At 40.7% G+C, this 288,358-nt stretch overlaps 7 protein-coding genes and 2 long non-coding RNA genes across 15 annotated transcripts; 4 read left to right on the top strand and 5 right to left on the bottom strand.

The window, feature by feature from the left end:
* Positions 1-18,790: 18,790 nt before the first annotated feature.
* Positions 18,791-19,895, bottom strand: LOC121725509. Its single transcript, XM_042112512.1, has 2 exons — positions 19,725-19,895; positions 18,791-19,510 (listed from the first exon to the last, which is right to left on the bottom strand). The coding sequence occupies exons 1-2, from the start codon at positions 19,893-19,895 to the stop codon at positions 18,791-18,793; spliced, it is 891 nt and encodes a 296-aa protein (XP_041968446.1).
* A 26,889-nt stretch (positions 19,896-46,784) lies between these two features.
* Positions 46,785-48,208, top strand: LOC121725448 (UPF0669 protein C6orf120 homolog). Its single transcript, XM_042112439.1, has 4 exons — positions 46,785-47,205; positions 47,301-47,392; positions 47,641-47,775; positions 48,057-48,208. Exons 1-4 carry the CDS (start codon positions 46,907-46,909, stop codon positions 48,179-48,181), a joined length of 651 nt encoding a protein of 216 aa, XP_041968373.1. The 5' UTR covers positions 46,785-46,906; the 3' UTR covers positions 48,182-48,208.
* An 8,760-nt stretch (positions 48,209-56,968) lies between these two features.
* LOC121725446 (thioredoxin-related transmembrane protein 2 homolog) lies at positions 56,969-76,857 on the bottom strand. The gene is made up of 6 exons (XM_042112437.1): positions 76,852-76,857; positions 70,140-70,142; positions 63,970-64,276; positions 57,492-57,752; positions 57,272-57,406; positions 56,969-57,167 (listed from the first exon to the last, which is right to left on the bottom strand). Exons 3-6 carry the CDS (start codon positions 64,260-64,262, stop codon positions 57,050-57,052), a joined length of 807 nt encoding a protein of 268 aa, XP_041968371.1. The 5' UTR covers positions 64,263-64,276; positions 70,140-70,142; positions 76,852-76,857; the 3' UTR covers positions 56,969-57,049.
* LOC121725449 lies at positions 65,565-68,326 on the top strand. Its single transcript, XR_006035391.1, has 3 exons — positions 65,565-65,631; positions 65,709-65,807; positions 66,665-68,326. It is a non-coding gene; the product is annotated as an uncharacterized LOC121725449 (long non-coding RNA).
* Positions 70,354-76,241, bottom strand: LOC121725510 (zinc finger protein 594-like). The gene is made up of 4 exons (XM_042112513.1): positions 75,937-76,241; positions 73,599-74,915; positions 71,842-72,934; positions 70,354-71,669 (listed from the first exon to the last, which is right to left on the bottom strand). Exons 1-4 carry the CDS (start codon positions 76,120-76,122, stop codon positions 70,444-70,446), a joined length of 3,822 nt encoding a protein of 1,273 aa, XP_041968447.1. The 5' UTR covers positions 76,123-76,241; the 3' UTR covers positions 70,354-70,443.
* Positions 76,858-80,113: 3,256 nt separating the features above from the next.
* Positions 80,114-96,345, top strand: LOC121725442 (T-complex protein 1 subunit eta). The gene is made up of 13 exons (XM_042112430.1): positions 80,114-80,192; positions 80,763-80,861; positions 81,120-81,215; positions 81,603-81,668; positions 85,362-85,437; positions 85,986-86,097; positions 92,012-92,145; positions 92,618-92,793; positions 93,183-93,337; positions 93,629-93,798; positions 94,080-94,214; positions 94,734-95,047; positions 95,971-96,345. Exons 1-13 carry the CDS (start codon positions 80,190-80,192, stop codon positions 96,061-96,063), a joined length of 1,629 nt encoding a protein of 542 aa, XP_041968364.1. The 5' UTR covers positions 80,114-80,189; the 3' UTR covers positions 96,064-96,345.
* An 8,099-nt stretch (positions 96,346-104,444) lies between these two features.
* Positions 104,445-201,182, top strand: LOC121725441 (spectrin beta chain, non-erythrocytic 2). 7 transcript variants are annotated; one of them, XM_042112422.1, is made up of 74 exons: positions 111,868-111,997; positions 129,336-129,510; positions 129,998-130,170; positions 144,760-144,927; positions 147,101-147,217; positions 147,415-147,572; positions 147,900-148,015; positions 148,488-148,600; positions 148,724-148,911; positions 149,194-149,550; positions 149,697-149,919; positions 150,192-150,397; positions 152,432-152,520; positions 152,667-152,820; positions 153,006-153,141; positions 153,641-153,836; positions 154,077-154,231; positions 154,413-154,583; positions 154,861-155,029; positions 155,178-155,350; positions 155,571-155,761; positions 156,099-156,296; positions 156,844-157,018; positions 157,425-157,537; positions 157,709-157,821; positions 158,156-158,280; positions 158,570-158,706; positions 159,841-159,943; positions 160,325-160,398; positions 160,504-160,597; positions 161,475-161,629; positions 161,764-162,063; positions 162,182-162,407; positions 162,588-162,997; positions 163,080-163,182; positions 163,371-163,516; positions 165,617-165,851; positions 165,981-166,154; positions 166,243-166,606; positions 166,693-166,895; positions 167,100-167,229; positions 167,489-167,689; positions 168,000-168,088; positions 168,365-168,639; positions 168,754-168,939; positions 171,496-171,637; positions 172,036-172,140; positions 172,600-172,746; positions 173,383-173,488; positions 173,572-173,744; positions 173,871-173,998; positions 174,103-174,215; positions 174,967-175,040; positions 175,187-175,313; positions 175,382-175,556; positions 176,278-176,379; positions 176,457-176,567; positions 176,656-177,019; positions 177,113-177,237; positions 177,327-177,466; positions 177,719-177,867; positions 178,062-178,405; positions 178,497-178,645; positions 179,598-179,784; positions 180,315-180,450; positions 194,270-194,551; positions 194,897-195,169; positions 195,441-195,664; positions 196,032-196,180; positions 196,465-196,540; positions 196,865-196,956; positions 197,435-197,692; positions 200,012-200,099; positions 200,918-201,182. In XM_042112422.1, exons 2-74 carry the CDS (start codon positions 129,444-129,446, stop codon positions 201,027-201,029), a joined length of 12,300 nt encoding a protein of 4,099 aa, XP_041968356.1. In that variant the 5' UTR covers positions 111,868-111,997; positions 129,336-129,443; the 3' UTR covers positions 201,030-201,182. The 7 variants fall into 7 exon arrangements, with proteins under 7 accessions (XP_041968363.1, XP_041968356.1, XP_041968355.1 ...); XM_042112421.1 differs by having other exon boundaries at positions 129,357-129,510; XM_042112423.1 differs by having other exon boundaries at positions 111,868-111,990; positions 129,357-129,510.
* On the bottom strand, positions 174,435-196,359 carry LOC121725450. Its single transcript, XR_006035392.1, has 3 exons — positions 196,288-196,359; positions 191,065-191,070; positions 174,435-174,456 (listed from the first exon to the last, which is right to left on the bottom strand). It is a non-coding gene; the product is annotated as an uncharacterized LOC121725450 (long non-coding RNA).
* An 18,544-nt stretch (positions 201,183-219,726) lies between the features above and the next one.
* On the bottom strand, positions 219,727-220,494 carry LOC121725511. Its single transcript, XM_042112514.1, has one exon. It carries the CDS (start codon positions 220,492-220,494, stop codon positions 219,727-219,729), a length of 768 nt encoding a protein of 255 aa, XP_041968448.1.
* Between the last annotated feature and the right edge of the window lie 67,864 nt (positions 220,495-288,358).

Genomic DNA, 288,358 nt, shown 5'->3' on the forward strand with positions numbered 1-288,358 from the left:
TATCTCAAGAACCGCTATAGAGCTAGAGTTCTGAAATTTTCACAGATTGTGTAATAACTGTAATAAGTAGGTAAGTACTAAAATCAAAATAAAATTATTATTCACGGGGGAGCTCCCATACAAGTTACAACACACGTGATATTTTTGTCTTTTTTTGCTCGTAATCAATAATGGCAAACTGTAGCAACAGCTAAACGCTTTAAATTTACACAAAATCCCTAATTATATTTGTAATTTTAATAATATTATAAAGGCGAAAGTTTGTATGGATGTATAGATGTATGGATGTATGGATGTTTGTAACTCTTTCACGCAAAAACTACTGAACGGATTTTAATGAAACTTTACAATAATATAACCTACACATCAGAATAACACATAGGCTACAATTTTAACCGACTTTCAAAATGGGGGAGGTGTAATGTTCGTTTTCTTATATTCAACGATTACTCCGCCGTTTGCTAAGCGATTTTCAAAATTTTTTCTTTGGTACATAGGGTATCATCCCAATTTGGTATTATATTCAGAAAAGTGGTGATCTGATGAAGGATCCTTATGTAATCGAGGGAACTCCTCAAAATTTATAGGGAAACATGTGGTGACTTCGGTTTCGTGAGAAGTATTCTAAGCATATAATACCAACAAGTAAGATTTTGCACCGAGGTATACCGGCATGGTATACTGTGGTTCGGAAGGTGCTGAGAGAACTCCTGATTCTTTATAGATACAAGTTTGGGAGTTTCGGCGTTGTTTTAAGAATGGAAAGCATAATATGCTACTATGCAAATTACATTCATCATCATCATCATCATTACTACCATACCATACATGGTTATGACTTATGAGCCTATATTAACCTGGTTATTGGTACTTTTCATAGTCTTTTAGATCGAGACTCGAGTTTGTCAGGCGATAATTTAAAAAAATCTATACCTACCTAATATTATAAACCTGAAGAGAATGTTTGCTTGAACGCGTTAAGAGGATACACCAGGGGCGAGAGAAATTGAAAATAGGTATTTGAAAATGTTTTGCTGTCTCACCAATCTCAAGTCTCCCACCGAAGAGCGCGATAGAGACAACACGACAAAAGTTCTAATAAAAGAACATAAAATCTTCGATTCGTTGTCCGCTGATTCCTTCTCCAAAAACTTAACCGATTTAAGTACTTTTTTCATTAAGAATTAAAGCAAGGCTTGAGCTGTGTTCTTATGTTTTATTTATTTTTTTGTATATTTTAGCCAGTTTTGTTTCCTGGGTGTTTGAACACAGGAAAATCTGGCCATTTTTTTGGGGTTTTGGACGTTCTTATCTTTTTTAATAATAAAATTATGGAAAAAAAGGAAACATAGGGACATGCTAATAGTGGCCATAGATATTCAGGAAAAAATCATAACTCTACCGGCATTATCAAGGGAGGAAACAGGGGACAACGTTTGTATGGAAAAACGGCGGTGTGGACTCCTCTCAATCTCAGGAACTACAGGTCTGATTTAAAAACTTATTTCAGTGTTAAAATCAAAATCAAAATATTTTTTATTTAGAGTAATTTTTTTACAAAAATATTTCTGAACGTTGATACTTGATACTAAGGTGCCTACCACCGGTTCGGGAACTAACCCGGCGAGAAGAACCGGCGTAAGAAACTCGCACGGGGCCATCTTTTACTAAAAAGATGGAAAATTACAATTTGAACATATATTGCACCAAGGCTTTAAATGAATATGTCAATGGGCGCTGCTGGTAAAGAAGAACTGTAAAAAATGACGTTTTTGTATGAAAACAGCGCTAGTTTCTCCTCTTGCCACTTTCATTTAAAGCCTTGTCGAACTGTAACAATATTATGACTTAGAGCTATTTACAACAGGAATTATAAAAAATATTCTATTAGCCTGTAAGAACCACCCTATTCCCAAGTTGTGTTGTCGTCGATGAAATCATTGTTTTTATAATAGGCTTTAGTACACAAACGTTCTTTTACTACTTTTTTAAATTTATTGATAGAGAGATTTTGAACGTTTACTGGGATTCTATTGTACAGGCGTATACACTGGCCTTTAAAAGATTTGCTGACTTTGCTAAGTCTGATTACTGGTATTTCTAATTTGTTCTTATTCCTAGTGTTAAAACAATGATTGTCGCTATTCTTTTTGAAATTATTTAAGTTCTTTCTTACATACAGTACATTATCCAAGACGTATTGAGATGCGACGGTCAGAATATTTATTTCCTTAAACTTTTCTCTTAAGGACTTACACGATGACATCTTATAAATAGAATATATCGCTCGCTTCTGCAGCACGAATATTGCATTAATGTCCGCAACATTTCCCCATAGAAGGATTCCGTAGGACATAATGCTGTGGAAGTAACTAAAGTAAACAAGTCGCGCTGTTTCTACATCAGTTATTTCTCTGATTTTTTTAACAGCATATGCTGCAGAACTGAGCCTATCCGCCAGATTTGCAATATGCGGACTCCACTGTAATTTACTGTCTAAAGTTATACCTAGGAAAACAGTGGTGTCCACTAATTTCATTTTCTCATAATTTAATAGTATATTGGTTTGTACTTGCCTAACATTTGGCAAACTGAATTTTAAACATTTCGTTTTATTAGAATTTAATAGTAAATTATTAGCATTAAACCATTGTACTATTTTTGAGAGAGCACTATTTACCTCATCGTAATTATATTATTGTCGCTACACATTAAAAATTAGTGAAGTATCATCAGCAAAAAGTACTATCTCATGCTTATCTTTAACTAGATAAGGTAGGTCATTTATGTAAATGAGAAAAAGAAAGGGACCTAAAATAGATCCTTGTGGAACACCTAGCTTTATTTTACTACCATTAGACCTTTTAGAATTAACTTTTACTCTTTGCGTTCTATTTGCAAGGTAAGAACTTAACAGTTTTAGGGCCCTGTCCCTTATACCATAATGATACAATTTTCTGATTAATGTAGCATGTTCGACACAATCAAATGCTTTGGATAGGTCGCAGAAGATACCGAGTGCATCCTGCGACCCCTCCCAAGCTTCAAATATACTACATAGAAGACTGATGCCTGCATCTGTTGTGCACCTACCTTTAGTAAAGCCAAATTGATTGTTATGTAACAAATTATTACAGTTAAAATGAACTAGTAATTGATGATAGTGATTGAAAAAAAAAAGTTAGATAGCTCCTTTATCGAGTAACCCCCTTACTAATAAACGCTGTATAAGCTTTGAATAGTTATACAGTGTTTTGTCTTCTTTAATCCAATTAAAAAAGTCACTTGTGTGACAGGAACACAGGCGCGGTCGCAGCCTGAAATTTCAGGGGGGTCACTCACTAGTCACTACACTAATATATTTTTTTATCAGCGCCCTCGGACGGTTCTGGGTTGACAGCTGTCTAACTATTTAGATTTGGGGGGGGGGGGGGGGGGGGGGTCATGTCCCCTGTGACCCCATTCCCCCATTCCAAAAAAGGATGGAATATCATATTTCCGGTAAGTATTAATTCTATCCTAATATATTTCATACAAATTGTATCGTAAATATTGGTATTTCGTTAAGAAATCAACAAAAAACAGTTTTAAAATTAAGTTGTAAATAAATCAACACGAGGTATAAACCATCTCAATTGCGAATACTCATACTAAAGGTACTATCGTAGTTTATCATGCCCACTTGAAATGTTCGGGTTATACACTGTGTTTCTGTTCCATTTGGTGTGTAATTATTATTTATTTTATTGAGGAATATTTTTTTTTTAGGTTTCCTCGAGATCCAGTTAGATGTGGAGATTGGATATCAGTTATAGCACGGCAAAGATGCGAACAATTTTTCAAGCCGACTTTAGCGAGCGTTGTATGTTCTAAGCATTTATATTCAATGTATACACGTATATTTTAGTTAACTTTAAAATTAAACATATGAGAACAACATAATATTACAAGTAAAAATAATTACTCCACACTTTGTACATTAAACTTTGGAAAAATTAAAAAATGAACTATTAAAATTATTACAATCAACAAAAAAATGTTGAACAGTTCGACTCCACTCATACTTCACATCACCCTGTTCCAGCGGCGAAGTGCGGCCGTAAAATTATTGAAATGCTTTTTTGGAATTGTAATAATTTAAACTTTAAGACATATACGCGGATGGTTGAATTTAATTTGAAGCGTGCGTCTTTCGTAAAAATTTATTGCTTTGTAAATACACATTGTACATTGTTTTATAAAAAGATCTTTAATAACTATTATTAAGGTTGATTTTAGATAAATGTATACTTTTTTAAACACTTTTACTTGGCGACAGATTTTCGAGAGGTTTTGTATGGGACTGTGTATCTTGTATATTAGTGATCGAAGGGGGCTCCCATACAAAAAACAATTTTTTGCATACTTTCTGATTTCTCTCTGTAACGGTACGGAACCCTTTATGAGCGAGCCCAACTCGCACTTGGCCGATTTTTTTAAATTATACATAAGTAATAATATTATAATTATAAAAGTACTTCGTTACTAGTTTTTACTTTTACTTATAGTCCGTCAAGAAAGTGAAGAAATTAAAAAGTGGCAATTGATTGATTTGAAAGGGATGACACTACGATGTTGTCAATTTTTAATATCTTCACTTTCTTGACAAGCCATATATATGAGTTTTTACCTCTTTAGCCAACGCGAACACGTGAACGTTGTGGTAGATGTAAATTTTCCTCGCGAACGGCCTAGTTGCGCCAAGCCCGAAGCCGTCGTGAGCCCCGCGACGTTGCCACTCCGTGCGACAACAACAACCAGCGCGGTGCGGAGCGAGGTGATGCGGGTCGAACGGGCCGTACAGTCTACGTAGGCTGACGTAGTGGGGCAGCTCACTGCTCAGCACACAAAACAAACCAACTCATAAATGTATTAATAAAACTGTATATGTGAACCTGTTACATGCGTGTGTGTGCGTTTATTTATTTATTTATTGTTGTAAGGACACCAAACAGTACCTACATCATAGAATTATAGTATTGACATCGTTGACCTACATAAATTAAAAACTTATAGAAATGATCATAAATAGTCAAGAAGAGCTGTCTCTGAATTAGTATTTAGTACCTATATGTGACACAGCATTTACAATAGCAAGTTCAGGCAGATTATTATAACATCACAATAATTAATTTAACTAAAACTAACAGTAAAATTAATTTTATACTTAATTACAAGAAACAATAATAATAATAGCAATTCAATAGTAAAAAAACCGGCCAAGTGCGAGTTGGACTCGCCCATGAAGGGTTCCGACTTCCGCAGCAGCAATAAGGTTTAATTTTTATGAAATTTTAATCTCTTTGTATTTGGATTTCAAAAGCAAAATATTTTTTTCAGATTGGTCGAATAGTCTTATTGTATCGCCTATTCAAAGGTGACAAGTCGGTTGTAAAAAATTCCGTTCCGTTAAAAATTTCCGTGCGATAATTTTTTACAACTTACGAAGTTGATTATCGCGACTTCGGCGTTTTGAGGAGATCACTTCTGTATTTAGTGATGCAGTACCATGTTTTTTTTTTTTATGAAATAAAGGGGCAAACGAGCAAACGGGTCACCTGATGGAAAGCAACTTCCATCGCCCATGGACACTCGCAGCATCAGAAGAGCTGCAAGTGCGTTGCCGACCTTTTAAGAGGGAATAGGGTAATAGGGGAGGGTAGGGAAGGGAAGGGAAGGGAATAGTTGAGGGTAGGGAAGGGAATAGGGTAGGGGTTAGGGGATTGGGCCTCCGGTAAACTCACTCACTCGGCGAAACACAACGCAAGCGCTGTTTCACGCCGGTTTTCTGTGAGAACGTGGTATTTATCCGGTCGAGCCGGCCCATTCGTGCCGAAGCATGGCTCTCCCACGTATATGTCTTAGGATTATAGAACGCTGGTATTTAGAAGTTTAAAGTGGACACCCTAGCCTCAGTGACCAGCCACGTGATGGTCGTCCAAAAATTGCCGTAACGCAAGAGAATATTGAAGCCGTGCAGCAGCTAATCCTCGAAGACCGTCATGTGATATATCGCGAAATAGAGGCATCCGTGGGCATTTCAGGGACCACTGTCCAAAAAATCCTGCACGGAAAACTTGGAGTAAAAATTTCTCGTTGGATACCTTGTTTGCTTAGCGACGACCAAAAACAGCCCGTGTTAGTTTTTGTCGCAAAACTCTGCAGCGATTCAACCGAGAAGAGTCAAAGCGCGTTTAAATAATTTGCTCAATAGTGACGAGTCTTGGATATATGCATGACATTCAAATTCTAAGCAGCAGTCTACTGTCTGGGTCTTCTAAAATGAGCCAAAATCGACCGAAGCACAGAATATATATTAGTAGTACGTAGTACCGAATGGTTTAAAAGCTTTGACGTCGACAATGTACAAGATTTGACAACACTACAACATCATGGTGCAATATACTCGCTGGTGTACCACAAGGGAGTGTATTGTCACCCCTACTTTTTTCAATTTTCATTGCCCCGATTGCCCTAATAATTTGTTCCTTTTACCATATGTTCGCAGACGATTTACAGATATATAGACACACTTCACTCACCTCTTTACCTCATTATATTGCTCAAACCATCATAGACCTTCAAAAAATACAGCAATGGAGCAAAGACTATGCCAAAACCTAAACCCCACAAAAACCCAATGTATTATAGTTGGAAGCAGACAATTAATTGCCAAAGTCGACCTCACGCAGTTACCGAGCATACATATTGATGGATCATTAGTTCCTTTTAGCTCATCCGTAAAAAATCTAGGAGTTCACTTTGATCAAACTTATCATGGAGCATTCAAGTACAAATGTTGCGCAAAAAACTGACTGCCGCCACCGCTTCCCTCAGACGTCTTAGCAATTTCCTTCCTATCCCAACTAAAATTACACTAGCTCAAACTTTATTAGTTCCTATCTTAGACTATGCTGACGTGTGTTACAGTGATCTCAGTGAACAGCTCTTATCTTCTATCGAACGCTTACAAAACCTGTGTATCCGCTTCATATTTGGTCTTCGAAAATACGATCATGTATCGGAATTCCGGGCCAAATTGAAGTGGCTTCCGGACAAGATGCGTCGGAATACTCACATTCTTCATCTCCTATATAATATTCTCTTCAATCCAAATTCTCCACACTATTTAAAAGATAAATTCACCTTCCATGGACATGAAAACCCTATTCTCCGCTCATCCAACAAACTCACTCTTGCTTCTCCCTCCCATAATACCACTTACTACGACTGTTCTTTTACTATATCTGCGATACGTTTATGGAACGCTCTTCCCGAAACCATCCAAAGATCACCAACAATTAATATTTAAAAAAAACGAGTAAGTAAGTAAAAGAGTTTTATCTAAAACTGTCATGTTGAGTAGCATTCTACTCCTTTCATTTTTTATTATATTTACCTACGTAAAGTTTGTGTAGTTTATTATATATCTTTAATATAAATATTATAATATATTAAAGTAAGACGTATTTAATATTTTTAGCCATAAGTATTAGATTGTTTAGTTTTAAGTAAGTATATTAATTTAAGGTTGTCTGTAAGAAACCGCTTTCAGCGGTAAGACCGCCTGTTTGTACAGGATCATATTATATTATTTTAAATTTTAATTTAGTTTCTAATTTTTGTACAAATAAAGCATTTTCTATCTATCTATCTATCTACCAAACCGAAGTCAAGGGTTCAGAGAGCACTTCAAAAAAAATGTTTCTATAAATAAACTTTTATGATTATCGCCTAAACTATTCAATCTATTTCTATGAAATTTGGTATGGCAATACTTTCAGTCTCGGGAAAGGACAAGGGATACTTTTTATCCCGGAAAATATACGGTTCCCGCACATTAAACTTTCATGATTCTCGCTTAAACTATTTAATCTATTTTGATGAAATTTCGAATGGAGATTGGAGATACTAATTTGAATCTAGGACAAGGAATGTTTTTTGTCCCGGAAAAATGAGCGGTTCCCACTTAATATACTTTTCTGATTTGCGCGTAAACGACTCAATCGATGTACGGGAACAACTATAAACTAAAGTCCACGCGGACGAAGTCGCGGGCAACAGCTAGTGGTAAAATAATGTTTGCCGTGTCAGTCAATCTATTTAGAAGACTGTTTCCTACTCTAGGATACAGTTATGATACCCATATTCTAAAATCTAACCTATACATATGGGATACCTATAATTATATCTAATGTCTGACCTATATTAGATAATATATCATACAACTTGGAGATGGTTCAGAGTAATTTTACCTCGAAATTTGTATGAAATGATCCTTATGTCGTCAGCACAAGAGTCTTGTCAGATATGGAAACGCGGCCGCTTGTGTTGCAACTTGCAACGCGGATTTCGTTGACCTTTCATTTTGACTACGTTTTGTGCTAGTTAAATACAGTTACGTAAAAATATGCTCGTAATATCAGGGCTAGAATTATTGTTATACGTGCTGTATGTAGGTATAGTGTAAAGTTGTAAACATGTCTGTAAGTTATTATCTTTGTGTGGGAATTGGGATAGGTACACGTTTGTATTTTGTATTACCTACTCGTAGTGAACAAAAAAGGGAACAAATATAATGACCACCAAAAAATGCACTGATACCCTAAACTTGTTTACCAAAAAAAGATATTTACCACCAAAAAAGAAAGTCTAAAATTGCAATACTACCACCTATTTTAGTCACGACAACACTTCAAATTGTAATCGAACACCAAATATAGTAAATGATCACCAAATAAAGTAAATGATCACCAAATATAGTAAATGACTACCAAATATAGTAATTTATGATCACCAAATACTTATAGTAAATGATCACTAAATATAGTAAATGATCACCAAATATAGTAAATGATCACCAAATCCTTGTGAGCAAATCAATGCGATATATTTTCTGTTCAAATAAATCACTACGCTTGACGAAACATGTATGTACGTAAGCATATTATTAACAAAATAGTCGGCCAAGTGTGAGAACAAAATTAGCCCTAAAATTGTGTATTTGTATGGGAGCCCCTTTAAAATTATTATTTTATTATTATTATTACCTAATTATTGAAGTTAACATAATAAAAACAAGGCCTTTGCGAAAATATCAACGTGCCTACCGTTTGCCATTATTGATATCGAGCAAAAAAGGCCAAAAATAACGTTTGTTGTATGGGAGCCCCCCTTAAATAATTACTTTATTTTGTTTTAGTACTGGTTGTTACAGCGGCAACAAATAATATACACAATCTGTGAAATTTTTAGAAGTCTAGCTGGAGTGGTTCTTGAGATACAGCCTAGGCCCTAGACACAGTATAGCAATATTAATCCTAGAGAAAGACAGACGGACGGACAGACATCGAAGTCTCAGTAATAGAGTCCCGTTTTTAGGGTTCCGTACCCAAAGGGTACAAACGGGACTCTTTTACTAAGAATTCGATGTATGCCTGTCCGTCTATTTGTCTTCTTCTCTTTATTTTTATTTATTTATTTAAAAACTTTTTGCACGTTGTAGTACAAAGGCGGGCTTAATGCCTTGTGGCATTTTCTTCCAGCCAAACCTTAGGGTGTTGCAGAGATAGTGAGGTAGATGCAAACATTTAGAGGACAGAGGGATTAAAACATCTTATAATTAACACTATGATAATATAAATACATATCTAGGTACAACATAGTAATATATACTTAATTCAAAATAAAATAAACATAATACATATTTAAAATATATACTTCTATAATAAGTATAAATATTATGTATAAAATAAACTACTAAATATAAAATATAAGTAGACATATATATAGATTATAGATAGATAAAATAACTAATTAATATCGATTTTGTTGTCTCATTTAGTTAATGATTTAAGGTAATGTTCATGAACTTTACGTTTGAACAATTCTTTAGTTTTGGACATCCTAATTTCTTTTGGAAGTGAATTCCAAAGGAGAATTGATTGAATATTAAAGGAAGAGTGGACGAGAGTGGAACTATGGGGAGGACATTGGAGGCGTAAATTATTCGTGGAACGGAGATTTCTGTCATGATTGCTGCCTAGGTATTCGAAAAGAGGAGTTAGGTAGCTGGGAGCGGAGGGGGAGTATAGTATGGAATAGAGCATGCACACTGCCCGCTGGGATCGGCGTTGGCGAACAGGGAGCCAGCGTAATTTTGAGCGGTAGGAGGAGACGTGATCGTACTTGCGGAGGCTGAAAACAAATCTAATGCAGCTATTCAGGAGACGATCTAGTTTGTTAAGGAGGTCCGCATTAAGGTCAAGATAGCAAACGTCACAGTAATCAATTATTGGGAGTATAAGACTCTGAACTAGCATCAATTTTATACACGATGGTAAGAAATTTTTAAGTCGGTATAATGCTCGCAAAGAGTAGGTGACTTTATTACTGACGCTAGCAATTTGTGTATGCCAGTCTAAGTTAGCGTCGATGTGCAAACCGAGGTCCTTAACACAAGAGCTATAGGGTATAATACTGCTGTTAAACATTAGAGGCGGAATAGATCTAGTGTCGACTCTTCTTAGAACTCTCGGACTTCCTATTAAAATGGCCTGACACTTAGCCGCATTTACTGACAGTCCGAAATTAGCAGACCAGGTGTTTATAGCAACAAGATCCCGGTTTAAAGCATCGATGGCCGTGGAGAGGTTTTCAATTGTTTCTTGTCTATATAGCTGAAAATCATCAGCATATAAATGATGCGCACTGCTAATTATATAAACCAATAAGTTAATAAATAAGGAAAATAAAAGGGGAGAAAGTATACCACCTTGAGGAACCCCATCCTCGAGAAGGACCCAATCAGAGAAGGACCCGTCGATGCGTACACGTTGCTGGCGCCCCTTAAGGTAGGAGGAGAACCAGTTTACTACTTCAGGCGAGATATTGAGGTGGGACAGGATGGATAAGAGGATATCGTGGTTCACGTTATTAAAAGCATTAGAGAAATCAATGAGCACTAGGACAGTGACTTTTGATTCCTCCATGCCAGCCCTAATGTCACTGGTAATTTTTAACAAGGCCGTGGTGGTACTATGCCCAGGCTTGAATCCAGATTGTAGTGGAGAAAGAAGGTTGTTATCGAATACAAACCTGGACAATTGCTTGTGAACACACGCCTCGATTATTTTAGAGAGGAAAGGGAGTATTGAAATGGGACGGAAATGGGAGGGTTGTGCAGGATTTGGAACTTTTGGTAAGGGACAGACGTAAGCCTTACGCCAAAGGTCGGGGTAGGTAGAGGACTCGAGGGAGAAGTTAATAATATGGGAAATTGCAGGCAAGAGACTGTCGAGAATGGTGGTAATCATTTGACGACTGATGTCGTCGCAACCAACAGCCTTAGAGCTCAAAGATTTCATTATAGTTTTGATCTCGTCTGCAGAAACAGGTTCAAATTGAAACAGATGTTTAGCAGCACGTGGTAATCCGTTTACATAACTAATAGTTGAGGACTTTGTACTTGCATCTAGAGTTGTGACAGAAGAGAAACTGATGTTGAGGTCATTCAAACTAATAGTACTCGGCAGTACCGTGTGATGAGACTTACTTACGCCTAAGGTACCTAGGAACTTCCATAAGTTAGCCGAGGAAGATGAGTTGCTTATGTTTATGAAAATATGTCGACGTTTAGCATTTCTGACGATTTGATTACATCTATTCCTAGCTGTTTTAAAGTTCACCCAATTACTGTCGCTACGATTCTTTCTAAATTTACGATAGGCACGGTCCCTAAGTCTCATGGCTACTTTTATGTCGGGAGTCAACCAAGGCGCTGGAACGCTCTTTATTTTAACTTTCCTAATAGGCGCATGGACGTCATAAAGAGCATGAATCCTATTATTAAAAACTTGGACTTTGTGATCGATACAAGAAGCAGCAATAAGTGGATTCCAATCGACATTCGCAGCATCTGATTTAAGCTTATCAATGTCCATACGAGAAAAGCAACGTTTGTGAATAATCTTTGGTTTTATTTTAGGGGGCTTTAAAACATACCTAAGATAGATAAGGTCGTGCAATGAAAAACCAGGGGCATGATATTGTCCATGAGAATGAACCAGTGAATGGTTTGACGTTAAAATTAGGTCCAACCAGGTATCATCGCCATTGATGTTATGGTGTGTGGCTTGCAAAGGTAACTGTTGCAAGCTAGTTGACTCCAGAATGTGTAGTAATCTGCGTGCGCGCGAAGAAGATGCGTCAAGTAAATTTGTATTGAAGTCGCCCATAATAATGTGGTGTTTATAATCAGCACTCACCGACTCCAGAACGGACTCTAATTGGTTAAAGTAATCGATGGAAGGAGGGCAATATACAACTCCAAGAACAGCCTTCGTTCCCCTAATGCAGACCTCTAGAAACAGAAATTCAGCGGAGGCGGAATAATGTGGAGGCGAGCTAGCAATTATTTTATATGAGAGGTCACTCCGCAGGTAGATACCTACACCACCACCACGTCGGTCGCAACGATCATTTCGAATTAAAACAAACCCGGGCAAACTGTAAGTTGTGGAAAGTAGGTTAGGTTTAAGCCAGGTCTCTGAAATCAAAAGTCCGTGGATATTGTTACCTGCAAATGTGTCCAAAATGTCGTTAAAGTGACTAGGCACACTTTGTGCGTTGATATGACACACGTTTAGTAACAGATTATTCTGATCGTTAAAAGTTTGATGCAAAAGTTCACCTAGGGTGTTCGTATTTATAGAATCAAAACTATCATCGTCAGATAAAACAATAGAATCATTTGCTGAGTGAAATGAGTCACTATCGGAATGAGACATAATTATATATAATAAATAAAATAATAAATAATAATATTATATTATATAAAATAATATTAAATTAACGTTTATTGAGTAAAATATATATGTACCTATAAAATGTTATATTCACTAAATATTTAAAATTAATTTAATTTGAGTGGTATGCATCACTGCACCACCCGCCAGCCGACAGTTACAATATAAATAATCAAAATTTTACACAACAGAATGATGACAATTATATCAACTCGTGTCTAAGTTAAAAATTAATTGTAACAATTATTAAAATAGTGAATGTGAATAAAGTTATGTTATGCTAAACTATGTAGTTTACATAATATTTTAATATTAGCATTCAACGACACAAAAAAAATATCTTAAACTTTTCTTCTTTAAAAGAAGAAGAAGTACATGTATTGGAACGCAACTGACAAATGACATTTAAAACAACGATGTGACAATTGACATTGACATATTATTATTGATATTGAAAATGTTGGAAACCGTGTAGGTACCCTTTTGTAATACCTACTTAATGAAATTACCCTTGAATTAAATCATGTAACTTAATACATAACAAATAAAATGACAAAGTGTACGACAGAACAAAGTTATCGACAAAATCTTTCATAAAACAGAGTAATATGGGCACATACTTAGTACATAATATTGTTGTCTAAGTAGGTAACCTATTATGATAAAGTTTATGAGCATATATGAACCTATTGATATTATTTTCCAGCATTAGAGGAAACTATCGATGGTGTTGCCTTCTGATACTTCTGCATAAGTGGCTGGAGCTCCTCCATGGACGTTACCTTGTGGCGTTTACCGTCAGTGCTCTTAATAATGACTGCACCATCCAATGTCCAACAGCCCCTCAAACCGAAGTGCATTCTTGCCTTACTAAACACTGACTGTCGTACTTTAGTCAGAAACTCTCTCAAAGAGAATGGTGTACCTTTTAACTTGGTTTTAGCCCGAAAAATAGCAGCTTTGATGTCAATAGTGGAGAACTTGACTAGCAACGGCCGGCATTTGTGTGGAATACTAGGATTGGACTGACTACCTAGTCTATGACATACCTTAATTGAGGCGGCTGTTATATCTTTCATAGTAAGCTTATGATGCACAATGTCCAGAACCAAAGATAAACAGTTTTCGCCACTTTGCTCGGGTACTCCAGTGAGAAGTAAAAACTTTCTACGATCCCTGATTTCCATTATGTCAGCAGCCTTGGAGCATTCTGCAATTTGTTTCCGAAGCAAGCTAAGCATAGAGAAAGTGAGCTCACGAAAAGTGCGGAACTCTTCAGCCACTTTGGCCACGGTATCCTTCGCGGCAGCTCCACCTTGCAACTGTGCCTGAAGCTCCTCCATCTTCTTCATTACACATTCCTCTAAGCTCTGTTGTGCTTTTTGAATGTCGTCCAATTGTGACATTTTGTTGTGCGGGGTAGAAGTTGCAAGTAATTGCTAAATCAATCAGCTGGCAGGTGGTGTCTCAGTTAGGAGGTCTGCTTGTTACATAGAGGACCAATAACATGAAACTTCGGGAAATCCGTATGTATTGCACTCAATTTATTACAAATAATTATTGAAAATTAATGCAAACTCAATTATTTAAATATTATAAATATCTTTAATAGGATATTTGCTAAATAAAAATATATTTGGTTATAATTTTACATTAAAATGCTAACGTATAATGTTGGTGATCGTTTACTACTTTTGGTTGTAACAATGATTTATTTGGAGTCATTTTGCATAAATAGGATAGCGAGATAATAAATCTTTTGTGATCATTTTACATTAAAATGCTAGTATAATGTTGGTGATCATTTACTAATTTTGGTGATCATTTACTTATTTTGGTGATCATTTACTATTTTTGGCTTTAAGATGTTAAATCTTTGATCGCGTTTTTGTATGATGACAGCGTTAATTCCTTTTTTTGCCACGTGCATTTGAAACCTTGTCTAGCTCTATGGTTATAGTTAAATATGGCGTCTTGATGGCGTCTATTTTTAACTTTAACCAAAGATTTGACAACTACAATGCAAAAGCATTGTAGTTAAAATTAAAGTTACAGTCATAGTTAAAGTTAGTTGGTGCAACCCAACCTAAAAATGAAATCTCGAAACTTAAATTGATGATAGTGATATCAATTATTTTTCCTAATAAGAAGAAAAATATAACCTTGAAAGCTGAGCGTAAGCGGACGAGGAACAGGAAATGCCCGCGTCGAATCCTCATCTCAGGAAATTCAAAATTGTATTGTATAAGTATGTCATATGTGTGTGCCTTTGTTTCGCTTCATGCTTGTGTGTTGTGGACAGCATACATCCTACAGCCTACTTCATCTAGATCAGGGGACACCAAATGGTGGACCGCGGTCCGCATCCGGCATCCGAACCGCCCACGGACCCATTGTGTGCGGGCCGAGCATTTTCAAAGATGAACTTGGTTAAAAATAAATTTCGGACTCGACTTACAGTGCGTCAAGAAAGTCATGACAGGCGGGAAAATTTTCTAAACGTAATCAACGCGCTAATCTCAGGAACTACTGGTCCGATTTAAAAAATTATTTCAGTGTTAGAGAGCCTATTTATCGAGGAAGGCTATAGGCTATGTTTTATCGCGCTATGACTAATAGGAGCGAAGAAATAGAGGAAAGTGTGGAAAAAACAGGGGAAATTAGTCATCAAACATCTATACTAATATTATAATTGGGAAGAGTTTGTTTGTTTGAACGCGCTAATCTCAGGAACTACTGGTCCGATTTGAAAAATTCTTTCAGTGTTAGATAGCCCATTTATCGAGGAAGGTTATAGGCTATATTTTATCACGCTAATACTAATAGGAGCGAAGAAATAGAGGAAAGTGTGGAAAAAACGGGGAAAAATTATTTGAAAGGGCTTATTTGAACGCGCTAATCTCAGGAACTACTGGTCCGATTAAAAAAAATCTTTCAGTGTCAGATAGCCTATTTATCGAGGAATGCTATAGGCTATACATTATTGCGCTGAGTCCAATAGGAGCGAAGAAATAGAGGAAAGTGTGGGAAAAACGGGATAAATTATTTGAAATGGCTTATTTGAACGCTCAAATCTCAGGAACTGCTGGTCCGATTTGAAAAATTCTTTCATTGTTAGATAGTCCATTTATCAAGAAAGGCTATAGGCTATATTTTATCATGCTAAGACTAATGAGAGCAAAGAAATAGAGGAAAATGTGTAAAAAATGGGGGAAATTATTTGAAAGGGCTTATTTGAACGCGCTAATCTCAGGAAGTAAGTACTGCTCCGATTTGAAAAATTCTTTTAGTGTTAGATAGCCCATTTACTGAGGAAGGCTATAGGGTTTTTTATTTTTTTATTTCGTCCCCCTAACATTATCAGGGCTATTTATTTTCTATTTGTCTATACATACAATTTGTCTAATCAGCCTTTGATGTTACAAATATGTTCAATACTTATTATATTTTGTACAAAATGTATGATATCCAATATGAATATACGATGTAATTAACACTAGATTTAAATAACAACTCCAATAACAATACAATAAATGATTCCACTAAAATAAACAATTACAATAAAATACAATTAAAATGTCAAATAATAAAACAACGGCACAAATATAAAACCAAAAGTATAGAGACTATCCTAATATCACAGCTTAAATTTGAACCTAATTATTGTTATCACACAAAATACTACCGTTACGCTTATTTACTACACCACGATTGTCCTGCAAAAAGCCCGAAGATATCCCGCTTTTTACCCCCCAAGATGGATGGCAGATTCTCACCCGTTATCGATGTGCCCAATTTCTGCTCAATATCGTATCTATTGCTAGCAAAAATTGGTCACTCGAGTAGCAGGTGAGGAACCGTCTCCTCAACTCCTGGCTGACACAGGCAGGACGGATCCTCCTTCAGCTTGAATCTGTTCAAGTAGAAGGCGAATCCGCCATGACCAGTCAGAATCTGTGTGGTGTGGTGTGTGATGTCTATTTTCTGTACTATTTTGTATGCAGCAGCAGCGTTTGGGAAAAAGAGAGTGACTCCGGCCGTCCCTCCCACTTCGTATCTCCTGTTCCATTCCTCAATCGAATCCTCTCTCAAGATACGCTTGAGGAATGAAACAGGACACAGATCGTAGTCAGGTTTCCTTCTCAATTTCAGCGCGGCCTCCTTGGCTAATTCGTCAACCCTCTCATTCCCTCTCAACCCTGCGTGCGCCTTAATCCAAAACAAGGAGACCTCCCGCCTCTGCAATGCAGCTTTTCGGAGGGCCGCCCTTGTTTGCACTGCCAGGGGATGAGGGGAACTAAGGGTGACAGCCTGGAGAGCCGATCTGGAATCACTAAGGATACCGACCTTTGCCATTCCACTCTTGCAGGCTATACTTACTGCTCTTTGGAGCGCTAGAAGTTCGGCTTGGTAGACGGTGCAATACGGCGACAAGGCAAGCTTGATGGCCTTTGTCTCGGCCTCGCCCTTCCATACGGAGAGTGCGGCTCCGACTCGACCCTCAATCTTGCTACCGTCCGTATAGATCCTATGGATTTGGCTATCAACCACATCGGCATACGAGTCCTCATCTACCATCCCGAACCTCAGCTCTACCTGCTCTGCCGGATGTGGGTCCTCAATCGCGGAAGCCATTCGTTCCACCTCCCTGTCCCCCAATGCCGGGTATGACACTCCCTTCTTGATCTCATAAAGTCTCGATGCTTCGAGTATTCTGAGATCAAGAGGGAGTATTCCAGCCAACAGCAGCGCGGAGTTCAGAGAGACGGTCCGATATGCTTTGCAGATCTTCAAGGCAAAACTTCGTTGGACGGAGTTGAGCCTCTTTTGGACCCCCATCTTTTCAACGGTGGGTGCCCACGCTGCTGATGCATACAAAATAGTCTGTTCTATGACCGCTGTATATATAATTTTGACTACTTGGGGGCACGGACGTAAAAAAAAAGGTTAAGACCCCAACCTACTCTGGCTAGCATTTTGTATCGAACAATTGCTTTTTGGTATACGTTCTTGACATGGTTGTTAAAAGTTAGGCCGCTGTCTATTGTCAATCCTAGTATTTTTATTGATTCATAATACTGGATATCAACACCCCCCATTGCGAGTCTCGGTCTATCATATTTAAGTCTCCTGGTGGAGATCAGAGCACAAGTTGTTTGTGGAGCGAAGGTTAACTTATTATCTTTTCCCCATTTTCTAATTTTTTCAAGTACTGCGTTCGCTTTACGCTCTATTTCTATCGCAGTATCGCCATCTATCACCATCACAATGTCGTCGGCAAAGGCTTGGTTAAAATATTCATTTCCTCTAACATCCATAGCAGGGGGTCCAACAAGAGGTGATCGCCCGCCTCAGGTTCCCCGGACACCCAACTTCAGCCAACCGAACCTTTATGGCCGGCCACCAAGCACTATCGAAGGCCCCCTCTATGTCCAGTGATACCACAACAAAAATTTTCTTCTCCTCCCTCTTCTTTCTGATGTGGTTCACCAACCTATAGAGGGCGTCTTCGGTGCTCCTTTGGGGCATGAAGCCATACTGGTTGGGGCTAATTTTGGGCAACAGGTAGAACCTAAGTCGTGAGACCAGCATCTTCTCAAAGAACAGGAAGAAGGCCGATCGGTCGATAGGCTTTTGGTACCCGGTATGATTCCTTGCCCGGCTTTCTCAGCACCACCACTGTCGCCTGCTTCCACTTTTCGGGAAAGTAGCCGACAGTGAGGCACTTATTCAACAGGGCAAGGAACCATTCCGGGTTACAATCTACAGCGTGCTGGCAGATGTCGGACGTGAGACCGTCCGCCCCGGGGGCCTTTTTGGGGTTGAAGGACCTTATGGCTCTCTTCAACTCCTCGATGATGAAAGGAGGGTCGTCCGGGCCCATCGGCGGTTCGGAGTACAAAGACTCTGCACGCCGGCGCGTCCGTCAATGTTCCTCACTTTCATCACTTTCCAGGTCCGCGGGGTAGAAGGTCTCCGCCAACAATTCTGCGGAGCTTCGGGCGTCGAGTCTCGCCGCCCCTTGTTAGGGGCAGATCTTCCTCCCTCCCTCCAACTCTGTTCAGCACCCTGTAGATGCCCTCCCAGACCCCCTCCCTATCCTGTTTTCGGCAAAACTCCTTCCAGCTCGCTACTTGAGCCTCTTTCACTGCCTTTTCATACTTCTCTTTCGCTTCCAGGTAAAGTCCAACCACGCGGTTTCTGCGATCAGGCGTAGCGACTTCCTTCTTCATCTGCGCGAGCTCATCATTCCACCACGACAAGGTGAATTTTTGTGTGTGTTTTTTGGTCGGCATAGTGTCTCTGCATGTCTGTGTTATGACTTCCGTGTATCTGTCTATTGCTACATCTATTTGTTGTGTGCTGTGTATTGAGTCCATCGCTTGTAGAGTCAATTGTCTGTCTGACATCAGCTGGGTCAGTTTCACACGAAACTGAGTCCAGTTTGCCTTCTGTGTGTTAAATATGCGTGTGGTACGTATTATGTTCGTGCCTGTGGATTTCTGTTGTGTGATGCCGAATGATATGCCGTTGTGGTCAGAGCTCGTCAGACTCTCCTCCACCTTCCAGTCGCCCACTCGGTCCAGCAGATCGTTGGAGCACGCTGTCACATCCACGTAACTGTACCTTTTCGCCCCCTCTGACGGTATCGAAAGTTGGGGTGTCTCCGGTGTTGAGTATATGTAGACTCATTGCTTCCAGTACAGCAGACACTTCCCTTCCTCGCGGATCTTCCTTATCGCCACCCCACCACGGGCTTTTAGCGTTCGCGTCGCCTCCCAAAACCATCTTATCGGATCCCAGCTCTCTTCCTATCCACATAAGATGGTCCAGGTATGGCCCTACAGGCTTATCGGGCTCAAAATAAAAGGACACTACAATCATCTCCCAGGCTTTGGTTCGGAGGGTGGCCACAACAATGTTGTTGTTGCTGAGGCGTGTGTGTAGTTCGACATCCAGTGTGTCGTCGAACACCACAACACACGCCTTGACCACGCCGCCCCCCGGCCCATCGCTCTGGTAGACCCTCACTTCATTGTATGTCCTCATACTCCGGGCCCCACCAATGTAGGGCTATTTCTATATATTCTGAGGGTTGCGAGAGCGCTTTGCCCTCATTTACCTTGTTTTTAGTTGGCGGGGAAATGGTGAAAGTATCGCCTGCACTCCGGCGGGGTGTACGAAGCATAATGCCTAATAGGGGGACTCGTCAATTTAGGCTATAGGTTATATTTTATCACGCTAAGACTAATAGGAGCGAAAAAATAGAGGAAAATGTGGAAAAAATGGGGGAAATTATTTGAAAGGGCTTATCTCACGAACTACTGGAGCAATTTTTCTATTATTTGGCACAGATAAGAAGTAGACCACGTGAAGGATCATATGCTATTTTTTGTGGACTAATTTGTCTGTGAAATATCTAATTTACGCGGGCGAAGCTACGCGGAACGTTATATTTCGCGTGGTCTTGACATCACGCGTAAACGGCTGGACCCATTTTGCTGAAATTTTGTAAAAAGATACTTTGAGTCCCGATAAAGATCATAGGTACATTTTGTCCCGGAAAAATTTACGGTTATTGCACAATATACTTTTATGATTTGCGCGTCAACTATCCAATCTATTTTGATGGAATTTGGTATGGAGATACTTTGAGTTTCGGGAAAGGACAAAGAATATTAATTTTGTCCCGGAAAATGTACAGTTCCCGCACAATAAACTTTTATGATTATCGCCTAAGCTATTCAATCTATTTTGATGGAATTTGGTATGGCAATACTTTCAGTCTCGGGAAAGGACAAGGGATACTTTTTATCCCGGAAAATATATACGGTTACTGCACATTAACTTTTTTTTTATGAAATAAGGGGGCAAACGAGCAAACGGGTCACCTGATGAAAAGCAACTTCCGTCGCCCATGGACACTCGCAGCATCAGAAGAGCTGCAGGTGCGTTGCCGGCCTTTTAAGAGGGAAAAGGGTAATTATAGGGGAGGGTAGGAAAGGGATTAGGGTAGGGGATTGGGCCTCCGGTAAACTCACTCACTCGGCGAAACAGCGCAAGCGCTGTTTTTTTTTTAAATGAAAATAAGGGGGCAAACGAGCAAACGGGTCACCTGATGGAAAGCAACTTCCGTCGCCCATGGTCACTCGCAGCATCAGAAGAGCTGCAGGTGCGTTGCCGGCCTTTTAAGAGGGAATACGGTAATGGGGGAGGGTAGGAAAGGGAAGAGAAGGGAATAGGGGAGGGTAGGGAAGGAATAGGATAGTGGATTGGGCCTCCGGTAAACTCACTCACTTGGCGAAACACAGCGCAAGCGCTGTTTCACGCCGGTTTTCTATGGGAACGTGGTATTTCTCCGGTCGAGCCGGCCCATTCGTGCCGAAGCAAGGCTCTCCCACGTATAAAATGATATTTATGAATTTCGCCTAAACTATATTTTAATATATTTTGAATCTGGGACAAGGAATGTTTTTTGTCCCGGAAAAATATGCGGTTCCACACAATATACTTTTATGATTTGCGCGTAAACGACTCAATCGATGTACGGGAACAACTATAAACTAAAGTCCACGCGGACGAAGTCGCGGGCAACAGCTAGTACAAAATATTCACAAAAATCTTATTGGAACGATTAACACTAATACTAGACGAAAAACAACCTATAGAACAGGCTGGCTTCAAGAAGAATTTTATCACGATTGATCATATAAGGCTGGTTTTATAGTTAAGCGTTTCGGCAGCGCCGTTGGAGCGCCGCGCGTTCGAAGATGTATGGGGGTAGTAGTTGCGTTTCTAAGTCGCGCGCTTGAGCAGCGCCGTTCGCCCGTACGTTTGTTACAGCTTCGAACGCGCGCGCTCCAACGGCGCTGCGAAACGCTCTACTATAAAACCAGCCTATGTACTTACATACTGTGAAACAAGTCATTCAAAAATATAATGAGTTTAATAAGCCATTGTATTATGTTTCATAGACTACTCTAAAGCTTTCGACAGCCTTAACCACAACAGTACTTGTAACTTGGCTAACGCTGAAACAACAAGGAATAGCAGGATCGTACATTAGTATCATACAACAAATATACAGGACCAGCACAAGCAAAATCAGTTGGAAAGAACAGGCGACAAATTCCCTATACAACGAGGTGTAAAACAAGGTGATCAACTTTCTCCTAAGCTATTTACAGCTGTCCTAGAAAAAGTATTTCAAAAACTAAACTGGGAACAATTCGGTCTAAATATTAATGGCTCTCGTCTAAATACTTGATTTAAAAAAAATACTTGAAGTAACCAAAGACTGTTTGGTAATAATTTGTGATATTTTATGACATTCTGATATTAATTGTGATTCTTGTCTGTGATTTATTGTTATTTTTTTATTTATATAGGTACCTTATTAATAGTGACATTTTTTTATCATTTTGTATATTTTAATTTTTTAGTTAATTTTATAGCTGGTATATAGGGACATTTTAGATATTTTTAATTATAATAATGAATTATTTTATAATATGGCAATCGAGTAGTTAAATTTTATTTTATTAATTAAGTACAGACTTAAATTTTATATGATTATTACTTAAACAAAAACATTTTATTTTATGAATTAATTAATTGATTTTTATTATTATAGAATATTGTTTTACTGACTGTTTACATTGAATTGTGTTAATAATGTTGTGCATATCTGTAATTGACATAAGCGCATAGCCCTAGTCTGAATATTGTAACTGATTGTACTGATTGTGTTAATATGTTGTTGATGTGCCTCTGAAATAAATAAATAAATCATCTGAGATTCGCTGATGATATTGTTATATTTGAAGACCCTGACAAATTGCAATTTATGCTGAGCGATCTAACAGCCGCCTGCAAAAACGTAGGCTTAGAAATTAGAATTGAACTCCAGGAAGACCAAGGTGATGACAAACTCTGCAAACCAAGACATAACAGTCAATGTCTACAAACTGGAATATGTCAAAAGCTATACTTACCTTGGACAGATAATTTCCTTCGAGGACCAAAGGAATAGAAAAATGAATAGCACATGGTTGGAACAAATTTTGGTCACTAAAAGAGATTCTTAAAAGCAAAGATCTAAGCATGCGTCTAAAAAGCAAGACTTTTAATACATATGTGTCCTCCCCTGTCTAACTTATGGTTCTGAAACATGGTCCCTTTCCAAAGCGCATAGAGAAAAACTAGCAAAATGCCAGAGAACCATGGAGCGCAGCATGATGGGGTGCAAACTGCAAAACCGACTGTTAGCCTAACAATCAGGATGAAAACTAAAGTAGTCGAAATCCTCAGACGAATAGGTAGATATGCTAAAATACGTGGGCGTGCTTTATACTTGGGAGAGCCATGCTTCGGCACGAATGGGCCGGCTCGACCGGAGAAATACCACGTTCTCACAGAAAACCGGCGTGAAACAGCGCTTGTGCTGTGTTTCGCCGAGTGAGTGAGTTTACCGGAGGCCCAATCCCCTACCCTATTTTATTATATAATACCCTATTTTATTATATATTTCCCTTCCCTACCCTCCCCTATTCCCTTCCCTACCCTCCCCTATTCCCTTCCCTTCTGTACCCTCCCCTATTCCCTTCACTTTCCTTCCTTACCCTCCCCTATTACCCTGTTCCCTCTTAAAAGGCCGGCAACGCACTTGCAGCTCTAATTTACTTCTGATGCAGTATCCATGGGCGACGGAAGTTGCTTTCCATCAGGTGCCCCGTTTGCTCGTTTGCCCCCTTTGTTTCATTAAAAAAAAAAAAAATAGAGATGGGCAGGTCACACTGTACGATGCAAACAAAGAGTCAGAGAGTCATTATGTGGTATCCTAGAGATGGCAAAAGGTCAAGAGGTCGACCCGCCATGAGATGGGAAGACGGAATTAAACTTACTGCTGGACCCTACTGGACAAGAGTAATAGAACAGGCACACCGAATTAAGAGACTATATTATATAACAAGAAAATCCTTATAACATTGCAAAACAGATAATTCGGAAAAAAAGGCTAAATAATAATAACTTACCTATTTGAATGTATTGAATGTATTTTTTTTCCACTGCGGCGCGCGGTGGAAAAAAAAAGGCATTCAATTACTTACCGGACTGACTTCATGCCCACTCTCTTCAAAGGGGCTATGTTACAAATCGCTAACTAGTTAGACATTGAGTGACGATTGTTACAAACGTTTGGCCAAGTCATTCAATTGAATGGGATCATATTTTAATGAATGCACTAGTCATTCAATCAAATCGCAGATTAAACCAGATGACTGCGACACATAAAACTGCTCGTTTGTTGATCTCCTTTTCAGGATACATTTTGAATCTAGGTAATAAAATGTATTTATATTATGATTATTAATGTAATACCTACTGCTATTTCAGTTCTTGTGTTGTAACTTGTAATCTTTTGAAGCATAATGAGAACTCACCATGGTGACGACTTTGAACAACCTCAGGAACAAATGCTCAACTTGTGTCCAATTATAACCTTGAAAGTTTGTCCTTGTTGCTGCTTGATATCTTCTTTCTTGTGCTAGAGTAAAAATAAAACCAAGATGGCAAATACGTTCGTTTTGGTCGTGAAACCAGAAATATTTGGTGGGCTCCGAGGAGCCCTGGGGTTTGGACAGGAGAGAAGGATGGGATGGGTAGGGATATTGGGAAACTGCGAGTGGCTCGGGCGCAGTGAGTACATCACCACACCTTCATCTTCACTTAAAAGTATACTTTACAAACTAATTATAAAAAACTTGTAAAATTCCAAATATACTTTGTTTGTTTTTACATCACAGAAACCTACACCTGACCGAACTCGCAGCTGAGATCAATAATCTACTTTCTGTACAAACATATATAATCTTGAATATGTCAACAGTTTTTTGTATGTACCGTATCGCATTAAAAATCTACTACTAGAATTAAGTACATCGAACATTCACTTGATAATTTTTTTAAAGCTCTTTTCCAGCGGGGTGTTCGCGCTTGGCATGCGCTAGAGTGAGGCCTCCCGCTGAAGTGATGTCCGATGCTTACAAATAAAAATACATTGGTCTCGAAGTAAATAAACGATACGACTAGCGGAGCGGGGCCCCGGCCCGCCACCACGAGCCTCACCGCAGAGACACTATAAAAATATAATATAACGCCTCGTTTATAAAAAAAATGCAACATTCGATGCCTTGCAACGACAACGATCGCGACGCGGATCCACGACATGATACGCTTTCACATAATTATCCTTAACATAAGAAGATCAGTCAAGACAAACTCAAAAACTAGTCTCACCTGAGGGAGAAAGCGCAGCACGCCGATACTAATCCTTATAAAAAACATCACAGTAGCGCCATGGACTCGTCGAAGGTGCAAGGCGAAAGCGGCGAGGGTCGGAGCGCCGGGCGTCGCGCAGCCACAGGCCCGCAGCTTGAGCACGAACAGTCTCCACCGTATTTTTTTGTTTTTTTTTTTCTCATTTTTAAAGGGATACTGTCTGAACTGAGGCAGTGGTGTCTGTGATTGCGCGTTTGTACTTATCTACTAAAATTTTCTCAAAATAATACCTAACTCCGGAATTTTGTTGACGTCGGGGCGACGTCGCACGATTTCCACCGAGCGATGCCGTCCCTCGCACGTCGTATACGCTCTTTTGCGTTACGAAATAAAAAACTTAGCACGAGAGAGGCGAAGGCGCAGTCCTAGGACGTTGAACGACTTAGGACTGCGACTTCGGGCACTAACACTAGAGTCCTTGCAGGGCGGTGTGAGTTACGCTGTGACGCTGAGGTTGAGAAGAAGTTTGAGTGACACGGCGCGGTCGGGCTCAGGTCGACAACGGCCCTCCACGCGACGCCAGTGGGTGGGAGGCGGAGGCAGCGCAGCAGCCTCGGGGGCTTCGCCCCACTTACTGCACGCATATCGCTCTTCGCGTCGGTCACGTTCCCGCTCCCGCCGCGCTGCTCCTAATGCTGGCAGACCCATTCGGATGCTACGCCGCCGCCCACGGATCTGTTGCTGAACTTGACAGTTCATTGCCCCGCTCGGCACGATTATTCTTAAATTTTTTCTTTACAAACTATGTTGGACAGTTCACTTATCACTTTAGTGGTTGTTTTGCGACGTCCTCGGAGTAGAGTGCGTTAATTGCACGAGACAAGATGGTTGCCGTACGCGCACGCTCTTTTGGTCAACTTCGTAATCCGCCTTCAGCCTCGAAGCGCTGTCGATCTCCGCGGATGACACGTCGAAACACTTCACTGCTTCACTTTCACGACTATAACGTCGACGGTCACACTGCTAGCTCCGGTGATAAACAAATATGGGTACACGATACGGACGCCACCTTTCCATTATTCGCACCTTCACCTCTCGATTTAGACTACGTGACGCGCCTTCATTTCGTGACTTTTATATATCGTAATGGCCGCTGCGCATAGAGTTGCGCAGTGGGGGTATAAAGCGAACCATTCACGGCACTAATAGCGCATCTACAAGATGGCCAGCGTAGTAGGTTAGCTGTAACCTTTTTTTTGTTTATACATTATAATAATTATTATTATACTTTTTGGTATTAACTATTCACTCGTCGACCGTCGTGGGCTTAAAGGCACACCCGATTAACTAGCTAAAAGCCGAGCTTTGTGAGGGCGTGTGCGTGTCACACTTTGACTGGTGATAACTGATAAGTGATAACACATCTCTATATATATGTCGCAGCCAACTGGTTTAAATAGCCGTTCAATCAAACAGCTAGCCCTCTGACTGAAAGCTTTTAATTGAATATTTAAGTTGCTCAAAACGTTCAACACAACAGCTGATTCAAAAGGCGCCGTTTGATTGGATTAGTTCAGCGCTCGCCACCGCGGCGCTAGGTGCATTTTGTTTACAATATGGCGTCAACCGCCCGGTTTTTTGTGGTTGTATTAAGATATATTTCGTAAACATACGTAACAAGTATTATTAAAGAGACAGAAATATACGAGTAAATCAAAATTTAAACTATGAGGAGCAAGTACAGGATTATGAAATGCATCACCAAGGTATTTATTGCAATTATTGTGTTCAAAATGAGTTAGAATACAATTAATCTGCTTCTTATCATTACGCTTGTGTATCATAATTATATCACTAAACTAATGGTCACTTTAGTTAATTTACCATTTAACCAGTTGGCTAAGCGTCATCTAGCTGTAGTGTTGAACGTTGCAGTCAATAAGTAGGCTAAACGACGTATAGCCGTGTGATTGAATATTTAAGTCGCTCAAAACGTTCAACACTACAGCTGATTCAAAAGCCGCCGTTTAATTGAATTAGTTCAGCGCTCACCACCCCGGCGCTACGTGCGTTTTGTTTACAATATGGCGTCAACTAACCTGTGTTTTGTGGTTGTCATCTAGTTATGAATAAAGTATTTTTATGTACACTATACAATATAAAATAACTATGATAATCAAAATAAGGAGGCACAATATGTGTAACTAAGTACATAATAATATCATTACTAGCTGTGCCCGCGGTGCTACCCGCGGTTTAAGTGATGTATAATAAAAGACTATGAAAAGTACCAATAATATGGTCAATTCTCTCAGCACCTTCCGAACAATGGCATACTGTTAGCGGATGTCAATGGACAAGCTACATGATATTTATATTTATTTATTTAAATCGGTATATTATGTTAGTCACTATATATAATTTTAATAAGTGGTTATTATATTTTGAATAGTAATAATAAGTAAGGTTCTTGATTTTGACAAATAGTTATAAATGGCGGGAAGATTATTTACTCATATTTAAGTAAATAATTATCTTAAATATATTTAGAATTATGTACTATCAGAGAAGTTGATTCCTATGCAAATCGGGGACCTAAGTAGTTTGGTTGCGTTACGTCAAACCCAGCTGACAGATCACAATTAATATTGAATTGACATATTCGACCAAATAATTTTATACGTGGGAGAGCCATGCTTCGGCACGAATGGGCCGGCTCGACCGGATGAATACCACGTTCTCACAGAAAACCGGCGTGAAACAGCGCTTGCGCTGTGTTTTGCCGAGTGAGTGTGTTTACCGGAGGCCCAATCCCCTAACCCCTACCCTAAACTATTCCCTTCCCTACCCTCCCCTATTACCCTATTCCCTCTTAAAAGGCCGGCAACGCACTTGCAGCTCTTCTGATGCTGCGAGTGTCCATGGGCGACGGAAGTTGCTTTCCATCAGGTGACCCGTTTGCTCGTTTGCCCCTTTATTTCATAAAAAAAATAAAAAAATAACGTTGGTCTGTCAATTGCATAGGAATCAACTTCCTCGATGGTACTTAACTTATTCTTAGCCATTCTTCATTTTTGATGTATTTTTTATGATTTTACTATATTTGAATTGTTAAATAACAACAAAGTATTCTAAGCATATGCTTAGAATACTGCTCACGAAACCGAAGTCACCATACGTTTCCATATAAATGAGGAATGAGTTCCCTCGATTACTTATGGATCCCTTCATCAGGTCACGACTTTTATGTATATGGTACCAAATCGGGATGATAACCTATACACCAATAGATTTTTTTTAAATCAGTTACAAAATATGGCGGAGTAATCGTTGAACATAAAAAAACGAACATAACATTTCTTCAATTTTGAAAGTCGGTTAAAATTGTAGCCGAGTATTTATTTTGATGTATAAGCTATATTATTGTAAAGTTTCATTAAAAATCCGTTTAGTATTTTGTGCGTGAAACAGTAACAAACATCCATACATCCATACATACATCCAAACTTTCGCCTTTATAATATTAGTGGGATTAATCAATGGGACACGGTGGCTGGCCGCTCCAGCCACTGTGTCCCATTGATTAATCCCACTAAATAAAAATAAAAAAAACGGCTTTTTGCTGATGAGTGATGGACGAAGATTTAAAGACCTGCATTGTGATATTTTCTAAAAATTTTTTTTCATTTAATCTACCTATCAATTTATATTCTTACTTAACATAGGACATATTACATTACAATAGGCTTAATATACTTTGAATTAATATTATAATAATTAATAATAATTTGTTTATAAGCATTTTATATTGAACAGCTATCCTTATTTTTATGGCCGCCATCTGCGTTCAAGTTGCGTGAAATCGACGTGAGGCGACGCAGGTCGCAGAGTCAACGAAAACATAGCCTGACTAAGTTAAATACAGTACAGACACAAAGATATCAGTTGCGTAAATTGGACTTCTCAACATATTTGGGTTATACGCTGCGAGTCGTCTGGTTGCAACTAGAACTTCTAGTAGTAGTTAGAAGAAGTGTTGCCAATTTGTCCGTACCTAATACCAGCTAATACATGTACTTATAATACCACCGTAAACAAAAAACAGGTTTTCTTTTTCTTTGTATACCTACCTACCACAGAATACAAATTACTCACGAATTTTCCTACGTCGTTTAAGGCTTATATTAAATATAAGTACTTATGTCAATTCAATGAACAAGGTCCGCCACCTCCCTAGAAATCAACCAGAAATTAACCTCTCCGACCTCAGACCAAATAAAAAGTATTTTATTTGGTCTGAGGATAGTACATAAGCATTAATAGTACATTCATGTATTCAAGAATCTTATACTTATTGCATGCATTAAGTATACTGTATACAAGTCTAACCAAAATATTCACTAAGTACATAATTGGAAACGGGTATATCCAATGATATTCTACATAGGTACATTCTTTGAGTTTTTCATACAATATCATCCAAGAATGTATATCCAAAAAAACAAGATACCGTACCGTACCTACTTAGATATAAAAAAGTACTCTGTCCAAGGCTCCCACGCAAAGCTATATTAATAATAATAACAAAATTAATACCGGCTGTTTATATATCCATCTCACTTTATCATTAAATTCAATGCATCAGCAGGAAAGAGACAAAAATCACACAGATGACAGAACACATCAGCTGTTGAGGCTGCGCTGGGAACGGTTCACAGCTGTGCTTCCCGGAGGCACAGAATATAATCTATATCTTATCTTATATATAAAATGGATTTCCAAATGTGTTAGTCGCGCTAAAACTCGAAAACGGCTGAACGGATTGGGTTGATTTTAGTCTTAAAATATTCGTAGAAGTTCAGGGAAGGTTTTAAAGTGACACGAAGTTCACCGGGACAGCTAGTTTTTTATATAAAAATGGATTTTCAAATGTGTTAGAGTCTGGCCAACGATTAACGAAAGCTGAACCAAGCGAACCGCGGCAAATTTAAAAATTATTTATATGGTATCACATAATGTAGTAGGAAAAAAAGATTTAGATCATTTTCTGCTGATGCTAGATATTATATTACTCCAATGTGCAAAAAATTATATACCTATAAAAGAAAAGTCAAACATAAATTAATATAGCCTATACTGACTTAGAATATATTTTGCTAACTAAGCCTAGTAGAATTGTTTCGAAACCGGTCGTGTTTTTAGCTAAAATTTGTAATAATAATAAATGAATATAGTGGAAAAAGTGCACGTAAAATAATTGTGTTTTATTTGTGTTTTTGTCTAATCGGTATTAACGAGAGAGTAGAATATTCGATGGGTAATTAGGTCACAGTGGTATGGTGGAAACTTTCCTGTTTCTCATCCGAATCTTCGTGAAGATTTTCAATAAAAATACCATATAATAAAATAAATAACATGTCTAGTATGAAAAATTAAAAGATCACAAGAGTATAAAATAATAATTATGACCAAGTATCAAGATAATGAAATCGTGCAACCGCAAGCCATCGACTGGCAGAATAGTGTTGCCAATCAAAATAAATGCTTGGTTCAGCTTTCGTTGGCCAGACTCTAGTCGCGCTAAAACTCGAAAACGGCTGAACGGATTGGGCTGATTTTAGTCTTAAAATATTCGTAGAAGTCCAGGGAAGGTTTTAAAGTGTCACGAAGTTCACCAGGACAGCTAGTCAGCGCAAAAATGTGTCACCCTCGAAATGAGTGAGCTCACTAATCTAAGAGTAGTGTGCCGCAGGTGGGTGAAACTTTCGAACAAAAAAAAATTGGGTTCCAAATTTAAACGTAGCAACTAAATTAAGTTGGATAATCTGTGCAATTTTTAAGCAAGATCGACTGTGATTGGTTGATAAAAAAGACGAAGAAAAAGTTTAAAACTCAAAGTTCGATTTTCAGTTACTGAAAATTATTTTGTAGCAACTCTTTCAAAAATTGTAAATTAGTAGATTAATTATTGAAAAACAAAAGGTAAGCTTGTTAAATGTAAATATAACCGTAAATTGATAAATTGAAGCAAAACATAACTATGTCATACTGTGTTCTAATACAAAGTATGTCATAGTGATTAGTTGCATATTTCTTCTAAAAAACTTTTCATTAATTTCAGATTTTTAGGTCCCTGTACTAGTTTGCAACATTTTAGTCTGCAGGCAATGGTTGTTAAGAAGATTTAAGGAGGAGGAGAAGGAAGGTATGGGATTATAAGAGGTGCGGCCACTAAGGGAAAATCCTCTGATCAAGTGAGGTGGTATACAGCTGGCCTGAGCCCACGCGATATATTTCAGCTGTCGTATGTACAGGGTGTAACAAAACAAAGTAATAATACTTATGTGTGTATGTATAAAGATGTGCGTCCACTGGATCGGAATCGGAGCGTAAGCAGCGGACGGATTTGTTGCCTAAACCTTGTGGATTAAATCTGTTTTATTGTTTTGTGTTTATTGAGCTATGTACAATAATTTTTATTGAAATAAAACAATTATTTGAGCTCATTTCTTTTTTTTTTAATTTTTGGCATTTTTAGAGTGGAAGGTTTGCACTTAAAAATTTTAACTTTAGTTTCAATTTAAAAAAATAAAAAATGTTAATTTTTTTTTCTTCTAAATCCGACCTCTTGTTACGTAGTATATATGAGTTGCCAAAATGTTACTTTTGTAACATTTTACGTTACTTTTGACATATCTTTGCTTTTGACCCTTGCATGTTACATAATACATTCATGTGACATGACTACAGATGTTACTTTTCGTAAGTAATTGAAAAAGAAAAGATATTTGAAACCAAAAAAGCGAAAACGAAACCATAACGAAACGCACTAAGTTTTATTGAGTTTTGTCGTTACAGCTGACAAAGCTATAAATGAACGTGGCGAAAAAAGGAACTAATGCTGCCATCATACAAAAACGCCCCCGCCCACGTTCATAAGATTAAAACCTTGTCGCACCTTAGTTTAAAGTTTTAATGACGGTCCTATTGGTAGACTTGGAGCTAAACAAAATAAAATGCCTTCGTAAAAATAAAAGTGTGAGTCTGACTCGCTCATAAAGTGTTCCATACCGTGATAGAGCAAAAATAGGTCAAAAATTGTGTTTTTTTTTTTTATAAGAGCTTATTTTATTATAATATTATGTTAATTTGAATATTTTTTTTAAAGTACACATGGGATTTTGTGGAAATATCAAGTGCCTACCTATTATTGATATCCAGCAAAAAATGCCAAGAAATCAAGTTTGTTGTATAGGAGCCTCCTTTAAATATAATATTTTGTTTTTAGTATTTGTCTGTGAAAATTTCATAAGTCTAGCTATAGCGGTTCTTGCGATACAGCCTGGAGACAGACACACGGATAGACGGACATACATTAAAGTCTTAGTAATAGGGTCCCGTTTTACCCTTTGGGTACGGAACCCTAAAAATAAATAACTTCATCTCCATAATCCTGACAGACCGAAACTATAAGGGTTCCTTGTTGACTACGGAACCCTAAAAAGTAGGTAAGCACAAATCTTACCAACTTTTACTTAAAAGGTAGTAAGTGTTTTTTTTATTACATAAGTGGTAAAAATCTTACCACTTATGTAATAAAAAAAACACAATTTCTCAGCCTATTTTTGCTCTATTGTGGTACGGAACCCAGGGCGCTAGTCCAACTCGATAGTTTCTTTAGTTAGATTAGAGTTTGGCCGATATTATCCTTTTATATTATAAAGGCGAATGTTTTTGCGTTAATAAGTTTGTATGTGTGTGAGTAGGTATGTGAATGTGTACTATGTTTGTAACTTCTTTACGTTTAAATTTTAAGCAGTTGGAGGAATTTCGATAAGCATTAATAATGAGTTAGCTGATATTATCCTGGATTAACACATTATAGCTAACTAAGTTTTTAACCGACTTACATAAAGGCGGAAGTGATATTATGTACGAATGTGGATCTATTTTTAGTGTTACGTACCCAAAAAGGTCAAAACGGGACCCTATTATTAAGAATTCGTTGTCTGTCCGTCTGTCTGTATGTATGTCTCCAGGATGTATCTCAATATCCGCTATAGTTAGACTTCTGAAGTTTTTACAGATTTTGTATTTCTGTTGCCGCTATAACAACAAATACTAAAAACGCAATAAAATTAATATTAATACACCGTGCCATACAACAAACGAGATTTTTTTAGTTTTTTTCGCTCGTAATCAATAGTGGTAACAGCTGGGCACTTGAAATTTTCACACAATCCTTAATTTATATTTGTTCTTTAATAATAATTAATAGTAAAATTTTAATAAAGTGAATATTAAGGGGGGCTTCCATACAAAAAACGCATTTTTTTGCCTATTTTCGCTCTGTGACGGAACTCTTATGCACGAGTCCTACTCGCACTTGACTGATATTTTATTTTATAAGCTAAACGATTACTTCGCCGTGTGTAAACCGTTTTTCAAAATGTTTCTTTTAAACTCCTTTATAGATACAAGTTTGGCGGTTTCAGCGTTGTTTTAAGAACGAAAAGCACATGGCAATATGCAAATTACATCATCATTATCATCACTGCGTGCATCACCACCTTATGACACTATTTTTGGTACTTTTCATGGTCTTTTAGATTGAAACTCGAGCTTGCGAGCGATTTTAATAATTATAGTTATGTTGTCTCAACTTTTCAACGGTGACCAAGGTGGCAATTTGATCTATGAGGTATGTGGGGAACTTTTAAAAATGTATATGGAAACTTATGGTGATTTCAGTTTTGTGCTACCAAAAAGTAAGATATTGTAGGTACCAAAGTATATCACTGTTCCAAGGGTGCTTAGAGAACTCCTAACTTTATAGATATGAGGCTTGAATTCCACCAGGACATCTAGTAAACAATAAAAATAATGTATGATAATGTGATTGGAAAGTAATTTCAATTTGCTGAGAAAACTAAAATGATAACTCGTTGTGCGTATAACATTCTAGACTGCGTAGTCTAAAATGTCATAATTGAGTATTAAAATAATATTAAACCAAATAATATAAGACAGTTTAATTGTTAATTCACACGAAAATCGCCGTCAGCTGAATGTATGTGGGTGAAAAGGTCGTCAGTTCATCTACCAAAGTGATTACGCGACGCGTTCAGATATTACATTGAAAGCGCAGCATAGTTATTAGTTGTGTCGCTAGCTGACGGGTTTTCCACCATCATATTAACGACTGACGGTGGTCTTTATTATTTAAAAGGTATCAGCATTCATCATATCATATCAGCCTATAGTCGTCCACTGCTGGACATAGGCCTCTCTCAATGAACGCCAAGATGACCGATCTCCTGTTACTCGCATCCAACATGGGCCTGCAACTAAGCGGAGATCGTCGTCCCACCTAGTTGGAGGTCGACCTACACTCCGATTTCCCAGCCTTGGTCTCCATTCCAGAGTAAGTTTACTCCAGCGATCGTCTGTTCTTCGAGCTACGTGACCAGCCCAGTTCCACTTCAGCGTACTGATTCTCTGCACTATGTCGGTGACTTTAGTTCTTTGACGAATTGTTTCATTTCGAAGCTTATCCGCCAAAGAAACTCCGAGCATAGCGCGTTCCATAGCACGCTGAGCGACGGAAAACTTACGAGCGAGCCCTGCTGTAAAAGGCCAGGTTTCCGCCCCGTAGGTCATAACGGGAAGCACGCATTGATCGAAGACTTTCGTCTTCAAGCTCTGCGGAATATGCGACGTGAGAATGTGGCTTAGCTTCCTGAATGCTGCCCAACCCAACTGTATCCTCCTATCGGTTTCTCTCTCGAAGTTATGTCTACCTACCTGCAGTATGTGCCCCAAATAGACATATTCCGTTACGATTTCGAGAAAGACACCGTTAACTGCAACCGGTCTCGGGAGAACATGTTCGTTGAACATGACTTTCGTCTTGTCCAAGTTCATCCCGACACCGATCCGCCGGGAAGATTCATTTAGGTCGTTCAACATTTCCTGCAAGTCCTCCAACGATTCTGCCAATATGACGATATCGTCAGCGAAACGAAGGTGTGAGAGGTACTTGCCATTAACGTTTATGCCACGTCCTTTCCAGTTTTTGTGAACAGTTTCGGGGAAATAATATCCCCTTGCTCCTCGATGCAAATAGATTGGCCTTGTATTGGCCCCCTGTACTCGGATGGACATAGACGCGGCATTATATAGACCTTTCAAAACTTCGACGTAACGCCAATCGACTTGACATCGTTGCAGGGCTTCCAGAACAGCCCAGGTCTCAACAGAGTCAAAAGCCTTCTCATAGTCCACAAAGGCAAGGCACAATGGCTGCCTGTACTCATGTGACTTTTGTACAACTTGCCTTTAGGTGTGAATATGGTCTATGGTGCTAAAGCCTCTGCGAAACCCAGCCTGCTCCGGTGGCTGGCATTCGTCAAGTTTATTGGATAGGCGATTCGTAATGATCCTAGACAACTTATATATGTGACTCAAAAGCGAGATAGGTCTATAATTTTTAAGAAGGGTGTTATCGCCTTTCTTAAAAAAGAGAACCACCTCGCTTTTAAGCCACTCTTCGGGGGAAACTCCCCGTTGAAGGACAAAATTAAAGACTTTACGAAGCTCTCTCAAGACGGGTTCGCCTCCCGCTCTGAGAAGTTCGATCGTAATTCCGTCCCTCCCCGGGGCCTTTCCTCCTTTAAGTTGTTTCAGAGCCAATCCGATTTCGCCTATACTGACGTCAGGAAGCTCGCCAGAAAGATGCCGGGTGAGTTTGGCACGCGGGTCGTCATCACGAGGATCAGGTTGCGAAGCATGTGAAGCATACAAGCGGCTATAGAAATCCTCGATCTCGGACAGAACCCCCCCTCGTGAGGAAACGATTTGGCCACAGCTATTCTTCACCTTCATCAGATGACTCCTCCCGAGGCGCCTTACGAAAACTTTAGACCTCTAGATCCCTAAATATATACTTCCGATCCGTAATGATGAAATCTATCTCGTTCCTTACCACAGAGTCAGGGCTTCGCCATGTCCACTTTCTTTGGGGCTTCTTTTTGAAGAATTCATCAAGAAGAGCCCCTCTTTTTCGAGAAAGTTGACCAGCATTTGCCCCCTGCGGTTTCGAATTTCAACACCGTGCTGTCCCAAGCAAGATTCGCCGCTAGCTCGTACTCCTACTTTGGAGTTAAAATCTCCCATGACAACATTGAAGTGGGTCTTAGGGGTGGTATTTAAGACCTGGGAGATGTCTTCGTACATGGTCTCCACTTCGTCATCGGAATTTGTCGAGGTTGGTGCGTACACATAGTACTATCATGAGAGAATACCTATCGGTGAGTCTCAAAACAAGGTACGCTACCCTCTCCGACACACTCGAGATCTCGACAACGTTGTCAACGAGAGATTTGTTGACGAGGAATCCCACGCCGCCCCGGGATGTATGATCTCCCTCTCGGAAGTAGAAAAGGTGACCCGATGGCAGAGTCATGGTGTCTTCCCCTTGTCTTAGGACCTCGCACAACCCTAATACGTGCCAACGGATTTTTTCCAATTCCACCTCCAGTTCGACTAGGTGGTCTTCGAGTCTAAGCGTTCGTCCGTTGTACGTCGCCAGTTCCAGTTGGTGGTAGCGATCCGTAGCCCGGAGATTCTTAGCACCCCTCGCAGTGCCGTTATCATAGCCGCTACCGTGGCCAGGAATAGTACCGCTACCGGGAACTAGGGGCCATCTTTTTCTGGTGCGTTTTATACGTGGGAGAGCCATGCTTCGGCACGAATGGGCCGGCTCGACCGGATAAATACCACGTTCTCACAGAAAACCGGCGTGAAACAGCGCTTGCGCTGTGTTTCGCCTAGTGAGTGAGTTTACCGGAGGCCCAATCCCCTACCCTATTCCCTTTCCTACCCTCCCCTATTCCCTTCCCTTCCCTACCCTCCCCTATTACCCTATTTCCTCTTAAAAGGCCGGCAACGCACATGCAGCTATTCTGATGCTGCGAGTGTCCATGGGCGACGGAAGTTGCTTTCCATCAGGTGACCCGTTTGCTCGTTTGCCCCCTTATTTCATAAAAAAAAAGAGGCATTTGCTCATAATTGCCACGCGGAGCACGTGGATTGGCAATCTGACAGGGGGCCAATGAATCAAACCATCAATGCTGCAGCCCATTGATGACCATGGATTTCTTCACTGACCCTATCGTTGATGGTTTTACCGCCATCCTTCGGTTGACTAACTGCGCTTGATGTTAGATCTACTAATTCTTGTCCACCACACTAATTATTGTGAGACAGAACTACCATCAGGCGGGCGGTGGGTTCGTCACATCCCTACGCCTATCAATCAGCATTCACCAGTATAAATTTTGTACGGTATGAAATGACTTTATATTTTAAGATTTTTAACATAGTTCAGTAACGCGACTGACGTTGAATCCCCCGTTTGCGAAATGGCTGACGGTGCTTTTTTGGTTAAGCATGACCTCAATAATCATCCATAAAATTTTCATTCGGTATAAAAATACTTTTCGCAATATATTTTTTTTACAACTTTGAGATACTCTCAAATTTTAACCCACCACTTCTGAAGCAGCTGACGATCAAAGCTGTTATGTATTAGTGGAATACTATGTAACGATTTTCGCTCGGTATGAAATGACTTTTCGAAACGAGCGCGACCTCCCCTACTATTAGTGTGCAAGTCAGTATTTTTGGTGAAGCTTTCAAGTATTTTGATCGAAAAAAGGGAATATACAGATATTGATTTAAATACATGCCATTTTTAGGGTTCCGTAGCCAAATGGCGAAAAATGGAATCCTTATAGATTCGTCATGTCTGTTTGTCTTTCTGTCTGTCTGTCCGTCCGTATGTCACAGCCACTTTTCTCCGAAACTATAAGAGCTATACTATTGAAACTTCGTAAGTAGATGTAGTCTGTAAACCGCATTAAGATTGTGATACAAAAATGGAAAAAATATTAAAAATTTTAGGGCTTCCCATAGGTACCCTCCCCTATTCCCTTCCCTTCCCTACCCGCCCCTATTACCCTATTCCCTCTTAAAAAACCGGCAACGCACCTGCAGCTCTTCTGATGCTGCGAGTGTCCATGGGCGACGGAAGTTCCTTTCCATCAGGTGACCCGTTTGCCCCCTTATTTCATTAAAAAAAAGGGGTATACTTTTGAAACTTGGTAAGTAGATGTAGTCTGTGAACCGCTTTAAGATTTTGATACAAAAATTGAAAAAATATTAAAAATTTTGGGGATCCCCATAGAGACAAATGAAACAAAAAAATTTTTCATCTAACCTATGCGTGTGGGGTATCTATGGATAGGTCTTTAAAAATCATATTGAGGTTTCTAATATCATTTTTTTATAACCTGAATAGTTTGCGTGAGAGACTCTTCCAAAGTATTAAAATGTGTCCCCCCACTCTAACTTCTAAAGTATAAAAAAGTGATATATCATGATAAGTCTAAAAAAAATATATGATTTACATTACTACAAAAACTACCAATGAAAATTGGTTCGAACGAGATCTAGCCAGTAGTTTTTTTTATACGTCATAAATGGTAAACCTTAATTTAACTTTCATTAAATCAACAAAAATTATGAAAATAAATAAAAAATCTCTTAATTTCATAAAAATAAGCCTTATTGCTGCTGCGGAACCCTTCATGGGCGAGTCCAACTCGCACTTGGCCGGTTTTTTATATACTTAGTCTGGCCATAAATACTGTTACTAGTAAAAATAAACAAAATAAGTATTACATTTGAATTTGGATTCTGTAATTTTTATATGTTTGTTTATTGTGTTTTCTTATTTTGGCGCCAATGTAGGTATTTTACAATATTTCGCGATATTGAATTGGAGTGGGGTGATCAAAAGAACAAAGTAGGTATGGAGTCCAATGTCATTTTTAAAACTCTCCATACGCTTGGTATTAGTAAAATGTTTGTGCCCAGGGCCGTCTCTAGCCCATGTGGCGCCCGTGTGCAAACACTACCCTAGCGCCCCCTAGCAAGCGCGCGGTCAAAATGAAATGGGTACATAGTACAAGTACAGTTTGTCGGGCCGCTTAAGGGCGAGGACTCCATATTAGTTCTATCATATCTTACGCCAAATACTGGGGGAGATTGTTATAAGGTGCTCTCAAAACGAATCTTGGCGGGGTTGAATTGGACTAAGTTACGTCTACTCCATTCAGGGACTTTCTCCAATGCATTATCTATTTTAGGCACAAGTTCCGTATATAGGGCATCACCTGTACTATCATCCGCATAGCAATGAATGCCGCTGGTCAGCCCTGAGGGAAACCAGCATGAACAGACTGAGTTTCAGAGCATTCTGTCTGTGTATGCTTCTGTCTGCAAAGAAACTTGTGACCCATTTGCATACATTCTCGGGGAGCCCATACGATGGAAGCTTTGATAGCAGCGTTTTGTACCAAACCCGATCAAACAGCATTAACTAATAATAAAGAAATCGCAGTCAGAAACCTTAGGCTTGGCACGACTTTGTCTAGATTTAATTACTGTTTAGAGATAAACAAACAGCTCCATCGATACTTGGCTAGGTTCTTTACATAATGTTTTTGGTGGGATATTTAGGGTAGCGCGCTTTGCTTTGCTGTAATTCGAATTTCGACAAATATAAGAATTAAGAAGATCTCCAGATGCTACACAAAATGTATACAAACTGAAGTTCTTTTCACGTTGGTCATTAAAGCGGGGTGGCCGGCCAACGCGGGCACGCGCCGAATGGGGCTCCGTTGCGAGCGGCACTCGGCGCCCCTAGGACCGCGGCGCCCGTGTGCAACGCACACCCTGCACATAAGGGAAAGACACTGTGTGTACCTACCGGGCCGTTAATAAGTACAATGAGACCTCCTCTGCTTGTGGCAGAAAAAGATCTGGCCGTCCACGCAGTGTTCGTACGAAAAAGGTGGTTAAAACAGTAAGGGAAAGAATTTGAAAAAAATCGGTTCGAAAGTAAAAGATTTTATCTCACGAGATAAATATGCATCTAGAACCATGTCATGTATTTTAAATGATGACTTTCAGCCTACAAGAGACGTACTGGTTATTTCCTAACTGATAATTTAAAAAAGAAAGGGTGGTAAAATTTAAACAACTACTGAAGCGGTACGCAAAGGGAGGTCACAAAAAATGTATGTTTACGGATGAGATTTTTTTTACAATTAAGTAATATTAATGGTTTTATTTATGCTTGAAGTTCTAAGGTCAATATCAATATCAATCATCAAGTTCAATAATCGAGAAAAGTCCTTCCAACAAGGCTCGGCGCCGGATCATAAAGCTTGGTCGGTTTGGTCTTGGACTCTTGGTTGGAAACGAACGTTTCGGACTTCATCAGAGCTGAAGACTGGTCGTCGTCTAGTCCCGATCTTAATCCAACGGATTATGATTTTTGGTCGGTTTTAGAGAGTATGGCTTGCTGTAAATTTCGTGATAATTTGGAGTCACTAAAACAATCCATACGACTGGCACTGCCAGAATTTTCCCATGGAAAGAGTCCGTGTTTCTAATGATAACTGGCCACAATGTTTAAAGGACGTGATTGTAGCCAATGAAGGCCAATTTGAATAAGCTTTTAATATTTTAAATTGTTTTATCTGTAAAAGTAATAAAATTTATTTGCAATAGAAAAAAATATGTTTTTCTTAGTATTTATGGCAAGACTAGGTATAATTAGCCATATATATTAATTCGAATAAATTGGTGAATCTATATTAAAAAGTTCTGAACCGAACAATTTTTTTTCTTAATATTTATTTCCAAAGATATTTTAAAAGCACATGAAAAATAACATAGAAAAGAGCCGACCCTCTAAATAACAATTTTAAGCTAAGCTAAAATGAATCTTATTGCGATGCATACAGCATACACCGTTGTGTGCAAGATTATCGTTTTGGAATTGAGGTAAGTGCTCGCCTTAATAATCATCATCACTATAATAATATTATGCCATGCCATATCAAATCAAAATCAAAATTGTTTTATTTCTGAATAAATTTAAAATCAATATTTTCAGAAGGTCCTACTGTATGGTGCCTACCACACACTACTAAGGGATACTACGTATGTGCCTACCACCGGTTCGGGAACTAACCCGGCGAGAAGAACCGGCGTAAGAAACTCGCACTTTTTTACCAAAAAAGTGAGAAAAAATTAATCTTTTAAAATAAAGAACTTTACAATTTTGTAACTTAATAGTTAATATTATATGCAATATCATGTAGAACTAGCCTTGCAAGAAGTGATCCTACTCCCAAGATGTGCCATGAGCCATCGTTTATGAAATCATTGACCTTAAAATAGGCTTTGGCACACAAACGTTCTTTAACTACTTTTTAGGCTTCCGTAGCCAAATGGCAAAACGGAACCCTTATAGATTCGTCATGTCTGTCTGTCTGTCTGTCCGTCCGTATATCACAGCCACTTTTCTCCGAAACTATAAGAGCTATACTATTGAAAATTGGTAAGTAGATGTAGTCTGTGAACCGCATTAAGATTTTGATACAAAAATGAAAAAAATATTAAAAATTTTAGGGGTCCCCGTAGGTGCAACTGAAACAAAATTTTTTTTTTGCATCGAAGCAGATGGTTTTGATGATTATTTCGTTGTTTGTGGACCGATTTTCAAAATTCTTGTGTTGTTGTATAGGATATAATCTTGATTTTGTACAATAATTACGAAAGTGGTGAGCTGATGATGGGATCTATGAGCAATCGAGGGAAATCCTTGAAATTTATCAAAAGACTCATAGTGGTTAAAATGTTGTTTATAGTAACTTAAACATATTGTACGAATAAGAGAAAGTTCATACGAAGGTGTCTCTTGGTCCAAAGGCACTGAACAGAACTCCTGAACCTTTAAAGATAAAAGTTTTTAAATTGCAGCATCGCTTAAATAACTGCAAGCATTTACCACAATTTCGCTTACAGTAACATAATGTGAATAGTTAACATTCGTAGTGGTTATTTACGCTTAAAGCCTTATCTTGTAGATAACTAAAAAGAGTGAAATTATTATTTTTAACAAAAAATTAAAACCGATTTCCAAGGTAAAAACAATAATAATATGAACTAAAAAGTATTAAATAACTCTTACTCTATAATAAATAATAATAGTGCCTTTTTCAGAATTCGTCTAAATCTCAACTATTTCTCTACGTACTACCACAATAGACATAAGTACTACAGTCTTCATTACTTTGAAGTCGGTACCAGTCCCAAAGGCTTCAGATATTCTGACATTGACTGAACTCACGATAAAATTAGCTGGTACCGACTTCAAATAATGAAGACTGTAGTTTGTAGTCTGTAGAGAAATAGTTTAGATTTAGACGAATTCTGAAAAAGGCACTATTATAGAGTAAGAGTTATTTAATACTTTTTAGTTCATATTATTATTGATTTTACTAATAGAGAGTAAAGTAATAGAGAGTGCTCTTGTGTACTGCGCACACACTTGGGCACTATAAAATTACTCCTGCGTAGCTGGCCTGGATTCATTGAAACCGGCCACCATCACCGAAACCGGTGTGGGAGCTATTATACATATATTATAACACCCAACTCCCAAGGGTTGGGAGTCCCAACCCGAGTCCCATCATGCTCCCTCGGCCACCGTGCACCAGCCACCGGCGCGGCGGCGCGGCACGGAATGGCTGTGAGCTGCACTCAGCACTGTGCACATCATGGCATCGGTGTCTGCGTACTTTCCATTAAATGCGGTACCCTAAGAAAGGCCGATTGGCGATTACAGTTTCGTTCACAAAATGTTATCAACCAATTGTGTAAATATTATCAAATAATAAAACAACATGTTTTCTTTTCGTATCAGCTGCTTACGCAAGCGATGACAAAAATATTATACTAGGTGTCAGTGTCTGATAACAGGAGGAAAATATCGTATCAACTACCACGTAGGTAGGTAGGTAGGTATAAGTACTAAGTGCCTCTCCAGATGAGGCGTTTTAAGCGCGAAGTCCATACGCGCATTTAAATTTCTATTGCATCCAGAATCCAGATACCGCGTTTTACGCACGTTTTTACACTACATATACATATGGACATCCAGGACGCAAGTTATCACGCTCTAATCAGATACGTCCATTCGCAACGGACTCGCGCGTAGTTCTGGACGCTGCAATGGCACCCAATCACGTATGTCAAGCTAGTATGACAAAGTCAGCAAAATAACTCGGGATTACGTTATTAATTAAGTTCTAATGGAGTGCTATTTTGGTGCAAGAACCGCAAATTCAGTGCTCCTCCAAATTCGCAATAAATGCGAATACTGCTAACTTGACGTCAAGCTAGCAGTGTACAATAACCAAAACCTTAATAAACCTTAATAACCGTAATTGAGGAGATCTGGGTAGTGCGCCGGAATACTATGAGCGTTTATATGAGCAATGTTAAAGTTTTTGGGTTTATTGGCGAAATGTAGTAAGAGCGGAGAGAAGCGGAGATGAAGTAGAACTATGAAAGCTGTCATCACTATTACATGAGTCAGAACTTGAAATTGAAAAAAAACTATCGTTGAGACAGGTGTCTATGGTTGAGACCCATGTTGAGACAGTGGATATCAATAGGTATATGAAAATAATAATAAGTATAGAATAAATAATAATATTTAAAAAAAATATGCAGATTCAAAAAAAAAATATTAAGTGTATATTGTTTTACTTATATACTTACCAACAATTAAAAATATATATAATTTAAAAGAAATATAGGTATATAAAAAAAATTAAATTCTTAACATACTACCGACTTCTTTTTAAAAAATAGAATATAATAGCATTTTACAATTTTAGCATTCTTAATAAGGAACTAATAATTTCACAACCAATTATGAACTCTTTTGAAGAAAAATAAAGTATACTTAAGACTTATAAAGTCCGTGTAAATTACTTGTGAATAACAACACGAGAATCACGAACAAAAATAATTAGTTAAGTACAGTTAATTAAAACAAAGAATTGTCGCTTTCAACCTTTAGCTAGCCATTAAAAAAAAAAAAACAAAACATTAAAAGAAGGAGGTGACAGATATGAACCACTGTTCATATCTGTCACCTCCTTCTTTTATTGTTTATTTTAGTTTGTTGCTACACCAATATGTCAAATGTCATGTACCGACTTCACTAAGTCGGTACATGATATTTGACATATTGGTGTAGCAACAAACTAAAATAAACGGCCAATCTTTGTTCACTTAAATTAAATAAGTATACAAACTAAGTCACATTAAATCGCCTGAAAATAACCACATTTAAAAGAATACATATTTTTCAAAAAGTTAAACAAAGGAGCAAGCCGAGTAACAACTTTTTTTTTTTTAATTATAAACGATGCACAGAATTGGCTCGGCTCAAAAGAAGGAGGAGAGCAATTGTCAGTTGTCAGTGTCACTAACATCAAAAGGTTTCAAGTTGACAAAATAGAAGAAAGTCAAAAAAAACATCAAAAGGTTGAAAAAAAAGCGCGGGAACTTGCAAAGGGCGGACGCCGATGATATTGTACGTACAGATGTTACGTCCATACTATTTTCCGGCTTAAATCTCTTCCGAACAATTTTCAAATTCAAAATTTCAGACATTGACAAATTTGACAGATGAGTGACCGCTCGGGGGACCGCTAATGTAGATGTTTGATTTCACTTAACATTATAGTTTAAGGGTCAGTTCACAGCGAACCTAATCGAGACAATGTGACATAGCGATACAAAATGCAAACGACACTGTTAGCGGTCCCCCGACACACCGTGACAACAATTATGGACTAAATTATCACTTTACACAGGAATTATTTAAACTTAAAGTCAGTAAAATATATTATTTCATTACTTTTTACAGTAGTTTGGCGGGGGTTTTTCTAAATTTCTTAATTTAATTTTATTTCCGGTTTAAATCTCTTCCGAACAATTTTCAAATTCAAAATTGCAAACATTGACAAATTTAACAGATAACTGAAACAAAAGATACGAAAAACCATTTACATAAAAGAGACAGTTCTATTTTTAAACGTCGAACGTCGAAATCTAAATAATCGAGGTATTTATAGCAATCAAGACATGTGGTAAGAGATTCCATGTGTTTTGTTTTTTTTGAGTCATTCATTTTCAATTTATTTAGGTAAGACAAGACGCGGCACGTTCGTGACTGCGCTCGATGCAGACTAAACAACAGACGGCCCAATTGGGCCTTATTTGAATCTTCACAACGCGCGTGGTAGAAACATATTATCTGCTTTGAGTATTTCATCATTGACCTAAGTCAAAGTATCAATCATTGTTAGGCGCGTTATATGATAGATTTCTTTGACAGTTCATTGTTTACGTAAACATAAGGTTTATGTAAAATTGTTGTTTATTACTTACTCAGGCTTCTTAAAATTGCAATAAACAATAAAATTAACCAACAAAATGTATAAAACAAACGCATAATGCTACTATGGCGATTGAGCGATCAGAATCGGAAATGTGGACGCGAGAATTTCAGTGATATTTTCGCGGTTTACTATTTTTCTTCAATGATAATCTTCAAATTTTCAGCACTCTGACACGTCTTTCACTTTAATTATTAATAATAATCACAGTAACATGTAGTTTTCATTTTATGTCATAGAGTATTGATACAACAAAGGGACAAATGACAAAAGAGTGTTGCTATTGCTAAAAAGAAAAGTTTTGCCTCCTAGACATTCTTGACGCACTATATTCATCCCTTATTCGTGCTATATAAGGCATTAGTGCTAAAAATGTCACATCAATTAATAATTATTTAGCTATAAAAATTGCATAGCTTTTTACGTGTGTTTACTGATTCTCATCACTTGAACTATAGTTAATCGATATCATGAACTAATTGACTTTCTTTCCTGTATCATAATGTGCTTCGAAATAATCGACAAATAGAAATATTCAAGAAAATAACTACTAACTACTTGTATGAAAATAAGCACAAAATGGCCAAGCGATGACGGGCTAAGACTACATCTATAGTATATACTTCATCTACAGTGTAGCTAACCCCTCAGTTTTAGCTGTAGATCTACAGTTTTTCGGAAATACTCTCAGTTTTCAGTTTAGGCCTCGAAATCTACAGTTTTTATGAGCTAGCCAGCGTCGTCTATTTTATTATATTAAACTTATTAATATATAGATGCTTTTGATTGGTGCAATCAGAATCAGAAGCTTCTAATTTGTCTTTTTTAGGATCCTAATTAGGACGTCTATAAGTAAGGTGGAATAAGGGGCTTATTCCACCTTACCGTCGTAATGGGTAAAACACCTTAACGTCGTAATGGGTAAAACAGACATCGATCGACCGAGCGATCGATGTCTGTTTTACCCATAGACTTAATATTATAGGTTTATGGTTTTACCAATTTAAAGTCGGTAAAACAGACATATTTCATGATTTTTCTGGTTTTTAATTCCCGGCTTCCTGAAATATACTCTATTTATTACCATAATTAAATAATAAAAAATCATTCAATATAAAAGTGTAGACTTACTGTTTTTCAATTTGATATTTACAGTTTTCTACAGTTTTTTTCTAGCATATCTACAGCTTAGCTCTATGATGGGGTTGGCAACACTGTTCATCTATGAATTATGATTGAGGTACCGTACTATATACGTGGGTAGGTACGGTGCGATGAAAATGCGAATTGTGAATGAAAATTCGTTACAATTCGTTGGTAAATTTAGTATTATTATAAAGCACAGAGTACTTTATTATATATAGGAAATTTAATTGTACGTAAGTAATGGATGTGTTATTAGTTTATTTAACTCTTCTCGTATCGTTCTTCTTTATTTATACGATAAACGAAATGAGGCGAAAAGTTATTTTAGTACTGTTGGCAATCATATTAACTTCGACGTTATCCACATTATTCACGGGCTATGTGCAAATAGAGACAGATAAAGTTCTACTAGACACCGTTGCCGGTTCAGTCGGCGCCGGCAACTTCTCATACTGGCAACTGGGCCACATCGGACCTCTGTTATTGGAATTAAACTCTCTAACGGGAGACGCCGATCTCTACGTAGCAGATACGGTGAGGTAAGTTTTTACCACATTAAAAGGTTTGGTAATCTGTTAGTATATATTAATTCTTTAATTCGTGTCAATATCAATAATTCAATATTATGTTACAGGCCAGGCTATGAAGTGGACAAAAACAATTTTAGCTCAGCCACCTGTGGCCCAGATGTTGTGAACATTCCTGCTGATTTCCCGAGACCAATTGGTTTGTTGATTACTTAATATACCATAATTTTGCATAACATTCGCTAATATACTTTGTAAACATTTGTTATTATAATTTATAACATGTGTTCTATTGTTAATTCAGGTATTTGAGATAGATAGCTCCCCTTGCTACTGCAATGTGTCATCATCAGTCAGTCAAGGTATGACGACACAAGCCCTCACAAAGCTGGACTTTTAGCTAGTTATATTGTAGTATTCTCATTATTGTTTATATTGGTTGTGTAGGTATAGGTGTCTTTGGCGACTGGTCTCATGCATTGTCAGAGTTCAGCATCCAAGTTTTTCTGGACACATCGGCAATACTCAGCGAGGAGCAGCTGCTAGCCATCGAGCGGGCTCATCAGATACCTGACAGAAGTGGTGAGACGATTTTAATAAAAACCAGATCAGGGCGCTTTACTTTTGGTGTTATTTTCTTCTGAGATTTTTAAAGCTACTTTTTACATTTTTATTGTTATTATCATCAATAGGAGAATACCATGTTATATACAAGGGAACTAATACTTAAAATGAGTTTATACCACTGCATGTGCAATTGTGCACACATTTTGCTGATGTTTTTCTTACTCAGACATGATATATAATATTTCAAATTTATGGACTAAAAACTATAGCAAATTAATTTTGTGTGTTTATTGTAGATATCCAGATAGAGGCTAAGAAGAGCAAAGAGAAAATAGCAACGAAGAAAACAGAGGAGGAGCGGCCGAGATTCCTTCGCCTGCTGAACATGTTGGATGCCATTTTCGAAATGTTCCTCTTATAGTTGTTTGTCATAACATTTTTGTAGTGATCCAAACCATGCTTCACACTTAACCAAGCGTAAATTAATATGAATGTGGCTGTTATTGTCTGTCAAATGGCTTGGCAATATGGATTATTATTAATAGTTTAGTCGTGTAAATATTTTTTTATTCTTTAGTTTTACTTAGATACAGAATTATAAATAATTATAGTGGACATATTTCCATTGAAATATTGTAAGCTTTTTGTTGAATGGTGTTTAAATAATGCTTAGATATAGCTAGGGATAGAGTGAATGATAATAGAATATTTTTTTCTAGAAAGTAAAAAAAAATATTTTGACTGCATTCTTTATATATTATGTCTGTGCTGGTATAATAGGTACACAACTATACACACAGATTTTTTTGTATACTATTAGTGGAGCCTTTTACAATTACCTATAATTTTTGTTTTGGCTCTAATCTCTATGCATAGTTTTAGACATCTTTTCGTCAATCGTTTACATGTGCGTAGCGAGGTACGGGTTGCGGGTGAGGGGAGGCATTCAATCCCAGTTTGCTCGTATTTCATATTATTATGTTAAAAATCACGAATTCGAATTTCTAGGATTTTCTCTCTCTCTCAAGCCCCCCATTTAGAATCCTGGCTACACCCATGACCATTTAACATGTTGCCAACAAGTTATTGTTGAATTATATTAAGTAGGTATATTATAATCCAATTTTAACTGACAATGAAATATACTCGTGGATTTTTTATTAATTAGATTATTTTAGTACTAAAATGATTTGTAGATTACAAACAATTTTCTAGTCCATATTATTTTATTATTTATTATGCTTAAATAAAACAATGCAACTCAATACTAAATATTTATTTTTACACAACTACAATTATAAATTATTATTAATGGTAATTAGTAAATAGTAATAATTAATTAACAGATCATTCTATGGTGCATACAAAATACAAATAAAATATAAAATAATAACTTGAGAGCAATCTTATAGCTTCAGGATGTATATAACATTTATAAATTCAAAGATTCTGACCTAAATTCGAAATATATAGTAGAATAAAACATCCTGCATCGATTGATACTAAATTTCTGAGAATTCGTCAGAATTGGGAACTTTGTATCAAAGATAAACAGCTAAAAAACTGCTTATTAATTTCTTCGTACGATATGCGATTTTTTAAGCTCAAAAAAAGTGGGTTCACCGGTAATTCTGAGGAAATATTTCAAATTGAAATTTATGAAAATTATCCTTCGAAGGATGCGACAAGACTTTATATGGACTTGGTTGGGGGCGCTGCTGGTAAAGAAGAACTGTCAAATATGTCGTTTTTGTATGTGCCAGCGTTAGTTCCTTTTTTCGCCACCTGCATTTAAAGCTTTGCCGAGCTTTCTTGGCCGCCATTTGCGGTAGTCAAATTACAACAGAATTTTGTTCAATAATAATTAAATATCGAATAGTTCTTTAAAAATCTATTATAAAAAATCATTATAATTGATAATAAGTGTCTGGGTGACCAATTTTTTACATATTTAGTACTTTCATAATTTAATTGGATGCAGTACGGAATTTGACCTTATATAATTTATATATATCCTTACAACGATATCAAAATATACGTTCTAATTCTATGCATCCTTAAATATTGTAAGCCTGGGTGTAGACTGTGCACAACTTTAAAATTTGCTCAGTAGAAATGTTTAGGTAACCCATATGATGTTGAATAAATATTTTTTTCTGGGGGTCCGCAGTATGCACCAACACCTTAAAAGTGGGCCACGAAACAAAGGAGTTTGGGAACCTCTGGTCTAGAGGCACCGGGTAGTCTGTCGTCGGCGTCGTGACGCAAGTGCTCGGGTCTGATCTGCCTGCGTTAACTGCGACAGTTTGTCGCAATTTGCTCGGATATTGTACACTTGCCCCCACTTATGATCCCTCCACTTTCACCGAGCGATCCTAAAGTTATAAGTGGCATATTAAACCTACTTGCATGGTCTTACTTACATTATCATTGGTATAAGTAAAGTTTGATGTCAACTTTTTGAGGTGACAGAAGCTTTTTGAACAATTTGGTTTAGTTTTAGTTAAAACTAAAAACACAATATTTTATTATCTTCTATAAGACATTCTTGCTAAGGGTCAATATTTTATACTAGCGCAGAGTCGAAGCGCATGACGCATCGAAGCGAATTTGAACATAACAAATTCAACCTTAAAACTCCAATGTGTTAACGCACTTTATTACTTCTGAGAATTTAAAAACGCGCGACGCGAATTCGCGCGCATTCCGTCGAAGCGAATCGAAGCGTGAAAGCGTCAAATTCGCGACAGGTCGAACGAGTGCGCGCGAATTCGCCAGAATGCCTACACAGTGATGACGCGTAGATTCGCTTGTAGGCGCATGGATGCGCGAGATCGCGCGCGCACCAAAAAGCGTTGGTCAAGCGAATTCGCGCGAGTGCGCGCCAATGCGCGCGCCTTTTTAAATCTCTGAAGTAATATGTACGTTAATGGTTTGGAGTTAAGGTTGAATTTGATATATGTATGTATTCAGTTTTTGATAATTCGCTTCGATGCGCTTCGACTCTGCGCTAGTATAAATTGACCCTAAACATTCTTAAAAGACAATCTTTGATAAGTAGGTGCTTCTTTAATATTTTTAACTGCTACCTCATTTTGGCGGTGATAACTGATAAGTCATTATCACCGCCAAAATGAGGTAGCAGTTAAAAATATTAAACTGTTAATATTTAATAGTTTAATATTTGTACGTGGGAGAGCCACGCTTCAGCACGAATGGGCCTGCTCGCCCGGAGAAATACCACGTGCTCACAGAAAACCGGCGTGAATTAGCGTGTGTTTCGCCGAGTGAGTGAGTTTACCGGAGGCCCAATCCCCTACCCTATTCCCTTCCCTCCCATAATTCCTTTCCATCCCTACCCTCCCCTATTCCCTCTTAAAAGGCCGGCAACGCACCTGCAGCTCTTCTGATGCTGCGAGTGTCCATGGACGACGGAAGTTGCTTTCCATCAGGTGACCCATTTGCTCGTTTGCCCCCTTATTTCATTAAAAAAAACTGATGCATTAAGTTAGTATAGGTACCTAGCTATGTACAGGGTGTAACAAAAATAAGTGATAATACTTTAGGATGTGTACGTGTTTCTTGTAGATAGAATACACACTGTATATTAACTTTATGAATTGATGTCAATCAGTTATGACTTATGAGTTATGAGTCTACAGAGGCGTTTTCGCAAGTTACAGAAGAGTGATAAGTTATTGGCAACAGATCATTGCAAAACAGGTGTTCATGGCAAACTACACAGCCTGAAAAAATTAAGGAATTCAGACCGAATAATTCATGTAGTTTTGAAAGTTGGTACAGTTGTTCCTAAAGATGTCCAGATGAATATACTAAAAGTCCCCGAGGGAGGGCAGTGGGGGAGGGTGGAAGGGGGAAAAATCTTTTTCAATGTTTTTGCTTGTGACTCGAAAATTATTTATAATATCTCTTTAGTGACTTCTACATTAATTATTAAATTTGCTGTAAATTACGTAAAAAGTAAAAACATTTTTACTGTACGATCATACTAATTTAAAAATTATACAAAGTATTAGTGTCTAAACTTTTGATTAATGAATTCATTTTACTACATTATATTAATTATTGTTGACTGTATAATTCTTTTATGACCTGTTTTAGACTGTAATAATTCTCTATTGTTAATTTTGCATGCCAACAAAGGCCTATGTGTTGAACCTAATATCAAATATAAGACCTAAATTATTGTAACACACATACGCAAAAATAAATGAATTTGAATTTGAATTTAAACACACTAGGCCGAAGTTACGCGGCGTAAATTCTGCATGATTCCGCCAGCAATGTCAAACGCATACAAAATACCACCAAAATACGGACGGAACGTGAAGGAATAGTGTGTCGTCGGTAATTTAAAATACATTGCGGGCGTAGTCATGCGGAATTTACGCCGCGTAACTTCGGCCTAGTGTGTTTAGACACTTAAAAGGGTACGCTCGCATTGTTTTTCCATACAAACGTATTCCCCAATTTACTCCCTCAATGCGTCTAGACAAATTATTTTTTAATAAAGATCGCCCAATGGTCGAAATTCGACCTTAGTTTCAACGACATTAGGACTACTATCTATATTTTGTAAGCTACTACCTATTTTTTTCAACTCTTGTCTCTGTGACTCAGCTGATCTCAGACTGGCCGTGTAAGCATTGCCAAATCTATAATATAAAAATGAGTCGCTGAATGTGTTGCTAAGCGCAAAACTCGAGAACGGCTGAACGGATTGGGCTAATTTTAGTCTTAAAATATTCGTAGAAGTCCAGGGAAGGTTTTTAAGTGACACGAAGTTCACCGGGACAGCTAGTAGTATATAAAATTCAATAAAAAAAACTATAATCCATTTTCAATTTGTCACCTTGTTGTCAACAGACTTCAACCATAAATAAACGTATGTATAGGCTTGTCACTAAAAAATCTGTCATTTTTCCTAGTGTGTGTGTTGTAGTGTGTGTAATGTTTTATTTCTTAAAAAAATGTATGATAAAAGCATAATATCAAAATAATATTTGATCGATGCACCCCTTCATAATATAAACTAAATATAACTGTGCAAAATTTCATTCTCCTACATTTCCACATTTTTCGTCAAAAGGGATACAAAGTTTTTGGCTCACGTATTAATATGTATTAATATATTAATATATACAATATTGGGATCTGTTAGAGCTATGCATCTACGTTCGTTTTTTTCTTACTAATAAATAAAAATATGACCCTTCAAAAATCGCAAACAAATGCCCCGTAACCCACCGACCGACCGGTACCGAGTACCGGTCACACACACAACTGAAAGATCTTTATGATAAATTAATAAAAACGTAGAGGCATAGACTCACTCTTCCTGAAGATATTTGAAAAAAAAAACCGGTCAAGTGCGAGTTGGACTCGCCCATGAAGGGTTTCGCAGCAGCAATAAGGTTTATTTCTATAAAATTGATTGGTTTTTGATATATTTTTATATTTCAGTTGATTTATTGAAAGTTAAATTACCATTAATTATGACGTATAAAAAAACTACTTGCTAGATCTCGTTCAAACCAATTTTCGTTGGTAGTTTTTATAGTAATGTACATCATTTATTTTTTTAGAATTATAATGCTTTTACTTTAGAAGTTAGAGGTGGGAGGAATCAGGGGACACACATTTTACCACTTTAGAAGAGTCTCTCTCGCAAACTATTCAGGTTAGAAAAAAATGATGTTAGAAACCTCAATATGATTTTTAAAGACCTATACCCCACACGCATAGGTTAGATGAAAAAAAAAAATTGTTTCAGTTGTACCTATGGGGACCCCTAAAATTTTTATTACTTTTTCAATTTTTGTATCAAAATCTTAATGCGGTTCACAGACTACATCTACTTACCAAGTATCAATAGTATAGCTCATAGTTTCGGAGAAAATTGGCTGTGACATAATTACGGACGGACAGACAGACAATCCGTTCCGTTTTTGCCATTTGGCTACGGAACCTTAAAAATGTAATTAGATAGGCGATCTATTTTGAAGGAGGAATCAGAGGACTATAGTCTGTCAAGAAAGTGAAGAAATTGTAAAGTGGCAACATTGTATTGTCATCCCTTTCAAATCCATGCCACTTTTTAATTCCTTCACTTTCTTGACGGACAATAAGTTACCTCTGTATCTGTCTCTATATACAGTAAATCGAGGTAACGTGTCGATGTTGTTTCGATCGACGAGTCGATGGAAACTTAGAACCACGGAGCTAATACTAAGAGGAGGTTTCGTAATCAAGTTTCCATATGAAACAATGCGTGACAATTTGCGGGGCGAGGGGGTGTCAAGCTCCACCCACTTTTCAATATTTCATCTATCGGCTAAAAGCAAAACTATTAGCTTAGGTCGATGTTAATGTTACTACGTGGTTCAACTATTTTACACTAGATGTCATTTTGTCTTGAATATTATGGGACGTACTCAGAACTTTAAAAAATGTACCTGGGCATTTTCAAAAAATGTGTACCCCCTGATTTTGCCTTGTCCCTCGACTTTATTAATTTATTTTGTTGAGATAAATAACTTTTAACAGAATATATTAATTTAAGTGAAAAAAGTATATTATGTTTAAATACATGTCGCAGCCGACTGGTTTAAATAGCCGTTCAATCAAACAGCTAGCCCTTTGACTGAACAACGCCATTCAATCACACGTCTAGATTTTATATTGAATATTTTAGTCGCTCAAAACGTTCAACACTACAGCTGATTTAAAAGCCGCCGTCTAATTGAAGTAGTTCAGCGCGCACCGCTGCGGCGCTAGGTGCGTTTTATTTACAATATGGCGTCAACTAGCAGGTGTTTGTTGGTGTTTGTGGTTGTTTTTCGGAAAGAAAGTAGTTAATAAAAGTTACAAGTATTATTAAAGAGACAAAAATGGTAGAGGCACATAGACGAGTGAATAAAAATTTCAACAAATATTCGAGGAGAAATTACGGGATTATGAAATGGATGGACGCAGCCCACCGGATTTGGGGGACACAGCCCCCCGTCAAAACAAAAACAAACATAATCCAGAAAGTCCAAAAGTTGGTTAGGTTAGGTTAGAACTTAGACCACAACACAGAGGGAACCGAGCGAGCGCAGCGAGCGTGCTGCGGCAGCAGCCGGCGACCGTCGCCAAACAAAAGGGGGCGCAGCCCTCCGCCAAAACAAAAACAAACACAATCCAGAAAGTCCAAAAGTAGGTTAGGTTAGAACTGTGACTGTGCTGCGGCAGCAGCCGGCGACCGCCACAAATATCGCCTCAGAATTTTTTATTTTTACTTATTGCATTAAACTTTTGGTCACCCCTTAAACTTAATCCGAGAATAATCTTTCAATAAAATACAAAAAGTTTTCCTATTCTCCCAAATTACATCTTAAGCTAATGGTCGCCCTAGTTAATTTGCCATTAAACCAGTTGGCTAAGCGCCGTCTAGCTGTAGTGTTGAACGTTGTAGTCAACAAGTCGGCTAAACGACGTATAGCCGTGTGATTGAATGGCGTTGTTCAGTCAAAGGGCTAGCTGTTTGATTGAACGGCTATTTAAACCAGTCGGCTGCGACATACATATTATATAAATTGTCGTCTTGTTGTTACTTTATTAAATAAAAAACTTACGAAGGTTTTAAAGTATTGAAAATCATCAAATATACCTGTCCCCTTCCTTTTCAACTAAGATTTCAACTAAGATTTCAACTAAGATCAGATAATGATTGATTTTTAAAAATATCGAGTATTAGAAGTGATTTCTATATATAATTTAAAATCTCGAAAGTCAAATGTATCAGTTGAAGGTATCAATTATATATTTTTATATGTAATTTCTTTTAAAAGTTAATTTGAATTTAAAACGAAAATTTTAGTCTTCCGGAAGATTCCGCTTTGTGACCGCTCGTTTTTGCAAAAATTCTTCTAATACTAGAAAGTATTCGGCACGATCTGCAAAACAACGTATGTTCTTCATCGATAGGTACGTCTTTTTGTTTTTACTGGCAAACTAACTAGCGACAAGCGCGGAAATGTTGTTGAAGTGCAGGTGCTTCAATTTCTTTGTTCAGGTATGTGACCAAGTTTTACTGTTATTAATCACTTTTCTTTGATTATTGTTATTGTTTACACATTGCAAAACTTGTATAGTATTTGATACCAAAAATGTATTAGTGCTAAATAGAATGGTTAATTTTTAAACAATTTAAAACAACAAGAAGGTAGCATTATGTGACCTCCGTAGGGTGACTTTTTCTACGGTCATTTTTGATATTATCAGGAAAATGCCTTAAATTCCGCGTTCTTTTTTGTTTTTTTTTGTATAATAAACTATATTTCCTATTACATTATAGAAAAAAAGAAAAAACCGACATAAAAATTAAAATGAAATTTTATACCCCGTACACGTTTTTTTGAAATTGCCCACCTATATTAATTATTATTATAATAAGGTCAATCAATAAAATTAGGGTTACCATTTTGACTGATTTTTTAATGTAAAATAAGGGGACAAACGAGTAAACGGGTCACATGGTGGAAAGCAACTTTCGTCGCCCTTGGACACTCGCAAGTCGCAACATCAGAAGAGCTGCAGGTGCGTTGCCGGCCTTTTATGAGGTAATAGGGTAGGGGAGAGTAGGGAAGATAATAGGGTTATTGACTGCTGCCCCACCTTGAGCCCAAGGCTAGCTACGCCCATGGGCCCTGGATATTTTGTTACGTTTCAAATAGTTATTATAGATGACGACAGATGACGGTTTATAAGTAATATAATAAAAGCTAATATTCACGGTTTTAGCTATTAAATGTGTTTAAGACTAAGTGTATAACGGTTTTCAGTATTCAAGTATGATTATTGTAATAAATTTATGCAAAATTATACGCATTTACGTCTGTATTATCTTTCAAAGGTTTGGCCATCTAGTGTCAAGTAGTATAATTAACGCTGAAAGCTGAAATGTTCTAGAACTTATATTATATTTATATTTAAATTAGTTACTTACATTTAAAATTATTTACGGATGAAATTATTTATATTATCAGAACGTCTTCCTGAGTAACTTTGACATTGTAAAACACAATACTTCATCCTTTCCTTGTTAATAACGCGGAAAACACCAATTTATTGGGAGTCTCGTTACGTGTGCACCTGACAAACGCTGAAAGTGTACTGACTTAAGCCCCGACCACAATGATGACGTCAGGACCTAGTTGAAAATCACGGTGCACAGTTGCTTAGGCCAGCTCCTTTGTTTTAGCTCTGGTGTTGGAGTCCATTAGTCCTAATCTGCCTTCTCCGTCTTTTTCTTGTTCTCTTTTGTTACCATGTTCGTTTTACACTCCTGGTAAATGCCATCTATATCAAAGGCAGCCTTCATGTTGTCTTTTGAGAATAGGAACCTGCAATAATTAAAGCAAAAAATGATGTGTGTTGCTATTTAGGCTTTCTCTGCTTTTTATCAACTGTTATATTTTGTGCAGTGAAATGACCACAGTACACTTACTTTTGTAGTTTGCCCGTGCTGTCGGGCATAGGTTTCCTCATCACCTCTTGTCCGTCTTTGAACAGCAAGACGGTAGGTAGCTGCCTGCTCGTAGGACCGTCTTGAATTCTAAACTTGGTAGCTCCATCTGGATATCTAAAGTCAAATAATATAATGACAATTTTAAACTATTTTCAATATGATAGTGCAAAAATTAAAAGTAAAAGTCAAGTTTAGTTACCTTCCAATGTCTAATTTTCCAAATTTTAAATTTTCTAAGCTGTAGCTCGAAGATAACTCAGCAAATATTGGAGCAAAATTGACACAAGCCGGATGCCATGCGGCATACAGACAGACAAACCATGTGGTGTTTTTCTTCTTTAGCTCTTCATCCAGCGTCTGAGGTCCTCTGAAGTATATAATGTTTTCTGGTCCTGAGTAGGAAGGTTCCGGTAGCAACAGAGCCGTGAGGATAACTATGGCTCCATATGGCAGCCCGTACCTAGAAAAAAAAAATTTAATGAGCTCATATTAGCTTCAAGCTTTTCAAAAAAGAAAAATGAATAATACACAACAAAAACCTGGATATCATATCTCATATTTAATCAATTAATATCTTAATATCACAGGCTTTATAGCTTGCACCTGGCCACCTGGCCGCGCTACACCGGAATGGCAGCTGTCACTTTTAGTGTCATGTGATTTTAAACTTTATCTTCATTATTGTAATACATAGTATCGATTGAGAAGTTTACGGCCGTCCGTGGCCGCGATTTCTCAAGCGATACTATGCATTACAATAATGAAGATAAAGTTTAAAATCACATGACACTAAAAGTGCTCGCCTCGCCGCTGCCATCCTGGTGTGGCGCGGACCTGCACCTCTTAGTCAGCTTAACCTTTAACTATGGACGCGCGGTCTCACAGACCGCTCGTACCCTGCAAGAATCGCATCTACCCAACTTCCCCATAAGCTTCACTCTTGCAGCGCTCAGTAGCTTCAGTTTTAGTCGCAAAACGTATTCTGAAGCAAAAAAATCGACGCAGACATCAAGTTTGCATAGTTATTTCGTTTTGAACTTCGAGCGCGGTCTGTGAGACCGCATGTCCATGAATATTATGATTTCCATTGTTTGTGTTTACGGTAGTACGCTATCAATGTTTAAATAAAATGGTTTGAAATAACTTCTAGTTATGTTTTTTAGCGAAATTCTTCGTTGCAATACATAAAAATCTTTGAATCGGTCAAACGAGTGGAATATTGAACTGAAAAAGGAACTGAAAAATTGGTTCTAAGGAACAAATTCGAGTCTGGGAGAGCTAATATTTAGGAAAGAAGGGCACTTCATACCCACTAATGTAGCCCTTTGAGACATATACCAATTGCCAAATGAAAGGGCTTGAAAACTTGAACACTTTATTGTATGACGAAAAATCTCAAATCCGTGGGAGAAAAAAGTTAACGAGGGTAGAAGGTAAGAAAAAATAACAAAAAAACAGCTTGTATTATTGCATCAATTTAATATAGTGTTGCTGGTAAGGAATAATTTCTGGAAAGTATTTTAATCGTATATGGCAAACTTGAGGAAAGTGTTGTATTTTAAAATATTGTTTAATATTTTTAAGAAAAAAAAACCTTAAAAATTAACCTTTCCTGGATTTTACCGTATATTGTTACCTTGTAGACCCGGCAGAGTTTTAGGGGTGAGTCCGCAAGTTGAAAATATTACCATCGTATGTAGGATCTATAAGTATACTAGCATAATTTTTTTCAAAATTTTCAATCACTGTGGTGTGGGAGAAAATCGACTTTGAATTTTAAGGGTAAGTTTTTGGGGTGAGTCCGCAAGTTGAAAATATTACCATCGTATGTAGGATCTATAAGTATACTAGCATAATTTTTTTCAGAATTTTCAATCACTGTGGTGTGGGAGAAAATCGACTTTGAATTTTAAGGGTAAGTTTTAGGGGTGAGTCCGCAAGTTGAAAATATTACCATCGTATGTAGGATCTCTAAGTATACTAGCATAATTTTTATAGAATTTTCAATCACTGTGGTGTGGGAGAAAATCGACTTTGAGTTTTAAGGATAAGTTTTAGGGGTGAGTCCGCAAGTTGAAAATATTACCATCGTATTAAGGATCTTAAAATATACTAGCATGAATTTTTTTAGAATTTTCAATCACTGTGGTATGGGAGAAAATCGACTTTGAATTTTAAGGGTAAGTTTTAGGGATGAGTCCGCAAGTTGAAAATATTAGCATCGTATGTAGGATCTATAAATATACTAGCATGAATTTTTTTAGAATTTTCAATCACTGTGGTGTGGGAGAAAATCGACTTAGAATTTTAAGGGTAATTTTTAGGGGTGAGTCCGCAAGTTGAAAATATTACCATCGTATGTAGGATCTATAAGTATACTAGCATGAATTTTTTTAGAATTTTCAATCACTGTGGTATGGGAGAAAATCGACTTTGAATTTTAAGGGTAAGTTTTAGGGGTGAGTCCGGCCGTTGAAAATATTACCATCGACATTGGCAACTCACCGAGGCGGCCATTTTTAAAAGAAGAAGAAGATATTACCATCGTATGTAGGATCTATAAGTATACTAGCATGAATTTTTTCAGAATTTTCAATCACAGTGTTGTGGGAGAAAATCGACTTTGAATTTTAAGGGTGGATTTTAGGGGTGAATCCGCAAGTTAAAATTATTACCATCGTATTAAGGATCTTAAAATATACTAGCATGAATTTTTTTAGAATTTTCAATCACTGTGGTATGGGAGAAAATCGACTTTGAATTTTAAGGGTAAGTTTTAGGGGTGAGTCCGCAAGTTGAAAATGTTACCATCGTATGTAGGATCTATAAGTATACTAGCATAAATTTTTTCAGAATTTTCAATCACTGTGGTGTGGGAGAAAATCGACTTCGAATTTTAAGGGTAAATTTTAGGGGTGAGTCCGCAAGTTGAAAATATTACCATCGTATGTAGGATCTTTATGTATACAAGCATGAATTTTTTAGAATTTTCAATCACTGTGGTGTGGGAGAAAATCGGCTTTGAATTTTAAGGGTAAGTTTTAGAGGTGAGTCCGCAAGTTGAAAATATTACCATCGTATGTAGGATCTATAAGTATACTAGCATGATTTTTTTTAGAATTTTCAATCACTGTGGTATAGGAGAAAATCGACTTTGAATTTTAAGGGTAAGTTTTAGGGGTGAGTCCGCAAGTTGAAAATATTACCATCGTATGTAGGATCTATAAGTATACTAGCATAATTTTTTTCAAAATTTTCAATCACTGTGGTGTGGGAGAAAATCGACTTTGAATTTTAAGGGTAAGTTTTTGGGGTGAGTCCGCAAGTTGAAAATATTACCATCGTATGTAGGATCTATAAGTATACTAGCATAATTTTTTTCAGAATTTTCAATCACTGTGGTGTGGGAGAAAATCGACTTTGAATTTTAAGGGTAATTGTTTGGGGTGAGTCCGCAAGTTGAAAATATTACCATCGTATGTAGGATCTATAAGTATACTAGCATGAATTTTTTTAGAATTTTCAATCACTGTGGTGTGGGAGAAAATCGACTTTGAATTTTAAGGGTAAGTTTTAGGGGCGAGTCTGCAAGTTGAAAATATTACCATCGTATGTAGGATCTATAAGTATACTTGCATGAATTTTTTTAGAATTTTCAATCACTGTGGGGTGGAAGAAAATCGACTTAGAATTATAAGGGTGGGTTGTAGGGGTGACTATTTTTTGAATTAGAAATAACATTTGCACATTCTAAAAGTGTCCCCTTATCTCACTATGATACATATTATATTTTGATACTCAAGACAATTTGTTTATGTTTTGTAGCTAATTCGTTCACTTGAATGTTCGGAACTTCAGGCACATCCATGTTTGACCTATGTCAAAATTTTTATGTTACATGCTAAGAAGTTTAAATTTCAATTTTTATATTTGGTATGGCTTATCATAATAGATAATTAACGCAAACAGTTTTAAAACTTGTTTCTTATTTAAAAATTTCAGTTTTTCGTCACAGGTGAAAGTGACTTTCATTGCTTTAAATGCTTAATTTTACAATAAAAGTTATAATTTTTGGGTAATAGGCTACTTGACCTATATTCAATTTCATTGAACAAATGCATATTTCTAGTAGAACTTGGCCTACGAAAACGTATTTCACCCTTATCATCAAATAAAAGCTTATGATTGATAAATAAATAAAAGTCGATTTGAAAATTTGATTTTATGAAAATATGATTTGTACTGATGAAAACGCTTTTGCTGTACTTCCGATTTGGATGTGATCAGACTCTTCATTCAGGCTGCGTTCCAGATGACGTTAATTTTGACCAAAACGCTCAAAACGTCCTCTTCTGCCGTTCCCTTTGGCGACCGGGGTCGTTTTGATCGCGGCTATGACGTCACTCATGACGTCATCATTTTCGCTCAAAACGACCCTTGACGAAGATGGGTCAAAGTGGGCGTTCTAGTTTTTTTTTTTAATTTTAACGTAACTATATAGCGAAAGCCATGTTCGGAAAGTTTTCAGGAGAGAGTAGAGACATTAAAACTTTATATTATTGCATTACAAATAATATTTTAATTACTTAAATAAATTAAATAACATGTAATGAAATATTTTGATTGGAAAATAAATTGTTTTAAATGAATGGTCAAATGATTTCTTATAAAATATAATAATTAATACTAATTTTCATCTCTCCTATACCTGTTGACTTACTCGTACTTGACTAAGCATTATGCGGTATTGTTACCTAACGTTTATAAGTATATTGTGACAATATTCAATATTCAAAGTATGTTTTGTTATTAAAATATGATTCAATGTAAAAAATCAAATATAATAAAAGTTTAACTATATTAAAATATGATTACTCAAGTAAAAAAATGTAATACTAAAAACGAAACAAATATAATAGTATTTTATTTGTAAAATAAATGTAACTATAAACAATAAAATTACTTTTATTTACGACTTGAAGAAAAGGATCGTAGACGTAATATCCAAGTTCGGTTCAATGTACCTATGTATAAAAAAAAAATAGTTCTTTTTTTAAACTTTTCTCAAAACGCTCAAAACGATCCATAATCCGTTCCACTTGGGTTTGTATCACTGACGCTCACATGCTAGTGGAACGGGAAAAACTACGGTCTTGAGCGTGAGCGTTTCTAACGTCATCTGGAACGCGGGGTCAGTCATCAGACTCTTAATTTTATATCTTTTTTTTATCGCGCTTGTTATATGTAAGTTTATTTGTACATAAATAATAAGAATAAGCCTAGAAAGATTTGTAAAATATATTTTGTTGAATAATTTAAATAAAAGATCAGTTTTTTATATTATCTCCATTTATTGTAGACGGGAAATGAAATGGCCAAAACTTTTCAACAAAAGTTTTCAACATAACAAATGATTTCTAATTTATTATTTAATTATTTTATAATTTTTGGGCACTTTTAGACTCGTACATTTAGCACATTAAAAAAAATCAATAAAGAAAGTTTAAAAAACATAATGTATGACGTCACACTATGGCAGACAGTGTTGTGGACAGTGTTTTCGGCGCCATTTAAAAGGCATAGTTTTCAATCAAGATTTTTATGGGTTTCTACTGTTTAAAATATTCAAATATTAGTTTTTTGGTGAAAATAAATGATTAAGAAGCGATTAGCATGAAGAAAAAAAAAGGTCAAGTAGCCTATTAACCCATATATTCCCTAAATTAATTGTGTGTTAAGTCATTTAAGCGAAAATATAACAAAAAAATCTTTTAAATATGTACAAAAAGAGATGCAAATATGAGAGGTCTGTCAGACCCCATGTCCAAAAGTATGTTCCAATTTTTACAAGGTTAATGCCCGTTTTCACCAACAACACCTAAAATTTAGGTATCCCTTAAGCCAATATAAGGGGCACCTAACGTCAGTTTTGTTTCAATAATATAGGGGATGAATTGACAACCCCGTAACTCTTAGGTGACGTATATCACTACATAGTATAAGATAAAGTCGCTTTTTCTGTCCACATGTCCCTTTGTTCCCTTTAATTGCGGTTTTCTTTAATAGATTTAGTATATAGTGATTAAAGAGGAAGGCTTGTGATAAATATAAAGATATTTATGGGATTTCGCTATTTTACAAGTAAAATATCAGACGGCCATTCGATAACAGATTCATTGTCAAGGCAACCGTCATCTAACGTCGTCGTCGTTGCCACATACGTCACCTAAGTATTACGGGGTCGTCAATTCATCCCCTAAATTATAAGGGTCACCTAATGGTTTGGCGGATGAATCGCATAATAGGTTGTTTTAATCAAAATATATGTCACCTAAGTTTTACGGGCTTGTCAATTCATCCCCTAAATTATAATGGTTTAGGTGTTACTTAAACTTTGGTGAAAACAAAATTTGCGTTAGAAGGGACACCTAAATTTTAGGTGTCGTTGGTGAAAACGGGCATAAGCCTCTTTCCCCCTTTCTTTATTATTATTAACCCATCAATCCCAGGAGCCGGCTGCCGCATAACAATTGAAAAACGATTGTGTCTGCAATACCCACGATGGAGGTGTTAATAGTATACCTATCCTATTATGCTGTTTGGTGTATGTACTGTTTAATGTGTACCACTATAACTATTAGCACTTTTAGATCGACGAGTTTGTTAATGATACTGACCTTACGTCGGCATATAACCACAAAATGAGGTTGGCCACTTTGGTGTAAACAAACGACGAAGACAGGTAGTTCACCATGGTCACGCTCCCCGTTTTCCTCGTCCGTAGCATCACGACGATTATCAGAAAGAACAGGATTTCCGTTTCCCGACTGTCTAATTCGCAGTCTGAGTCAGGGAATAGGTAATTGCATACTACGCTCGTACGTTTCGAGATTACATACGAAATGCTTAATAGAATGTTAACCCAATAATATGGTTTTATTAACTGCTTTAAATCACTTTTAAAAGCCATTATCACTAATACATCTACCTGTTAATTATTTAATTCAGTATAAATTAAATAACTACAATTTTATGTTCTTACTTTGAGCCTTGAGCACAGATTACTAGTATTTGGTCCACAGATTCAGTGTTGCCAGTGCTGTATGTTCCAAAGTTACATAATGTCATGCAAAAAGTAACATTTTGAGGGGAAAAGTAACATTTCGTATTATTTAATATTTTAAATGACAGGGGGGGGGGGGGGGTGGATCTTTCTCCAGGCTGTATCGCAAGAACCGCTAAAGCTAGACTTTCACAGATTATGTATTTCTGCTCCCATACAACAAACTTGATTTTTTGGCATTTTGTACTGGATATCAATAATGGTAACAGGTAGGCACTTGAAATTTCCACGAAATCCTTTATTAAATATGTTTATACTTTATTAATAAATAAAAAAAATATTCAAATGAAAATATAATAAAATAAACTCTTATATACAAAAAAAACACAATTTTTGGCCTATTTTTGCTCTACGGAACGGAAACGGTACGGAACCCTTAATGAGCGAGTCAGACTCACACTTGGCCGATTATATTTCATTTTTACGAAGGCATTTTATTTTGTTTAGCTCCAAGTCTACCAACATGTTACATGACGGTCATTAAGCAAAACTTTAAACTAAGGTGCGATAAGGCTTTAATTATATGAACGTGGGCGGTGCGCTGCTGATAAAGGAGAACTGTCAAAAATGGCGTTTTTGTATGATGGCAGTGGTAGTTCCTTTTTTCGCCACGTTCATTTAAAGCCTTGTCAGCTGTAACGACAAAACTCAATAAAACTTAGTGCGTTTCGTTTTCGCATTTTTGGTTTCAAACATCTTTTTTTTTTTCAGTTACCAAAAGTAACGTAAAAGTAACATCTGTAGTCATGTCACATGAATGTAACATGCAAGGGTCAAAAGTAACGTAAAATGTTACAAAAGTAACATTCTGGCAACGCTGCACAGATTACTAGTATATATATTTGATTTGGCCTTGAGCAAATTTGACAAATTGACCAAAGAGAATATAATCACTATGAAATTGACATCAGTATATATTAAGTCTATGATTATAACCATAAACGACAGTATATATTAAGTCTATGAATAAAGCCACAAACGTTATATTGACATTGACATTTGAATTTTTGACAGAATGCGTTCTTAACCTTTTATCAGGATACAGGGCTGATGGGATTTGACCAATGACCTTTGACCACTGTTGAAGTTTGGAAACACACCTGACACCATTTGGCAGTTGCTTGATTGATTTTTCATAGAGGACAGAGTCAAAAAGCAAAGAACACGTCGAGCTCACTGCTCACCGGACAAAGGTACCGTTTTGTAAAACCAGAGGGTAGTTAAAAAATCTTTATAATTTTAATCAGGTTGTGTTAGGAATCTTTTAAATCTAAAAGTAAGGTTAATTTCTAGCCAGATTCATTAATTGTAATAAGTAAATCACCGTGGCCGTCCGCCGTCTGCAGCTGTGAGTTGCGCCGCCTGCGTCATCACAGAAGTTATTCCTAGCAGGTTATTATAAATAATTAATAGTAGTTACTAGCGATGTATAATACCCGAGTTATAATAGGTATTCCACATCCCAGTTTTTATTTCAGTAATAATATTTCAGAAATCTTATTTTCTATAGAATCACGCACGTCTATATTCGGGTATATTAGTAGGTATGCCGTACCTACGAGTTACCGACTAATGGTTGAGAGAATACGAGTTACAAGTTTACGACGAATAGTTCGTGAGAGTAGACTGCAGTAACTGTGTGTAGTTAAAGTATTAATATTGTTCTCATCTCTGGGCAGGGGCGATAAAATACCAACTGCTCCCTCTGGATCGTATCCAACGAAGGGCTGCTCGAATTGTTGACTGCCATAGGGTTTCAAACAGCTTGGACCCCCTGGAATTACGCCGAGATGTAGCTTCACTCTACATCCTCTATCGGTTGTATCACGGGGAGTGCTCTGAGGAATTGCTCGGAATCATACCACCTGCAACTTTTCGCTATCGTCCCACGCGAAAAACATTCACCTTGATGAGTGGCAGTCTTCCACAGCGCGTTTTTCGCGTAACTTTCTGCCGCGCACTGTAAAACTCTGGAATGAACTGTCACCAGCAGTATTTCCGGACCGATACGACCTGCAAACCTTCAAGAAAAGAGCGTATTCCCTCTTAAAAGGCCGGCAACGCACCTGCAGCTCTTCTGATGTTGCGAGTGTCCATGGGCGACGGTAGTTGCTAATCATCAGGTGACCCGTTTGCTCGTTTGCCCCCTTATTTAATAATAATAAAAAAAAACTATAATAGGTACGCAGAGACCGTAGTAGATATGTTACACCCGGGACATTTCTAATAGTCTTTTATATTATTTACAGGTGGGTCATCATTGCAGAGTGCCGCAGCTGTTCTGACGCTTGTACCACCACTACAATCGACTGAAATAATGGCTTCGATGATAGAGCAATTTTTCTTCTTTGTCGTGGAAAAACATCCATGGATATTGATACAATTCAATGAAACACATCGACCGAGCTTCCCAGACCCAGCTTCTTCTCGAGAAAGACCGAACGCCAGACAAGAATCGCAAATGAAAAAGGAGGGAAATATATCTTTTAGTGCACTCGAGAGCACGCTAGTCATAGAACCTATGGACCTGGAAACGGATATCATGGACGTTTTGGGACCGCAACAGAACGAATTTTATTTTGGAAATACGAGAACTGGAAAGGAACAGACGGATCAAAAATATAATAATAATTGGTCTAGTGGCTCTGTTCAGAATGTTCAGAATACAAACGTATTCGGCGGCAGCTCGCTCAGCGGCACCAGCACTGGGGCCACACAATATCATGGAAGGAGTGGGCACGGAGAATTTTTTCCAAAATCGCAATGTATCGAATGGGGACGTCATTTTAAAACTAGCAACGAGGAGCAAAACGGACACGACGAACCGAACCACATTCGGGAGTTGGTCGATTTTAAACCTTCATGTGTAGATCAATTAGAATACAAACGAAAACTACGGAGCAGACGAAGAAATAGAATTGAACGTAGAAACCGTAGAATAGCTCGATACATAGATTTTGTAGTAAATAAGTATTCTTCGGCTAGACGAAACAGATGGGTAAATTTTAACTCTGCGAACAATGAAGTCGCGCCATGCGCAACGCCGTGTGGCCATTCTACGCCCAAATGCTCTATCCTGTGACGTCATGGACTAACTTAACGTTTTAATCTTGATTTCCTAAAAAAATATTAATGAAGCTGCAAACATCGCCAGATTTAGCTACTCCCCAATAGATGGCGCTACTGACTCAATAGCTCACTGATGAGTTTGCTTAACCTTTTTTTGTTATTATTTTTATAAATTACACTACGAAAGACTAAGAATAATAAAAACTAAAATTACACAATATAATTTTATAACATAACACAAGTATGCACTATTCCGTATACTGTATAGTCAGCAGGAAAGGCTTAATAAACGCGAGTCGCGACTGACACTGAAGTCTAGGAAATTAATGAAGACCGTGTCTGATGAATCAGGGTGAGTTGAAGCGATGATAACGTCATTTAGCATTGTATCAATGCTTAGGCGCGTATCAGCTTTGGCTCTCCGCAAGTAAGCTGTATCAGAGAGCAACATAATGAATTATACAGCTCTTTGATAAAACTAATAACTTTGTAAGCAGTCACCGATTGCATGGTGTACTATTTTCGACCTAATTACTATAACAATCGGGTTTGCAAATAGTACATTGTCGACGACTCCTGCCACTCTCATTCCCAGGGTCTTCATTACTTCCAAGAAAACAAGAAGATATTGTAATTTCGAAAAAAATCTTATTTATCTAAAAATAATCATATTGCATAATTATTATACATATATACAGCCGAATAGATAAGTAATATTGATTATTTGTTACTGTATATGGAGTTTTTAGACTTTAAAAACTCATTTTTATTTTTGTTGATTGTTTATTTGACTTTAACCGCGATCTGGTGAATCGGTTGATTTAAATAGTTCGATAGAATTGTTAAAAATGTGTTTATTTAACTACGGTATATTAAAACGACTACTTTAAAATATGCATTTTATTTTTTTAAATATTTTATTTGTATGTGTGATGTGTAGTCCATAATATTTTATCATTTATGACACACAGGTTCACAGGCACACACATCCTGATTTACAAAAGTCGACACGACTACCTCACGATTAACTTACAGTTCGACAAGGCTTTAATTGAATGTGTCAATGTCAGTCAATGTGCGCTGCTGGTAAAGGAGAACTGTCAAAAATGACGTTTTTGTATGATAAAAGCGTTAGTTCCTTTTCTCGCCACGTTCATAAACAGCCTTGTCGAACTCTATGAGAAAGTGGCGCTACACAATAAAGTTAATATAGTAATATACCTAGCGGAATAGAGCAACAATCTCGAGCTGTCAAACGAAACCAAAATTGGTTTTAATCTGTGTGAAAAACATGTGTACGTATACACTTACACAAGCATGATCGAACATGAATTCTATGAGATTAAATTGTCAACGTACGGCACGTGCCGACTGGACGTCAAAAAAAGAGTGCTGCTGTCATGTATCACACGTCTCTTTTTACCACGCAGTGTTACTGATAGTGACATCTTTCTTGCTCAGGCCTTTGTTTCTCTATTCCGCTAGGTATATTAACTTTATGCGCTACACAGACCCAATTTTAACATGTGTGCTACTAACATAAATACAAGTGTACCGAGCTAAAACTTCACAAGTTAATTTTTAGGGAGTGCCTCCGCTGCCGGCGCCGTTTTCCGAAGTCACGCGATGTTTGTCGAATAGGCTGCCGGCGCATATTCAGCAAACATCGCTTGTCAAATGATAGAATAATTATCAAAAATATCAGTATTGAGCTAAAGCACTAGGTATGAAAAGTACAAATAGGCACATAATAAGGTCATAATGTGACGATGCATATTTTAATGGTAGTGATGATAAATGTGATCTGCATAATAGCAGCCTCAACCTTTGCTAATTTAAACAACGCTGAAACTCTAACATTTATAAGGAGTCCGAAGTGTGCCTCTGGAATGAACTGTCACCAGCAGTATTTCCGGACCGATACGACCTGCAAACCTTCAATAAAAGAGCGTATTCCCTCTTAAAAGGCCGGCAACGCACCTGCAGCTCTTCTGATGTTGCGAGTGTCCATGGGCGACGGTAGTTGCTTACCATCAGGTGACCCGTTTGCTCGTTTGCCCCCTTATTTAATAAAAAAAAAGTTCTGTTCAGTACCTTCCGAAGTATACCACGGGGTATACTGTGGTGCAAAATCTTACTTTTTGTAGTAGATGAAAATGCCTCACAAAAAAATATATCCACAGCCGTCAGCCGAACATATAACCTCCACCTTTGGAAGTCGAATATTATTTAAGATTATAATACTTCATTATTTATATTTTAAAATTTGTTTACCGGCACTGGAACCTAGCGTTTTACGCATTTTCACTGGTTCCCATTTCTAGTGCCAGCACCGGCAGCCGTTGTTTTATATCTCGGCTGCCGATGCCGGCAGTATACTTACCGCCGGTTCCCATTACTGATACTTTTGGTAGCCGGCGCCGGCAGCGGAATCACTCCCTAATTTTTACCTTGTGCACTCGTGAACTAGAGATAGGGACAAAATGGCGTCATACAATAAACCTACAGGCAGGGTCATTTTAATAGGTAACATTTGACAGTTCATCAAAATTCAACGACGTGTATGTCTGGTCTCTGACGTTACCTTGTACACTTACACTTGAATTTTAAGTTTGTAGCACACAATATGTTAAAAATGGGTCTGTGTAGCGCCACTTTCTCATAAGTTAACCGTGAGCCATCCGGGCTTCCATTGTATGACATCCCAACTTATCTATTTATCACATCTTCAAAATAAATTTAAACTTAAAACATGTTTATAAATTATTAATTAATATCATTAGGATGAAACTTAAAACCATTAATATTGTTCCAAGTTCGAATAACGACTCATAATATTTTCATTCAGGACACAACTACTTTCATATTATACATTATACTTATATTTTAAACATGGTAAAAAATAATTTAATTTGGGGCTTGTTAATCTTCATTGTCAGAAAAATGTTTAGGCACCAACTTATTTCACAAACTCAACATTGTACAAGTTTAGCTCTTTGAGCTTGTTGGTCTGGGCGGGATCCGCGCCGTGGGCTTTCTCGACGTGCTTCCTGAGCTCGTGCGTGCGCACGAAGGTGGCGGGGCAGTCGTGGCAGGGGAGGCGCGCGCCGCGGTTGTGGCGGCGCTTGGCGTGCTCGGAGCGCCGCGACGACGAGATGAACCGCTCGCCGCAGTCGGCGCACTCGTAGGGCCGCTCGCCGGTGTGGCGGCGCCGGTGGTACACGGCCGCCATCTTGGATACGAGCTTGGCGCCGCAGATGTCGCACTCGAAGTTCCGCACGCGCGTGTGCACCACCGAGTGCTCGGCGAGCCGCGCCGGAGTGTAGAACCGCTTGCTGCACCATTGGCACTGGTGCGGCCGCACGTCCATGTGGATCCAGAGGATGTGGTTCTTCAGCTGGTGGCGGGAGCGGTAGGTCTTGCCGCAGTAGTCGCAGGTGAAGGTGGCCGGGTCACGCACGTTGCAGCGACGGTTGCGGGGGATCGTCCGCGGGTCGGGCTTGGCGTCAGGCTCGCAGCGAGCTCGGTGCTCGCGGTAGCAGCTGCGGTTCGCGAACTGTGCCCCGCAGGCGCGGCAGGTCCGCACCGCGTGCATCTGCGCGTGCACCTCGAAGGAGGCCTTCCGCTGGAAGGTGCGGCCGCAGTCGGGGCACGTCAGAGCGCCAGGGCCGTGGTCCCGCCGCCTATGGGTCGCCAGCTCGGCCTCGGTGTGGAACAACATCGGACAGTCGCCGCACAGAAACGCATCGGTCTCGTGCAGGACGGCGAGGTGGTCCCTCATCTCCCGCCCCCGCAGCGTCATGGCCCCGCACAGCGCGCACGCCTCCTTCTGGCCGCTGTTACGAAGGTGAACGCCGAGGTAGTAGGGGCTGGGGAAGGTCTTCCCGCAGTCAACGCACAGGCTGGTCGGGCCGTTCCTCCGCTGCCGCTGCTTCCTCTCCGCCTCCCTGCCGCCGCCTCTCGCGAGGTTGTCGACGAACGCCCTCGAATCCCCTTCGAAATTAATAATCGACTGAAGAGATAAGTTATCCTTCAGCAGGGCGTAGATCGCTCTCGTGGGGGAGGCGTCGGGCAGCGCGAGGAGGGATTCGATGCAGTTCTCCCAGGCGCGCTGAGATCTTCTGACGAGGGATCTGAAGCGGTAGGCGCCGGTGGCGAGCTCCGTGCAGGTCGCGCACACTCCGCCGTGGTGCGAGGGCGTATCGTCCACCTTGAACAATAGTGATAAAAATATTGTTATTTTATACGAGTTAAAAGTATCAGAGACCATTTACAATAATTATTAGATTAGCCATACTAAAATTGTCTTACATATTTTTTTACGCGGGTAATCAAGGGGAGTGACATTTTTTGTAGTGTTTTTTCAACTCGAAGGGCCTAAGAAAAGTAGCACCACATTGGGTGCACTTGTGGGCCATCTCCTTCGAGGTCCAATGCCTTCTCTTGACGTGGTCCGACCTCCGGGAGGCGGACAGGAACCGCTCGCCGCACTCCCGGCACTCGTACGGCTTCTCCCCCGAGTGTATCCGCTGGTGCATCTTGAATCCGAGCGCGGTTCCCACGGTGGCGCCGCAGTGGCAGCTGTATATTTTCCTCTCCTCGTGGACGGCCTCGTGCGTCTTGTGGTGGGCGAGCGTGGCGGAGCGCTTGCCGCACACCTGGCACACGTACGACGGCACGACCGAGTGCTTCAACACCATGTGCATCTTCAGGGACGGCTTCCGGGAGTAAACGGCCCCGCAGTCGTGACACTCGTACGTCTTCGGCGAGACTTTTTGCTCGCATTCGAGCTGATGAAACAGGAAGCACTTCCGATTCTCGAAAGTTTTATCGCACGACGCGCACCCGAACAGCGTGTGGGCGTACTCGTGAGCCCGCAGCGACCTCTCGCATCTGAAGCCCTGCCCGCAGACTTTGCACTGGCAATCTTCGAGCAGATGAAACTCCGCCGTGTGCCGGCTCAGCTGCGCCGGCTCGTCGAACAGTCTGTGGCACCTGGCGCACTCGTACACGCGCACGTCGTGGACTCCCCGCAGGTGGTCCGCGAGCCCGTCGCGGGGCACGATCCTGGCGCAGCGGTAGCACGCCCTCCTCGTCGATCCCCTCAAATGTTTGTCCAGGTGACCGGTCGCGTCGAACTTCTTGCCGCAGTCGGGACACTCGAGTCCCGGACACTTTATTCCGTTCGATTTTCTTATTTTGTTGTGACACTCCTCCGAGCTAGATTTTTCCTCTGCTACTTCCATATTCGATTCCTCCAAAAACCGTTCGTCGAGGTAAAGGTAAATTTTCTTTTGATCGGGCACGACACTCGCGTTAGTCAGTTTATATAGGATGGTCCTCCAGGTGGAGTGCGAGGTGAGGCAGAGGTTTCGGAAGTGGTAGGCGGAAGCGGCGGCGGCGGCGCACGCGACGCACAGCACCGCGGGGAGCTCTCTGTCCCACTCCATCTGAAACCGCGAGGGGACTGATCAGTCTTCTTGTCTTCGCATCCTTCTGTCGAACTGGGCGAAAATTGTACGTTGTTGTAATGTTGTGTGTGCAACATCTAGGAGAAGAAAAACTCATACTAATAATAAAAGTGGAATATATAAATGGAGTTATCGGAAAGCATGAACAATAACTTAATTGTGGCAAAGTATATGATTCCGGAGTGATAAAAAGTCAACAAAAACTCATCTATGTATAAATAAAGTTATATTTTTAGTGAGTAATATATTATGTGATCACAATTAACTTTTTGTCCAAGCATCTATAATGCTATAATACATCCTGTTATGCAATATTGTCATGTGCCCAAAATAGCCGTGATGACCAAAACTTATACCCATTTGAATATTATGTAATGCATAGCCTAATGCATTTATCAACACTTTTTATACAGTTACAGTGTTGATGTTATTAGGTGTATAGCTTTGTTCTGTCCTGTCTAGTCCTGTCTAGTATGTTACACAAGTAGATTGACAGTCAAGGATAAAACATATTATGGTACAACCATTGCACATTGTACTCTGTAAATACAGTGTTGATATTCTTATAACTTATTAGCATGGAACTCAGTATTATTATGATTGATATTATATTAAACAAAAGAAACTAAAAGGATTTCCTTTAACTACTGCTTTTATTCCAAATATTAAGTAGCTGGTGTTTTCTTCTGATGTGGTGCAACAGTCCACGCCGAGATTCAAACTTCTCCTGGCATTCGCCACAGTTGAACAGTTTTTTGGGAGCTGATGTATTCTTGTGCACATTTTGCAAATGTTTCTGCAGTCTGTATGGCAATCGAAATCTAGCAGGGCACAGTATACAGGCATGATTCAAAAGTATCCGCTTTGGGTTGTGTTTCTGTCGCACATGCTCCGACCGGCGGGAAGACGCCGAGAAGCTTTCTCCACAATGTTTGCAGGTGTAGGGCTTCTCCCCGGTGTGAAGTCTCCTGTGCTGAACATAGCCCAACTTAGTTTTTAGGACAATGCCGCAGTCATCGCAGGTGTATGTCTGAACAGATAGGTGTCTCTTGACATGCTCCGTCATGTGGGCAGCGGCCAGTAGTTTGCCACAATATGAGCAGGGCCGATGGGTGTTTTTTAAATGTACGATCTGTATGTGTGCAGACACAAATTTCTTGCCAGCAAAACTTTTTCCACAGTAATCACATATACAACTGCCATTGCTTCTTGTTCTTTTTTTGCTTGCAATATTATTCACAGTTACAGGATTATTCACAGCTACATTATAACTTATATTTGCTTCAGTTGTTACAGTTTTGTTTAGCTTGTGACAAATTTCAACATGATACCGAAGACAAGGTTCATTTATGAATTCTGTACTACAGTTTGAACACTTTTTTTGTTGATGAATTGAACAATGAATGTGCGATGTTCCCTTAAATTCACATTGACAACTTTCCAAGCCATGTCTGTTCACTGAATGTGCATGTTTGCTGTGCTCTTTGAATTGCTTTTCAGACAGTAACAGTGAAGGACATTTTTTGCAATCAAAGATTATGCTATTATGGGTACCAGCTGTATGTAGCACCAAGTCACCCCTTAACATAAGATCACCACAAATATAGCATGCTTGGATTTTGTGAGATTCCTTTAAATGATAGAACAGCATAAACGGGTGTAAGAATTCCTTGTGACACTCTGTACATTTAAATGTTCTCGGTGCTATACTTTTATCACATGCTGAACGAATTTGGAATATATTATTGGGCCTTTTACTTCTGTCGATTAGTATCACATCCTTATTATACACAATCGCAGCTGCTATGTTTTTATTTGATGGCACACTATTTAGTGTCTCAATCGTAGCCTTCCACTGCCTGGCGGCTCTTTGACAGGACAGACGAAAGTTTGCAGCACTGAGTGCAGTCCGGGTACACGACGAACACAGGCCAGCTGGCAGAGTGTCATCTGACTCCACCTGCAACCACCATGCTCATACCGTCAAAGCAATATTTACATTCCAGTAATACTCGCAGTTCATCTACACAGTTTGGCACATAGTCTTTGATTGACGAAACTTAGTACAGCATTTTACTTCTAGTACATCTAGTACATAAAGTACATTCTAGTATCTTTTTTTGGTGAAGACTATCTTATATCTTTAAACGAGCAATTCTTGTATATATATATATATATATATATACAAGAATTGCTCTTTTAAAGATATAAGATAGAGCAATTCTTGTATATATATACAAGAATTGCTCGTTTAAAGACATAAGATAGTCTTCACCAAAAAAAGATACTAGTAAAAAAGATAAAAGAAGATATTAAGGTGATTAGACTATACTAGTCTAATCACCTTAATATCTTCAATATATATTCAATATTCATAGTTGGTGGTATATACCAGTGGCGCCCTCTTGAGCATTTTGTATATTTTAATATTATTTTAGTTCACACAGAAAATAATAGGTATATATATATATATATTTACTTAATTGGAATCTCGGAATCGGCTCCAACGATTTTCATGATATTTGGTATATATCTTATATTCTTTATTAAACGAGCAATTCTTGTATATATATATATATATATATATATATATATATATATATATATATATATATATATATATATATATATATATATATATATATATATATATATATATATATTTATAATATATATAGGGGGTCTCGGGGCGATAAATCGATCTAGTTAGGAATCATTTTTAGAAAATGTCATTTTCTTCTAATACAGTACCGAGCAAAGCTCGGTCAAATAGCTAGTGATAATTATTGTAAACATAGAAACAATAGGTAATAATAATTACTACGTTTACAATAATAATTATTCTAAACATGAAAAATAGACCGACAAATGAACCAAATACATCCGTCAACAGACAACACGCCGCGCGCCGTTCCGTTTATCGTAAACGGCGTAAGTTACCCGTGGACGGTGGAACATAGCGTGGAACGATTTAAACTTACCTCTATTCCAGTGACGATTTCCAAAACTTCCGATAAAGTTACTGCTTTTTCTCCGTCCATCATAACTGTATCTTCCAAAAGAACCAGACCATCTTTAGTATCTCGCATACAAATTCTGCATTTTGTTCTCCCATCGCCGCAGATTATGTGAGTTATTATAGCTCTAACGTCTATCTGTTGGGTCATTGTAACTTGATTTGATTTGTCTCTAAAATCTGCAGTGATTATTTTTCAAGTTTAAAATAGTGTAATGTGTTGTAATTTTATATTTTTAAGCAAAATTCTTAAAATTTTGCTTTTTATTTTTATTCTTCTTCTTCTTTTAAAAATGGCCGCCTCGGTGAGTTGCCAATGTCAGAGTGGCTTAAAGGCAACTTAAAGGACTTTGCTCTATGTTTTTATTCCTCTATTGCTCCATTGCAATTTGCCAATTTTCAGTCTCAGTTCTTCTTTTCCTTCTTGCTACAATCCTATACGCAAAGAGAATGTCACAGATGGTCACAGATTACTAAATACTAGTATATATTTAGTAATCTGTGACCTCTGTGGCTCAGTGGTGAGCGCGTCGGTAGCTCAAGCCGGGGGTCGCGGCTTCGAATCCCGCCGACGGAACAAAAAAGTTTTCAATGTTCCCGGGTCTGGATGTGTATTAAAATATGTGTATGATATAATAAAAATCTTAAATATATGTATAGTATAAAAGTATTAAATATATTTCCGTTGTCTGGTACCTGTAACACAAGTCCTTTAGGTACTTAACACGGGGCCAGACTGACGTGGTGTGAAGCGTCCATAGATATTATTATATTATTATTATTATTATTATTATATTTGGAGAATGTCATAAACTACGTAACAAGAGGTCGGACTTAGAAGAAAAAAAAATTAACATTTATTATTTTTTTAAATTGAAACTAAAGTTAAAATTTTTAAGTGCAAAACCTTCCACTCTAAACATACCAAATTAAAAAAAAAAGAAATGAGCTCAAATAAATGTTTTATTTCAATAAAAATTATTGTACATAGCTAAATAAACACAAAACAATAAAACAGATTTAATCCACAAGGTTTAGGCAACAAATCCGCCCGCTGCGTACGCTCCGATTCCGATCCAGTGGACGCGCATCTTTATACATACACACATAAGTATTATTACTTTGTTTTGTTACACCCTGTACATACGACAGCTGAAATCTATCGCGTGGGCTCAGGCCAGCTGTATACCACCTCACTTGATCAGAGGATTTTCCCTTAGTGGCCGTACCTCTTATAATCCCATACCTTCCTTCTCCTCCTCCATAAATCTCCATAACAACCATTGCCTGCAGTCTGCCGACTAAAATGTTGCAAACTAGTACAGGGACCTAAAAATCTGAAATTAATGAAAAGTTTTTCATTTACTACATTTCCATACATAAATTATTATAGTTAATAACCCGTGTAATTAATTACTACAATAAATCAATAGACACATTTCAACACTTTCGAAATTAACTGCATACATACTGATATATTATAATATTTTCCATGAAATAATAATCTATCTTTTTCATATTATTATAGTTGTAAATTATTATACAAATATTCAAATAATCACTATGACATACTTTGTATTAGAACACGGTATGACATAGTTATGTTTTGCTTCAATTAATCAATTTACGGTTATATTTACATTTTACAATGGCTTCAGCACCTTTCGTTTTTCATTTAATCCACTAATTTACAATTTTTGAAAGAGTTGCTACAAAATAATTTTCACTAACTGAAAATCGAACTTTGAATTTAGTTTACAAACCAAATTTAGACTATGGATTTCCCCAAAGCATAAACCTATAATATATTAAGTGTATGCCCTTTGGGGCATACACTTAATAACGCCTGATTCCATTAACTATCGAACTTTGAGTTAAAACTTCTTCTTTAAATTTGGAACCCAATTTTTTTTTGTTCGGAAGTTTCACTCACCACGTATCATTGCGGCTCTTCACGATGGGCCAGCGTAGTGGGCCATCACGATGGCCCAGCGTGGGGAGGACGTAGTGGCGTAGGATGGTCGATGGCGCCAGCGCTGGCCGTGGAATGGCGGCGGTGTCGGTTTTTCGGCCGCACATCAAAGGATGATGGCCCAGCGATGGCGGTACGCCTCTACACGTTTCCAAAAAATATCAGTGTACTGTCAAGTGTGACATAAATCAAAATATAAACCTAAGCGATCATTGGCCTAAGCGATTAGGCCAGTACACTGGTAATAGTTTAGGAACACGCTGATATAATAAAAACTTCTTCTTCTTCTTCTTTTGGCGTAAGCCTCCCCATTTAGGAGTTGCCAGCGTCAGAGTTGAGGCGAAAAATGTGAACAGTTATAACTTAAACGTAAACTGATTGCCATGCAGCGGGCACGGGTGATGACTTCATGCGACCATGCAAATACTAGATAAAATAATGAAACAGAAAAAACCAGAACAAGCAAATAAGTACAGCAAAATATTGTTTCTTAGCCTTTAAAGATACACAGAGTACATAAACATAAATACAATCTACTTATATTAAATATAAAAGGAAGAGAATTCATATTACAACTAGAGCCTAATGTGATTATGAGCAATGAACGAGCATAAGATGTCTATAAATGGAGAATATACTAACGATAAAATAGATTTAAGATAATAAAAACTTGTCAAACTGAAACTTGACAACTGAAAGAGTTTTGGCGGGCATGTCACTTTCAAACTTCTTCTACTTTTTATTGTTGGTGTGGTTTTTATTATTTTTTCCCAAATTGTGTTATTTGGGTTTTTGATATTCATTATTGGTAAAATATTAGCCATTAAATATCCGTTATCTTGCACAAGTGCAGGTAAGATGTTGTCAAAACCAAAATGTATAATTCCTGTGACATTTGCCCCGCGTTCCAGATGACGTTAGAAACGCTCACGATCAAGACCGTGGTTTTTCCGTTCCACTAGCATGTGAGCGTCAGTGATACAAACCCAAGTGGAACGGATTATGGATCGTTTTGAGCGTTTTGAGAAAAGTTTAAAAAAAGAACTAGGTATAATTTTTTTATACATAGGTACATTGAACGATATTACGATAGAGATTAGATATTACGATCCTTTTCTTCAAGTCATAAATAAAAGTAATTTTATTGTTTATAGTTACATTTATTTTACAAATAAAATACATAATATTATATTTGTTTCGTCTTTAGTATTACATTTTTTTTACTTAAGTAATCATATTTTAATAAAGTTAGACTTTTATTGCTTATATTTGAGTTTTCACATTGAATCATATTTTAATAACAAAACCACATACTTTGAATATTGACTATTTCACAATATACAATATATAAACGTTAGGTATCAATACCGCTTAGTGCTAAGTCAAGTACGAGTAAGTGAACAGGTATAGGAGAGATGAAAATTAGTATTAATTATTATATTTTATAAGAAATCATTAGACCTTTCATTTAAAACAATTTATTTTCCAATCAAAATATTTCATTAAATGTAATTTAATTAAAATATTATTTGTATTGAAATAATATAAAGTTTTTTTGTCTCTACTCTCTCCTGAAAACTTTCCGTACATGGCTTTCGCGATATAGTTACGTTAAAATTAAAAAAAAAAACTAGATCGCCCACTTTGACCCATCTTCGTCAAGGGTCGTTTTTAGCGAAAATGATGACGTCATAAGTGACGTCATAGCCGCAATCAAAACGACCCCGGTCGCCAAAGGGAACGGCAGAAGGGGACGTTTTGAGCGTTTTGGTCAAAATTAACGTCATCTGGAACGCAGCCTTGGTGTGAATATCGGTAAATAGGGCTATTTCTTCCGTGAATTTTAGCTAAAACATCGTTATAATTACTTTATTATCCTATTCATTAGAATATTATTGCGTCTTTTTCAAGTTGAAATGTATCAAGTTTTACATTCTTTTGCCCAGTTTTGTAGCAATTATTGATGGTATTCCCTGGTATTACCATTTACCGATAGTTGATTACCTATACACCATCTAGTTACTAAAATGGAAACTGTTTGACAATGAAATTAAAAATATTGGAAAATCCCTCATTAGTCTTCTTTTTTCTAATTATTAGTACAAACAATGGGCTGTCATTTGTCAAAGTCATTTGTGTTTGACACTTGATAGTCGTCGGTGTCACTGTCAGTTCTGTCATCTGTATTCTGTGGTTGTAGAAGTTGGTTGTTTTGATTTGTGAGAGTGAATAGATTTTTATTCAAGATGGTAAATTAATTAGAAATATTCTTAGCAATCTTAATTATATTCAGAATAACGTGATTTAAATATTGTAGGCCTTGCTAAAAATCATATATTAGTGCATTTATTTTGTCTCTATAATTCTTAATTTCTTCAATATTTACGTTGATACTTAATCAAATTTTGAAACTTTTATTACAAAGAATAGTTTCCGGAATTCCATCAAATTAAGCTATTTTGTTGTTAGAAAAAGTGCTTTATCACTACCTATATCAAATAATCATTATTTATATTAAGTATTATAGTGATAGTAAGTACTCATATAAAAACAACCTAAAACTATAAAAAAATACATTGTTTGCTTATAATTTGTAATAAAGTACAATGTTCGTATATATTAATTGAGTTTAGACTTTCTTAAACTTAAATATCATATAATGTTTACAACCCGATTAATACTTTCACTGATACTGCTTCTGAAAGCAACAGATGTACATGTCGCGACGGTGTGCAGTGTACAAACGTCATAACTCGGGAGTCGGGACTCCTGCTACTGTAATTTTGACATAAGGTGAACGATGAATATTATGGTTTCAGCAACCACAGGTTTTAGTGCTGAAGGAGGGGACGGACCAGTCGCAGGGCAAGCCACAGCTTATCTCCAACATCAATGCCTGCCAGTTGGTGGTCGATGCTGTAAGTTCAAAATCAAAAATTCTATACATTATATAAAATCAAAGATATAATAAGAAAAACTACTATGTCACAAATTTTAACAAAATTTTTCACATTAAATGCAACACCTTGCAAATATTTTAATCTTCATACAAAATGATTAAAATGTTCCAATTGCTGATGATTAATGTTGATATAAACATATTATGAGTCACACCAGAAAACGATTGTACTGAGCATCTTTAATGTAAGGTTTGCTGGTGCGTGTGTGTGTTGTAGGTCCGCACAACCCTCGGTCCCCGAGGCATGGACAAGCTGATCGTGGACCACAGTGGAAAAGCTGTCATTTCTAATGATGGAGCTACAATTATGAAGGTAATACCCAAAATTCTTTGATAATACAAAATCCTTGATGTATAAACTGGTGATAGGCTAATTAAAATTAGTAAATGCCATTGTTCGACAAAGGCTTATGTTGAAGGACAACCTGACTAAATGTGTTTTTCTTGTTTTGCTGTAATAATAAATTGTATGGTTATAGACAGTAAATAAAGGCTTTCCATCTGATATAATATAAGCTTATAGATCAAGTTATATCAGGTTAAACTATGAAATAAAGATTGCCTGTCAGCCGATGATTATTAACAACGGATCCAATTACTGAATGGACATGTAGATGTTTTGTTTATGAGGCTTTAAATCTGTCAATACGCTATTCTAGATAACTATGACGTACATTCAGCTAACCTTCTCATGTTGCAGCTATTGGACATTGTGCACCCAGCTGCCAAGACTTTGGTGGACATTGCTAAATCTCAAGATGCTGAGGTGACCATTTTTTATCTTAATCTTAAAATTTGCAATTAAACAATAATCGGCCAAGTGCGAGTTGGACTCGCGCATGAAGGGTTCTACCATTATAGAGCAAAAATAGGCCAAACATTGTGTTTGTTGTATGCGAGCCCCCCTTAATTTTTTATTTTATTTTAATATTATTAATATACGTGGGAGAGCCATTCTTCGGCACGAATGGGCCGGCTCGACCGGAGAAATACCACATTCTCACAGAAAACTGGCGTGAAACAGCGCTTGCGCTGTGTTTCGCTGAGTGAGTGAGTTTACCGGAGGCCCAATCCCCTACCCTATTCCCTTCCCTACCCTCCCCTATTCCCTTCTCTTCCCATCCCTACCCTCCCCTATTACCTTATTCCCTCTTAAAAGGCCGGCAACGCACCTGCAGCACTTCTGGATGCTGCGAGTGTCCATGTGTGACGACAGTTGCTTTCCATCAGGTGACCCGTTTGCTCGTTTGCCCCCTTATTTAATTAAAAAAAAAAATTAATAACTAGCGACCCGCCCCGGCTTCGCTCAGGTATAAAATATTATATAGCCACTGAAAATTGTGATGTCAATTTTAAGTTTAGAGAAATTAACCCCTTATTGATACCTTTAAATTGTTGAATATTAAAAATACTGCAGATCTCTGGGGCATGTCTACAAAAATTATTAAATCAATAATTGATATCGTAGCTCCTCATCTAGCAATGATTTTTAATGACTGCATAAAAAATGGTGTTTTTCCTGACTTGATGAAGCATAGCAAGATTGTTCCTTTATTTAAAGCCGGGACTAAATCGGATCCCACTAATTTCAGGCCTATATCGATTCTACCGACCTTTAGTAAAATATTTGAAAAAATTATTTTAAAACAATTACTAGTGCATTTTAATTCAAATAATTTGCTGCACGATAACCAATACGGATTTACTAAGGGTCGATCCACAACGGATGCTGGTATAGGACTTCTTTGCAGTATTTTTGAAGCTTGGGAGGAGTCGCAGGATGTCTTAGGTGTGTTTTGCGATCTCTCCAAAGCCTTCGATTGTGTTGAGCATGCTACATTGATCAGGAAACTGCGCCACTACGGCATAAAGGACCCTGCTCTCAGCCTTTTGACTTCTTACCTTAAAAATAGGACTCAAAGGGTTGAGGTAAATAGTAAAAGGTCCAATGGAACCAATATAGAATTAGGTGTCCCACAGGGATCTATCTTAGGCCCATTTCTTTTTCTCATCTATATAAATGACTTACCTTATTATCTAGTAAAGGATAATAATAATGAGATAGTGCTTTTTGCTGATAACACTTCACTTATTTTTAAAGTGAAGCGACAACAGTCGAAATTCGACGAGGTAAACAGTGCTCCTTCAAAAATAGTACATTGGTTTAATGTTAATAACTTACTTTTAAATTCTAGTAAAACTAAATGTATAAAGTTTACTTTGCCCAATGTTAGGCAAGTCCAAACCAATGTGCTATTAAATGATGAGAAGATGAATTTGGTAGATAACACTGTATTCCTAGGTATTACACTTGATAGTAAATTACAGTGGGGTCCTCACATTGCTAATCTAGCAGGTAGGTTCAGTTCTGCAGCATATGCAGTCAGAAAAATTAGAGAAATTTCTGACGAAGACACGGCACGATTAGTATATTTTAGTTATTTTCATAGTAGAATGTCATATGGAATCCTTTTATGGGGAAACGCTGCCGACATTAATACAATATTTGTGCTGCAGAAGCGAGCCATACGTTCTATTTATAAAATGTCTGCTTTAGAATCTCTGAGAGATAAATTTAAAGAAATTGGTATTCTAACTGTTGCTTCTCAATAAATTGTGGATAATGTAATATATGTTAGAAAAAATATAAATAAATTTAAAGTTAAAAGTGACATTCACTGTAGAAATACTAGAAATAAGCACAAGCTGGACATGCCAGTGATCAGACTTAGTAAAGTCAGTAAATCTTTTAAAGGTCAATGTATACGCCTTTACAATAAAATCCCAGAAAACGTTCAAAATCTTTCCATTAATAAAAAAAAAGTAGTCAAAGAGCGTTTGTGTGCCAAAGCTTATTATAAGGTCAATGATTTCATAGAAGATGGCACATCTTGGGAGAAGGATGGCTTCTTGCAAGGCTACTTCTACATTATTATATTATGACTTACAATTATGTATGTTGACATTGTATATAATATTAAGTTACAAAATTGTAAACTTTATTTTAAAAGAACAATTTTTCTCTCACTTTTTTGGTAAAAAGTGGAACCCGTGCGAGTTTCTTACGCCGGTTCTTCTCGCCGGGGTAGTTCCCGAACCGGTGGTAGGCATCAGGTAGACATTCTGAAAAAATTTGATTCAAATTTACTCAGAAATAAAACATTTTTTATTTTATTTTTTAAAAAATTATTAAAATCGATTCAACAGTTTTGATTTATATTCATTATTACTACCCGTGGCCCGCATTGGTCGGTACCGCCGCAATAGCTACATTCCGCAATTTTTAAATCTGTAATATCTTCAAAACTATTCATTTAATAATAATAACAATAAACATTTATTCAACAAACATTCACATCACACAACACTTAAATACACATATTACACAGATGGTAGGTACAAAAAACACAACAAAACCAGGGAAACTAAAAAAAAGACAAAAAATACTAACAAACAAACAATTATTAAAGATGGACCAGTATTTTATAAATATAGATAAATATTATTTTAATATACTTAATAATACTCTAAATATTAATAATATAAAATGATATAAATCATATGCTGTAAAGGGCCTATAGATCTACATTAAATCAACAATGTATTTAAGATATTTAATTGGATAAGGATTAATGCTGTATTTATTAAAATTGCTTCGAAAATTAGCCATTATTTGTCGTAAAAAGTAAATGACAAAAAACTGTTATTGTGGGATATCAGGGGATATCCATAAGAGATAGATATATGTATACCATCGCGGAGTTTTCTGTTGACCTTTTCATTGTGTACAATACTTGGTACATTATTTTGATAAATCTCGTAGGGTTCAGCCTGTGTTTGCAATATAAGCTGAAAAAAAATGTAATTATTTACGACATCACATTAGAAACCCGAACAATAACAGTGTCCATTAGTTAATGAATGTTATTGTACTTTATAACCTTCCTCTTGAATCACATCTATTAAAGAAAACCGCATCAAAATCCGTTGCGCAGTTTTAAAGATTAAAGGGAACAAAGGGGCATGAGGGAAAAAAAGCGACTTTGTTTTATAATATGTATAGATTATTAAAGTAGACATACAATAGAGGACTTCGTGAGAATATAATGTGCCTACCTGTTGCCATTACTGATTTTTTTTTATTTTGTTTTTAGTATTTGTTATAGCGGCAACCGAAATACGCAATCTGTGAAAATTTCAGAAGTCTAGCTATAGCGGTTCTTGAGTTACAGCCTGAAGACTGACAGACGGACACACATCAAAGTCTCAGTAATAGGGTCCTGTTTTTACCCTTTGGGTACGGAAACCTAAAAAAGGTCTATACATATTTAAAGATGATTAAAAACACGGATCCAATTTCTGAATTTTATTGAGGACACACACTAGTATGATTTTGTTTGACTTAACAGTATTTGTTTGTAATGGCCACATGCAATCTCCTAATAAGCTGTATGTGTAGGTGGGTGACGGAACCACCTCTGTTGTGATCCTGGCCGGCGAACTGTTGAAGAGGTTGAAGCCTTTTGTAGAAGAAGGTATGTACAGGTAACACAATAGTAAATCTGTTAAAAGGTAATAAAAAAAATTATTAACATTTGCAGGTTGCAGCAGTCTAGTTAAAATTGGCTATTTCTTTAAACAAAATCATATCCATTACTAATGTGGACAATATCAGTGTTTCTTTTTCATATTAATTAAAAAGTCGGCATAATAATTTGTCAAACAACCAACCATAACCTAGACTGGTGCAAGCATGCTTTAAGTAGGGAATTTACTAACGGGCTGCCCGGTCTGGCACAAGTCTGCCGATTGCTCCTATTGAACATACACAGAACAGGCAAGTCAGTTGAATAGATAGAGGGCTACAGCTAGGTCGTGGACCCATGGACTCAATCGACTACCGTGACGGGCGGTCTGGTAGTCAATTCCCCGCTATAAAATGACTTAATCCAATGATTAGAAGAAAATACCGCCAAATGAACCATGTGGCATTGATAGTAGACATGAGGAAGCACAGTCGACATTTTGGTTTATTTCTGTCGGTGTCTGTTTGCTCACCGTGTTGTGGTCGTTGTGGTCGCAGGTGTGCACCCGCGGATCCTGGTGAAGGCGGTACGCACCGCCGCCCGCCTCGCCGTACAGAAGGTGCACGAGTTAGCAGTGAAAATTGAGAGCAAATCTCCCGAGGAACAAAGGTACTACTAGGCTTACACTTTTATTATAATTATAGCAGCCCTTATTCTAAGTATCAAAACAGTAAACTTCGGCCAAGTTACGCGATCCGCCGATGAATCTTCTTCTCTTCTGAAATAAGTTACTGGTGAACCGATTAGTTTTATAATATTTTCTATAGGTCTACCAGGATCTGTTGGCAAAAAGTGAGAGAAGAAATTGATTTTAGCAATGTCAGGGTAATTGGAATAAAACATTTTGATCCTTTTTTTTCCTTACAGTGGCTGATTCTGTGTGTGAAACGTGCAAATATAAAAAATTTATCCAATGATCAAGGATATTTTTTGAAAATCTGCCATCCAAATTTGCCATGAGATCCCGGTAAACCTATACTTGAGCAACAAAGTTCTTCATAGTGCCATCAAAGAAATTGATTCATATGCTATGTACTCACATGCGGTTTTGCTCGATAGTTTTACTCCGAATCAAAGGAAATGACATATTTGACATATTGAATTCCATCGAGCCGGTCAGTTTTGGCGGTCCACACGGTGGTTATTGCTCGATTTGGAGTAAAACTATCGAGCAAAACCGTATGTCAGTACTTAGCAATAGGCAGTTGACAGACCTACATCATTTGTACGGATTGTGTCAATTCAATGTAATTTGTGATCTGTAGGCTGGGTTTGACATAATGCGACCAAATAACGTACAGTACTCCCAAATTAATAATGCGCATAGAAATATTCGCTAATTGTCGTAATCATTAAAACACCCGAATCTATGAAACTTGCATTTTGCACCTTGTTCAAAGGAAATAGAAGTAAATATCATCTAGCCGGTGGCTGTCCGCTGTCGCTTACTCACCGGGAACCCATCGTGGCGTTACCATGGTAACGTCCAAGCAACGTCAGGCGGCTCTACGTCGCTGCAATTTGCAAAGCGATGTTTTTCTTAAAGTTAAGGCGCCAACACACCGCGGCGCACGCTGTGCACGGCCACGCGCACGTGGACGTGCTCGGATTTATTTCTTTGACTACGTGGATCAACGTTTCCACTGCCTATGTACACGCTTCCGTGTATCCCGTGCATACAGGTCAGTTAACAAGAGCTGGCACGATCAACACATTTAAACATTGCGCTTGTGTAGTGTCTGTGAATAAGCACGTGGCGTGACGTCGTACTACATACGCATCATAAAAAGTCTGTCCGTCTCTCTCGCGCGCGGTCTATCTTATGAGCGTGAAGGGGACAGTTATTGTTTTTCTTATACTACTGTTTATAAATACAGCGTGATGTTACAAGTCGGTAACGTGTGATCGGCGCGCGGCCACGGTTCGGAACCGTACGATAGTTATCGTACACATACGATAATTGTGTGCGTACGTACGATGTACGATAGCATATTATTATCGTACGCAGATTATACGATAATTTTTATCATGATGCAAAAATATTATATTATTTTTAAACATTCTGTATATATTGACAATTTACCACCACCATGGCAAAGAGTGCCAACTATAAGAGGCACAAAAAGGAAGAAAGTCTCGACACCATCCCCTGAAAAAATAGACCTGTCAAATAGCTTCAGTGGACTTCCAACAGATGAAAAAGAAGTCACGGAAGATATCAAGAAAATTCCAAAACCTCCACCCATAATCTTATATGGCATAGAAGATCTTAAGAAACTTACAGAAGTCCTAGAAAATGTCGTTAGCAAAACTGACTTTACTTATAAAATAGTAAACAAAAATCAATTACGGATTTCCTGCACTAACGTAGAAACATACAAGAAAGTTATAGATACTGTTAGAGAAAAGGGCCTTATAGGACACACATTTAACAGGAAAGATAAGCGACCATACAGGATAGTGATTAGAAACCTACATTACACAACACCTCTTAGCATTATCAAGGATGCACTAGAAAGCACAGGCAATACTGTTGTTGGTGAAATTATAAACGCCAAGTATGGCCCTGAAAAGAAACCGACCTCTACTTTCTTTGCCAACTTAGCTCAAGGACCGAATAACAAGCTAGTAAAAAACCTGAAATACATATATCACCAATCCATAATAATAGAAGATCCACGTAAACAAAAGGCAGTTGTTCAATGTCAAAGATGCCAGCAATACGGCCATACAAAAAATTACTGTATGAGACCGTATCGATGTGTGAAGTGTGCACAACCTCATAAAACTGCAGACTGCCCAAAAATTGATCGCAACTCTCCGGCTCAATGTGCTCTGTGCCTTGGTGATCATCCAGCAAATTATAAGGGTTGTGAGGTATATAAAGAAATACTATCCAGAAAATCCATCAAAACTGGCATCAACCGAAAAACAAATCTCACAAGACCTGCTAATCCGAATATTGAATCATTTGCTAACCCGAATATTGAGACATTTGAAAAAAATGTCTCTACAGACGACAATAACGCCAAAAACCGACGACAGTATAATGAAGTCTTGAGAGGAAACAAAACCGCAGAACGCGAAGGCGAACCCACAACAACACCTACAATTGAAAAAATGTTCCTGAAGCAAACTGAAAAAATGGACCTTATCCTTCAACAAATGAGTACTTTAATTAGCCTCATAACAACACTAGTCTCTAAAATAACAAAATGACCTCCCTCAAAATAGCAATCTGGAACCTGGACGGGTTGTCACCGAATAAAGACCAAGTTGAAGTCCTGCTGCACACACATGACATTGATATATTACTTGTTGCAGAGACCCATTTCACGTCCAACAGCAGTGTCAAAATAAAGAACTACCAAATATATGCCACCAACCATCCAGATGGCATGGCACATGCAGGTGCAGCAGTGATTATAAAATCTAACATCAAACACAGCGAACATCTGCAGTTCAAAAAAGCACACATTCAAGCTGCTACTGTTGAAATAAAAGATCGAAATGAAACATTCAATGTCTCTGCTGTCTACTGCCCTCCCAAACATGCAATAACTGAAGAACAGTATGAGGAACTATTTAATCACCTTGGACCGCGATTCATAGTTGGGGGTGACTGGAACGCAAAAAATGTACACTGGGGCTCCCGACTAACAAATACTAGAGGAAGAGTCCTAAAGAAAAGCCTGGATAAGAACAAACTTACCACGATCTCAACAGCAGAGCCCACAAACTGGCCCAGTGACCCAAATAGATTACCAGATGTGATAGACTTTTTTATCATCAAGGGTATAAGTTCTGTAAATCACTGCATAGAGACATGCCTGGATGCTGACACAAATCACGTTCCAGTCCTACTAACCATCGGTACTACAGCGTTAAAAGTGACAAGAACACCGAAGCTATATAATAAGCGCACAGACTGGTCGTCTTTTCGGGAACTTATACATGACAAGCTGGACCTAAATATAGCTCTAAAAACAGAAGCCGACATTGATCAAGCTGCAAAAACCATCACCACAATGATACAAAAATACTGCTGGCACTGTACACCAGCAAGTAACGCGCTTCCACCGAAAAGAAAAGTATATTCTGAAAACATTAGACAGAAAATTAAGGAGAAACGTAGACTGCGACGCGTGTGGCATATAAGTAGACACCCTATAGATAAGGCAGCACTTAACAAAGCAGCTAGAGAATTAAAAATCCTAATTCAGGAAGCCAATGATACGGCGATAGAAACTTACCTAGAAGGACTGACTGCAACAAAGGATACTGACTATTCACTCTGGAAAGCCTGCAAAAATTTTGATAGACCCCTGCATCATAAGCCGCCACTGAGATTGCGAGACGGAGAATGGGCTAAATCGGCGAAAAGTAAAGCGGAACTATTTGCAAAACACTTAAGCCAAGTGTTCAAACCAAATGACCCGTCGTCTGCTGCTGACGAATCTGATATTGATTTAGTCCTTAATCAAGACTTCCAGATGGACCTTCCACCTAGCCCAGTAACACCCCGCGAAATCCAAAGAAACATCAAGTCTATGGATAATAAAAAAGCCCCTGGATTTGACCTAATTGACAAGAAGGTTTTAGAGGAACTACCACGCAAAGCTATAGTGTTTTTGACATTGATTTTTAACGCCATGCTGAGAGTAGGGTACTTCCCTGACCTGTGGAAAGTATCTCAAATAATTATGATCCTTAAGCCTGGAAAGCCTCCTCACGAAGTTACCTCCTACAGACCCATTAGCCTGCTGCCGATATTCTCGAAACTGTTTGAGAAATGCCTGCTTCAAAGACTGATCTCTGAAACAAATAAGAAGTCAATAATACCCGACCACCAATTTGGCTTTCGAAGTAAACATTCAACTATAGAACAAGTCCATAGAGTATGTAGGAGAATTAGAAAGTCTTTTGAACTCAAAGAATATTGCTCATCGGCATTTCTTGATATACAAGCAGCTTTTGACAAGGTGTGGTACAAAGGGCTGTTATTTAAAATAAAGTCCCTACTACCCCACACGTTCTATGGAATTCTCAGATCTTATATATCTAACAGAATTTTTCAAGTAAGAGAAGGCGACTCTACATCTCAGTTTTACAACATAGAAGCAAGTGTGCCTCAAGGATCGGTACTTGGACCCTTCCTCTACCTTATCTTTACATCTGACTTACCTGAAACATCCAATGTCACCACCGCCACCTTCGCTGATGATACTGCTCTTATAGCTTCCAACAAATGCCCAATTAAAGCTTCACAAGCGCTACAAGCAAGTCTGCTTAAGGTGCAAAAATGGCTAGAAAAATGGAGAATAGCTGCAAGTGTCAACAAATCGGTTCATGTCACATTCACCCTCCGTAAAGAAGATTGTCCACCTGTCTCTCTAAACGGCACACCGCTGCCACACAAAGACACTGTGAAGTATCTGGGAATGCACCTAGATAGAAGACTAACTTGGAAAAACCACGTAAAAGCCAAAAGGGACGAAATTAACTTCAAAATCAGGGGCCTGAATTGGCTGATAGGCCGAAACTCCAAACTGTCTATGGAAAATAAGATTCTTGTGTACAAAACAGTGATAAAGCCAATCTGGACATATGGCATACAACTCTGGGGTTCTGCCAGTGCTAGCAACCAATCCACCATACAAAGAGTCCAAAACAATATACTCAGACAGGCATCAAATGCACCATGGTTTCTCAGAACATCAGAGCTACATGATACTCTCAACATGCCAACAGTAAAAGAGGAGATTACTGCCTATGCTAGCAAATACAAATGTAGACTCCAGAACCATCAAAATGTTCTAGCTGGACAGCTAACAATCCCAGAAATAAATCGTCGTCTAAAAAAGAGACGAGACATATTTGACCAGGACAATCAGTGATATGACTGACTAAATAATAAAGGGATGTATTCCACTGGGACTACCACCCTACACTAAGAAGCCAACATCCCATCTGCTTATAGCCTGAAGGCTGATTGCAAGATTCACAAAAGAAAAAAAAAAAAAAAAAAAAACATTCTGTATAGTGAAATTGCATAAGTGTGAGCACTGTGAACGAGCCAGCTTTAGTTAACTGATCTATAGCACGCTGGCGTGGCCAGAGTTGAGCTAAGTGTGCACGATATTCGAGCAAGCTACGTGAGTCAATTGGTACGTAGCGTGTCCGTGGGTTGCAGTGGACACAGTCACATATATTTTCTTACAAAGCGAAGCTTGACGCACGTGCGTAGCCTCTCCGTGCGCCGCGGTGAAATGGAGCCCTTAAGTTTAAAACAGCGCTTGCAGTAACGACTTCCGACGCTTGGGAAATACGACCGTTGCCGAAAAGTTACGAAAATTTCTATGCGCATTATCACTTTGGGAGCACTGTACAGAAGTATGTTTATTTTCCTCTATGATTACATAGGTCCATCATCTGCCTATAAATCAACTCTCAGATAGTACATACATAATATTATGTCGCACGTCTGTCACTGAAACTAACATAACATAATAAATTGTATCAGGGAGCTCCTGCGCAAGTGCGCGGTGACGGCGATGTCGTCGAAGCTGATCCACCAGCAGCGCGACCACTTCTCCAAGATGGTGGTGGACGCCGTGCTGTCGCTCGACGCGCCCCTGCTGCCCCTCGACATGATCGGTATGAACAATGCATGATGTAACATGAGATGTCTTACGCGTAAGTGCAGGGCCATTAATGCAACATTTTTTATTAAGAGCCTATGCTGTTCCACTGCTAGGCAAAGGCTTCCCCCAAAGTTTTTCACTTCTTTCGATCTAACGCCACCGTAAGTTAACCTGGCTCATATGTATGTAGCTCATTGCGCCATCTTGGCAATCATAGTTTCATAAAAATAATTGCTGAATGAAGAGAGTAGAGAGCTGTAGAGTGTAAAATGAAGAACCTTGTGTTAGAAGTTATGTACAAGCTAGTAGTTACGAGCAATCTAGATATTTTTTTTTAGTAAAACCTCAATGAATATTAATGATTAAATTAACGGATCCAATTCCTGAGTTCAATGATGACTAAAACGTATATGAAATAATGAATACTGGTCCTAATAAACTACGCTACGTTTAACCCAAATATAAACTAGAGGAATCGGTCGCAGGTATCAAGAAGGTGACGGGCGGTGCCTTGGAGGACTCCTTCCTTGTGTCCGGAGTGGCGTTCAAGAAGACATTCTCGTACGCCGGCTTCGAGATGCAGCCCAAGAGCTACGACAACTGCAAGATCGCGCTGCTGAACATCGAGCTCGAGCTCAAAGCTGAACGAGACAATGCTGAGGTGAGTGACGTTTTAGAGACCACTTGCTCTGTCGCGACTCGCGGTGCAGTAACACGCCAATTGCCACATTGATGCGTTGCATAGACTGTATTCTCCAGACAGTCCTACCTTTGTTTGCACTTGGCACAACAAGATATAACTCGATCATAATATTATAGGTTATTGCAGCCTGAAATACTATCAGAGAAGTTGATTCATAGGCAGATGGACTCACGTACTTTGGTCGTTTTTGTTGAAACTCGAATCCAGCCAACAGACTTACTTTAAGTTGACATAATCCAACCAAATGACGTAGGTACTAGGTCCGTCAACTGCCTATGAATCAATTTCGTCGATGGTAGGTACAAATACAAATTACAATTTTATATTTATTTGATGTATGACGTCAGGTGCGCGTGGACAACGTGAAGGAGTACCAGAAGGTGGTGGACGCGGAGTGGCAGATCCTGTACGAGAAGCTCGCGGCGCTGCACGCCAGCGGCGCCAACGTCGTGCTCAGCAAGCTGCCCATCGGCGACGTCGCCACGCAGTACTTCGCCGACCGGTGAGACGAGCGGAACACTAGGCATTCCCGTTCGATTGTTAGAGTGTTAAAACAGTTTCATGGTACAAGCAGGTACAAGGCCAGTTTCACGTTGCAACAATTTCACAGTGAGGGTTGTCGATAATATATCATTTGCCACCAGAAGGAGGGTAGGGTCTTTCTTGTCAAATGTCGTGTCAGAGTTTAGACAGACATATTATTAAGACAACTATATCGCGACATGAGGAAGCTATTTCGTGACATATGACAGCTGCTTGACACGATAGTAATAAGCAACTTTTGACATTTCAGCGACATGTTCTGCGCCGGTCGCGTGGCCGAGGAGGACATCAGGCGCACGCAGCGTGCGTGCGGCGGCGCCGTGCTGAGCTCCGTGCGCGACCTGCAGCCCGCCGCGCTCGGCCGCTGCGACAACTTCAGCGAGCGGCAGGTCGGCGGCGAGCGGTACAACATATTCAGCGGTAACTAACTACATACTTCAATTAAGGCGACGCCTTGATAATTTGGCTGTGCTTTTTAGGGTTCCGTATCCAAAGGGTAAAAACGGGACCCTATTACTGAGACTTCGATGTCTATCCGTCTGTCTGTTTGTCCATCTGTCTGTCTGTCTGTAGGCTGCAGCTCTAAAACCGTTATAGCTAGACTTTGAACATTTCACAGATTAAACATTTCTGTTTCCGCTATAACAACAAATACTAAAATACTAAAGTTTTTTTAAAGATTAACTATACAATGTGTGTAGGTTGCCCGGCGGCGAAGACGTGCACGCTGATCCTGCGCGGCGGCGCGGAGCAGTTCCTGGAGGAGACGGAGCGCTCGCTGCACGACGCCATCATGATCGTGCGCCGCACCATCAAGAACGACGCCGTCGTCGCCGGTACGCACTCTAATCCATTATTAATCCATAAACATAGATGTAGTCTTTTTATGAATGACTCTCGATGGCTATTTTAGCACGTAACGTTGAACGTAATAACGTATAACGTAATTCATAAAATTATACAGACTAGGGTGTTGTGTTGTATGCAGCCAATGATTATAAACAACGGATCCAATTACTGAACTGCTCTGTGGATGTTAAAGTTTATGAGGCTGTATACAATAAAATTTTCGACGGGAGTTGATTGTGTGAGTAGTTGTTGTTGAGTGATGTTTATAACAGCAGGGTTGGTTAATATGTGAGATATGCGTGCAGGCTGCAGAGGAAGATCTTCGGACCGAACGAGGCGTTATGCTCGGTCAGGCCAAAGCCCACGTGATTGATTTCAGCTGTGCTATATATACCGACGCAAGTGCATATTCATTAATATTTGAGAATTGCTAGTGTATACAGAGACATAATTATGTAGAGAGACCGGAATAAGAAAATTAATTAACTTTTCGTGGTCGGTTCCAGGCGGCGGCGCCATCGACATGGAGGTGTCGAAGCACCTGCGCGACTACAGCAAGGGCGTGGCGGGCAAGGAGCAGCTGCTGGTGGCTGCGGCGGCGCGCGCCTTCGAAGCCATCCCGCGCCAGCTGTGCGACAACGCCGGCTTCGACGCCACCAACCTGCTCAACAAGCTGCGGCAGAAGCACCACCAGGGCGAGGTGTGGTACGGCGTGGACATCCAGCGCGAGGACATCGCGGACAACTTCGCGAGCTGCGTGTGGGAGCCCGCCGTCGTCAAGGTCAACGCTATCACCGCCGCATGCGAGGCCGCCGCCCAGGTACACTACCACACCCACGTGTCCCATACTGCTGATTATTACCATGCTACATTTGACGCAGGATTGGCACGCTTTCCAAGAATGAAAATACAGGCACATTGTAGAAAGAAAATCATTGTAGACATACCTCCACAGGGTGTAACAAAACTAAATGATAATACTTTAGAGTATTAATCTTATCTTATATCTTTAAAGCAATTCTTGTATATTATATATATATATATATATATATATATATATATATATATATATATATATATATATATATATATATATATATATATATATATATATATATATATATATATATATATATATCCCCCTATAGTATCAATATAGGCAATCGATCTAGCTAGGAATCATTTTCAGAAAATGTCTTTTTATTCGTGTTTTATCGATAATCGATAAACTGAAAAATATGACACTTCCTGACATCTATTGGCGAATAATAATACTATTTTGTTAGCAACTAATTGTTTTAACGACCAGCAGATGGCGTTATTAAGTAACACGAAGTCAATGAGTGTTTACTATACCGAGCGAAGCTCGGTAAAACAGCTAGTGGGTTTTAATACACAGTTCACTGTGAGAGTAGCAACACTGGAATAGTAACTTTCTTCACAGTGAACTATGTATACATAGGGAACCCATACACACCCTAAAGTATTCACTTAGTTTTGTTACACCCTGTATAAGTATCAATGTTCACACTAGACATATTAAAAAACTTAAACCTGTGTTATTCTTGTTTAATGTTTCGCATTATAGCGATTATAATATTATTGATTAGACCGTACCTCGGGTTTGAGGAGCAAAACAAACTGCAAAAATAATTTATTACACAAACTGCTTTGATTTTGATTTGGCTCTCATGTATGTTAATGTCTCTCAACACTTAATTGTAATCATTAACCATTTTCCAGATTCTGTCAGTCGATGAAACGATCAAGAACGTGAAGAGTGGTGGCGACATGCCGGCGCCGGGGCGCGGTATGGGCCGGCCGCGGATGGGCTAGGTGGCCCCACTAACATCTCACTGTCTCCGCTCCCGGGCTTGCGAGCGCCGCCTGTGCCTACAAGATACGAAGTATTATGTTGTATAATATTATAGCTGATCGGCGATCACTGATGCATTTTATTACCTATATATTTTATGATACACTCGATGACGCGCTAGCATTTCTAATAATTTTGTTCCATTGTAATTCCAGAGTTTTCTAGAATACTTTATTTATAAATGCGGACCTTCAAGCTTCTATTTGCATTGTTTTAGATTAAAACATTAGAAACTAATATTTATGTTATATTCACAAAATTAGTGTAAGTGGTAATATTAATTTAAATATAAAAATATAACACAAATCTCTATTTTTTTACATTTTCTGTGTTTAACCTATTATTAATATAATCAGCATGCTGTTTATTTTCGTTTTCTTTTTTTTTAAATGAAATAAAGAGGCAAACGAGCAAACGGGTCACCTGTTGGGAAGCAACTTCCGTCGCCTATGAACACTCGCAGCACCAGAAGAGCTGCAGGTGCGTTGCCGGCCTTTTAAGAGGGAATAGGGTAATAGGGGAGGGTAGGGATGGGAAGGGAATAGGGTAGGGGATTGGACCTCCGGTAAACTTACTCGACGAAACACAGCGCAAGCGCTGTTTCAAGCCGGTTTTCTGTGAGAATGTGGTATTTCTCCGGTCGAGCCAGCCCATTTGTGCCGAAGCATGGCTCTCCCACGTATTTCTGTGATATTAACTCGAGTTAGTGACTCGAGTCGACCATCACTAGATACCGCAATCTGTGGACTGTGATCCAGTGTTGTCAGTTGTCGCATCTACCAACTATATGGTAGATCTACCTATTTCACCTCCCTTCTACCTATCTACCAACTTCGGTATCAAATCTACCTATTTTTCGACAGGTCATTGTTCACGTACAAAATATTATAAACGTTCGGATACAATTTTGGTACAAATTGTACCAAAATTGTATAATTTACCTCCTTCAGCAATTATCATTTAAAAACGGACCGCTACTACACGAGCTACAGCTGTTCTGAGCCGTTCGCTCACTTTCGGAACGCAGATTAGTCTGTGAACGGTCCGAAATGTTACAAGCCGATTCGGAACGTTTAACATTTTGGAATGAAAAGGCGGACTTACACACGGTTCAATCACATTGAAAGCAATTTCGTTAAAAACCACTAAGCAATAAATATTAAATACGTTACAAATACGTATTAATAATATTATGTACTTAATACGTGTACAACTGTATAGTCCGTCAAGAAAGTGAAGAAATTAAAAAGTGGCAACATCGTAGTGTCATCAGTCATCACTTTTTCTTATGTCGGCACTAGATATAGGCGAACGCGTTGGCAGACGAATTGGCCCCATGTGTAGAACGGGCGTTCGCGCGTTGGCCGTAGATATTTAATGGCGGCACTCGATATAGGCCGCCTCCCCATATAGACGAGCGCACTGCCAACGCGTTGGCACACGCGTTGGCAGTGCGCTACTAGTAGTAGCTAGAAATCCACACATATGAAAGTCGTTCAGTATGCTTTGTTTGCAGTATGGTATTCTCGAAATAAGTAAAAGGCGAAAAAACGTAACAAACAAAGAAATAAAGTCACTTTTACATATTATTTAATGTATTTTATAATATTAAAATAATATAATTATTTTATTACTTATATATAAAAATTATTAAGTACATATTATTATTATTATTACAGACAGATGGACAGACAGACGGACAGACAGAAATGCAGACAGACGTTGAAGTCTTAGTAATAGGGTCCCGTTTTTGCCCTTTGGGTACGGAATCCTAATGGCGGCTCTCGACATAGGCGAACGCGTTGGCCAACAATATGAGTATCGAGAAAACATTTAAATTTATTGGGCCCTATGGGTCTATACAGACGGACCGCATTTCAACTGCAATCCAACCGCAAATTGCAGTTGAAGTGCAGTTTGAATGCAGTTGACACGACTGCAATAGAACTGCAAACCGAACGCGCAGTCAGATTGCAGTTGACTGCAGTCGTGTGAACTTCATACCGACTGCATCCAAACTGCACTATCCCACCCACCCGCACGCTCCGCTCTCCCGCGGAGAATGGAATCAGTAGCAGTGCAGTTTGGATGCAGTCGGTATGCGGTTCACACGACTGCACGCCAACTGCAACTGAACTGCAATCCAACTGCGCATTTGGTTTGCAGTTCTATTGCAGTCATGTCAACTGCATTCAAACTGCACTTGAACTGCAATTTTCGGTTGGATTGCAGTTAAAATGCGGTCCGTCTGTATAGACCCTATCAGAGTAAAAACTGCCTGTGGAACCAAAAATCATATCAAAAGTTGCAAAAAAAAATAAGGTTATTGGACATTCTATTTTCCTCACGATGTTTTTAGGGTTCCGTACCCAACGGGTAAAAACGGGACCCTATTACTAAGACTTCAACGTCTGTCTGCATTTCTGTCTGTCCGTCTGTCTGTCTGTCCATCTGTCTGTCCGTCTGTCTGTCTCCAGGCTGTATCTCAAGAACCTCTATACTTAGCTAGATTTCTGAAATTTTCACAGATTATGTACCTATATCTGTTGTCGCTATAACAACAAAATATACTTACTAAAAACAAAATAAATTAAATATTTAATAAATAATAAATATATATTATTAATTATTAATCATGATAATTATAATAAGTAATAAGTAATAATTTTTATATTATATAAGTTTAATAAATAACAAGTAATAAAAAAGTTAAATTATTTTAATATTATAAAATATGTAAAAGTGAGTTTATTTCTTTGTTTGTTACGTTTTCTCGCCTTTTACTTATTTATTTCGAGAATACCCTTTTAAAACTTTTTATTGTCCACATTTACAAAGTAATTATAAGCTGTGAATAAATATACCGCTGCAGCTGTTAGCGACTCAACATCCATTTTGAATCCGTCCGCACATTGGCGCGATCCAAAGCATACTGAAAGAACTTCCTATGTGTGGATTACTCACAAACGCCGTTGCAAGCGCACTGCCAACGCGTCTGCAGACGCGTTGGCCAACGCGTTCGCCTATGTCGAGAGCCGCCATTAAAAACATCGTGAGAAAAATAGCATGTCCAAGAACCTTATTTTTTTGCAATTATGATATGATTTTTTGGCTCCACAGGCAGTTTTTACTCTGATAAAGCTCAGCAAGCTGACGAAGACACGGCACGATTAGTATATTTTAGTTATTTTCATAGTAGGATGTCATATGGAATCCTTTTATGGGGAAACGCTGCCGACATTAATACAATATTTGTGCTGCAGAAGCGAGCCATACGTTCTATTTATAAAATGTCTGCTTTAGAATCTCTGAGAGATAAATTTAAAGAAATTGGTATTCTAACTGTTGCTTCTCAATACATTTTGGGTAATGTAATATAAGTATGTTAGAAAAAATATAAATAAATTTAAAGTTAAAAGTACTTAAAAGTGACATTCACTGTAGAAATACTGGAAATAAGCACAAGCTGGACATGGGGGGGGGGGGGGGTCACTCACTATACAGGGTGTAACAAAAACAAGTGATAATACTTTAGGGAGTGTACGTGTTCCTTCAAACTGCACTTGAACTGCAATTTTCGGTTGGATTGCAGTTAAAATGCGGTCCGTCTGTATAGACCCTATCAGAGTAAAAACTGCCTGTGGAACCAAAAATCATATCAAAAGTTGCAAAAAAAAATAAGGTTATTGGACATTCTATTTTCCTCACGATGTTTTTAGGGTTCCGTACCCAACGGGTAAAAACGGGACCCTATTACTAAGACTTCAACGTCTGTCTGCATTTCTGTCTGTCCGTCTGTCTGTCTGTCCATCTGTCTGTCCGTCTGTCTGTCTCCAGGCTGTATCTCAAGAACCTCTATACTTAGCTAGATTTCTGAAATTTTCACAGATTATGTACCTATATCTGTTGTCGCTATAACAACAAAATATACTTACTAAAAACAAAATAAATTAAATATTTAATAAATAATAAATATATATTATTAATTATTAATCATGATAATTATAATAAGTAATAAGTAATAATTTTTATATTATATAAGTTTAATAAATAACAAGTAATAAAAAAGTTAAATTATTTTAATATTATAAAATATGTAAAAGTGAGTTTATTTCTTTGTTTGTTACGTTTTCTCGCCTTTTACTTATTTATTTCGAGAATACCCTTTTAAAACTTTTTATTGTCCACATTTACAAAGTAATTATAAGCTGTGAATAAATATACCGCTGCAGCTGTTAGCGACTCAACATCCATTTTGAATCCGTCCGCACATTGGCGCGATCCAAAGCATACTGAAAGAACTTCCTATGTGTGGATTACTCACAAACGCCGTTGCAAGCGCACTGCCAACGCGTCTGCAGACGCGTTGGCCAACGCGTTCGCCTATGTCGAGAGCCGCCATTAAAAACATCGTGAGAAAAATAGCATGTCCAAGAACCTTATTTTTTTGCAATTATGATATGATTTTTTGGCTCCACAGGCAGTTTTTACTCTGATAAAGCTCAGCAAGCTGACGAAGACACGGCACGATTAGTATATTTTAGTTATTTTCATAGTAGGATGTCATATGGAATCCTTTTATGGGGAAACGCTGCCGACATTAATACAATATTTGTGCTGCAGAAGCGAGCCATACGTTCTATTTATAAAATGTCTGCTTTAGAATCTCTGAGAGATAAATTTAAAGAAATTGGTATTCTAACTGTTGCTTCTCAATACATTTTGGGTAATGTAATATAAGTATGTTAGAAAAAATATAAATAAATTTAAAGTTAAAAGTACTTAAAAGTGACATTCACTGTAGAAATACTGGAAATAAGCACAAGCTGGACATGGGGGGGGGGGGGTCACTCACTATACAGGGTGTAACAAAAACAAGTGATAATACTTTAGGGAGTGTACGTGTTCCTTGTAGAGAGTTAACTGTGTAAGTAGCAGCGCTGAAAGACCAAAATTTTTTTTCACTTTTGTATGGGGAATAATAATAATAATAATAATCATTTTTATTCAGGCAATAAACCCATACAACAATACTTATTTTTGTATATAAATAAAATTAAGTTAAAATGAAATTAAATTTTACATAAAAGTATACATTGTGAATAAAATAATAAATATAAGCAATAGGTAAAAATAAAATGTTACAAAAATACTTTTATCATTTCTGGTTTCTGTCGCGATGCACCGATAGCCAGTAGGCTGGAAACGAATTCTCCGGACACCCGGCACACACACCGAGAATATCATTCTTAGAAGAACGCACGCGGGCCCAGAATTCCGAAACTCGTGCTCTAATAACGGCGAAGTAGTCGGGAACTCTGGCGTCGGCAAACATGCTCGAAGCGCTGCAATATTTTGGCAGTCTCATAAGAATGCGGTATGCGTTATTATACTGCACCCTGATGCTGCTCCTTACAGTTTTAGAGCAGTTTGACCCAAAGCTGACATGTATAAAAGCATTGACAATATGCCCTAAATAGTGTCAGCCTTGCTTCAATGCTGCACCGTGCAAAACGGCGCGCGAGCATGTTACACCGAACGGCCATTGCCTGTCTCTCATGAACAATGTCTTCATTGTCAGACAGATTCTCGGTCAAAATGTGTCCCAGGTATCGGAAACGCTCGACTCGCTGCACTACTTCTCCATCTAAATAAACCGGTGGGACCCTCTCCGGACCCTTGTCAGCCTTAAACACCATCATCTGCGTCTTAGCAATATTGTATTTGAGACCATGGTTTCTAGCATAGGTCTCACAAATGCCGAGAAGCCGTCTTAAGCCTCTGATTGAGCGGCTCAGAAGGACCATATCATCAGCATAGCTCAAATTATTAATGCATATCGTACCTATGTGGCAACCCACACGGGCGCCCCTGAGCTCCTCAATCAGACCATTGACGTACAGGCTAAACAGGTCCGGAGAGGTCAATCCTCCTTGGCGCACCCCACACTCTAATCTAAAATCATTAGATGTTGTGTCGCCCCATTTCACAAAATTTGTTTGGTTTCCGTACCAGTATCTCAACAGATTCACAGTTTGGTCAGGTATACTACATTGTAGGAGCTTTTGCCAAAGTAAATTATAATTTACCAGGTCAAAAGCTCGGCTGAGATCTAAGAAGCATGCGTATACGGATGTTTTTCTTTTTGTATAATACTGAACCGTTGATTTGAGCGCAAATATAGCCGAATCTGTTGAGAGACCGGGACGAAAGCCAAACTGCGCATCGATCCTAATATTATTACTTATGCTAGGGTAAATTAATGTTTCCAAAATTTTTCCTATGATGGTTCCTAAAGAGATCGGTCTATAATTTTTTGGGTTCGAAAGATCGCCTGTTCTATTTTTAGGCATGGGTACCACCATTGTTCTCATAAGATTTTTGGGCAAATAGGCTATGTTGACGCAGATTGTAAAGAGATCTGCCAACATAGGCATCACAAATTCATGCGCGTGTAAAATGTGCTCTAAACTAAGGCCATCGAAACCAGGCGCTTTGCCTTTCTTCATTTTAAAAATAACTTTGGATATCTCTTCAGGAGAGAAGCCACTACGGCCAATGTAATTTCTATCGACACTAATGTTAGTCGTATCTGTATTATTAGGTATGCGCAAGGGACTTACTTTAAAGTGGTGTGCGAATAACTCGGCGATCTGACTTTGATCCTGAACATCATTGACACAGACCGGAAGACCCTGCTCAAAGTTAAGGCGTTTTGTCGCTTTCCAAAATTTGGAGAAATTTCCGTCCGACCGGTGTGTGGCAATGATGTCCATCTTTATTTTCTCTTCATTCCTTTGACACCATTTCAGTTTATTCTTAAAAATTTTACGGCTAATCACCATGTTATTGTACAAAGTACCAGATTTTGGCTTCCCGTTCCACATCCAGCAGTTAAAATCAAATCTGGCCTTTCTGTGATATTCACGGACATGTTCCACCCTACAACTTTTTTACTCCTAGCAGGTACATCGCGACTTGAAACACTTTGTATTGCAGCATCTTGTAAACTTTTAAATATATCATTATAAAATTTATCTATTTCTAAAACATGTTCTTTACAATTCATATTAAATTTTAAAATATCACATTCAGTGCACTTCACAATATAATGACTAGAATCTAAACAAATTTTACTTAAATTATCACAGCACAACTTCTTATACAGACTAATTTCGTCAGTGGATCTATTAACTCGTGACACTCGGGCCCTTGCCCATACAAAAGTGAAAAAAAATGCTCGTCTTTCAGAGCTGCTACTTTCACAGTGAACTCTCTACAAGGAACATGTACACACCCTAAAGTATTATCACTAGTTTTTGTTACACACTGTAGTCACTACACTAATCTTTTTTTTTTCTGCACCCTCGGACTGTTCTGGGTTGACATTTTTCAATTTGACATTAGATTTTGGGGGGGGTGGTCATGTCGGTCCGCGCCTGAAATACTTACGGCCAACGCGCGAACGCCCGTTCTACACATTGGGCCAACGCGTCTGCCAACGCGTCTGCCAACGCGTCGGCCAACGCGTCGACCAACGCGTTCGCCGAAATTGAAAGCAATATTAAAGCAATATTGAACAGAAATTGCTAAAAAAATACTGGATATGGGTGGTAGATCTATCAATTTTTGGTTCTTACATTACCAATTTTTGGCATGACGTCTACTAACCTATATTTAGGCGGTTTTTGACCAAGTTAGGGGCAAACCGTAAAACAGAGGGAAAAAATATTTAGGGGATTTTTAGGGGAAATTCAAAATACACGTCAAATACAGTTTTTTTGCCAAATATCACGTTCCTATTGCGTTCCTAATATTTTTTACCATCTTTAAATTACTTGAGCGCCACAACAACTAATCGAGGTCGAGATTCGAGATGTTAAACAGATGAATACAGTTCGACAAGGCTATAAATGAATATGTCAATGGGCGCTGCTGGTAAAGGAGAACTGTCAAAAATGACTTTTTGTATGATAGAAGCGTTAGTTCCTTTTCTCGCCACATTTATTTAAAGCCTTGTCCAGCGTAATAAAGTTGAGTAGGTAATATATTTTTATTGAATAAAAGAAAAAGTAATCAAGGGGATTTCTAGGGGAAATCAAATTAGTTCAGGAGTACGGCGCCGAGACCATCTGGCAACACTGCAACAGGCAACACTGCTGTGATCTGTCAAAAAGTTTTTTGTGATTTGCTTACGATTCAAGCGTTCCGTTCCGAGTTTCGTAAAAACGCCGACTAGTTTTTTTAATAAATTTAACTGTATTTTTTCGTTCTTTTCTGAAATTGACTGTATAATATTATTCTTAAAACTTTATTGAATATTTGAAGTAACATAACCATAAGACGTGTAGTTTATCTTTATGTTTCAAAGTGTTAAAAACTTTTGACCGCTTAAAACTTTGTGGACTTCTTAGTGTCGTGGGTGTATTTCTGTTTGTAAACGGAGAAAATTGGTCGCCCTTGATAAGGTAAGGATTCGAATACTTTTAGCACTACTCATTCTAAAGTTTAAAAACAAGTTTCTTAGTTTGTAAAAGTTGAAAGCATGTTCGCTATTCTAGCCTTGTATCTATGTAAATGAAAGTAGGTTTCCGCTATCTTTGCCACACTCATGTGAGAAATTAATCAAATCAAACAACAGACGTGTTGATTTTGAAAATATTAGCTTTTTCGCAATAGCTTACTGTAAGAATTATAATATTATGGACATGTTGTTGTTTTTAATCTAATAATGGGTATTGATTGGAAATAGTGTCCTTGAAGGCTGAAGGTGTACTAATAAAATAATAATTATAGCTTTATGTATGGAAAAAGAAATGATTTCTTAATGATTTAATTGTAAGTTCTCATTTTATCTATATTTTCATTGTTTCCATATAATATATCTTCATATTAGTGATATTAGCATCTTATATATAAACCTTTCCTTAATGTAATATGGTACAGTTTGGGGTAATAGTTGTTTGATGATGTGTGCCGTGTGGCCCTACATCTGAACTCTGAACAATTTTTTTAATTCACTCGATTGCTACAACTACTTAATATGAAAATAAATATCTACCAATAATTTATTGCAGAGGAGTATTATTTAACTATATTCCTATTTCTTACAGTTTAAATTTTAAGTCATACCTACCAGACTATAAAGCATAGCTATAATAGCATTGAAACACAGGATCAGAAACATTAAAGGTCACTTTAACGATAAATTGGAACATAAGATTGATTACATGTTGGTAGAGTTTAATTGTAGATTACATATTCTCTTAAATGTCTCTGGGATGGTTAAGGAATATGTTTCTAGTGAAGTTAATTTTTGTTGATTTTTAATTTATAAATCATTAGTATTATTATTACAAAAATTGAAAAATTTTTCAATCAGTGTCTTTTTGAAAAATTGACAAATGAATGCATGCATGTAACAAAATGATGCGGTAAATTGAATTTCTAGGTATGCAGGTACAGTTTCAAGGTAAAGATAAGTTTGTATTATAGTTTTGCTAGATTTTTATTGAACATTATAGTTTATTTAATAATTGTTGTATGGGAGCCCCGGCCTCCTTAAAAATATATTTTTTAAATATTTTTTTGTACATTTGTTGTTAAAGGAGCAATAAGAACTTAATATATTATGCTTATATTGTAGTTTTTGTGTCTAGCTATCACAGTTCTTGATATTCAGCCTGGTGACAGACAGATAAAAAAGTCTTAGGGCCTATACTCCCTAAGTACAGAATCCTAAAAATATGATTGCCGTGTGTGCACTGTGCAATGAATTAATGAACTTTCCACAATATCTACAAGAAAGCAAACCATAACAAAAAGTTTTATGAATATAGGTATGCTTTTGCATGCAGTATAGATGTTTTGATTTATTTGAAAAAATAAAGGGTTGGTATTTGAATCACGCATTATAGGTAGAGGCCCCCCTATAATGCGTGATTCAACGGTGGTGGTATTTAAGTGTCATAAATATAAGAACAGTATACAATTCTCAGGTAATTACAGCAAAAAGGTAAAAAATTACAGCAATGTATCACTCCGTGCTGGCCCAATACGACTTGGTTGGGTTAGGTTAGATGGCTAAGGCGGGAGCGTAGCGCAGCGAAGCGTGGTTATTTTTTTGTGAACCACCCAGAAATAGGAGCCCCGCGTAGCGGGGCTCCGTCGACTAATAATTGAAGCCAGTTGTTATAATATATCTATAAAAAATGTAGGGGATGCTATTAAACCTTTAATTAGTTTGCTAGGGTGCAAATAAGTGCCTATAACTTGTTACGCAAGGGCGATAGGGCATTGCATTCCCGCAGATGCCAGCAGCGTCGGAGCTGTATATTTACAATATAAGACATAGAACCGAGTTTGCCCACACCCAAAAAAGACTAATTTGTTTGTAAGTCCACTAATTTGGTTGTTTTATTGAACGTAACTTCAAAAACTAAAAAAAAATGTTCGTGGTAACTAATGATTTCCTAACTTTAGGGGTCCCCCCTACCCCCCCTACCCCCCTCCTCTCGCTCCTCTCCCGCCCCCTCCCTATAATGCGTAATTCAAATGCAACCCCAAAATAAATCAAAACATCTATACTGACTTAGAATAGCTGCTAAAATTTTTCTAAGATAAAAAAAAACATTAACATGAGATTGAAATGAAAACAATGAAGGTGAAACATTCGGAAATCGTGAAGTATGCTCTCGCACCTTTGATCATAATAATATTATATTTCTTCTCACACCTAACTTCTATAGCTAAGGAGTAAGGACAGAAGCGCGTGTGACGTCACCGCTAATGATTCATCCATCTCTGTCATCCTGACCTCTGGGAGTCTGGGTGTGATATCACTCGCCGTGTACTCGCTCGGTAAACATACTGTTTGTATTGTGATGAATTTCCTCTTTGTCCTCTCATGTAATGTTGAAAGTCAATGTCAGCAAATCCTTTTCTATACTTTTCCGCGCAATTTGTTTTTGCGGCGATGATACAAAAATTATGTAACAAGCGACACCCCTCGCGGCTCGCCGATCGCCGCCGAGAGAGAAAGTTTCAAGAACGATAGTTGATAATAATAATCTAAATTTTACTTTAGATGATGTTCTTGAAACTCTTTAGATTCTATAAGGCAACTATAGTCTATAACCCGACTACGCGAATTATATGTTACCCGGAGCATTAGAAATACATACATATAATTTTTAGGGTTCCGTACCCAAGAGTCTGTACGTTGGGAGACCCATGCTTCGGCACGAATGGGCCGGCTCGACCGGAGAAATACCACGGGCTCACAGAAAACCGGCGTGAAACAGCGCTTGCGCTGTGTTTCGCCGAGTGAGTGAGTTTACCGGAGGCCCAATCCCCTATTCCCTTCCCTTCTCTACCCTCTCCTATTACCCTATTCCTTCTTAAAAGGCCGGCAACGCACTTGCAGCTCTTTTGATGCTGCGAGTGTGTATGGGCGACGGAAGTTGCTTTCCATCAGGTGACCCATTTGCTCGTTTGCCCCCTTATTTCATAAAAAAAAGGGTAAAAACGGGACCATATTACTGAGACTTTGATGTCTGTCCGCCTGTCTCCAGGCTGTAACTCAAGAACCGCTATTGCTAGAATTCTGAAATTTTCACAGATTGTGTTTCATATCTGTTGCCGCTATAACAACAAATACTAAAAACAAAATAAAATTAAAATTTAAGGGGGGCTCTGATACAATAAACGTGGTTTTTTTGCCTTTTTTGCTCTATATCAATAATGACAACATGAATTGTAAGTACTTGAAATTCTCAAAGTCTTTAATTATATGTTTATTTAATAATAATATTAAAATAAAATAAAAAGTTAAATCCCATACAAAAAACACAATTTTGGCCTAATTCTGCTCTTTAATGGTACGGAACCCTACGTGCGCGAGTCCGACTCGCACTTGGCCGATTTTTATTTTTGCAATGCCGACTACCGATACCGGTGCAGTTCCTTCATTCCCTATAAAGGAATGTACACACCAATACTTACAAGAGTCTCGATATTATGATACTGCTGCTGTTTATTAGCGTTTCATAATAAACGGTCGTGAAAATTGTATTTTATAGCGTCAGTAATGAGTTTCCGAGATCGGAGATACCTGACGCTGATGTAATTCGACCTTCGCAAATCGCCACCTTACTGGATATTTTAAAATGTATATAAACAACAACAAATGTGTACACGTTGGCTGAAGCTCGAAGCCATGTTCAATGCGCTTAGCATGACCACTGCACCACAGAAAGTTACGAAAAACATACAGAAATCTCAATTTGTATCTAAACTGTAAAGTCGGTCGGCATTTCTATTCTACTCTTTCGCTTTTCTACTGCGATGATGCTAAGATTGCTGACCAGTTGTAGATTGTAGAGTGTCGACACCATTTTCTCTTTTTCGCATCGAAGTTCGAACTGCTGCCTGCTACTTTAAGCATTAGATTAAATAATTTCTATTCTTTACTCGAGGATCGATCTTATTGCATTAATTATAAAACTTAAACATTATGATACATATTGAGTGTCCGTGTTATTCTGCGCCTCATCAAGTCCAGGAAAACGCAAACTTCCCGGAAAATCAACTATTTTCCTCCCAGGTATTTCTAATAGATATCATCGGTACTTCTCGCTGGCGTTAGCTTCATCTGAAATTCAGCTACCGCCGTTTTAAGAAATATTATATTTTTGAAACGGCGACCTTGCGATATCTTATCAAGTTATCACTAATTACCGCAGCACAAATATTTGACGTGGTCGGATTATACGGCCCGATAAGCAGCAAGTACGGTGTTCGGCCGGTGTTTGGCCGGCAGTAAATCTCTTCAGTGCTAACAATAGGGCAGCAGCTTCATGGTCACTTTCCGCCGTAACAACAAACGAGGCGGTTACAGTTGATACGATCAAGCATGGGCGTACGGAGGTACCCCCTGGATCATGTTGACGTCCCTACTAAGTATATTATCTAGTACTTTTATTATTATATTTTTACAACTAAAAATTATTAATTTTTTATTCTTTGTAAACCCTAGCTTATCAAAAATCTGATTTGCCTCCCCCTGGCCCAATATATGGGTGTTTTGCCCCCCCCCCTGGCCCAGAATATGGGTAATTTGCCCCTCCCTGGCCCAGAACCTGGGTACGCCCATGCGATCAAGGAGACCTTATTATTACCCTACTAAGGTTTAACGGAACATATTATTCTGTTATCGCTTGGAGACGATTTGGTGACGATTAATTAAGACAAAACACTGTTTTTAGGGGGTCCGTCAAAAATTTCACTTCTGAAACCTTCGGTCCTTCTTAAACCCTGTACTAAAAAAGTTTGAAAACCATCAGTGGTTAGGCCTAAGGGAACCCTAGAATTTAGATAATAGATGTTCCGTTCGCGGTTCGACATCGCCTGATACAAATTGTATTTATTACAACGAAACTATCAAGCAATATTATGTGAATTAAGTGACCTCAGCCACAGAATATATAATAGTACCTCAGCACCCCCTATCGGCGAGCGGCCGGCCGAACTCGTTATAACCCGATGACATCATCCATCGTCCGAGTTCGGACCTCGCGTATAAATCGAACGCCCCTCGCCGTCGCGCCATTAAAGACTTTATTCGCTGACCATAAAAGCTAAATATCCATCCACAGAGCGGTATGATAAATGGCGAGTGTATGAAAAACTCGCGAGTGGTGGTATGCCGGTTACGTAACGCCAACGGTCCTTAGTCAAAAACGTCGTTAATCGCCGCTCCGGAGATCGAGCTTCCCGCAGCCCGCAGGCCGCAGCCCGCAGGCCGCAGCCCGCTTGTTCGCCTCAATTTGCGAATAAATCATAATTATCTTTAATTGTTTATTGTCGTCGAGGACAACGGAGCGATCCCTTGTAAATATTGTTAGTCCGTAGCCCGCATATCACTAGACGACGAATAATTTTATGACTGATAACTTGTAGGGGACAAACTGGGTATAGCTCTAAGCTGGGTGCAGTCGGTGTTAGTCATCTAGAAAGGCGCTCTAAATATAATTTTAAAACAAGTCCACCAAAATAAGGACGTTACACTAACCCGGACGGACGTCCGGTGCCGGAGAGACTGTCGCTGACCGCTGCAGCTGTAGATACACATACAGTATAACTGTCAGTGTAATCGTTTACGACAAGCGCAGTTTACATTCGCAAACATGAAACGGGGAATGCGCGAGAGCCACGTGAGCAGGTGCCGCCCGCGCGCCTCGCGCCGCGCCGCGCCGCCGCCGGATGCGCTTTTACTTTCGTTTTTTAAATTTGACCCAATAAAGTGAACTAAACAAATTAGCTCGAGGCGCACGCGAAAGTTTTAGTAACGAGCGTGTCCTTGGGCTTTGATAACGAACAGGATTCACGGGTTTGAGCATACATTTGGAGCATGAAAACGCTATGAACACATCACGAGCCAAAAAAACGTATGGGTTTGTTTATTCGTCCCAGATGTGGAGGCTCAAAAAAAGGCTGAGTCCTGAGGGATGGTGCACACGTGTCCGCAGCCGGCACAGAAATAGAAGCGCCGCGTGTGCGGACTGCGGGGTTCTGGATACATTGATGGTGCCTCCTTAATCTGAATCTTGTTGAGTCTGTAGTGTTGATTCTTCTTCAGAAACTTTTGGTAACTTATCCTACAGTCTGAGTTCTACTTTTGTCGTAGATATTGTTGATAGGAGTAACAATTTAATCCTTTCATTTCGTGCTAGCACCTTTCTTTGGATTTTAATGATGATGCTATTAAATCTTTTGTCGGTCTTCTCTCTTCTTAAATTCTTTTCAAACACATAACTCGAGAGCGCTAGCGGAAAATGTGCGATGGAATCCAAACACAATATACGTAGTAGAGACACATCACACAATGTACAGATAAATAAAGAGATAGGAGCGATAGTCGAATCGTAGCAGGGGGTTCCGTATTTTTCTCCACAGCTCTTTATGAATGCTGGATCAGCTAAAGCTCTGGGTACTAAAAAACTTTGCTAGAATTAAAATATAAAAAAAAGAAAATCACATTAATGGTCAATTACATCATGTGTGATGTGACCGATTTAGTGATGACGTGAGTAGTATCAACAATCAACTATGGCGCAGGAAGCGGTGCTCGTAACTCATAAGGATAATGTAACATTCCTACATAATGTAGTCGTTCACTTTTAATGGGCGATATTTTGAAGACTATTATTACGAATATGTAGGTCACGTTAAAAATGTTTAATCTACTAAGCAGTCAACACAATCTGCAATTTTGCAAGCGATTGCGCTGCATTTTATCAGATGCAAAACAATTTCGCAGTCATGAATAATTATGATGTGTTATTATGATTTTTTGATGATCTATATCGTAGATTTTCCACATATAATCAACTAGATGTCGCCCGCAACTCCGTTGCGGTTTAAGATAATTAAAAAAATATATATTTTATCGCGCAGGAACCGTACATTTCTCGGGGATAAAAAGTGTCGTATTTCCTTTCCCGGGACTCAAAGTATCTCCATACCGTTTCAGCAAAATGGGTTCATCGGTTAGGGCGTGAAGAGTTAACAGACAGACAGATAGGTAGACTGACAGACACACTTTCGCATTTATAATATCAGTATGGATAAGCAGATACTAGAAACGATTGCTTTACTGAAGATCTGAAGTGGTCTCATTGCTCGGTGTTTCGGTATTGTATGGTTTTTCAGTCCGGCTCGTGCATCTCTAACGCTAAGCGCCGATGACGGAAACTCGCCATATACCGTGTAGTCGTCACTCGTCAGTTCGCGAACAACGCTCGCCGCGCCCGCGCCTCTTGTGATACCGCGACCGTGGTCCGTGACTAGTGTACACAACTACACAGTGCACACAGTGAATACCTGGTGTCAGTGGTCAGTGCACGGTTCTCCCGTGGTGATACTTCAGGAATCGGAAAACTTATTGCTCTTTTTAAGCTCCATCTTTGGAAGTTTCTACGTATTTTATCTTTGTGCCGGTTACCGCCACATTTTATTAATAATTTTATGGAGGAAAATATAATAATATGTAGTCGACGTAGAGTCTTCGCGCATTATATTTCGGAATTTATGGCTGTTGGGTTGGAGGAATGTGTTAATCGAGTATAATAATATGTTCCAACTAGGATTGCAGTTCGCCAAACTTAGTAGCCGGGCAAACGGCCAGTTTAGCAAGATATTGTAGAGGCCGGAGTCTGCTATTGCTTCTAAGACGGTTAGGAGTTGGGACAGCCGGCTCCGGCGACGTCGGTCCGTGGACCCGTGGACCGTGACCACCGGCCGGCGACAGACCTTTTTGTTTGGGAGGCCTCAAGTGCCTCAAGCCTCAAGTCTTAACAGTTAGCTGTGATTTGCGAACGTAAAAGAGCAGGACAGCTACGCTCCTTAATAATGGATCTTACAGTTTACTGCTTAGTCTTACAGCCGCACTGAGGGAGATTTAATGGTTACTTAACTTTAATTGAATGAGAAATTTTAGCTTCATACATTTTCTTTAAAATTATTCACTATAATAAAGTTGAGTAATTAATTGTTAAAAGTCTTAGAGTGCGATCATTAGTTCGTTAGTTTTTGTCCGTTACATATCTAAGGTATATATCATTTTAATGGTTAAAAACAAATTAAAATAATAGTAACACCCAAATAATCGTGAAACTTCTAACGAACGTTCGCCGTGGAAACCTTCCGTAGAGCTGAGAGCATGATATCATCATATCACCCATTGTTTATATAATTCTCGCCGACCGCGAAACATAGTGATAATTATATTATTCAAATATTTGACGAAGCCTTAAAATTCTAGCGACGCTCAACGCCCGCAGACCGCACTCAATGACACTATCAGCTGAAGATGGGAGAGCGGAGGACTCGCTAAATGTAGAGACGCAGATCGACAACCGTCGAATATTGTTTTCGTTCCTGGCTTTAATTTTATTTCGCTGCAACATTATTTTGAGTAATTTAAAGTAAGCCAATAGTCTTATGAATACGATGTCCGGAATGGTCCCATTACGAATACGTTAACCGGCGAAAATTTACTGTTAGCGGAAATTAGCAGTTAACTCGAGTAGTGTGTCGGCCTGTACTTTTATACTAAAGCCATTATATTATATTTTCATCAGCTTACAGATAATACAATTAATTATTATTAAATATTATTCTGGCCTAAGAAGGCTCCGCAGATATCAATAGACTTTATTCTGCCTCACAGGTTTAAACTTTGAATTCTTTCGAATTTTTTGTTAATAACCCGATTGTCGATCGTGATTTCCTTACCTGCCCATACGTAACATAGATAAATACTTTAAAAATGTATTATTATCTGTCGTTATCTCCTCCGATAACGCGCCAAAGAGTTTGACTCACTCGCGCTATCTGCGCCCGCCGCCCGCCCCACATCACTCCAGTCCACACTCGACTCCATACATAATAATATTATATTCAGTTGTAGCTTAATATAGTGTACAAAATGATACTTTTTCAGTTAATTTATACAAATAAAAATAGATTAGATGACTAAAGGGCGAGATTTGTCGAAAAAATTATATACCTCTCGGTGCCTTAAGAGGATACACCAGGGGCGAGAAAAATTGAAAATAGGTATTTGAAAATGAATTGCTGTCTCACCAATCTCAAGTCTCCCACCGCAGAGAGCGATAGAGAAAACACGACAAAAGTTCTAATAAAAGAACAGAAAATCTTCGGATCGTTGTCCGCTGATTCCTTCTCCAAAACTTAACCGATTTAAGTACTTTTTTCATTAGGAATTAAAGCAAGGCTTGAGCTGTGTTCCTATGTTTTATTTTTTTTGTATATTTTAACCAGTTTTGTTTTCTGGGTGTTTGAACACAGAGGAAAAATTTTTTGGGTTTTTGGACGTTCTTATATTTTTTAATAATAAAATTATGAAAAAAAAGAAAACATAGGGACATGCTAATAGTGGCCATAGATATTCAGGAAAAAAAATCATAACTCTACCGGTATTATCCAGGGAGGAAATAGGGGACAACGTTTGTATGGAAAAACGGCGGTGTGGTTTCCTCTTAATGGTAGGTCGTCGGTAGTTGCATTTCTACCTGACTTCAGACTGAAGAAATGTAGAAATGTATGAGGATGTAGTCGCTCCTAACAAATTACGGTTTACGTATGCGTGTGGGGAGTTAATTTCTTTAAACTTTCACAAGCACGAGGTATGGTTTATGCATGGGAGCAGTTTCCACGGCTGCCGACTCCGCAGTCCGTATTGTCGAGGCACGAGGCGAGGCCGAGCGCTCGGGGAACGGGTTTCAAACCTGACCCTCCGCGTTCTGTTTAGGCACATTTTGTGGAAAATCTTTGTGAAGGTCATTTCCTGTAGACTGTAGAGAGGAATAAAAATCTGTTCGATTGTCACAAAACGGTGCACACTCAGTTAACGGTGGTCGGTTTAGCCGCTGGGAGAGCAAAATATCTGGACGCGCTGTTTTCCTATGTTGTATGCGAATCGATGATGATTATTTAAATCGTAGCAGGCCACCGGTTTGATATTACAGCCCCGACGATAATATTCTGATTTCGAAACATAAAAAATTATGTGCGACACTAAAACTACGTCGATGCGAATTCGCCAATTTGGTCCTTAGTGCGTTGAGTTAAAAAATATCGGCCACGGAGTCACTCCGGAGCCGGTTATCATGAATACCTACGTGCCTGAATTTGAATCTGTGCTCGGCGACCTTGAGGCGGAAGCGTGTCACACTACCGCGACTTGCCGTGCGTTTGGAACGACCACTTCAAACATTACAAACCTGTCACCTTCAAGCGAACGTCCTAAACAGTGTTCTTACTTTTGTTCTGAGATCATTAGATAGTCTTACCTTTGCCCTTCGCCCTCCCTGAGATAATATCAGACTTGAAGTAGACGGTTGTGTGGTGACTGGTGGGCTAGTGCCTAAAGAAATGTAGAGTATATACATATTATGTAAGTATATATGTCGACACATCCTATGCATAACTAACTAACTGGAAAAGTCAAGTTGTACAGGAGAGCCGAATGAAAGTTAATATTACGATAGCATCTTCAATATTGTAGCTAATGACTTGAAAATCAGCACCTAGGGCTCTTTTTGAACGTATTTTTGAATATTGCATCCAATTTATTTAAATTTCTTTCGGATTATAAAATACAGCACTTAAAGAGTTTTACTCTGGAATCCAGGCGCCATTTTTTTGTGAATGTGCCACATACGTAGTTATACATGGGAAAAACATTTACAAAAATAATAATTACTGCCTGATAGATGGTTATGCACTGTAACTTAACTCTAACCGTATTTTAGTAAGTGGCACATTATGGGTTATACTTGGGAATACATCAATAGAAAAACTAAATTATTTGTATTTTTTACCTTTAAGTGCTTACATTTACTACTAATAATATCAATAAAACAACTGAGTGGTATTGTACTTTATTTTCCAAAAGAAAACAAAACAAAAAAGTAATTCTAAAAATGTTATTACAAGCCTATAATATCTAATAACTTTGTTTTATTGTATCAAAAATCTTATGCCTAAAGTGTATAATTTCTATCTGACTTAGAGCTATTTGAACTTTGAAAAATTAATAGTACGGGAGCCATAGAACAAAATTTTTTGTGATTACTAACAAGCTATTTTTTTGTGAGTAGCTACATTTTGATAAGACGAACATTTTTATTTTCGAAAAATCTCGAGAGTGGTAGCTAACAGACATAGAAAGGATTTCATACTTTGACTTGATGGTCCTAAAATATGGATTGTTTTATTTGTAGGACAAGGTTACTCTTAAATTATATAGCTATTAACCTATCAATGTACAAAAAATCAGCTGGTTAGGGTTCCGTTTTAGGGTTCTGTAATCAACAAAACTTGGTTGACTCTGTACCCTAAAACGGAACCCTTACCAGCTGATTTTTTAAGCTACTCACAAAAAATTAGCTTGTTAGTAATCACAAAAAAAATGTTCTAAGGCTCCCTCACTAAAAATAAGATATCATCTAAAGATATCAGATAATCACTACTGTATCACAGCATTTTAACTATTATTAATAAGGCTTTGATAAAACTAAATATCATACTATCAGTATCAGTCTTCATTTAATTCAGCTTCATCATCGCCTCCAGGAACCAAACTTTGATAGAAATTATGGTATTTAACGGGTATTATTTGATGATCACACAAATATTTCAAGTCCTGAAATTTATTCTTAGGTACTGAAAACTTGTGGAAATAAGCTTTAGATATTGAACACTGTTCACCGTCAGCAACGATTTCTTTTCGGCGACGTCTAGTGTTCAGTTGGCGATGGGTGTACAAAATAATACAATCATATTCATGGCTACAAAAATCAGTCTTATAATAAATCCTATCAGTCTCATTTGGTAAAACTTGAAGCTGTCGAATTTGTGACCACATCATTTTTTCACCTTTGGCATTAATGACCCAATTAGCGCCAGACAAAAACTGTTTAAAATCTAAAAAATCGGGATTCTGCATTTCAATAACATGATATGGTTTATCATCTTGTTTGGCCCATCGAATCATATTATACCAGTCATCTGGACTATATATCATTTTGTTCTTAGCAAATCTTTCGATGAGAGCGTGAACTGAGTCCCCTTCGTTTTGGGTATGTCCACGCTCCAAAAAAGTATGGGTGATGGTTACATTAAAATGTTTTGCTGCATACAAATAAGCTAAGAATACGATCCGGTTTCTATTCTGACCTCCGCAATTATCACTAAAAAAATTGAAATTTATAATCCCTTTTTGATTATGTTCTTTAATGTAGTTATAAACACAACTTGACACTTCTGTTGCGCCTTTTTTTGCAGTCGTCTCATCCCAAACATAACATGTTCCCTCTTTTTTACCAAGGCTGTAAAAAGTAAGATTGTAAACTGACAATTTTCTCTTATAATATAAAATACTGGCTTGTCCATGTGGTATCCCATGAATTTTTTGAAAATCATAAGTAGTAGTAAGTGTTTTATCACTATCTCTAACGGATAACTCTTTATATTTATTTTTTAACTCTCGGGCTATTTCCTTATTTCTTATATGGTCAGTATACGTTTTGAATTCAGTTTCTGGAACAGGTTTTGGTAAATTTTTGTAGACGTGGCATACATCACACTGATCTTTGCGTGGGGCATGAAAACCTAAGTTGAAATTAGTATTCACGATGTCCCTATATTGACGTAAAGTTTTGGCTGGATTGCTATAGTATAAGCTGTTGTCAACAACCCACTCTTTGTATAAAAGAAACATACGGCTGTAAGACAGTGATTCATCCAAATACAGTTTGGAAGTACGGCTGCGAACGTAGTGCGATTCTACTGGTTGAAAATTGTTAACGTGATCACACACGCTCTTGATCATTTCAGCATCTATCACTAATTGGCGATTATTACGCCCACCTCTGGCATCAGCTGTTATAATACCACCACTATCTTCAATTTTTTTCAAAGCCGTTGTAACCATACCAGCGCCAATGCCTAACGTGTTCAAAAACATGACTTTGCACACAGGTACTGGATCGACAGGAGAACCTACAATGGGTAAACTATAAGTGATTGTGTACTGTCTCCGGGATGGAAGTTCTGTAGTTCTTCTACGCTTGTTAATTTTCTTACAATATTTGGAAATAAAATCCCACTGTCTCACATTATTACCGATGCTCCAAAAGCTATCAAATATTTTTTTCCTTAACTCATCAGTAAACTTTTGCGGACAGTGGAATTTACATTTATTACAAAACGCTTTTATAATTCTACCTGGTCTCTCAGTACCATCTCTACTGAAGTAACATTTACCAGTATTTCTATTCAGTTTTCTTTTGACATCTTTCCACTGATCCTTGTGGACTCTACGACCTCGTCCTTTATCTTTCTTGTTTTCGTTATTATTAATTCTTGATCTGGTAGTGCTTGCTACAGACGGAGGGCTTTGTATTGACAATAAAGAAGTACCGGGAGTACCGTTATCTAAAGGCGAAGGTGGAATAGAATTTATTCCATCTATATCTAGTAAAGATGCAATAGACGAAGTTGGGGGTCCTTTATCTTTCTTGTTTACGTTATTATTAATTCTTGATCTGGGAGTGCTTGTTATAGACGGAGGGCTTTGTATTGACAATAAAGAAGTACCGGGAGTACCGTTATCTAAAGGCGAAGGTGGAATAGAATTTATTCCATTTATATCTAGTAAAGATGCAATAGACGAAGTTGGGGCATTATTTGATGACATCACTGGTGATTGCAAGAAAGAGTCTAAATTATTTAAAGCGACAATACATGAATCTGGACCAGTATTTGAGGATAGTAATGGGTCGTTATTAACAATTATTGTAGAATCATTTAGAATTAGATTCTGGTCTCTATTAGTAGCCAATTTAGTATGTATTTGTTGCTCGTTATAAGTATTTGTTATAGGATCTTCAGTCGAGATATTATCATTAAGAGCTTGGTTTTCATTTTCCTGTACTGTGTAATCCTCGGAATCACTACTTTCAAGAATATTATTATTGTTTTCCCAGTACGTCCTTTCTTCTTCGGTAAAATATGGTACAGGTGATTCTGAAAATAGAAAACGTAAAAAAGAATTAATTATAAAAATCATATTATACTTTTGTAAAAAAAAAAAAATACTTTACAGCTGATAATTTATTATACATATAAAGCAATATAAGATAGAAGTAGTGGTACTTAAAGAGTTCAATGTAATTACGTATCCCTCAAAAAACTCTGCAATTGGCAGATATAAATAAATATTTTTGACTAATCCAACGCATATTTCATGTAGTGGTAGTTAGATTTAAGTTATGAACGGTCAACCCAACGCATATTTCGTATAGTGGTAGTTAGATTATAGTTTTAAATCGTCAATTCAACGCATAAATAGATAAGTACCACATAGTTAAAATCCATTATTAAAAGTCCAAAGCAAAAGGATCTAACTGCGGAAGTTAAACACTCTGCGCTGGGTTTTGACAACTAATTAAAATAATTATTAAAACACATTTTATTATTACCACAAAGAATTAACAAATCCTTCATTAAATGAATTAAGCTACGGACATGTAAATAAATAAATTAATCACTAACACAAACTAAAATATTTAAGTCAATAAAAACCTGCTTTCGTGGTTCCGTGGTGGTAACTTGCACTATGCGACATTTCTTTTCGTTCACAAGCCTTTTTTAAATTTTCTTTAAAGCGCATTCGTTCAGAGCTCATTTTAAATCAACTTATTACAACGTATTCGCTAACGAACACACGCTACGCCTGTGCACTACACTCGCCGCGGTATAACTGACTAACAGGTAGATCCCCTCCCGCCCGCACCTCTCTTCCTCGCTCTATCCCCGCGCATAAATACGGGTCTACCAAATAGCTAGATTTGCGGCTCTCACTATTATAAGATGCACATTTATGCTATTATAAATGCGGCTTAAAATGAAAAATAAATATTATTTTAATAGTCTATCCTATAAAACCGAGGCCACAGATTACGAAAATGAAACAATCGTATAACTCGTCAATTGGCACTTAGTGAGTTATGCATAGGACGTGTCGATGTATATTCTGAAGTAGCCTTTTCAAACATCACAAGCGTATACAGCACGCTGTGGTCTGTACTGCTCTCATTATCATAATATAGGACGAAATCTCTGCCAAGGTCAAGAAAAGAGGTTTGTCATGCGGCGCTGCTCACTGTCGTACCACGTCGCTGCCGCTGTTGTCGATGATGATGTGACATGGAACGAACGCGGGGACAACAACATGGCATGCGGCCAATCGATTGCACTTCGCACGACGAAAGCCTACTTAATGTGATTCGCAACAGCTGCCGTTGTGTTGAGTGTTGACTGTTGACGCTATCATAATATTGCTGGTGGAGCTCTCTTTTAGTCGCGGATTGCGATACCCACACCCCACAATGCCATACTTATATTATTACAAATGCGAAAGTTTGTCTGTGACTATGTATCTATGTAACTGTCAGTGATGAGTCCCGGGAAAGGACATAGGATACTTTTTATGTCGGTAAAATACGGTTCCCGCGAAACGAGTTTCGACAAAACGGGCGTCATCTAGTCGGGATATAATGGAAGTGTCGAGTCATCTGCGGACTGCGACAAAGTTAACAGAGTTGTACAGAGTTAACCGCCGGAAAGGATGTGATATAACTCAGGATATAACCCAGTAGTCCTGTGTTACGGCTGTTACCTCACGGCGGCGCGGGACCGGTTTGTCCGCGCCGGCGCGCCGCCGCAGCCTCACGCGTTATCATTTTTTCACACGCCTCGCTGCAGACGCTCAGAGACTCTACCTACGTCCTTCACATATCGACGCTATACTCATGTACTATAAAACGTATAACGGCGATAAACTTTGTCCCTATTTAAATATCTTGTTGAGAACTAAACCTTTGCTTGTGCTAGAGCTACTTAGTGGTCCTTTGCTAGTTATTCTAGACTTACTAAACGTACTACAAGTTACAACTTACAACACACGACGTGCGAGGCGTGACCCCATATTGTTTTCATTCATCGTGGCGGCAAATGTCAGCTCTTGATTGATACGCTCCGGAGTCGGGAGTCGGGACCGGTGACCGGTGTGGTGCTAGTTTACATGTCAGCTCGGGAGTCGGGACCGGTGACCGGTGTGGTGCTAGTTTACATGTCAGCTCGGGAGTCGGGACCGGTGACCGGTGTGGTGCTAGTTTACATGTCAGCTCGGGAGTCGGGACCGGTGACCGGTGTGGTGCTAGTTTACATGTCAGCTCGGGAGTCGGGACCGGTGACCGGTGTGGTGCTAGTTTACATGTCAGCTCGGGAGTCGGGACCGGTGACCGGTGTGGTGCTAGTTTACATGTCAGCTCGGGAGTCGGGACCGGTGACCGGTGTGGTGCTAGTTTACATGTCAATCGAAACTAGTTTATTCTACTTTGAATTTTATTCAAAATACGGAACTTAAAACAGATTTATGCAGTTCCTATGATCATTTTTGAAAAATATAGAGCTGTTGTCTTGCTTTGTTGCCGATGTTGGTTTTTTCCAATTAATATTCCTTTCTCAGCTCGTAACGCGTGGATGTCTGACTTGACGGCACTGATATCATAATCAGCTTGAACGACCGTGGTTCAGACAGCTACAAGAATTTACAAGATTCACCGATTTGTAGTGAACAAAGTTAATGTTAGGCACAGGTGCTTAGGTGTTGATGAGTGGTGACTGGTGAGTGGTGGCAGGCGGCAGCTCGTAGACAACAATAGTAGCCGTCGTCGCAGGTCAGCGCCGGATCCGCCGTCGTGACCGAACAATGAGCCGGCCTCAACTGTTACCTCAACTGTTACCGGTCTGTTACCTGTTCTCGCCTAAGCCTCAGAAGAGGCTTAGGCGAGAACAGGTAACAGACAGACACACTTTCACATTTATAATATTAGTAAAAGTATGGATTGGAATATTATATACTACAATTCACGACCTTTTTTCTGGATGGATGGATGACTGGAATCGCGGTCACGGAATGGAAGAGTCACGTAGTAGCTGCGCTCGTGCTCCGGTGGCTAATGGCTATATAAGTCCACGTCTGGCTCCTAGTTTTCGTAAGCCTAAGAACGAAAACTAGGAGCTAACTTTTAAGAACTCTTCTACAAAAATAGCTTCATACTTTGAAACTATGCTGTCTGCAGTCTGAAGTTTACAAAGTATGAACAGTTTTATCTCGAGTGAACACGCATTTATGTGTAGTGGGCTCGTGGGCAAACGACACCCGGGCTGCGGGCAGCAGAGGTGTGTGGTGTGTGTGGTGTGAAGAAAGGCTTGTCGGTTGTCGTGTTCTCATAACTTTCTCCGTATCGATGTTAACTTTTCCCCGCCCGGCCGCCGCTCCCACCGCGTCTACGGATTACCGACTCCGCGACTATAATCCGTCTTGAACGTTCGCTCCTCGCCTATAGTTAGCATCTTATCAGTGACACACAGGTGTTATTAACGACTATTATGTAGTGTATTGTATGAAAGTTGCTGCAGTTACAGTTGGTCTATGTTTTTGTATAGCACACTACGTGTTGTGCAGACGTTGCACTTGTGCCATTTGTTTAATTTATACTCAGTGAAATTAACGCTAATTTCTTAAATAACATAAAGCAAAATGCTTTATGCTACAGCATAGATCCTCTAGTATTCGTCTAGTTTTATTCGGATTCATCCTCTATTAGTCTTATCAAATATAAGTATCAATTAAAGTTATTAGTCAATAATGGCATCAGTCAATGCACATAATTGATATACTTGGGTAATGAGATATTGCAAGTACGCTTATCAGTCCGATAGCGCACAGCGCACTGATAACGGGACGGGAGTGATAAGGTCGATGAGCCGCCCCGCGACCTTCTGCTCTGCGCTATAATAATAATTATAATATTCATTATAATGTTAATAAACAGATTAATTCATTCCTATTTATAGTTGCATTACTTTATGCAGTATGAGTTATGAGTTTGACAATGAGCTATGACTATTGCAAAACATGATAACATGAAATATTGCACAAAAAATAAAATATCGAAATTAGCATTTTTTCCAACTATGATGATCGATCGTTGAGTCAACGTATGACGCAGAATTAAAATATCGTACTTTGCACTTATTAAAATTATATCAATTTCAATAATATAATAATTAATAATAGATGACGCCAGCAACACCGTCTCGCCAAAATAAGTTTTTATCGCGCGGGAACCGTAATTTTTTTCGGGATATATAGTAAAAAGTCCTTTTCCGGGACTCTTATGTGTCTCCATACCACAGCAAAATCGGTTTATACTTTATCGGTTAGACGTGAAGACTGAAGAGGAAACGGACAGTCAGACACACTTTCGCATTTATATAATGTTAGTATGGATTTATAATAAAATTGCTAAGATTTTAATCATAAAATCTTAAGTCGATGTAAATGTCGATTACTCGTGACTTAGCCAATGAGTTTCAATGAGTGTAAATGTCAATGTTAGAATTTATCTGCTCGCAACGCTGTTGACCTACACTACACCACAATTGGCCTCCACAAACCACGATTAATTCCCGGCATTAAAAGTTATAACCTCATAATGTAGCTTCGTGCTAGGTCGCTGACAGCTCCGATGCGCTTTATTACCGAGTGATAAGGGCGAGGAGTTGCTCGTATTCACCGGACTAGGGCCCGATTCTCAAGCGTCGAATTAAGCTTCGATAGCTGGCACATTATACCGATTCCCGTTTACACAGACTGTCTTAGCGCGCGTTTTTGTGCGTACGTGGTATTTGTCGAAATGTATGAAAATAAGCTTTATCAAATTCTTATAGCGTTTGGAAAAACACGCGACGCGCGCTGCATCCGAAATTCGAATTACGCGCAATTTCAAACTTCAAACTTCAAAATAATTTATTTAAAATAGGTTTACAAAAACACTTTTTGACGTCAAAGATAATTACAATTTAGATTTAAAATACAATTACATTAACCATAATATCAGGACAACATAATAATTAATAATATATTAAAAAATGAAAACATTAACATAATTTATATAAAATCACCAATGTATGAGGAGCAATGAGCAGACTTCAGGGAAATATGATACAGATTTACACCCAATTAATATCCTTATCATTTAAGTAATTATCAACCTTGTAATATGCTTTTCCGACTAGCACTCTTTTTACAATTTTTTTAAATTTTGTTTCTGGCAAGCAAACTATTTTATGCGGTATTTTATTATAAAATCTTATACAGTTGCCCATAAAAGACTTATTTGTTTTAGTTAAGTGAAATTTAGGAACATGCAGTTTATTTTTATTTCTAGTGTTTCTATTATGATAATCACATTTTTGTTTAAAAAGGTCTATATAATGAGGGCAAAGTGATAATTTTAATTTCTTTAAATTTTTCTTTAAGTGAATCTCGACATTTCATTTGATATATAGCACGTACTGCACGTTTTTGCAAAACAAAAATACTGTCCAAGTCGGCTGCTGATCCCCATAATAAAAGCCCGTAAGACATTAAACTGTGAAAATACGCAAAGTAAACAAGCCTTGCTGTATCTATATCGGTTAGTTGGCGTATTTTCCTTACAGCATAAGCAGCAGCACTAAGTTTAGACGAAAGGTGTTCAATGTGACTATTCCATTGTAATCTCGAGTCCAATCGAATGCTTAAAAAAGAAGTTGAGTTAGTCAAATTAATTTTTTCGCTCTCTATTATGATTTCGGATTCGATTGTTTTAACATTAGGTACAGAGAATCTAACACAGTTCGTTTTTTTCGCATTAAGAGCAAGATTGTTTGCTTTAAACCACTTAGCCATTTTTTGCAGTGTTTTGTTAACATGCAGAAGCTGACTATCTTTCCGATCTACTTTAAAAATCAGTGAGTATCATCTGCAAACAATACAATGTCATCACATTCGTCAATTACATATGGAAGATCATTAATATAAACTAAAAACAAAAAAAGACCAAGTATAGAGCCCTGAGGCACACCGATCTGAACGAATGACCCCGACGAAATAGCATGTCCAATGCCTACACATTGTTTTCTATTAGACAAATACGATTTTATCATATCTAATGCTTGGCCACGTATTCCATAATAACTAAGTTTCTTAAGTAGTGTTTGATGATCCACGCAATCAAAGGCTTTGGAGAGATCACAAAATACTCCAATGGCATTCTGTAAGGCCTCCCAAGCCTCCAATATCAATGATATTAGCTTGGCTGCAGCGTGAGTTGTTGATCTCCCTTTTGAGAAGCCAAATTGCTGGTTATGAATAATTTTGAATTTAGAAAAATGTGCTAATAACTAGTCAAGCATAATTTTTTCAAAAATCTTGCTTAGTGAGGGTAGTATTGATACCGGCCTGTAATTTGAAGGGTCTTCTCTACAACCATTTTTAAAAAGCGGAATAATTTTACTAATTTTAAATAAATCAGTTAAGTGCCCTTTTAAAATACTATCGTTAAATGCCACTGCTAATATAGGCGCGATAACATCAATAACCGGCTGCAATACCTTGACGGAAATGCCGCATAAATCTTCAGTACTTTTCAATTTCAGTGTTTTAAAAGGTTTTTTAATATCCGCTTGATTAACTGGTGTAAATGGAAAATTTTCTGGCACATCAATATTAACATTACTTTCCAATAATTCTAGTGCCTGTTTAGATGAACCCTGAAGACCTTCAGTTATTTTTATGGGTATATTTGTGAAATACTCCTCAAAGCATTGTGCCACTTGTACTTTATCTGAGACGATAGAATCATTAATTTTTAATTGAATAGATTCATTGCTACTATTTAATTTTCCTGTTTCAGTATTTATAGTTTTCCAAATAGTTTTAACTTTATCAGTAGATTTTATTAAGTTACGTCTTATACAATTTCATTTAGCTTGTAAGCAGCATTTTTAAAGATTTTGGAGTAGTTCCTAACATAATCGTGAAACGCTTTATCTGTCTTGAATGCCCTCTCACTATAAAGATCATGCATCTTGTCACGACTTATTCTCAACCCTTTAGTTGCCCAATCATTAAAAGCTTTTTTTCTGATATGTATGTATTTCCCTTTTTGTAAAAATACTTTGAAATTCTTTATTAATACTATTCCATAAATTATTAAATAATTCATCAGGATCATTGGCCAAATTAATAATTGATGGAAGACTATACTCAATACGAGATTTGAATCTATTCAATTTTGCTTCAGTTAAAGGCCTTAAGCTGTGAACAGATTGCTTATGAGTTACTATAAGAGGTAATTCAATTTTCAAACCATGTAGCTGATGTTGGAGTAATTCTGGTTGGCTCTTTAAATACATAATCTAGATTAAAGGACTTACAAAGTGATAATAGATTGTTCCTATGCGTAGATTCTACTAGAATGTCGATCGTCGGAGACATTAAGTCTCCACACACAACCAGTGATTTGTTACACATGAAAATTTTACTTAATATATCTTCCATTACAGTGAAAAAATGTATATAGTTAGCTGCTGGCGGTCTGTAAATGCATAAAAATAAAAAGTCATTAATTTCTGCACATGCAACCTCACACACCCTCTCTACAGTATAATGGACAATGTCATTGCATTCTTTGAATTTAATGTTATCCTTAACAAGTATTAAACAACCCTCTGATGAAGCCCTATTTAATACACTGGCAATCTTATATCCACATACATTAAAATTCATTCGGTCTTTCTTGAGCCACGTCTCCGTGATACACAATAAATCAATTTTATATTTGTCAGTCAAGAGTTCAAGTTCAAGTATTTTGCCAGAGAGGCGATTCACATTCTGATGAAAAACAACTAGACGATTCTGCTGCTTCTTTGTCGTCCGGTTTTTTGAGATAGGTGTGTTCTTTTTTTAATTTTTTTCATTATTTAAGCAAGTTCCGCTTCCCGCTGTCAGTTTTTTGACGTTGTTGCTGAAGGTGTTGAAATACATCCACTCCGACTTACATACTCCAGTAAATTAGTTTTATTAGGTTCCTTTGGGGCTGACCTGTGTGTTTGAGTCAGTGATTTAGTTGGCGAGTCCATGCTTTCTCTTTTTCTTTTATTCGTGTCTTCGTTTGACTCTCTAATAATTATTTTATCTCTGACTAAATAGCAAATCTTCCCCTTCGCTCTTTCTTTTTGTAATTGCGGTAAGAGTTCCTTTCTTTCCTCTAATATTTCCCTGCTAAAATCTTCTTTTACATACACACCCTCCCTTAATTTTCTTTTATTTTTTAGGATTTCATTCCTTTTCCAGTTGGTAGTAAATGTAACTATTATTGGGTTTGATTTTTTTGTCTTTACTGCCACGTCTATAAGCCTTATCAATTTCATTAAGATCGATTTTGATGTCCATATCTTTTTGAATTATTTTTGCGATTAATTCAACTGTGTGTTCCTTGTGATTCGTTTCCTCTATGCCGAAAAATATTAAATTGTTTTTTCGTTTGTAGTCTTCCATGCTTTTAATTTATCTTGTAAGTCTTTGATGTCAGATTTTAACTTCTTATTTTCTTCAATGATTAGATTTAAGTTTATCGTTAATTTTTTCAGAAACTTTCGTTGTAACAACTTCAGTTATAGTCTTAGTTTGCGCCGCCATCTCCTCCTTTAGGTTCTGCCAAAAAAGTTGCATTTGTGGCTCCATATTTCGTTATAAAAAAATATTAGGTAGTTAATTTTTGACAACGAGCCAAAATGCAAGTATCCAGAGCAGTTTTGTTTTAATAATCTCGAAAGAAGTAGAAGAAGAATACACTTGTCAAATGACAAGTGTATTCTTCTTCTACTTGATTAGATTGACATTTGATTGACATTACCGAATAGACAAATGTCAATTCGGTAATGCCAATCAAATGTCAATCTTACAATGACTCATGACCGGCAATAAATCAACACTTTTACTTGCTGTTTTGTTAATGAATTTAGGTGTATTTTGTTGAGATAATAGTTTTGGTTGTAAAAACGATGCCAGTGCGGCTTTCAACACTTTCACTTAAGGTTTTCACGAAAGATTACACTTTACTTGATTTATTTCACAGGGGATAACGAAAACACGTATTAGCAGCTTGACAACCGGAACCGGAGAGATTTGAGACCTGCGGTCGAAACGACATTCGGTTCTCGAGAATCGGGCCCCTAGTCGTAAATATGAAGTTGTACCGACGTGGTGGAGTGCATGACCATTACCGTGCATGTTATTACAGTAACGGGTTTGCGGTGGCCGCGCCGGCAGCTCACCGGCGCGTGCGTGGCTAACGGTCACCGCCGCGACTCACCACTGACCACTGACCACTTATTTACATACTACATAAACAGACTTGTACATATTGTTATGTATTTGCATTTAGCAACTTTTACCCTGAAATATAACCGTATTAAACTCATATAAGTGGATAGAGGAGATGTTATAGCAATAGAGTTGTTGTTTCTAGTCTCTACTCTCTATGCTGCGGCGGGCGGTTACATAAAGAGGAATGGGGTCCTCAGTAGACATTACATAGGTACTTATCAAAGTTGATGTGTGGATGACTAATGACTGATGTCCGGTCCTCTAGACCACTGGTGGTGGCGGTACAAAGATTTTTTAATATTATATACTAGACGTAGCGCGTAAATTAGATATTTCACAGAAAAATTGATCCACAAAAAAGCCTATGATCCTTCACGTGGTCTACTTCTTATGTGATCCAAATAACAGAAAAAATGCTCTAGTAGTTCGTGAGATAAGCCCTTTCAAATAATTTTCCCCGTTTTTTCCACATTTTCCTTAATTTCTTGGCTCCTATTAGTCTTAGTGTGATAAAATATAGCTTATAGCCTTTCTCGATAACTGGGCTATCTAACACTGAAAGAATTTTTTAAATCGGACCAGTAGTTCCTGATATTAGCGCGTTCAAATAAGCCCTTTCAAATAATTTCCCCGTTTTTTCCACATTTTCCTCTATTTCTTCGCACCTGTTAGTCTTAGCGTAATAAAATGTAGCCTTTCTCGATAATTGGGCTATCTTACACTGAAAGAATTTTTCAAATCGTATAAGTAGTTCCTGGATTAGCGTGTTGAGATAAGCCCTTTCAAATGATATTCTCCGTTTATTCCACATTTTCCTCTATTTCTTCGCTCTTTTTAGTCTTAGCGTAATAAAATATAGCATATAGCCTTTCTCAATAACTAGGCTATTTAACACTGAAAGAATTTTTCAAATCGGACCAGTAGTTCCTGAGATTAGTACGTTTAAATAAGCCCTTTAAAATATTTTCCCCCCGTTTTTTCCATATGTTCCTCTATTTCCTCGCTCCTATTAGTCTTAGCGTGATAAAACATAGCCTATAGCCTTCCTCAATAAATGGACTATCTAACACTGAAAGATTAATTTTAAATCGGACCAGTAGTTCCTGAGATTAGCGCGTTCAAACAGCCAAACAAACAAACTAACTAACAAACTCTTCCGCTTTATAATATTAGTATTATATATAAATGGACGTTACTAATAAACATTCCCAATATTTTGACCATGGAGTTGATATTTAACGGATGTAGTAATTAGCAATAACCTAATATAAAATCACAAAAATATTTAACCTTTAAAAATTGCGATTCCGAATTTCCGATTCCTTTAGTACCATTCGTTTCCTATTAGTGCTATAGTAAATATTTCCTTACTTTTAGCGAGTGCAAAATATTAGGGCATTAGAAGACAGTAAAGCCAGGTGATAACAAGTGAGACGTGTAAGTGTGGGGTGAGATGTTACCGGGATGAACAGACAGCTGAGCAACGTCAGCATAGGGTCCTACCAGGACTACCAGCCCTCCAGGAAATATGGTAATACTCTGACATATTCTGACCGTATTCTACCAATCTGTGGCGTATTACTGTGTGCTGTTTACTAGTATCCAGTCTCTGAGGTATTGTGACAAGTTTGTCTATGAATAGCTGATAGCGTTGTTAATTGGTTAACTTTTTAAGTTTTGACGGTAACCAATCCAAAGAGCTAGTGAAAAGGTAGACTACTCATTAAAAAAACCTCTGAATACTCCACGTTGCCGTTGCCTCAGTGTGTGGATTAAATTCTTAACTTTTCTTAAGGGACAGTGTAATTTGGAATTTAGTATACTCTTTAAACTAGTTATATTATTGTTTTAATATAATTTTGTACAATGAATTGCGTTCAATAATTTAGCTGTATGAAATTTGAGTTCACCATTCTCCATGTTACTTAAGTACTACAAAAATTAAATTGTAATTTATTATGTCATATTATTGTATTAATGTATATTATGTGTGTTAATGCGTGTGTGTTTGTCCCCAGGGCCGCAGTATGAGCCGGGCGGGTACGCGGCGGCGGTGCAGCATCGTACCAACATGACGCAGCGCGAGGACGCGCTCAAGTTCGAGCAGGGCCGGATCCGCGCGCTGCAGGAGGAGCGCCTGCACATACAGAAGAAGACCTTCACAAAATGGGTCAACTCCTTCTTGCAGAAGGTCAGTCCGAACTCCGCTACTTGGTTAAATCAGTCGAAGTTTCTCCATCCATGAGCGACCGCAGACTTACAATTTCAAGTTGGCCAACTAAATCGCATAGTACATAAGTATACCAATAACCTATAGCGACTTATGGGAGCTCGCACGTTGCTAATGTAATAGCCAAATATCACGTCCTCGAGTATTGAACATGTCTCACCAGTCAATCCAGTCATGCTGTATTATAAAGCTAAAAAGTTCGTGTGTTTTTTTTTCAACTAGCCAATAGCCATACTGCGCCCATGATTAAGCAGAGTTCTTACATCCATTAATGACTTTGAGGAGGTTTTTTGTCGAAGTATAATAATGATGACGAACGCGTCTCGAGTCTCGCTAACTCGGGAAGGCGTGACACAATTTTCTCGGTAATTTATCTATGAATAACATTAGTATTGTGAAGTCACTCCTCGACATTCCTAATACACGTACGTAACGAAGCCTTCGCCTCGCTCACAACGTTCAGTAGTAAAGGCACAGAATCCATAAACTCAAACTCAACTCAAACTCAAAATTTTTTATTCAGAATAAATTTTTTCAAATATTCTCTGAACGTCGGGGCTACACAGATGCCTACCACCGGTTCGGGAACTAACCCGGCGAGAAGAACCGGCGTAAGAAACTCGCACGGGGCCATCTTTTTCTAAAAAGATGGAAAATTACAAAAAATATATTATAAAATAACAGTGTCATTATGACTAAATAAAATACAACGAATGTACAATTATTATACATATTATAATGAAACAGCTCTGCAGGGGGCGACCTTATTCCCATGGCGTACTATCATTCATGAAATCAGTAACTTTATAGTACGCTTTGGTACACAAACGTTCTTTAACAACTTTTTTAAATCTATTAATTGAGAGATTTTGAACGCTTTCTGGGATCTTATTATAAAGGCGTATACATTGACCTTTAAAAGAATTTTTGACTTTAGTAAGTCTAGTCACCGGAATTTCAAGCTTATGTTTATTACGAGTATTTCTCCCATGGGTATCACATTTTTTCGTGAATTGATATATATTCTTTTTAACATATAATACATTTGATAGGACATATTGAGAAGCAACAGTTAAGATTCCAGTTTCCTTAAATTTTTCTCTAAGTGAAGTATTACGGGCCAACTTGTAGATTGCCCGCACAGCTCGCTTCTGCAGCACAAAAATTGTATTTATATCTGCAGCATTGCCCCACAGCAAAATGCCGTAGGACATAATACTATGAAAGTAACTAAAATACACTAGACGTGCTGTTGTTTCATCTGAAAATTGTCTAATCTTACTTACTGCATATGCTGCTGAACTGAGTCTGTCGGCCAACCCAGCAATATGAGGGCCCCACTGAAGCTTGGAGTCTAGTGTAATACCTAAAAATACAGCTGTATCCACTAGCTCCATAACATCACCATTTAAAAGCACATTGGTTTCCGTTTGCCTTACATTGGGCAATTTGAATTTAATACATTTTGTTTTTTTACTATTAAGTAAAAGATTATTAACACTAAACCAATGTACAATCTTTGAGAGAGCATTATTTACTTCGTCATAACACGCATTAAGCCGTTTGACATTGAATGTAAGAGATGTATCATCAGCAAATAATACTATCCCATGTTTATCTTTAATTAAGAATGGCAGGTCATTTATATAAATAAGAAACAGGAAGGGTCCTAATATAGACCCCTGTGGGACCCCCATTTCAATTTTTGCACCAGCAGATTTTTTACCATTTATCTCAACCCTCTGAGTTCTATTTGACAAGTACGATTTTAGGAGGGCGAGTGCTGTGCCTTTTATGCCATAGTGACAGAGTTTCCTGACCAATGTTTTGTGTTGCACGCAATCAAAGGCCTTTGAGAGATCGCAAAAAACTCCTAGAGCATCCTGCGACGTCTCCCAGGCATTAAAAATACTACTGATCAATTCAACGCCTGCGTCTGTAGTAGACCGTCCCTTTGTAAATCCAAATTGTTTATTATGTAAAATATTATTTATATTAAAGTGCGTTAGTAATTGATTCAGTATTATCTTTTCATAAATTTTACTCAATGTCGGTAAAATAGATATAGGTCGGAAATTAGACGGGTCCAACTTACTACCAGATTTAAAAAGAGGTAAAACTTTACTGTGTTTCATTAGATCAGGAAATACGCCACTTTTTATACAATCATTAAATATAGTCGCTAAGTAGGGAGCGATAACATCGATTATAGATTTAATAACTTTCATTGATAGGCCCCACAAATCAGTAGTGTTCTTAATATTTAGTAAATTGAAAGTTTTTAAAATGTCTTCAGGACCTACTTCTTTAAATCTAAAGTCGATATCACATTCACTTACATTATCTTTAAGTAACAATATAGCATCATCAGGAGAGTCCTTTAGGTTACTTGTAATTGAAACTGGAATGTCAGCGAAAAATTTCTCAAAAGCAGTCGCAACATCATTGTCGGAAGTTATATTTTTGTTATCTATATTTAATTTAAAATCTGAGTTGTGACTGGCGACTCTTCCAGTTTCACTTGCTATTATTTGCCACGTTGTCTTTACTTTATTTTTTGAATTCTTAATTTTATTTCTAATGTGAATAGATTTGGCAGCCCTGCAGACTTGTTTAAATATTTTTGAATATAATCTTACATAGTTTATAAAGTGTTCACTTTGATTTATAGTTCTTTCATTATAAAGGTCATACAGTTTTAATCTGCTTTTCATAATACCTGGTGTAGCCCATTCACTAAATTTACTCTTATTGTTTTTTCCAACTGTCTTAGAGGTGAAGGTAGTATCAAAATGGTTTTTAATTAATTTGAAAAGATTACCAAATGTCATATCTGGACTACTATGATATTCTAAATTTCCAATCTTAGATATAATTTCACCCCTAAACTTCTCAATACGTTTATCATTAATTGGAATACAAGTACTTTTGTTTTTACATACTTTTTTGAAATTCTTGTTCATGGGGAAAATAGCTCGTTGTCCACAGTGATCAGAGCTTAGTATGTTTAAGACTTCTTTCTTTAAGGAGTCTATATTGGTAAAAATATTATCAATGCATGTAGCAGAGTTGCCACTGATCCTTGTGGGTTCATAAAACAAATTTGTCAAATTATATGATCTTAACAAAGAAGTGAATCTAACAGTGGTTGAATTATTGTCTAAAATATTTATATTAAAATCACCACAAAGTAAAATGTGTTTGTTAGATGCACTTATTTTTGTTAATAAAATCTCCATGTCCTTTTCAAATATATCATATAATCCTAGTGGAGGCCTGTATACACATATAATAATAAAGTTTCCCACCTCTACGCAGGCTATTTCAGTTGTTCGTTCTGTAGAGAGGCTCACTAAGTCCTTACGTTCTTTATATTTTAAATTCTTGTTAATTAGTATGAGTGAACCACCTCTTATGGCTTTTTCTCTGCAGAAAGAACTTGCCAGCTGGTGCATACTATAATTTAACATTATTTCATTTTTCTTGAACCAATGTTCAGTAATACATAAAATATCTACATTATTGTTATTTAAAAATAAATCAATTTCTAGTTCCTTATTTGACATTCCCTGTATATTTTGATGCACCAGCGTAAGTGAACTAAGTTTACTATTTTGAATTAGATCTACAGTGCTAGAGACATCCTCTGTTGTCTTATAGTCTAATTTAAATTATTTTTATTTGGAACATATTCCAAGCTGTCATTAGATGTCATATCATTATGACCAAACTGCTCAACAGAAGCAGTTATCGTCCTACTAGCCAAGTTCTTGGCTGAATTTAAAAATAAAAAATTGAATAGCGTACTTGCTATAAGTCGTGTAAAGTAAAATGATAGAAAATATCTATCTAATGTCAACTTACATAATTTATAATTAAGAATATTATTAATGTCAATAATGTTTATCTTATTCTCAGTTTCATTCAATAATATACAATTATTATTAACAGCCTTATACAATTGGCTATTAAGCTTATATCTTAATTTGTTTTCCCATGGCAACCGTTTTATGTAGGGAAATGTAAATAAGATAACTTTACTTACATTTTTAAGTAAACTTAGTGATTCTATATACTTTTCCAATTGATCTTTATTGACATTTCCCCGTCTCCCTGACAATATTATTAATGTAGTATTCGGGCAGTGAGTAATGCTTAAAACTTTATTTGATATTTGTTCAAATGTAGCACCCGGCATACAGGTATTGCATACTGACTGTCCTTCGTACAACTTACTCAGTTGCATTCCGACACCACGACCCAGCTCATCGCTGTAAATATTGATTGAGCCTGGTCTTGAGGCCAATGATGCATCTAAGTTTTCTATATTAGAGGGTTTGGAATGAGTCTCCACATCCATAGTAAGATTAATGATATCCGATGAACAGTTTACTTTACATTGGCATGATGAGTTTAGTAATAGAGACTTAAGTCTTTCTTCATTATAATGGGACTCCTCAAGCAAAGTGTTCAATGCTGATATATGACTAGATATTTCCAGTTGTGCCAGTTCATATCTTTTAGTAACAGATTGGAGGGAGGCATGTAAATATGTAATTTCTGATTGGAGACTGCATACCTCTGCCTCATATGAACATATCGTACTTTCCAATTCCTTGGTACTAGCTAAATATTTGTTCCTTATTAAGATTTTGTCTTTTGCAACTTTCGTTAGTTTAATAATATTTTTCTTATTATTTATTAATAATTTTCTGGTTTTTTTTAATGCATTTATTAATTTTTATATATTTTTTTAGTTTATTTTTGCTTTGAAATGTGTAGGAAGGTATGCTGTCATCACCCGTTAAATCTATTATTGGTAATAAAGTATTCTTATTGTTTGTAACATCTTTCTCTATAATACTAGGATCCCTCCCAAACATTTCTTGGAACAAGTTTTGTGTTTGTGAGGATTTGTGTTCATGAATTTCGGTTTCAAGTGACTTAATCTGTGTATGGGCTTCATCGAGTTTCCTCTTCCACATGGTAGTGTTGCTCAGGGCCTCCTCATACTCATCCCTACACTGGTCGAAGCTGTCCACCATATTTTGTAATTGAATATTCTTTTGACACAATTCCTCATAATTTATGTTTAACTTATTCAATTCAATTTTTAAGTCGCTATTTCTTTTAATAATATTTAACATTTCTTTTTCATGATCCTCGCGTTCAGAAAGCAATATTTCATTTTGATTTTTACACTCCTTAAGTTCCTGAAGTGTCAGACGGAGTTGCTCCTCAGTCTGACGAGCCAGGGTTCCTCGAGTCATCATAATAGCTAACAGTAAACTATAAGATAGTCAGTTAATTAATTGACTTATCTGTCTATCAATGAACCAACTATCTATTAGCTTGCACACCTGACACTTTCCAATATCTTCAGAGAGACCCAACCACTCGATATCTTTAGATGGTGAGATATATGCTCGGTGTAGAGGGGTCACGCAAGCTAGAGTGGGGTGTGTAAGATGTTAAAGAAGATACAAGTCTATGCCAGGCCTACAAGCTAACCTATCAAGAAATATAGCATAAAGCAAGTGACAACGAAATGTGTTTAATTTTCTAAATAACTACAATGGCAGTGGAATAGATCTAACCAAGTCCTCCTTATATGATCCTGTCACTCGATATCTTTAGATGTTGAGATATTTGCTCGGTGTAGAGGGGTCACGCAAGCTAGAGTGAGGTTTTGAGGGTTGTTAAAAAGGAACGACAAGGTTCATCAGTTCCACGGACCGGCCTAAGTAACCTATAACGAAGCAGCTGATATATTGCTTTCCTCTAGCGGTGAATTGTGATATAATGGTGATTATTATGGCCTATCATCAATTTATATCAGCTCGTAATAGTAAATAATAAAATTATAATCCAATTTAAAAGATTTCTGTTGAGTTTTGAGCGTTTTTAAATACAAAATTTAAATTACCTTGACAGCTGATCGCCGTTGACGTAGGTCACTTTCAATTTTACACAAAACTTGTTCACAGCACTGAGATTTATTATTTATCTTATTACTAGTACCTATTATAATTAACTTATTAACTATTTTTAACAATTTATTAAAGATTTATAATTATTTTACAATTTTTAATCGGGAGATATTACAATGACAAGTTAGTAGTAGGGTTGCCAGCGGGAAAAAAAATATAATACTAATATTATAAATGCGAAAGTATCTCTGTCTGTCTGTCTGTCTGTCTCGCTTTCACGCCAAAACTACTTAACCGATAGCGTGCGTTGTGAGGAGCGGCGAAAAAAAAAATGCTCCCATTTAGAGACGTCCATGTCATGAGGAATCCAACTAAACCCAAGAGCCCACCTATGGCTACATCCCAGGCGAAAACGAAAGAGCTTCAAAATGAAATTTTGTACACAGTTATTCTAGAGTCTGAGAAAGGACATAAGCTACATTTTGATGTGGGAAAATATCTTATTTCCATGAAAATATCGATGAAAATTAATTCGCAATGCGCGTGGCCAGCGCTCATCCCGGGGGTCCTGGGTTCGAGTCCCGCAGGCGGAACAAAAAGTTTTCAATGTTCCTGGGTCTTGGATGTGTATTAAAATAATATTTCAAAAATCTTAAATATATTTTATGTATAATATTATAAAAAATCCAGAAATATATCGATGCAATGAACATTTTAGTTCTAATACGATTCAACAGATGGCGTTTTATTTTTTACTTCATTGTAACATAGAACTAATCATGCTTATTAGTTATTATGGTTTTGTTTATAGTTTTTAATGTTAGAATATTATGTTTAATAATATTATCACTTGGTATAATAATAATCAAGCTATCTTATCTTATAGAACTCCTGCATTTCTAATATATGTGACAAGTTGACAACAGAAGGCGCTCTAAAATAAAGGAGTTCAAGTGTACCGTGTTGGCCTATATTCCATCCAGAAAATATATCAATGCAATCAACTTTTTAATTCTAATATATGAAAACAGATGGCGTTTTATTTTTTACTTAAATATATTTTATGTATAATATTATAAAAAATCCAGAAATATATTGATGCAATGAACATTTTAGTTCTAATACGATTCAACAGATGGCATTTTATTTTTTACTTCATTGTAACATAGAACTAATCATACTTATTAGTTACTAGCTGTTGCCCGCGACTTCGTCCGCGTGGACTTTAGTTTATAGCGCGCGGTGTCAACAAAATTTGTGTCAAATTTAAAAACTTTTTAAAACCCTGGTAAGTTGTACTCCTCTTAGGGCCGCGCTACACCGGAATGGCAGCGCTGAAAGTGCTCGCCTCGCCGCTGCCATTCCGGTGTAGCGCGGCCCTCAATTAATCAAAATACCCAAAAACAGCTGTGCAGTGTGCACATAATCTATACTAATATTATAAATGCGAAAGTATCTCTGTCTGTCTGTCTGTCAGTCTCGCTTTCACGCCAAACGCCAAAACTACCGAACCGATTGTAATGAAATTTTGTATAAAGCCTGAGGAAGGACATAGGCTACTTTTTTACTGGAAAAAAGGGTTGTCAGGGGGTGAAAATGCGTAAATTTGTTCAAATTAAGTTAGTTCCAAAAATTCATAATAGATGGCGCCGTGCGTCTTCTACATCGCGCTGACGCTTGCTCAAAAGTCTTTCTATAAGAGGTGGTATCATCTTGCATTTAAGTTTCTATTTTTTTCGATTGTTATATCTATTCTACGGTATTAAATAACTCAGTACTTTATCTGTGCAGTGACGTAACCTTAAACCTATCAATGATAAATAGTTTATGGGTAAAGTTGTGTAATTGGGGGGCTAAATAAGCTTTAAAATTTGGCATAAAATATAAAGTTTAATATAAAAAATGAAATACTTATTGTGTGCACACTGCACAGCTGTATTGATTTAAGGGGTACCAGGGTTTTTTACTCGTATAATAGCTTTTGATACCAATTTTGTTGACATCGCGCTTTATAAACTGAAGTCCACGCGTACGAAGTCGCGGGCAACAGCTAGTATAATATATTAGTAGTACCAAGTAAAGGATTATTTTGGCAGGCCACAGATTTGCGCTAGCGAATAGCGATACTATTTTATACTGCCTGTTTTTGTTTAGTGACCTTGGCACAGTTAAGAATTAAGACTTCTTCTCGCCTTAGCGTAGGCTGCTGACTTCCACTCAAAACTTCAAAAGGCCATTAAAGATTCGAAGTAGTCTTATTTATTAGAACTCTACTTGACGCCCGGAACTCCGTTCTTTATCGCTCGGGAACCGCACATTTTTCCTATGACCTTTCCCGGGACACATAGTATCTCCATACCAAATTTCAGCAAAATTGGTTCAGCGGTTGGGGCGTGAAGAGGTAACAGACAGGCAGACAGACACACTTTTGCATTTCTATTATTAATTATGGATATCCGTCTGACGTCTGGCAGCAGCGATCACTCAGCAATTATATCATTAGCCGCGGCCGGTAGTTGACCTCGGGCGGGCGGTGCGGGCGGGCGGTGCAAGTGCAGATCCTCGCAGACGCCCGAACACATGTGAGCATCAAAGGAGTCCCCGCCGCGGTGACGTCACGCCAAGGCCAAACGGCGGACAGTGACTGCTCCCGAGGATGGTCGCCAATCGCCATACGTAACGGGCGAGATGGGTCGAGTGATCCCATGACTCCCTGACCCCATGTTCTTAGGCTACAGCTCCTGAACGGACGGTGGACGTTTTTTTATTGAAGATTTTTATTTTTTTAATCGTTTTGTATACTTTTCCGGGCTTTGACAAAATAGTTGTTCCGGTTTTTGTAAGACGTGAAACTTCGTTAATAAAGTGTGGTGGCATCGGTGGGATGTCTTGCTACTGTTATAGGTCGGCGTGCCGCGTGGTCACCGCGCTGTATTTATAGTGCGCTTAAGGAGTGAGCCCATTGAGACGGGCCGTGCCGGGGCTCATCGCAAAAATCCGCCTCCATACAATTTGTATGGAAGAGGATGCGCGTATCGCACACTGTATCGGGGCGCAGCGGATTTCCGTCAATGCGACAAGGCCCGGCAAGGCCCGACAAACCCGCTGCGCCCCGGCAACAGTGTAACCATACTTCACTTAGATTTCCACTTTTTGGTAGATTTGAGGTCAAATGAATGACGATTTAGTAGTCCAAATTTTTTTGGAAATTTTAATAGAAATATGTTATTTCTATTAAAATGTAATAAAATGCATAATGAAGACAGTCCATATAACCATTTCATTTTTATTTTAGTTTCAACCACGTAGAATACATTGATTAATAAAGGTAGATTTTCGGTAGAATCTAAAACACGGTCTAGTAGATTTTAGTAGAATATAGCAACGTTTTTGATATATCGAGTCACGAGTGGTCACACTGGAGCTATCCAAAGTACTCAAAATCCGTCAATGTGATGCGGCCCGGCCCGGCAATAGTGTGCTATAGCGCATTTTGCGCTGCGCTGAGCCCCGATCCGCCCCGGCAAGCCCCGGCACGCGCCAACAAAGTGGGCGCGAACCTTTAGGGTTGCCAGACGGTCATGAATTGGCGGGATTCTAAAGTTTTTGTATGTGCTCCCGACTGCTTCCCCCGAAATAATCTCCCGAAAAACAAGTTCAATAATTTTAAGTTCACATTTTCTATAATAATATGCTCATTTATGATTTTCTAATAACTATATTTTTCTATACTTACTATCATTCTCGACTTTTTAATTTGTATGTTTAATAATTAATATTATTTACTTATTTCTCCCGAACAAAGCCTTAAAATCCCGAAAAATCGGTTATTGATTCCGATAACAGGAAAACTCGATATGGCAGCCCTAAGTGCGCTATTAGCCGCTGCTATCGTATTGCCTGGCGGTTCCGGCCCGCGCCGGTCAGCTCGTCAATGAGATATATTGCTGCGAGTGCCCTCCCGACTCCCGACTCGCGGGTTAAGAGGATACCACAGCGGCTAGAGAAATGAAAAAAAAGTACGCGTAATATCTATAGCTGTCTCCCTTACCTCAAGCCTATACCGCAGAACGCGATAGAGACAACTGCAGAAAATCCAGAAAATCAACGATTCGTTGTCCCCTGATTCCTTCTCCAAAACTTAATCGATTTAAGTACTTTTTTCATTAAAGATTAAAAAAAGGCTTGAGTTGTGTTCCTATGTTTTGCTTTTTTTGTATAATCTATCCAAATCTGTTTTCTAGACGTTTGAACACAGTGGAAAATCTGGCCATTTTTTTGGGTTTTTGAACGTTCATATCTTATTTAATAATTAAATTATGAAAAAAAAGAAAACATAGGGACATTGTATTAGTGGCCGTAGATATTCAGGAAAAAAATTATAACTCTACTAGCATTATCCAGGGAGGAAACAGGGGACAACGTTTGTATGGAAAAAATGGCGGTGTGGAATCCTCTTAAGTGGCGTCTTTGTTCGATAAAGGATGCGCTCCGGTTGCTTGCGTTATGCGTATTTGGGATGCAGTTACTTTGCAACTGTATTTATTACTAGATGACGTTCATAACTCCGTTGCGCCAAAAATACGATAGACGTGTCCCGAGGAATCGTACATCATTCCGGGATTTTTTATCTCGGGACTCAAAGTTTCTCCATAACAAATTTGAACGTTGCCCGGTTCAGCGGTTTGGCCGTGATGTCATAATAGAGATACACTTTTCCATCTATACTTTAATATTATAATTGGGAAGAGTTTGTTTGTTTGTTTGAACGCGCTAATCTCTATGAACTACTGGTCCGATTTGAAAAATTATTTCAGTGTTAGATAGCCTACTTATCGAGAAAGGCTATAGGCTATATTTTATCACGCTAAGACTAATAGGAGCGAAGAAATAGAGGAAAGTGTGGAAAAAACGGGGGAAATTATTTGAAAGGGCTTATTTGAACGTACTGGAGCAATTTTTATGTTATTTGGCACACATGAAGAATAGACCACGTGAAAGGACATAGGTTTCTTTTTTGCGGAAAAATGTACGGTTTCCGTGACATTCCTAAATTACGCGGGCGAAACCGCGCAGAACATCTAGCTTATAATATTAGTATGGATTTAACTTGCAATGTGCAGGCTTCGGGGAGACTATTAAAAGATGTTATCTTCACGGTTAACCTTTATTGAATGCACTTACTAGCTACTTAGCCTAACTTATATAGGGGGGAGGTCACACATACACTACAAACTGTAATTTAATGAAAATTTTACGTAATCCCCAAATATCTGTTAAACTCTTCATTTAATTACAGTTAAGGAATTAATAATCTTCTCTGAGTGCTGGAGCTAGTAAGACTGTAGAATGTAGCGATAGTCGGTGTCCGTGAACTAGGCATATTGTTTACGAGACGCGAGTGAACGGACTCCGATACACACAGTCATACACAGTCGCCACTCGCCAGTAGTACGATAGGGCGGCGATAGCTGCGCACTGTTTGTGCAACACATCAACACACCGATATCCGAGTTTACTGACGTGCTCTATCAGTTATCACGTGGGCGTTTGTCCTGCCTCGATTGATTCCGACAAAAATAAATGTTTTTTTATGACATAAGGGGGCAAACGAGCAAACGGGTCGGGAAACGGGAAAGCAAGTTCCGTCGCCCATGGACACTCGCAGCATCAGAAGAGCTGCAGGTGCGTTGCCGGTCTTTTAAGAGGGAATAGGGTAATAGGGGAGGGTAGGGAAGGAAATAGGAGAGGGTAGGGAAGGGAAAAGGGTAGGGGATTGGACCTCCGGTAAAGTCACTCACTCGGTGAAACACAGCGCTTAGCTTTAGATTATTCCATTCCAGCCACCCGCAATCCAGCGCTGGATTGCTAAAATGTAAACGGGCACTGGATTCACTGAATTGCATTCCAGTGCCTGTTTACATTATTCCTACAGCGATCCAGCGCTGGATTGGATCACTGGATTGGAATGTAAAGCCGCTATTAGCGGTACATTTGTCCTGCGCACCGTCGATAAATTTCTATTAAATAAAATAAATCATCCGAGTTATAATGTCAAGGACATCCGCTCTGGTGTTTAGGTACATTGTCCATTGCGAAATCGGCAGTTCCTATACTTAGCCAGTTTTAAAATACAACAATACATTGTTATGATAACTAACTTTTTGTGAATATAAAACATGTATTTCTCATGCTGAGCAGTGCTTAGATTTAATTAAGTTGACAATTAACATAACTTGAGTACGTAAAAAACAATAATAGAAAATAGACAGGTTATGCGTGGCAGAACCATGCTTCGGCACGAATGGGCCGGCTCGACCGGAGAAATACCGCGCTCTCACAGAAAACCGGCGTGAAACAGCACTTGCGCTGTGTTTCGCCGAGTGAGTGAGTTTACCGGAGGCCCAATCCCCTACCCTATTCCCTTCCCTACCCTCCCCTATTCCCTTCCCTTCCCTACCCTCCCCTATTCCCTTCCCTTCCCATGCCTACCCTCCCCTATTCCCTTCCCTTCCCATCCCTACCCTCCCCTATTACGCTATTCCCTCTTAAATGGCCGGCAACGCACCTGCAGCTCTTCTGATGTTACAAGTGTCCATGGACGACGGATGTTGCTTTCCATCAGTTGACCGGCTACCTTATCACATAAAAATAGCGATCAACAATCCACTAGCAATAATGGCGCGAGTGATTGCTGGGTGTCATGAATGATATAATGATGCCCCCGTATCACGTATAATAATAATAATAATAATAATATCTATGGACGCTTCACACCACGTCAGTCCGGCCCTGTTTTAAGTACCTGAAGGACTTGTGTTACGGGTACCAGACAACAGAAATATATTTAAGTAATACATTTATACTATACATAATATATTTGAGATTTTTATTATATTATACACATATTTAATAAACTAGCTGTTGCCCGCGACTTCGTCCGCGTCAGCAAAATGTGATAAAAAAAGAAAATGAAAAAGAGAGAAATTTTCCATTACCTTACCCAAATAGTAAAAATGGATTCTTGGTAGTTGATCTGATCACTTTTCATGAACCTAAAGTTGTCGATAAAAACGCCAATACTGTATATCTGAAGGATAACCAATAAGAGTAAAATTATTATTTTTAAACAAAAATTGAACCCGACTTTCAAGGTAAAGACAATTTCTTGAATGAACTAAAAAGTATTAATTAATAATTAATATTCCGTAGGTACTCAGTATTTCTGTTCTCAATCTTCATAATTTGAACTCGGTACCAAACCAGACTCGACACCAGTCATATAAGTTGCAGTTATATTTTGTCATAGAACTGGTGATTAGGTTAGACGGTAGTTGGTACCGACTTCAAAATAATGAAGACTGAGAACAGAAATACTGAGTACAGAATATGAATTATTTAATACTTTTTAGTTCATTATCTAGATCTACAAAAAAGCGGTAAATTGCACATAGACATTGTGCTAAAGTTAGCTGCTACGGAGTAACAAATTATGAAGGTTGAATACAGAAATAGTTGACGCGTCTATGTGTGGCCCAAAAAATATCCAGGAGTTCCCTCTATATCTCACGAATTTTAGTATCAGATCACCACTTTCGTAAGCATTGTACCTAATTTGGGTTATTGTACCTCTATAAACAGTAAACACTAAATAGCAACAAAAGAGTTTTGAAAATCAGTCAACAAACAGTGGAAAAATTAAATCAAAGGCAAGATTTTTGATAATACAATATAATGTGATGATTCATGGCATAATTATAGTGATGATGATGATTAGTATTATTGACACATTGACATAATAATATGCTGTTAGTTGTTGAAACAACGCCAAAATTGCCGAACATATTTTATCTATAAGGATTCCCTTCAGCGCAAATTCTTATTTTTTGGTAGTTTAAGCTTAAAATCCTTCAGAAAAACGTAAAATCACTATATGTTTCCATATAAATTTTAAGGAGTCCTGTCGATTTCTCATGGATTGCATCATCAGATCACCACTTTTGTGATCATGTTACTAAATTCGGGCTACATCTCATACAACAACAAAAGAATTTTTTAAATCGGTCTACAAACGACGGAGTTGTCCGCGAACCAATATAAAAAAAGGGGAATATATCCTCCTCCTTTTCGGAAGTCGGTTAAAAAGTAGCCTAAGTTATGCCTTACTACATCAGCTATGTGCCATAAAAAGTCCCGTCAAAATCGCTCGAGCCATTTCAGAGATTAGCCGGAACAAACAGACAGACAGACATACAGACAAAAATTGTAAAAAGTGTTATTTTGGTGTATGTACCCTATAAACATTCATATGCATCTAGTACAAAACGGTTCTTTCAATATTACAAACAGACACTCCAATTTTATTTATATGTATGTATGTATGTGTGTATAGATGTATAGATGTATAGATTAATACATAGCCATGACCTGATGACTTTGAAAACTTTTTGTTCCGTCGGCGGGATTCGAACCCGCGACCTCCTCGGCTTGAGCTACCAACAGCCCACCAACTGAGCCACATAGGTCGTCAATATTATATAGTTTTCCATCATTTAAAGATAGGGTACCTATCATATTTAGTACTCGGCCCAAGTGTTAATCCTTGATATGTGTGTTGCAGGCGCGGATGGAGGTGGAGGACCTGTTTCTGGACCTGGGCGACGGGCGACGCCTGCTGAAGCTGCTGGAGATCATCAGCGGCGAGCGCCTGCCGCGGCCCAACTCCGGCCGCATGCGCGTGCACAAGATAGAGAACGTCAACAAGTCCCTCAGCTTCCTCCACACCAAGGTACGATACTGCCCACCGCCCTACCGCCCTCAGGGCTCAGCATAATAACTCCCACACCGGCGGTGTGGCCGGCGGCGGCCACTCCCTGACGGTGGCCGGTTTCAATGAAACTAGGCCAGTTACGCAGGAGTAATTTTATAGTGTCTAAGTGAGTGCGCAGTACACAAGAGCGCTCTATATTCCTTTACTATCCAGTAGCCCAGCGGGACGGAAGACCGACACGTCTGCCGAGAGATTAGGCGCAGGACCTACTTTTTTACATGCCTATCCGACGCATGGATCATCTTACTTGTCAGATAATCAGGTGATCAGCCTCCATTGTCCTAACCAAACTTGGAAATAACGCAGGAATCGAACCAACGACCTTCCGAGTCATGAGCCACGACCGAGCGAGATACCGTGCTCGGTCAGGCTCAGGTCGAAGCCTCACATATTTAGGGCGATCTGTCGAATTTTCCAGGTTTTGTCCTAGTTTAAAGGGCGTCCGGGGGTTTTTTTGAATGACAGCCCCACCCAAAGACCTAACCTAACGCTATAATGGAAAGAAGACGAACTAACAGATTTTATGGACAAACTGATAGATTTCCGTCTATCTTTTGAGTTTTTATACTGTAGAAAGACATGACAAATACAAGACAACCATGTTATGCTTGGCCGTGATAGATGCTGTTATAGATAATGTTTTTTCCAATATCGTCTATGCCCATACTAAACCTGCTGGTCTACAACCTTTTTTTACTTTTGCATAATATCAATTATTATAATAATTGTGGATTCCCAAGTAACTTAATACCTCGATCGTGGGAATCGCAGACACTATAGATTTTTTTTCAATTGTTATGCGAGAGCCGGGTGCCGCTTGGGGATAGATGGGTTAAATTACGGATTAGGGAGACGTTAAAACAACAATTAAATTATCTCCAAAAGTAGACATTGATTGTTTTATTAATACCAGAAGCATGTTATCGCGATCCGATTTGGTACATTCCGTTATCAGCTGATACCGGTGATAGTGTTACGCAAGTACGATAATATTATGATATAATAAAAATATTTGACACTTGACAACCGTCACCCATGTGGATTATGAATGAAATACACCTGATTGCCACTGTCGTCAATAGAGTACAAAATGTTGTGTAAAGAATATAGACCGCCAGACCGGGAGATGGTGACACACAATTCTTGGTCGTGTTACCAGTATGGCGGTTCTACAGGGGTCTAACGTAAAGGCAAAAAGGAAAATGATGCGTTAATCGAACGTGTCGGATAAATAATGAGTATCGAAAGATTTATTCCACAAAAATTCTTGTATTTTCAGATAGTCGAAAAAAAGAAGTAGGCGGTAGTGAAATGCCATACTTCTCGGGTGTTGCTTACAACCCGCCATACCGACGCGAATACATTAATTTAAATAAAACTATTGAACTATTTGTACCAGGCTAATTTTTGCATAAGCTAATCATCGTCGAGTAGCCGTTCACGAAAATCATCTTGCCCTACTTTTCCGACAGTTCCCAATGGCTGCCACACCACTGCAAAGGAGTGATGTTTTTTTTCCGCCAAACGATTTGTACCACCCTGAACCTTTTTTTATTTTACAATTAATATTATCATGAACGCGAGTGTGTCTTGATTCTTGAACAGTTTAGTCAGTAGTAAGTTGTAAGGTTTCCCGGAATGTCGGCCTCAACCCTAATCGCCTTGCGATTTACCTGCCGCTACTACAGTTCTCTACAATGTGGTGACGGCTATTACCAACTACGTAATTCTCTCATCTACGGGATACAAAAAAATCTGTACTAATATTATAAAAAGTGTTTTTGTTTGTCTGTTTGTTACCTCTTCACGCCTAAACTACTGTACCGATTTTGATGAACTTCGTTATGGAAATAGTTTGAGTCCCGGGAAAAGATAAATAATACTTTTTATCCCGGAAAATTTCACGGTTTCTGCAGAACGGAGTAGCGGGCGCTATCTTGTAAAAAAAAACAAATTAAATTAAAAACAAAAGCATCACTGGCTTTCATCCGATTAAAGGATAACGTAGATATAAGATTAAATGGCAAGAATATAGTCTACATGTAGCGAAGGAACATGTAGAGTTTCCGCGGGATTTCATTTTTGCGGAGTCTCGGGAGGCGCGTTCTGTATTGTATATGTTTGTCGTCAGGTGCGGCTGGAGTCGATCGGCGCGGAGGACATCGTGGACGGCAACCCGCGCCTCATCCTCGGCCTCATCTGGACCATCATCCTGCGCTTCCAGATACAGGAGATTGAGATCGACGTGGTGAGTGCTCCACGCGTATACTTACAGGGTGTCAAATACTTATCATACTCTAGGGTTTCACTTTACTTTTTTTGCATTTAAAGAGCACTCTTAAGAGATTAATTAATGAAAAAGAAATTAAGTAAAAATATTATTTAATAAGTGTAAAGACTGGACTACTTTTGGTCCTTGTAATTAATATTTTGTGTGTTGTTCAGGACGAGGAGAATGAGTCGTCGGAGAAGAAGTCGGCGAAGGACGCGCTGCTGCTGTGGTGCCAGCGCAAGACGAGCGGCTACAGCGGCGTGCACATACACAACTTTACCGACTCCTGGCGCTCCGGCCTCGGGTTCAACGCGCTCATACACGCACACAGGTACCAGATCCGGATGATAATGAATTGTATTCGTATCTTACGACAGCAATTCAACAGACAGTTGACAGCAATATCGCAATATCTTTTGGACAAACAGATTATCATATTGTGCAATATCTGAACTGTTAAACAGCTGTTGCATTTGCTGTCGCAAGATGGAGATACATAATCAAAATATGTCAAAAATACTAAAGGAGTAGTGTTTTTGGCATATCTCGAGTGATGATTTTAGATCTCGTTGTATTTTGTATTTGTAATGCTTACTAAGTTCACGGACCCTTTCGTACGCGAGTCCGACTCGAACTTAGCCGGTATTTTTTTGTGCAGGCCGGACCTGTTCCGCTGGTCGGAGGTGCCGACGGCGGACCACGTGGAGACGCTCAACCACGCCTTCGACGTCGCGCACAATAACCTCGGTATACCGCGCCTGCTCGACGCCGAGGGTGAGTCGCTATGATTATGTCTACCACTGTGACTATGGCTATATTGTGTACGACTACGACTATGACTACAACGTCTTTAACTCTGGCTATAAGCCCTCTTACTAATCTTATAAAATCATTTACACATAGTGTAACATAAATTACAAAATTAGTTTGTCTTTGTCTTGCTACAAAAAAGTTATATGGCAGACAAATACTGCGAAACCTTTTTTTTTTTAATCTTTTTATTTTATAGAGGCTTTTAACACAGTGTTAATGTCAGCCTCATAGGTGAATACAGTGTTCCCTACATCAGGGGCAGATCCAAATAACTATATAATTTTAATGCCTCTCTGCGAAATCTTAAAATCAATATAATGATTACGTGTCCTAAAAGCATATTCATAGTTTTTCCACATCTCATACATTGTTAATGTATTGATATGTTATAATGTGTACATATTAAAAATGTTTGTTTGTTTGCTCATGTCAGACGTGGACACGACTCGGCCGGACGAGAAGTCGGTGATGACGTACGTGGCGAGCTACTACCACACCTTCGCGCGCATGAAGAACGAGCAGAAGAGCGGACGACGCATCGCCAACGTGAGTACACTGTAATACACTCCGCGGCACTTCGTAAGAGTCGCCCGGCCGAGTCTGCGAGAGTATCACAGGCAGACAGGAAGAACCTGTAGTATAGATCTGAGTCTACTTTATGTTGTGTAGATAATCGGTCAGCTGATGGACTGCGACGGGCGCAAGGCGGAGTACTCGCGGCTGGTGAGCGCGCTGCTGGAGTGGATCCGGCGCAAGATCGCCGAGCTCGACGACCGCGACCTCCCCAACGCGCTCGACGCCATCCAGCGCCTGCTGCTCGCCTTCAAGCAGTACCGCACCGTCGAGAAGCCGCCCAAGTCAGTACACAACCTCCATCCCCGCAAAGAACACATAAGACTTAACAGTGAAAGAGAAATATCTTTTCCACTTTTTCCAATATTATTATTGCCACCGAATTAGAAGGTTCTATTGCAATAGAGTTGTAATTCTGACGTCATTAAATTGTTTTCGGAGATATTCGAGAACGTGACAGCCTCTTAGCTGCTGGCTATAAGCTTTAAACATTTGCTCTGAAACGTTTAGGTATTGTAGCCAAAGTTTTTAAATTCTGTATTTCTTATGCGTGTCGCCCGTTGCAGGTACAAGGAGCGTTCGGAGATCGAGGCGCTGTACTTCGACATAAACACGATGCAGAAGCAGCTGGTGGGCGAGGCGTGGGCGCCGCTCGACGGCCAGCTGCCGCAGGACCTGGAGCGCGCCTGGCAGCAGCTCGAGCAGGCGGAGCACGCGCGCGAGCTGGCCCTGCGCACCGAGCTGCTGCGCCAGCAGCGCCTGGAGCAGCTGGCGTACAAGTTCCACACCAAGTCCGTGCTGCGGCAGGGCTACCTCAAGGAGATGATCCAGGTGCTGTCCGACCCGCGCTACGGCTCCAACCTCGCGCAGGTCGACGCCACCGTCAAGAAGCACGAGGCCATCTCCGCCGACATTCTCGCGAGGTGAGCACTGATATTTCGTGGCGTCCTCGTCGTTTTGTTCCTGAAACTAGGTCGAAATTTCTTTGTCACTAGGGCTCCGGAGCTTTTTACCGTACCGTAATACTGGAGGGCTTCGGGTAGTGAATTAATTGTGATTTTATGGGCAGGACGGAGAGATTCGAGGACCTGTCGGCGATGGCGGCGGAGCTGGTGCGCGAGCGCTGGCACGGCGCGGAGGGCGCGGCGCGCACGGAGCAGGCGGTGCTGGCGCGCTGGCGCGAGCTGCTCGACCTGCTGGAGAGACACCGCACCGCGCTGCAGACGCTCGCACACCTCACCGCGCTGCTGCGCGACGCCGACGCCGCCGCCGCCGACCTCGCCGATATAAAGGTATTTTATAATTTATTATAACTACGATATATTTAAAATATTGTGTACAAAGGATGTTTAGGGTCATTCCACACCGTGTATTAACGCGAACCAGCTCTATTTTGAAACCTTAAAAAAATGTACGCTGAACTCGCGGTCTGAACTATCTTACACAAAAATAACAAAAATTCATCTAAGTCCAGAGTAGTTAAATTTATTTGAAAACCATTAAATATCTCGACAGAGTCAGTTCGAGTCGAAATTTATTTGAAAACCATAAAATATCTCGACAGAGTCAGTTCGAGTCGGAGGAGGTGGGTCGTCACCTGACGGACGTGGAGCGGCTGCTGTCGGCGCACGCGCTGCAGGAGCTGCAGCTGGGCGCGCTCGACGACAGCGTGCGCCGGCTCGTGCGGCAGGGCGCCGCCGCCTCTGGCCCGCCCGCCCCCATGCAGCAGCTGCGTACGCAGCTCGACAAGCTCAGCGAGGCGCTTGACAGGTCAGTGTCATACTGACACAACCCCATAATTATGTAACTTTGATAACCTGTCAAGTCAAACCATTTTCAAAAATGCTTCGAAATGCTTTTAGGGTAAAACGCCCATTTTGGGCGCTTGACAGACGAGCTAATAAACTTCATTGCATCAGGTCACATTTGTGACGTTTGAACTTTAAGCCCGGCCGCACATTGTCCGAATTCTGATCAGAAACAGTTGAATTTCGCCGGACCGCCACCCCGCACACTATCCGAAATATCCTTCCGGCGAGTTCGAGCTCACTCGGCTCAGTACAAAATGTAAGAGACAGCGCGGACGTTCAACTGTTTTGTATCAGGATTTTCGGACAATGTGCGGCCGGGCTTAAACACAATTAAAAAGTTGTAATGTCAATATTTTGACGTCATTGATTTTTAAATTGGTTTAAAAAAAAACCTTTAATAAGGGCCGATCTACACCGGAATGGCAGAGGCGAGGCGAGCAGTTTCAGTGTCATAGGATTTTAAACTTTATCTTCATTATTGAAATGAAATATATTTATTGCAAGAATGTAGTGCATAACATAGGTCTTCAAATTATAAAATACTGTTCTAAACATCCTGCCATCCAGGTGGCGTGCAAAAGTCAAAGTAAACATCTATACTAATATTATACTCGTAATTCTGCAGAGTTTGTTAGTTTGTTTGTTTGTTTGAACGCGCTAATCTCAGGAACTACTGGTCCGATTTGAAAAATTCTTTCAGTGTTAGATAGCCCATTTATCGAGGAAGGCTATAGGCTATATTTTATCACGCCAAGACTAATAGAAACGAAGAAATAGAGGAAAATGTGGAAAAAACGGGGGGAAATTATTTGAAAGGGATTATTTGAACGCGCTAATCTCAAGAACTACTGGTTCGATTTGAAAAATTCTTTCAGTGTTAGATAGCCTATTGATCGAGGAAGGTTATAGGGTATATTTTATCACGCTAAGACTTACAAAAGCGAAGAAATAGAGGAAAGTGTCGAAAAAACGGGGGGAAATTATTTGAAAGGGCTTATTTGAACGCGTTCATCTCAGGAACCTGGTCCGATTTGAAAAATTCTTTCAGTGTTAGATAGCCTATTTATCGAGGAAGGCCATAGGCTATATTTTATTATTCTACGACTAATAGGAGCGAAGAAATAGAGGAAAATGTGGAAAAAACGGGGGAAATTATATGAAATTGCTTATTATCTTAAGATTCTCAAGAACTACTGGAGCAATTTTTATGTTATTTGGCAAACATGAGGAAAAGACCACGTTAAGGGACATAGGCTATTTTTTTTTGCGGAAAAAATCCTAAATTACGCAAGCGAAGCCGCGCGGAACATCTACATATAATAAAATCGTAGGAAAGTCAATGCTGTACATTGAATATTTTTGTACAATAAATAATACTTGGGACGTGATCTACTATACTAACGCGGACGAAGTCGCGGGCAACAGCTAGTTTAATATAATATTGAAAATTAATTTATAGAATTTCAAAATTAGAATCTATTACAAAACAAAGTCCATAATTATTAAATTAGCATTGAAATATCCATTAGAAGTCAATATAATTATTGTAATACGTAGTATCGCTTGAGAAATCTACGTCCGCCCGTGGACGCCCGTGGCCGCTCGTGGCCTCTGGCGGCCGCCGGCGACGGCGATTTCTCAAGCGATACTATGTATAACAATAATGAAGACAAAGTTTAAAATCATATGACACTGAAACTGCTCACCTCGCCTCTGCCATTCCGGTGTGTTTTGAGCCTAAGGGGATAGCAATTGCAGAGCATAATTATACGACTCAGTAACGCACAATGCCACAGTGCAAATGTAATAAAGCGTAGTGTAGAAATGTGAATTAGTTTTTTTTGTTACTGCTCGTGTGTGCAAATTGTTTCTGTTGAAATGTTTAACGTTCTCACATTATTGCATAATGCGCTTTAGTGCTGCAATTGGAAAACACACCTAATCTGTCTGGAGCTCTGGAGTCTGGACTATACATATCGGTTTTTGTTTGCAGTTTAATGGCAGCGGCGAAGGAGCGCAAAGCCAGATTGGAGGACGCGAGAAATTTATATCAGTTCCTAGAGGACCACGATGAGGAGGAAGGTAGGCAGGTTAAATTATAGCTGAGAAAGAGAGCATATTAAAACGAGCACTGATACTACAATGCTATTATACAAGCATATTATATATGTACTATATTTGAGCTTCTTGAAATTAGACCTGAATCAATGCTACGTTTGTGCATCTAGGGTGGGTGACTGAGAAGCAGCGGATCTGCCGCGCGGAGGTGGCGGCGAAGGACCTGCGCGGCGTGACGGCGCTGCGGCACAAACACACGGCGCTGCTGCACGAGCTGCGCGCCCGGGACCTCGTCGCCCAGAGACACCGCGCCAAGGGACAGAGGTTAGCGACACAACGGTGACGATAATAAAGTGTACAGACTACAGTCCGAGCGTTCTTTAGAGTGCTTACAGACGAACGGCTGCCGTCGACAAGTTTCAAAATAAAATCAATAAAAAAAATCAGTGACTGCCGTCGACAAGTGCCGTTCGTCTGTAAGAAGCCTTAATTTTACGTATATTCACCAGCCTGATCGACGCGAAGCACCCGAAGAGCGGCGAGATCGAGCGGCGGCTGAACACGCTGAGCGCGCAATGGGCGGTGCTGCGCGAGCTCGCCGACGCGCGCGACAAGGAGCTCGCCGACGCCGCCGAAGCACATCAAGTTCGTATTTTATTATTGATATTCGTCCGCTTTCGGTTCGCTATCGGAGCAAACATATAGTGCGTGTAGCACTATATTTTTGCTCCCTACAAATAAACTTACTTACTATGTTTTTTCCTTGTTTGAACTTATTGGTACTTACTTCGAAAGACAAAGACTAAACGTCTTATTCATAGAAAAAATAAACAATATACCGGATAGTCTTATTCATTGGGTTACTTTTAAAATTAATGTAATTTTAATTCCTAGCCTAGGCTGTTGACAGTCCAACATCATTTGGTCGGATCATGTCAATTCAATGTTAATTGTGATCTGTCGGCTAAGTTTGACATAACGCGACCAAACTGCGTAGGTTCCACATCTGCCGAGGAGTCAACTTCTCTGATAGATGATAGTACATACTTGTAAAGACGTCGGTCAACATCGCATATCATTCCTTTAAAAAAGCAATGATAAAAAAAAATAAGTCTCTAATATCAACAATTGTATTGTGTCTCAGTTTTACGGCGACGCGAACGAGGCGGAGTCGTGGATGAAGGAGAAGCGCGCGCTCGTGGCGAGCTCAGACCTGGGGGCGGACGCGCCGGGCGCCGCCGCGCTGCTCGCCCGCCTGCGGATAGTGCACGACGAGCTGCGAGCACATCGCGCCGAGCTCGACACACTACACGCCTCCGCCGACCGCCTGCAGGCCGCCGGTCAGTGTACAAAACTTCATGGTTGCTTATCCCATAGCATCATCATAACGTAGTCTGCTTTAAATTCCATACTAAAGTACTTAATATACCATACCAAATTGAATCAAAATCCTATCGTAATTAAGTACGTCTGAAAAACAATAAACTATATGTTTGTTACTCACGCTTTTCAATATATAAGTGATATTTTCAGTGTTTCAGATTTTATTAATATTTATTAGTAAGTGGTATATTTTGCAGGCATTCACACGCTGAAGCTGCCGACGGAGGTGGAGGGGGGCGGGGAGGAGGAGTGGGCGAGCGAGTCGCGGCTCGTGCCCACCGAGGTGTGGGAGGAGCAGCCCGTTGAGCGCCTCGAACACCGCACCGTCACAGAGGAGCGCAGCGTGCCGCAGGTATGCTCGATACCAACAGTTCAATGGATTGCCAGAAATACTCATACTCATTAAAGTCAATATAAAAAGTGCAGACATCAAAATATTGACATTCTCACTTTTTAAATTGTCTATAAAAAAGTTCAAACTTAAAAATTGTGACCATAATTTGAATTGCAATAGTAAAATGTTTGTAAAACAGGTGAAGGCGTTGTACGCGTTCAGCGGGCAGGGCATCTCGATGGCGAAGGGCGAGGTGATGTTCCTCATCAACAAGACGAACCCCGACTGGTGGTCCGTGCGCAAGGCCGACCGCACCGACGGCTTCGTGCCTGCCAACTACGTGCGAGAAATAGAACCCAGGGTTGTACCGGTCAGTACTCTTGCTATATTTTTGTATTGTCTACTAGATACTCCCCGCGACCCCGTTGCGTAGGAATCCGTTTTTTTTTATGCGGGAACCGTACATTTTGCTGCGATAAAAACTATTCTATGTCCCTTCCGGGGTCTGAAAGTATCTCTATACCAAATTTCATCAAAATCGGCCCATGATTTAAGCATATTGTAGAGGTAACAGACAGACACACTTTCACATTTATAATATTAGTAGAGATTTAAATAGTCGTTGTTAACTATGTATACTCCCGCAGGTGCAAGTGCGGCGGCCGGAGAAGGTGCGCACGGTGCAGCGCGTGAAGAAGACGGTGCTGGTGAAGCAGGTGGTGCAGGTGAAGCGAGCCGCCCCGCGCCGCGCCCGCGCCGCCGCGCCCGCCGTGCCCAGCGTGCCCGACAAGATGGCCGCCATCGACCGCGAGTATGGTACGTGGGTGTTTTGTTAACACAGCCTACTTAAAGTCCATATAAATAATTTAGTTTCATAAACTTTTATTTTTTTATTGATCGTTTGTCGCCTTTCTCGAATAAAATAACTGTGGTGTAAATTGCTGTAACTTAAACGGCATTTCAGAGGAGCTTCTTCAGCTATCGGAGGCGCGGCGCGCGCAGCTGGAGGACGCCATCAAGCTGTTCAGCTTCTTCGCCGAGTGCGACGACTTCGAGAAGTGGATGAAGGACAAGGAGAAGATGCTGAAGACCGACGACCCCGACGACAGCGTCGTCACAGCCAAGAGAAAATACGAGGTTAGATGTTCTTCGTAGTTAAAACTTTTTAAATTATTATATTTACGTGTGAAGTCAAGTAATTTAGCTATATTCAAATAATTCGTTGCCATTAAATATAAAATAACCGGTGGTAGGCAACATGTAGTTCAACGTTCTGAAAACATTTGATTCAAATTTATTCAGAAATAAAACAATTATTTTTTTATATATGGCCTAATTTCTTGTGTTAACGTAACAGAAATTCGTGACGGATCTGTCGGCGGCGTCGAAGCGGCTGGAGCAGATCTCGGAGGCGGCGGCGGCGCTGGCGGCGTCCGGCCACGCCCAGGGCGCGCGCGCCGCCGCCCGCCACGCCCAGCTCAAGCAGGCCTGGGAGCGCCTGCTGCGGCTCAAGCGCCAGCGCGAGCGCAGTCTCGAGGGCGCCTCTAGGTACATTATACAAAACGGTTTTTTTGCATTCGAGTAATATAATTATATGGACGAACGAATAAATTAACAAATTCCTAGAGTCCATCTCTAGGAATTTGTTCATTTACTCATTGTTTACAATTAGATAAGTTTAATTTAGTTCTTTTAAAAAAATAATATACAACCTTTTGCAACCTTGTTCTTTCATACATTCATATCGGTAATTTCCATAGATAATCAAGAATCTTGTGAGGGTTCCTGAAGAATTCGAAGGATCATATTATATGCTCACTAGTTACAACTTACAACATTACTACGGCCAAAAATGGCTTTCTCAATGAATAATGTTCGTGTGCAGCGTGGAGCTGTTCAACCGCACGTGCGACGAGGCGCTGGACTGGATGTCGGAGAAGGAGCAGCAGCTGGGCGCGGTGGGGGCAGGCGCGGCGGGCGACCTGCGCACCGTGCGCGCGCTGCAGCGCCGACACGCCCAGCTCGAGCGCGAGCTCCAGCCGCTGCGCGAGAAGGTCGACACCGTGGGCCTGCTCGCCGACTCGTACGTCACCTCCTATACCCTGCATGCACTAACACCCTGCACCCTGACCCCACCCAGTAGGAGAGGGCCTAATGTTCTAATACAAGTAACATAAAGACAACGGTTGAACGAAACACCTATACCAAAAATACATTACCACTTTATGTATGACATACTACCACTACAGAGTACTGCTTATTATTTTAAATCGCACGGGTCACATTCGTAAGTTCCGTTTATCAAATAGAGGTAGAGAATATCGTTCTACAAAATATAAAATGTTGGACAAAATTAATGTTGTGACAATTTTCATGCAGCGTTTTGAAATGGTATAAAATTTATGGGTATGTTGATGATAAATACTTATAAATCATAATTTAATAAGATGAAATAGGATAGAGAAGGTGATCATTCGCTTATTCCGAGCTTTTACATCTGGCAATTATACCAAACCCGACATCACAAAATATACACCCATTAAACTCATAGTTTGCTTAAAACTTTAAATTTCACACGTATTATTTATTATTTTAGTGTTACTTCTATTATATATTTGGTGTACGCGCAGGGTGAAGTCGCAGTACCCGAGCGAGAAGGCGAACGTGGAAGCGAGACAGCGCGAGCTGCAGCGCGTGTGGGAGCGGTGCGCCGCGCAGGCCGCAGAACGCCGCGCGCGCCTCGAGAGCGCCGTCGGACACCAGATCTTCGGCAACAGCGCCGCGCTGCTGCACGACTGGCTGCTGGTAATGAACTACTCTGACAGTACTCGTATGTCATAACAGCGATCCGGATCTACTGCCTTCCAGCTACAGTAGTTATATGAGTACAGTGTTTACTGTTGTAGCTTGTACGGGTCAACGCCCGTACAGCGTGTGTTGCCTTATTACCTACTATGCAACTTAGATAATAATGCAACTCTGCATCTTTGATTAATTATTACTTTTGAATAATGTAATAAAGTTTAGTTCACGTCGCGACATCTCACCGAGTGCGTGGCTCGATCTCATATCCCATTTTAGTTATAGTAATAGATCTATGCAATACAGGAATATCCTTTCTTGATCTCTTGTTTATCTATCCCAACCCCGAACATAGCTTATTATACGTTCATCAAGCTATCGTCAGTCTGAAGTGTTCGTTATTGTGTAGAAAACCCGCGAGCAGCTGGCGGCGGAGGTGACGGCGAAGGACGTGGCGACGGCGGAGGCGCTGCTCAAGCAGCACCAGGAGCTCGAGGACGACATCAAGGCGCACGACGATGAGTGAGTGCTGCTCTACTGTTTATTGTTTTTACTCTGTCTCTTTGTGTGAGCACTGCGAAAGAGTGTCTACTGTTTCAGGTAACGTGTATAACGAGACAGTTTTTTTCACAGCGACGTTTTCTCATTTTATTTAAGACTGTCAGTGTATGCAATGATCCACAAACTTTTCAGGTTCAAGGAAGTGATCGGTCTGGGCCGGCAGCTGCTGAGCAACAACCCCGCGCTCGCCGACGTCGCCGACAACATCGAGCAGCTCGAGGCGGATCAGGCCGCGGTTAAAAAAGGTGATGACCAATTTTTTTTCTCTTTAGAGTACGTACACATTGGGCATTTAGAAGCGCGCGCTTTGCAACACCCAATGTGTACCTGCTCTTAAAGTTTCACCTGCATAATAATTAGATAGGCATAATATTTTTATGTCAGCTTAAGTTATTAGTTATTACTTGTTATTTAATAAAGTATAAAGTTTAATAATCAGTCATATCTGAACTAATCAAATGTTAGGCATCAAGACCGAGGCCGAAAACACAAAACTTCACCTAACATCTGTCGAGTCTTACGGAATAGAGAGGTGGATGTTAGGTGGATATTTGAATGACTGTATATGTGGTTGTACAGAGTGGGCGGACAAGGAGGCGCACCTGCGGCAGTGCCTGCAGCTGCAGAGTCTAAACCGCGAGGCCGACCACATCGACGCCGCCAGCGGCGCGCACGAGGCCGTGCTCGCACACGCCGACCAACCGGTACGCAATACGCATACACACAGTTTCTAATTCTACTCCGTTGAGGTCCAATTTAAGCGTTTTTATAGCACGGTAGATAAGTAATTTTATTTATCTACCGTGCTATAAGAAATACCATGACATATTAACTCGGTCAGGATTGTATTTCATTTAATCAAAACTCTTGTTTGCGATTTTACTTTAATAATAAAATAATAATAATTAATAACATTATAGATGTTAGATTGAAATTATATAAGATATCCTAAAAACTGGAATGAATAATCGAATAACGTTTGTCGTGCGTCAGTCGTCGGCGGACGAGGCGGCGGCGCTGCTGAAGCGTCACGAGGAGCTGGAGGCGCGGCTCGCGGCGCAGGACGAGCGCGTCGCCGCGTACGCCGCGCGCGCACACGCCGCCATGCCCAACCACTACGCCCAACAACAGTCAGTAACATATGTTTTTTTAGATATGCATTACATCAGTAACATTTGTATTTTCCGATCGCAGCACTGAAGCGCATTATGCGGTATAATGCTTAAAGTTGAATGATTGTGCTACAGCGACGCTTCGCAAAAATCAAGCACTCTCAAATAAAAGAAATTATTAAGCATTAGCCTACTTCGGCATCATGAGTCGCATTATATGCTCCGCAATTGGAAAATCACCACATAGTATAAAACAAAGTCGCTTTTTTTCCCCTCGTGTCCCTTTGTTCTCTTTAATCTTTAAACGCGACGGATTTTGATGTGGTTTTTTTAATAGATAGAGTGATTAAAGAGGAAGGTTTATAAGTATAATAACATTCATTAAATAGTGGAGAAATACTGTTACTTTTTGGGTTTCTAATGTGATGTCGTAAATAATTACATTTTTTCCGCTTACACAGGCTGAACCTTACGAAATTTATCAAAATAATGTATTTAGTATTGTGCACTATGAAAAGGTCTACAGAAAACTCCGCGATGGTATATTATGTATATCTCTTATGGATATCCCACAATAACATTTTTTGTCATTTACTTTTAACTTCAAGTAATGGCTAATTTTCGAAGCGATTTTAACCATTACGGCAATAATCCTTATTCAATTAAATACTTTAAATACATTATTGATTTAATATAGATCTATATGGCCCTTTATGATTTAAATGAATATTTTCGAAGATATTACAGATTAAAAAATTTCGGGACGTAGCTTTTGCCGCGGTACCGACCAATGCGGGCCATGACGGGTAGTAATGAATAAAACTACTGAATCGATTTTAATCATTTCTTCAGTGAGTGACATAATATTAGGCTATAATATATTTTATACCCGTGCGAAGCCGGGGCGGGTCGCTAGTACACTATATTATCTCTTTGTCAAGCCCTGCTACCAACCACTATACGACGTTTCTAAAAAGACAACTTTTATATTATGTCTCGTAAGTAAGTATGCGAAGACAACTTTCAAATTATGCATTATATTCTAGGTATTCCTGTCGTACATTCGCTTTGTTCGAGATGTTTAACTTCATAAGTTAAACTGGCCAGCAGGCACCAGGCAGCAAGTCAGTGATGTTGTATTTGACATTTCAGTATCGCGGCGCGTCGTGCGGCGGTGTTGGAGCGACGCGAGCGCGTGAAGGCGGCCGCCGCCGAGCGCCGCCGCGCGCTGCTCGCCAGCCTGGCTCATCAACAGGTGCGATTGTCTACTTTATATTTTTTCTTCACCTAATTTTGATGAATTTGAAACACGATATTTTGTACTTAAAAAAATTACTAAAACTACTGCATAAAAGAAACAAAATTTACTATGGAACACGATGATATAAATTTTAAACAATGCTCAAAAGTATAGCCTGTCAAGAAAGTGAAGAAATTAAAAAGTGGCAACATCGTAGTGTCATCCCTTTTTTCTTAGATTGATTTGAAAGGGATGACACTACGATGTTGGCACTTTTTAATTTATTCACTTTATTGACAGATTATAACAAAGTTTTGTGTTTGTTAACGAACTGTATTCTATTAAATACATTACAAATTTACAATGTAGCAACACTCACCGAAATATTAATTGCAGTTCATGGCGGCCGCGGAGGAGCTGCAGGCGTGGATACACGACAAGACCAAGACCGCCAGAGACCAGAGCTACAGGTAAGTACTTAACAACTGCTGCGTATACACGCACTACTTTTAATAATTGATAAAATAATATTTAATAACTGATAAAATAATATTAATACCTTTTTTAATTTTAAGGGATCTTACAAATTTGGAAAGAAAATTACAAAAGCACGAAGCTTTCGAGAGAGAGCTGCAAGCCAATGAGAAGCAACTAAGAAATGTCGAAAGCGTAAGTCTTGCCTTTAATTAGTATCTTGTATATGTCGCAGCCGACTGGTCTAAATAGCCGTTCAATCAAACAGCTAGCCCTTTGACTGAACAACGCCATTCAATCACACGGCTATACGTCGTTTAGCCGACTTGTTGACTACAACGTTCAACACTACAGCTAGACGACGCTTAGCCAACTGGTTTGTTTTTGTTTTGGCGGGGGGCTGCGCCCCCCGAGCCCCCCTTTTATTTGACGGCGGTCGCCGGCTGCTGCCGCAGCACGCTCGCTGTGCTCGCTCGGCTCCCTCTGCGTTGTGGTCTAAGTTCTAACCTAACCTAACCAACTTTTGGACTATCTGGATTGTGTTTATTTTTGTTTTGACGGGGGGCTATGCCCCCTGAACCCCCCTTTCGGGGGAGGCTGCGTCCATCCATTTCATAATCCCGTAATTTACCCTCGAATATTTGTTGAAATTTTAATTCACTCGTATGTGCCTCCACAATTTTTGTCTCTTTAATAACACTTGTAACTTTTATTAACTACTTTCTTTCCGAAAAACAACCACAAACACTAACAAACACCTGCTAGTTGACGCCATATTGTAAATAAAACGCACCTAGCGCCGCAGCGGTGCGCGCTGAACTACTTCAATTAGACGGCGGCTTTTGAATCAGCTGTAGTGTAGAACGTTTTGAGCGACTAAAATATTCAATATAAAAGCTTGATTGAATGGCGTTGTTCAGTCAAAGGGCTAGCTGTTTGATTGAAAGGCTATTTAAACCAGTCGGCTGCGACATATATATAGAAGCTACTAATATAACGTAGTCGCTAGTAAACATATAGTGCTCGATGGTACACAACGCAGTCGAATAAAGCCAGTATATTTTGTTCGCAGATGGGAGTGTCGCTGCAGAAGTCTGACAGTGCACGTGCGTCGGCGGTGGGCGCGCGGCTGGAGGAGCTGACCGCCGCGTGGGCCGCGCTCGTGGCCGCCTCGCGCGACAAGGGCGGCAAGCTGCGCCAGGCCTCGCAGCAGCGCCAACACCGCCGGTCAGTGCTCGCTCTACACTCATGTATAATGCTTTTCCCCCGTTTTTTTGAATTCTTTTGATTCCTAAAAATATAACTAGCACATTTTATGGTTACGTCGCTGTCAGGCTGCAATAAAAACATTCTGACTTCAGGTCGGTGGAGGACGCGAAGGCGCGGCTAGCGGAGCTGGAGCACGCGCTGGACAGTACGGAGGTGGGCGGTGACCTGCGCAGCTGCAAGCGCCTGCTGACGCGCCACACCGCGCTGGAGCAGGAGCTGACGCAGTGCATCGCGCGCGCCGAGAACCTCGCCGCCGCCGGCGCCGATCTCGTCTCCAGCGGACACTTCGACGGCCCCGCCATCGAGCGCGAGTCCGCCGCGCTGCTGCAGGCCGCGAGAGACCTGCGCCCGCGCGCCGCCGCCCGCCGCGCCGCGCTCGAAAACAGTTTACAGTGAGTTAACTTGTTGTGTAATGATGAGGTAGAGAGCGTACAGTATATTTTACTTGTGTACTTAGATTTTTATCTACGCGGATTTGGTATTCACGTCGTGCATCGTTATTGTGTCCAGATTGCATAAGCTGAGCGCGGAGATAGCGGGCGAGTTGGCGTGGGTCCGCGAGCGCGAGGCCGCGGCGGCGTCGACGGCGGAGGCGAGCGACCTGCTGGGCGCTCAGGCCGCGCAGAAGAAGCACGCCGCGCTGCGGGACGAGCTGCGCGCGCGCCGCCCGCACGTGGAGCGCGCGCTGCAGCAGGCGCGTGACCTGCCCGCGCAACCCAAGCACCACGTACAAAAGGTACATAAGTACATGTGTACAATAACTAGATTGTCGATTGAGTATGTAACGAAATAAAATAAACTATCGTAATATAAATATAATCACGGTAAATTTTGTAAATGGGCATTCCAGATGATATTAAAAGCTGTAAATAGTTTATAAATACTTAATTAAATATGGAATTTATTTTTTAATCAGATCCGGGAACTATGTTCGGAGCTGGAGCGAGCATACGAGGCGGTGATAGTCGCCGCGGACGAGCGCGCCGGGCGGCTGGAGGCGTCGCTGCGCGCGCAGCAGTTCCTGCACGACGCGCTGGAGGTGGAGTCGTGGCTGGCGGACAAGGACGCCGCGCTCGCCGCCGCCGACGTCGGCCACGACCGCCACCGCGCCACGCAGCTGCTCACCAAGCACAAGGCGGTGCAGCTCGAGCTCGACACGTACGCGGCGATCATCGCAGAGATGGGCCACACGGCGGCGGCGCTGGCGGCGAGCGGCGCGGGCGGCGCGGCGCTGACGCAGCGGCACGCGCAGCTCGCCGACAGCCTCGCCCGTCTGCAGCGCCGCGCCGCCGACCACCAGGCTGCGCTCGTCGAGAGCGTATGCAGGTCATTATTTTGTTGTTAATACGCGCTAAGATTTGGACGGATTCAAAGTACAAAAAATCAAAGTAATTATTATAACCTCTAGACACGAGTACATGGCCGAGAGCGAGGAGCTGGAGAACTGGATACACGAGCAGTACGCCGCCGCCTCCAGCGAGGACTACGGACAGGACTACGAACATCTTCTTGTGAGTTTCGATCCTTTCGTACTCTAAAGTCAGCTCTATAGTGGTGTAATTTATTCGTGGAAATATCAAATAGTTAAATAGAATCAGGCGTTACTTTGAGGAATATCATAGCTTAAAATTTCGTATATTTTTAGCAATATTCCGCGACATACCTCACTCATTTACATAATTATTATTATATTCTTTAGATCCTGAAGTCTAAATTTGAGGAGCTCCGTCATCGCGTGGAGAGCGGCGCCGAAAGATTTAATCAGTGCGAGGAGCTGGCCAAAAAGTTGCTCGCATCCGAGAGCCCCTATATTGCAGACATCGAGAAACGCCAGGAAGCCTTAGGGTAATCATTTGTTTAAATTGTATGGAGAATATTATTCTTCGTCATTATAATATATCTTTAGCCAATGCAAGACTATGGTTCAGGAATGTGCTAACAAATTTAAAATAAGTTCAAAACTTCGAATAAAAAGTGATCCAAAATATTTTTGGTCCTTTATCAGATCTATTAAATGTAATAGTGGCGAAATACCTGACGAAATGTATTTAGGAGACAGAGTTGTTGAAGGCGGACAGAATATTAGCAATTTATTTGCAGAATATTTTTATTCTGTTTATTCTAACTCAAAATTGCTGAGTTATTCAGCTGATTTGACAGGATGTAATTCCGAATCATTAAATTGTCTTCATATCTCTGAAGAAGAAGTAAAGAGCTCCCTTCAAACACTTAATGTCAATAAAGGTCCAGGCCCCGATGGCATTCCGCCACTGTTTCTCCGAAATTGTTCAGAGCAACTTGCTTATCCTCTTTATCTACTTTATAACATATCTTTAAGTAGCGGAAAATTTCCTTCAAAGTGGAAAGAAGCTTTCGTTACTCCGATACATAAAAACGGGGATCCAAGTAATATAGCAAATTATAGGCCTATATCAATTTTGTCAATAATGGGTAAATTGCTCGAAAAATTTGTGAAAAACAAGCTCTATTTCCACATCAAAAGCAAAATTGATATAAATCAACACGGCTTTCTTCCGGGTAGATCGACTACATCAAACCTTATAGGTTACGTCTCGGATATTTATGAAGCCTTAGAAAACAAAAGAGAAGTTCATGCCATATATACTGATTTTTCTAAGGCTTTTGATGTAGTTAACCATCAAATCCTAATTGCTAAGTTAGCTCATGCTGGCATATGTGGTTCCCTATTGAGATGGTGTGAATCCTATCTACTAAACCGGTCTCAGCTAGTTAAAATTAGGGGTTTTAAGTCTATTTTAAAAATGGTACCGTCTGGTGTGCCCCAGGGCTCTCACTTAGGACCAATATTCTTTTTAATTTATGTTAACGATTTGTGTTTGAACTTAACATCCAATTATCAAATGTTCGCCGATGACCTTAAAATCTACCGAGTTATAGGAAGTATGGCTGACACAGTTTTACTACAAAGAGATATTGACCAGGTGACTCATTGGTGCTCGTCAAACGGAATGAATTTAAATGTTGTAAAATGCTATTATATAAAATTTTCACGTAAACGTAATCCTTTCCGTCACATGTACCATGTCTCTAGCAATCCTATAACTGAAGTATCTTCCATGCGTGATTTGGGTGTTATAGTTGATAGCAAACTAGATTTTCGAGAACATATAAATAGTAAAACATCTAAAGCTGCTAAAATGGCTGGTTTTATAATACGACAGACCAAGTTTTTCAAAGATCCAGAAATACCGGTGATACTTTTTAACTGTTATGTTCGTTCTATTGTTGAATATTGTTCTCAAGTATGGAATCCATTTTATTATGCCCACATTTCGAGAATCGAGAAACTGCAAAAACACTTCTTGTATCATTTATGTTACTCTCTAAACCTTTGTCAAAATTTAATTTCTTATGAAGCTAAATTAGCACACTTCAATTTAGTTTCACTGGAGCATAGACGTCGCATCTCCGATATTGTTTTTTTGCATAAATTAATTAACGGGAATTTAGACAGCACCCCACTTCTAAATAAGATCAATTTATTAGTTCCTCGACCGGGCAGCCGTACTCGAAATAGAAAAACCTTTGACATACCTGTACACCACACAAATTATGGACAAAACTCCCCATTATACCGAATGTGTGCCTCATACAATAAGACCTGCGGTGAAATTGATATTTTTGGTACTTCTGTCTCATTATTCAAAGATAATTTATATAAAATTGTAAGCAAAGATTAGGCAACAAGAATTTAGCACCATTTTTGTAACTTAGATTTATTTTGCATGTAGTATTCACTTCAAGAAGGATGTACACCACGTTATGATACTTACTAACTTGTATTTAGAAATAAGTTGTAAATGTGTATTATCTAGTTTAGTGAATCAATAAAAAAAAATAAAAAAAAAATCTTTACCTCGTCTCGTTCGAGAGTTAAGTTACTCATAAGTTGTTTAATTTTAGCGAGTCGTGGCAAAAACTAGTGGAGCAGATCGGCGCACGCGGTGCGAAGCTGGCGGCGGCGGGCGAGCTGCACCGCTTCCACCGCGACGCCGCCGAGCTCGTGGCCCGCGCCGCCGACCGCCGCGCGCGCCTCGCCGCCCCGCCCCCGCCGCGCGACCTCCGCGCCGCCACCGCGCTCTTGCGGGACCACGACACGGCCGAGAACGACCTCGTCGCTATCGACGCACAGATACAGGTGGGTGCGATGCCATGATACGACACGACATACATTAATACACATACGTGGAATTCGATTTTGTGTGTAATAGTGAGAAAAAAATATACCTTTTTGTATTATATTGCTCTATGCCTTTTCTGTATATAGGTGTTGCAAGACGAGGGTGCTCGGCTGCAGAAGCTCTGCCCCGGTGGTAACGAGCAGCAGGTGGCGCTGCGCATGCGCGCTCTCGCCGACGCGGGCGCCGACCTGCGCCGCGCCGCGCAGGAGCGCCGTCACCTCCTCAACCAACATCTCCAGCTGCATCAGCTGTTTTCGCAGGTAATTTTTTATGGTGCTAAAAGATCAGAAACAAATGAGACACATGTGATTTATAGCTCCAAACTTAATGTGAATTGGAATGTTTCAGATCCGCGACCTCATGTCGTGGTCGGCGGCGTTGCGCCAGGAGATGGCCAACAGCGGCGCGGCGCGGTCGGCAGCGGCGGCGCAGGCGCAGCGCGCGCACCACGACGCGCTACGGGCGGAGATCGACGCGCGCGACGACAGCTTCCGGCAGGTGCTGGCCACCGGGCAGCGGCTCATCGCAGACGAGCACCCGAGCGCGGCCGAGATCGAGGAGCGATGCGGCGCGCTGGCGGCCGAGCGCGGCCGGCTGGCGGCTGCCTGGGCGGCACGGCAGGTGGCGCTCGACCAGCTCATCGACTGGCACTGCTTCCTACGCGACGCCGCGCTTCTGCACGACCTTTGCGCTACTCAGGAGGCCGCGCTCAGTGAGTATCCAATAGATTGTAAATTAATACTACAATAGATTTTTTAAATTTATATTAAGATATAAAATAAAATTTATTTATGGCAGGTACCGAAATATCCCCCACCAGTAGCGTCGAGGAGGTGGACACGCAGTTGAAAAAACACGAAGCGTTCGAGAAGCTTCTCGCCACGCAGGACGAGAAGCTGACTACGCTGAACAGCCACGGCGACAAGCTGCTGCAGCAGAACCACGTCGAGAGTCAGCGCATCGCCGACGAGCTGCTTCACATTAATGACCGGAGGAAAAAGGTTCCATTACGATTTATTTTGCAGAAGCGCTCCATAATATATACAACGAGTCTTGAAATAGTTTTAAAGAAACACATGCAAAACAACGAATTTTTGAATAGTTCGCGACAACGTTATTTTACGAGTGATAAAAGTAGCCCACTCGTTTAGGTGTACTGAATAAGTTAATTTTACGAGGACATAATCGAGTATGAATATTCGCAGTTGTACGAGACCGCAGCGCGGCGTCGGGACGCGCTAGTGCGGGCGCGCGCGAGGGCGCAGTTCTCCCGCGACGTGGCCGAGGCGCGCGGATGGGTCGCCGACAAACTCGCACAACTCTCCGCATATCATGGTGAGCACATAATATATTTTGACATTAAAACTCAAAGGGGAATCTTTGGTCTATCTCTCGCAGCTTATGTTTCAATCGTGAAAATTAAAGACTGCATTACGCGACTTTCTGCTTAAATTCTAAATTTTAAATATATAAATAGATTTTATTTTTTGAAGTTTATTGCAAAATTAATTACATTTTGTGTTATTATTTACTACCATGGATATTCGTTTCACGCTGATTTTGGTGTCACAATAAACTTCTACGTACCGTTCAGGCGACGTGACGAACCTGGAGGACAAGATGCGCAAACTGAAGAAGCACCAGGCGTTCACGGCGGAGCTGGCGGCGAACCGCGCGCGGCTAGCGGAGGCGCGCGACCTCGCCGACCAGCTGCAGCCCGACGACGACGTCACGCGTGACATGCGCCAGCTGCACGACGACTGGGCGCGCCTCGAGCACGCCGCGGAGACCACCGGTCAATATTATTTTCCATTCATTATAATCTAACCCCCTTACTAATAAACGCTGTACAAGCTTTGAATAGTTATACAGTGTTTTGTCTTCTTCAATCTAAAACTATTCAAAGCTTATACAACGTTTATTAGTAAGGGGGCAAATGTCTAAATGTAAGTATAAGGAGCTCAAAGCAAATGGCTACATTGCCACTGTCTGTAAACCATCATTCGTTATATTATGTTGCAGTTGCCAAAACTTGTGTGTTCAATTCCGTTTAGAAGCTTTAGTTTCAGTCAAATAATAAATGTCACCTTCTGCTGTGTTACCAGGTCGCGGCTTAGAGGAGGCCCAGGACATTCTGGAGTTCAATCAGCACCTCGACAAGATCGAGGCTTGGATCAGGGACAAAGAGATGATGGTGAATATACAACATATCGCATCAAAGACCAAAGTTATCGATCTGTTTTAGCAAATACATAAACAGTGTATCAGGCTAAGTAATAGCTAAATAACAATTTAACAGTTACTCGGCAGTGGGCAGGAGATGTTAAAACCAGCGTTTCAATATATTCTGCCGAGAAAAACAAATTAAAGATGATATATTATTTTAATTATTTTATTGAGGCAGCTAACAACTATAACATTGATACCACGAAAGTTTACAAACAATTCAGTAAACTTTGTCACGGATTAGGTGCAAGCGAACGAGCTGGGTCGCGACTACGAGCACTGCGAGGCGCTGATCCGCAAGCTGGACGACCTGGACAGCGACATGAAGGTGGACGACAAGCACGTGCGCACCATCGCCGCGCTCGCCGACAAGCTGCTGCAGCAGGGGCCCACCGCCGCCGCCGACGCCGTCGCCGCGCGCCGCGACTCCTGCCTCGCCAAGTGGGCGGCGCTCAGCGGCGCGCTGCAGCGGTACCGCGACCGCCTCGCCGCCGCCCTCCAGCTCCACTCCTTCAACAGGTTCGTTATATGCACTACAGCACTACATATTCTGGTCCACTTTAGAAAAAAAAATAGTTGCAGTGAAATTGTTATGATTCGATTTAATATTACTTTATCAACGAATGATGTCAGGGACGTGGAGGAGACGGCCGAGCGCATCGGCAAGAAGGCGGCGCTGTTCGGTCGCGACGAGCGCGGCAGCGAGCTGGCGGCGGCGCACGAGCTGCGGCGCCGCCACGCCGCGCGCGCGCAGGAGGCCTCCGCCATCGCCGACAAGCTGCGCGCGCTCACCGCCGATGGCCGACGTCTGGCTGACAGGTACACACTGTTGTTTATGACGTTTTTATTATACAAGCGATATGTGACGTAGCCACGGAGCTCATACTAAGGGGAGGTGTTGTAATCAAGTTTCCTTATGAAACGACGCGTGACAATTTGCGGGGTGAGGGGGTGTCAAGCTCCGCCCACTTCTCAATATTTCATCTATCGGCTAAAAGCAAAACTACTAGCTTAGGTCGATGTTACTACGTAGTTCAACTATTTTACACAAGATGTCATTTTGTCTTGAATATTATGGGACGAACTACTGCCCTGGATATTTTGTTACGATTCAAATAGTTATCATAGATGACGACAGATGGCGGTTTAAAAGTAATATCACAATAAAAGCTATATAATCACGGTTTTAGCTATTTAAATGTGTTTAAGACTAAGTGTATAACGGTTTTCAGTATTCAAGTATGATTATTGTAATAAACTTATGCAAAATTATACGCGTTTACGTCTGTATTATCTTTCAAAGGTTTGGCCATCTAGTGTCAAGTAGTATAATAAACGCTGAAAGCTGAAATGTTCTAGAACTTTTATATTTAAATTACATTTAAAATTATTTCCAAATGAAATGTGATGGTATTTATATTATCAGAATGTCTGTCTGAGTCAGCGACCACATAGCCTCTAGACGCCTAATGCAAGGCGAATACTTTCAGACAATATGTAAGACTTATAGGTCTTACTTTAGATAATGATAGCGAAATCTGTCTTAGTATCGACCACATCCGTGACCCGTGTACATCTCGTGCGTTTCATACAAAATATTTTTTTTCTGTCAAGAATCAATTTATTCAGAGCTCAAATTACATTGGTCTGAATCCATGACGAAAGCATTTGACATAAGTCATATCCCTTTCTATCAAATACAAATTAGTAATGCTTATCCTTTCTTTCGGTATCGTCACGCGTCACTAGTGATGTGATACCAACTATCTTTCAGAGGAATATTTTTTTTTTAATCGAAAATCGAAACAAAGCGTGATATGCTCAAGTCATTTTGAGTAGAACTGTTGTTAAACAACTGATTAATGATTATAATTTATAGCGTATAGCTATACGTAGGAGAGCCATGCTTCGGCACGAATGGGCCGGCTCGACCGGAGAAATACCACGTTCTCACAGAAAACCGCGTGAAACAGCGTTTGCGCTGTGTTTCGCCGAGTGAGTGAGTTTACCGAAGGCCCAATCCCCTATTCCCTACCCTACCCTATTCCCTTCCCTTCCCTACCCTTCCCTATTCCCTCTTAAAAGGCCGGCAATGCACCTGCAGCTCTTCTGATGCTGCGAGTGTCCATGGGCGACGGAAGTTGCTTTCCATCAGGTGACCCGTTTGCTCGTTTGCCCCCTTATCTCATAAAAAAAAATAGCAATAAAAATTGTCGACGATTACTGAGCTCTGCAGTACCAACACTGTTTTTGCCAATTTTAGTAAGAGAAATATGGATAAACCATCCATCTACTAGTACTACTACTATCTACCCATCACAGAGCGTTGTTTTTTGTCGGCGTTGCGAAGTAATCATGAAATCTTATCTTGAAAGCGTAAAGAAAGTAACCAAGTAAAGATTTTTGGTCACTAAAACTTCAAGCAGTTTTATTGGCGGACAACTATTTTTAGAAATAAATTTCCATCAATTTTATTGTGACTTAGAAATCATGTGGCGGAATTAGCAAGTCAAATAATCTATACTAATTATAAATATAAAGCTGAAGTGTTTGTTTGTTGTTTGAACGCGCTGATCTCAGAAACTACTGGACCGATTTAATTTTTTTCTCAGTATTAATCAAGGAAGGCTTTATTATATATCCTATGTAGCCTATATTATATTATCACGCTAAGACCAATAGGAGCGGAGCACCAATGAAGAATGTTTCTAAATCGGATGATTTTTCCTATTGTGCTGCGTAAACGATAAAAGTTTCGCAAAAATCATATAATATTACAGAATTTTTGCCCTTTAAAAGTTCCCATCACTAGTTCTGATTTATGACATGCCGTGAATTTCAATTGGCCAATCGTAATGCATTTCTTACCTCTTCCCACGCGTCACTTACCTCAGCACATTGACACAATAATTTGTTAAGAGAAATCAAAACATTAGGCGTCTATTGGGTTATGTGGTCGCTGGTCTGAGTGTTTTCGACATTGTAAAACACAATACTTCATCGTTTCCTTGTTAAAAACGCAAAAAACACCAATTTATTGGGAGTCTCGTTACGTGTGCACTGTGCACCTGACAAACGCTGAAAGTGTACTGACTTAAGCCCCGCCCACAATGATGACGTCAGGACCTAGTTGAAAATCACATTGCACAGTTGCTTAGGCCAGCTCCTCTTTGTATTAGCTCCGTGGACGTAGCCCATAAGTGATGATTGAGATTTTCAATGTGTGGCTCGTTGCAGCTAGTCTGTAGCTAGTTTTTTCTTATTCCCTTAAAGTATTCATGGCTTGTGCTTGCTTAACATTATATTTTTCTCTTTCAGTTGTTTTTTGTTCTATTTTTACTTGGGGATTTTGTAAAATAGTATATGTACTTTCAGTCACCCGGAGCACGCGGAGGACATCGTGGACAGGCTGCGGGCGCTGGACGAGGGCTGGGCGGAGCTGCAGCGGCTCGCCGAGCAGCGCACCAAGCTGCTGGACGAGGCCATCGCCGAACACAAATTCGAGGAGAGCTTGAAGGTGAGGCTCCAATTATTCGCCACTGTGTTCACCCATGTTAATAAGTTTTTCGGAAACTGACGTTTTCAGTACTGCATCAGCAACCAATACGCAATCTTGGTCTTGCGTCAGAGACCAAGATTGGCTAAGGCTTTAACCAACTTTGAGCTGAAATAAGTTGGAGCATGAATTGAAAACAGAAATTCACATTTACACAGCTTGGCCTGAAGAAGATTTGTATTTTCCACTTCCGTATGAATTGGAAAATACATAGATTTATTAAAAATTACTTCTGCTTATTACTTAAAACTGCTACAATATATGTTAACTAAGGTTACTACTTACTAGGTAATGGCAAAGTTTTTTTCCATGTTTTAATATGAGATTATGTTTTATTTATTTTTTACAATCTTGTATAGGAATTGGAGCTGTGGGTGTCGGAGACCGTGAAGCGTATGGAGGGCGCCGAGCCCGAGAGCGTCGCCGACGCCGAGGCGCTCCTCGAGGCGCACCAGGAGAGAAAGGTATGTGGTACTTTTTAAGTACTTACTTTATACGTGGGAGAGCCATGCTTCTGCACAATTGGGCCGGCTCGACCGGATAAATACCACGTTCTCACAGAAAACCGGCGTGAAACAGCGCTTGCGCTGTGTTTCGCCGAGTGAGTGAGTTTACCGGAGGCCCAATCCCCTAACCTCTACCCTATTCCCTTCCCTACCCTCAACTATTCCCTTCCCTACACTCCCCTATTACCCTATTCCCTCTTAAAAGGCCGGCAACGCACTTGCAGCTCTTCTGATGCTGCGAGTGTCCATGGGCGACGGAAGTTGCTTTCCATCAGGTGACCCGTTTGCTCGTTTGCCCCCTTATTTCATAAAAAAAAAAACTGTCATCCCATTATTTGCGATAATTGCAACGATATTTACCGCTTAGCAAAAATAAATCTAATCCAAAATCCAAATTGCTACCTTACAATCTTTCAGGCGGAAATCGACGGCAGGCAGAAGGCGATCGCCGTGCTCATGAAGGAGGCGGAGGAGGCGCGCGATGCCGACAAGGTCCGCCGCGTCGAGAAGCTCGCCTCCACCCTCGACCAGGCCTGGCTGCAGCGCAAGACCTACCTCACACAGGTAAACCGACTTCTTTACGGAACAAATCGACCAGCACAGTGATCTCTGAAACGACTAGCTCTCTCCTTCGAATGGAATTGATTTTGCCCAGCGGGGCTAAAATGGTCGCATTGGAGAATCACACTAAGAATCATAATATGATTCATTTTTTTTAAATCGCAAAATGCAAGTCTGCTTGCAATTCATGTCTACAACTCCACTAGTCTTTAAATGAACGTGTCGAAAAATGGAACTAACGCTGCCATCATACAAAAACGTAATTTTTGACAGTTCTCCTTTACGAGCAGCGCCACCGTCCACGTTCATGTTATTTAACCTTGTCGCAGTCAGCAGTTTTGACAATTCATTTTCTGAATTGATTGAGAGGAATTGCTAAATGTGACCATTTTAGCCCCGCTGTAAATCAATTCAATTCAATATCTTTATTTGCTCAAAACATGATAAATAGATGTTACAAGTTAGCGTTAAACAGTACATGTTTTGCCGTTTAAATGGCATGCAAAGTAATGCAATATGATAGTATTTAATAAAACTCTTATATAATATATATCACCTATAATAATACATAAAAATTAAAATAAGTATGATTATTTTCTGTTAAAGATAGTTTTTAACTTTGATATTTGCATGTTGCAGGCGCACTCGCTGCAGGTGTTCAAGGAGCAGGCGCGGCAGGTGGAGGACTGGCTCGCGGCCAAGGAGGCCTTCCTCAACAACGACGACCTCGGCGAGAACCTCGACGGTACCGTCTCCCTCGCCCTTATTATATCGCGTTATACTACAAGTTGCACGGTATTCGTAACACGCATCGAACGATTTTCGCAGGCGTGGAGAGCCTACTGCGCAAGCACGGCGAGTTCGCGCGGCTGCTGGAGTCGCAGGGCGCGCGCGTGGACGAGCTGGCGCGAGCTGGCAACGCCGCGCTGCCCGAACACTACGACGCCGCCTACATCCGCGACCGCCTCACCCGCGTGCAGCGCCGCGCCGCGCAGCTCACGGTCAGTACGCCGCGCCAGCGCCCCGCTCGAGCCGCGTAAAGCAGCCAGCTCGGCGCTTCGATGCCCGATCATTACGACGGGAGGAAATGAAAAAGTAGCTGAGGCCTAATGATGTAAATGTTACAGGAGAGCTGCCGGCAGCGCGGTGCTAAGTTGGAGCAGGCGAAGCAGCTGCACCAGTTCCTGCGCGACCTGGAGCACGCGCGCGAGTGGATCGAGCTCAAGATGCACACCGCCACCGACACCAGCTACAGGTACGCACTCTTAACAACAACGACAAGCCAAAATATTGACAAATTTTAATATGAAAAAGTACAAATAAATACATATTTACGATTTGAAAACCCTTCGAATCCAGGGAGCTGTCGAACCTCCAGAGCAAGATTCAGCAGCACTCGGCGTTCGAGTCTGAGCTGGCGGCCAACAAGCGCCGCATCGACGACGTCGCCAACGGCGGCGAGGAGCTCATCGGTCAGTCGCACCAAACGCGCCAAATAATTTATTTAAAAAAGACAAAGCGCGAAAGAACGTTTGCGGCTAGTCAATAGTACCATCGAGGAAGTTGATTCCTATGCAATTGACAGACGAACATTATTTGGTCGAATATGTCAATTCAATGTTAATTGTGATCTGTCAGCTGGGTTTGACGTAACGCAACCAAACTACTTAGGTCCCCGATTTGCATAGGAATCAACTTCTCTGATAGTACATACTATTAAGATATAAATTTTATGTAGCGAGCATTTTATCCCCGTTCAATACGCATTTTACGTTTTTTTTATATAAAATTAGGGACAAATAAGCAAACGGGTCACCTGATGGAAAGCAAGTACCGTCTCCTATTGACACTCGCGACATCAAAAGAGCTGCAAGTGGGTTGCCGGCATTTTAGGAGGGAACGCTCTCTCCTTGAAGGTCGTTATGATCCGGAAATACTGCTCGCGACAGTTCGTTCTAGAGTCAGTAAAACTTTTGTGTATATTTGTATAGCTGTTAATAATGTTTGAATGTTATAATAATATTTGATAATGCTGTAATAATATTTGAATGTTAAAACTTAACGCGACTTATTCGAATAAGACGCGTTAAGTACCAATTAATAAGTTTTTTTTTTCATTTATTTTGGCATCAATCAGTCATATATACGAAGGAAATATATATAAAAAGTTTTAATTATAATGCAACGCGAAAGTTTAGAATTTCAATATTTGAATGTTTCCAGAGGCGAACCACTACGCGGCGCAGGAGATCGCGCAGCACGTAGAACACCTCGAGCGCCTGTGGCGCGAGCTCATGGTAAGGAGGCCGGCCGGTGCTTCGCATCATAATAATTATTACATCAAAATAAATAAAGTGTCATCGGTTAAAAATAACGCTAAAGTTTTTAGAAATGTTGGTTGTGATACAGAATATTTATTATACGTATTTCGTATGTATTTCAGCGAGCGGCGTCGGTGCGGCGCGCGCGGCTGCAGGAGGCGTACCAGGCGCGCGTGTACCTGCGCGGCCTGGAGGACTTCACCGCCTGGCTGGACGACGTCGAGGCGCAGCTGCTCAGCGAGGACCACGGTCGGTACCCGCCCATCGCGTGACGTCACCCCCGCTCGGCGCGAAGCTAACAGGAACGCTATTTACAGGAAAAGATCTGTCGTCAGTGTCGGCGCTGCTGCGGCGGCACGGCCGGCTGGAGGCGGCCATGAGCGGGAAGGCAGACGTGGCGACGCAGCTGGCCGACACGGCGAAGCAGCTCGCCGACAGCAAACACTTCATGGCGGAGGAGATCCTGGAGCGAGCCGAGCGCGCCGTGCAGAGGTACATGATAAAACGTCTGTTACCGTATTTGAAGGAATTTCTACATAAAGCGTCAACTAGTAGGGAAAGAGACAATATTATGGTCTTTTTACATTAAGCACCATCCAGTGGCGTATTCGCCACCGGCGTATTCGCCACCGGCGTATACGCCAGTGGCGTCCCCATACACACTTTTACTTTAAGCGCCATCTAATGGCCAAATCTAAAAAAAAACGCAAATCTTTATTTGCATATAAATTCTGTACAAATTGAGCATTACAATCATTCATCATAAAATCTGTTAGCATTTTTTCTACAGTTCTTATTGTATAATATATTATTCATGAACATACACCTCTACAAAATTTCGCCAATTTATATTTGTGTCGTTCATTGTAATAGTGAATTATCTCCATGCAATTAAGTTTTGAGAAATTAAGATTTTTGTTAATTAACACGTAGAAAAAAAATACAAATTTTTATTCAATGCTCTATATTTTTTATTGTAGATGTCAAATGAAATATTATAATAGTATATAGTTACTTAAAAATAAGACGAAGTTATTTTAATGAACGGAAAATGGGAAAATAAAAATATGGAGTTACACCACTATTACAATGACCGACACATTTATAATTACTACTTACCGAAGCTGTCACAGTGGACGGACGAATTATAAGAGTTTCTTGTAGTTACTACGGAACAGAATTATAAAAAATAATAAATTTTATGGTGATACAGGTACCGGCAACTGCAGGAGCCGATGCAGATCCGCCGCGACAACCTGGAGGACGCCGCCCAACTCTACCGCTGGGAGAGAGACGCCGATGAGGAATTCGCTTGGTGCATATTTTGTTCTGACACGATTTAACGATTTTCTCGTTGTCAACAGCATTAACGGGATGTTTATTTCTGATCAGGTTACGCGAGCGCGAGGCGGCGTGTCGCGCCGACGACGTGGGCTCGTCGCTGCCCGAGGCGCAGGCGCTGCTGAAGAAACACATGGCGCTGGAGGCCGAGATCAGCGCTCGGTGAGTCGCTCGCATGATTTTAGCTTCCGGTGTTTCCATGTTCATCGCGAGCGAAATAAAAAATATTACAACGGATATTTAATTTTAGTGAACCCACCGTGGAGGGCGTGTGCTCCCGCGCGACGACGCTCAGTCGGCGCGGGCACTTCGCGGGCGCGGAGCTGGAGGGGCGCGCGCGCGAACTGCGGGCGGCGCTGCGGACGGGCGTGGAGGCGGCCGCGCGTCGCGTCGCCGCGCTGCGCGACCGCGTCGAGCTGCTGCAGCTGTTGGCGGAGGCGCGCGAGGCGGAGGCGTGGCTGCTAGAGCGCCGCGCCGCCATCGCGGGCGCCGACTCCGGCCGCGACGAGGAGTCCGCGCTGGCGCTGCAGCGTCGCCTCGAGGCGCAGCAGCGCGAGCTCGCCGCCTTCCTCCCCACGCTCACCAAGCTGGAGAAGGCCGCGGCGGCCGTGCAGGTTGGCTGGCAGACTTCACCCCCGTCGCTATATAGTGATTCCCCATTCGCGTTCCCCGACCGCGATGTATTATATGCGCTCGTTTCGTTCCAGGACCGAGTGGCCGACGGGGACCAGATAAAGAACAAAATCGAGGAGCTGAAGACTCGCTACGACGAGATCAAGCTTTTGACGGCCAAGAAGCAACAGCGGCTCCAGCAGAGCCTCAAATATTTCAAGTGAGTTTCGATTTCGGACGTTCGACGAGAGTGTCGAAGTGAATTCCCCAACACTATTTATAATACAATATTGGTTGCGGCGGCGGCAGGTTCGTGGAGGAGTGCGAGGAGGTGACGGAGTGGGTCGGCGAGCAGATGGCGGTGGCAGCGAGCGAGGACTACGGGCAGGACGTCGAGCACGTGGAGGGGCTGCAGCAGGCCTTCGACAGCTTCATGGCGCAGCTGCACGGTGCGTGCTGCCCGTGTCGGGTGCTAATATTATGACTTTGAGATTATGTACTATCAGAGAAGTCGATTCATAGTCAGATTGCGGAACTACGTAATTTGGTCGCGTCACTACAAACACCGCCCACAGATGACGACTAACATTGAATTATTATAACCCGACCGAATGACAGACGTCCGCCATCTTTCTTTTCATCTCATATCAACATTATGAATCAATTTATCTGACAAGTACCTAATGTCATCTCCTCTGCAGCCAACGAGGGCCGGATCGAGGCGGTGTGCGAGGCCGGCGCCGCGCTGCTGGAGGAGAACACGCCGGAGGCCGACCGCGTCAAGCAGAAGATCGAGGACGTGCGCGGCCTCTGGGACGACCTCAAGGAGTTGGCCGTCGCGAGACAAGAGGTGAGCGTCGCGTGCTTAGTCTTCTAACGGAAATTGTGTGACGACAGAAGTGTTTTATTTATTTTTTCATTTTATGTATTTATTTTGTCTTTCGTTTGTCATTATTTGTACGCATAAAATTTGAATTTGCGACTGAGACAAGTAAATGTGTACTGTAATAAGTAGAATTGCAACGAATGTTTGTATACTCGCAGGCGCTGGCTGGCGCGCGGCAGGTGCACGAGTTCGACCGGTCGGCGGAGGAGACGCTGGCGTGGGTGGCGGAGAAGGACGGCGCGCTGGCGCTGGTGCGGCAGACGCACCGCCTGGCGCCGCTCGCCGCCGACGTGCGCGCCATCCGCGAGCGCCACGCCGCCCTCGCCGCCGACGCCGAGCGCCTCGGCGACGCCTTCCCCGACGCCCGCGCGCACGTCTCCGCCAAGCTCGACGACGTCACCGACGCGCTCGAGGCGCTCGACGCCCGCGCCGCCGCCGTGCAGCAGCAGCTGGAGCTCGCGCAGCAGCTCGATGCCTACTTCGACACCTACCAGCAGCTCATGTGCGACTTTGTTTATCGTCGTTTCGACGTGTTTTGCCGTTTTCGCTTCTCCCTGTTCGGCTGTTATTTCATTATTTATGTTTCGGTGCAGGGCGTGGACGAACGAGACGTTGGCGCGCGTGACGGCGCCGTCTCTGGGCGCGGACGTGGCGGCGGCGGAGCGACTGGCGGCGCGACACGCCGACCTCGCCGCCGAGATGGACGCCAAGGACGAGGCCTTCGACACTTTCTACGCGGACGGTTAGTATATTGAAAAAACAATTTTTTATTATAGGACACACCCGTCATTCGCGCGTCAGCGGAACCGTCCTATTAAAATTGTATATTTACTGTGAATAACCAACAAAAGTTACGATAATTCGTCGTCATTCAGAATACACTGATATTATATCGGATTAGTTATTATTATTGTGAGTACTTTAAATTACAGGTTACTACTTATTTCATTTTGCTATAAAAATAATACATTAGTCAAAAATGTTATAAATTAAATTAAACAAACATGGATAACATATAACACTACATATATTGAAGTTTAAAATATATGTGCATAATTTATGATCATAATTTATGACCTTAAAAAACCATAAAAGTAATTTTAATGGTAATAAACCACGTAAATATAAAACCTTCTACTCGTTTATGAACTGACTAGCGACCCGCCCCGGCGTCGCATGGGTATAAAATATATAGCCACTGAAAAAATTATTAAAATCGATAGCCTATGATCCTTCACGTGGTCTTTTTCTTATCTGTGCCAAATAACATAAAAATTGCTCCAGTAATTCGCGAGATAAGCCCTTTCAAATAATTTCCCACGTTTTATTCCACATTCTCCTATTAGTCTAGCGTGATAAAATATAGCCTATAGCCTTTCTCAATAAATGGGCTATCTAAAACTGAAAGAATTTTTCAAATCGCACCAGTAGTTCCTGAGATTAGCGCGTTCAAGTTAGCCCTTTCAAATAATTTTCCCCGTTTTTCCACATTTTCTTCTATTTCTTCGCTCCAATTAATCATAACGTGATAAAATATAGCCTATAGCCTTCCTCGATAAATGGGCTATCTAAAACTGAAAGAATCATCAAAATCCGTTGCGTAGTTTTAAAGATTAAAGGGAACAAAGGGACATGAGGGAAAAAAAAGCGATTTTGTTTTATAATATAGATGTGTGTATGTTGGTGTGTGTCAGGCGAGAAGCTGGTGCGCGAGGGTCACTTCATGTCGGCGGAGGTGGAGGGGCGCATGAGCGGGCTGCGCGCGCGCCGCTCGCTGCTGGGCGACGTGTGGCGCGCGCGCGCCGACATCTACCACCGCCATCTCGACGCGCTGCTGTTCCTGCGCGACGCCGACGCACTCGACCAGTGGATCACGGACAGGTACCATCGAGGAAATTGATTCGTACGTGATACGCAGTTGACAGATCCACGTCATCCGGTCGGAACTCGGGTCATGTCAATTCAATGTTAATTGTTAGCTATGACCCATAAAGTTAATATTTCGCTAGGTATATTAACTTTATGCTGTGATCTGTCGGTTGGATTTGTTTGACATAACGCGATCAAATTACTTAGGTCTGCCAGCTGCCTAGGAATCAACTTCTCTGACATCCCCGACCTTCTGATATAAATTAACGGCGTTGAAATAGCCTTAGAACCTACGAAAAATAAAAACTACTTAGAACGTTGCGCTTGTGTCTTGTAGTTTTTTATAGGACCCCTATAATAATATGTACTAGTCGTTAGCCGAATTTTATCTGAGTACTGTGATTTAATTAAGAAATTTCATTTTGTAATTTTACTCGACTCGATTAGTAATTTTACTTGACGAAGTATTTATACGTCAAGTAAAATTACAAAATGGCATATATACGGCGCCAACCTAAACTAAATAATGTGTACTCGGTCAGAGTGCCGCTGGTGCGGGACGGCAAGTACGGAGACAGCCTCGCGCACACCGAGGAGCTCATCAACAGGCACCGCGACCTCGAGGAGACCATCGACGCGCAGAAGGACAAGTTCAACGCCCTGCGCCGCGTCACCCTCGTGAGTACTACTCGACCTATCTTCTTATATATAAGGTTATTTCTTAGAATTTTCGACGATTTTGTAGAAAATAATAACACAATTGGGTTTCTGGAAAAAACAAAGAAACGACATTTAGTGTTATTAAATTAATAATCGCCGAAACCAAAAAATTTAAAAATGCTTTTTAGTTTTTAGTCAATTCGGCCATCATTTTTTTATAGATTACATACAAGTCGTAGAACAGAAGGATCTGTCAATTATAACCTAAATGGCGGCAAAATTCAAATAAAGAAAAATACATTTTTCTTTACATCTCCCTCCCAAAAGTAAATACAATCAGGTACCTATTTAGTCACGCAAACTCTCAGAATAAATGCCATCAGGAGCTGGTGTTAGTTTCGAGATGTGAAAAAAATTGGACTCCGACTTCTTATGATCCGTATTTATCTTGTAGATTGTGTTCGATATTTTTTCTATAATCTTATAAGGTCCGAGTTTCAATTCATCCAGTTTTTTCCTATTAAGTTTGTTACCATTCTCCACAAAGACAATATCACCAACTTTAAAGTCTATGCATATTCGATTCTTATCATAGATTTCTTTGTTGTAATTGTGAGATTTTATTGTGTTTTCTAAAGCTTTTTTCCTGTCTTTTACTAAATCATTCTCAGTCTTTTTTAGCTTCATCTCATTCGGCAAAAGAGAAACATCTGTGCCATATAGTAGGTACTTTGGAGCATATCCAGTAACCGAGTGTTTCGTCTCATTGTAGTTTTTTACACAGTTTTGTGCAATGGTTGTCCATGCACCTTTTTTAGCATGTTCATTTGCTTTGCATCGGATTTTGTTGACTAATGTCTGATTAAGTCTTTCATTTAGGCCATTTGAGTAAGGCGAGTTTACTGCTGTAAAGATTATACAAATATTTTTTTGGTCCAAAAATCCTTTAAATTCCTTAGAATTAATACCTGGATACTGATCTGATAGGATCAATTCAATATTGTGAATTTCTCCACAGTTTTTTATGAGTTTGATGAAATCATTTGAGTTTTGTGTACTTGAAGTTAAAATATGTGCATACCTAGTAAAATGGTCCACCAGCAGATGTAAATACTTCTTCGTTGACCGTGTACCTCCAAAGCCTCCAATTGTATCAATAGAACATATTTGAAACGGTTTTGTGGCAGGTCCCAAATGTGACATTAATCCACATTTGTTCTATCCTCTTGATTTGTTTTTTAAACACACTAAGCAATTTTCACAAATTCTTTTTATGTTCTTTGTGATGTTTTTCGCTGTATACAATGAACTAATCATACTTTGCATCTGCCTAATTCCTAAGTGACCCATGTCTTTATGAATTTTATTTATGAATTCTATGCTAAATTTTTCAGATAAAATTATTTTTTCTTTGTTCTTTACTCTCTTATAATAAATGTTGTCTTTTGATATTAATTTATCTTTCTTGCACTGTATATTTTCATTTTTTTCTTGATCTTCTAATATTTCTTGCAGTTTTACTGTGTTTACTATTTTTAATTGTTCATCTTGGTTTTCATTTGGTCCAAGGACAGGGTTTCTACTTAGACAATCAGCTTCAATGTTGTATCTGCCGGGCGAGCACTTAATTTGAAAATCATATTGTGACAGATAGAATGTAAGTTCACCCAATTCCTCATCTGTCCTTGATTTAATGTTCATAGTTTCTAACGGTTTGTGGTCAGAAAATACAGTAAATTTTCTACCTCTCAATAAATGCTGCCAATACTTGACATATTCCTTAATTGCTAGGCATTCCAGATATATTGCTTTCTTCCTTTTTTGAACTTCATTTAGCTTTTTAGAGAAGTATGCAACAGGTTTTTCTTCATTATTGTCTTGTGGCTGCTTCAAGACTGCTCCCAGTCCCTGTCCCACATATATACAGATGCCAGTAGCATCTGTATATATGTGAATAGGCAGATTAGGATCAAAGATTGTTAATATTGGTTGAGAACATAAAATTTGTTTCATTTCATCGAATGACTGTTGACATTTCTCAGTCCAGTTAAATATTTGTCCTTTTCTTAAAAGATTATGCAAAGGCTCTAGTTTTATTGCTATATTTGGCACATACTTATGGTAAAAGTTTATTTTCCCTAAAAATTGTCTTACCTGTTTCTGTGTTTTTGGAATTGGGAAATTTTGTATTGATATCAAATTATCCTTCAATGGTTTGACTGAGTTATTTTGTATTATATGACCCAAGTATTTGACTGATTGTGCTGCAAACATACATTTAGAAAATTTGAGTTTTAGGCCTTCATTTTTTATGGCTTCAAATAATTGTTTTAGGTGTCTTATATGGTCTAAAAATGTTTTTGAAAATACTAATATGTCATCGATGAAACTTACTGCAAATTCTCCTAGATTATTTTTTCGTATTATGTTACACATTATTCTTTGAAAAATGGCTGGTGCTGTCTTTAGACCGAACGGCAAACAGGTCCATTGGTAGTGGCCCTCCTGTGTGACGAATGCAGTTTTGTATCTGTCAGTAACACGCAATGGTATAGACCAAAAGGCAGAATTCAAATCTAGCGTAGAGAAAAATTTGCAATCTCTTGTTTTCACTATAAGGTCTTCAATAAGAGGGAATGGTTGCGATTGTGGAACAACTATCTTATTAAGTTCTCGAAAATCTATGCATAATCTGGACTTTTTATTTTCATCTCTTTTGTAAGCGAGTGTAACAGGCGCTGAAAAAGGGCTATATGATTCCTCGATTATATTTTTTTCCAATAACTTTGCAACCTGTTTTTCTATTTCCTTCTTATCTTGAATAGTGCAACGATATGGTCTTTTACTGCAATATTTTTCCACTTGTAAATCAATGTGTGCCTCATAACCCGTTACTCTTCCTATGTCATATTTATCTTTTGCAAATACAGATTTATATTTTGATATCAACTCCTCAATCTGTGCTTGATCCTTGAAATCTAGATGATTTATATAAATTTGAAGGTTTTCTTCACAGAAGTGTTCATTAAAGTTTATTATATTTGAATTATTTTGTTCTTCAAAAAACGGTTTAGAACCAGGCAATTTCTGATGTACTTTCAAATTTTCATCTTGACACAAGTAAAATTCTTTTATGCAGTCTAGTCCTATTAAAAAGTCATAGTCAAAATTCTTTCTGTCTATCACAAAAACATTCATTTCCTTTTCCATATCAAAAATGTTTATATTAACTTTAATTATGCCATTTGCTTTTTTAACGCCATTAATTGTTTTCAAATTAGCATTGTGATTAAAGTTCGAATCTTTATTATTCATCTTTAATAACTTTGAATTGATTAATGATACATTAGAACCAGAGTCATAGATTCCAAATATCTCAATATTGTTATTAAGAACTAATTTTACTTTAATTAATGGCGGCACAGTTAGTTTTTTTGATCTTCACACTGTAGTTCACATTCCAACTCTGAATTATTGATGAGTTTTATTTGCTTTTTATCCTTTTCATTATTTATCTTAGGATTAAACCAACAAAAATCTTCCGAGTGGTAACGTACACCTTTTTTTAATTTTTCACAAATGCTACACTTTTCTTTTATTATATTTGGTTTAGTATCTTCTCTCTTTTTGAAAATTCTTTTTTTTAAAACTAGATGCTCTAACTTTCTCAGTTCATTAAATAAATCTCTTACATACACAACTTCCTCCTTGTTTATTCTGTCCGTTATAAAGTCTGGCAAGCCCGTAGCTATTATATCAATTAATGTCCCTTCATCAATTGTTTTTCTTACTTCTAGCAATAGTTTTTCTTTTCTTACAGCATAGTCCAACAAAGAGCCTGATTGATACTTAAAAGACAAAGCATACTTGCTTGTCGACCAACCTTTAATGGCATAGGTTTGTAAAAAACTTGACTTCCATTCAGACCACTCTGATTGTAAGCTGTGTTTAATCATCATGGCAGCATACCAATCTGTGCAAGATTTTTCAAGAAATAATCTGAAAATTTCAATTTTTTCATCATCGTTTACTAATCCAAATCTTTCACATTCCTTTTCAAACGTCTCCATCCAATAAGATGCACTTGTATTTCGTCCATCAAATTTTTCAATAACGAATTTGTCAGCCACTTTTCTCACACTTTGTTTTTCTTTTCTTTCTTGACTTTCAATCAATTTTTCCAAAATCTTTACAATTGGATCTTCTGTAACTTTTGTATTGCTTTTAGAAAATTGTTCTAGACTTATCTCCTCGAGAAATTGGTCCTGGAAAATCATATTTTTATCCTCATCCACATAAGTTCTTAAAATATCCTCCGTAGTTTTTATCCAAACGTTTCTGGATTGATATCTTTTTTTCAATGTATTTTTCATTGTACTAAAGGTTTTAGTGGATTGTATATGTTTGTGGAGTGACGCTGCTTGATATTCTTCAGGAATAAGAAAAATCCTGTCATCTTGTGTACTGATTGAGGTTATGGCAATGTGGTTCGACTTTCCGTCTGATGTTGGTTTTACTTGAAATGCGAATTTCAATCTTTCCATATTTTCTTTTCTTGACAATAAATGTCGTTTTATAAGGTTATTTCTTAGAATTTTCGACGATTTTGTAGAAAATAATAACACAATTGGGTTTCTGGAAAAAACAAAGAAACGACATTTAGTGTTATTAAATTAATAATCGCCGAAACCAAAAAATTTAAAAATGCTTTTTAGTTTTTAGTCAATTCGGCCATCATTTTTTTATAGATTACATACAAGTCGTAGAACAGAAGGATCTGTCAATTATAACCTAAATGGCGGCAAAATTCAAATAAAGAAAAATACATTTTTCTTTACAATATTACTGTAGGGGCTACTGCTGCAGCCTGCCTTACAACCAATATTATATTAAAGATGTATGATAAAGATAAATGATAATTAAGGGAGAACGATTGGGAATGATAAAATAAAACCGCTCCCTTTGATGGATAAATGATAACTGACTTTATTTTACGTAAATCGTAATACAAATGAATATGATCCGCGACATTACTGAATCTTAAAGTGTAAGCATATTAATTATGTACGGTTGGCAACAACCCGTACATCCTGCGCCCCCCGAAAGATGGCGACGTTGATATAAATTAAAAACTACATCATACAATGATACACTATAAACTACGTAATAAAAATTGTATAGAAGATAATATTTTAAAAATGTAAAAAGTATAAACATAAAATTGATATAAAAAGTGATAGGTAAAATTATATTATTATTGTTGAATATAAAAACAAAAGAGTAAATTATTTGCAAACACAATATTGCATGATAGCTTTAGTCTTTCAATTCACTTAATCTAACAGAATGACTAAACATAGGGGAAGTGCTTTTATCGAGGCTTAGCACTGATTGTCTGATTTCACCAGATACATTTCGAACATTCGGGACACTCGAGAACACTTCACTAATTGCCTTTTTATTTAGCACATTCACATCACTAACACTAATACTGCGCTGGACTCCCGCGCCAGCGGCAGGGGCGGGGGCGGCAGCAGGGGCGGCGGGGGCGGCGTCCGTGTCGCGCGTGCCGCGGGACGCCTCCCCGCCCGCCAGCTGGCGCCTCCGTCGAAGTCGGCGAAACACCAAGACACCGCCGATGATGATGAACAAGCTGACTATGATGTATCCCAGAGCATAATGATGGACATCGTGCACACTAAAGTCCATACTATTAGCTGATTGTTCCTTTATTTCTAATAACTGCGTCTTTAAAACTTCCAATTCACCTTCATGGTTTTCTAACTTAGGTATATCGATTGAGGAAGTGTTAATGATATTATTCAAGACGGAGGACTGGGGTATTTCGAGCTTTTGATTGATATCTAATCGGTTGCTAAAGTAGTTGTGGGAATAAATTGTAAAATCATCACCCTTCAAAATGCACATAGGACCTAAGCGAATGACTCCGTTGCCTATCAGTACCTGTGACGTAATCCCAGCTGGGCAAATCAGCCGGACACTGCATTGTTCACAACAGATGTACAGCCATTCGTTATCTGCGTGTAATTTTATCCAGCGCTCTTTGCAACGCGATAGCTCCGACTTGCATAGCGGTAGGTCAGTATCGCCGTCGACGATGTTGACATCACAAATTGATTGTTTTATCTTCGTAGTATAAACAGGGCTATTAAGAAAGCATAAAACTTTCTCATTTGATAAATGCCGACATGATTGAAGATCCGATTCTGATAAAAGGATAAGGGAATCCTTGTTGATATTAAACCCGATGTAGGGAAATTTCGTAGTTAATTGATAGTACTTCTGATCTTTCTTCTTAGGTAAACCTATGATCTTGTCGAGCTCAAAAATTTCGTTGTTTAGTATAGGAATCTTTACCTCAGCAATAAGATATTTGTCTGTGACTCTCGCGGCAACTCTCAGTAGCTTATAAAGCTGAATGATATTTGAGCCGTCCGTCGGTAGCACGAGCTCCCTTTGCAAACGACCTGATATTATATTTATTTGATTTTGCAGTTGCTCCGGTGATAGAAAGTTTGTGCTGATATGACCTTGATTAATTTCAGTGAGAGTGGCAATGAGAGTATCCTGAATACGTCTAATTTTAGAAATGATGATATGAGCAACTAACGACGAAAAAGTGATATAAGTGGAACGTGATGAATATTGCTTAACTTGATACACTTCAGAAGCCAAATCCTTGATATAATTATCGATAAGAGAAAATTGCTTTTGCATGACGTCCTCGTGCCTCTTCACTATGTTATACTCGGCCTCTATGACAAGAGTTTGGTTATGTAAAAGTGTTTGTAAATGACTCTCATTTTGCTGAATATGCTCTATGTCCTGCTGATACTGCGTGGCGAACCTTTCATCTAGGACACCAAATAAGGAGTTAGCAATGTAACCAACTCCATTAATTAACCCTCTCTTCTGTCTTCTGTTTAATTGATTTTTCAGCAGCTGATTAAAATGATCTATCTCATCAAGCTCGTGTTCCAGTTGCAAGGTAATAGATTGATAATCTTGAGAAGACCCATTCTCCTTTATGTGCTCAACATATTTTTTAATGGTTTCGAAGCTTTGCCAATATGTAGACATGTTATAAAAAATAATAAGAGTCCATTCGTCTCTTATATGTTGAAGGTCCGCGATTTTATCAAAATAAATGCTTTGATTTGTGTTTACAGGCGTGATCATAAAATCCTTCTGAACTTGTTGCAAGCTCGGTGATAAAAGGAATGACATAAACATGAAAACAGTCATAAAAAAGTTTTTAAAGTTAATACGTCGAGGACGCCGAGACCTCGTGTTATTTGATTCTGGAGCAGGTATCTCGTGATTGATAGATGCTGGTGTTTGATCTTCTACTTCTCCAGGCAGTAATGGAACTAATTTGATAACTGGCCTCTTAATGATATTATTTTTTGTTTTCAGTGATACAACTCTGATCTGTCCGTCTCTTCCAGGGTAAAGTTCCAGCACCCGGCCCATGGCCCATTTACCAGGAGGTAAGTTTTCATCTTTAATTAATACAATGTCATCTATTTTGATATTCTTTCCTTCTTTCTTCCATTTAGATCTAACCTGTAGCTGCTGCAAATAATCAGACGACCAACACTTCCAAAACTGCTTATTGATAGATTGAACGAGTTGCCATCTCTTTGATAAACACATAGACTCAGGTTCCGTTTGAGGCCTGGTGAGGATGGGACCGCCAATTAAAAAATGTCCCGGAGTTAAAACAGGATCCTCTGGATTTTCAGTGAGCGCGCAGAGTGGCCTTGAGTTGAGGCAAGCCTCTATTTGATGGAGAACAGTAGTAAACTCCTCGTACGTGAGTTTCTGCTCGCCGATGACCCGCTTGATATGAAACTTTAAGCTTTTTACAGCCGCTTCCCACAGACCTCCAGCATGGGGGTGAGAGGGAGCGTTAAAATGCCACTCTACTTTCATCTCAGTGATGTTATCGAAAAATTCCTGATTGATGGTAGCTGCAATCTCCTGATACTCCTTTTTAAGAAGCTTGTTGGCGCCTATAAAATTAGTTCCGTTGTCACTATAGACGTGGGATGGAACCCCTCGTCGTGAACAAAATCTCCGGAATGCACCAAGAAATGATGGCGTGCTTAAATCTGATACTAACTCTAGATGAACTGCCTTCGTTGCTAAGCAGATGAAAACTGCAATGTAGCCTTTGGTGGTTCGAACGCCTCGTCCTTTATTCAATTTTAGGTCTACATGCCCGGTGAAGTCGATGCCACTATGAGTGAAAGGTCTAGAAGGAACTACTCTCGGTTGCGGTAAGTCTGCCATAATTGGTCGATATTTATACTGACTAAATCGACGACACTTAACACATCGCCTCAATTCCCTCTTCACTGTAGATATTCCACTAATAATCCAATAGTTATTCCTGATATAAGCTAGTGTCAGTCGGGCTCCACCATGTAACGTAGTGATATGTGCTTTATCAATGATAAGAGAAGTAAATCTACTATGGCTACTTAGTATGATAGGATGCTTCGCGGTCCAGTTTATATGTGAGTTCTTCAAACGACCGCCAACTCTCAATAGTCCATTTTCGTCGATAAAAGGATTCAAACTTGATAATTTGCTATTTTGATGAACATGCCCTTTTGCCTTGATAAATGATAAATCCTCGCTAAAATCTATAGCTTGAATAGTTTTTATGATAATATTATAAGCATTGTTCATTTCCAGGAGTGACAATGTTTTTGCTGTGTCGGACGGTTTCCGACTTCGAGTGATGAAACGTAAAACCCATGCCACGGTTTTCGCAATAAAAGTTATAGAACTGTGATTACTTAACAATTCCAATATAAAGTCAACCTTATTGCAATGTAAGGCTGTGTTCACACTGTAAGAAACCTTTTTAACTTCAATATCAGGTTCTGCGTATGATGGTCTAAGAATTTGGTCAGGTTCAAAGGACGTGAGCCATTCCGGGCCTTCCCAATACAAACGATGGTCACCCAACTTCTTGACTGATATTCCTCGTGTCGCACAATCTGACGGATTTCCTTCCGTTGGTACATAGTTCCAGTTTGACGATGGTACAATTTCCTTGATCTGTTGAACTCGGTTTGCGACAAATTGCTTCCATCTTGATTGATCGCCATGAATCCACCCTAACACGATCATTGAATCCGTCCATGCGTATATTTTGACATTCGTGCTAGGCAGGGTATTCTCCACCTTCCGAATCAGCTTTGATAAAAGTAGTGCACCTAATAATTCTAGTCGAGGCAGCGACAAGCTCTTGCTTAAAGGCGCTAATTTCGTTTTAGCAGTTATTAACCGTGATGTACGCTCGCCTTTATAATTTGTTGCAACACAATATACGGTGCAAGCGTACGCTTTTGCTGATGCGTCGCTGAAACCATGTATTTGATACGTACATTGAAGGTTACCGATGCATCGTGGGATTTTTATGTTCTTGATATTTTTAAAATCTGTTCGTAATTCTGTCCACTCTTGAATGATATCACTTGATAACTTTTCATCCCACGATTCCACCGTCACCCATGCTTTTTGAAATAGTAACTTAGCCTTAATTGATAATGGTGATATCCAACCGATGGGGTCAAATAACTTAGAGATATCTGATAATAGTTCCCGTTTAGTATGATATTTAGGTTCCGATTCAAATTGATAATCATATGTAAACGTATCTGATGATGGATTCCACTTAAGGCCTAACGTTTTACGGGATTCCGAGCAACGAAACTCGTACGGATTATTTAATTGGTCGCATGATAAATCTTGTAGAAGCTGTGGCTCGTTGCTTGACCATTTGCGTAGATTCATGCCAGCTCCGCGTAAGATGTTTATCAACTGCTTCTGCACTTCCTTCGCCGTTTCTAGATCATTACAGCCTCCTAAATAGTCATCCATATAAAATCTATCTTTCAACGCGATTGCACCCAAGGGGTACTTCTCAGCATCGTCCATAGCCAGCTGCTTCAACGTTCTCATTGCCAGGAACGGTGCTGCCTTCGTCCCGTACGTCACAGTTGTGAGTCTATAATTTTGAAGAGGTGCATCACATGAGCTTCTCCAGACTACCGATTGAAGATTTTGATGAGCCTCTTGGACCAGGATTCTTCTGAACATCTTCTCCACATCAGATGTCATCGCAAATCTATATTGGCGCCAAGATATGATAAGAGCCTGCAGGTCGGCTTGTAAATTCGGGCCTTGCTCCATCACGTCATTTAAACTCAGACCTGATGATGTCTTGGATGAACCGTTGAAGACCACCCGTAATTTTGTAGAAGTGGAGTTTAAATTGAGTACGCCGTGATGGGGAAAATAATATGATGGACCCTCACCAGACTTGGTATATGGAACCATGTCTCCTAGTTCTTGATATTCCCTCATGAAATTCTTGTAGCTGTCCGAAAATACTTGATTTTGAGCCATTTTGCACTCCAACTGATAAAATTGGGCAACTGCTTTCGGACGTGATGAACCAAGTTTTTCCTCAAAATTTGGTTTCATAGGAAGACATACTTCATACATGCCGTTTTCCAAACGTTTTGTAGTCGAAGCATATAAGTCTTCACAAAACTCTTCTCCGGCTGATAGTGAACAGTCATCCTGTTCGACTGAGATCTCCTCCATCTCCCAATACTTTGATAAATCTGATATATTATTGATAATCACGTGGCAGTTAAATGTCCTAACATTACCAGACAAAATCCAGCCTAGCCTGGTCTGCTGCGCAATAGGAGCCTGAGGTGGCCCTCTGATAAGTCCACTCATTAATATTTGAGAATAGACGCTGGCATCTAATAATAAATCAATAGGACGGGAAATATTATAATCCGGATCCGCTAAGTTGATATGCTGCAAGTGTGACCATGATTTTTTAGTAAACGAAATATTTGGTAAATTATTTACAACACGTGAAATAATCATAGCTTGAGTCGTAAAGCCAAAGTCATCATAAATAGAGTGACATTCAATTTCCAGCAGTCCTTTGCTCTGCTTTGATCCGTAGCCTATTCCTGATACTGATGCATGATATTTATGCCGTCGGAGTCCTAACATCTGTGCCGCATTTTCTGATATCAAAGAAATTTGAGACCCCTGATCCAAAAGCGCTCGAAGAGTGATAAGAGAGCCGTCAGCTGATAGAACCTTCAATAAAACTGTGGTCAACAAAATTTCTTCATTTTCTCCAGCGACGAAATTAACGTTATGCTGCTTAGTAACATGCTTAATGTCATTTTGGCTACTTTCAGGGCAAACTAATTTAGAACTGGAACTACCAGTATTTACAAAAGCCTCATGCAACAAAGAATTATGGTCACCCTGGCATTCCTTGCAACGCTTTGTAGAAATGCATGGATTATCAAAATGCTTGTATAGACAATTCCGACAAACTTGATGCTTCGCAATTGTTTGTAACTTCAACGCTGGTGTCATATTAATAAATCGCCTGCATTTAAATAAATCGTGATTAAAATAACATAATGGGCATTTCGTAGAACGAGTATGATAAGTTTTACCCTGATACTTTTCGCGACTAAAATTCCTTGCAGGTTGATACGATGATGTTGATGACCTTGGGTTGGTTACATGCTTCGATGTTGTAGGCGGAAAAACATCCCGCTCTTTTTTATGTATCGGTTCCAACGCAATAAACTTCGACTCTAAAAATGTGATAAATTCTGCTAACTCAGGTAATTCTCGCGGCGCCTTTCTGGCTTCCTTGTAATCTTTTAACGTTTCGACGTCTAGCTTTTTTGATAAAAGATGAACAAGCAAGGGATCCCATGTATTGGTGTCCACCCCCAGGTTGTGAATGGCGTGGATGCACTCGACGGACGTGTCATGTAATTTTTTAATTTCATAGGCCGACTGCTTCTGAAGACTCGGCTGATTTATCAGCGTCTCAATTTGGTTGGTGAATAAAAGCTGCTTATTGTCATACCTATGAACTAAAATATCCCAGGCTGTTAAATAATTTTCAGATGATATATGCAGGTGCTGGATCAATCGCTCGGCTTCTCCTCTTAACTTCCCTTTTAGGTGCTGCATTTTCTGGGCGTTCGTCAGCGAGCTATTATTATGTATAGCTTCACTGAATAAATCAAAGAACGTGGGCCACTGAGAGTATTTACCGGTGAAGATAGGTATCTCCAGCTGCGGCGTTGATTGCTGGGTGTGAGCCGTAGATGATAACTTTCTATGGAGCGTCCGCTTGATATTCTTGTACTCCTTCTCGTAGGTGCTATATTCTTCTTCGTATTCTAAATCAGAACCTTGCAAAAAGTCATCTAATTCTAAATGCTGCGTGTCAATAACATTCCAACGACTTTTCAGATTTCGGAGCTCCTCTTCTATCTCCCACTTCTCAGCGATTTCTTCAATATTGATGCTATTGATTAAGCGGCTCAATGCTCGGAAATTAGTGCGCTGCTTTGATAATAATTCCTGAATTCTTTCAGGCGGAGCAGTCGAAGATTTATCTTCTTTGGGCTGATAGGTCGACAAAGTGTGCTTTAGGGTATGATAAATGCTTTCCATCTTCCCGAAATGATTTTCCGTAAAATATGGATTATTTTTGTCTGAACTACCTAACAGAAGCTCGTTATTCTGCTTAAATTCTACCCACAGTTCCTCGAGAGTGCTAAGTCTTCTTTGAATATATTCCTGAGTTTTTCTACTCGCGGAATCCTTTCCGAAATTTACTTTGATACTATTAATCGCCTTGATAATTTCAACTTGCCGTTCAAACATATTTTCCATCATGATAAATCAGAAATAAAATTATATGATAAAAAGGAACAATCTTACTTGAGTCAGCTGTGCTCGGGATACGAAACAGCAAACCTGCGAGCTGCGACGTCACGATGATGATGATCAGCGATGATGAGCAGACCTCCCGGCCCGCGAAATGATGATAGCACCACACAAACACTCCACCAATTCACATACAGTACAGTACACCAAAGTTTGAGCTTTGCAAAAAGTCACTGATACATAAAAGTCTTGATAAAATATAATTAGAAAGCTCAAAATAAAGTCCACACACTCGCGCCGAAATATTATGATAAAAGTCCTGATAAAAATTTATTTTCGAAGGACCAAAAAAAAAAATATAAGTGTAGGGGCTACTGCTGCAGCCTGCCTTACAACCAATATTATATTAAAGATGTATGATAAAGATAAATGATAATTAAGGGAGAACGATTGGGAATGATAAAATAAAACCGCTCCCTTTGATGGATAAATGATAACTGACTTTATTTTACGTAAATCGTAATACAAATGAATATGATCCGCGACATTACTGAATCTTAAAGTGTAAGCATATTAATTATGTACGGTTGGCAACAACCCGTACAATTACATTTTTTTTTATTTTTACATAATTACATTTTTCTTTATAAAAAATGGATTTCCAAATGTGTTAGTCGCGCTAAAACTCGAAAATGGCTGAACGGATTGGGCTGATTTTAGTCTTAAAATATTCGTAGAAGTCCAGGGAAGGTTTTAAAGTGACACGAAGTTCACCGGGACAGCTAATAAATAAATAAATATTCCCATTTTAAAAACATTAATTTCATAGTCACGTTCAAACAATATAAAATTAAACAAAAGACACTTACAAAGTAATCATAATATTAAATAATAATTTTTCAATTGATGTCAGTGTAATCATGTAATGGCAAAAAATAAAGAAAAAGTCTCAGGTTATGACAGCGACGGTCGTGCTGTCCCCGGTAATTCGTGATACACGACAGTATAGCTTAAGTGCCGCTTTTGTAGGTAAGTTTAACGTCTTTTTTGCACTTCGTAACAGATCGAGAAGGCTTTCAAGGACCAAAAACAGGAGGAGGAGGAGGAGAGGCGGCGGCACGCGGAGCGGCAGGAGGCGGAGCGGCTGCAGGCGGCGCGTCGGCGCGAGGTGGAGCGCATCGCCGAGCAGCGCCGCCGCGAGAGCGACGCCCCGCCCCCCGCGCACCCCGCCCCCGACCCCGCCGACGACGACGACGCGCCCGAGACGCTCGCGCCCGCGCCGCAGTTCGACCGCCTGCCCAAGCCCGACGTCGCCGCCCACGTCAAGCGCGCCGAGAGTATGAGCGTGAGTTGAACCGCCTAAATCCTAATATATTCTCTTCTGTTTTATACAGGGCGTAACAAAACAAACTGATAATACTTTAGGGTGTTTGTGTTCATTGTATAGAGATCGCTGTGAAAGTGGCAGCGCTAAAAGAGTTGCCTTTTTTTATATAATTGTATGGGCTAATTTATGACGTCGGCGTGATTCTCATTAAAACATAGAAATGACTCTTTCAGCGTTGTCTATAGTCTATATCAGGGAGTAGTGACACACCATATATACAACTTAGCCCTCAGTTCTCAAAACATAAAATTGCGAGCGTCACGAGGACGAGCGAAGGTGGAAATTCAATATCGTCTGTGGCAGGTGGTGAAGACGCCGAAGCGCACGCCGTCGTTCACGACGCGGCGGCGCACGCAGAGCTTCCGGCGGCACCAGCGGCCCGACACGCTGCCGCCCGTGGAGATGGAGGGACACATGGAGCGCAAGCAGGAGGCGGGGCAGGGCGGCAAGCGCGCCACCGTGCGCTCCTGGCGCTCCTACTACGTGGTGCTGTGCGGCCAGCTGCTGTGCTTCTTCCGCGACGAGGCCGACTTCGCCAGCGCCAAGGCCGCCGCGCCGCCCGTCGCCATACTCAACGTGAGTGGGCCGTTCATGCAGCGAACTATATATTTTTCTGCCATAAAAATACCCTAGGTCATTTCCCGGGACCTGAAGTACCCGTACCGAAAGTTATTACACCGGTTCAACGGTTTAAGCACGAAGAGGGTAACAGACAGACTTTCGCACTTATAACATATGCGCGGATGCCGCATCATGGGAAAATGTTCGGCTCCCGCGGCACTCGAATCGACTCGTCAGTATTATATGATACGTATCGTGTGTTGACGGCGTGCGTGTGTTGATACAGGCGGTGTGCTCGGCGGCGAGCGACTACACGAAGCGCGCGCACGTGTTCCGGCTGGCGCTGGCCGACGGCGCGGAGTACCTGTTCGCGTGCGCGTCGCGCGACCTGCTGAGGGAGTGGGTCGCCAAGCTCGCCTTCCACGCGCAGCTCCCGCCGCAGCTGCAGCTCACCCCCTACCGCCCCTCACAACCCTCCCCCACCGCTGACGTCAAGGCGCGCCTGCAACAGTCAGTATCTTATTTTTTTAAACCTCACGATAAACATTTACGTAGATGTTTCTTTTATGGAACCTATATGAGTACTACATAATTTAGAAAATAGAGACAAACCTAGAAACCAATTATGTAGTGCTCAGTCTATAATATTATTTTGTATTAAATAACTGTTAGTTCACAAATAAAAAAAAATGATTAAACTGGGTATTTGTATTGAATCGAATATCGTTTGAATTACATAGTGCTGCCTCACATATTTGAAAAATGCAAAATTACAGCAAGTGATTGCAGAATTACGTATACTTTTGGTAGAGGTAGATGCTGATAGGGTAGAAAAACCAGGTGATGTTTAATGATGTTTTAATTACAACTGTTGCAGGAACGCGTCGTCGTCGTCGTCCGCGGAGTCGTCGCCGGAGCCGCAGCGGCGCCGCACGCAGGCCGAGATCCTGCACGAGCACCGCAGCAGCCAGCGCGCCCCCCCACCCCCCGCCGCACCCCCCGCCAACCCCGCGGAACGGAATATAGGTCAGTCCGACACCAGCATTGTTATACAGTTCACACGACTAACTGCCGAAACAACTCATGAATATCTTAATTATTATTTAACTCTTTATTGTACACAAGAAAAATACATAAAGATACAATTAACACGGAAATACGACACAAAGGAACTGCTTATTTCTAAAAGAAATCTCTTACAGCAGCCCTACAGAGAGATACATTGTAAAAGACATCAGATAGGACGTGCACAATCAATAGTTATTAAATAAAACTTAAGAACAATTATAAAAATAAATGATTTTTTTCAGAGTCGTCTGTGCTGCCGTCTCTGCCGCCGCGCCAGCCGCCGCCCGCGCTCGACGACGCCGCCGACGTCATACTAAGGTGGGATTGCACTTCCAATATCCTAGCGCTTAAAATATTCGTAGAGTCCAGCTGACGAATTTCTTAAAGAATTGAAGTAATTCTATCCCCTGCTTTCATAAATGCTAGTTCAGACGATGCAGAATCTGCGCGTTTCTCGAGCAGGAGCTGAGCGCTTAAGTGTGAACGTTGTTATACAAGGCCTTCGTAATAAGATGTGAGCGAAACGCACGAGTCTAAACCGCGCGGTTCCTGCTGTTTCTGAATCGGGTCTTTTAATTGAAAGAACAATAATTTCAATACGAGCATATATATCGAATAAAAGTATGAATTGTTCGTGCGCAGGAACTCGGAGACGACATCGAGCGCGTGGGGGCGGTCGCGGTTCTCGAACGGGCGCGACGTCAGCGCCGACCTCATCCGCTCCCAGCAGGACGGTACGTACCTCGCCTCGGGGACCGTACCTCGCCGCACCGCAGTCCGCAACACTTCGCGCTGCTACTTCGCGACTTTACCAGCGACTTGAGCTTAATCACGACCAACTCTAAAACTAAACGGACACAGCAGCGGGCGCCATAGTGGATTGTTTATAAACTACAGAAAACGAAGATTATTTTTTTTATATCGAGTAGTAGTTTGAATCCAGTCCAATATTGATGTTAACTTCGATACAGTGCCGATTCTATGACACGGGCGTTCGCTGCTGGCCAATAGGAGCGAAGTAGCTCGCGTGGAAGTGGCGCCGGTCGCCGCCGCTTGTGAGGTCGGGTGCGCGGGCCTCGGGCGAGCCTCGAGTGTTGTCCCCTAATTTATTTATAGTTGTTGAGTAGCGTTACCGATACTCCATTCTGTGAGCGTGTAATATGCGAGCCGACGCCGAGCCGAAGGCGTCGTAATGACCGTTACACCCCAAAGCAGTGGATTCGCCGCCGCCGCCGCCGCCGGATCGTGCGCCGCCGCCGCCGGATCGCGCGCCGCCGCTGCCGGAGCGCGGGCCGAACCTGCCGGAGCGCAACAACGGCGAGCGGCACCGCGACGGCCGGGAGAAGCAGTCGGTGACGGCGCTCGTGAGCAACTACCAGCGGCTGACGGACGGCAACCGCAACGCGCCGCCGCCGCCGGACCGCGCCAACAACAACTACGCGCCCGACGCCCTCCACACCGTAGACGTCGGTCAGTCGCCGCACCAGGCACCACTTACACTCGCGGGCTGTGCGCTTGCCGCTTCCGGCGCTACTGGTTGTAGGATTGTGGAGTGGATAATGCACGCGTTTCGTATGCCGAGTGTCCTTGTCGTCTAAAGCCACGGTAGTAAGACATTCCTGACGTTTTCCCGGTTAGCCGGTATTCGATGCGTCGGCCTCTGCCGTGGAAGTAGACGTAAGCCGGACATTTGGCGAGTAGTTGTGTACTGGCGTCCTACCGAGCGTTCACCGCCGCCCGGGCCGCCCGGGGGCCACGCGGGCCCGGACTCGGCCGGTGCACGCTCGGTGGAGCGCCGGATTAGACTGATTACCAATATTAACTTTCTTCTTCTTTCCCTATCGCCTGTTCAAACTTGGCCGTTTTTGTCTGTTGCGCAATATATAATTAGAATACCGTTTAATTCCTACATCATAATATTATTTCGGAAATTTAACAGGACAATGACAAAAACGAACCAAGAAGTGCTCTGTAGATGTAGTAATTATTTAGACTTATATTATATTTATTTTACCGTAGTATTAAGTGCATTTTAATTTTTATTGTATTGTATAAATTAATAAATGTATGTTATAGCCTAAGATAATAAATTTTATAATTTATATATCGCTAGAAAAACTGCTTTTTGGGTTGGTATGTAAGAAGGCGCAGCTGATGACATAATATTAATATATATTTATTTTCATGTATACCGCTGTAGAATATTAAAACTGTAGAATTGCTAGCGTATGAATTGTAGATTTGCTGAACGTAGAATGCTGAAATATAGTTAGTTACTAATAATAATAATAATTAAATACTAGTTCGGTTCAGATCCAATTAAATCTAACCGTGAACACATTAAGTAAGTTTAAACAAATGATTTCTAACAAATTGAGCAGCGGGCGCCAGGCGCGTCGTCGTATCCACGTTTACATTCAATTGGATCCGAATGTTCACTCCGTTTCAGCTCATTCTGATCTAAATATAAAAAAATAATGAAATACGAGAAAGTACATACAATGAGACTGTAGTTCTGTGTTCCGCCAACATGCGACGAGCGTCGCTCACATTTAGATCAAAATTAATAGAAACGGCGTTTAACAATTTTACGGCAAAGCTCCGGCTTAGAATTATTACGTGTAGATTAAACACTACTAATACACTATAATATACAGACGGTAAAAGAAAACAAAATAATTATAGTTGCTTCATGTACACTATAACAATTTGAAGCCGAAGCCTCCAGAAGTATGTATTGGGCGGCATAGTAACAGCGTGGTTGTGCAGGGCCGAGCCGGCTGCTGTGCGCGCTGCACCGCCTGCCGGGTATGACGGCGTGCCACCCTCCCTCTCCCCCCCTCTCCCCCCCCTTCGATACTCCCCGCTACTCTCTATAATATTATTGTTACATTGATTAGTAGTATAGGCTTTGTAGTTATAGCCTCTTCCCGGTCCAGCTTGGGGTATGTGTGTATGTGTACTCGCATCTGGTTTTATGTTTATTTGTAGGTGATGCTACTTTTTTGGTTTTTTCTCTTATTGTACTAATTTATTTTCAGTCGTAGATTTAGTTTAACTACTGATATTGTGGATTTAGATCGCTTAACGTAAGGTTCAGCGGGGCTAAAATGGTCACATTTAGCAATTCCTCTCAATCAATTCAGCAAATGAATTGTCAAAACTGTGCAACTGACAAATGTCAAATCAGTACAAAAATACAGAAATGAATTGAAAGCAGAGTTGCATTTTGCGATTTTAGAAAAATGAATCATATTATGATTCATATCATGATTCTTCAAAGCGACCATTTTAGCCCCGCTGGTCAGTTCACATTGCAAAGGGAATGCGATACGTTTACAGATGAGCCACTCCAAATTAGAATAGGCAGCTCATTAATTGCAATGTGAGTTGACCCTAGGATAGCGCTTGAAAATGTAACACTTCGGGCCTGTTTCACCACTTTCTGATAAAGTGCCGAATAGGCTATTCACAACTTTTTAACAGATACTCCATACTTGATCTGTCAATTTAATCGGTGGATAGCCTATTCGTCACTTATCAGCTATCAGGAAGTTGTGAAGCAGGCCCTTAGAGTTGAAATGAGGGTGTTCCATATTCTCTTTAGCACCAGGTGCCGCGATCGGAGCCTTAGGGTCTATCGTGTTAAAGTGCTGTCATATTGTGTCACGATAATATTATGTCTATCTGAAACGATAGACTCGGCTACACAGCGGCACGCGGCGCCTGGTGGCAAATACAATATCAAACACCCTGAATGTCGCGTCTCACGAGTGTGTGTCCCCGCAGCGTACGGCGGCAGCAGGCCGGCCTCCGTCGCGGGCGGCTCGGGCGGCGCGGGCGGCTCGCCGGCGCTCGACCCCCGCCCCGCCTCCAGGTAATATTACGAGAGAGATGTCGCCCGCAACTCCGTTGCACACGGGCCACCGGCCACAACCACAAAACGCCGGTACCGGCATATTTCATGTAGTTTTCATACATTTTTTGACGCCGGTGGCCGCCACACGTTGCAACGATTCACTTTATGACCAATAGACTAGCTTAAAACGGCGTTTGTGGCTGTAGCGTGTGGCCCGTGTGCGGCGACATTCGCTTACTTTTTCGGGATAAAGTTTCCTGGAAAGATGTGCGGAACACTCCTATATATTATGTCTTCATATAAGATTTCAGCAATATCGGTTTAACGGTTAGCGTGAAGACTGAAGAGGTAACATACTGACAGACAAAGTGTCTTTTTGACAGACGCACTTTCGCATTTAAAATATTACTAGTACCTAAGTACCATCGAAGAAATTGATTCATAGACAGATGGCCGAGTACGGACCCACGAGTACGCGACGTCAGTAGCGCGAGTTATAATACAATATGTAAATAATTCAATGTTGTTGAGTTCGAACCGGTGGTAGGCAACGTAGTTTCTTCGTTGTTTCTACGACTTTCAAAAGTGTATCATGATACCCTTTTTGAAAAAAAAATATATTTTATTTTTATTTATTTATTTTAGTCTGCACTGTGGTACTATGATATGTCGGCTGAGTTGGACATGAAGCGACCGATTACATAGGTCTGCCATTTGTCTATGAATCAACTTCTCTGATAGTACATTATTATACGTAAGTCTTATACCTAACCCCACTCGTGCGTCGATTTCCGTTCGACTGGTATTCTCACCGCGTGGCTGTGTGCACTGTGCAGGTCGTCGGGCGAGTCGGAGCTGTCGGTGGGCGGCACGAAGGAGAAGAAGGACAAGAAGGGCGTGTTCGGGGGCCTGTTCAGCCGCAAGAAGCGCCCGCAGAGCCACATGTGAGCGCCGCCCCCCGCCCCCCGCCTTGTATATACTACGCCCGTAACCTAGGGATTGTGATGTGAAACGACGGAAGAGAGTGCCTTCGACACAGTGCCTTGTTGTAATCGTTGCTTGATGCGTAGGTCTGTTATGTCAGTCGTTTGTTATGTCGCAACTCGCAGCCGGACGACGCTCGCAGCCGCGGGCGTCGGGTGCGGCGTCCGGCGCGTCCGGCGTGACCGGCGCGACCGGCTCACTGTGTTATGTACACGCGATTTGTTTGAACATTCCATATTATAATATGTATTACACAATACTCCCGAGGTCGAAACGGGGAAGTTTGAACTCTGACGCTCCGCAGACGGACGTCCCGTAAATTGTTTATAATTATTATCAGCTCACCGTGACTAGAGATCGTATAGTTTGTATGCGACGTGTAATATTGTCGTCAGTGTTGTTACAAATTTTTGATTAAGTTTCCGATAGAAACTTTTATATTATTTATATGTGGACGTTACACAAATTGAGTATGACGTAATTTGAATAATGTAAGTAGTTTATTAGACATTAGTACCTAAGTGAGAACAGTCGTCGCCCGCCGCAGCGGGTCGCATACAGTACACCTCGCGCCGAACCGCGCTACCATAATCATAATAATTATTATGTTTGTCATCATTTTTATGAAATATATATTTTGCATAATAGTTGTCGTTTCTTTATTTTGCCCCACCTCGCCCCGCGGGCCGCAACGTTCGGGGCTCGCGGTCGCGCTGAACTGCGAGAGGGTCAATTCAGACAATACAGATTCAGAGATTATAAAGTACGGATTTGACAGAATTCAACTGCGTGAGACGCTCTTGCGAATCTGTCAAATCCATACTAATTTAGAAACGCATGTACGCGTCGCGTTGCGGTCTGAATTGACCGTTACTGCCGATCCACACTCGCGCGCGCCAAATTTACTGATCCACACTCGCAAAGTTCGCGACATGTCCGCAATGTTGCCACTTTTTAATTTCTTCACTTTCTTGACGCACTATAGCCCCATCCCCACTAATTACTAGCCGCGAAATTTCCGCGAAACGTGAGTGTGGATCCGATTCGAGCATATTTTTCGCACTTCGCGGCTGGTTCCCCGACCGCATCCCCACTCGCGCGCGAACCGTGCGCGACGCCGCGAAATTCCTGCGAAGCATGGGTGAGAGTTCCGATTCGCATATGTTTTGCACTTCGCGGCCCGTTCCCCGATTGTTGTCGGTTTTCTGTCCCGCGACAAAGAGATTTTTTTTAATCTTTATTTTAATAAGGGCTTTTGCCATACAAGACATGCCAGCATTGTTTAGTGAACAGATAATTAGGTACTCCTACTTTATACTTTATTACTTTCTATACCGTACTTTATTACTTTATAACATTACTAGCTGTTACCCGCGACTTCGTCCGCGTCAACAAAATGGATCAAATCCTATGCAACAACAAAATAATTTTGAAAATCGGTCCACAAACGTCGGAGTAAAATATAGGTAAAACATAAAAAAAAGGAAAAAATATCCTTCTCCTTTTTGGAAGTCGGTTAACACTAGAAAAACCGGAGCGGTCAAATGACCGCATTTTCGTTTTTAATTTGCGATATTTTTGTTACCAGTGCGTGAAATTCGTTTGTCTCTCGTGACATTTAATAATTTTCGATTGTTTAAATTGTGATAACCTGTTTTTAATGATTGCTCAATAATTATAAGTTTTAAATAACAACCTACCTAGAAAGACCGCAGCGGTCAATTGACCGCTTGAATACAATTTCTAAAGAAAGTGGGTTTTTCTTGCAAGTTTTATTTTTCTTTAAAATTTTTTATTATTATTATGTTTTGTTTGTTTATTGTATTTGAAATTTGATTTAAAGTTTATAAAAAACTCGACTGAAATAGACTTGTCAATGACTCATAGGACAAAATAGGGATAAATACTTTTATTTTCATAAATGGGCTAAAATTTCACATTTTTATTTGTAAAAATAATGGTATAATATTTACAAATATAGTATGTGCACAAATAAAACCTTTTGCCTTGCCTGTTTTGATATTGTAACGTATTTCAAGTTTTTTGCCTAATGAAACCCTGTTTTTAAAAATTATCAACGTTACTAGAAAAATCTGTGTGAATTTTCATAGTATTGTTGCTTGAGTTGACCTAACACAGCCAGGGTTTATTAGTAGTTCGAATTTAAATAATATATTTATGCTGAGTTAATTTTATTTTTTGTTATACCTACACAAACGAAGGAAATAACAAACTAAAGGTTGCGAATTGTGGTTCTAAGAAAATATGATAAAAATTGTTATATTTATGCTAAATTTAAGTATATTTCATTTCTAAAGCATATTTTTTGTACTTTTTTAGCTTTAGTGATAAAAGATGTTTATATTGTGACCAAAAATACGACACGAAAAAAAAATAGTCTTGTACTCCACTAGGGTACTTTCATCAAGATGTTTATGGCTTCTAGACGTGAATTACTGTACATAAGAGTAACTTTACCATTCTATTGCTAAAATGAGAAAATATAAAATCTGAAAAAACGGTGTTTTACACTCAAATACAGGAACAAAAACAATAAATCTTGTGGAGTCATTATAATGTCATTATATCAGGAGCAGGTCTATAAAATGATTTTTAAAATTATTTTCTTGATTATTTGTTCTATACTTAATTTAATTTAGTTGCATTTATAAATAAATACATGATCAATAAAATGCAAAAGCAAAATAGTAAGACACACAAAAATTGTAAAAACATACGATGGCTCATTTGACCGGTCTAGGAAGTTCAGAATTTCGGTCTTTCTAGTGTTAAAAAGTAGCCTAAGTTACTCCTTATTACATCAGCTATCTGCCAATAAAAGTCCCGTCAAAATCGGTTCAGCTGTTTCAGAGATTAGCCGGAACAAACAGACAGACATACAGACAGACAAAAATTGTAAAAATTGCTATTTGGGTATATGTACCGTATGTACACTCATATGCATGTAGTAAAAAACGGTTCTTTCAATATTACAAACAGACACTCCAATTTTATTTATATGTATAGATAATAAAAAAATTGTCACGCTAAGACTAATGGGAGCGAAGAAGTAGAGGAAAATGTGGAAAAACGGGTGGACTAATTAATTGTCTGTGAAATATCTATTTCTAATATACACGGGCCAAGCCACGCGGAACGTCTAGTATATTATAAATCTATTGTGTCTTCGATTCCCATGATCGAGGTAATAATAATTAATATTTACGTGGACTCTCCGGGCGAGCACCCCCGCGCGGCTCGCCTTGACGACGCCCAATTCGCAACGTGCAGCAGAAATCGTAATATTTTAATTTCGCCATAACATTAAAACCAAACGTCCAATTTTAATCATTCAAAGACCAAATATTATCTACATTAACTGTACTTAGTAATGAAATAATTTATTTTGATAAGAATTAATGCCATGAGTAAAATAAAGGCATTTAAATGTAGTCCAAAAACATTTCAAGATTTTTTAATAAAAAAATGGTTATTGTGCCTCACTCAATATAGATAGGTATAGTGTGTTGCGGACTTTTTTGTAGATATTTAAAAGATCTACAATTACTTAGAACATTTTATGGTTCTATCTTTTATAGTTTAGGCAGCGTACGCGAAAAAAGTTACATTTCTGGTTGATTTTTTACACCTTGCGTCCGAAAATCCCAAATATCTTACGGAACCCTATTATTTTCCAAAATAAAATTTAGCCTTTGTTCAGCAGAATTAATGTAGGATTCCAATGGTAAAATAATCTTTTAAATCGGTCCAGTAGTTTCGGAGCCTATTCAAGACAAACAAATAATCAAATCTTTCCTCTTTATAATAGTATCTAGTAAAAAAGTTAAACTATAAAGGCGAAAGTTTGTTTGGATGTATGGATGTTTGTTACTCTTTCACGCAAAAACTACTGAATGTATCTTAATGAAACTTTACAATAATAAGCTTAACTCAGACCACAGACCGGTTAAGTTTACAATAGGTAACTCTAACCGTTTCAATAACGTAAAGAAAAAGATTATCGACTACAAAACGTTAGCCGATAACATCCAAAACCTTCAATCGACTCACCTCGATAAAATCCCAGACACCATAGTAAGTAGCGAAGCCGCTATAGCGGCCGCATCCGACTTGACCGACCACCTGCTAGCCACCATAGAAAAGTCGTCCCGGGAGGTGTCAATGAACCATGAATGTCACTGGCCCCTACCGGACGACATAAAGGAGTCCATCAGACTCCGCAATGCGGCTAAACGCACCTATGATCGCTACCCGTCAGAGGACTGTCGGAAAGCCCTCCGTCGTCTCGAAAGAGAAGTAAAGTCCAAAATTAAGGAAATTAAAGCAGAAAGATGGGACCGACTTCTGAGCGAATTAAAGCCCTCACACGAGGCCTACTGGCCCCTCGCGAAAGCCCTCAAAAAGAACACGGAGAGCGATATGCCTCCACTTGTCAGACCAAATCGTCCTCCTGCTCTGGTAGATGAAGACAAAGCCGAAGTTCTGGCCGACACAATCGAACAACAGTGTCGGCCAAGTACCCTCCCGATTGACCCTGCGCACCTTAGGATTGTCGAAAATAAGGTGGAGGACCGACTCTCGAGACCACCAACGGAGTCACTAAGGCCGGTGGACTCAGAGGAGGTCAAAGATATCATTAATGGCTTACATGCCAAAAAAGCCCCCGGACAGGACGGCATCTCAAATAAAGTTCTAAAAATGCTCCCCTCCGAAATAATTCAACTCCTAGTGAACATCTTTAACGCCCTTTTAATAGGATGTTCATTCCCAGACATCTGGAAGGTAGCTATTGTAATAGGCATACACAAACCGGGGAAACCCCGGGCGGAGCCCAGTAGCTACCGACCAATCAGTCTCCTTAGCTCCCTTGGCAAAGTTTACGAGAGAATAATTCTCAAACGTCTTAAAGACGTCATCCAAGAGAAAAATCTCCTCCCAGATGAGCAGTACGCCTTCCGCGAACGCCATAGCTGCCCCGCCCAAGTACACCGCCTAACGGAGGACATTCTTGAAAAAAAGAACAACAGAGAAAAGACTTGCGCCGTATTCTTCGATATCGCAAAAGCCTTCGATAAAATCTGGCATAAAGGCCTAATTTTCAAATTATATCAGCTCGGCATACCCGACAGCTTAGTGCTGATTATCAGCAACTATCTCAAAAACCGAACATTTCGCTTCCGAGTCGAAGGCGCACTGTCCTCCCTAAGAGACTTAGAGGCCGGAGTCCCTCAGGGTTCGGTCCTCTCACCCTCTTTATACAATCTGTACACCTCAGCCCCTCTATCATGAGCTCTTAAAGCCAGCCAGAATACTGACTGGCTCGCATTTTGGTACCATGACCTCTATTTTCCAGCCAGTCAGTGGTCACGTGACACAAAACTCACTTCTCCATTGTTAACTGAGTAATAATTTCGTATCATTTGGTATCATGACAACACTTCTGACATAAGCTCGCTTGCTTTTACGTCAAATACAGCAATTCAATAAACACCAACCAACGAGTAGCTTTTACTGAATAGTTTACATTTTAGTAATTTTATTACATACTTTTTAGTCTTAAATTATATTGATATTTAGTTGGTTAGTTACTTAATAAGTTATATTTTAGTCTATAGCATATATTTTAGTGAAAATAATTCGTTATTAAAACCAAAAAACTAAACATTCGAAGTGTCCAAATTTTTGGAAAACGATTAAGTATTCTCAAGTTAATCACGAAGTGATACATAAGTAAAGACGTAGAGACCTTAGTAATCCATTTAGTGTTAGTGAGGTTTCAGAATAATAACATAAGTGAGGTGTAGTATATTAGTACAATATACCTATATGTCTAGTCAACAATAAGGTTTGCATTTGTGCGATGAGCTAAGACTGCATTGATTTAGTACACAAGAAACACATACAAGGTATAAGGAACACAAGTGTTGTGTATAATTACTGTAAAACAAGTATGAATTTTCACCAAAAACCTACAGGTACAATCTTATAGTTGCATTGTAGGTTTTTGTGTTATTTCACAAACTATTTCCTTGTAAACCTGAAGTATTTTGGTATATGCATGATAAACACTGCACCAAAGAGGTAAATTCAATATTAAGTACTTACTTTTAACAAGAATTTTCAGAACACAACCTTTTAAACTTTAGATGTATGTATAACATGCTCCGGATAAACATTGACACACCTAAACTAATAGAAAAGTTAAATAATTGATAATATCATAGAATCCCAATTAGCTAAATTCTCATATGAGCACTTTTTCATTTATAACTTCTTCTCTTGACTACAATATGATATAATATACAATGGGAATAGTCACTAAAACTCAAAAATATAATCCTACATTACTTATAGTAGGGGAACATGGGGCTCAATGGATCACTTTTTTTTCTAAAGACGTTTGAGGTTACATTTCTGCTTTTTTGACTGAGGTTTTTAATTAAATCTATAAAAGTATGTTTACTATTTCACTTTCTTTTTCCAAATGCCTTTTTTACAGTTTGGTTTACTTTACAAGATTTTTTTTTCTCATACAGCGATCTGATCCACTGTGACCCATGAATGGGTCACAGTGGATCAGAGTTTGAGTCACAGTGGATCAAGTGGGGTACTATGAATCACAAGTGTTTAAAATCAAAAAAACTTATTAAATTAATTAAACTCTTTATTTATTACAAATTAAATATAATTATCAGTCATTGCTTTAATCAGTCTTGGTATCAAAATCACAATATACGTCTTGTTAAGATTAATAATAACAACAAACTATGAAAAAAAAAAACAAAATCCGAAACTTATGCTACTTTTGTTAAGTTTTACAACATAAAATACACCTTCTTGAACATCAGTAAATCTCCTAAAAAATCCTGAGTAACAACATTAACAATTGAATAAATTAAAACAAAAACAGCTTAAATACCGTCTTACCGGCTGTCAATGTTTTGAGCATAGTAAATTGGATACTTATCAACTTAACGTAAATCAATATTTGAAAAGTCAACATCGAAAGAATATAAGCCTTGCGTTCTTTTCGTACTCCCTGTAAAGCCTGGCTTAGGTAAAATCATTTTAATATCATACAACGGGACTGTGGCAAGATCAGGAATGACGGGCAGGTGAAATTTGTTTGGATTTTTAACAGATTTGCGAAGAAAACTGACCTCTGTCTCTTCATCTTTTTCCCCTATGACTCTTGCAATATAATAAATATGCTTGCTCTTTACTTCAAATAATATTAATACAAAGTCTCCTTCTTTTGGTGTACTATTCAGTGGAATGAATTTATCCGGATTAATTGTTAAAACTTCAGCTTCCTCTTCAAACACTGGTTCTTCTTCAGAATAGATGCTGATTCGGTCGTCGTCTTCACTGGAACTGCCACTATTCAAGACCTTTCTTTTCACAATCTTAGCTATCTTAGCCTTTTTCTGCTTTAATTCGTCGGCTCTTCTTTCAATTTCAGCCTTTTCTGGTGTATCTGTCGCAATCATGGTTTTACCTTTTCGTCTAGCTGTTCTGCCACCTTTTCTAGGGGCAGCTTTTGGTAAACCACGAAACTCAAATGGACTAATAAATGTTTTAGTTTGCGTATTTAGGTCTCCAGATGTAGAGGGCATTGGCGTTTGGTCGCAGCGTGAAGCAAAAGATGGGTTTACAGATAATATATTAGGATCTGGGACAGAATGGGATAATTTTACTGGTGTGCAAGGTGGTCGAGTTTGATCTTGATTAGGATGGATTTGAGGCGCGACAGAAGATATGGATTGTTCTGGTTGAGTGTCATTTATAAATTGAAAAGGGAGTTCTACACAGTTTTCAAGGGATGTATTAGATGGTGTATTTTGACGGTTAGTAAAGAGAATTAGGTCATCTTCGATTGCTGATGGTGTCTGCAGTAAGGATGGCGATAGACTTCTTGTTCTGTTCTTGTCATCATTCTCGTCGTTGCAGAAATTTATATCTTGTTCTATATCACCTGGATTTTGCCCGAATTGCCTGTCAGTAACTTCACTTGGTGCGAAGTCGAGGTCGTTAAAAACATCTCTGTTATATGGGAAAATCCCCGTAGCCCGAAATGCATTACATATGTTACTCGGTGTCATAGATTTCAAGTGTGCTTCTTTAACGCACCCAGCTACATCATAGATAGAGAATGTTTTACCTGGGTTGCGCATCATCCAGCCATCTACCGCTTTGTTATATGCCGTTTTGAAAGGCCCAAAAACGCCAACATCTAAAGGTTGCATCTTTCCTGTTGAATGCGGTGGGACGGTAATAATTGTGACTCCATTATCTTTAGCTAAATTAAGAGCCTCTATGCAAATGTGCGACTCATGATTGTCTAGTATTAGAAGACTAGGGTTATTTTTGCAGCTATTTGTGTGTAATATAAAATGTTGTAATGTCTTCACGAACAGTTCCCCATTCATCCAGCCAGATTGTGTGGCGAGACCTAAGGTCCCAGGCGGTGCCTCATTTAACATGTGTTGTTTAAAATGAACCCTTGGAAAAATCATAACAGGTGGCAGAGTATTACCCAGTGCACTCACTATGTAACATGTAGTTACCAGTGTTCCCCTTTCGGCACTAGTAACTTTGGAGACCTGTTTCTGTCCTTTAACAGCGAACACTTTGGCCGACTTTTGTACAGTCATTGTGTTGGTTTCGTCTAGATTAAACACCCTAGTACCGTTGCCAAACACAGTTTCCCTTGACATTGCATTTTCTAAATTGTCAAAAAATTATTTTACGTTGTGGCGGTTGAAGGATGTTGCGCGGCTTAAACTGCAACCTTCCGGTGTTCTCAGACTCAGAATGGGGTGTCTTTTTCTAAGACCATATAGCCACTCTATACCTGCCAATTTAGTATCATGCCACTTTTGTGGCACCTGAATATTATTGAGCATTGCCATCTCGTATGCAAGAGAACGAATGTCAATTTTAGTCAGACCATAAAACATCTGACTACATTTAATAGCATAATCAACAATTGCCTTCTCTTGAGTGGAAGTAAATATTTTGCGTACAGCATAGTTTGGTGTTAGTGAAATCGTGCCAGTAGGATCCTGTGCTAAAGTGTTTGATAATTTTTTGTGATACCTTTGCAGAGTGGTGAATGGGATCTTGGTTAATTTTGAAACGGCTCTTATGGTTTGACCCTCCACTATCATGTTTAAAGCGTGGCGCATTTGTTCATCTGTATGAAGACCAATCTCCGTTTTCCTTGGTCGATCACGTGGCATGTTGACCTGTAAACAAGTATTACTAGTAATAATTTGAAACTTTTTGGGGCACAGTGGATCATGATCCAACGAACCCCATTACCACTTGATTCACTGTAACCCATTTACTTATAACGAAAACTTTAATTTTATCAAAATCTAAATAGCTTATATCACACCACTTAATACAGTCTTATGCAATTAGACGAATATACTAAAGAAACATATACAAAGACTTTAAAATATCTGAATAACTTTAAATCTAAGCAAGTTCAAATATTACGTAAAATATTTTTTTCGTACGTACCTACTGACCGACGCGCCGTCGCACGTCCGCCTGTCGTGATCCAGTGACGGCGACTAGTCAGGTGGCGCGGGGGTAAGGTATAGCGTTAGCGAAACCGACGCGTGTATGTGTGAGTACAATAAATCCAGAGTTTTAATAAGCGATTCACTGTTCCCCGTGATCCACTGTTGCCCATGTTCCCCTACTTTTTCCAAAAAGACATAACAAAAATTGCATAACAAACATACTTATTGTTCATAAAACATAATATTTTCATTGGAACTTATATTATTATTACCAAAAATACTTTTGTACCTCAATAATAATAATATTAGTTTTATATTATTACATTAAAATTTAAAATACATGAGGACTTTAGTAAGTCCTCATGTATTATACATTTTAAAAAGATGTGGTCGTTTTAGGGACCTATCAGACAGAGTGGTCATGCGTTGAAGCATTTGCGTTGGTGACTGAGGAGCAATTCTGACACATTCAGAACTCCTCCTGTGTGAGTATATAGAGATACTCACACGGGAGGCATTCTACAACATAATACAACACAAAGAACACAAAACCCTTGACCGCTCTCTGTCTGAGATATCCCAGGCAATTTCCCATAGTTGCAACTTGCAATGCAGTTTTTAATTGTTATTGGTTTGCCAAATAAAAGTCTGAAATTATAATATTGTTTTTATCTTTCATCAAAAGTTTGTATTTGAACTCCTTTAATAATAATAAATTAATATTTACACAAGGGATATTTGATTCATCTTCTTTGATTTTAAGTGACAAGACCTTGTTTAAGATTTCCGCTGTATAAATATTTTTATAAGTATAATATAAAAGAGATTTACCACTTGCCTATCTGATACTAGGTTGATAATAGGATGTAAGACAAATATAGTACCTATTGATGAAAGCTGTGTATGAATATGTATCTAAGGTAGGTATATAAATGAAAAACCATTTAAAAACGAGTATTTATTAAATTTCTTTTAATTAAAGCTTTTGAGTGAATATATATTATCTTCCTAGGACTTTGTCATCATTACACTTGCAATTCTTTATTATAAAATGTAGTACTTATAGTATCTCAGTGTTAGCAATCATCCTTTATCCTGAAAAATATTTGGTTCAGCGTACACAATACTAATAATGTAAAATGCCTTACAAGGCACGAAAAGGGGATTATTAAACTTATAAATTGCCTGTTTATGTTACAATAATACCTATTCGAAAGCTCAAAAAAACGTAGGTGTTCAAGAATGAGTTCAAGTTCAACAAACTATGTTCAACTCATGACATCAACTCTGTTGTAATGCATGTAATTGTAATCCACAAGTTTGATGCATTTCTAAGACTTTTTTATGGTAGATTATTTAGCGTAGGTATCAAATAGGTATAGGATATAATAAACTTATCAATTTCTTGCATATAACATAATCTCTATAAACTTAATAACAATATCTAATTATCTTTTTTTTTGTCTCCTTCTTCTTTTTTTTAATTGCCGACTCAGTTAGTTGCCAATGTCAGAGAATTCTTTCTCCTCTAGATCGCCATGCTTGTGATAATATAAACATGAAGGAGTGTTATTTTCTCAGTGTTTTCATAAAGGGCTTATAAAATACCAAAAAAATATAAATAAAACCATTTACACATTTATAATAATTACCTTTAAATACAATAAATCGGAGCAAAAGTAACTATTCCTACATTGACCACGTTATATATTAGAAAATAGTATATTTTATAATAAAAAATATCATTTTTTTTTAAACTATATTTTCATCTTGATTTACAATTTTTCCGTTAGTCGTTATGGCTAAGCCATTTCAATTCCTAAAAAAAAAAAACAATTCCGTGAGTCAAATTTGACGTTCGTGTTTGACATTTCTTAATCCAGTTCAGAGACAATTATTACAGGTTACAACCATTCAGAAGTAAAAGTTGTTATGATGCGAAAAAAGAACAATTTACTTTACAAGTGTTTTCTGAGCTGCGCGGATTAGCTCAGGTTTTGACAAAGTTAATGATAAGGCCCCAGATATCCCCCGACACCCTAGGGTGCATAGGGCCATGTTTGCTGATGACACAGCTCTGTTCTGTGCCAGCAGACACATCCGCAACGCCCAATTATGGCTCCAAGAGGCCGTCACCCAGCTGGGTGAATGGTTCTCTAAATGGAGAATCGAGGTAAATCCCGAAAAAAGCAAAGCAATCCAGTTTTGCCGAACAAATATCCGATTGAAGCCTGTCAGTCTGCACGGGAACATCATTCCGGAAGTCACCCATGTTAAATACCTCGGAGTAACTCTAGACAGGTCGATGACCTTCAGTAGACATATTAAAAACTCGGTCCGAAAAGCGAAATTTGTATTCTACAAATTATACGCACTCCTAAATGCACGCAGTAAGATGCCCTTAAGGCACAAGCTGACGCTATACAAAACTTGTGTTACAACAATACTCTTTCGCACACATAAGTGAAGGTCAGATGAATTATCTACAGAGAGTCCAAAACCGGTTCCTGCGTATGGCAACAGGAGCACCCGCGTATATGAGGAACATCGACCTGCATAGAGATTTCGAATTAATCACTATTAAAGCCCACATCAAAGAACTTGTAGAAAGATTCTTTGAGAGAGGCAAAGATCACCCCAACCCCCTAGTTAGAGGGGCAGTTGATTATGATGTCAATTATAATACGTTTAGGAATCCCCATAAACGGCCTAAGCATATCTTAGCCGACCCAGTAGACAGGATAACAGAATACGTAACGTACTGTGTACAGTTACGTAAACACAAATCACACGCACCCGCGTTACACACGCGCCGGAGACGGCGCCGGCGCCGACTCCGATGTCTTACAGCTAACACGGACACACGTACAGACGTACTGACCGACTCTGACACGGAACCGAACCCGCGACCGGGAATGAGTTCGGATTCCGCTAGACTAGGCACCATAAACATTAATCGCGTTCGCGACATTGATATAGAGAGCTCTATCAATACTGCGGACAATTTACTCGACATAGGGACAATCGCGCGCGCGTCCACCCGATCGCACGCGGGAGGGGGGAGGGCCGGCCCTCCTAGTCAAATAGATTAAAATAACAGAGCTACTCTATCGCGATAAACACTCGTACGTCGTTAGGTTTTGCTACGCGCGCGAGCGGCTTGACACATCAGCGTGTGCGGCCGGGGTCGGACCCCTAGTACCAACCCTAAATAAATTATCCGTTGTTCCCCAATATCCGGATTACGTCGCCCACTAGGAGGCGACGGGGGGTCTCCTGACCCCTTTCGAACTAAACCTCAAGGCTGCTAAACGGCAGTACCGATGAAGCTGAAACGGCCCTCTCACACAGGGCCGGTAGCGTATACCCATTCGAAAAAAAAAAAAAAAAGGCCGCGAATTCACTCTGCTCTCGGATTCCGTCCGATGAACAGACCTCCCACCTTCCGACTTCCCTGTGTAACGCTCTATAATAAGTGTAGTGAGTTGTTGGTCAAGATAAAAAGGTCTTCTTCTCGGGACTGCCGGCATTGAGTGCCCTGTTTCGCGCGTCTCCGCCAGGGCCCGCCCCGGGCGCTTGTTGCGTCATCCGCCGCGTCGTTGCGGACCGCCCGCTGCCGCCACCGTACAAACCGCCGCGATCGCGATCGATATCGTTCCGCCGCGGCCAAGTGTTCATTCGTATCACTTTTCCACCGATATAGTGTAGAGTGTCTGTGTTCAGTGTTAATGTTTTCGGTGCGTTCCTGCGTACGAGGAACGGATTGTAAAAACTGTAAGTAGAGTGAACGAAATAGGCACACACCACTGCGCTGCCCCGCGCAAACACACCTCCCCTCCCGTGATGCGGGCGGGGTTGTAATTTAGCTAGGAAATTAAATAACCGTTTTATAAAGTAGAGCAGAGCCCATAGCCAGGTTTAATTAATAATGGAGAAATCCATGATTAACAAATTCCTGGCCTTTCTCGAAGCTAAATTCCCAGGAGCCTCAGAGGCCTGGGAAGAATTTAGCGCCAACACCGAGTCCCCGGCTTCACCGGATGGCTCGGATGTAGACACCTCGGCGCCGGCTTCACCGGAAACTGCGACCACCACCTCGTCCGCTGAAAGCGAGACCTCGGAGATGGAATGCTCTGAGGTTTCGGAAGTGGACGACGACCAAGGGGACTTCACGGAAGTGAAGTCTAAGAAGTCCAAAAAGAGGAAGCGCTCGGACGGCGCCTCCTCTGAGGACAGTTCCCAGCCGGCCACCACACCGGCTAAACGTAAAAATAAAAAGGAGGGCCCGGCCCCCAAACCGGAATCACCCCGCGCTGTCCCCATGCAGACTGACAGCATGACCGACGCCCCCTCGTCTTCCCAGACGGCCCCACCGACCCCCAAATTGCCTCCTCCGCTTATTATACAGGAGAAGGCAAAATGGAATGAGATAAGTGCGGCAATAAACGAGAAGCGCATCAGCTCCTCGTCTGCCCACTCCACCCCAAATGGCATAGTTATGCAGGTGGCCACTCCTGCGGACCACCGCAGACTGTCCAAGTTTCTCCAAGAGAGCAAAATAGGATACCACACCTATGCTCTCGAGGAAGAGCGCGTCCTACGCGCCGTTATAAAGGTGATCGACAAAGAAATCGACCCCAGTCTTGTAAAGGACGACCTCCTTAACCAGGGGTTCCCCGTCCAAGCGGTACACAGAATGTACCACCCGTATAAAAAATACAAGTACAATATGGTACTTGTAACCCTCCCCCTCACCCTCGAGGGGAAAGCCATATTTAATATTAAATCCGTGTGCCACCTCGTTGGCATAAGAGTTGAGCCCCCTCAGAAAAGGGCAATGCCCGGCCAGTGCCACCGTTGCCAACTGTACGGGCACTCAGCCAAGAACTGTTTCGCCAGACCGCGCTGTGTCAAGTGCCTAGGCGACCACGGCACAGCCGATTGCACCCGCAAAAACCCAGCTGAGGAGACTGAACCTCCCAGCTGCGTCCTTTGCAAGTCTTCTGGCCATCCGGCCAATTACAGGGGGTGCAGATGCGCCCCAAAGCCCAAGCAAAAGAGGCGAGGTGCACCCTCCCGGTCCCCCGGACAAAGGCGGCCCCCCCTCCTCCCCCACCAGCCAAGATGGCACCTCCCCCTCCCCCACCAAAACGGGTGGCGAAGGCGCTGCCTCCTCCCACCTCGTACCCTGAGACAAGCTATGCCGAGAATCTTGCCTATGCGGCAGACTTCCTCAGGGATATCGATCGCGACGAACTTAAAGTGTTCACCGCAAAAATAAGAGCTGCCCGATCGTTTGACGACAGATTAGCAGCAATAATCACCCACTCCCGCCTTGTCGACGCAATAAAGGCGCAAACCACCGTCCACTATTAATGGCTTCCCCGGGCAGAACAAAACCTCATTCCCTACGCGTAGTGTCGTTCAATGCGAACGGCATTAGAGACTCTGGTGACGAAATCCGTGAATTCGTCAAAAACCTCGAAGTCGACATCCTACTAGTGCAGGAGACGTTCCTAAAACCTAGCATGAAAACTCCAAAAATTGCTAATTATAGACTTGTAAGAAACGACAGAAGTCGAGCCCAAAAAGGCGGGACTCTTATCTATTATAAGAGTTGCCTCCACTGCGTCCCTCTTGAGCCGCCTCCCTTAGAGGCTTTAGAGGTTTCATTATGTCATGTCAGTATGACAGGCCATGAGCCAATCATAATAGCCAGCACCTACCTAAGGGGCAATAGTAGTTTACCTCCTAGCGACCTACAAGCGCTATTCAACTTAGGCAACGCCGTGTTCATAGCCGGCGACCTAAATAGTAAAAACACAGAGTGGGGCAACGTAAATAACAATTCAAACGGCTTGATTCTGTCAAATCTCGCCGACTCACTCAATTTCATTATTATCGCTCCCGAAAACCCCACTCGCTACGACACTTGTAACCGCCGAAGCGGCATAATTCAAAACCCTAGCACTATAGACATAGCGCTGTGCAAAAATGTTTCTCTCGACATCTCTGCCGAGACACTCTCCGAGCTTAACTCAGACCACAGACCGGTCAAGTTTACAATAGGTAACTCTAACCGTTTCAATAACGTAAACAAAAAGATTATCGACTACAAAACGTTAGCCGATAACATCCAAAACCTTCAATCGACTCACCTCGATAAAATCCCAGACACCATAGTTAGTAGCGAAGCCGCTATAGCGGCCGCATCCGACTTGACCGACCACCTGCTAGCCACCATAGAAAAGTCGTCCCGGGAGGTGTCAATGAACCATGAATGTCACTGGCCCCTACCGGACGACATAAAGGAGTCCATCAGACTCCGCAATGCGGCTAAACGCACCTATGATCGCTACCCGTCAGAGGACTGTCGGAAAGCCCTCCGTCGTCTCGAAAGAGAAGTAAAGTCCAAAATTAAAGAACACAAAACAGAAAGATGGGACCGACTTCTGAGCGAATTAAAGCCCTCACACGTGGCCTACTGGCCCCTCGCGAAAGCCCTTAAAAAGAACACGGAGAGCGATATGCCTCCACTTGTCAGACCAAATCGTCCTCCTGCACTGGTAGATGAAGACAAAGCCGAAGTTCTGGCCGACACAATCGAACAACAGTGTCGGCCAAGTACCCTCCCGATTGACCCTACGCACCTTAGGATTGTCGAAAATGAGGTGGAGGACCGACTCTCGAGACCACCAACGGAGTCACTAAGACCGGTGGACTCAGAGGAGGTCCAAGATATCATTAAAGGCTTACATGCCAAAAAAGCCCCCGGACAGGACGGCATCTCAAATAAAGTTCTAAAAATGCTCTCCTCCGAAATTATTCAACTCCTAGTGAACATCTTTAACGTCCTTTTAATAGGATGTTCATTCCCAGACATCTGGAAGGTAGCTATTGTAATAGGCATACACAAACCGGGGAAACCCCGGGCGAAGCCCAGTAGCTACCGACCAATCAGTCTCCTTAGCTCCCTTGGCAAAGTTTACGAGAGAATAATTCTCAAACGTCTTAAAGACGTCATCCAAGAGAAAAATCTCCTTCCAGATGAGCAGTACGCCTTCCGCGAACGCCATAGCTGCCCCGCCCAAGTACACCGCCTAACCGAGTACATTCTTGAAAAAAAGAACAACAGAGAAAAGACTTGCGCCGTATTCTTCGATATCGCAAAAGCCTTCGATAATATCTATAAATAAACTGTCCTCCCTAAGAGACTTAGAGGCCGGAGTCCCTCAGGGTTCGGTCCTCTCGCCCTCCCTATACAATCTGTACACCTCAGATATCCCCCGACACCTTAGGGTGCATAGGGCCATGTTTGCTGATGACACAGCTCTGTTCTGTGCCAGCAGACACATCCGCAACGCCCAATTATGGCTCCAAGAGGCCGTCACCCAGCTGGGTGAATGGTTCTCTAAATGGAGAATCGAGGTAAATCCCGAAAAAAGCAAAGCAATCCAGTTTTGCAAAACAACTATCCGATTGAAGCCTGTCAGTCTGCACGGGAACATCATTCCGGAAGTCACGCACGTTAAATACCTCGGAGTAACTCTAGACAGGTCGATGACCTTCAGTAGACATATTAAAAACTCGGTCCGAAAAGCGAAATTTGTACTCCACAAATTATACGCAATACTAAATGCGCGCAGTAAGATGCCCTTAAGGCACAAGCTGACGCTATACAAAACTTGTGTTAGAACAATACTCACTTATGCGTGTGCCTCTTTCGCACACATAAGTGAAGGTCAGATGAATAATCTACAGAAAGTCCAAAACCGGTTCCTGCGTATAGCAACAGGAGCACCCGCGTTTATGAGGAACATCGACCTGCATAGAGACTTCGAATTAATCACTATTAAAGCCCACATCAAAGAACTTGTAGAAAGATTCTTTGAGAGAGGCAAGGATCACCCCAACCCCCTAGTTAGAGGGGCAGTTGATTATGATGTCAATTATAATACGTTTAGGAATCCCCATAAACGGCCTAAGCATATCTTAGCCGACCCAGTAGACAGGATAACAGAATACGTAACGTACTGTGTACAGTTACGTAAACACAAATCACACGCACCCGCGTTACACACGCGCCGGAGACGGCGCCGGCGCCGACTCCGATGTCTTACAGCTAACACGGACACACGTACAGACGTACTGACCGACTCTGACACGGAACCGAACCCGCGACCGGGAATGAGTTCGGATTCCGCTAGACTAGGCACCCTAAACATTAATCGCGTTCGCGACATTGATATAGAGAGCTCTATCAATACTGCGGACAATTTACTCGACATAAGGACAATCGCGCGCGCGTCCACCCGACCGCACGCGGGAGGGGGGAGGGCCGGCCCTCCTAGTCAAATAGATTAAAATAACAGAGCTACTCTATCGCGATAAACACTCGTACGCCGTTAGGTTTTGCTACGCGCGCGAGCGGCTTCACACATCAGCGTGTGCGGCCGGGATCGGACCCCTAGTACCAACCCTAAATAAATTATCCGTTATTCCCCAATATCCGGATTACGTCGCCCACTAGGGGGCAACGGGGGGTCTCCTGACCAATTTCGAACAAAACCTCAAGGCTGCTAAACGGCAGCCTCCTTACCGACGAAGCTGAAACGGCCCTCTCACACAGGGCCGGTAGCGTAGACCCATTCGAAGAAAAAAAAAAAAAAAAAAGGCCGCGAATTCAGTTCGCCCGCGCGCGCCATACCGACGTCGTCTCGCTGCTGCTTGTCGCTGCGCCGGTAATAATAGTAGTGCCGCCATTTTGTGAAGATGTTATGAAACTCTGCAAACGCCATGAAGACCGTAGCCACGCTGCGAATAATTCTCGCTCGACGTAGCCTCGATGTGAAGACGCGTAGCGTAGTGTTGCGAAGAATTCTTATTAGAAAAATGCCTTTTTCAAGGCCGGTTCATGTCCGGTATTATTACACGGACAGCTGTTTCTCTTGTCATTGCGAACGTACGTTCTTTGCAGAGCGATTTTCTTCTGTGTTTCGACTTCTATAACGAACGTATACAAAGACGGCGTGCGTTCTTTTCAGAGCGCGTTGTTTTCTTTGTTTCAATCGGCGAACGAAACGTAGGTACTGCTACAGTGCTCCCCCTCAAGCGAAGCGTACCGGCAGTCTGACGGCACGGCCCGTTCTTGTTGTCTTCTGTACTGGACTTGCTGGTGTCTTCTGCTTGATCGGTGTTGCACTTGGTAATGGTTGTGAGGTAACAGGTAAAGGTAATGAGGTAACGGTAAAAGGTAATGAGGTATTTTGAGGTAAATTATTGGTATGTGAAGGTAAGGTAACAGGTAAATTGGTATTAGGTAAGTTGAGAATTACCGGTGACTGTTGTACATTGCTCGTTGACTCGCCGAGGTAATCATCTCTCAGTATGTAGGCGGGCTTCAAACGATCGATGGATACTGTTGCTGTGCGATCGGGTAGTTGTATTACGAAGTATTTTTCTTCTCGTCGGAGAACTTTGTACGGCCCGTCGTACGGTGTTTGAAGTGGTTTCCTTACGGCGTCGTTACGTAAAAATACGTATTCGCACGTAAGTAGATCACGATGTATGAAGATGTTGCGTTGGTTACCGTGGCGCTGTACATTGTTTTTCGGCTTGAGAGAGTTGATGTTTTTTCGTAGTTGCTCGATGTAGGTATGATCTGGGCTCGATGATGATGTTGTTTCGAAGAAGTCGGCCGGTAAACGTAGGTTACGGCCGTAGGTTAATTCGGCGGCGCTGACTCCGGTGTCCTCTCGTATGGCGGCGCGTAGTCCGAGTAAAACTGTAGGTAGCTCGTCGATCCACGATATATTACTGTTGATGAATCTTGTTTTCAGTGAATTCTTGAGACTTCGATGCCAGCGTTCGATCATGCCGTTAGATTGCGGGTGATAAGGCGTTGTACGAGTTTTTTTTGATACCCATACATCGAGTTAGGTTGACGAACAGCTGACTCTCGAACTGGCGTCCTTGATCGGTTGTTATTGTAGTCGGACACCCGAATCTCGCTATCCATTGCTCGTAAAATACTCTTGTGACGGTTTCGGCGGTGATGTCGGTGAGTGGTACAGCTTCAGGCCATTTTGTCGAGCGATCGATCATAGTGAGTAGGTATCTATGACCAGTCGCTGTTGTAGGCAGTGGTCCGATGATGTCGGTGTGTGTATGTTGAAAGCGGTCGACTTGTGGGAATGTCGACACGGCGCTCGATGTATGTCCTTGTATTTTGCTTCGCTGACATTGTATGCAGGTTTTCGTCCACTCGCTAATGTCGGAGTTCATTGACGGCCAGAAGAATTTTTGCGCGATGAGTTTTCTTGATGCTTTTGTTCCAGGATGACTTATGTTATGAATGGAGTCGAACACGGCGCGTCGAAAGTCTTGCGGAATGTACGGCCGAACGTATTTTGTTGAAGTTTCGCATACAATCTTGATATCGGAGTTAGGTAGCGTAGTTGTTTTGAAACTTAAGTTTTCTTGACTGTAGAGTGTAGGTAACGTGCTATCTCGCTCTTGCGCGCGAGATAACTCTTCATAATTTACAGCTGACGGCGTGTTTATTGTTTCGATGCGGCTGAATGTATCAGCGACTATGTTGTTTTTTCCGCTGATATGACGAATGTCGTGCGTGAATTCGGAGATAAAAAGTAGTTGTCGAGTTCTTCTCGGAGTTTCCGATGTCGATGTTTTCTTCTGTAGGGCGAATGTCAATGGCTTGTGGTCGGTGAATATAATGAATTCTCGGCCCTCGAATATTTTTCTGAAGTATTTTACTGACATGTAGATAGCTTGAAGTTCGCGATCGTAGGTGCTGTACTTCGTTTGCGCTGTTGTAAATTTCTTCGAGAAGTAGCCGAGTGGTTGCCATTTGTTATTGTTGAATTGTTGTATTACAGCTCCCGCTGCGGTGTCCGAGGCGTCCGAGAAAATAGCGATCGGTGCTTTGTGATTCGGGTGGGCGAGCAAAACAGCGTTTTTGATGCTATTTTTGCATGCCACGAATGCTTCTTTTGATGTCTCGTTCCACTCGATCGGTGTCTTGTCTCGCTTTTTCGCATTATGTAGGTATGCGTGTAGCGGGGCTTGAATTGTAGCGGCGTTCGGAATGCTGTCTCGGTAGAAGTTTAGCATGTCGAGAAAACGTCGTAATTCTTCTATGTTCTTCGGTAGCGGAAAATCTTCGATGGCTTGTAGCTTATCTTGTGGCGGCTTGATTCCGTCGCTGTTTACGGTGAAGCCGAGGAATTTTACTTCTTGTTTTCCGAGTACACATTTGGCTGGGTTTATCGTGATTCCGTTTTCTTCTAGGCGTTGAAGAACACACCGCAGGTGTTGGCGATGTTCTTCTTCGCTGCTGGATGCGATCAACAAGTCGTCGATGAACGAGAAGACGAAGTCGTAGCCTTGCAGTATTTCGTGTATAAAACGTTGAAATGTCTGGCCTGCGTTCCTAAGGCCGGGACACATTCTCGGGAATTCGAATAAACCGAATGGTGTGATGATTGCTGTCTTCTCTATATCCTCTTCATGGACTGGTAATTGCTGGTAGGCTCGGTTCAAGTCGATCGTCGAGAAAATAGTTTTTCCGGCGAGTTGGAAAGTGAAGTCTCGTAGTCGGGGAATAGGGTAGCGGTCGGGCTTTGTTACTGCGTTGAGTCGTCGGTAGTCGCCGCATACCCTTATGTCGCCGTTTTTCTTCGGTACGACGTGAAGTGGAGAAGACCAGGCGCTCTTGCTGGGACGACAGAGACCTTGTTGCATCATATTCTCGAATTCTTTCTTGACTTGATTGTAGCGATGTGGTTGTAGCGGTTGGGCGCGACAATGTAGCGGTGGCCCAGACGTCTCGATGAAGTGTTCGACGCTATGTTTCGCCGTGATGTTCATCGCTGTCAATCGTGTGATGCCGGGGAAGTCAGCCAGTATATCATGGTACGACTGCGTGCTGTCGACACTACGGACAGTTGGTACGTCCGTGTAGCGTCCGGGAGCGTTAATATGTAGACTGGTTCTCCCGTCGATGAGTCTTCTATTTTTCAGGTCGACGATGAGTTCGTGATGTTGCAGGAAGTCGGCACCGAGGATTGGCTTTGAGACTGCTGCGACAATAAACTTCCATTTGTACGGTCGGCGAAGTCCGATGTTGAGTTCAAGTGTCTTCTCGCCGTATGTCGGTATGACGGTGTTGTTGGCGGCGTAGAGTTGAAAAGGTAGCGGCTGGAGATGGAGGCCTTTCTTTTTGGGTATGACGGATATGTTTGCACCCGTGTCGACCAAAAAACTGAGATTCGTAGTCTTGTCCGTGACGAATAGGCGGTATTGTTTATTGTGAACGCCGGATTCCGCCGCTGCCAACGTTCGGTCTAGTTTTCCGATGTGTTGTATGTACATGGTTGTGTACATTTTCTTGCTTCTTTCCCGAACTTGCTGTGGTAGTAGCAGAAAGGCTATGGTGATGAAGAATGTGGACGCGATGTCGATCGTTGCCGGAATCGGGATGTCGATCTGTGTCTTGAGCGTTGATAGTGTCCGCTTCTATAATTATTGTTGTTGTATTGCCTCTTCAATTCAGCGACCTCTAACGATAATTTGCGTATTTCTTCAATGAGCAGGCACTCGACGTTCGATGATTTTGATGCGGGGCTATTTACACGATGACTGGATGAGATGCTATTTACAGTATTTACATGTGACTGCTCCATTATTTTGTCGGCCAGCGCAGCTTGCTCGTCGAGTGTGGTCTTCGACTGGAACGTTTCACTGACGGCCAGGACGGAGCGGATACTCGTCGGGAGGAGATTGGCCCACATGAGTTGTAGGGTGGAATCGGGGACCTTATTGCGAGCCAGGTTTCGCATTCGTCTGAGAAGTTGTGACGGTTTTTGGTCTCCCAATTCCATGTCTGACAGAAGCTGTTGAAACTGCCGGCTGTCAGATTCCTCATATGCGGAGATGAGTCGGTCCTTCAGTGCTTGGTACTCGTTCATCTCTGGCGGGTTGTACAGTAGGTCGGCGATCTGTTCGATGTCCTCTTTTTCTAGACGAGCGATGACCATCTGGGAGAGCTGGCTTTGGTTTTTCTGAAGATTGCTGGTGGCTGCCTCGAATGTGACGAACCAGAGCCTGGGTTTGTCCCTCCAGAAAGGTGGAATTCAAATTGACAGGGCAATGCCGGCGATTTCCTGTGATGACGGTGACGTCGCCGGGTTCTAGGTTTCGGGCAGGGATTCGCCTCTGGGTTCCATTTTGAAGAGATTTTAGCAGAATTCCGTCGAGCAGCGTTTCGTGGTGCAGCGTCGTCGAGCAGAATTTCGTCGAGCAGAGGTTTGTTGTGCTGAGATTCTTCGGGCAGAGTAGCAGAGTTTCTTCCAGTAGAGTTTCTTCTAGCAGAGGTTGCTTGTTGTCCTTTGGGGTCACCAGTTTAGAGGAGCGGTTGGTCTCTCTAAGAGTTCACTAGAGGTCGGAGGAGTAAAGAGTTAAACTCGATTTACTGTGGTGAACTGAAGTGATTTATTTACCGAGATACAAGACTTAAAGTTGGAATTGGAACAGGTTAAGTCTATATTGCAGGAACTTAAAAGTGTGAATGGGAATAGTTGCAATAATACGCATGGAATAGCTGATAACATTACAACTAAACGTAAGGAGCCTATGCAGAACCGGTTATTGCCTCAGCCCGGCGGGAACAGCTGCGCGAGCGCAATTATTGGTAAGGATTGCACGCCCGCGTTATCGCACTCGCCTGACATTGAACAATCAGCTGACTATATTATGCCGACGAAGCCTTCATATCGAGACATAATTGTTCAGAATAACTCGCAGCAAGAGCTGATAGGCCACACCGTGCAGAACGATAACAACAGCTTTAAACTAGTGGAGCGTAAAAAACGCAAAACGCAGAACAAACGTAGCAATTTTACAGGTACAGCACAGTCTTCGAGTAAGTTGCAGCTAGCTGATTTAATATCGCATATTTATTTATTTATTATTTATTTATTTATTAAAGTTAATTAAAACAGGTTACCCCAATTACAATAATTAACTACAATCTTGACTTAAAATTAAAACTTAAAATTAATTATGACATTGTTACAATACATAAACAAATTAGATTAAATAGTAATAGAAGAAACCCTTTCGTACTTACTTTCACAAAATCCTACACATGCTCTCTTCACATCCAACCACTTATCAACAAACACATCACATTCAGGATTAGCCGACAGAAGGGCGTTGAGCAAGTTTAGTGCTCGGTACAGCGGGGACTCAGCTCTCGCGACAGTCCGACATGTCGGCAGTGCGAATAATTTTGGCCGACGGCTAGGACGGTGCTTTAGATAGTTGTCAGGCACAAACAAGCGGCACATTAAGGCATGGAGTTCAGGGCAATCGATTATATTGCGAAGGATTTTTAAGGCAACCAATAGTAGGTCAACGCCTCGTCGGACCTCTAGAGATTGGTAACCTAAGGTACCCAAGAGATAGCCAGTTAGGTACATGTAAGGGTAGTATCCGTACACTTTCTTAAATAAAAATTTGAGAAACGCCTTTTGGATTTTTTCCAGCATCAGAATTGGTGTAGCTGTGTAGGGAGCCCAGACACACGCATTTGTTTCTAGCTTGCTGCGTACTAGTGCGTTGTATAGCAATTTTATAACGGCGGGATTTTTAAAGTCCTTAACGTTGCGGAGTACAAAACCTAGACGTTTGAAACTGTCTTGAGCCGTCTCATATATGTGGTCCCTAAACGTAAGAGTTTTGTCAAAGTACACCCCTAAGTCCTTGATACTATGGACACGGGAAATAATATGACCATCCATAGAATAATTAAAGATGATCGGGTGTAGCTTCCGCCCATAAGTCATTACGCTACACTTATTCATATTAAACAAAAGGTTTTTGGAAATACTCCAGTATTGTACAGCATCCAAGTCTTTTTGCAGAAGAAGACAGTCATAAAGAGATTTTATGATCATAATAATCTTGAGGTCGTCGGCATACAGTAAACACTTAGCAAACTTAAGAATGGTTGTAAGATCGTTAATAAATATAAGAAATAAGAGTGGGCCCAACACTGACCCTTGGCTAACACCAGAGCGTGTATGATAAGGGGCACTCTCAAAACATCCATACCTCACAAATTGTTTCCGATCACGAAGATAATCTGCGAAAAAACGAACAAGACTAGGAGAGAACCCAAGAGCGCTCAACTTTTTGAGGAGGACATCATTATCGACTCTATCAAATGCTTTGCAGAAATCAAAGTATAGAACGTCCACTTGATAGCCTGCGTCAAGAGCCTTAGAAATTATGTCAACGTGAGCTAGAAGATTCGTACTGACAGAGCGACCAGGACGGAAACCATGCTGGTTGTCAGAAAGAATTCCACGGATCTGTTTCATTAATATATTATGAAGAACAAGCTCAAAAACTTTGGCAACAGAAGGCAATACAGCTATAGGTCTGTGGTTTTCTACAGACAGTCGATCGCTCGTTTTGGGAATAGGTATGACCCTCGATAATTTCCATTGTTCAGGATATATTCCGGCTTTGAGTGATGTGTTGAACAGGTGACATAACGGAACGGTAAATATGTCTTTGCACGCTTTTAGGACATATGGGGGTACACTATCAGTGCCTATCGAGCTGTGTGCTTTTAGCTTGTCGATAGCCTTTTCTACGTCACCATAGATTAAAGACGGAAGAATTATATTAGTTCCCACTGCATTTACAGACTCCAAATTGGGATCTAGTTTAGGTACATCAGGGAGAAAAACGCTAGAGAAGTATCGAGCAAATGCTTCTGCACTTTTAGTTCCAGAATAGAAAGAACCGTTAAATGATAGTTGGTTCAAACCCACCCTTAGATTTTAAATTGGAAATGTGCTGCCAAAATTGCTTTGGATATTTGAACAATCTGCTTTCGATGGCAGAGCAATGGGAGCTATACTCGGCCTTTACTTTCATTTTCAGTTCCGAACGCAGGTTCTTAAATTGAGTGTAGATTAGCTCAGAACGAGTACGTTTCTATTTATTATGCAGTCGTTTCTTTTGTTTTAGACCATTAAGTATATCTGCAGTGAACCAAACAGGATACCGCCTGTTGCCAGAGGATTGTCTTTTTTTCATGGGAACAGAAGTGTCGAAAGCGTTATACAAGATGTTATAAAATGCATCGGTAGCAGAATGGGTATCAGTATTATCTAGAACATTGTGCCAAGGGGCAGTTTTCAGAGTATGGTATAATTGCACAAAATCAGCTCTGGTAAAATTATAATCATGCCACTTGTTGACGTTACTAGGTTCCATAGCCTCAGTGGGCTTACACGACACGATGAAGACAGTAACGTCAAGAGGAGGATGATATAGGTCAATCGGGACCAGTTCCATTCCCGGTACATAGTCACAACTAGCGACAGCGCCCTTCCGCGTCAAAACAACATCCAACTTACTCCCATGCATATTCATCACATCATTTACATCATACATATTACAATAACTTAAGAAATAACAATAATAATTTTTTATGGTAACAGATGCACTATTCATATTAAGGTCTCCCAAAATTATGAAATGTCCCTTCAAGTTAGAAATTATTTCTTCGACCTTGTAGAACCATGACATATACTCATCATCTGCTGCAGTTGGCTTGAGGTAAACAACGCAGACGTAAATTAAGGAGCCCAGATAGGAGAAAGAGGCCCATAAATCCTCCCCATGATCAGTTTCGAGTTGACGACATCGGTTCAATGATATGCCTGGGCGAGATGCAAGCAAAACTCCGCCTCCAAAAGATAATCTATCTCTGCGTAATATGCTCCAGTTGCCTGCAGAGATTTCATTATCATCAATCGAAGTGTCTAAGAACGATTCGGTCACTGCTATAAGGTCATGTTCAGTAATCATCATATTAGATCGCCACGTAGAAAGTTTTGTTTTGATACCTCTTACATTTTGGTACAGGATATGAACGTTTGTATTTCGGACTTTGGGAGTGGGCGTGATGGTAGGTATTTTGAATTCGGGGTGAGCTACTGGGCCTTTGTGTGTAAAAAATTTCTGCGCCAGTACTTAATACAAATATTTTCTGTCCAATTTTGGGGTGCCATAACTTTATCCACTAATCTAGTTGGTACCCCCAACTTGAAAGAAGCGTAATTGCCACGAGAATTGAGAGCATCTACAGTGCATGTGTTCTTTTCACCAATGATATTGTCAAGGTGTGCACGTATCTCTTCATCCGACGTCCCTTTTCTGACATAGTAGAGATGCAAATATTTCCATTTCTCACTAGCTCGCAGGTTGGTTGTTCCAGGCGCTGCCGTCCCTCGTAAGATGGAACTGGACGATGACCGAGTTCGCCTACCTTGAACTTCTGTCCAGCCAGTTTCTTCCAAAGAGGTAGTGTTTTGGGCAGTTGCTGGGGGCAGAGAGGAAGTGTCTTGCCAAGCGGATGGTATATCGTTTCTTTTGTCATCAATAATATTGCCGGACAGAACGACTGGCTGCGTTGCATGGGTGCTAGGCTGCAAAGTGACAGCATTTCGCTTAGAAGGATATGCATCTGGTCTTGGTCGGGCATTTTTAGACGATTTAGCACGAGATGTTATGGTATCGGAATCAGCTTGGCCTTTCTTTGCAGCTTTGGGGCATGTAGACGGCTGGGTTTCTGAGAGCTTCTTCGCGGAGGTCTCCATAGCTCTTGCACTGGAGGATGGAGTACAGTTAGCTTTATACCCTGACGACTGCAGTTGTTTTTGGAGACTATCTATTTTTTGATTTAATACATTCTTTGTCTGTATAAATTTAGTATTAAAAGGCTCAAGAACACGAGTGATCATTTCGGGCACCTTTTGTTCGAAAATTTTCACTAGCTCTTCGTTAATGATTTCTCGCATTATGTTATGGTCGTTAAAGACATTTACAGCTTCAACATGAGCTCGACGAGATCCACGAACAGTTGTAACATTTTCAATAGACATTGGCGAAGAAAAAATACCTGGAGTCCCAATGGAAGGCTCGCTATGATGGGTAGTGCGAGAACGTATTGGGGTTTCAGAGTTATCCCCTCTAGGAATTTTGCACCGGCATTCCTGGCACGTCCAGTTCGAGGTGAACTCAGGGGTCAGTGTCGCCTCGCCTGAGATGCCTGCGCACACGGTGTCGTAGAAACGTCGGCACTTTGAGCATTTGATTTTCCCTTCGGTTATGTAGTTATTACATCCTGAGCAGTGAAAAGATAACTGTTGTGACATTCTGCACAACTTGGATTTCTTGTGGCAAAAAAGCCTGTTTATAAGAAGAAGAAGAAGTATGGCTGGCAACACCGCTGCAATATAGTCTATGTGAGGTGACAGTACTCAAGGTGCGTTGTCACCTGTCATGGCGGCTCTCGACATAGGCGAACGCGTTGGCCAACGCGTCTGCAGACGCGTTGGCCCAATGTGTAGAACGGGCGTTCGCGCGTTGGCCGTAGGTATTTAGACGTTGGCCAACGCGCGAACGCCCGTTCTACACATTGGGCCAACGCGTCTGCAGACGCGTTGGCCAACGCGTTCGCCTATGTCGAGAGCCGCCATCAGACGTCAATCAGTTCAATTATTTCAGGCGGTATAAACAAAGTATGACAGCTGTTTTTACAAATTTAATACCTAACGAAAAAATAGTTTATTTCGTTAAAATCTTTGCTGATTGGATAATTTTCAAAACGTCTTCTATGTGTGAGTAAGCCGATCAAGTACAAAACTGAAAATCTGTACCTTTTCAGCCAAAAAAAGTGTCTTGAAGATTGTGTTTCAGCTTCACCTGCACGCTACTTTAGCTCTTCAAGGTGTTGTTTAGGATATCCATTGAAGTATTAGTGTAAACGGCAGCCGAGGACTAGGAATTTTTAAAAAACTCGAGGAGCAAATCAAACACAGTGTTTACTTTTAGGCTCTCACACACAATGAGATTTAATTTATATATCTAGACTTAACAAATCGACCACTATTGAGAACTTTAAGGAATTTTTAAAAGAAAAAGGCGAAGATTGCACCAAAATAGAATTGTTGACGCAACGATACGAGACAGATTTTTGTTCTTTCAAAGTAGCTGTACAAAGGAATAAATTAGATAAGTTTTTAAGCAAAGATTTCTGGCCCAAAGGTATAAAATTTAGATTATATCACGACCGTAAAACGAGAAGCGCAATACAAATTTAATATGGATTGTACCAGAATTAAATTAACATCTTTCAACTGCAAAAATATAAAGACTTCTGCTAAAACGGTGCTAGATCTGACACAAACATCTGATCTTATAGTTCTTCAAGAGACCTGGCTGCTTGAGCACGACTTGAACTTTGTGCATTCGATAAATAAATGTTTCAGCTGTGTTGCTAAGTCGTCAGTGGACTCCTCGGAGGGTACCCTTAGGGGTAGGCCTTATGGCGGGCTTGCTATAATGTGGGATAGGGCAATATTTCCCAATGTTGTACCTATAGACTGTGTGAGTAAGAGAATTCAGGCTGTACGTGTTTTTGTGAATACAGGATCGTTTCTTGTTATTAATGTATACATGCCTATTGATATTAGTGATAATGTGGAAGAATTTACACAATGTCTGGCTGAAGTTAGTGCTATTATAGATGACTCTGAAGTTCATGTCGAATTTACTTAAATTCAAATACAAAAATTCCTGTCTTTTGATATCGTATTGAAAGATTTAGGTTCTGAGAAAGTGAAGTACCATTTGAGTCTCACATGCCACATGTTAACATTGCTGTCAAGAAATTGTGTGAAGTATAATAAACGACTAATAATTCTTAAAACAAGGGTACACAATGTTACCAAAGCCATAAAACTATAATTTATTATGGGCTGCTTTTAGTTTAAATGGTCAGGTTCACATTTGGCATGGGAACGTTTTTTGTTCACCCTGCAGGTCACAGTTTATTTTACTGTTAAATATTTTACACTTCTCTCCTTTACTCCTTGGAGTATAGACGTGCCTTACCGAATGCGCTTAACCTAAATAAAGCGCAATATAAAAGTGATTTTCTTTTATTTAATCTATCCACGACCTCACAGTCTAAGTCAATAAGACTAACAGTTCAGGTAGCCTATATCCTGGGGGATTTTAACGCGCATCCTGGTGCAAGATTCGGTAAGCAGCTTCTTAAATTTTGCGATGAAATGTTGTGGGAGTGGGCAGACCTGAGGATACTTGGGACTGATTCCGATACCTACACTTTTATGTGTGAGGCGACTGGCAGTAGGAGATTTTTGGACCATTGCATAACAACAAAGGCCGCGTGGGATACTGCAGTAGATGCTTATGTCACCCATGACGTACTCTGGTCCGACCATCACCCGTTAAGTATAGTATGTGATATTTTAGTGCCCACGATAAGTCCTAGCATTTCCTACAAGCCAGATGCTCTAAAGTACGTAAAATGGGGCGAGAGAAACTCTAGTCAAATTAAGTTATACGGGGAATTTTGTAATAATAATTTAGATATATTTACTAATTATTTTTCATGTGATTGTCAAGATATTTTTTATTTTAATTGTGAACATTTACAAAGTCATTATAATAGTATTGATCGATATTATAGGCATATTATAGACGTATTACAAAACGCAGCAATTGTAAGTTCTGGTTCTTGTGAACACAGATGTGGTAAGAAAATACCAGGCTGGAACTACCACGTCAGAGGTAGCCACGAGAGAGCTAGGCTTTATTTTAAGTGCTGGATGGTGGCTGGCAAGCCCTCCAGCGGTACAGAATATGAAAATATGTGCAATAGTCGGAAAGAATTTAAAAATAAACTTTTAATGGTGTCAAAAAAATGAGGAAAGTATTAAAATGAATATTTTAGCTATACATAGAAAGAATAAAAATTTTGGTAAATTTTGGAACGCTACTAAGAAACTTAATTATAAGCAAAACTTGCCTGTGTCGGTGGAGGGCTGCCAGCAACAGTCCGAGATAGCAGAATTATTCTCTCGTAAATTTAGAATAAGTTCACAGGACGCGCAATTTGTGTTAGATACTGAGATCTGTCCTAATAATGATGTCATAGAATTTACACCCGAGGATATCTCAAAGGTCATAATGAGTATGAAGCGTGGTAAATCGCCGGGGCATCAGTATCGAGCACATAGTGTGGGCCAGCAACAAAATTACTTGGCATTTAAGTCGATTATTTAATCTTTGTATTAAATACTCGTACTTACCTGAAGAACTAATGAGAACGGTAGTCACTCCTATCGTATAAAATAAAACGGGTAACCTGAGCTCTGCGTCAAACTACCGGCCGATATCTTTGGGTACGATAGTCGGCAAGATTTTAGAGAGACTGTTGCAACCGGAGCTGCTTAAGAACGCACAGTTTGGCTTTCAGGCCGGACTCTCGACAGATGCTGCTATAGCCAGTCTGAAAAGCGCCATAAACCACTACAAGTCCCGTAAAACTTCTGTTTATGCGTGCTTTCTAGACCTGAGCCGCGCTTTTGATTTGGTCAACTATGACATTTTATGGAATAAGTTGCTCAAGTCACAAGTGCCTAGGCGGGTGATTGATCTGATGAGATTCTGGTATGGAGGCCAAACTAATTTTGTGAAATGGGGTGACGCGGCCTCTAGTGTATATAGACTAGAGTGTGGAGTTCGCCAGGGGGGGGTCACCTCTCCGGACCTCTTCAATGTGTATGTGAACGGCCTAATCGAGGAGTTGAGTAGCACCAGAATCGGCTGCCACATAGGAAACGTTTGTTTAAATAATTTGAGCTACGCAGACGATATGGTGCTCCTAAGCCCCTCGATCAAAGGACTAAGGAGACTGCTGTCGATCTGTGAGCATTATGCGAATGCGCATGGACTAAAGTATAATGTTTCGAAAACTGAAGTCATGGTTTTCGCATCTGGTCGGGGTCCGGAGGTGGTACATAAAGTGTACTTAAATGAATGTGAGATAGGTGTTGTTAAGCAGTTCCGGTATTTAGGTCATTAGCTGACTGATCGACTGGAGGATGACGCTGACATTGAGCGAGAGCGCAGGGCTCTCGCCGTCAGAGCTAACATGATCGCTCGACGTTTTGCTAACTGCAGCAGGGATGTTAAAACGACACTTTTTAAGGCATATTGCCTTAGCATGTATACCTGCCAGCTCTGGATTACGTTTAAACAAAAGTCGGTGAGCCGTTTAAGTTCAGTATAATGATGCATACCGAACTCTTATGCGGCTCCCCCGTAGCTGCAGTGCATCGGGTATGTTTGCGGAGGCGGGAGTCCCTGACTTTTTTGCCGTCATAAGATCTCGGGTGGCTGCATTTTGGCACAGACTGCGCGGCTCAGGCAATAGGATACTCGAGGCTATCTCTGACGACTACTACAATAATCTTATGTACGTGCGGTGGATCTCTGTTCACATGAACCAGAACAAAAAGTGATTCTTTTTTTTTTTTTCTGACTGGACACCCTTATACAGTGTTAACATTATTTTACTTGTAACTTTACATAATATTTTACACATATCGTGTTATGGGTACTTATGCCTGAAATAAAGACTTTTTATTTATTTTATTTACAAAAATGCGCTGCTTATATACAAAAAAATGAGATAATTATTATAATTACAAAATGTACACGAAGTTAAAAGGTTGATTTTCATTGGCTATTACAATTAGAAAGAGATGTACAGAAAGGGACAAAAATATTTACAGAAACATGAAAGAGAAAAAAATCGAATAGGAAATATTTACAATTGCCGCGCGGGAAACTGGACGCACCGCGACTCGCGGCGCTGGCATCGCCCGAGTATAAATATGGGCTCTCGCGGACCGCGAATTACTCTGCTCTCGGATTCCGTCCGATGAAAAGACCTCCCACCTTCCGACTTCCTTGTGTAACGCAGTATAATAAAATAAGTGTAGTGAATTATTGGTCAAGAAAAAAGGTCTTCTTCTCGGGACTGCCGGCATCGAGTGCCCTGTTTCGCGCGTTCTCCGCCAGGGCCCGCCCTGGGCGCTCGTTGCGTCATCCGCCGCGTCGTTGCGGACCGCCCGCTGCCGCGACCGTACAAATCGCCGCGTTCGCGATCGATATCGTTCCGCCGCGGCCAAGTGTTCTATCGTATCACTTTTCCACCGATATAGTGTTGAGTGTCTGTGTTCAGTGTTAGTGTTTTTCGGTGCGTTCCTGCGTCCGAGGAACGGATTGTAAAAACTGTAAGTAGAGTGAACGAAATAGGCACACACCACTGCGCTCCCCCGCGCAAACACACCTCCCCTCCCGTGATGCGGGCGGGGTTGTAATTAGCTAGGAAATTAATAACCGTTTTAAAAAGTAGAGCAGAGCCCATAGCCAGGCTTAATTAATAATGGAGAAATCCATTATTAACAAATTCCTGGCCTTTCTCGAGGCTAAATTCCCAGGAGCCTCAGAGGCCTGGGTAGAATTTAGCGCCAACACCGAGTCCCCGGCTTCACCGGATGGCTCGGATGTAGACTCCTCGGCGCCGGCTTCACCGGAATCCGAGACCACCACCACCACCTCGTCCGCTGAAAGCGAGACCTCGGAGATGGAATGCTCTGAGGTTTCGGAAGTGGACGACGACCAAGGGGACTTCACGGAAGTGAAGTCTAAGAAGTCCAAAAAGAGGAAGCGCTCGGACGGCGCCTCCTCTGAGGACAGTTCCCAGCCGGCCACCACACCGGCTAAACGCAAAAATAAAAAGGAGGGCCCGGCCCCCAAACCGGAATCACCCCATGCAGACTGACAGCATGACCGACGCCCCCCCGTCCTCCCAGACGGCCCCCCCGTCTTCCCAGACGGCCCCCCCGTCTTCCCAAAAGGCCCCACCGACCCCCAAATTGCCTCCTCCGCTTATTATACAGGAGAAGGCAAAATGGAACGAAATTAGTGCGGCAATAAACGAGAAGCGTATCAGCTTCTCGTCTGCCCACTCCACCCCCAACGGCATTGTAATGCAGGTCGCCACTCCTGCGGACCACCGCAGACTGTCAAAGTTTCTCCAAGAGAGCAAAATAGGATACCACACCTATGCTCTCGAGGAAGAGCGCGTCCTACGCGCCGTCATAAAAGGGATCGACAAAGAAATCGACCCCAGTCTTGTAAAAGACGACCTCCTTAACCAGGGGTTCCCCGTCCAAGCGGTACACAGAATGTACCACCCAATTAAAAAATACAAGTACAATATGGTACTTGTAACCCTCCCCCTCACCCCCGAGGGGAAAGCCATTTTCAATATTAAATCTGTGTGCCACCTCGTTGGCATACGAGTTGAGCCCCCTCAGAAAAGGGCAATGCCCGGCCAGTGCCACCGTTGCCAACTGTACGGGCACTCAGCCAAAAACTGCTTCGCCAGACCGCGCTGTGTCAAGTGCCTAGGCGACCACGGCACAGCCGACTGCACTCGCAAAAGCCCAGCTGAGGAGACTGAACCTCCCAGCTGCGTTCTGTGCAAGTCTTCTGGCCATCCGGCCAATTACAGGGGGTGCAGATGCGCCCCCAAGCCCAAGCAAAAGAGGCGAGGTGCACCAAGGCCAAAGAGGCCCCCACCTCCCCCCAGGCAGAACCTTGTTCCTGCCCCCCTCCCCTCTGTAAATGCGTGGAGCAAAGGGGACCCCCCCCCGCCGAAACCGGAGACCCTCCCGGTCCCCCGGACAAAGGCGGCCCCCCCTCCAGCCAAGGTGGCACCTCCCCCTCCCCCACCAAAACGGGTGGTGAAGGCGCTGCCTCCTCCCACCTCGTACCCTGAGACAAGTTATGCCGAGAATCTTGCCTATGCGGCAGACTTCCTCAGGGATATCGATCGCGAGGAACTTAAAGTGTTCACCGCAAAAATAAGAGCTGCCCGATCGTTTGACGACAGATTAGCAGCAATAATCACCCACGCCCGCCTTGTCGATGCAATAAAGGCGCAAACCACCGTCCATTATTAATGGCTTCCCCGGGCAGAACAAAACCTCATTCCCTACGTGTAGTGTCGTTCAATGCGAACGGCATTAGAGACTCTGGTGACGAAATCCGTGAATTCGTCAAAAACCTCGAAGTCGACATCCTACTAGTGCAGGAGACGTTCTTACAACCTAGCATGAAAACACCAAAAATTGCTAATTATAGACTAGTAAGAAACGACAGAAGTCGAGCCCCAAAAGGCGGCACTCTTATCTATTATAAGAGTTGCCTCCACTGCGTCCCTCTCGAGCCGCCTCCCTTAGAGGCGTTAGAGGTTTCATTATGTCATGTCAGTATGACAGGCCATGAGCCAATCATAATAGCCAGCACCTACCTAAGGTGCAAAAGTAGTTTTCCTCCTAGCGACCTACAAGCGCTATTCAACTTAGGCAACGCCGTGTTCATAGCAGGCGAACTAAATTGTAAAAACACAGAGTAGGGCAACGTAAATAACAATTCAAACGGCTTGATTCTGTCAAATCTCGCCGACTCACTCAATTTCATTATTATCGCTCCTGAAAACCCCACCCGCTACGACACTTGCAACCGCCAAAACGGCATAATTCTAAACCCTAGCACTATAGACATAGCGCTGTGCAAAAATGTTTCTCTCGACATCTCTGCCGAGACACTCTCCGAGCTTAACTCAGACCACAGACCGGTAAAGTTTACAATAGGTAACTCTAACCGTTTCAATAACGTAAAGAAAAAGATTATCGACTACAAAACGTTAGCCGATAACATCCAAAACCTTCAATCGACTCACCTCGATAAAATCCCAGACACCATAGTTAGTAGCGAAGCCGCTATAGCGGCCGCATCCGACTTGACCGACCACCTGGTAGCGACCATAGAAAAGTCGTCCCGGGAGGTGTCAATGAACCATGAAGGTCACTGGCCCCTACCGGACGACATAAAGGAGTCCATCAGACTCCGCAATGCGGCTAAACGCACCTATGATCGCTACCCGTCAGAGGACTGTCGGAAAGCCCTCCGTCGTCTCGAAAGAGAAGTAAAGTCCAAGATTAAAGAACGCAAAACAGAAAGATGGGACCGACTTCTGAGCGAATTAAAGCCCTCACACGTGGCCTACTGGCCCCTCGCGAAAGCCCTTAAAAAGAACACGGAGAGCGATATGCCTCCTCTTGTCAGACCAAATCGTCCTCCTGCACTGGTAGATGAAGACAAAGCTGAAGTTCTGGCTGACACAATCGAACAACAGTGTCGGCCAAGTACCCTCCCGATTGACCCTACGCACCTTAGGATTGTCGAAAATGAGGTGGAGGACCGACTCTCGAGACCACCAACGGAGTCACAAAGACCGGTGGACTCAGAGGAGGTCAAAGACATCATTAAAGGCTTACATGCCAAAAAAGCCCCCGGACAGGACGGCATCTCAAATAAAGTTCTAAAAATGCTCCCCTCCGAAATTATTCAACTCCTAGTGAATATCTTTAACGCCCTTTTAATAGGATGTTCATTCCCAGACATCTGGAAGGTAGCTATTGTAATAGGCATACACAAACCGGGGAAACCCCGGGCGAAGCCCAGTAGCTACCGACCAATCAGTCTCCTTAGCTCCCTTGGCAAAGTTTACGAGAGAATAATTCTCAAACGTCTTAAAGACGTCATCCAAGAGAAAAATCTCCTTCCAGATGAGCAGTACGCCTTCCGCGAACGCCATAGCTGCCCCGCCCAAGTACACCGCCTAACGGAGTACATTCTCGAAAAAAAGAACAACCGAGAAAAGACTTGCGCCGTATTCTTCGATATCGCAAAAGCCTTCGATAAAATCTGGCATAAAGGCCTAATTTTCAAATTATATCAGCTCGGCATACCCGACAGCTTAGTGCTGATTATCAGCAACTATCTCAAAAACCGAACATTTCGCTTCCGAGTCGAAGGCGCACTGTCCTCCCTAAGAGACTTAGAGGCCGGAGTCCCTCAGGGTTCGGTCCTCTCGCCCTCCCTATACAATCTGTACACCTCAGATATCCCCCGACACCCTAGGGTGCATAGGGCCATGTTTGCCGATGACACAGCTCTGTTCTGTGCCAGCAGACACATCCGCAACGCCCAATTATGGCTCCAAGAGGCCGTCACCCAGCTGGGTGAATGGTTCTCTAAATGGAGAATCGAGGTAAATCCCGAAAAAAGCAAAGCAATCCAGTTTTGCCGAACAAATATCCGATTGAAGCCTGTCAGGCTGCACGGGAACATCATTCCGGAAGTCACCCATGTTAAATACCTCGGAGTAACTCTAGACAGGTTGATGACCTTCAGTAGACATATTAAAAACTCGGTCCGAAAAGCGAAATTTGTACTCTACAAATTATACGCACTACTAAATGCACGCAGTAAGATGCCCTTAAGGCACAAGCTGACGCTATACAAAACTTGTGTTAGAACAATACTCACTTATGCGTGTGTCTCTTTCGCACACATAAGTGAAGACCAGATGAATAATCTACAGAGAGTCCAAAACCGGTTCCTGCGTATGGCAACAGGAGCACCCGCGTATATGAGGAACATCGACCTGCATAGAGACTTCGAATTAATCACTATTAAAGCCCACATCAAAGAACTTGTAGAAAGATTCTTTGAGAGAGGCAAAGTTCACCCAAACCCCCTAGTTAGAGGGGCAGTTGATTATGACGTCAATTATAATACGTTTAGGAATCCCCATAAACGACCAAAGCATATCTTAGCCGACCCAGTAGACAGGATAAGAGAATACGTAACGTACTGTGTACAGTTACGTAAACACAAATCACACGCACCCGCGTTACACACGCACCGGAGACGGCGCCGGCGTCGACTCCGATGTCTTACAGCTAACACGGACACACGTACAGACGTACTGACCGACTCTGACACGGAACCGAACCCGCGACCGGGAACGAGTTCGGATTCCGCCAGACTAGGCACCCTAAACATTAATCGCGTTCGCGATATTTATATAGAGAGCTCTATCAATACTGCGGACAATTTACTCGACATAAGGACAATCGCGCGCGCGTCCACCCGACCGCACGCGGGAGGGGGGAGGGCCGGCCCTCATAGTCAAACAGATTAAAATACCAGAGCTACTCTATCGCGATAAACACTCGTACGCCGTTAGGTTTTGCTACGCGCGCGAGCGGCTTCACACATCAGCGTGTGCGGCCGGGGTCGGACCCCTAGTACCAACCCTAAATAAATTATCCGTTATTCCCCAATATCCGGATTACGTCGCCCACTAGGAGGCGACGGGGGGTCTCCTGACCCCTTTCGAACTAAACCTAAAGGCTGCTAAACGGCAGTCTCCCTATCGATGAAGCTGAAACGGCCCTCTCACACAGGGCCGGTAGCATATACCCATTCGAAAAAAAAAAAAAAAAAAAGGCCGCGAATTCACTCTGCTCTCGGATTCCGTCCGATGAACAGACCTTCCGACTTCCCTGTGTAACGCTCTATAATAAGTGTAGTGAGTTATTGGTCAAGAAAAAAAGGTCTTCTTCTCGGGACTGCCGGCATCGAGTGCCCTGTTTCGCGCGTTCTCCGCCAGGGCCCGCCCCGGGCGCTCGTTGCGTCATCCGCCGCGTCGTTGCGGACCGCCCGCTGCCGCCACCGTACAAGCCGCCGCGATCGCGATCGATATCGTTCCGCCGCGGCCAAGTGTTCATTCGCATCACGTCCCCTGCTGCTCCACGCATTTACAGAGGGGAGGGGGGCAGGAACGAGGTTCTGCCTAGGGGGAGGTGGGGGCCTCTTTGGCCTTGGTGCACCTCGCCTCTTTTGCTTGGGCTTGGGGGCGCATCTGCACCCCCTGTAATTGGCCGGATGGCCAGAAGACTTGCAAAGAACGCAGCTGGGAGGTTCAGTCTCCTCAGCTGGGCTTTTGCGGGTGCAATCGGCTGTGCCGTGGTCGCCTAGGCACTTGACACAGCGCGGTCTGGCGAAGCAGTTCTTGGCTGAGTGCCCGTACAGTTGGCAACGGTGGCACTGGCCGTGCATTGCCCTTTTCTGAGGGGGCTCAACTCGTATGCCAACGAGGTGGCACACGGATTTAATATTAAATATGGCTTTCCCCTCGGGGGTGAGGGGGAGGGGACATATACACAAGTACCATATTGTACTTGTATTTTTTAATCGGGTGGTACATTCTGTGTACCGCTTGGACGGGGAACCCCTGGTTAAGGAGGTCGTCCTTTACAAGACTGGGGTCGATTTCTTTGTCGATTCCCTTTATAACGGCGCGTAGGACGCGCTCTTCCTCGAGAGCATAGGTGTGGTATCCTATTTTGCTCTCTTGGAGAAACTTCGGTAGTTTGCGGTGGTCCGCTGGAGTGGCCACCTGCATTACAATGCCGTTGGGGGTGGAGAGCGCACTAATTTCATTCCATTTTGCCTTCTCCTGTATAATAAGCGGAGGAGGCAATTTGGGGGTCGGTGGGGCCGTCTGGGAGGACGGGGGGGGGGGGGGGGGGGGGGGCGTCTGGGAAGACGGGGAGGCGTCGGTCATGCTGTCAGTCTGCATGGGGACAGCGCGGGGTGATTCCGGTTTGGGGGCCGGGTCCTCCTTTTTATTTTTACGTTTAGCCGGTGTGGTGGCCGGCTGGGAACTGTCCTCAGAGGAGGCGCCGTCCGAGCGCTTCCTCTTTTGGACTTCTTAGACTTCACTTCCGTGAAGTCCCCTTGGTCGTCGTCCACTTCCGAAACCTCAGAGCATTCCATCTCCGAGGTCTCGCTTTCAGCGGACGAGGTGGTGGTGGTGGTCGCGGATTCCAGTGAAGCCGGCGCCGAGGTGTCTACATCCGAGCCATCCGGTGAAGCCGGGGACTCGGTGTTGGCGCTAAATTCTTCCCAGGCCTCTGAGGCTCCTGGGAATTTAGCTTCGAGAAAGGCCAGGAATTTGTTAATAATGGATTTCTCCATTATTAATGAAACCTGGCTATGGGCTCTGCTCTACTTTATAAACGGTTATTTAATTTCCTAGCTAAATTACAACCCCGCCCGCATCACGGGAGGGGAGGTGAGTTTGCGCGGGGGAGCGCAGTGGTGTGTGCCTATTTCGTTCACTCTACTTACAGTTTTTACAATCCGTTCCTCGGACGCAGGAACGCACCGAAAACACTAACACTGAACACAGACACTCTACACTATATCGGTGGAAAAGTAATACGAATGAACACTTGGCCGCGGCGGAACGATATCGATCGCGATCGCGGCGGTTTGTACGGTGGCGGCAGCGGGCGGTCCGCAACGACGCGGCGGATGACGCAACAAGCGCCCGGGGCGGGCCCTGGCGGAGAACGCGCGAAACAGGGCACTCGATACCGGCAGTCTCGAGAAGAAGACCTTTTTTTCTTGACCAATAATTCACTACACTTATTATAGTGCGTTACACAGGGAAGTCGGAAGGTGGGAGGTCTGTTCATCGGACGGAATCCGAGAGCAGAGTATATGAATTCGCGGGCTTTTTTTTTTTTTTTTTTTTTGAATGGGTCGACGCTACCGGCCCTGTGTGGGAGGGCCGTTTCAGCTTCATCGGTAGGGAGACTGCCGTTTAGATGCCTTGAGGTTTAGTTCGAAAGGATAGAGCTCTCTATATCAATGTCGCGAACGCGATTAATGCCTAGTCTAGCGGAATCCGAACTCGTTCCCGGTCGCGGGTTCGGTTCCGTGTCAGAGTCGGTCAGTACGTCTGTACGTGTGTCCGTGTTAGCTGTAAGACATCGGAGTCGGCGCCAGCGCCGTCTCCGGTGCGTGTGTAACCCGGGTGCGTGTGATTTGTGTTTACGTAACTGTACACAGTACGTTACGTATTCTGTTATCCTGTCTACTGGGTCGGCTAAGATATGCTTTGGCCGTTTATGGGGATTCCTAAACGTATTATAATTGACATCATAATCAACTGCCCCTCTAACTAGGGGGTTGGGGTGATCCTTGCCTCTCTCAAAGAATCTTTCTACAAGTTCTTTGATGTGGGCTTTAATAGTGATTAATTCGAAGTCTCTATGCAGGTCGATGTTCCTCATAAACGCGGGTGCTCCTGTTGCTATACGCAGGAACCGGTTTTGGACTTTCTGTAGATTATTCATCTGACCTTCACTTATGTGTGCGAAAGAGGCACACGCATAAGTGAGTATTGTTCTAACACAAGTTTTGTATAGCGTCAGCTTGTGCCTTAAGGGCATCTTACTGCGCGCATTTAGTATTGCGTATAATTTGTGGAGTACAAATTTCGCTTTTCGGACCGAGTTTTTAATATGTCTACTGAAGGTCATCGACCTGTCTAGAGTTACTCCGAGGTATTTAACGTGCGTGACTTCCGGAATGATGTTCCCGTGCAGACTGACAGGCTTCAATCGGATAGTTGTTTTGCAAAACTGGATTGCTTTGCTTTTTTCGGGATTTACCTCGATTCTCCATTTAGAGAACCATTCACCCAGCTGGGTGACGGCCTCTTGGAGCCATAATTGGGCGTTGCGGATGTGTCTGCTGGCACAGAACAGAGCTGTGTTATCAGCAAACATGGCCCTATGCACCCTAGGGTGTCGGGGGATATCTGAGGTGTACAGATTGTATAGGGAGGGCGAGAGGACCGAACCCTGAGGGACTCCGGCCTCTAAGTCTCTTAGGGAGGACAGTGCGCCTTCGACTCGGAAGCGAAATGTTCGGTTTTTGAGATAGTTGCTGATAATCAGCACTAAGCTGTCGGGTATGCCGAGCTGATATAATTTGAAAATTAGGCCTTTATGCCAGATTTTATCGAAGGCTTTTGCGATATCGAAGAATACGGCGCAAATCTTTTCTCTGTTGTTCTTTTCTTCAAGAATGTACTCCGTTAGGCGGTGTACTTGGGCGGGGCAGCTATAGCGTTCGCGGAAGGCGTCATCTGGGAGGAGATTTTTCTCTTGGATGACGTCTTTAAGACGTTTGAGAATTATTCGCTCGTAAACTTTGCCAAGGGAGCTAAGGAGACTGATTGGTCGGTAGCTACTGGGCTCCGCCCGGGGTTTCCCCGGTTTGTGTATGCCTATTACAATAGCTACCTTCCAGATGTCTGGGAATGAACATCCTATTAAAAGGGCGTTAAAGATGTTCACTAGGAGTTGAATAATTTCGGGAGGGGAGCATTTTTAGAACTTTATTTGAGATGCCGTCCTGTCCGGGGGCTTTTTTGGCATGTAAGCCTTTAATGATATCTTGGACCTCCTCTGAGTCCACCGGTCTTAGTGACTCCGTTGGTGGTCTCGAGAGTCGGTCCTCCACCTCATTTTCGACAATCCTAAGGTGCGCAGGGTCAATTTGGTCTGACAAGTGGAGGCATATCGCTCTCCGTGTTCTTTTTGAGGGCTTTCGCGAGGGGCCAGTAGGCCTCGTGTGAGGGCTTTAATTCGCTCAGAAGTCGGTCCCATCTTTCTGCTTTATGTTCCTTAATTTTGGACTTTACTTCTCTTTCGAGACGACGGAGGGCTTTCCGACAGTCCTCTGACGGGTAGCGATCATAGGTGCGTTTAGCCGCATTACGGAGTCTGATGGACTCCTTTATGTCATCCGGTAGGGGCCAGTGACCTTCATGGTTCATTGACACCTCCCGGGACGACTTTTCTATGGTCGCTACCAGGTGGTCGGTCAAGTCGGATGCGGCCGCTATAGCGGCTTCGCTACTAACTATGGTGTCTGGGATTTTATCGAGGTGAGTCGATTGAAGGTTTTGGATGTTATCGGCTAACGTTTTGTAGTCGATAATCTTTTTCTTTACGTTATTGAAACGGTTAGAGTTACCTATTGTAAACTTAACCGGTCTGTGGTCTGAGTAAAGCTCAGAGAGTGTCTCGGCAGAGATGTCGAGAGAAACATTTTTGCACAGCGCTATGTCTATAGTGCTAGGGTTTTGAATTATGCCATTTCGGCGGTTGCAAGTGTCGTAGCGAGTGGGGTTTTCGGGAGCGATAATAATGAAATTTTTTGAGTCGGCGAGATTTGACAGAATCAAGCCGTTTGAATTGTTTTTTACGTTGCCCCACTCTGTGTTTTTACTATTTAGGTCGCCGGCTATGAACACGGCGTTGCCTAAGTTGAATAGCGCTTGTAGGTCGCTAGGAGGTAAACTACTATTGCCCCTTAGGTAGGTGCTGGCTATTTTGATTGGCTCATGGCCTGTCATACTGACATGACATAATGAAACCTCTAACGCCTCTAAGGGAGGCGGCTCGAGAGGGACGCAGTGGAGGCAACTCTTATAATAGATGAGAGTGCCGCCTTTTTGGGCTCGACTTCTGTCGTTTCTTACAAGTCTATAATTAGCAATTTTTGGAGTTTTCATGCTAGGTTTTAGGAACGTCTCCTGCACTAGTAGGATGTCGACTTCGAGGTTTTTGACGAATTCACGGATTTCGTCACCAGAGTCTCTAATGCCGTTCGCATTGAACGACGCTACGCGTAGGGAATGAGGTTTTGTTCTGCCCGGGGAAGCCATTAATAATGGACGGTGGTTTGCGCCTTTATTGCGTCGACAAGGCGGGAGTGGGTGATTATTGCTGCTAATCTGTCGTCAAACGATCGGGCAGCTCTTATTTTTGCGGTGAACACTTTAAGTTCGTCGCGATCGATATCCCTGAGGAAGTCTGCCGCATAGGCAAGATTCTCGGCATAGCTTGTCTCAGGGTACGAGGTGGGAGGAGGCAGCGCCTTCGCCTTCTGCCTGGGGGGAGGTGGGGGCCTCTTTGGCCTTGGTGCACCTCGCCTCTTTTGCTTGGGCTTGGGGGCGCATCTGCACCCCCTGTAATTGGCCGGATGGCCAGAAGACTTGCAGAGAACGCAGCTGGGAGGTTCAGTCTCCTCAGCTGGGCTTTTGCGGGTGCAATCGGCTGTGCCGTGGTCGCCTAGGCACTTGACACAGCGCGGTCTGGCGAAGCAGTTTTTGGCTGAGTGCCCGTACAGTTGGCAACGGTGGCACTGGCCGGGCATTGCCCTTTTCTGAGGGGGCTCAACTCATATGCCAACGAGGTGGCATACGGATTTAATATTAAATATGGCTTTCCCCTCGGGGGTGAGGGGGAGGGTTGCAAGTACCATATTGTACTTGTATTTTTTAATCGGGTGGTACATTCTGTGTACCGCTTGGACGAGGAACCCCTGGTTAAGGAGGTCGTCCTTTACAAGACTGGGATCGATTTCTTTGTCGATCCCCTTTATAACGGCGCGTAGGACGCGCTCTTCCTCGAGAGCATAGGTGTGGTATCCTATTTCGCTCTCTTGGAGAAACTTGGACAGTCTACGGTGGTCCGCAGGAGTGGCCACCTGCATTACAATGCCGTTGGGGGTGGAGTGGGCAGACGAGAAGCTGATACGCTTCTCGTTTATTGCCGCACTAATTTCATTCCATTTTGCCTTCTCCTGTATAATAAGCGGAGGAGGCAATTTGGGGGTCGGTGGGGCCGTCTGGGAAGACGGTGGGCTCGTCTGGGAAGACGGGGGGCCGTCTGGGAAGACGGGGGGGGGGGGGGGGGGGGGGGGGCGTCTGGGAGGACGGGGGGGCGTCGGTCATGCTGTCAGTCTGCATGGGGACAGCGCGGGGTGATTCCGGTTTGGGGGCCGGGCCCTCCTTTTTATTTTTACGTTTAGCCGGTGTGGTGGCCGGCTGGGAACTGTCCTCAGAGGAGGCGCCGTCCGAGCGCTTCCTCTTTTTGGGCTTCTTAGACTTTCACTTCCGTGAAGTCCCCTTGGTCGTCGTCCACTTCCGAAACCTCAGAGCATTCCATCTCCGAGGTCTCGCTTTCAGCGGACGAGGTGGTGGTGGTGGTCGCGGATTCCGGTGAAGCCGGCGCCGAGGTGTCTACATCTGAGCCATCCGGTGAAGCCGGGGACTCGGTGTTGGCGCTAAATTCTTCCCAAGCCTCTGAGGCTCCTGGGAATTTAGCTTCGAGAAAGGCCAGGAATTTGTTAATAATGGATTTCTCCATTATTAATTAAACCTGGCTATGGGCTCTGCTCTACTTTATAAACGGTTATTTAATTTCCTAGCTAAATTACAACCCCGCCCGCATCACGGGAGGGGAGGTGAGTTTGCGCGGGGGAGCGCAGTGGTGTGTGCCTATTTCGTTCACTCTACTTACAGTTTTTACAATCCGTTCCTCGGACGCGGGAACGCACCGAAAACACTTACACTGAACGCAGACACTCAACACTATATCGGGGTGGCGAAGGCGCTGCCTCCTCCCACCTCGTACCCTGAGACAAGCTATGCCGAGAATCTTGCCTATGCGGCAGACTTCCTCAGGGATATCGATCGCGACGAACTTAAAGTGTTCACCGCAAAAATAAGAGCTGCCCGATCGTTTGACGACAGATTAGCAGCAATAATCACCCACTCCCGCCTTGTCGACGCAATAAAGGCGCAAACCACCGTCCATTATTAATGGCTTCCCCGGGCAGAACAAAACCTCATTCCCTACGCGTAGCGTCGTTCAATGCGAACGGCATTAGAGACTCTGGTGACGAAATCCGTGAATTCGTCAAAAACCTCAAAGTTGACATCCTACTAGTGCAGGAGACGTTCCTAAAACCTAGCATGAAAAGTCCAAAAATTGCTAATTATAGACTTGTAAGAAAAGACAGAAGTCGAGCCCAAAAAGGCGGCACTCTTATCTATTATAAGAGTTGCCTCCACTGCGTCCCTCTTGAGCTGCCTCCCTTAGAGGCATTAGAGGTTCCATTATGTCATGTCAGTATGACAGGCCATGAGCCAATCATAATAGCCAGCACCTACCTAAGGGGCAATAGTAGTTTACCTCCTAGCGACCTACAAGCGCTATTCAACTTAGGCAACGCCGTGTCGCTAGCCGGCGACCTAAATTGTAAAAACACAGAGTGGGGCAACGTAAAAAACAATTCAAACGGCTTGATTCTGTCAAATCTCGCCGACTCAAAAAATTTCATTATTATCGCTCCCGAAAACCCCACTCGCTACGACACTTGCAACCGCCGAAACGGCATAATTCAAAACCCTAGCACTATAGACATAGCGCTGTGCAAAAATGTTTCTCTCGACATCTCTGCCGAGACACTCTCCGAGCTTAACTCAGACCACTTAAGTTTACAATAGGTAACTATAACCGTTTCAATAACGTAAAGAAAAAGATTATCGACTACAAAACGTTAGCCGATAACATCCAAAACCTTCAATCGACTCACCTCGATAAAATCCCAGACACCATAGTTAGTAGCGAAGCCGCTATAGCGGCCGCATCCGACTTGACCGACCACCTGGTAGCGACCATAGAAAAGTCGTCCCGGGAGGTGTCAATGAACCATGAAGGTCACTGGCCCCTACCGGACGACATAAAGGAGTCCATCAGAATCCGTAATGCGGCTAAACACACCTATGATCGCTACCCGTCAGAGGACTGTCGGAAAGCCCGCCGTCGTCTCGAAAGAGAAGTAAAGTCCAAAATTAAGGAACATAAAGCAGAAAGATGGGACCGACTTCTGAGCGAATTAAAGCCCTCACACGAGGCCTACTGGCCCCTCGCGAAAGCCCTCAAAAAGAACACGGAGAGCGATATGCCTCCACTTGTCAGACCAAATCGTCCTCCTGCTCTGGTAGATGAAGACAAAGCCGAAGTTCTGGCCGACACAATCGAACAACAGTGCCGGCCAAGTACCCTCCCGATTGACCCTGCGCACCTTAGGATTGTCGAAAATGAGGTGGAGGACCGACTCTCGAGACCACCAACGGAGTCACTAATACCGGTGGACTCAGAGGAGGTCAAAGATATCATTAAAGGCTTACATGCCAAAAAAGCCCCCGGACAGGACGGCATCTCAAATAAAGTTCTAAAAATGCTCCCCTCCGAAATTATTCAACTCCTAGTGAACATCTTCAACGCTCTTTTAATAGGATGTTCATTCCCAGACATCTGGAAGGTAGCTATTGTAAAAGGCATACACAAACCGGGGAAACCCTGGGCGGAGCCCAGTAGCTACCGACCAATCAGTCACCTTAGCTCTCTTGGCAAAGTTTACGAGAGAATAATTCTCAAACGTCTTAAAGACGTCATCCAAGAGAAAAATCTCCTCCCAGATGAGAAGTACGCCTTCCGCGAACGCCATAGCTGCCCCGCCCAAGTACACCGCCTAACGGAGTACATTCTTGAAAAAAAGAACAACAGAGAAAAGACTTGCGCCGTATTCTTCGATATCGCAAAAGCCTTTGATAAAATCTGGCATAAAGGCCTAATTTTCAAATTATATCAGCTCGGCATACCCGACAGCTTAGTGCTGATTATCAGCAACTATCTCAAAAACCGAACATTTCGCTTCCGAGTCGAAGGCGCACTGTCCTCCCTAAGAGACTTAGAGGCCGGAGTCCCTCAGGGTTCGGTCCTTTCGCCCTCCCTATACAATCTGTACACCTCAGATATCCCCCGACACCCTAGGGTCCATAGGGCCATGTTTGCTGATGACACAGCTCTGTTCTGTGCCAGCAGACACATCCGCAACGCCCAATTATGGCTCCAAGAGGCCGTCACCCAGCTGGGTGAATAGTTCTCTAAATGGAGAATCGAGGTAAATTCCGAAAAAAGCAAAGCAATCCAGTTTTGCCGAACAAATATCCGATTGAAGCCTGTCAGGCTGCACGGGAACATCATTCCGGAAGTCACCCACGTTAAATACCTCGGAGTAACTCTAGACAGGTTGATGACCTTCAGTAGACATATTAAAAACTCGGTCCGAAAAGCGAAATTTGTACTCACTTATGCGTGTGCCTCTTTCGCACACATAAGTGAAGGTCAGATGAATTATCTACAGAGAGTCCAAAACCGGTTCCTGCGTATGGCAACAGGAGCACCCGCGTATATGAGGAACATCGACCTGCATAGAGACTTCGAATTAATCACTATTAAAGCCCACATCAAAGAACTTGTAGAAAAATTCTTTGAGAGTGGCAAAGATCACCCCAACCCCCTAGTTAGAGGGGCAGTTGATTATGATGTCAATTATAATACGTTTAGGAATCCCCATAAACGGCCTAAGCATATCTTAGCCGACCCAGTAGACAGGATAACAAAATACGTAACGTACTGTGTACAGTTACGTAAACAAAAATCACACGCACCCGCGTTACACACGCACCGGAGACGGCGCCGGCGCCGACTTCGATGTCTTACAGCTAACACGGACACACGTACAGACGTACTGACCGACTCTGACACGGAACCGAACCCGCGACCGGGAACGAGTTCGGATTCCGCTAGACTAGGCACCCTAAACATTAATCGCGTTCGCGACATTGATATAGAGAGCTCTATCAATACTGCGGACAATTTACTCGACATAAGGACAATCGCGCGCGCGTCCACCCGACCGCATGCGGGAGGGGGGAGGGCCGGCCCTCCTGCCCTGAAGACGCGTAGTGTAGTGTTGCGAAGAATTCTTATTAGAAAAATGCCTTTTTCAAGGCCGGTTCATGTCCGGTATTATTACACGGACAGCTGTTTCTCTTGTCATTGCGAACGTACGTTCTTTGCAGAGCGATTTTCTTCTGTGTTTCGACTTCTATAACGAACGTATACAAAGACGGCGTGCGTTCTTTTCAGAGCGCGTTGTTTTCTTTGTTTCAATCGGCGAACGAAACGTAGGTACTGCTACAAATCCATGCCTGTGTACCATGTAGGGGGGGCCCTATCCGTATGTAAACTAGAATCGGACGTGATGCCCTAAGGACGAATGTTTTTTGTCCTTCTTCTGGGGCACCCTCAGTTGGTCAGACGTGAAAGTGAGACGTGATGCCCTAAGGACGGTTGTTTTTTGTCTTTCTTCTGGTGCCCCCTCAGACTTGATGCCCTAGGCAATTGCTTAACTTGATTTGATTAAGGGTTAATCCGTCACTGATGAGGGGATGAGGGATTTAGGGTTCGGTGAGTGAGGCCCTTTCACGTCATATACATATTAAATAATATATGAAATTGATCATTAAGTAATAGAGTGATGATTTTAATTTTGTCGCTTAATATTAATTATTATCATACTAGTAACCAGATGATGCCCCCAGGCCCCAACTCCGTTGCGCCAAAATAGTGGGCGTTTCCCCAGCCAGATGGCAAAGATAAGTGTGGCACTGTATATGTATACCGACGCGCTCAGAAAACTTCGATAGCGCGATGCAGGAATGTTAGGCGAATTGTGGGTACCGCCACGCAAGTAAAGTCTTGAGAACTCGTATGCTGAAAATTCCATCCAGTAGTCTTAGAGAACCGAGAGATCGCCAAACGTTACTCCAGCAGTATTATGTCTTCACAACGGATCAAGCTACAACCAATATTTTTGTGCCCTCAAATACGCTCTGCAACACTTTAATTACTATCTGCATAGGGTTTTAGGGTTCCGTACCCAAACGGTAAAAACTGGACCCTGTTACTAAGACTTCGATGTATGTCCGTCTGTGAGTCTCCAGGCTGTATCTCAATAACCGCTATAGCTCTAGACTTCAGAAATTTTAACAGATTGTGTATATCTGGTGCCGCTATAACAACAAATACTAAAAATAAATAAATAAAAAACTAAATAAATTTAATATTTTATGGGGGGCTCCCATACAACAAACGTGAATTTCTTTGCAATTTTTTGCTCGATATCAATGATGGCAACAGGTAGGTCGGCAAAAAGTCTAAGAAATCGACAACATCTGGCTGGGGTAACGCACACCAAAATTCCTTTATAGTGCGGGAACGATGCTATGTGGTCGCTGGCGGGAACCGTACATCCGGGCAAAGTATTTCAAATTTCTGCAAAACTGATGAACCGGTTTAGGCGTGAAGAGGTATAACACAGCTTTCAGTTTCATATTTGAAGACGTAAGTGGAAGAAGTTGATAACTAACATTTTATAACAAGCGGGTAATTACAACACTGGGCACTGGGCAGTGGCTATCAATATTCAAATTGTTAGTTACCCACTTCATTCACTCACTTCTTAATTTATAATATTATTAGTATTGATTCATTACCTATTAATTACTAGACATACATAGACTATTTTTGTATTCTCATTACGTTTATGCCGTTATATTATGTACGAAAATTCAAAATACCTAATAAGATCAAAAGGTTTAATAAGTAGTAACTAGTAACAGTTGTATATACATATATATATATATATATATATATATATATATATATATATATATATATTGTAGGGAGTTTACTGTGAAAGTAGCAGCGCTGGATGACCAAATTTTTTTACACTTTTGTATGGGGAAACTCGTTACGCTGGGGCCTTTGCATTGGCCAAATTGGGCCCATACAAAAGTGAACAAAAAAGATTGGTCTTTCAGACATACACATAGATAATATATAAGATAGTTCTACAAGGAACACGTACGCACCCTAAAGTACCTATTATCACTTAGTTTTGTTACATCCTGTGTAGAGTTCACTGTGAAAGTAGCAGCGCTAAAAGAGTATTTTCTTTGTGATTTGTATGAGCAAATTCATGACAATATTAAGGCGCTTGCCCATTATATACCTACGTTTAAAACACCTACACTTTAGATTGGATACCCTGATGTGGAATGTGGATCATATACCTAATATCTCTTTCACTGTGTGTGCGTGTGTGCGTGTGTGAAGTGTGTAATGTCTGTATAGAACCCCAGGGGCCCAGCCCTATGACAAAGCTTTGGGAAGATACTAGTTTCACAAGGATTCGTGTGTATATGTATAATGAGTGCTTCTGTTCTTCTCGCCGGGTTAGTTCCCGAACCGGTGGTAGGCAACATGTAGTTCAACTAGGGAATGTTATTATTCGACAAATTTATTATTCGAATAATTCAAAATTTTTGAAAAATTCTGAAAACTCTGAACAAAAGTAACAAAATACTTCGTACAACCATGTACAACATATTTTGTTAATACTACGAAGTAAGCAATTCTAATTTTTACTTTTATCAACATGAATCTTTGTAAATGACATAGTTAATTGTTAAACACTTTAAAAGTGTACGTTTTAAGGTTACAGCTGGGCAACAAAAGAAAGGCTGTAAAGTGTAAACCGTTTTCGATCGTAGCACCTTTTACTTTTCTCATGTGATTATGCTTGAAAGAAGTCAATAGGTACAGATCGTGAGCGACCATTACTGACGATACTAAAATCCATGACTGAAAGGAGTTTATAATATCTTTATTTTCATGTCTTTAGGCAAAATCGTTATTTTGCCTAAAAACATGCAAATGAATTTATTAGACGTTTCTAAAACATGGTCAACGGCGACGATGAATGGTCGTATACTCATTAGTTAGACTAAAAACAGATTTATATATTATAATATTATCATTAAAGATGTAGAATATTCATTAATAATATTATTTTTCTGAAATAAACTTAATTGTGTTATTATTCCATGTTAATTTTATGTTTGATAGCATTTTAAACAAAAATAAAAATATTTTTACTATTCGAATTATTCGAAAAATAATTTGGCGAATATTCGAATAATAAAATAGTCGAATATTCGAATAAAACGAGTATTCGAATATTCGAATAACATACCCTAAGTTCAACGGTCTGAAAATATTTGATTCAAATTTATTCAGAAATAAAACAATTTTTATTTTTATTTATTTTTATTTTTAATCGTACAAAAATATTATTATTATGTTGTGGACAAAATTAGCTGCAGCAAAATCTACACAAAAAGTTAAGTATACTTACTTATTACATAACTAGATGATGCCCGCAACTCCGTTGCGCCAAAATTAGTTTATCGTACATTTTCCGGGAAAAAAACTATCCTATGTCCTTTCCCGGGACTCAAACTATCTCCATGCCAAATTTCAGCAAAATCGTATGGATTATAGTCTGTCAAGAAAGTGAAGAAATTAAAAAGTGCCAACATCGTAGTGTCATCCCTTTCAAATCAATGTAAGAAAAAAGGGATGACACTACGATGTTGCCACTTTTTAATTTCTTCACTTTCTTGACGGACTAATATAATATGATGTAATGTCGTATTGAGATAAGGAATATATTTTATACTTACTACATGTACAATGTACTGTATACTTACTAATTACTAACGCTACAACTACATGTAGGTATCTCTTCCGTTAGCTATAATATCATTATCTACTGCTTAAATGTAGACGTTTAAGTCACGTTTAGGAGGATACACCAGGGGCGAAAGAAATTGAAAATAGGTATTTGAAAATATATTGCTGTCTCACCAATCTCAAGTCTCCCACCGCAGAGCGCGATAGAGACAACACGACAAAAGTTCTAATAAAAGAACAGAAAATCTTCGATTCGTTGTCCGCTGATTCCTTCTCCAAAACTTAACCGATTTAAGTACTTTTTTCATTAAAAATTAGAGCAAGGCTTGAGCTGTGTTCCTATGTTTTTTTTTTTTATATTTTAGCCAGTTTTGTTTTTTGGGTGTTTGAACACAGAGGAAAATCTTGCCATTTTTTTGGGTTTTTGGACGTTCTTATCTTTTTTAATAAAATTATGAAAGAAAAGAAAACATAAGGACATGCTAATAGTGGCCATAGATATTCAGGAAAAAAATCACAACTCTACCGGCATTATCCAGGGAGGAAACAGGGGACAGCGTTTGTATGGAAAAACGGCGGTGTGGACTCCTCTTAAGAGTTTTAAGGCAATAATAATATTTAAAGAAAACTATTCTTCGTGAAATCGTGATCCATACAGCGACCACATAGCCTCATGGTCGCTGTGACCCATAACTACATGTGACAATGTCTTTTAATATTTCTGAAAGTCTCTGTTTAAGCAGTCGACCGTGTGTTTAAAATATTCTTGGTATGTCTCAGTACTAACATTAATGTCTACACAAAAGTAAACTCAATGCTTTTCACTGCAAGCCGTTGGGCGATTTCGTTAACTGTAGGTGATTGTCAACGTCGAAGTGTCCGTCGGCGCCGCGGCCTTGGTCGACGCGATGAAGGAGGGTCCCGGCGGCGGCGTTGCTGCCGGCCCACGATTTGTACTTCAGATAGTAATTACTGAGCTCCTGCAGAGGTTGCACCGCCGACCGTCTGCGCCGACGCCGGCCGCCCGCCTCCCCCCGCGCTCCCCCCGCACCGCTTCTGTTCTCAGCCTGCTCCAGAATTTCTGACGACTCCCGCATCTTTGCAGCTGATGCGACACGAGGTGTCCTATCTGCGAAATGCGAAATTAATATAAGTAATATCTTATTATAATATCTAATATCATCTCATTTTTACGAGTGATCAGTATTATTCTGGTGGGAAGGGTGCCGCGAAACATGCCAACTTTGCCACATAGGATAACTTTGCCAAAAGATCCATTCTTAGGCAAATCTTTGATGTACAGAGTTATTATAACATTATGTCAACATTTGTTTAATTTGGCAGAAAATAGATTATATGACTGGTAACATAGAGAATACCCCGTATTGCTAACTTTTTTCAGTAACTTTTTGGAACTTGTGAAAAACGGTACGTATTTTTGCGGGCAAATTGTGGTGCAGATTTGTAAGTGAATTGTGCGTGATGGTGAAACCACAGGTTTGTTTGCTTTGGATATATTATAGAATAATATCTATAGAGTATTATAGTGATAATGTAATTAATCAGGGAATTATAAAATAAAACTTATGATGGTGGGCAAACTAACCCAGCAGTATCCCGATCATCGATTGACAACATTGCCCGGTATCAAAAAATTCTTAGGGTTGTCAAATTGGACATTTTTAAATACTTTTAGTAATTTACTAAAAATCGATATTATTTTTTATTACTGTATGCCTTGCTCAGTAATAACTAATAAAGCAACAAAAACATACCATTTATTTATTTAAATAGAAACATTACTTCTTGTATTGTTAAATGCTAACTTATTTATAATACTGTCGTTATATGGTTTATTTCAGGCAACATCTGTACCAATAGCCTCCACTAACTGCAGATAAAACTCGTATGTCGTACCTATGTGAGAGCGAGTCACAACTTCAACAAGCTATGCCGAGATTACGATCTTGATGTATTCATTACTAAATAAGCTTGAGATGTAAATTTTTTGGCAACTTGATTTTCTAAATTTGTATCTGTTCAAACCACAATACTATGGTAAATTGTACGATGTAGTTAGCATGTTCCGTAAAACTTTACAAGTTTGCCCAAATGATCTGAGTTTGCCCAGCAGGGTATTATTTAGAAATATTGAAAAATATGGGCAAATTTTTTACTTGCGTTTATTATTTAATCTATGGTAGAAAATTGATTATGACTCTGGCAATACTATGTAAGTGAATTTTGCTAATGTCACTTCAGTTAGACGTCAGACTGTGTCAAAGAAGGTGGTGTAAATTGCGGGCCAAAAGTCGTGTGAAAAACTTTCGTTAAATCTCGATTTGGAATTGCAGCAGCTAAGTAGTTTTTCTACCACTGTTTGTTTGTAACAAAAGAACAAGAACTATCAAATATCTAGCGCGAAATCTCTCTCAAATTCGAAAATATGATGATGGGCAAAGTTAAATTACTTTTTCTGAAACATTTCTTACGACTTTGCCCGCCAAAATATTACCATTAGGGTTGTCACCGCAACATTAATTTAGAAGTGAAGTAAATGAGTAGGTACTATTTTGCATTAATTTTGGAACACTGTACGGAGAGTATATATAATTAAATTTATAAACTTAATATATCATTCATTTTTTATTTTGTTATTATTCATTTCACGCCTTTCTCTCTTTTAGAAGGCAGTAGATAGATACTTTAACGTTGTTCGTGGCGGCCGAAAAGGAAGATCTTCCGACCGAGCGAGATAGCATGCTCGGTCAGGCCGAAGCCCACTGACGTCATTTCAGACATTGTATATAACTTGCCGTTCTTCGAAACTTCGATAGCGCGATGCAGGATTGTTAGGCGAATTGTGGGTACCGCCACAATACTTATCCCAAATGCATCTTACGTCTGTTTTCAATTCACCTTTTTGTGTCTTGTCATCTTGTCGCTTATGCGTTCAATAAGTGTTCTGTGGTTCAATAACTAACTAACTTCATGATTATTTCTGTTAAGCATTGTAGACAATTTTGCTGAAAATCTTTTTTTTTCATTTATTACAGAATGAATAACAATAACACAAGGAAAAAAAGAAGATTAATAGGATCGAGACATTATAGAAATTATTCAGAGGAAATGTTGGGATTAGCTGTCGAAATGGTTGAAAAAAGCAGAATGTCAAGTAGGGAGGCAGAAAAAAGATTCGGGATCCCTCGGCGTAAAATATTAAATAAAGTTAAAAAAATACACATGAAACCGACTGGGGGGCAAAAGAAACTCACTAACGAAGAGGAAGAAAAACTGGCAAACGTTTTACTAGCTTCAGCAGATTATGGCAGCCCCATGACGAAAATAGATGTAAAAATGTTAGTTTATAAGTATGTGGAAAAAAATTCACGAACTGATTTGTTTGATGGCAAATTACCTAGTGATACGTGGGTGGATGGGTTTTTGAACAGACATCGTTCCAAATGAACCATCAGAACGACTCAAAATATAAAAAAGGCCCGGGCTGAGAAAGGATTAGAAGAAATGGATTTTTTTTGACAATTTACGTGAAACGCTTAAGGATATACCACCAAGCAACATACTAAACTACGACGAGACCAACTTATCAGACAATCCAGGCACGTCAAAGTGTGTTTTTAGAAGGGGCGTTAAACATCCTGAAAGGATTTTAAATAGCACAAAGAGTTGCATTTCTATCATGTTTACTGCAAGCGCAGCTGAGACGTGCCTACCAACATATGTGGTTTATAAATCCACAAATTTATATTCCGAATGGCTTGAAGGAGGACCAGATGGAACACGGTACAGTTGTTCCAAATCAGGATGGTTTGATACTGCTTCTTTCGAAGACTATTTCAAAACCATAGTGGTTGAATGGGCGAAACAAATTCCCGGACCAAAAGTAGTCATCGGTAATAATTTGTCTTCCCATATAAACTTTGAAGTTGTGGAGTTGAGTCAAAAGCATAACATAAGATTTGTATTTTTACCACCTAATTCTACTCACCTAACACAACCCCTCGACGTAGCGTATTTTGGGCCATTAAAAAGAGAATGGAAAAAGATCCTGTTGGATTATAAATTGAAAAATCCAGGACAAAACACCTTGAATAAAAAACACTTTCCAAAACTTTTGGCTCAGTTATTAGCAAACATGAAACACAAGGAAAGCAATAACATAATAAGCGGCTTCAGAGCCACAGGCATATGGCCTGTAAATCCAAGAAATGTTTTTAAGAGAATACCTGAGTATTTTGACGATACCCAATATGGAATAGATAGTACTTTATTAGAATATCTTAAAGAAACAAGGGCCCCTAAGCCAATGCAGGTGAAAAGAAACAAGAAGCTAAGAACAGAACCTGGCAAATCAGTATGTGTTGACGATATCTTTACAAAAATAAATAGTCCTCAGCCAACACGAAAAAAGGTATCTGCAAAAAAAAAATACTAGGCAGGAAACTATAGACACAATTCAAGAAAAACAGACAGAGGAGATTATGGTGTCAGACACAGACAATGAGATATACTTATTGGATGAAATTACAGGTGAACTGAATAGAAGGAAAGAAAATATTGAAAAGGTTGAATACGATACATCGACGAGCTCAACTGTAATCATCAGTTGCGGAAAACCAGAACTACTGCCACAGTTTTCTTCGATGATCTATAATAATCCAGCGAGACTAAATGTAATTTGTATCAATTTTATTAACATGCATTTACGTACCCCAGCGCCTGATAACAATCAACCATCAGACGTCTGCGTATTAAATAAACTTTTGAAACAGGATAATCAGAATCGGTCATTTATAGTCATCAATGAAAATTATTTGCCAAGAAGTTTTGGGACAAATACTCCATCAAAATCTAAAGTGACAATAACATCAGATGTAAAAGTAACCTCTAAAGAAATAAATGACATTAGGAAAAAAATAAAAGTAGGCAGTGAATTTATAGGTCAATCAGCTTTACAGATGAAAATTGTTACAAAGAAAGTAGACAAAGACCGTGAACCGAATAGTACTCAAAACACAGATACATGTCATTGTGAAAATATAAATGGGACACATGAAAAAAATAAAAGAAAACGGAAGAATGTGACTGCTGGAAGTAATAAAAATCGTGAAAAAAAGGCGGAAAACGAAGAGACTAAGAAAAAAAAGTTGTAAAACTGAAAAAATTGAGATCGTATTATGACACAAGCTCTGAAAATTCCGATTGCCTCTGTATCGCAGACACAGATCATTCTGAATATGAGACGTTTGATGATTATATAGCAACATGTTTAAAAGAAATAGATGATAAAGAAAACTTGGAACCAGGTAACATCACTGCCCCATTTGAGTTCAGTGATATTAGCTATTTTACAAGCGATGTGGATTTAAAAGAAGATGACTGGATTGTTGTGAAATTTGCGACAAAAAAAAGCTTAAAGCACTTTGTTGGCCGTGTTCTATACGTGAAAAACAGCATTCCTACTGTAAAATTTACAAGAAAAATAAAAAATTCAAAAGATGGTATGGTGATTTTCACCTATCCGAACGTGGAGGACGTATGTGAAGTAAATCGTGATGACGTGAAAATAGTATTGCCGCAACCAAATATTTCTAGACGAGGCCAAATAATGTTTAACGTAACCTTTAATCCTTCCTACAACATACAATAACATGTTTTGAGTTGAAAATGCTGAAGTGTTGGCGATGTCAAAATGTTTCAACTCCATTTCATGTAATTTCCTGCAATTAGCTTTAAATGTTCCTACAATGTTTAAGTATTACTAGATTTCTGTACTTACCTCGCTATTTAATTATTGTGTTGATTTTTGGACTAGATTGTTTTATTATTATTATATCAATATAAATAAGCGCTAATTATTAAGGAAGTTCTACTTTGCATTGTTCAAGTAAACTTTATCACAGCTGTATAAAGCAATTGATAATACAGATTTTATCAGTTGCTTTATAACTGCTGTGCAACTACACGCTGTTGGCATGGTGCAAAGTTAATTTTATTTAATTTTTGTCTACAAAATACATGTTCCTATTAGGTTTAAAGTTGCCTAGTTTTAAGGTTTAATATTTTATTATTTGTTTTTAAAACTATATCTTGAATAGTTCCTATTAGGCATGTTAAGTGTTTTTACTAGTTCATTATTATATTGTTTTTTATGCTAGTAAGCTTTTGTTTTAATATTCCGGTAATTTTATAATTGTTTTAATATTCTTAGACTAATGTTAGAGTCTCTAACATTCAATCTACGTATCCGGAACGTACCATTTTACTTACTTACTTACTGTATTTGGTTAACAATAAAAAGTGACAACCCTAACTCATCGTTTTACTTATATGAAAAATTGCAAAAAAAAAATTGCGACTTTGCCCACTGAATTTCAACTGATGATATTCACGTTTAAAGGTTTAATAATAAGATCCTATATCAGATTAACTATTTTTCTAGAATAACTCCTAAATCTCATGATCTTAAGGTAAAGAATGGCGAAGCTAGGCATGTTTTTGCAAAATGGGCAAACTTGCAAAAAGTTCTCTATATTTGGCCCGCTCTCTAAGTTCACGTTTTTATCACATAAATATATATTTTCTTGGTATATTATTGTATTCTATGCAACAAATAGCACATTCAACAATGGTGTAGCACAATCAAGAATTAAAAGTATTTTTAATATTTAAAATATTCAACATTAAAAAAAAACGCACGAAATGTGGGCAAAGTTGTACGGTTTTACGGTTCTTCTTTTGGTTTTTGGTCAAACAATCCTTTAAAGTTTAAACTTTTGGCTTTACTTGTTTTTGTTATAACATATCTTACTTAAAAACATCCCTATATCTAATTAAGGCCGTTCACAATATCATGTATTTAATTGTTTCTGTTACTTAGAGGTGAAAACTTGTAATTGGCTTTCTGATTCACACATAAAATTGTCACCAATATTACTCAGCTGTAAGTTTTCCGTGTTTCTTATATGAATAAATAAATAAAATGATAATTAAGTAATTTTATAGATATGTGGCAGCCCTAGTACTTTTACAGACCAAAATGCAAATTGTATGGAAAAGGAAAAAAATTTCATCATCACACACTTAAACTATCATTACAGGGTTTACCTAATGCGATAGTAGTGTACATAAAATTATGTTACAAATTTAGTTAAAAAATTAAAATAATGAGTTCATCAGTATCCACAATTAAAACGATAAAATTAATAACAATAAATTATAAAACCATAACCAGTATATATAATATCTAATCCATCAATAATTAATTTAAGTAAAAAAATTGTAAATAAAATCTATCCTTGGTAAATAAATCTTAATAAATTAATACAAACCAAACTGTTATTACTTTTGTATATAATCACTTATCTTCCCATAACAAATGACAAACAGGCAATTAAGTGTAAATTCACTGAGAGTGCAATGGAACAGATCCACCCGCTGTGCCACTTCGTTGAGAGTACGTAGTGCACGAACAAACTGGGAGTATTTGAGCAAGTTAGTCCTGCAGCATGGCACGTGCAGTAGTGGCGGGCGGCGGCGGCGCCACACGTACTGGTCGGGCACGCTGAGCGACACTTCTCCCAGCACGACGGCGTCACTCGTCCGGCCCCGCAGCACGCCGAACACGTACCGCGCCACCGACAGCTCCCTCCGTACCGCGAGCCTGTCGTATCCCACCATACCCAGCACGAATAGCGACGGATAGCTTAGAGGGTAGAACGGATAAACGCCGTACAGCCGCAGATATATGTAACGGAGGAATTTGTTTTGAATTCGCTCTAACATCAGGGAATATTTCTGTTCGTAAGGGGACCAGATCCTCGCGCCGTATTCCATATGGCTCCTAACGAGACTGTTGTAAAGACAGGTGATAGCCTTCACGTTAGAGAAGCCCCGACTCATGCGTAGCACAAAGCCCAAGTTCCGAAAAGCTTTTTTGCAGCAGACTGTGATGTGCTCTTTAAACGTAACATCATTGCTGATGTGAATCCCGAGGTCCTTAACAGACGTCACTCTGGTCAGCGGCAGGGAGTCTACGGTATAGTTATGTCGGAGATAATTGTGCGCTTTCGTAAAAGAAATAGCGAGACATTTAGAACCATTAAATTGTAAATTATTTTCTACACTCCACGCAACAATTCTATCTATGTCTTCCTGTAATTTTAGGCAGTCCTCAAAAAAATAAGCAACAACACTCAATAGTCATTAACAACAAATAACATAGCTAAATTTATATACAAAGATCACTCACAAAACGCACTAATTACTCATTGTAACTACTCAGTACCATAAATGTAACAATATTCATTTTTCAGTTTTAAAATACTTGTGGCGTCTCTGTCGCACCTGTGAGCTTAATTTTAATTAATATTAATGATCGTTATTTAAATCTGATAATTTTAGTTTGTAGTCTATGACATTATTGTTTATATTATATTTTAAGGCTGGAGAGGAAAAAAATGTACGAAAGACAGTTGGTTGACAAATTGTTGAAAATTATTATTATGGATTCAGCTAGATGTAGATTTAGTGAACACGCATTTTTAAATATTATATTTTAGTGAGTTTTGAAGATGTGGTAGTTTCATTCCGAAATATCTGCCTATCATTTCAAAGATCTCCAAAGTGGTGACGCCGTACGTTCTAGTTGGATTTCAATTGTCGGGGGTGAACATTGTGTGCTGCGGCCGTGTACGACGCAGGCCATAGGACGTCGGAGACGAGGACTACAGTCCCCACCGTCACGTTCCTGGTTCCTGCGCTGGCTGCCTTGAGGTTTTCTATCTCGGCCGTCATCTTCGCCGCTTCCAAGTACAAATCTGTTTTCCTTTTAACGACCCGGCTGCCGTTCCGCGACTAGATTTTCGCTGGATTTCGGGTGGAAATCAACTTATATCCGCATACTCCTAGCTGTAATTCAACCATTCCGTTTTCCGGCATTGAAAGAAGACTCCATCAAGAGAAAATCTCCCTTTGAGAAGCTTCGATCAAGCCATTCGCCATATATTGTCGAGAATCGGGACTTTTCCCTGGCGATCAATTCGGTGGTGTGGCCCTACAGTTGTCTACTTCCGCTTTCACTTCATTCGTTTATAGTGTTGGCAGTACTTACTAGTGACATAATATTTTGTCATTCGTTTCCGAATCTTTGACTGTGACTTTTACACCTCGGAACGGTCTTTTGTCGTTTGTGGTACGTCAATATCTGTCAAGTGAGAAAAACGTAAACAAACTTTGGTGATAACGGGAAAAGAGTTTTTATGTCGTTTTCTTCGAACTTTTAACAGTAAGTTAGTTAGGTTTTCTTCAAAGCACAATTTAATTAGTATGTAGTTATAATGTGTATAAACGTATATTGGAAAATGTTTGGCTCGTTTTGCTTGCAATTAACTAACATTTTTGGGACTTTGCATTAACATAGTCTAATTTTGTTTCTTACCAGTTTTAACTGAATTTGATGCATAATTATATGCTAATAGGTAATAACTAACAATAATATTGTCAATTCACGCCAGGCGCTACATTAATTTTACGCAATTAAGGTTTTTTTGGACTAATTTCATGTGTTTTGCCTGTAAAGTCTGAATGTTTATTTTAACAAACTAACTTTTATTTTTACAACATTATTGCCTTTAGTTAAACATTTCTTTTCATTTTAGCATTTCTTTGTGTGTTGGAATACTGTTTTTGGATAATAACCTTTCCTTTGTAAATATTTATTTGTGAAAAACTTAATTTTCATTTTTATTAATAAGATATTAGTTTAAGTTACCATTTGTACATTAACTTGGGACATATTTGGTGCACATTTTTTTTCTTTTCTCGCGGTTTTTGTTCTTTTTATCAATATGGCAGACGGTGAGGGTGAAGGTGAAGGATCTCAGCCAAGGTCTGAGACATGTAAAGTTTCAGTGAAATTACCTCCATTTTGGCCTAATAAGCCGGCAGTATGGTTCGCGCAGGTGGAGGCTCAATTTGACATTGCGGGAATCGTTGCTGATTCCACCAAATATACTTATATTGTTGGTCAGATCGACCATAAATATGCAGGTGAAATTGAGGACATTTTGGTGCGGCCTCCGGAGAAAGGAAAGCAATATGAAACGCTCAAAACTGAGCTTATTAAAAGATTGTCACTGTCGGAGGAGCAAAAGGTTCGACAACTCCTCAGTGGTGAAGAAATGGGGGACAGAAAACCGTCCCAATTCCTTCGTCACTTGAGATCTCTGGCAGGGGTTTTTCCCTCGGACCAGAACATTTTAAAGCAGTTATGGCTGAGACGGCTGCCTCAAAATGTACAGGTTATTTTAGCATCTCAGCCGGACTTGTCACTTGAACGGCTAACGAATCTGACTGATAAAATTACTGAGCTGACAGGACCACCGGCAGTTTTCTCCACAGCTGCGCCATCAGCCAGTGTTTCACCCTCTCTTCCTCCTTCCCAGGATCTTTTGGTCACTTTGATGGGTAAAGTCGAGGAACTTAGCAAACAGGTCAACGCTCTCTCCTTACGTGACCGACCTCAATCCCGTGTCCGCAACCGGAACAGGTCAAGGTCTAGGAACTCTCGTGCGAACTCACCATCTCCAAGTACACTTTGCTGGTACCACCGGCATTTCGGGGTTAAAGGTGCCAAATGCATAAAGCCGTGCACCTGGACCGAGCCCCCGGAAAACTCCAGAAGCAATCAGTAGTGGCGGAGTCTGATTGTTCATCAGTTAGCCGCCGTCTCTTTGTTACTGACCAGGTAACTAAACGCCAATTTTTAATTGACACCGGATCGGATTTATGCTGCTTCCCCCATAGCTGGCTTCCTAGACGGGCAGAATCGCCTGACTACGTGTTAACAGCTACAAACGGAAGTAATGTCAAAACTTTTGGTACAGTCAACCTCCGGCTCAATTTAGGTTTACGTCGGGACTTTGAGTGGCTATTTGTCGTTGCTGACGTACAGCGGGCGATAATAGGTGCGGACTTTCTAGCACATTACCGCCTGTTACCTGATTGTCGCAATAAGACATTCATAGATGGTATCACCGGTTTATCTTGCCCTGCATCCTGCGCATCCGTCGAGCAGCCCAGCGTCAAAGCAATCGTCGCCGGTAATTCCAACTTTGTGTCTGTACTCGCCGAATTTCCGGATATCACCCGGCCGCCTGGTTTGCCCAGAGTCATTAAGCACAATACTGTGCATTACATACAGACTACGGATGGTCCCCCAGTCTCTTGCCGCCCTCGTCGTTTAGCGCCTCAGAAATTGATTTCTGCTAAAAGAGAATTCGAGGACATGGTACGTACTGGCATTGCCAGACCTTCTAAGAGCGCCTGGTCGTCTCCCTTGCATATGATCGTAAAAAAGGACAATTCCTGGCGTCCTTGTGGCGACTACCGCGCCCTGAACGCTAGGACCATTCCCGATAAGTACCCCGTGAGGCACATTAATGACTTTACTCACAACCTCGCTGGAGCCAAGGTGTTCAGTACCCTCGACCTGGTGAAAGCATACCATCAGATCCCGGTCTTCAAGGACCATATTTCGAAGACAGCCATCACGACTCCGTTTGGCCTCTTCGAATTTCCTTTTATGACCTTCGGTTTGCGCAACGCTGGATACTCATTTGATAAAAGCCTACAAATCTCGGGCGTTTTTATTTCAAAGATGTCTTCAATATTTCTACCTGAATAAAACCTATTAAAACTTGCAGTAGCTCTACACACAAATGCATTACGGCGGTAAAACGTTTTAAAGGGTGGGACATGAAACGGTAAATAATTACGAAAGTATCTACCGGGAACATTGAAATTAAATTTTGATAATAAATCAGGGGCATCAATGGCATTGTTGATAATCTTACATAAACAAACCAGATCTGAAATGTCTCTGCGATAACATAAGGGAAGGAAGTGAAATCTTTTACACCTTTCCTCATAGTTAGGAAGGTTAAGGTGGCACTTAAACTGAAGAAACCTTAGAAAGCGTTTCTGGATTAATTCAATTCTATTTTTATATATGTCATAAGAAGGATTCCAGACCTCGGAACCATATTCCAGGATGCTTCGTACATATGAACAGTATAAAATTTTGATGGCCTTAATAGATTTAAAATTAGTACTTGATCTGATAACAAACCCAAGTGCTTTAGAGGCTTTATTTACAATGTAATTAACATGATCATCAAATATTAATTTAGAATCCACTATAATTCCGAGGTCCTTCATAGAATTTTTGATTGTTATTTCCTTGTTTCTAAGGTTATAAGTATAATTAATTAAATTTGACTTACGGCTGAATGTTACCGCGTAACATTTTGATACATTGAGATCTAGTTTATTCCTAATGCAATATTCACTGAACCTATCCAAATCTTCTTGTAAAAGATGGCAGTCAAGAGGTGAACTGACATTTTTCATTATTTTTTTGTCATCCGCATATAATAGAAACTTAGAATAGCGGAAACACGTGTTGACATCATTAAGAAATATTGCGAATAACAAAGGTTCCAGAAGTGAACCTTGCGGTACTCCAGAGGGCACCAATGTCCACCTTGACATGTATCCATTGATAGCAACAGCTTGAGACCTATTGCTAATGTACGAGGTGAGGTTTAGTAAGATATTATTCGCGATATCGTTTAAATGTCTATAGTAAACACCATCTCTTCCAAAATTCTTTTACTGGATTTTGATGCCACCTGCGCAAAGTTCATATTTGCGTGAAAAATCAAGGTGGGCAATGTTGGCTACAAGTCCAGGTAACTTTACCCGGCATGAAAATCAATCATAAATTGAATTATATGAACAGAAGTAATGTTTTCGACATTCCTACACCTGCACATGTAGCCTTGTAGTCTCAGAGGGCAAAAAAAAACTTACACTTATATACATTTTTTTACAAGAATTAAAATTATTTGAAAAAAGCTGGCAATGTTGGCATGTTTCGCGGTGCCAAATTGGGATGATGACAAGGTCAAAGATTAGCAGATTTAAAAAAAAAAACAGAATGTGGAACAGACAACTCCGTCGGCGATTACAGACACTCGACGCGGTTTCAGGGCGATACTCTTGGCGGCAAGTGCGAGCAAAAGGGGCCGTGGGGGCATGTCCCCCGGCGACGATACTGGCTGAGCCATTGAGAATAGGCTGAGCTTAACGTGTGGACAGTGTTGCCAACTCACATTTTGAAAAAGGCGTAGGTCAGATTAGAAAATTATTACGTAGAAACGGTTAGTCTAAGCGATAAGTTGAGAATGGCGAAATATAGAGATAAGGGTCTTAAAAAAACGTGCGATAGCTCATTAGATTCGGGAAGACGTCTAGAAAAATGTATCAGAAGCACACAATAACTTGCAAAAGTTATAAGCAAAGGTGAATGGGCATTTTGTATGAGGTGTGTCCCAACCCTTGTAACAAGTTGCGACTAGTATAAACATGTTCAAATAAGCATTTTTATTATCAATATGCCAAGCTTTTGTTGTAATTGCGTGCAGGTCAAAAGTTACTAGGCTTCATACTTTATAACATTTTGCGTTACAATATGTAAACATAATTCTTACATTTATAACAATTGTACGGTAATCACAATTCATAGGCAGTGGTAGTTGTTTTTTTATCGTTATTAAGAATTTCACAGTTGAAAATATGTAAATAACAAAGGAAATAATACAATTCTGATAATTGTATAATTATTTCCTTTGTTATTTATATATTTTCAAATACTTATGTAAATAACAAAGGAATTAGCCGAAGTCGATAGTTGTAAATGTGGAAACACCAGAAGTCCTATAATAATGCGTAAGTTGTCAATAAATAAATAGGGGAGTAACCATTTTAAACATGGAAGTGAAGCACAGCTACCAAAAACTGACTGTGTCATGTCATGGCAACGCCACGATCAAAGTTATTTATATACTTAGTTACCAGCTGTCAAGTTTAAACAACTTTGTTCGTGGCGTTGCCATGACATGACATGACACTGCCAGTTTTTGTTCATGTGCAATATTAAAAGGTTTAACGGTGCAAAAAACCAAAAATTACGACGACAAACACGGCCAATACGGCAGCGTGTGGCGTGGTGACTTTAAGTAGGCACACAGTCGACCGTGTGGTATTTTCCACTTGATTTTAAATTAAAATACTTTTGATTATGTTTTATTAAATATTTTATTAAAAAAAAATGAAACGACTATGACAGCTTCCCTGCACAAGATACAGAGTTACGCCCATACAAAAAAATACAACACTAATTGAGATCTTTTATTTGATATAGGTAGGAAAATGTTACAACACATGGGACGAAACCGCCCATTCGTCTTTGGTTGCAAAAAAAAGGTATTACGATTTTTGTTAAAAACTCCGAAACTATTAACATTTAAGAAATAAAAAAAAAAGATTCTTTAAGGACGCTATCACATTATTTCACAAATATCCGCGATTTTCAGGTACCAATTTTAAAGAATTAGCAGTCACACTGCGAGGATATTTTGGTTTCAAATGAAAGATTATATATTATGTAAAAAATAATATATAAGAATAGACGTGGAGAGTATATTCATCTCCAGGTCTACACCATAAAACATTTATAGCCGGATACAAAATTTTCACAACAAATACGTTTTAACCATCACAATAATCGCAAAAGACTAAAAAAATGGGGTTTGATTAGGTATTATTATAGCTAAATACACTCGGTACGCCCATGTATTTGAAGCTTACATGCTTTGAGAGAGGCCTCCTCTATTTTCCGGTTTTTCTTCCATCTCTTTCTAACGCTATATGTTCCATCCCTTTCCAATTCCACTCCCAACACCAGCAGGGCGCGAGATTGCGGGCTCGGCGCTATTTGGCGTTCTGTTTCCGAAGCGACAAGAACGTAATACTTAATTAAGTGCTTAGTGAAATTTGATTCTAAAAATAGATTCAAGTTCATTTGTTCGTTTGTGCTGCAACTTGTGAAATCCATTCACGTAAGTTCCCACAATTATTTCCATGTTCGTTCGTCGTCGTTCATCCGTTCGAATCTAAGCACATATTATTTCGAAATTATTCTAACGCGTTTTCATACTGTAGATTTTAACGGTTTTAACGGTTGTGAATATTTAATCATAACTTCTAAGCATTAATGATTTAAGTAATAATTTTTTCGTTTTTCACAACTACCTTCAATTTTTGGTCCAGAAAAGAAAATTTTTTTCAGACAATGGACATTAACACTGCGGACAATATTGCGAACGATACTTCTGAATCAGGAATGATTCCTAGTTCGAACAAAGCTGATCACAGGCGTCGGATTAGTACTTGCTTAATTAATTTTCTGGTCCAAATTTAGTAATGGGTGACTTTAATGCTCATCATCAGAGTTGGGGAAGCGATATGTCCAACAGGGATGGAGAGGATTTATTGGACATCATAGACAAATTTAATTTATGTGTGCTTAACACGGGTGATCCTACTAGGGTCATAAATATTAATGGAAACAAAAGTGCAGTGGATATTTCCATTTGCTCTCCTTCATTAGTACCAAATATTATATCTTGGCAAACTTTAACTTCCTCATATGGTACTGATCACTACCCAATACGTTTATCGGCTTACAAAAGTAATTGTATAAATAACAAAAGAATAAGAAATAGATATAAATTGGATAAAGTTGATTGGAGTAAATTTAAAAATGAAATTGATTGTGAAATTAAGAATCTTCCTGAAATTCGATTAGGTAACGAAGTAGCTGCTTCTGAAATGCTAGCTATGACAATTATTAAAGTTGCTGATAAGTAATTCCCTACAAAAAAAACAATGGGAACCAAAGTCCCATTCCCTCCATGGTGGGACTCCGAATGTTCGGAAGCAGTTAAAAAAAGAAAAATTATTGAAAGGGAATATGCTGACAATATGTCTAATGAAACTTTTGATAAATTAACGCAAATCAATAAATCCACTGGAATTTTTTTAAAACAAAAGAAGCAACAGAGTTGAAAAAATTTCTGTTCATCTCTATTCCCATCCACATGTCCATCAGAAGTGTGGAAAAGTATAAAAAGATTCAGATCTGTATTTAAAGAACAGACTATGATACTTCCTAAAGAATATTTAAGTAGTTATGTTGATCAGTTAGCTCCATCCTCAGTAACAAAATTTTTTCCGGTCTCTTCTCCAACCTGTTACATAAGAGAACATTCGTATACCGCATTAAATTCCCCTTTCACAATGGTTGAGCTTAAATGTGTTTTGTCAAGTGTAAATGACTACTCTGGAGTTCTACTCCAGGTATGGACAGTATTCCGTATTGTATATCGAACTTAGGGTGTTGAGGACAGCGGCCTCGCACCCGATAAACACGTAGTGAGTGTATAATAAGTGCAGTGCAAAATAAGTGTTTTTAAAAATAAACTTTAGAAGTGAACTGTGATAAATCTGTGGCTCCCTAAGAGGTAAAAAGTTGTTATTTTAATAAAATAGAACGTTAACTAATAAGTATCAGAAAATTAGTGTCTGAAAAATAAATAGTTTGGAAAATATTAGGCAAAATGTGCTAAAAAACTATGTAAATTGTATTAACTTTTATCTTCGCCTAGCTGTAACTGTGTTAAATATAAGTGTTAATATTTAGAATAAGTTGATTATTGTGGAACGATAAATAAAGAATTTCCCGAAATGCGTTTCAATTACCTTGGCTCATGGCAAAATAGGGAAAAAAGCCGCTTCCGATAGTGAAAATAAGACTAAAGAGACGTACGAATCGGAGCGGCTCTCTCTACGGCATTGCCGCGGTCGGGTATCTCAGAGGGGCTTTCTATACGGCATTGCCTTGAGCCGGGTAAGCGAGACGGATTTCGGGGCCTATGTTCTCCTCGACGACTCGTGTGTTTTATTTACGCCCCGCTCAGCAAGATATATCGGTGTAGCCTTGGAATCTTCGAGTCCGATCCGAGCCAGCGACGAAACCTATGGGCAAATACTGTCCCAAACAGTGAAGTGGTCCTTTGCGAGCCGGATTTGAAGACAGTGAAGTGGTCCTTTGCGAGCCGGATTTGAAGACAGTGAAGCGGTCCTTTGGGCGCCGGATTTGAAGACGACACTAAGAAGAATTTCAACAGTCAACTGGAAGAAAAATTTTGGAAGACCGGACTCGAAGAAGATTGGACTCGGAGATACAAGACAACACCGCTGGAGGGGAAGCAAGGATTCGTAGATTTTTCGTTACAAAACCAACTGAAGATCCTTGAATATAGAAGATTTAACTTAGAAGATTCAACATAGAAGATTTAACTTAAAAATAAAAATAAAAATTGTTTTATTTCTGAATAAATTTGAATCAAATATTTTCAGAATGTTGAACTACATGTTGCCTACCACCGGTTCGGGAACTAATCCGGCGAGAAGAACCGGCGTAAGAAACTCGCACGGGGCCACTTTTTAGTAATAAAGTGGAAAATTTGTCTTTTAAAAAAATAAAATTTACAATGTAAATAACTTAATCTATACAATATGAATACACAATTGTAAGTCACATATAATAAATGTAGAAGCAGCCATCCTACTCCCAAGATGTGCTATCGTTTAGGAAATCTTTGACCGTATAGTAGGCTTTGGCACACAAACGTTCTTTAATTACTTTTTTAAATTTATTAATTGATAGATTTTGAACGTTTTCCGGGATTTTATTGTAAAGGCGTATACATTGACCTTTAAAAGATTTACTTATTTTGCTAAGTCTGATCACTGGTATTTCCAGCTTGTGCCTATTTCTAGTGTTTCTACCGTGACTATCACTTTTTGTTTTAAATTTAGTTAAATTCTTTCTAACATACAATACATTATCCAAAATGTATTGAGAAGCAACAGTTAGAATACCAATTTCTTTAAACTTTTCTCTCAGAGATTCAAAAGCTGACATTTTATAAATTGAGCGTATAGCTCGCTTCTGCAGCACAAAAATTGTATTGATGTCGGCAGCGTTTCCCCATAAAAGGATACCATAAGACATTCTACTGTGAAAATAACTAAAATAAACTAGTCTTGCCGTGTCTTCATCAGAAATTTCCGTAATTTTTCTGACTGCATATGCTGCAGAACTGAGCTTACCTGCAAGATTAGCAATATGAGGACCCCACTGTAATTTACTATCTAATGTAATGCCTAAGAATACAGTGGAGATACTTAGAAGATTCAACATAGAAAATTTAACTTAGAAGATTCAACATAGAAGATGGTCGTCACGAGGGGTCAGAGCGGGGCGGAGGAGAACCAGCCACCGAAAGTATTTTCGGATCCGCCCAGGTCGCCGTCTGTAGCCGCAACCAGCCAGCCATCGACCGGGGGAAGGGAGGATCCGCCTCAAACTGCGTTGAAACCGAAGCCGGGCGCCAGCAAGACACCCGCGCCATCGGGAGTACCTGTAGCCAGGAAGAAGGCTATTTCAATAAGGTCGCGTCGATCGACAGCAAGTGTCGTCGCGCGCATCCGATATGAGGCGGAAGAGAAACTTGCCGCACTCCGTAAGAAGGAACTGCAGTTCGAAGCAGAACTTATCTAGAAGAAGCTCATCGCTGATGTCGCCACTGCCGAGGAAACCAGCGATCCAGACGATGACGAGCCTTCAGAGCAGGTGGAGCAACGAGTCCGAGCCTGGCTAAGCGAACAAGGTCCTGACAACGAAGAGACGGCCAAGGAACGGGTCGTGCCAGAGGAAGAAGGGGACGCGAGCCGCACAGATTGAGGTTCGAGCGCCCGATACAAAGCCGCCTTCGCTCACCTACACCTCCTGCAGCCGAGATCAACGGGGTGGAACAGCTTGCCGACACTCTAGACAAGCTGCTGAACCAACGACAGCCGCGACATCAGACGGAGTTGCCCATATTCACGGGCTCCCCTTCGGAATGGCTGCCGTTCAAAGCAGCCATCGAAGATACCATCGCATTCTACAAGCTCAAGCTGATCGAGAACCTGGCGCGCCTGAGAAGCTGTCTCCGGGGGGAAGCTCGAGAAGCAGTGGCGCCGTTGCTGAGCATCGCAACACCACCCGAACAGATCATGAAGACTTTGGAGCAATGTTTCGGCCGGCCCGAGGTGATGGTCGACCGCATGATGGAAGATTTGAAGAAGCTTCCGAGGCTCGGAGGCTCGGCGGCAGAGCTCAACCACTTCGCGGTGAAGATTCAGAACATGGTGGCCATCCTGAGGAAGTTAAAGCACGGGTACCTCTTCAATCCGTTGCTTGTGAGAGATATCCTGGAGAAGCTCAGCCCGTACGAGAAGAGCAAATGGTACGACTACGCAGAAGAGACATCGCACTACCGGAACGAGCCCCATGTCGTCCTTCTCTCTGAATTCCTAATATGAGAAGCGGACAGACCACTGCGCTACGGATTCACCACGGCTCCGGCTTCTAGAAAAGAAACATCGCGTCCACCTCCCAACAAGAACGAAGTTAGACCGAGAAGACCAGTCTTCGCGATATTAGAAGAGGTCCGAGGCAAACCGAGCCACAGCCAGCCAGAGAGAATGCGCGAAGAACAAACGAAGTGTCCGATATGCACCGACCGCTACGCTCTGTTTCGCTGCGCTGCTTTCAAGAAACTGAGTATGCAAAAGAGATGGGACACAGTCAAGCAAGAGGGGCTGTGTTTCCTGTGCCTATCGAGCCGACACAGAAGATACAACTGCAAAGCGAAGCAGTGCGGTATGTAGGGATGCAAGCGGCCTCACCACCCACTACTACACGAGGAGAGGTCCGGCGGCCCTCCACCGATCGAGGACGCCGTAATCACCGCGTCGGTTGCCTCCGACCGCGCGGTGAAGCTGAAAATGAGAAGAATTCAAGTCGTTGGGCCAAGGGGCGAAACCGACATCTTCGCGCTGTGGCTGGACGGCGACTCTGCTAGATGAAGACGTCGCTGAGGCTATCGGCGCAGACGGTCCACCGAAGATGCTGCGCATGCACGGGATCAACGCCGAGAGAAGGGAAGAGAGAAGCCGCCTCGTACAATTGGGTGTACGAGGTCGCGAAGGTACCAGACACGACATCACCGCGAGGACTGTGAACGAGTTGAATCTCTTAACTCAATCCGTTCCGGAATCCCTTTTGCAACTCGCTCACCTGCGCGATCTCAAGAACGAAGAGATTTGCTACGAGAACGGGAAACCCCAACTTCTCATCGGCACGGACAATTGGCAGCTCATCGTGTCTCGGGAGCTGAGAATCGGGAAGAGGTGCAGCTGCAGCCTGCAGCCTCTAAGACGAAGCTTGAAGACTGAAGACACAGACGATACGACGACTAGAGCTACAAGCCGCTCTGGTCGGAGCGAGGCTCGGGAACGCCGTCACAGCGGAACACAGATGGAAGACAGATGCGATTTTCTACTGGACCGACGCTCAGGTAGTACGTCACACACCGATTGGGAGAGATCGCCGAGCTGACATCCGTACACCAGTGGAGGTGGGTGAGCACCAAGAATAATATCTCTGACATGGCCACCCGAACGGGCTATGTCACCAAAAGCGAAGAGGATCCGTGGTTCAATGGACCAGACTTCCTGCGTAGGCCTGTGAACGAGTGGCCCACGGAGAGTCCCGTTCAAGCCGAGGACCTAGAGGAGCACGTCGCCTTCCAGACCACGGAGGCGAGCGAAGTAGACTGTCTGCCAGACGTGAGCCGCTTTTCAAAGTACGAGCGCCTCGTGAGATGTACGGCGATGGTTCTACTATTCATTGAGAAGTGTCGTGATCGCCGGGCCAGTCTCGACGTGCGGCATCTGGAGAAGGCGGAGGTATTATGGTACCGAAAATCACAACACGATAGCTTCGCACGGGAAATAGAGAAGATGAAAAACGGAGGGACGGCGCCAAGATGGAGCTCCTTGTACCGGCTCAACCCGGTGTACAGAGACTGCTTGCTCACGCTGGACGGGAGGATCAGAGCAGCGCAGGTGCCGGACGAGATGAAGAACCCAGTTATCCATCCATATATATATATATATATATAATTATATATATGGATGGAAGACACCCGTTCACGAGGCTGCTGGTGGCCAGGGAGCATGCCAGAGCCGGACATGGGAGCCGCGAGAGCGTAGTGAACGATCTAAGACAGAAATTCTGGATTCTGAAGCTACGGCCGACGGTGCGGAGCATCATCCACAACTGCGCTTTCTGTCGGATGAGGAGGGCGCGCCCGAAAATCCCGCAACCTGGAGACCTGCCACCAGAGCGCCTGGGGGCGTTCCAGAGACCATTTTCCTACTGTGGTCTCGATTGTTTCGGCCCGATGATCGTTACCATCGGCCGGCGTCATGAGAAGAAATGCGTTTCAATTACCTTGGCTCATGGCAAAATAGGGAAAAAAGCCGCTTCCGATAGTGAAAATAAGACTAAAGAGACGTACGAATCGGAGCGGCTCTCTCTACGGCATTGCCGCGGTCGGGTACCTCAGAGGGGGCTTTCTATACGGCATTGCCTTGAGCCGGGAAAGCGAGACGGATTTCGGGGCCTATGTTCTCCTCGACGACTCGTGTGTTTTATTTACGCCCCGCTCAGCAAGATATATCGGTGTAGCCTTGGAATCTTCGAGTCCGATCCGAGCCAGCGACAAAGCCAGCGACGAAACCTATGGGCGAATACTGTCCCAAACATAGGGGATAAAGCGTTAGGTTACTACCTAAATCTTATTAATACGGTCATGATTTCTGGAAACATATCTGAGTCGTGGAAATCACAGGAAGTAATACCAATATTGAAACCCAATAAACCCGCTGACGAAATAACTTCTTATAGACCAATAATAGCACTATCATCAGTTTTAATCAAAGTGGCTGAAAATTTAATAAAAAATATATTGGGATGGTTCCTTGAGCATCATAAATTATTGTCAAATAGTCAGTTCGGTTTTAGAAAAGGTAAATTCCACTATGGATAATTTGAGCATATTTACTACAGATATTCGTTTAGCTTTTTCAAATAAACAGTACGTCGTGGCTGCTTTTTTAGATATTAAGTCTGCCTATGATAATGTAATAATGTATAATGTAATAAATGTAATAATCTAAGGTGTACTGTCTAAGACAAGACATCCGTAACCTTTCTAAGTGCAAATAAATCTTACCAAGATAGACGACAAAAACTACGTCGGCAACGCCGGCCTTGTACGTTGACTGTACATTATTTCAAAAAGTACAGTTGCGCTGGGCTGGGCGCCATATAACTTTTTTACCTACTCACTAGGAGCTATCTAATGGTATATATTTTATCTCTGTTGAGCAATATACCAAAATGCTCATGTTCCTTTGCGAATCTAACAGATTGCATAGTCTTGATACAAATCATAGTGTTCGCAGCAGAAAGGTGACTTTCTATCGTACAAGAGAGCAAGATTTGCTACGATCTTTTGATTCTGAAAATGAACTTATTTTTTTTTTCAGATGTGCAAGGCCTTTTTCTAAAAACGTGTCTTTCAGAATACCTAGCAAATGAATGGTGTCTCTTCATAGACAACTCTAAACGAAGTCTTAAATGTGTTCTTTTATACAATGACAAAAAATATGGTTCTATTCCTGTTGAAAATTCAACCAAATTGAAGGAAGAATATCAATATATTGCAATTGCTCTTGAGAAAATCAAATACAACGAACACAAATGGAGTATTTGTGTAGATCTAAAGATGCTTAATTTCTTATTAGGACAACAAAGTGGTTACACCAAGTACCTATCCATGTTTTTATTGACTTTGGGATAGTCGTGCTAAGCGTCAACACTGGACAAAAAGAGATTGGCATTTACGTGAGATGTTGGAAATGGGAAAGGAGAATATAATAAACCCGCCTCTAGTTGGAAGGGATAAAATTACATTGCCACCTTTGCACATTAAACTGGGTTTAATGAATTTCTCATATTCTATCCAAATTGATCATAGAATTTTCTCAAATTCTATGACCAATTTGGAACAAATTGCGTGGAATTCGTTTGTTGTAGTAACTTAAAAACTTTTCGGGAAATCACAAGTCTAGTGACTACTCTGAAAATGTTAACAACATGCTAGAAAGTTTTAAAAACTTAGGTTGCAATATGTTCATTAAAGTTCATTATTATCTCCACAGTCACCTAGATCAAGTCCCTTACATAGAGTTCACTGCAAAAGTAGCAGCGCTGAAAGACAATTTTTTTTCTTCCATACATTTTGAATTAAATACCGCATCGTAAAAAAAATTGTCAACCCTAATACAAGCGCGCTGCGCGAGCGCAATGACCTCGATCAGGTGATCTGGAAATTAGGGTTCAGTAACGAAAGATATTTTATTTTCGAAATAGAAGCGTGTTAGATTAATTATTACGTTACTTTAAAAAGTGTAACACATTTGTCATATCTGATTTCTCACTTGTCGGGTGTTTTGCCTGTAGACTTAGAAATACAGCGCCGAGCTGCTTTATATTACAAAAATAAAAAAAATCTCGACCCCAGATTTCTTAAGCATGAGAGACAGAAATAAAGTAACTAAATTATTTGAACCACTCGACTTTACACTACAAAATCTTATATCTGAGTGGCAGGAACGGTGAGACAACTCGATCAAAGGTCGTCAACTGTACAAGTTCGTGAAAGAAATTCAAAATCATTGCGTCGCACAAATCCTATTGGTCACGGCAATTTTAAAGCTAAGCTATTTTAAAAACAAAAACTTTTCGACGCGTTGATTGGTTCATGCGCTCACGCGACCCACTCGGGAATTTAAGTCTATGAAGCGTTCGAATCTAAGTCTATGAATGAAAGTCCACGTGGAGTAGTGTACAGTGGACATGGCTGTAACTCAAAAAAAATTTCAAAGATTTCAAATGCGTTTTTCTCCAAAATCGGGTTGCGTACAAATATTTAGTACTGCTTTTTGGATACACCTTAACCCAAGAATTACCTCAATTAATTATTATCACTTATTTTTGTTACACCTTGTATATTAATCGCTTTCGCAATTGTCGAGTAGTCGTCGATCATCGTGGTCCGAGTCGCTGCTTTGACACCTCGTATACTGTCTAAAACGTTTTTAAAATTTTTGTAAGTTTATTTTTCTTTGAATTTGAAATGTGACATATTCTAAAATGATGACTTATATAGAGAAACTTTGGTGTATTGTGAATTGTGTGCGTAATGAGTAAAGAGTAAAATAAATATTAATATTCAGTCTAATAGCGTTTATTTGAATCATTTAGCATAATAATAATAAAGAGCTGAGCGTTTCGCGACATATACCATTTAACCAAAACTACCATTTTAGTTACCATAATAAATAATTTAACCATACTCCACCACTGTGCTCAGTGTAAATAGTGAATAAATAGTTTAACCAGATTGCCTCTTTTAACTTTACCAAGCACGCGTGTGTGAATTTAACCTGTAGACGGAACTATCAACCAACGAACCAAACCAAATCCCGAAATTATACCTAATTCAAACCCCTTTTCATGGTCCTTCGAGAAGAGTTAGGTTTAGGATGCGATTTACTGGACCAATAGGTATTTCGTGTTTTCGGGAACTAAAAAACCAGTGACGAGTGAGCATAAGTGACATGTGCCTCAGATAGGGTTCGGTGAGAGTACTGCAGTACCTGTGTAAGGAGATACTCAGGTGTGATCGAACCATTTATTTTCTATTAGTTTGACTGACCAAATAACGGCTATCGAAATGGAAAAGTTGTACGCTAACTAAATTCAAATAGGTAAAACAGATATTCGATCTGTCTAAATTTTTGATTAACTTTAAAAAGGATGGAGCTGAGCGAAAAACATTGGCTATTGTAAACGAAAGTTGAATACGTTAGAAGAATATTAGGTGGAGTTTCAGCGAAGAGATAAACTACGATAACATGGCGCGCCCCTTCAAATTACTGTTTTAATGTGTGTAGTCACATCCTTATGAAAGAGTTTGTATGTAGTTGTAAGTATTCGTCTTCAGTAGCAGGCCGGCAGTCACAGAGTACTTTATTATATACTCCGGCAGTGGTCTGAGACAGCCAAGTTATAGATGCTACGTCGCTCAGTGACACGAAAGTACCGATTGCAAAATAAAGTCATGGAAAATTCAAGAAAAATAATTATGCGGAGTGAGGTAATTTTGTCTGTTTGTGAAAAAAGTTTATGTAATTGACTTTTGTCTATTAATGTAAAAACTTTTCTATATATTTAAGGCAAGAGAAGTGATAGCTACAGTGTACCAACATATAAAGTATGAGGCTGACAATGGAGTGGAACGCTTGACAAACGCTAGATGGAGAACATCAAGAGCTGTGGGAGTAAGTAAAAGGACTACAACAAGAATTCTCAAAGAAAAGGTAAAATGTGATGCAACCGGCACACAAATGAGCTCACCATGTAAAAAAATATACTCGCAAACGTTTAAAGTGTGACATCGATGAATTTAACAAAGGGGTTATAAGTAGTTCCGAGGTTCCGAGGACAACTTCCGAACACGTCGCGCCCCACGTCGCAGACAATACGTGTTTAGTGGTTAGTTTTAGTATAATTGTATGTTAGTCTATAAGGTACTTATAATATGGGCCAAGATGCCTGAATTAAATAAATAAAAAATAAGGCGTAGTGTCAGTAACTTTCATAGAGAGTATAAACAATATCCAACATTAAAAACTCTGAAAAGGGTGCTGACTGAAAAAATAAATTTTGACGGATGCTTGGAGACATTACAACGTATACTTCTTGATTTAGGATATGAGTGGAAAACTACCAAAGACAATAGTAAAGCGCTTGTTGAAAAACATGACGTTCAGTTCCTCTGCTATAAATATTCAAATTTTTTTTAAAGAAATATAGAAAAGAAGGGAGGTATATCGTTTATACTAATGAAACCTACATTCATATCACACATGTACAAAATAAGTCATGGGGAACTAAACAAGGACTGTACCTAGCAAAGGAAAAATTTGTAAAGGGTTACGCATCATAATTATTCACGCTGGTGGAAGAAATGGTTTTGTCCCCAATGCTTCTTTAATTTACAAGGCCAATTCGAAGACAGGCGATTACCACGATAATATGAACCATGACAATTACAAGAAGTGGTTCATAAGTCATAATATAACTACTGTCTAATATATCAGAAAACGCATTTACAGAAAAAGTTCCCACCTCCAACCATGAAAAACTGGCTGATGAATAAACACATCGACTTCGAAGAAGACATGAAAAAAATCGAACTCTATGATATCATTTTTAAATATAAAGATAATTCTAGAAATTACGCCATTATTGATAGCGAAGCAAAAAAATTTTATTGCGATATTATAATGCCAAGTACTCACATACGGTTATGCTCGATAGTTTTACTCCAAATCGAGTAATAATTACCACAATAGACATAACTACCAGTAGTTCGACTGCAAAGAGATGGACAGGTTTCAATATCTGTCAAATTCGTCGGGTTTCACTAGGATTATGAACGGAATGTGCCTCGCGCTGGCTGATATAATTTATTTTTAAATAAGTATTTAAAATAAAGATTTCGAAATTGGATTCTGACAATTTTAATCGCATGTGCCAAAACACAAACAACAATACGACCAAAGAGGAACACGTCCATAGAATATGTCATAGTTTTAAATTCGTAGGTAACAAGTTAACAACCCTAGCGACGATTTTCGTCATAATACGTCAAATTTAAAAATTTCAACATCAGTTCTAAGTCGGCATACTCTATAATTCTGTCTACTCTGTAATTACTGTGTGGACCGCAAAACTGACAGCTCGAAGGCTCGCATCGAGCCGCTCGAAGGATTGATGGAACCGGATCGAGCCGGATTGATGGAATGAAATATATCGATTTAGAATAAAACTGTCAAGCAATGCTGAATGTGTGGACGAAAGCCCGAGCTGCGGGTTTTGCTCGATCGAGCAAAACCGTATGTGAGTACTTAGTATGACTACCTCCATATCATCCCGACTGAAACCCGATTGAGTTTGGGGAGTGTTAAAAAACTATGTCGCAAACAAAAATGTTGAACAAAGTTTTGTTCAACATTTTTGTTTGCGACATGTAAATAATAGCTTAGTTTTATTCCCTCCTTTTTGTTTACACATAGATTTAAGATTTCGTATTAGTTCTTATTTGAAAATGTATTATCTTGTATCTCTTTGCTATGCTATTATATTGCTGTCCCTTTCGCACAGAAACGTAGTGTGTTTCATACAATTATTATTGCTGTCTCTTTCTTACATAGTTGTAGTACGTCTCACTAGAACGTTATTGTTGTCTCTTTTTACATAACTTTATTTACACATATTATTGTTTATTTATCTTAAAAGAATGTTTGTTTACTATTGTATTAAGTATCTTATAAGAAGCTTATTTGATGTCATGTGTGTAAATATTGTATATTTCAATAAACGGACTGCATACGTTCGGCAACATCCGATAGACCCCCATGGGCTCTATCGGTACAAATTTCATATATAAACACGCACTTTCACCGAGCCGAGATCCATGCGGCCCACCTGGAGAGACAGTTCTCCCCTCTGCCCACTACGGCGGTAGAGCATGTAGCCGCTATCTCTGAGGAGGTGAGATCCTTTCTTGAATCCCCTCCTCCTCCCAACGATATTCCTAACTTCTATTTCTCACCTAGAGAGGTTAGGAAAGTCCTATCCCGTCTCAAACCCCGTAAAGCTCCCGGTGCCGACGGAATCCCAAATTCCGCTCTCCGGCACCTTCCCTTCCGCACGGTGGCCGCCCTCACTCGCTTATATAACGGGATTGTGAGGACCGGCCACTTCCCTTCTCCCTGGAAGATGGGGCTCATCATTACAATCCCCAAGCCCAAAAAGAACCTCCGCCTCCCGGAGGGATACCGCCCCATCACCCTCCTTTCCACGGTCTCGAAGGTTTTCGAGATCCTCCTCCTTAAACACCTGAACCCCTACCTCCCTCCTCGGAGGGAACAATTCGGCTTTCGCTCCCAGCTGAGTACCACCCTTCAGCTGGTCAGAGTGATCCATCACCTCACTACCGCCGTCAACAGGAGAGAATCCAGCGTGGCCGTCTTTCTCGACATGGAGAAAGCATTCGACTCGGTCTGGCATGACGGCCTCATATATAAACTGATGAAGGCCGGACTACCGGGGTTCCTTGTCCGGGTAGTGGCCTCCTATTTGTCCGGGAGGACATTCAGGGTTCGAGTGGACGGAACCCTCTCCGAGGAGCACCCCATCAGCGCTGGAGTTCCCCAGGGTGGAGTCGTATCCCCTGGGTTGTATAACTTCTACTCCAGCGACGTCCCAGCTGATCCGGGGACCACCACCGCTCTGTACGCAGACGACACTGCCTACCTTGCGACATCCATGTCGCTCTCGCACGCCGCCGTCAAAATCCAGAGGACGCTGGACCTCCTCCCCGACTGGCTGAGCAAATGGAGACTGTCAGTTAACGCTGCCAAGTCCCAGGCGCTCGCCGTGTCCAAGAGGAGGGTCACTATGGCTCCTCTGAAGATCGGCGACGGCGAAATCCCATGGCGTAACACCGCCAAGTATCTCGGGGTCACTATAGACCGCCGCCTCACCATGGGCGAGCAATGCAAACAGGCCGCAGGCGGCGCTAGGGCAGCTGCCGCCCAACTCCGCCCCCTGTTTGCCGCCCCCACGGTGCCCCTCAACATGCGACTGGCGCTCTACAAAACGTACGTCCGGTCCCGCCTTACGTACGCGGCCCCAGCGTGGTATCAGCTGCTGCCTGTGACGCGACGCAAGTCGCTCCAGCGGCAGCAAAACCGCGTGCTGCGCCGCGTCGTCGGTGCGCCGCGCTATGTGCGCAACGCCACCATCGCCCGTGACCTGCGTGTGGAGAGCGTCGAGGAGCATGTTGCCAGGCTGGCCTCCAACCTGTTTTCCCGAGCTGATGCCTCGAGCCTGGTCGAGCTGGAAGACCTGGCTCCCTGGCACGCTCGGCCCCCCGACCAGCGTCTACTGCCCCGAGATACAACCTTCGACGAGGGAGGCAACCTGCGCCGTCTGCAGCCGCGCCGTCCCCGAAGAGGAGGAGCCGTGCGGAGAGCGCCATAGCGCCCCGCACCACACCATCAACCTGACGATGGGTTCCCCCATCGCCCACCGCCCCCGCGCTGGGCATTAAACCCCCAACGCGGCCCCCTCTTTCACCGTGACACCAGGGGCCTGGCGAGTGGCAGCCCTATTGCCATTACCGCCGACCCCTAGGTGTCCTTTCCCCCCTCGGCATCCAATGCCAGGGCTCCGGGAAGTTTTCTTTCCCCTTTTTCTCTTTCCCAGCTCGGTCTGGCCCACAGCGTAGTGGAAAGACGGCGCGCGTGGGAGTGGTCCCATACACGTTATCTCCGCTCCAGGGCGGGGACCCTCGTGCGCCGCCGGGACCCTACCTGTCCCGGCCGAGTTCGGCTTTCCGGCCAGTAACACCTCCTGGTCGTTCCAGGCCCCTGGGTTTTCCCCGCGTTACCGCGGGGTTTTGTCCCAAAAAATTTAGTCTCTCTCCGCGCACCCGGTACCATACCGGGTGCGCAATATACAAAGAAGGAACCTCACATGAAGAGGGGCTTAGCCCCTGGGCATGTTTCCCCACCCAGGCCCACAACCAGGGCCAGGTGTGAGATGACGTAGCCGAGAGTGCACTTTCACAGTTGGAACGTCCTGGCTCTCACCCGCGCAACCCGTGTTCTTCGTGCTCCATACGTCGAGGTCTCTCCGTATGTCGTAGCCGTCCCGCGAGTTGTGCGACCGTGCCGATCCCTTCCGAGTGTCTTCGCCTGTGGATGCAGTGTTTTACCGCCTGTGGATGCAGTGCTGAAACCTCGGAGTGCAGTGACAGGCTTTTATAAGCCCATATAGCAGCCGACATATCCTGCCGCTATTTCTCGCGAAATAGTGAACGGATTGTCGCCGTGCTAGGTGCTGACCTGTCCCTGACTTCCCGCCGGAATATATTTTCGGTGTCGGGGTCACGGGGAGACAGTTACCCTGAGTGTGTGTGTAGTGTTGTGGCGACGTGAAGTACACTCAGTGCAGTGACCACCGGACCAGTACGTAAGTACACCCATTTGTAAACTATAGTGACTAGCTATACAGCTATTATGTGACATTGACACCAAGTGTTGTGATTATCTGTGAGTGATGGCCGATCGCGAACCGCGGCCCATGAGCCGCGACCCGCGAGGCCGCTCCCGCGACGCCTCGGGATCGCCGTCCCGGAGCACGACCTCATCGAGGTCCAGCTCCCGTTCGGCCCCCAACGCGGCTCCCTCTTTTCACCGTGACACCAGGGGCCTGGCGAGTGGCAGCCCTATTGCCATTACCGCCGACCCCTCGGTGTGCTTTCCCCCCTCGGCATCCAATGCCAGGGCTCCGGGAAGTTTTCTTTCCCCAGCTTACTTTCCCAGCTCGGTCTGGCCCACAGCGTAGTGGAAAGACGGCGCGCGTGGGAGTGGTCCCATACACGTCATCTCCGCTCCAGGGCGGGGACCCTCGTGCGCCGCCGGGACCCTACCTGTCCCGGCCGAGACCGGCTTTCCGGCCACTAACACCTCCTGGTCGTTCCAGGCCCCACGGTTTTCCCCGCGTTACCTTTGGTTTTTCCCCCAAAATTTTAGTCTCTCTCCGCGTATCCCGGTACCCATATCGGATGCGTAACAAATTTTCATGGATCTTCACATGAAGAGGGGCTTAGCCCCTGGGCATGTTTCCCCACCCAGGCCCAGGTGTGAGATGACGTACGAGCGAGCACTTTCTCGGGGAAACTGAAACGGGAACGTCCTGGCTCTCACGCGCGCAACCCGTGTTCTTCATGTTCCGTACGTCGTAGCCGTCCCGCGAGTTGTGCGACCGTGCCGATCCCGTCCGAGTGTCTACGCCTGTGGATGTAGTGTTTTACCGCCTGTGGATGCAGTATTGTAACCTCGGATTGCAGTGACAGGCTTTCATAAGCCCTTATAGCCGACATATTCTGCCGCTATTTCTCGCGAAATAGTGGACGGATTGTCGCCTTGCTGGGTGCTGCTCTGTCCCTGACTTCCCGCTGGAATTTATTTCGGCGTTGGGGTCACGGGGAGTCAGCTACCCTGAGTGTGCGTGTCGTGTTGTGGCGAAGTGTTGTACACTCAGTGCAGTGACCACCGGACCAGTCAGTACGTAAGTACACGCCATATATACTATAGTGACTAGCTATACAGCCAGAAATGTGACAGTGACACTTAGTGTAGTGCTTTCTTGTGATGGCCGATCGCGAACCGCGGCCTATGAGCCGCGACCCGCGCGGCCGCTCCCGCGACGTCTCGGGATCGTCGTCCCGGAGCACGACCTCGTCGCGGTCCAGTCGGCCCCCGAACGCGTGCACCGCCTGCCCACCGCCGAATCCAGCAGCGGCGCACAGTGGATCGAATCGACAATTTCGGGGACATAGGGACCAATTTTTGTTTTTCAAATTTTTTTTTGTGCCAATGGATAGAGCTAATTAATCTTAACAAATGTTATTCTTTGCAATTTTTTCTTAGGGTTATTATTTAAGTAGAAAAAAACATATTTTTAAATTTCTTGTATGGAAAAAAATATATAATCCCAAATTTTTGTCAAGTCCTGATAGATCCCGCGCTCAAACCTTTTTTTTTATATATTTTGGCTACATTGCTAGTATTATGTACCATAAATGTGTGCCTAAAGTTGCCACTCTGCCAGAAATAGCCGAAGAAAATTACAAAAGATTTAATTAGTAACTAATGACTTCTTAAAATTCCTTAAACTATTCTAGGCATATTTCATGCAAAATATATAATTATTATGCTAGTTTAACGTTGTTCGTGGCGGCCGAAAAGGAAGATCTTCCGACCGAGCGAGATAGCATGCTCGGTCAGGCCGAAGCCCCACTGACGTCATTTCAGACGTTGTATATATCTTGCCGTTCTCCGAAACTTCGATAGAGCAATGCAGGAATGTTAGGCGAATTGTGGGTACCGCCACACTAGTAAAACAATACTTATAATTAATTAAAATTAGAAAAAAAAAAACTAGAAATATCGATTCCCCATATGACCCTCAATTCTTTCGACCTGAAGAATCTACATAACCTGGAAGAACAATTAATTCTACAGAACCCTGTCCAACTAAATCAAATATCTTCTTCACTGTACCATACAACGTTGCCCCTATACACGTTAGTATTTGGTATAGTTACAATTTCCCTTATTCCGACGTCGCCGCTTGCGTCGACAAAAGGACAGTGGTCTAAACGAGGGTGTCACTCCAACCAGCCAAGCTGATCAACCAGTCTACGCAGTTCCTGTAAAGAATCAAGAATCTCTGCCAGCAACTTTCTCGCTCAAAGTCCTCAAATAGTTGCTTCTCTGGGGGTGGAGGAATTACGCACGGACCCCTAAAGGAGAATGCTGATGCAGCCGCACGTGCCCGGTCAACGCCATCGCCTTCGAGGTAACACATCAGCAGTTTCAGCATAACCGCGTTTTAGTAATTATTCATGTTCTATCAAAAATTGTCATTCCATTCCGGTCTAGGATTGATCGCGGAACAATTATTGTAAATGAAATATAAGTTAGTTTAATAAATTTCTTAGATAATTTCTGTTTTTTTTTTGGAAGCCCGGGCTGCCGAATGTGTATTTTCTAACAATCGCTTACCTAATGATAATGAATCGAACAACATTCAAAATAAAGAGCTTAAGTAATTGCATAAGGGCTTATACTCTCATTAGCAAATCATTAATAGTTATAATTATCTTTGTTAGGTGTGGAAAATTATAAAAGGATCGTAATTGATATTTCAAAATTAGTTATTGTTTAAACGTGCTACTACATACATCGTATTTTCACAGTGTTTAATTTTCTTTATTTTGGTATAATAGACGGTCTTGTGAATAATATAGATTTATTTATGGTATTAAGAGACCAATTGAAAAGTTTGTCAGATAGTAAAAAACTATTTGATTTTCTACAATCGAAAATAAATGTGACTGAAGAGAATAGTGCCGTGCTTAGAAAGTTCTGTACGCGTTTTTGTTCTAATATATGTGGCAGATGAGAAAAATGCAACCGAACATTAGCTAAATTTATTTAAAAAAAATAGCGATTGGTTAGAATCGTCAATAAATTGGCCCCAAGAAATCAATTTTGATGTTATCAATACTGAACCAATAGAACTCGAGGTTTATGATAATACTGAGAATCTACCACCAGCACTTTCTACTTCAGACGCTTCCATATCTACGTTTACTCCGAGGAAACCTTTTGAAGATTTATGTGATCGACAAAAACGGAGACGTTTAGATGAAATAAATAAAAATCTTTCATTTTCTCCGGAAGAAATGTCTGCCATATCAACAAGGAGTTTAAAAAATAGTGGAAACGAAGATATTTCAAAAATAATGAACCATTTACTCAATCATCCAGAAGATTTAAATAAAGTCAAGGCATGCTTAAACAACGATAAGGTTTAGAGTGATACGTATTCACCTGATAAGGCACTAGCTTTATTAGTTTCGCTAAAGTTATCAAAGTGGCAATATATAAACTTAAGAGAGTCTGCGAGTGAAAATGGTTCAGAGTTATATCCATCGTACTACAAATTGCAACAAGCTAAATTGAATTGTTATCCAGATAAAAAAGATTTATGTATTACTGAGGACGGGGCTTCAATTAAACTGCAAGCTTTACTCAACTTGACTGTATCAAGACTTTTGGATGCAATATCCATGGATTTGGACGCAACAATAAATTTAGAGCTTGTAAGTAAATGGGGTTTTGACGGAGCTTCTGGTCAAAGTGTGTACAAGCAAAAAGTAAACAAAGAATTTGAAGACTCCAGTATTTTTATGGCCAGTCTAGTACCAGTTAGGCTACAACAATCCGATGGAACTATTGTTTGGGAAAACGAAAGACCATCGTCCACGTTTTACTGTCGTCCATTAATGTTTCAATTTACGAAAGAAACCCAGTCCACTGTTATGTCAATTAAAAACAGAATAACAGAAGAAATAAAAGCGCTTCAGCCATCAAAACTGAATCAAATTTAAGTGTCTCAGCAGTTACTTTTGACGATGATTGACGGAAAGATAACGTCATATTTATCAGAGACGTCGACAGCCGTTTGCGATATTTGCAAAGCAAAGCCATCGGAAATGAACAATATTGAACTGCTTGACCAAAAACACAAGAATGAAGAAATTCACCAGTACGGACTATCATCTTTACACTGCTGGATAAGGTGTATGGAGTGCCTTCTTCACATAGGTAACAATAATTATTCTTATTTATCATACCTTAGCTATTAATTACTTTACAGCCGCAAGTCATTGTTCTTTTACAAAATATTTATTTTCAATATTAATTGTAAATAATAGCTTAGTTTTATTCCCTCTTTTTGTTTACACTTAGATTTAAGATTTCATATTAGTAATTCCTATTGGAAAATGTTTATCTTGTGTCTCATTCTTATAATATTGCTGTCCCTTTCGCACGGGAATGTAGTGTGTTTCACACAATTGTTATTGCTGTATCTTTCTTGCATAGTTGCACTCGAACTATTGTTGTCTCTTTTTTACATGGCTTTATTTTACACATTTTATTGTTTATTTATCTTATAAGAATGTTTGTTTACCATTGTATTAGCTTATAAGAATCCCATTTGATGTCATATTATGTGTAAAATGTTATATTTCAATAAACGGACTGCATTCGTTCGACAACAACCGATAGACCCCCACGGGCTCTAACGGTACAAATTTCCTATATAAACACGCACTTTCACAGTTGGAACGTCCTGGCTCGGAACGTCCTGGCTCTCACCCGCGCAACCCGTGTTCTTCGTGCTCCATACGTCGAGGTCTCTCCGTATGTCGTAGCCGTCCCGCGAGTTGTGCGACCGTGCCGATCCCTTCCGAGTGTCTTCGCCTGTGGATGCAGTGTTTTACCGCCTGTGGATGCAGTGCTGAAACCTCGGAGTGCAGTGACAGGCTTTTATACTATTTTTATATAGCCGACTGTGATCGCGGGGGACCTCAACTGCAAGCACCCGGGCTGGGGCTCGCGTACCACCAACCGTGATGGCACCCGCCTCTTCGCCGACGCAGAGCGCGTGGGGTACAGCGTGGTGGGTACATATGGGCCTACCCACTACCCTGAGTGCCCCACCCACTCGCCGGATGTCCTGGATGTTGCCGTAATCCACCGCCTCCCGGGGAACTTCGAGCAGGAGGTCCTCGAGGAGGCCTTTGGCTCAGATCACCTCCCAGTGCTGGCGATCGTGAGCGCCGCGCCCGTGGCCATTCCACCACCGCCGCGGCGCCCCGCCCACGACTGGGAGGTGTTTGCCCAGCACCTCCACAACTCCACCCCCAATTTTCCGGTGGCCTCTGCGGAAGACGTGGAGAACCTGACGCAGCAGGTCACCGCCGCCATCACCGCCGCCATGCAAGCGGCCACTCAGCCGGCCACCGGTCATAGCCGGAAGAGATACGCCCTGCCGCGCCACATAGCCGCTCTTATCCAGGAGAAGAAGCGGCTGCGTAGGCGCTGGCAAGCGACCCGTTGCCCTCAGTTGAAGACTGAGGTCAACCGCCTAACCGAGACAGTCAAGACCCAGCTACGGGAGCATAATGCGGCCGCCTGGTCCCGGCGCATTACGGAAGCTGGCGACGACTGGCACTCGCTACACCGTCTGTGCCGTTCCATGACCCACACCTCCGCCCCGACGAGACCG

Source organism: Aricia agestis, chromosome 3 (genome assembly GCF_905147365.1).
Source record: "Aricia agestis chromosome 3, ilAriAges1.1, whole genome shotgun sequence".
Classification (NCBI taxonomy): domain Eukaryota; kingdom Metazoa; phylum Arthropoda; class Insecta; order Lepidoptera; family Lycaenidae; genus Aricia; species Aricia agestis.

Coding starts and splice junctions, on each gene's coding strand:
- LOC121725448 (XM_042112439.1), top strand. CDS start 46,907: ATGGATGTGTTATTAGTTTATTTAACTCTTCTCGTATCGTTCTTCTTT. Junction 47,206..47,300: donor TACGTAGCAGATACGGTGAG/GTAAGTTTTTAC, acceptor ATTATGTTACAG/GCCAGGCTATGAAGTGGACA. Junction 47,393..47,640: donor TGATTTCCCGAGACCAATTG/GTTTGTTGATTA, acceptor TTGGTTGTGTAG/GTATAGGTGTCTTTGGCGAC.
- LOC121725442 (XM_042112430.1), top strand. Junction 86,098..92,011: donor AAATCTCCCGAGGAACAAAG/GTACTACTAGGC, acceptor AAATTGTATCAG/GGAGCTCCTGCGCAAGTGCG. Junction 93,338..93,628: donor ACGCAGTACTTCGCCGACCG/GTGAGACGAGCG, acceptor TTGACATTTCAG/CGACATGTTCTGCGCCGGTC.
- LOC121725511 (XM_042112514.1), bottom strand. CDS start 220,494: ATGATCGAACGCTGGCATCGAAGTCTCAAGAATTCACTGAAAACAAGA.
- LOC121725509 (XM_042112512.1), bottom strand. CDS start 19,895: ATGAGGACATACAATGAAGTGAGGGTCTACCAGAGCGATGGGCCGGGG. Junction 19,511..19,724: donor CCAAAGCCTGGGAGATGATT/GTAGTGTCCTTT, acceptor TCAACACCGGAG/ACACCCCAACTTTCGATACC.
- LOC121725441 (XM_042112422.1), top strand. CDS start 129,444: ATGAACAGACAGCTGAGCAACGTCAGCATAGGGTCCTACCAGGACTAC. Junction 159,944..160,324: donor CCAGCCTGGCTCATCAACAG/GTGCGATTGTCT, acceptor TATTAATTGCAG/TTCATGGCGGCCGCGGAGGA. Junction 168,940..171,495: donor GGCCGACGTCTGGCTGACAG/GTACACACTGTT, acceptor ATGTACTTTCAG/TCACCCGGAGCACGCGGAGG.
- LOC121725510 (XM_042112513.1), bottom strand. CDS start 76,122: ATGACCCAACAGATAGACGTTAGAGCTATAATAACTCACATAATCTGC. Junction 72,935..73,598: donor TTTGGAATAAAAGCAGTAGT/TAAAGGAAATCC, acceptor TCGCGGTTTCAG/ATGGAGTGGGACAGAGAGCT. Junction 71,670..71,841: donor GCCCTTCGAGTTGAAAAAAC/ACTACAAAAAAT, acceptor CCTCGCACCACG/GCGGAGTGTGCGCGACCTGC.
- LOC121725446 (XM_042112437.1), bottom strand. CDS start 64,262: ATGGCTTTTAAAAGTGATTTAAAGCAGTTAATAAAACCATATTATTGG. Junction 57,407..57,491: donor GGAAAATTAGACATTGGAAG/GTAACTAAACTT, acceptor ATTTGACTTTAG/ATATCCAGATGGAGCTACCA. Junction 57,168..57,271: donor AGCACGGGCAAACTACAAAA/GTAAGTGTACTG, acceptor TAATTATTGCAG/GTTCCTATTCTCAAAAGACA.